Source organism: Lepisosteus platostomus, chromosome 6 (assembly GCF_059453375.1).
Source record: "Lepisosteus platostomus isolate fLepPlt1 chromosome 6, fLepPlt1.hap1, whole genome shotgun sequence".
Taxonomy (NCBI): Eukaryota; Metazoa; Chordata; class Actinopteri; order Semionotiformes; family Lepisosteidae; genus Lepisosteus; species Lepisosteus platostomus.
In genome coordinates, this window is record NC_142616.1 from 8885545 (window position 1) to 9099170 (window position 213626).

Below are 213626 nucleotides of genomic sequence, written 5' to 3' on the forward strand. Positions count from 1 at the left end.
GAAGTAGATGGATACTAATTTACCTGTATAAATAAAATTTAATCCCAAAACTACTTAAAATGATTTTATGTAATAAAATAAAGGAGAGGCATCTACAGTATGCATTGACATTGCTCCGGAAAATCAAACAGTTAAAGTCGTTAAGTCCTGTATAACATTTGAGACCTGATATCCTTTGAAGGAGATACATTAAAATACAGTATTTTCCAAATCATCAGTGTGTACAAGACTTATATATTGCTAAAAATTATTTTAGTTTACAACACAAATGTTCTTCTCGGAATGTACCCAACTGCTTTACAGAAATCCCCAATAAAATATTTAATTAAAAAGTCTAAAGAAAAGAATTTCACAAGTTTTGGCAAAGTGAAAAGTCTGTTCATTGTATTAACACTGCCTTATCTCTTTCAAATATTTCAGTGAGACATGCCATGGCAGGTATTTTTGTTATAATCAGTTTTAGTTATTATGTAGATTGACGTAAATACTGTATTTTCAGAAATGTTATGCATTGAATCTGAAATTCACACTGAATAAGCACATAAGTATTGTATTGTGGAAGACTGGAAATTTTTGTTTCTTTTATGTGGTCCAGAAATGGAAATTGGGAAAGTCTCTTGCACTTTGTGCTACATTCTCTAAACCCCTACCTGACTGTGTCAGGAGATGGCAGATCAGACAGAGTTAGGATTGGGATTTTATTTCACTTACTAAAAGCTTCTCACTTTGTACAACATTTTCTGCTTGTTTCTCTTCTTGTGTCTCCAATGACAGTGATGCTAGATAAAAACACCGTGAACCCCTATCTGAGCGCATCAGACGATTGTAGATCAGTGAGGTGATTGAGATTAGGAGTTAGGGTTTAATTTACCTTAACTGGTTGAGGAGGTGTTTGCACTAACATTGTCTCCTTGTTTCTCTCCTCCTGCCCCCTTTGACAGTGACCCTGGATCAGGACACAGTGAACCCCTACCTGAGGGTGTCAGAAGATGGCAGATCAGTGAGGTGGACAGAGCAGCGCCAGAATCTCACTGACACCCCAGAGCGGTTTGATAAAGAGCCGTATATCCTGGGCTAGAAGCCAGAGGGGACTGTGTCGGGGTACTACTGGGAGGTGGATGTTAAGTGTCACGGATGTCGGAGAGGACGGACTGTGGAGAGGCAGGAGAGCAAAAGACCCTATGCGTAGCGGTGAGACGGGGGTTAGCCCGGGCTCAGCTGTTCAGGAAATGCCGTATAGAAACCTATGCCCTCATGGGGCGACCTGGTGCTAGGCGGGTTTCAGGACATCCGAACATCAATGCTGAGCGAAGGCAGACTGAAAGACCCGGAAATATATAGTCCCAGAGAGAGAGCCCTTAGTCTTTGGGCTGGATCAGAGCTGGAAACTCTGACTGACCCTGGGACTGCGGTGAAGGTGATGAGCATTACCAGGAGAGTAGGGGTCCATGTGGACTACAGAGAGATGACTCTCCTTCTACAATGCTGTAGATCACTCCAACATTTACACTTTCAAAGAGAAAATCAACAAGACAGTCAATTCTTCTCCACTGGAAATAAAGACCTAGACCCTCTAATCATATCAGCACCTGGGCTGTCTGACTAGAATTACAGCAATGAAAGGAAAATTAGTACATTTGTCAATTCATTTATTCAGAACTGCATTCCATAACCTTTTTCTCACTGATAAACAACTGAAATCAAATCTAAAATTTCACTGGCCTTACTGTGCACTTACTCGAACAAGTGATAGCAGTGATAATCTTGAATATATTTTAATTCAACCCTATATTCCCTTTACACTTGATCTTGAAACTAATCTCTTTTTAAAACTCTACAGTGGCCTATCTCTAACACTAATTTAGTATTTATGAAGACAAAGTATATGTTAGATTTAATATAATTAAATATACTTAAATGTGATTATGCAACAATGACAGATCTTTTGAACATTTGTGGTCAAAGAGAAATCTTTAATTGTAATGGTAAAAATGAAATTCCTGACCAATGTTTGTACAGTATTTCATTGTGATTCTTGGGGCTGGACACTGCATGTTGTCAGTTGAGGTTGACAATATAAAAACAATGATAAACTTTCCTGTAGCTCACAAAGCTTATTTATGCTCCCCGTTAGGGTATAAATGAACATAATTAAAGAGCAGTTCTAGGAAGTGAAAATGCAGGCTATGAAACACATCTGAATTAAACTGATTTAAATAGATCTGGTTGTATGTGTGTTATAAAATAATATTACCAATGACTGATTCGGGAAGGTTCTGTTGATAGCAGTCAGGGACGTGTCCATAAATTCGAACTAGGGAATAAAAACACTCCACCCTCCTCTCCAATGTAGAGTACATGTTAGCAGTACTTACACCTGTCCATTAACTGTAAAGCCTTAACAAATCATACACAGACACTGCAATATGTCTATATCACTTTATTTATAAAACATCCATCAATCCATCACAGCTTCTTCTGATTCAGGGTCGCGGGGGAGCCAGAGCCCATCAGGGCAAGAAATGGGAGCAAAGCATGGAATTCCAGTACATGCAATAGCAAATCTGGCCAATTTCCTCTCAGCCATTTTGATAACTAAAATGTCTTTGTGAGGCACCATTGTCCATTCAGAATAAAACCATCACACAATACTGAAAAAGAAAACTCACAAACCACAAGCCATCACAGTTTTGACAGGACAGAAGCTGGACAAGCTTGAAATCAGTTAACTTTCCAAACATCCTTCATGAGCATTAATGTTATTTCCAAGAACATACACTGTTCTTTACAGTTGTCTAGTATTAGTGAAACTGTGTGGAGTTTGTCAGATATGCAGTGATCCAGTCAAGAAGGAAACTGATCTATCTGAGATAAACCTGCACTGGGAGTGTTTGTCTCCTCCTTGTGTGGGAGCTCAGAGGAGTCTGGGATACGCTGGTTCAAATATAATTTCTGACTGCACTCAGTGTGCTAATTTATGAGTTATGAAAATAAGCTCATACAGTATACTTCATTTTAATTTTGAAATACAGTATGTTAGTTTATACTTAAAAAAAGAGAAACAAAATGGGTTTATGACCACAGTCCCTATAATACCTTGAATAACCTCCGCATAACACATCAATCAGATTTTTTTGAAAACAGAAAATTTTCCTACTTTTGATTTCTCCTTTCCAGTTGGTGTTGTACCTGACTCTCCTGTTTCACCTCCTGCAGGTCCTCCAGACCCCCTCTTCACCAGCAGGGCTGTCTCTTCACATGGAGGGTCTCTGCTCTTCTGCTCTGTGTCCTTCTCCTCTGCTGTGCCTGTTCCTCCTGGTCCAGCTGGGCTTGAGGCTTCAGGATTGTCCTCCAGCGCTGGAGGTGCTGCTGTTTCCTCAGACTGACACTCATTCTTGTAACTGAACGTCGGGTTTTTATAGTCTGCAGTCTGGACTGGGGTTTCAGGAGGAGCCTCACTGCTCTTCCCTTCTTTCTCTTTCTTCTTGTCTTTCTCCTGATGTGTCTGACGTGCGTCTGTTTCTGCTGCTTCAGGACTCTTCTTGTCCAAGGCCTCTATTTGTGCTTTAATCTGAGCCCATGGCTGGTCAGAAGCTGCCTCTCTGTCTACAGGAGAGATGGTGAGGGGTTTTCTGCACTGTTTTTCAGCGCCAAAGAAAGGATGGATCCCCTCAGTGAAGAAGTCAGAGAAAGTGTAAATGTGAACTCTGGCTTCCACATTGTAAAAGGAGACCTGCCCCCCCTCATAATCCAGATACACCCCCAGTTTCCTGGGCTTCAGGCTCAGGGGGAGGATAGTGTCGGGGTTTGTAGCAGCACAAAACTTTTCATCACTCAGTTTCAAAGCCCAGAATCCTCTTTCACTGTGAATGATTACTTCCCCACTCCTCTTAGCAGATCCTTTGGCGACTCCTACACTCCAGTGAGTCTTCTCCCCCACCTCCACCTCCCAGTAGTGTCTCCCTGAGGTGAAGACATTCCTACCCAGGACACAGAGACCTTGCTCAAATCTCCTTGTACTTTCTGAGACAGCCTGCTTCTCTCCCAGTGTCACAGTCTTTCCACCTTCAGACACAGAGACAGCCTGCTTCTCTCCCAGTGTCACAGTCTTTCCACCTTCAGAAACACTGAGGGTGGCCTGTGCTGTTTCAGGATCCAGAGTCACGTCCACTACAGAGAAAAAGAATAAGCTGAATAAATTCTGCAAGTAAAATACACTTTGTGTTATAGTGCATGACATGGCTGTAGAGGGGTGGAGGTTTTGGGACTGTAGGTGTGGGGTTGAACCACCAGAGGGCGGCATTGCTACAGTCCCAGGGATACATACTCCACATTCTCACCAGGAACTGACAGCAGCTGTGGAAACCAGCTCTCTATAAAAGTGCCCACTAGGATCCACAGTTTGTCTAACCTGAGCCTCACTGTCAGTTTGGAAGATCTCAGGATGAGATCCAATGGGGGGGGCATTTGTATAAAATGGTTATGATTGAATGGAAGGTTAGGACTTTTCTTACTTAGTAGCAGCCTCAGTTGTTTCTGTGTTGAGTCACTGATAAGGAAGAAGACGGGTAACGAGAGAGACTGGCTAAATGGAATCGACTGGGTGAGGAGCTTCCACTGCTACAGTATTGTGATGTAGAGTCACACGTGCAGATGGAAGGTCGACTACTAGGGGTTGTAACACTGGGGTGGTTCCCTGGACCAATTAATTTCCCTTCCTAAGCTACTGTCAAAGTGGGATCTGTTACAATGGTTTAGATTAATGTACAAGGTGATTAAATGAGCAGTGCAGTGTATTGAGTTTGGATGAGACAGCAGTGTTCCTACTAGCGGTGCATTTTCATAGACCTTGGTTTAAAATGTTTCAGTCCTGAATGATTTAATTTCAGTTAAATAGCAGCAATCTCTGATACCCTATAACCAATCAATAATCATTACTTTTAAAGAATGTATTTACTACTTGTTTTACAATTAACTGCATTATGAGTCAGCTATAATGCACAACCCAACAAATAATTGAGCAAGACAAAAAACAAGGTGAATATAAAAAGAAAATGGTACCTTTAGATTCACAAATCCTGTTCCAAACTAGAGACAAAAAAAAATGTTTATTCATAAAACACTCTCAATTTGATGCCATATTGAATAATATGTATCAAGACTTGGCAAGATTTTCTGAGCATATCAGATAAATTCAATGTCGGTGAAAGTATAAAGATGAAACTATTTCTAATGCACTAATAAAGAATGATAGTTCAGTCATTCCTATAGTAGAAATTGGCTGGTTTCTGAAGCTCAATTTATAATGAAAGATTAGTACAGTACAGATATAAGTTATTCTAACAATATTTGTTCACCTAATCAATGCATACTGTTGTTTATGATGTGTCAATCTTAACTTGTCAGGTTGTTACAGATGTTTGATCTCTTGCAGTACAGAGCAGGTGCAGCAGGTACTCCACATGGCTCAGTATTAGGATTAAAACTATAGCTGCAGCATCACAGGTGCTCTGATCTCATAGTGGAAAGCATTACCAAAGGGAAAGCTGTCTGACACCAATTATATTCATCACAATACAGCCCTATACGTACGTATTGGGTATTTTTCATTTAAAACAGCTGTGAAATTGTATTATTTTGACATGTTAGGTAAATCTCAAAACAAAATCAAAACTAAGTGACAATGGCACAGTATCACATTTCATATTGAAGTCAGAATGTGAAGTACTATCAACTTAAAAATTAAATACAGAGTTTTATATTGAAAACATAAATATATTTCTTTGACTTTGACACACCCATAAAGACCAAACAAAAACAAACATGTTAGAAATAGTTACCTGAGTTTGGGATTTGTCTTACAGCATCTGTGAAGGAAAGAAACAAGAAGCCTGTATAAATTAATCTCAAAACATGCAATTCTGTTTAGACTTCCAAGTACCAGAACATGAGCACAAGCACATCCCATTAAACTGCAGAGTTTCCTCTGGGGGTAAAGTGTGAGCTACCTGCTTTACTGCAGAACAGGAAGTGTGTTTGTAGTCAAAAGCAAGGACCCAGCTCTGGAAAGCAGGGGCTTCTGGGTAGGAAGTACAGATGGGTTTGAATTAATCACTGAGAATGATGGGATTTCTGGGGTTGGAGGGACTGATGAGATCAGAGACTGGGCATACTGTCCCTTCAACTCTTTATCTCTCTGATTTTCTTGGACAAATAGAGTTGGGATCCTCTGGGAAGGGCTTTTGTCATCATTTCTCTTTGCAGGAACAATGTTCTGTAAACCTGACTCTTCCTCAGGGCTAGATATGACATTTATATCAACACAACAATTGAAAACAAACTGTGAGCCACCTTCATCTACAGCACAGCTTTATGGAATATCCCTCACCCTTACAGGAGGTCTTGATGTCAGGTGGAAACAATAAACAATTAAAAAAGGAGTTGTTCGTGAATATTACATACATACCTAACAGATCTGTCTGATTCCCATGAACTGCAAATAAGAAAAAATATTTCCATGTTTTCATTATTATTTATGGCTTTTGCATAAATATGATAACATCCCCAAAGCCCAGTTCATATTATACAGTATAGTGTGTACATTACAATAGTATAGTTGTTTTGCAATTGTTATTAATGCTAATAACATTCATAAACAATACCACATAATAGAGGTATTTGTTTATTGTATTTCAAGTAATATTTACATGGTAAACTATTTTACAACTTACTCATTAAATTAATATAATCTAAACTATAATTTTTTTCAGCTTAATTTAGAAGTTAGAACACTTCTAAATTAGAAGATAATAATTCGAATTAGTTAGAATAATAATTAAGATGTAGTGTAACTAGGATAAGTTATTTATTTGCAAATGGTTGAATATATATATTTAAACATTATATATCTGCATTTACGTTCTTGAAATGCATGTTCACCAACAGTTCATTACAGGAAGACATTCAAGTAGGTGGCTGCATCAGCATGCGCAGGCAGCAAAGGCACAAGAAAACGTTTATTCCCTGCTGAAAAGAGAAGAGAAGAAAGGCTGTGGAGCCTTCTTCAGTGGGCTCAACATTGTGTTTCTTCTGTTCTCTTTTCAGCACGGAATAAAACCCTTACGTGTTCCATTACAGGAAGACTTCCAGACACTGGAAGAGACAGGAGAGGGAACAGCACTGTGTGTCCACACCTGGACAGCAAAAAGACTGTGAGGGGGTCCCCCTGCCACAGAGGTCACTCTACAGCTGTGACCCCCAGGCATGCTCATTCTGCAATACGAAATGTGATCAATAATACAATTTACCTTTTTGGAGGCTGTGCAATTCTTTTTCCACACGGTCTATAATATTAAGCAAAAATCAAACAATAAGACCGTATTGGTTTTATGTGGCATAGTTTAAAAATTGATCTTTTTCATAAAATGTTATCTAAAATCAGAACAGATGTTAAAACATTTTGCATTACAACAGTATCAAACGACAGTGAGTGAGACAATTTATACAGTGTGCCTCAGAATACATTTTAACCATGTTTATATCTAGTTTAGCAAAGTTTATATAACAAGTGTAGCAGGAAAATGTAGAATATATTTACAGTACGTAGCCCATTAAGCGCAGGGTCATGGGAGGAGCTGGAGCCTATCCCAGCAAGCAATGGGCGCAAGGCATGCACAGACACAGACACAGACACTAATCTTAACTTTCTTAATTTTCTTAGTTATTTTCCAGATTTCTATTTAACAAAAGGCTTTTACCATTCCCACAGTCAAGAGGTCAAAGTCGTTAGTCATTAGTGTGTTTATTCCCATTTGATGGCACTGCATAGAGAAAGCAAACTTTTGAAACTTACCATATTCCTTAAGTTTCTTCTGGGCATCTGAAACAGAGAAAATCTGTTGTGACAAAACTTGAAGCTGTTTCATGAAAAGCCTTGAACAACAGTGGGAACAAACCCTTGACTGAGTGAATCTGCTGTGTTTGCTCCTGCAGGTCGACCTACAACGTACTCTAACTCCAGTCTAGAAGAGTGACCTCAGTCTCCTGGTGTTACAGGGCCTGGCAGTACACCAGTACACCGCGTCTGATGATACAGTACCTTGATTCTTTCTTTGAGCATAAAGCAAAGCAGCCCAGAAGCAGAATAGAGCCAGTACTGCAGGAATCACGATAACAGAGAGGTACAGTCTCACAGGATGGCTGCATTCAAACACACGCTCTGCAAAACAGGGGATATAGATAGTTTTTCTTACAGTTACAGGCTTAGAACTTTGTTTTTGTTCATCAGAATACCATGCATTGAACCAGCAAGCTGAAGTCATATTTGGGATGACTGTGTTCTGTCCTGTGAACAAGGTTCCAAAGAGAGGAGGTCAGTACTGACACGGTGCCTGTCTGCATTACCTTCCCCGTTTCACAGAACACATGGTGTTCAGAAAGGCTTTTACTTAATTAGTGTCTGTCTGCGTCATTGTCTAACCTCTGCTGCACTTCCATAAAGGTGCTATATATTTTCTTATTATTATTATGCTTTTCAGGAAAAAAGAAGAATCCAAGGTCTAAACTCACCTCTGACCAGCATGTTCAGTGATCGCTCATCAAAATACTGCCCAGGGCTGACGTGACACGTGTAGATTCCTTCATCTGAAGCTGTAATGTCTTTCAGCAACAGGGAAACGTTGCCTTTCTCCAGATCCGGATGGACCAGGCTGACTCTTCCCTTATAGACCGATCCTACTGTCTCCTTCCCATTCTTGTGCAGGTAGAGAAAGTCTATGAAGCTGCCCTTGAACCACCTCACCTCCATGCCTGCAGCACTGGTCTCAGGTTCGAGGTGACAGGGGAGGACAATGCTGCTGCCCTTAATGGCAAGCATGGAGGATGATGGGACCACGACCTTAACCTGCCCTGCAGAGGAAAAGAGCAGGAAGGTGTGTTCATGTTGTACATGTAGTAGTGTCATGTACTGTGGTGTGACTGAATGAGCTGCTGCCCTCAGTCACCTGACCAGCTCCAGGAAGACAATCGGTCAGGTGATTGAAAGCAGGAAGCAGAGGTTTTTGGGAAGATACGTTAGTGACGCCAGTTTTGTTTGAGGCCAGTAAGCAGTTTAACTGCTCAACCATGTTAGTTAGAGACTTCAAGAAGTTCAGGTAGGAGTTCAGAAAAGAACTTAGGATTTTGGTTTGGTTGTTGTGGGTTTAGATTTTCCCCTCACTGTAAATAAAATCACACTATTTTTTTCACTTCCGCTATCACTTAACAGCTAAAAATAGTGTACTGTTTCCCAGACCACAACCTATGTCCACATCCTCCACCAAAACTGATGGGCATACCTCTATGGCTTCACAGTGGACATTAACCTTTTGATTAACACCCATTGTGCATGTGTATACTTCTGCATTGAGTAGCTATGCAAATGTGTATTAGTGCATACTGTATGCAAATCTGCTCATGTTTGTGAAGTACTTGTGACCTGTGGTTTTGACTGGTGTCATATTCAGGATGTATCACAGTTTGGACCATGTACTTCTGGAATAGGCTACAGATTGCATCATATCCCATCAGAACTATCCACTGTCAGACAGTCAGTCAGATGGACTTTTGTGCTTGGTTAAGGTTACAAGGCATACTAATTCAATTAGAATTCCATGTTATTAAATACTTCTGATAATCTTTATGGGCCATGACCAAGCAGTAGCAAACAGCTGTATCTGATTGTTACAGTAAATTAAAAACCCCATCACCCTATATCTCTCATTTCTTTTCTTACATGTGTTTTCTTCACTGTCTCCTTCTGATGTTGCCTTAACTCTGTATTTGTAACTCATCCTGGGTTCAAGTGAACTCAGTGGCACAGAGCTGTCCCACACTTACCTGTCTCAAGTGCTTGTGAGAGGGAAAGCAGAAAAAGCAATTCAGCACAAAACCGGAGGAAGTTCCCCATCTTGCACCTGACAAAGAAGATACAGTTGTTCTCTTTATCTTTGACTCCAATAGCTGGACAAACTACTGCTGTTCTCAGTCTGTCACAGAATAAAATAGACTCAGTAGCCTATTCTTTATCTGAAGAGACAAGGCCAAGATTTCACAAATTTCACACTTTCAAATACTTAAAAAATAAATTAAACTTTAACACAGTGAATAGCAGGCTCTTGTGACCTGAGCTCTTGTGCCCTGGGTTTTACTCTGGGCTAGGCATTCTCTCCCTGTGGTAGCCTGTAGTTTAAACTCTGTTTTCAAATAACCCCAGAAATATGTTAATGTGAGTACAGTTTAATAAATGCTATTGACTTGGCCTTCAATATTATATGTATTATATAAAAATACACATTAGAAAAAAACAGTTAATAGGAATATTATTGTATACTAATGAAATAAATCAAATGATGACAGAAATAAACATTATTTAAACAATTGTCATATGAAGCAATATCAAAACAAATATAAAGCTGAAATCAGGCAAAATGTGTACAGTATTTTTAATTATTATTATTATTAGTATTATACAATGATAATGTGTCTCAAAATAAAAACATTTGATTATAATTGTTTTTGCCACATACAGGTATATATTATAATAGAGCATCTGTAACGTTTTCAATTTCATGTTAAACAAAAAGCAAAAATAGCAAATTATGAATAAAAAAGGAAAATGCTCTAAATTGTATTAAAATCAAACAAATACTGTACTTCACGTAAGAAGGGAAATTAAGTCATACCAGACGCAGGTACATTTCTTTTGAGAGGCTACTCCTTATTCCTGGAATTGTGCTCCGAGACAAAACTATTAATATTTCAATGAAGTACCCCTGTACCCATCGAGAAAAAGTGAAGTTTTTGTGCAGTGTTTTTTAGTACTGCGGCAAAGCTCTTGGAACTCTAATAGAGAATACTGCAAATGAATGACAAGGGGAGAGTAATTTGAGAGGGTCTTCTGTTTTATTCTGGAAGTGTGCCCCAGGACAAAACTATTATTCGACAAAATACACCTTTATCTATCATGAAAAAGTGAAATTACAGTATTTTACGAAAGCGGATTTAAGTGCTGGGCAAAGCCTTGGGAACTTTAAAAGTCTATACTCAACAAGGTTTTCATTGCTTTTCCTTAGACCTGTTATTCTTGTCACAATTCGCGAATTTGGCTTTACGCACCTCCCTTACCCCTGCGTAAATTGTGAGCCGACTGTACTCAGCTCATACTGTACATATTCATCGGGTTCTGACATCTGAAATGTTTACAGTCCTTAAACGTCTTGAAACCGTCTTTTAACTAGCGCGCTTCATTACCAACTTAAGATATCAACCTTTTTATGAGCAAACGAAGCCGAATTAATCGACTAAGTTCAGCTAAGGCTTTAATTAAGCAAATGATTAAGCTGGAACAGGAGGCAGCAGGTGTGGGGATCTGTATGAAGTTTACTGGATATTTTCGGTTTGGGGTCGAAGGTGGCAGAGGGGTTGAAAACTGGAGCAGTCCTCCATGGAGCGACATTATTCATGACTTGTTTTTACAAACAGCGTCACATTTTAAATAAGTGTACCGAAGCCTGGCTTTTTACTTTGGTTTACCATCGGATCCTAAAACATCCATAAAGATGTGAGAAATCGCTGAATATCAGACGCGTCTCACGGTTTATAAAAATGTTTTTTTTAACTCGACAATAGTGCGCGCTCGGGGCTGAGAGGTGTTGACTGAGAGACCTCAGGGAATTACAGAGCTTCGTAAAACCCGTTTTACTTACAAATAAACGTCCTATAAGATACATCTTGTCATGTTAAAATCAGTATTTTAATAGAGTGTAGTTAAGCAAACTGATATGGGTGTGAATGTCTGATTGGGATTGTGGACACAGATCCCGCACACTGCAAAGTAGTACAAACGTGTACAAATATAAGTCACCCAGGATAAAAGTATTAGCCAATTTGAATTAGTATTTTGATTAAAAATAGCAATAAGCGGAAGGAAACGGATCAGATATATCACAATTAGTTCTTGGGTATAGCAATGATAACCACCAGACAGACCGTTTGCACTCATTCTCTCATTCTCAAACAGAATGTCTTGGCAAGTCACAGAACTGCTTATCAATCGTGAAATATTTTCGATACTTTCCGAAATATCAGCTAAATTTGTGATGCATTGATAGTCCAGGTAACGAAGAAGTCCGCAGTTTTTTTTTCTCCAAAGACCTGATCTTGATAATAAAGGTGTCCTGGCAGATTGGTGCTACAGTACGCCGGCACCGTGTGTATCCAGAGCCACCCACCAGCTACCTTGCAAAATCTACTGTACCTTTTCAATACCAAGAATGCCAAGAGACAACAAAAGATGCAGGATAAAAGACGGAAAGACAAGAAAATAACCGTTTTATAGAAAACAAATCTCTTACGTCCTTGAAGGCTTCGTCTTTGTGTAAAATGGAGTCGCCTAAATACACTTTCACTTTCTTATCTTAATTCCTGCCAGGCATGGGTCGGGAATTGTCTATTTCAGGCAAACATTGTGTGACTGGCAGGGACGGAGAGAATTCTCCATTTTCATTGGAAAAAATTGTTTTTCCAGGGAGTAAAAAAAAACGCGCTATGGTATCTCAGAATTGCGACTTAGTAACTCAGAATTCCGACTTTATATCTCAGAATTCCGACTTAGTATCTCAGAATAGCGACTTCATATCTTACATTTGCGACTTCATATCTCACATTTGCGACTTCGAAATAGCCAACATTTCATTGTCTATCCTTTTGTTATTGCAACGGATTCGGGTTCTAGGGCTTGTGCTCTCACTGCATTGGCTCGAACCCGGGTCTTGCCAGCTGAGCTAAAGAAAACTTTCTTTAGCCTCTGCGGTCAGCAAACCTGTTATGCGCAGGGGAGGGTGGTGCCATCACCACACTGCAACCAGGTCGTACAACCTGTATATCGGCCGTTCCGTTACACTATATTCATAAATAGTACAGGATCATAGGATCTATAGGCCTGAAGACTTGTCTTGTACAATGCCCTGATAAAAATCAAATTAATTACACTAATTATTATAGAATCCCATTTCCGCCAGTGAGGCCTCCATAGTACCCGGATGGAATAGTGCACGGTGGGCTTTAAAAAAAAGTTTTTATTTAAACACCAGAAATACAAAAACGGAGACAGAATATGAAATACTCTGTGTATTTGTACTTGTAGAGAGGAAAAGAGCGGAATATTCAATTCAATTCAATTTATTTTTATATAGCACCTTTCACAACAAGGTTCCCCCAAGGCACTTAACAATGTAACGAACAGTTCTTTCCGGACCCTATGCGGACGACACAATCCGACGAAGTGGGGGAACACTGGGGAAACGTCATGCAGGAAAACGGGGCTGAAGACAGGGGGGCGTGTCCAAGGTGCGCTGGTGCACGGGGGAGGTGTGGCCGAGGCGAACAATCCCAAAGAATAATCCATAGAGTATCCAAAACACGAAGGTAAGTCCAAAACCAGGAGATCCATCAGAACTCGGAATAAAAACCACGAAGACCGGGTCGGAACCGGCGGACGGGGAACAGGAACGGGAACGGAGGTTAAAACCTTAACGGGACCAGGCGCTTCCAGGTCCCGGACTCGCACGATACGGAAATCAGATGCAGAGCCCGGAAGAGCGTCAGCGCCTGGCTTTTAAGGTGGGCTGGGAATGGGAAACAGGTGCAGGGAATGAAGTCTTTAGTGAAAGGGCTGGAGCACCCTTAAGGAGGGGGGACTATAGTCGTGACAAACAATGCAAGTGACCATACCTGTTATGAATACAGAACAGAAAAGACCAGGAGACAATGGAGGAGAGGAACCAAAAACTCCTGAGTAAGGAGAAAAAATAAACCTCTAGGGGTCCAAGGTCACCTGTCTGCCCAGCCCCTCTGGACATGCTATCATTATACATTTAAGAAAAGGTATAAATCCATCAATGATGTCTTTTGTGTATGAACATGAACAGCAGCCTAAACATCTACAGCTTGCCAAAGGTACTGTGCTGTCTGCCATGTTGTATCATGAAAGGAACTGTTCCACACCACTTTTCATTTGAGGTCTTTCATCTTAAATATACTGATAATGTGCACTCAGGTTTTTTTGAGGTAGTGCTTTAAGGAATCTTTTTAATTTGGATCCGAAGTTTCACTTTGCACATTTCTTAAAAAATAATTAAATCCCTTCATAGTGTCTGATCTGATAGGCAAAGAAGTAAATCCAGTGCCTCCTGTCTAGGTATGACAGGGCTGTTATTCAAATGCAGCATTTTGATGAACAATCAGAGATCCTATTGAACTAGAAGGATATTAATTTATCTGTATAGAGTTAATTTAATCCCCAAACTACTTAAAATGAATTTATGCAATAAAATAAAGGAGAGGCATCTACAGTATGCATTGGCATAAGCAGTTAAAGTTAAGTCCTGTATATCATTTGAGACCTGATATCCTTTGAATGAGATACATTAAAATACAGTATTTTCCAATTCATCAGTGTGTACAATACATACATATTGCTAAAAATTATTTTAGTTTACAACACAATTTCTCTTCTCGGAATGTTCCCAACTGCTTTACAGAAATCCCCAATAAAATATTTAATTAAAAAGTCTAAAGAAAAGAATTTCACAAGTTTTGGTAAAGTGAAAAGTCTGTTCATTGTATTAACACTACCTTAACTCTTTCAAATATTTCAGTGAGACATGCCATGGCAGGTATTTTTGTTATAATCAGTTTTAGTTATTATGTAGATTGAAGTAAATACTGTATTTTCAGAAATGTTATGCATTGATTCTGAAATTCACACTGAATAAGCACATAAGTATTGTATTGTGGAAGACTGGAAATTTTTGTTTCTTTTATGTGGTCCAGAAATGGAGACTGGGAAAGTCTCTTGCACTTTGTGCTACATTCTCTAAACCCCTACCTGACTGTGTCAGGAGATGGCAGATCAGTGAGGAAGACAGAGTTAGGATTGGGATTTTATTTCACACACTAAAAGCCTCTCACTTTGTACAACATTTTGTGCTTGTTTCTCTTCTTGTGTCTCCAATGACAGTGATGCTAGATAAAAACACCGTGAACCCCTATCTGAGCGCATCAGACGATTGTAGATCAGTGAGGTGACTGAGATTAGGAGTTAGGGTTTAATTTACCTTAACTGGTTGAGGAGGTGTTTGCACTAACATTGTCTCCTTGTTTCTCTCCTCCTGCCCCCTTTGACAGTGACCCTGGATCAGGACACAATGAACCCCTACCTGAGGGTGTCAGAAGATGGCAGATCAGCGAGGTGGACAGAGCAGCGTCAGAATCTCACTGACACCCCAGAGCAGTTTGATAAAGAGCCCTATATCCTGGGCTAGAAGCCAGAGGGGACTGTGTCGGGGTACTACTGGGAGGTGGATGTTAAGTGTCACGGATGTCGGAGAGGACGAACTGTGGAGAGGCAGGAGAGCAAAAGACCCTATGCGTAGCGGTGAGACGAGGGTTAGCCCGGGCTCAGCTGTTCAGAAAATGCCGTATAGAAACCTATGCCCTCATGGGGCGACCTGGTGCTAGGCGGGTTTCAGGACATCCGAAGATCAATGCTGAGCGAAGGCAGACTGAAAGACCCGGAAATATATAGTCCCAGAGAGAGAGCCCTTAGTCTTTGGGCTGGATCAGAGCTGGAAACTCTGACTGACCCTGGGACTGCGGTGAAGGTGACTCCAACATTTACACTTTCAAAGAGAAAATCAACAAGACAGTCAATTCTTCTCCACTGGAAATAAAGACCTGGACCCTCTAATCATATCAGCACCTGGGCTGTCTCACTAGATTTAAAGCAATGAAAGGAAAATTAGTACGTTTGTCAATTCATTTATTCAGAACTGCATTCCATAACCTTTTTCTCACTGATAATTGTATTGTATGTATTGTACTATTAGTATATAATTCGTTACACTGTGGCTGTGTTGTGTGTGTTAAGCTGCTGTTGCACTGCAATTTCCCTCACGGGATCAATAAAGTATCTATCTATCTAAACAACTGAAATCAAATCTAAACTTTCCCTGGCCTTACTGTGCACTTACTCGAACAAGTGATAGCAGTGATAATCTTGAATATATTTTAATTCAACCCTATATTCCCTTTACACTTGATATTGAAACTAATCTCTTTTTAAAACTCTACAGTGGCCTATCTCTAACACTAATTTAGTATTTATGAAGACAAAGTATATGTTATATTTAATATAATTAAATATACTTAAATGTGATTATGCAACAATGACAGATCTTTTGAACATTTGTGGTCAAAGATAAATCTTTAATTGTAATGGTAAAAATGAAATTCCTGACCAATGTTTGTACAGTATTTCATTGTGATTCTTGGGGCTGGACACTGCATGTTGTCAGTTGAGGTTGACAATATAAAAACAATGATAAACTTTCCTGTAGCTCGCAAAGCTTATTCATGCTCCCCGTTAGGGTATAAATGAACATTATTAAAGTTCTAGGAAGTGAAAATGCAGGCTATGAAACACATCTGAATTAAACTGCTTTAAATAGATCTGGTTTTATGTGTGTTATAAAATAAAATTACCAATGACTGATTCGGGAGGTTCTGTTGATAGCATTCAGAGACGTGTCCATAAATTCAAACTAGGGAATAAAAACACTCCACCCTCCTCTCCAATGTAGAGTACATGTTAGCAGTACTTACACCTGTCCATTAACTGTAAAGCCTTAACAAATCATACACAGACACTGCAATATGTCTATATCACTTTATTTATAAAACATTCATCACTCTATAACAGCTTCTTCTGATTCAGGGTCGCGGGGTAACCAGAGCCCATCAGGGCAAGAAATGGGAGCAAAGCATGGAATTCCAGTATATGCAATAGCAAATCTGGCCAATTTCCTCTCAGCCATTTTGATAACTAAAATGTCTTTGTGAGGCACCATTGTCCATTCAGAATAAAACCATCACACAATACTGAAAAAGAAAACTCACAAACCACAAGCCATCACAGTTTTGACAGGACAGAAGCTGGCCAAGCTTTAAATCAGTTTACTTTCCAAACATCCTTCATGAGCATTAATGTTATTTCCAAGAACATACACTGTTCTTTACAGTTGTCTAGTATTAGTGAAACTGTGTGGAGTTTGTCAGATATGCAGTGATCCAGTCAAGAAGGAAACTGATCTATCTGAGATAAACCTGCACTGAGAGTGTTTGTCTCCTCCTTGTGTGGGAGCTCAGAGGAGTCTGGGATATGCTGGTTCAAATATCATCTCTGACTGCACTCAGTGTGCTAATTTATGAGTTATGAAAATAAGCTCATACAGTATGCTTCATTTTAATTTTGAAATATGTTAGTTTATACTTAAAAAAAGTTAGAGAAACAAAATGGGTTTATGAGCACAGTCCCTATAAAACCTTGAATAACCTCCGCATAACACATCAATCACTTTGATTTTTTTGGAAACAGAGAAAAGTTTCCTCCTTTTGATTTCTCCTTTCCAGTAGGTGTTGTACCCGACTCTCCTGTTTCACCTCCTGCAGGTCCTCCAGGCTCCCTCTTCTCCAGCAGGGCTGTCTCTTCACAAGCAGAGTCTCTGCTCTTCTGCTCTGTGTCCGTCTCCTCCGCTGTGCCTGTTCCTCCTGGTCCAGCTGGGCTTGAGGCTTCAGGATTGTCCTCCAGTGCTGGAGGTGCAGCTGTTTCCTCAGACTGACACTCATTCTTGTAACTGAAGGTCGGGTTTTTATAGTCTGCAGTCTGGACTGGGGTGTCAGGAGGAGCCTCACTGCTCTTCCCTTCTTTCTCTTTCTTCTTGTCTTTCTCCTGATGTGTCTGACGTGCGTCTGTTTCTGCTGCTTCAGGACTCTTCTTGTACAGGGCCTCTGTTTGAGCTTTAATCTGAGCCCATGGCTGGTCAGAAGCTGCCTCTCTGTCTACAGGAGAGATGGTGAGGGGTTTTCTGCACTGTTTTTCAGTGCCAAAGAAAGGATGGAGCCCCTCAGTGAAGGAGACAGAGAAAGTGCAGATGTGAACTCTGGCTTCCACATTGTAAAAGGAGACCTGCCCCCCCCCATAATCCAAATACACCCCCAGTTTCCTGGGCTTCAGGCTCAGGGGGAGGAGAGTGATGGGGTTTGTAGCAGCAAAAAACTTTTCATCACTCAGTCTCAAAGCCCAGAATCCTCTTTCACTGTGAATGATTACTTTCCCACTCCTCTTAGCGGATTCTTTGGCGACTCCTACACTCCAGTGAGTCTTCTCCCCCACCTCCACCTCCCAGTAGTGTCTCCCTGAGGTGAAGACATTCCTACCCAGGACACAGAGACCTTGCTCAAATCTCCTTGTACTTTCTGAGACAGCCTGCTTCTCTCCCAGTGTCACAGTCTTTCCACCTTCAGACACAGAGACAGCCTGCTTCTCTCCCAGTGTCACAGTCTTTCCACCTTCAGACACAGAGACAGCCTGCTTCTCTCCCAGTGTCACAGTCTTTCCATCTTCAGACACACTGAGGGTGGCCTGTGCTGTTTCAGGATCCAGAGTCACGTCCACTACAGAGAAGAAGAATAAGCTGAATAAATTCTGCGAGTAAAATACACTTTGTGTTATAGTGCATTACATGGCTGTAGAGGGGTGGAGGTTTTGGGACTGTAGGTGTGGGGTTGAACCACCAGAGGGCGGCATTGCTACAGTCCCAGGGATACATTCTCCACATTCTCACCAGGAACTGACAGCAGCTGTGGAAACCAGCTCTCTATAAAAGTGCCCACTAGGATCCACAGTTTGTCTAACCTGAGCCTCACTGTCAGTTTGGAAGATCTCAGGATGAGATCCAATGGGGGGGGCATTTGTATAAAATGGTTATGATTGAATGGAAGGTTAGGACTTTTCTTACTTAGTAGCAGCCTCAGTTGTTTCTGTGTTGAGTCACTGATAAGGAAGAAGACAGATAACGAGAGAGACTGGCTAAATGGAATCGACTGGGTGAGGAGCTTCCACTGCTACAGTATTGTGATGTAGAGTCACACGTGCAGATGGAAGGTCGACTACTAGGGGTTGTAACACTGGGGTGGTTCCCTGGACCAATTAATTTCCCTTCCTAAGCTACTGTCAAAGTGGGATCTGTTACAATGGTTTAGATTAATGTACAAGGTGATTAAATGAGCAGTGCAGTGTATTGAGTTTGGATGAGACAGCAGTGTACCTACTAGCGGTGCATTTTCATAGACCTTGGTTTAAAATGTTTCAGTCCTGAATGATTTAATTTCAGTTAAATAGCAGCAATCTCTGATACCCTATAACCAATCAATAATCATAACTTTTAAAGAATGTATTTACTACTTGTTTTACAATTAACTGCATTATGAGTAAGCTATAATGCACAACCCAACAAATAATTGAGCAAGACAAAAAACAAGGTGAATATAAAAAGAAAACGGTACCTTTAGATTCACAAATCCTGTTCCAAACTAGAGACAAAAAAAATGTTTATTCATAAAACACTCTCAATTTGATGCCATATTGAATAATATGTATCAAGACTTGGCAAGATTTTGTGAGCATATCAGATAAATTCAATGTCGGTGAAAGTATAAAGATGAAACTAGAGTATTTCTAATGCACTAATTAGATAGTTCAGTCATTCCTATAGTAGAAATTGGCTGGTTTCTGAAGCTCAATTTATAATGAAAGATTAGTACAGTACAGATATAAGTTATTCTAACAATATTTGTTCACCTAATCAATGCATACTGTTGTTTATGATGTGTCAATCTTAACTTGTCAGGTTGTTACAGATGTTTGATCTCTTGCAGTACAGAGCAGGTGCAGCAGGTACTCCACATGGCTCAGTATCAGGATTAAAACTATAGCTGCAGCATCACAGGTGCTCTGATCTCATAGTGGAAAGCATTACCAAAGGGAAAGCTGTCTGACACCAATTACATTCATCACAATACAGCCCTATACGTACGTATTGGGTATTTTTCATTTAAAACAGCTGTGAAATTGTATTATTTTGACCTGTTAGGTAAATCTCAAAACAAAATCAAAACTAAGTGACAATGGCACAGTATCACATTTCATATTGAAGTCAGAATGTGAAGTACTATCAACTTAAAAATTAAATACAGAGTTTTATATTGAAAACATAAATATATTTCTTTGACTTTGACACACCCATAAAGACCAAACAAAAACAAACATGTTAGAAATAGTTACCTGAGTTTGGGATTTGTCTTACAGCATCTGTGAAGGAAAGAAACAAGAAGCCTGTATAAATTAATCTCAAAACATGCAATTCTGTTTAGACTTCCAAGTACCAGAACATGAGCACAAGCACATCCCATTAAACTGCAGAGTTTCCTCTGGGGGTAAAGTGTGAGCTACCTGCTTTACTGCAGAACAGGAAGTGTGTTTGTAGTCAAAAGCAAGGACCCAGCTCTGGAAAGCAGGGGCTTCTGGGTAGGAAGTACAGATGGGTTTGAATTAATCACTGAGAATGATGGGATTTCTGGGGTTGGAGGGACTGATGAGATCAGAGACTGGGCATACTGTCCCTTCAACTCTTTATCTCTCTGATTTTCTTGGACAAATAGAGTTGGGATCCTCTGGGAAGGGCTTTTGTCATCATTTCTCTTTGCAGGAACAATGTTCTGTAAACCCGACTCTTCCTCAGGGCTAGATATGACATTTATATCAACACAACAATTGAAAACAAACTGTGAGCCACCTTCATCTACAGCACAGCTTTATGGAATATCCCTCACCCTTACAGGAGGTCTGGATGTCAGGTGGAAACAATAAACAATTAAAAAAGGAGTTGTTCCTGAATATTACATACATACCTAACAGATCTGTCTGATTCCCATGAACTGCAAATAAGAAAAAATATTTCCATGTTTTCATTATTATTTATGGCTTTTGCATAAATATGATAACATCCCCAAAGCCCAGTTCATATTATACAGTATAGTGTGTACATTACAATAGTATAGTTGTTTTGCAATTGTTATTAATGCTAATAACATTCATAAACAATACCACATAATAGAGGTATTTGTTTATTGTATTTCAAGTAATATTTACATGGTAAACTATTTTACCACTAACTCATTAAGATTAATATAATCTAAACTATAATTTTTTTCAGCTTAATTTAGAAGTTAGAACACTTCTAAATTAGAAGATAATAATTCGAATTAGTTAGAATAATAATTAAGATGTAGTGTAACTAGGATAAGTTATTTATTTGCAAATGGTTGAGTATATATATTTAAACATTATATATCTGCATTTACGTTCCTGAAATGCATGTTCACCAACAGTTCATTACAGGAAGACATTCAAGTAGGTGGCTGCATCAGCATGCGCAGAAAGCAAAGGCACAAGAAAACGTTTATTCCCTGCTGAAAAGAGAAGAGAAGAAAGGCTGTGGAGCCTTCTTCAGTGGGCTCAACATTGTGTTTCTTCTGTTCTCTTTTCAGCACGGAATAAAACCCTTACTTGTTCCATTACAGGAAGACTTCCAGACACTGGAAGAGACAGGAGAGGGAACAGCACTGTGTGTCCACACCTGGACAGCAAAAAGACTGTGAGGGGGCCCCCCTGCCACAGAGGTCACTCTACAGCTGTGACCCCCAGGCATGCTCATTCTGCAATACAAAATGTGATCAATAATACAATTTACCTTTTTGGAGGCTGTGCAATTCTTTTTCCACACGGTCTATAATATTAAGCAAAAATCAAACAATAAGACCGTATTGGTTTTATGTGGCATAGTTTAAAAATTGATCTTTTTCATAAAATGTTATCTAAAATCAGAACAGATGTTAAAACGTTTTGCATTACAGCAGTATCAAACGACAGTGAGTGAGACAATTTATACAGTGTGCCTCAGAATACATTTTAACCATGTTTATATCTAGTTTAGCAAAGTTTATATAACAAGTGTAGCAGGACAATGTAGAATATATTTACAGTACGTAGCCCATTAAGCGCAGGGTCATGGGAGGAGCTGGAGCCTATCCCAGCAAGCAACGGGCGCAAGGCATGCACAGACACAGACACAGACACAGACACTAATCTTAACTTTCTTAATTTTCTTAGTTATTTTCCAGATTTCTATTTAACAAAAGGCTTTTACCATTCCCACAGTCAAGAGGTCAAAGTCGTTAGTCATTAGTGTGTTTATTCCCATTTGATGGCACTGCATAGAGAAAGCAAACTTTTGAAACTCACCATATTCCTTAAGTTTCCTCTGGGCATCTGAAACAGAGAAAATCTGTTGTGACAAAACTTGAAGCTGTTTCATGAAAATCCTTGAAAAACAGTGGGAACAAACCCTTGACTGAGTGAATCTGCTGTGTTTGCTCCTGCAGGTCGACCTACAACGTACTCTAACTCCAGTCTAGAAGAGTGACCTCAGTCTCCTGGTGTTACAGGGCCTGGCAGTACACCAGTACACTGCGTCTGATGATACAGTACCTTGATTCTTTTTTTGAGCATAAAGCAAAGCAGCCCAGAAGCAGAATAGAGCCAGTACTGCAGGAATCACGATAACAGAGATGTACAGTCTCACAGGATGGCTGCATTCAAACACACGCTCTGCAAAACAGGGGATATAGAGAGTTTTTCTTACAGTTACAGGCTTAGAACTTTGTTTTTGTTCATCAGAATACCATGCATTGAACCAGCAAGCTGAAGTCATATTTGGGATGACTGTGTTCTGTCCTGTGAACAAGGTTCCAAAGAGAGGAGGTCGGTACTGACACGGTGCCTGTCTGCATTACCTTCCCTGTTTCACAGAACACATAGTGTTCAGAAAGGCTTTTACTTAATTAGTGTTTGTCTGCGTTGTCTAACCTCTGCTGCACTTCCATAAATGCGCTATATACTGTATATATTTTTATTATTATTATGCTCTTCAGGAAAAAAGAAGAATCCAAGGTCTAAACTCACCTCTGACCAGCAGGTTCAGTGATCGCTCATCAAAATACTGCCCAGGGCTGACGTGACACGTGTAGATTCCTTCATCTGAAGCTGTAATGTCTTTCAGCAACAGGGAAACGTTGCCTTTCTCCAGATCCGGATGGACCAGGCTGGTAGAGAACGTCTGTGAAGCTGCCCTTGAACCATCTCACCTCCATGCCTGCAGCACTGGTCTCAGGTTCGAGGTGACAGGGGAGGACAATGCTGCTGCCCTTAATGGCAAGCATGGAGGATGATGGGGCCACGACCTTAACCTGCCCTGCAGAGGAAAAGAGCAGGAAGGTGTGTTCATGTTGTACATGTAGTAGTCATGTACTGTGGTGTGACTGAATGAGCTGCTGCCCTCAGTCACCTGACCAGCTCCAGGAAGACAATCGGTCAGGTGATTGAAAGCAGGAAGCAGAGGTTTTTGGGAAGATACGTTAGTGGGCCAGTTTTGTTTGAGGCCAGTAAGCAGTTTAATGTAACTGCTCAGCCATGTTAGTTAGGGACTTCAAGAAGTTCAGGTAGGAGTTCAGAAAAGAACTTAGGATTTTGGTTTGGTTGTTGTGGGTTTAGATTTTCCCCTCACTGTAAATAAAATCACACTATTTTTTTCACTTCCGCTATCACTTAACTGCTAAAAATAGTGTACTGTTTCCCAGACCACAACCTACGTCCACATCCTCCACCAAAACTGATGGGCATACCTCTATGGCTTCACAGTGGACATTGACTTTTTGATTAACACCCATTGTGCATGTGTGTACTTCTGCATTGAGTAGCTATGCAAATGTGTATTAGTGCATACTGTATGCAAATCTGCTCATGTTTGTGAAGTACTTGTGACCTGTGGTTTTGACTGGTGTCATATTCAGGATGTATCACAGTTTGGACCATGTACTTCTGGAATAGGCTACAGATTGCATCAAATCCCATCAGAACTATCCACTGTCAGACAGTCAGTCAGATGGACTAGAGTGCTTGGTTTAGGTTACAAGGCATACTAATTACTTAGAATTCCATGTTATTAAATACTTCTGATAATCTTTATGGGCCATGACCAAGCAGTAGCAAACAGCTGTATCTGATTGTTACAGTAAATTAAAAACCCCATCACCCTATATCTCTCATTTCTTTTCTTACATGTGTTTTCTTCACTGTCTCCTTCTGATGTTGCCTTAACTCTGTATTTGTAACTCATCCTGGGTTCAAGTGAACTCAGTGGCACAGAGCTGTCCCACACTTACCTGTCTCAAGTGCTTGTGAGAGGGAAAGCAGAAAAAGCAGTTCAGCACAAAACCAGAGGAAGTTCCCCATCTTGCACCTGACAAAGAAGATACAGTTGTTCTCTTTATCTTTGACTCCAATAGCTGGACAAACTACTGCTGTTCTCAGTCTGTCACAGAATAAAATAGACTCAGTAGCGTATTCTTTATCTGAAGAGACAAGGCCAAGATTTCACAAATTTCACACTTTCAAATACTTAAAAAAAATATTAAACTTTGACACAGTGAATAGCAGGCTCTTGTGACCTGAGCTCTTGTGCCCTGGGTTTTACTCTGGGCTAGGCATTCTCTCCCTGTGGTAGCCTGTAGTTTAAACTCTGTGTTTTCAAATAACCCCAGAAATATGTTAATGTGAGTACAGTTTAATAAATGCTATTGACTTGGCCTTCAATATTATATGTATTATATAAAAATACACATTAGAAAAAAACAGTTAATAGGAATACTATTGTATACTAATGAAATAAATCAAATGATGACAGAAACATTATTTAAACAATTGTCATATGAAGTAATATCAAAACAAATATAAAGCTGAAATAAGGCAAAATGTGTACAGTATTTTTAATTATTATTATTAGTATTATTATACAATGATAATGTGTCTCAAAATAAAAACATTTGATTATAATTGTTTTTTTCCACATACAGATATATATTATAATAGAGCATCTGAAACGTTTTCAATTTCATGTTAAACAAAAAGCAAAAATAGCAAATTATGAATAAAAAAGGAAAATGCTCTAAATAGTATTAAAATCAAACAAATACTGTACTTCACGTAAGAAGGGAAATTAAGTCATACCAGACGCAGGTACATTTCTTTTGAGAGGCTACTCCTTATTCCTGGAATTGTGCTCCGAGACAAAACTATTAATATTTCAATGAAGTACCTCTGTACCCATCGAGAAAAAGTGAAGTTTTTGTGCAGTGTTTTTTAGTACTGCGGCAAAGCTCTCGGAACTCTAATAGAGAATACCGCAAATGAATGACAAGGGGAGAGTAATTTGAGAGGGTCTTCTGTTTTATTCTGGAAGTGTGCCCCAGGACAAAACTATTATTCGACAAAATACACCTTTATCTATCATGAAAAAGTGAAATTACAGTATTTTACGAAAGTGGTTTTAAGTACTGGGCAAAGCCTTGGGAACTTTAAAAGTCTATACTCAACAAGGTTTTCATTACTTTTCCTTAGACCTGTTATTTTTTCACAATACGCGAATTTGGCTTTACGCACCTCCCTTACCCCCGCGTAAATTGTGAGTCGACTGTACTCAGCTCATACTGTACATATTCATCGGGTTCTGACATCTGAAATGTTTACAGATCTTAAACGTCTTGAAACCGTCTTTTAACTTGCGCGCCTCATTACCAACTTAAGATATCAACCTTTTTTATGAGCAAACGAAGCCGAATTAATCGAATTAAAAGTTCAGCTAAGGCTTTAATTAAGCAAATGATTAAGCTGGAACAGGAGGCAGCAGGTGTGGGGATCTGTATGAAGTTTACTGGATATTTTCGGTTTGGGGTCGAAGGTGGCAGAGGGGTTGAAAACTGGAGCGGTCCTCCATGGAGCGACATTATTCATGACATAACTTCTGAAGACCGAAAGCGAAAAAAAAAACAGATATAACTCGTGACTTGTTTTTACAAACAGCGTCACATTTTAAATAAGTGTACCGAAGCCTGGCTTTTTACTTTGGTTTACCATCGGATTCTAAAACATCCATAAAGATGTGAGAAATCGCTGAATATCAGACGCGTCTCACGGCTTATATTTTTTTTTTTAACTCGACAATAGTGCGCGCTCGGGGCTGAGAGGTGTTGACTGAGAGACCTCAGGGAATTACAGAGCTTCGTAAAACCCGTTTTACTTACAAATCACCGTCCTATAAGATACATCTTGTCATGTTAAAATTAGTATTTTAATAGAGTGTAGTTAAGCAAACTGATATGGGTGTGAATGTCTGATTGGGATTGTGGACACAGATCCCGCACACTGCACAGTAGTACAAACGTGTACAAATATAAGTCACTCAGGATAAAAGTATTAGCCAATTTGAATTAGTATTTTGATTAAAAATAACAATAAGCGGAAGGAAACGGATCGGATATATCACAATTAGTTCTTGGGTATAGCAATAACCACCAGACAGACCGTTTGCACTCATTCTCTCATTCTCTAACAGAATGTCTTGGCAAGTCACAGAACTACTTATCAATCGTGAAATATGTTCGATACTTTCCGAAATATCAGCTAAATTTGTGATGCATTGATAGTCCAGGTAACGAAGAAGTCCGCAGTTTTTTTTTTCTCCAAAGGACTGACTTTGATCATAAAGGTGTCCTGGCAGATTGGTGCTACAGTACGCCGGCACCGTGTGTATCCAGAGCCACCCACCAGCTACCTTGCAAAATCTACTGTACCTTTTCAATACCAAGAATGCCAAGAGACAACAAAAGATGCAGGATAAAAGACGGAAAGACACGAAAATAACTGTTTTATAGGAAACAAATCTCTTACGTCCTTGAAGGCTTCGTCTTTGTGTAAAATGGAGTCGCCTAAATACACTTTCACTTTCCATTTTCATTGGAAAAAATTGTTTTTCCAGGGAGTAAAAAAAACGCGCTATGGTATCTCAGAATTGCGACTTTATATCTCAGATTTGCGACTTTATATCTCAGATTTGCGACTTAGTATCTCAGAATTGCGACTTAGTAACTCACATTTGCGACTTGATATCTCACATTTGCGACTTCGAAATAGCCCACATTTCATTGTCTATCCTTTTGTTATTGCAACGGATTCGGGTTCTAGGGCTTGTGCTCTCACTGCTTTGGCTCGAACCCGGGTCTTGCCAGCTGAGCTAAAGAAAACTTTCTTTAGCCTCGGCGGTCAGCAAACCTGTTATGCGCAGGGGAGGGTGGTGCCGTCACCACACTGCAACCAGATCGTACAACCTGTATATCGGCCGTTCCGTTACACTATATTCATAAATAGTACAGGATCATAGGATCTATAGGCCTGAAGACTTGTCTTGTACAGTGCCCTGATAAAACTCAAATTAATTACACTAATTTGTATAGAATCCCATTTCCGCCAGTGAGGCCTCCATAGTACCCGGATGGAATAGTGCACGGTGGGCTTTTAAAAAAAGTTTTTATTTAAACACCAGAAATACAAAAACGGAGACAGAATATGAAATACTCTGTGTATTTGTACTTGTAGAGAGAAAAAGAGCAGAATATTCAATTTGATTCAATTTATTTTTATATGGCACCTTTCACAACAAGGTTCCCCCAAGGCACTTAACAATGCAATACAGGACAGAAAAGACCAGAAGACAATGGAGGAGAGGAACCAAAAACTCCTGAGTAAGGAGAAAAAATAAACCTCCAGGGGTCCAAGGTTACCTGTCTGCCCAGCCCCTCTGGACATGCTATCATTATACAATTAAGAAAAGGTATAAATCCATCAATGATGTCTTCTGTGTACAGTATGAACATGAACAGCAGCCTAAACATCTACAGCTTGCCAAAGGTGCTGTGCTGTCTGCCATGTTGTATCATGAAAGGAACTGTTCCACACCACTTTTCATTTGAGGTCTTTTATCTTAAATACACTGATAATGTGCACTCAGGTTTTTTTTAGGTAGTGCTTTAAGGAATCTTTTTAATTTGGATCCGAAGTTTCACTTTGCACATTTCTTAAAAATTAATTAAATCCCTTCATAGTGTCTGATCTGATAGGCAAAGAAGTTAATCCACTGCCTCCTGTCTAGGTATGACAGTGCTGTTATTCAAATGCAGCATTTTGATGAACAATCAGAGATCCTATTGAACTAGATGGATATTAATTTACCTGTATAAAGTTAATTTAATCCCCAAACTACTTAAAATGAATTTATGAAATAAAATAAAGGAGAGGCATCTACAGTATGCATTCGCATAAGCAGTTAAAGTTAAGTCCTGTATATCATTTGAGACCTGATATCCTTTGAATGAGATACATTAAAATACAGTATTTTCCAATTCATCAGTGTGTACAATACATACATATTGCTAAAAATTATTTTAGTTTACAACACAATTTCTCTTCTCGGAATGTTCCCAACTGCTTTACAGAAATCCCCAATAAAATATTTAATTAAAAAGTCTAAAGAAAAGAATTTCACAAGTTTTGGCAAAGTGAAAAGTCTGTTCATTGTATTAACACTGCCTTAACTCTTTCAAATATTTCAGTGAGACATACCATGGCAGGTATTTTTGTTATAATCAGTTTTAGTTATTATGTAGATTGAAGTAAATACTGTATTTTCAGAAATGTTATGCATTGATTCTGAAATTCACACTGAATAAGCACATAAGTATTGTATTGTGGAAGACTGGAAATTTTTGTTTCTTTTATGTGGTCCAGAAATGGAGACTGGGAAAGTCTCTTGCACTTTGTGCTACATTCTCTAAACCCCTACCTGACTGTGTCAGGAGATGGCAGATCAGTGAGGAAGACAGAGTTAGGATTGGGATTTTATTTCACTTACTAAAAGCCTTTCACTTTGTACAACATTTTGTGCTTGTTTCTCTTCTTGTGTCTCCAATGACAGTGATGCTAGATAAAAACACCGTGAACCCCTATCTGAGCGCATCAGACGATTGTAGATCAGTGAGGTGACTGAGATTAGGAGTTAGGGTTTAATTTACCTTAACTGGTTGAGGAGGTGTTTGCACTAACATTGTCTCCTTGTTTCTCTCCTCCTGCCCCCTTTGACAGTGACCCTGGATCAGGACACAATGAACCCCTACCTGAGGGTGTCCGAAGATGGCAGATCAGTGAGGTGGACAGAGCAGCGCCAGAATCTCACTGACACCCCAGAGCAGTTTGATAAAGAGCCCTATATCCTGGGCTAGAAGCCAGAGGGGACTGTGTCGGGGTACTACTGGGAGGAGGATGTTAAGTGTCACGGGTGTCGGAGAGGACGAACTGTGGAGAGGCAGGAGAGCAAAAGACCCTATGCGTAGCGGTGAGAGGGGGGTTAGCCCGGGCTCAGCTGTTCAGGAAATGCCGTATAGAAACCTATGCCCTCATGGGGCGACCTGGTGCTAGGCGGGTTTCAGGACATCCGAACATCAATGCTGAGCGAAGGCAGACTGAAAGACCCGGAAATATATAGTCCCAGAGAGAGAGCCCTTAGTCTTTGGGCTGGATCAGCGCTAGAAACTCGAAATGACCCTGGGACTGCGGTGAAGGTGATGAGCATTACCAGGAGATTAGGGGTCCATGTGGACTACAGAGAGATGACTCTCCTTCTACAATGCTGTAGATCACTCCAACATTTACACTTTCAAAGAGAAAATCAACAAGACAGTCAATTCTTCTCCACTGGAAATAAAGACCTGGACCCTCTAATCATATCAGCACCTGGGCTGTCTGACTAGAATTACAGCAATGAAAGGAAAATTAGTACATTTGTCAATTCATGTATTCAGAACTGCATTCCATAACCTTTTTCTCACTGATAAACAACTGAAATCAAATCTAAAATTTCACTGGCCTTACTGTGCACTTACTCAAACAAGTGATAGCAGTGATAATCTTGAATATATTTTAATTCAACCCTATATTCCCTTTACACTTGATCTTGAAACTAATCTCTTTTTAAAACTCTACAGTGGCCTATCTCTAACACTAATTCAGTATTTATGAAGACAAAGTATATGTTATATTTAATATAATTAAATATACTTAAATGTGATTATGCAACAATGACAGATCTTTTGAACATTTTGACAGAAATCTTTAATTGTAATGGTAAAAATGAAATTCCTTACCAATGTTTGTACAGTATTTCATTGTGATTCTTGGGGCTAGACACTGCATGTTGTCAGTTGAGGTTGACAATATAAAAACAATGATAAACTTTCCTGTAGCTCGCAAAGCTTATTAATGCTCCCCATTAGGGTATAAATGAACATTATTAAAGAGCAGTTCTAGGAAGTGAAAATGCAGGCTATGAAACACATCTGAATTAAACTGGTTTAAATAGATCTAGTTGTATGTGTGTTATAAAATAATATTACCAATGACTGATTCGGGAAGGTTCTGTTGATAGCAGTCAGGGACGTGTCCATAAATTCAAACTAGGGAATAAAAACACTCCACCCTCCTCTCCAATGTAGAGTACATGTTAGCAGTACTTACACCTGTCCATTAACTGTAAAGCCTTAACAGATCATACACAGACACTGCAATATGTCTACATTGCTTTATTTATAAAACATCCATCAATCCATCACAGCTTCTTCTGATTCAGGGTCGCGGGGTAGCCTGAGCCCATCAGGGCAAGCAATGGGAGCAAAGCATGGAATTCCAGTACATGCAATAGCAAATCTGGCCAATTTCCTCTCAGCCATTTTGATAACTAAAATGTCTTTGTGAGGCACCATTGTCCATTCAGAATAAAACCATCACACAATACTGAAAAAGAAAACACACAAACCACAAGCCATCACAGTTTTGACAGGACAGAAGCTGGCCGAGCTTTAAATCAGTTTACTTTCCAAACATCCTTCATGAGCATGAATGTTATTTCCAAGAACATACACTGTTCTTTACAGTTGTCTAGTATTATTGAAACTGTGTGGGGTTTCTCAGATATGCAGTGATCCAGTCAAGAAGGAAACTGATCTATCTGAGATAAACCTGCACTGGGAGTGTTTATCTGCTCCTTGTGTGGGAGCTCAGAGGAGTCTGGGATATGCTGGTTCAAATATCATCTCTGACTGCACTCAGTGTGCTAATTTATGAGTTATGAAAATAAGCTCATACAGTATGCTTCATTTTAATTTTGAAATATGTTAGTTTATACTTAAAAAAGTTAGAGAAACAAAATGGGTTTATGAGCACAGTCCCTATAATACCTTGAATAACCTCCGCATAACACATCAATCACTTTGATTTTTTTGGAAACAGAGAAAATATTCCTCCTTTTGATTTGTCCTTTCCAGTTGGTGTTGTACCCGACTCTCCTGTTTCACCTCCTGCAGGTCCTCCAGATCCCCTCTTCTCCAGCAGGGCTGTCTCCTCACAAGCAGAGTCTCCGCTCTTCTGCTCTGTGTCCTTCTCCTCTGCTGTGCCTGTTCCTCCTGGTCCAGCTGGGCTTGAGGCTTCAGGATCGTCCTCCTGTGCTGGAGGTGCAGCTGTTCCCTCAGACTGACGCTCATTCTTGTAACTGAACGTCGGGTTTTTATAGTCTGCAGTCTGGACTGGGGTGTCAGGCGGAGCCTCACTGCTCTTCCCTTCTTTCTCTTTCCTCTTGTCTTTCTCCTGATGTGTCTGACTTGCGTCTGTTTCTGCTGCTTCAGGACTCTTCTTGTACAGGGCCTCTGTTTGAGCTTTAATCTGAGCCCATGGCTGGTCTGAAGCTGCCTCTCTGTCTACAGGAGAGATGGTGAGGGGTTTTCTGGACTGTTTTTCAGTGCCAAAGAAAGGATGGAGCCCCTCAGTGAAGGAGTCAGAGAAAGTGTAGAGGTGAACTCTGGCTTCCACATTGTAAAAGGAGACCTGCCCCCCCTCATAATCCAGATACAGCCCCAGTTTCCTGGGCTTCAGGCTCAGGGGGAGGAGAGTGTCGGGGTTTGTAGCAGCACAAAACTTTTTATCAATCAGTCTCAAAGCCCAGAATCCTCTTTCACTGTGAATGATTACTTTCCCACTCCTCTTAGCAGATCCTTTGGCGACTCCTACACTCCAGTGAGTCTTCTCCCCCACCTCCACCTCCCAGTAGTGTCTCCCTGAGGTGAAGACATTCCTACCCAGGACACAGAGAGCTTGCTCAAATCTCCTTGTACTTTCTGAGACAGCCTGCTTCTCTCCCAGTGTCTCAGTCTTTCCACCTTCAGACACAGAGACAGCCTGCTTCTCTCCCACTGTCACAGTCTTTCCACCTTCAGACACAGAGACAGCCTGCTTCTCTCCCAGTGTCACAGTATTTCCACCTTCAGACACAGAGACAGCCTGCTTCTCTCCCAGTGTCACAGTCTTTCCACCTTTAGACACACTGAGGGTGATCTGTGCTGTTTCAGGATCCAGAGTGACGTCCACTAAAGAGAGAAAAGATGTTCATTGTTAATTGTGTTCTATTTATCACCTCTTTTATCATTTTTGTGATAAATGATTTATTTAATAGAGTATTTAGTACAGTTAAATGTACAGTAGAAGGAAAATATATGTAGTCAATGCTCTTGGATTTTTATTTTCTTGAGGCCCATTTGGGCTAACCATAAGCAGTTATGGTTAATAATCAGGTATTCAGTTATATTAAAAACCATACTAGCTAAGAACTAATGTCATTAAGTTCTTTAACTTACAAATAATTATAATGTTTAACATCAATACATTTATACAATTACAATTCCTCCTTCATTCATGATTGAGCTATAATGTTGAATTAAACAGAAATAATGAAAATGATAATGTTACCTTTAGATTCACAAATCCTGTTCCAAACTAGGAGAAAAAGAAATCAAGATTACTCTTGAAATACTGCGAATCTCCTTGCATCTCAACAATAAGTTTCATTGTTTTGTAAGTAAAACTGAGGAGAATTCAAGTTGGGTGATATTAAATAATTAAAAATGTGTTTGTGACTTCATATGATATAAGGGAGATCAAATCAGTTTCTGTCTTTGCTACTACAACAGGTCCTGTGTGGATCTCTTAATCTGATTCTTCAATTAGGCTAATTTAAAAGAAAGACAAAGTGTAGACTTAATGGTACAATCTAACAGCCTTGTTGTTTAAAATGTATAAGTCTTTGATGGTATTACTGACATTCATAGTTTTGGTAGCGCATCACAGATGCCCTGATGTAACAGGTTAAGCCCACTTTATCAATCTGACTGAACAATATTGACAAAATAACATATTAACATATTATATGTATTTGTCATCTCATATTCCAAAAATGAAAGACATTTTACCTCTGAAGCCTCAAGCTGAAGGCTGAAGCAATAGGAAACTAAAAATTAAATAATACTTACATATTTTGCATAAATCTCATGTATCGTTTACTGTAATATGTTGAATACTATGAGATCATCGCTACTGGGACTCTGGACACGTGCTCCTTTCTCTGTGAACCCCCAGCACCCGATGGCATCGCAATCGCTTACTTTCCTTTTAGCTCTGCTCTCTGAACTGTCAAGGCTGATTTGGGTCTTCACTGGGTTCTTAAGTGGGTAGTACCCCTCCTCACCGGAGTTTCACTGATCAACCCACAATACCTCAGGAGGGCTCAACAGCAGAAGCCAGCACCCTGGACCACCTCCACAGTACGCCACTCAGCACAGCTCTATCTCCCTACAGCCACTGCTCCTTCCTTTTAATCCATGTCTATCTGGATGCCTCCTCTGCTTGCTTACTGCCTTCGGCCACTAGCTTCTTCCTTGCTGCTCCTTCAATACCAAGCAGCCTCAGGCCTCGCCAAAGTGGCTGCCCTGCAAAACCCCCCACAACCAACTTCAACTGGGAGATTCCTTGCTCTCCATTTGTTTTGCTGACACTTGAGGAAGAGGGACTATGGAATTTACTGCAACAACAAAGCAAGACCGAAATGACTACCTGAATTTGGGATTTGTCTCACAGCATCTGTGAAAGAAGGAAAAACAAAGGTTACAGAAAGTAAGCACAAAGTACATTTATTTTGCTTTCAAATAGAGCAATCGAATGTGTCCAGGTACATCCCACCTGCAGGCAGATTTTCCTTTGATCTTAAAGTCCCCTTAATTAATTTAGTATAAGCAGAGGATAATGTAGGGCTGGAGTGACGGCTGAGTCAGACGTGATCGAGATTGAGTACACTATTCTCTGTAAATAAACACATTGGGTCAATGCTTCGCAGTTTTAGTTGCTGATTGGGCTTTGGAATATCAAAGTTTCCTGTGTCTGAGAGCAGCTTTTGCTCCAATAAAGATTCCTTTCACCATATTTATTCAAGCAAGTCTGTGTTTGAATGTGCTCAGGGTCTGTGAGCCACCTAATTACCTCCGGGACCTACAGTACTACAGTGAACTTCCCACTCATTACTCCCTCTTGTCCATCTCCATCACCATTTTGGTCTGCTTGGAATAAGAGGTTCACATGTACAGGAAAGGTGGTAGATATTAGCACTGCTGTTTATCAGAAAAGTACGTTCTTACAAATCTACAAATCTTAAAATCTGAGGGGATGAAGAGACTGATGAGATCAGAGACTGGACTAACATTACTGTTCCTTTGCCTCTTTCTCCTTCTGATTTTCCTTGACAAGCAGGGTTGGGAGCCTCAGTAAAGGGAAACTGTTGTCATTGCTCTTTCTAGGAACAGTGTTCTGTAAACCTGACTCTTCCTCAGGGCCAGATATGACATGTATACTGTATCAAAGCAACAGTTACAAACCAACTGTGATCAACTTTCCTCTACAGCACAGCTTTATCCAATATCCTGCTTCCAAGGATACAGGAGGTCTGGGGAAAATAAGTACTTAGAAGAGTATTTCTGATGCACATTAGATACAGTACATACCTAAGAGATCGGTTTGATTCCCATGAACTGCAAACGAGAAAAATATTTTTTTATTTCTCTTTCCACATCTTCAAGTTTTCAATTTAATACTAAACATCATCATCGTCATCATCATCATCTTTACAAATATAGCAGTTTATTTATTGGATGATGTACTGTATATCATTCGTCATTTATTTGTTAACAGTAGAATTTGTACGTGTTTAATTAATCTGTTCATTTCCCTGGTGATTAAAGTATGGGAATATTTAAGCTCTCTGATCACATTCCACTAATGTGGTCAAACTAACTGTGAGATCAGCCATAGTCTGGTTCACAACTGCCCTCAGACCCATCAGTATTTATCAGCCCTGTTAATCAAAAACTTGACTGTTTCCAGCTTAAGGTCTTCAAGGATCCCAGCTTTTCCCAGTAGATGCTCTGATATTGGCAGCAGGTGTAAATGGTTATTACAGAAATAAATAAATAGAACTTTACCATGCCAAGATAGTACAATAATAATTCCAATTTAACTACTGCATGTTACAGTTACATATTTAAAAGAAAGAGCTGAATATATTAATTTTATAACATTCCTATGTTTCTACATTACATATCTCGATATATTCAAGTTGAAGTTATTTTTCGTAAATTTATTAAGACATTTTATCCTTAAAAGACTACGTTTACATTCTACAAGCCAAAGTTACATACAGTAAGTATATACAGTTTGTGTGTGTGTGTGTTTGTGTGTGTGTGTGGCATGTTGTAAACACGTATGTATAAATCAAAGCTATTTATTTCAAATCAGACAGTTGAAAATGGTAGTGTAAAAGATCAGGTTTTCAACTTTAAAAATTAAAGCTTTTATTTGTATTTCAGGCAATCATTCCACAATATCAGAAGAACATTTTTGTTATATTTACTTGCAAAATTCCAATAAAATCTAAAATTAGGTATAAAATGTATACAATGATTTACCTTTTTGAAGGCTGTGCAATTCCTTTTTGACACGGTCTGTAATATTTCAAAAATACAAATTAAATTTATCATGATGTGCTATGAGTATTGATTTTTTATCACAAGGCTAAAAGAAAAAAAAATGAACTTACCATATTTCTTAAGTTTCTTCTGGGCATCTTAAAAAAATAAAGCATTTATTGTAAGTGACAAATTTTACATTTTTACTGAGAATAAAAGAATATTGGAAGCAATAATAATTCGTGTGATTTTAATACCTCTCTGTATATGATAAACACTTGTATCACTTCGTGAGTAAGGCCTGTGTTGTGTGAATTTATCAGCTGTTTTGCAAGGTCTTGCAACGTGAATTATATTATGATCAACTACAGTGCTGATCATAGTGATCACAGTGATCACAGTGTTGATCAGTGCAGAAATCACAGACTGGTGCAGTCAGATCTCAGTCAAGCAGAGTCCAATCCCAGTCCACATAAGACAACTTCAGTGCCAGGTTTTCAAGTTCAGAATTCTCTTAATTGAACCTTTAATTAAAATGATAACCTAATTAGCGAGACCATTTGAATTGTTTTCTCCATAGAGGCTTTCGAATTAAGCTACATCTGTTCCAGAACTGAATTCATCAAGGGCTTAATTCGCAAAGTACGTAAATTAGTCAAAAACCTGAAATACTCCTCGGTAAAACTTTCAGTTTGAAATATGACAATACCTTGATTCTTTTTATGAGCATAAAGCAAAGCGGCACAGAAGCACAGCAGGGCCAGTACAATAGAAATGATGATAACGGAGAGGTACAGTCTCACTGGATGGGTACTCTTAAAGAACTCGTCTGTAAGAGAAACAATAGAGTAATTTTAGTTTGTGTCAAGCAAAAACTTACTTAGAAAACAATGAGGTTTCAGGAGAAACCTAGGGCAGGCAATACCCTGTTGTTTTAAAACATCTGATTTTCCAAGAGTGGTGTCTTGTGACACCTTGACCATTGGGGTGAATATTAATGGAGGCACCATTAGGGCAGGGGTCTCCAATTCCACTCCTGGAGAGCAGGTGTGTCTACAGGTATCTCTTTAAAGCACCAGTATCTGATGCCGGGAAAACAGGTCCAATTAATCCAATAATGACTCGATTCGGTTTTTACAAGCCCAGCTGACTGAAACCTCCAAAATAAGATACAGTGACCCCCTGCCCAAGGGTATCCTGGGTTGGCAAATGGATGTAAGGAATGCTGGTAATGCTGGGTAGGAAGCATTCACGTCTTCACATCCTTTGTGTACAGGCGAACCTCAGTTCAGATCAGTGACGGCATGAGACGTAAACGTCCTGTCACCTGAACCATCGTTCCCCGAACTTCTCTTCGGGAGAAGAGACACTACAACCTGAATACAAAAATTGGTAGGGAGAGCTAAGACATGCGACCACAACGGGTTTTGGAGGGGGCCAGGCTCAGAGGAAGCCTGATGGGGACATTTGGATTCGGGTTCAGCCTCTGGGGGAAACGACCTACCGTTGACTTTCATCCGCGACTCCAACTGCACCCTCTGCTGCTGCTGGGTCACCACACAGTCCACACCATGGCTGTTGGTCCTCTCTACGTTGAGGTGGCTGGTGACGGAGTAGGGACTGTCCTTGCTGGGCTGACTGACTGGCTCCACCACCGAAGAGAGTTTTCTCCCACCCTTGTCTGTCCAGAACATCTGGGGTTCAGGGTACCAGCCCTCAGAGTGGCAGCTCAGCTTCACAATGTCTTTATCAAATTTGGAGATTACTATCTCCGGGCTGCTGCCTTTGCCTGTGAGTAGAGCAGAGATAAATCAGCTCACTGAACATGTCCTTTGTACATCAGCCTGTGCAGAAATCACTAATCTCACGGGAGGCAATGCTGGCCAGCAGACATAACAATAACAACAACAACAATAACAATAACAACAATAACAATAACAATAACAATAATAATAATAATAATAATAATAATAATAATAATAATAATAATCATATTTTTTTAATTATTATTCCTTACACTTATATAGCACTTTTGTGGACACTCCAATCAAAGCACTTTACAGGTAATGGGGACTCCCTTCCACCACCACCAGTGTGCAGCCCCACCCAGATGGTGCTCCAGTACTCTCACCACACACCAGCTCTCAGTGGGGAGGAGAGCAGAGTGATGGAGCCAGTTCAGAGAGGGGGATTATTAGGAGGCCATGATTGGTAAAGACCAGGGGAAATTTGGCCAGGATGCTGGGCTAACATTCCTACTCTTTCTAAGCATCCTGGGATTTTTAATGACCACAGAGTCAGGACCTGGGTTTTACATCTCTACTGAAGGACAGGGCCATTTTACAGTAAAGTGTCCCCCGCCCACGGGCAGAGCGGTGGCTCTGTGGCTAAGGATCTGTAACTGGAAGGTTGCCGGTTCAAATCCTGTGGCCGGCAGAGGAATCCTACTCTGTTGGGCCCCTGAGCAAGGCCCTTAACCCCAACTGCTTCAGGGGCGCTGTACAATGGCTGACCTTGTGCTCTGACCCCAAGCTTCTCTCCCTGTCTGTGTGTCTGTGTCTCCATGGAGAAAAGCTGGGGTATGCGAAAAGATGAATTCCTAATGCAAGAAATTGTATAGGGCTAATAAAGAAACATTATTATTATTATTATTATCACTATACTGGGGCATTAGGACCCACACAACCCACAGGATGAGCACCCCCTGCTGGCCCCACTAACACTCCTTCCCACAGCAATCTTAGCTTTCCCAAAGGCCTCCCATCCAGGTACTGGCCAGGCTTACACCTGCTGAGCTCTAGTGGGGCTGCCAGCTGTGAGCTATGAGCTGCAGAGTGATATGGCTGCTGGACATTTCACAACCAGAGCATGGCCTTATATCATTATCATTTTGTTCATGCACACAAGTGATAGCATTTGTCTCCTTAGTGAACACATGTTCACTAATGTCTCAGAAAGGAGTACAATCCAGGGAAATTAGAAAGGGGTAGAGAATATCGACCTTCAACACAGCCTCCAGAAGCCGACAAGGCTGCACTTGTACTCACGTGTAACACGTAGCTGCATCTGGGGCTCCTCATACCAGTCCACATTGCTGACATGACACTTGTAGATGCCTTGTTCCGAGATCCTGACGTTCTGGAGCAGCAGGGACACGTTTCCTGTCTCCATCTCCTGTCTGAACAGCCTCACTCTGCCCCTGTAGTCCGACCCCTCTTTCTCCTTCCCCTCCTTGTAGAGGAAGACCAGGTTGTCAAAGTTCTCTTTGAACCACCTCACCTCCATGGCTGCGGCACTCATTTCGGGGGACAGCTGACAGGGGAGGACAACGTCGCTGTCCACACTGGCCACCACAGGCTCTGACGGCACAATGAGCTTAAATTCCTCTGTAAGAAACCAGAACATTGTTAATGAACGAGTGATCTACAGTGGGCAAGTACAGAAATAGGAGTGTGTACATCCACCCATTTTCTAACTGCTTCATCCAGATTAGGGCCACAGTCGAGCTGACACGGCATTCAATGGGCGCAAGGCGGGGTACACCCTGGATGTGATGCCAGTTCATCGCAGGGCAGACACACAGATACAAACACTCACACCGGGGCTAATTTTCCCAGAAGCCAGTTAACCTACCAGAATGTTTTTGGATTGTGGGAGGAAACTGGAGCACCCAGAGGAAACCCACGTGAACATGGGAAGAACTTACAAACTCCACACAGACAGCACCCCAGGAATTGAACCCGGGGCCCCGCTGCAAGGCACTGTGCCACCCACATTTATATAGAGTAGGGGTTTATTAAAATTTAGCAGCAGATTGCTACTGTCAACTTAATTGGTTTATTCAAATTTAGTGGCACATTACTAATGCAATATTTCCAATTCCTAACACAGCATAATGTGGTTTTTAAAAGCTATGTATTGTGGAGCTTTCTGATGTCCATATTTGATACAGCCCTTTGAAAGGATCATACATTTTCCTTTTGAGCACTATTTTTTTTTTGAATAAAAAGTAGATAAATCATTATTTACAAAAGTATAGCAAGCTCCTCATGGAGCAAAATGCCCTGTATGATTTATGGAGTTGTGCACCTGAACTGTCTAGTCTTCTTTCCCGAAACTCATTGGATTTTCTTTAAAGGAAATATGCAGAATTTGACTGTGTTCTGTTTTACAGGAATTCCATTAGACACAATTATTCTAACGATTTAGCGAATAAAAGATTATTATAGAATCAATGGAATAACCTAATGTTTACAGCACTTCAAATTACATAAATTCATAACTGTAACAGGGATTGGACACTCCTGTCTTCAGTGACAGCTCATCTGCAGGTTTTCAATCCAACTCTGAATTTCAAAAGCTTAGATAAATGAATTATTTAAATGAGAAGACTAGTGACAGTAGATGAGATTTTTCAGAAATTATTTCAGAAAAAAAAGAGTGACACACTGAACAAAAAATGACTCAGTCACGTACATTTCAAGTCTGGTGTATCATGGTGTTTACTGGGCTATTTAATCAAAATAGTAGTACTGCCTAAGAAGGTTGGCTTGTTTTTTTTATGCTGATCATTTGCATGTCTGTTATTTCTCTTTCTTGAAACATTTACTTATATACAGTATAAGCAGTTTATATCTTTGTTCTGATTTCGATTAGAACATAATTTGGTGATACTGATTATCTATTTGAGAGATTCTGTTTCATTCGTATTTTTATCTTCACTTGTGCCAATATTTCATTCTAGCCAACATACAGTATGTTGCTGTACATCTGCCTCACCCTTTTCTTACTGCAGATTGTTGTCAAGTACCACAACACAAGGACAACCTGAAACCTTCTATGCAGAATGACTTGATAACTCAATTCCACACCTATACTCACGTTTCGAATCAGCATTTCTGACGAAGGAAGTCAGGAAGAGCAGGAGCACAGCGCAGGCCACGGCGGAGTTTCCCATAACGCACCTGTCCAGGAACACAAAGTCAGGGTGCAGCAGTTTAGCGCGCAACTCCAATTCATTACACTGCACCTTACACCAATCATTTCCCTGAGCCCTTTATCCCACCGATGACACCATATCTGAAAAATATGGCTGGCATCTTGAAAGCCCCAGTTTATGTTCTGAAGAAAACATATTACGGCTGATTTAAACAAAATATTTCAATAGCTAAGGGCAGTAATTAACATTCCACAGGGCAGGACCAGGACTATGTTACCAAAGTTGATAAATTGTCTTCAGTCTCAGGACAATGAGAACCACATACATTTCAACATGCTGATCAATAGGAGGGCCTTGGTGATTATTTTCTTCTTCAGACCATTTATACAAGTACTGTAAGAGTAGCCTTTTTTGTTTTCAGCCCAACTTTCTGTTTCATCTTCACTCTCATTAAAGCAGCATTTGGAACAAGTCCTGCAAACCAGTTGACCCACCATCTTAACTGGACGTTTCTAACATGCCTCCACACCACCTTCAATTCAACAGTACTCTGCAACAGGTGAAGTGTTTCCCTTATGTGTAGCAAGCACACCTTTGCTGCACCCTTGTTTAATCTGCTTCCTCAGGGCTGTCCAAACAGCCCTGAGGAGGTTACTCATTAACGATGCAGACACAGCTGTGAACAGCATTTCCAGAAGCAGGATTTTTGTTTCCGTATCAACCCAGATGATTCAATTCCCGCCCCCCACATGAGATGAACTCTGGCAGAAATGCCTACAGGCTAAGTGCTCGTCACTAACCCCATCTATCTTTGGAAGAGGGCAGAAGAGAGATATGAAGCGGGTACTTCATTGAAGAGACAGGTACAGATGAATTCCACACTGAAAAGGACAAAGAAGAAGCACTACATTCCAGCTTTTGAATGGCTAAAGCCTTTTCAACATGGAATTCACCTTTACTTGAATTTACTTGTTTTACTCAAAACCGCACGGCAGCGCCTATTCTTCTCCACAGGCTAAAGACGTTTGGCATGCCATCACATATCCAGGCCAGCTTCTACAGGTGCACTATTAAGAGCATCCTGACTGGCTGCATCACTGCCTGGTATGGGAACTGCTCCGCACGGGATTGCAAAGTACTGCAGAGGGTGGTGAAGTCAGCGCAGCTTATCACCAGCTGTGAGCTACCTAACATCCAGGGTATCTACTCAGCTAGATGTCTGAAGAAGGCCAGGTCCATTCTCAAGGACCCCAGTCATCCCAGTCACAAACTGTTTTCCCTCCTACCGTCTGGTAAATGGTACCGAAGCATTCGGTCCAAGTCAACAGACTACAGAACAGCTTCTACCTCCAGGCAATAAGACTGCTAAATAGCCAACCTGCAGCTCCTTTAGCAAATCACCTGTAATGGCTACATAGACACACAGTTTTCATTGTATTCAGTGTATTCAGCATAACTGCACTACTTAGACATAATATATTGTTTACACCCTGGACCCATAGCAGCTCTATTTATATTGAGTTTTCTCTGAGTTTATATGATTTAATTTCTATTACATTATTACATTATTATCTATTATGATGTAACCTAACCCCCCCATTATACCAGAGCACAATAAGGCACTGGTTGTATTCAGTATTAAAGCACTGCAAAGGAGCACCTAGGAAAGGCAGCAAGTTAAGTCACCCTGAGTTTGATCTTTAACACTGGGCTTCCCTATCGTGGTGTTGGAAGCCCATTTTCCTGTTGATTATTGCACTTGGTTACTTTACAGAACTTTTAATTAATAATAATCTGATTTAATTAATACTAATATGATTAGTGGAGTTTTAAACAGAAATTCAGGAGGGATGTTAGATCCTAATCTCACACACTTCTGTTCTCCTAATTATGGTCTTGCAACTAGGGCATCTTTTTGTGTGACTCTCTTACAGCCCCCCACCTCTCTACACCCTTGTAGCAGCTCCCTAGCTCATTCCCGGCGAGAGTCACGCTTAATATGCTCTACCTATGAATGACCCGAGTACTGAAATCTAAATTGTTTTTGACTCTTAAACATCTTGAAACTTTTAACTTGCGCGCCTCTTTACCAAACATAAAACATCAACCTCTCCAATAACAAGCGAAGCCACATTTATCAATTAACTTCAACGAATTAAGCAAAATGGTTCCGTTGGAAGTCAGCAGGTGTCTTGATCTGTATGAAGTTTATATTTTCAGTTTTGGGTTGAAGGTGGAAGAGAGGTTGAAAAACTGGTTTTGCTATTCTAGTTGTGGGGCATTCCGCTGGGCCGTCCTGTGTGGTTGTGCACCCGCGACTGTGTTCAGAAAACCGCAGGAAAAAAAAGTCTGCGTTCGCCTTTCTGTCCGTTAGCGATTCTTTCAAAAACAAAAACTTGCGGGAGGAGACGGGATTATTACGTTATATAACCGCTCCCAATACACAAACCCAGGGCTGAAGGAGTACCAAGAAGCTACAGTAAATGTTCGTAATAGATAATTGCAAAGCGTTTCTTCCAGAGACAGTAATAGTAATGTTTAAAATCCACCGCGACCACTGTGGTCATATGGGAGTGTTTTTTTTCCTCCCTGAAGCGGTCACGCTGCCAAGAATCCATGACATAACTTTTAGAAGACCGAAAGCGAAAAAAAAAACAGATGTAACTTGTGACTTGTTTTTACAGACAGCGTCACATTTTACATACGTTGGCCGAAGCCTGGCTTTTAGCTTGGGTTTACCACCGGATGCTAAAAAAATACACAAAGATGTAAGAAATCACTGAATATCAGACGCGTCTCACGGTTTCTAAAAATGGGTTTTTAAACTCGACAATAGTGCGCGCTCGGGGCTGAGAGGTGTTGACTGAGAGACCTCAGGGAATTATAGAGCTTCGTAAAACCCGTTTTACTTACAACTCACCGTCCTATAAGATACACCATGTCATGTTAAAATAAGTATTTTAAAATACTTTTTTTTTTTAAAAAAGAAGACTGTGTTAAAGCAAACAGATCTGGGGGTGAAAGTCTGAGTGGGGCGTGGACCCAGCACTGCCCAGCAGTACCAACGTGTACAAATATAATTCGCTTTGGATAAAAGGTATAACACATTTTAATACGTTTTTCGGCTAAAAAATAACACTTAAGCGGGGGGTAACGGATCAAATATGTCACGATTAGTTTGAAGGAGTATAGCAATGACATCATAACCACCAGACCGTTCGTACTCATTCTCAAGCAGAGTGTCTCGGCAAAGCACAGATCTACTTATCAATCGCGAAATAGTTTCGCTTTCTGAAATATCAATCACATTTGTAAATGGATCGTTACTTGACATCGTTAGTCCCCCGTAACGAAGAAGCTTTTTTTCCCCCAAAGACCCGATCTGTCGATAGTAAAGGTTTCCTGGCATATTGGTGTTACAGTACGCCTGCACCCTGCGTATCCGGAGAAACCCTCCTGCCACAGTGCAAACCCTCCCTGTTCAAGAAGAGGAATGCCAACCAGGAGACAACGGTCGACGCTGGATATGAGACGGAAAGACAAGAAAATAACTGTTTTATAGAAAACAAATCTCTTACGTCCTTGAAGGCTTCGTCTTTGTGTAAAATGGAGACGCCTAAATACACTTTCACTTTCGTATCTTAATTCCTGCCAGGCATGGGTCGGGGATTTTTTCTTTTTCAGAGCAAACATCGTGTGATTGGTCAGGACAAGAATTCTCCATTTTCATTGGTAAAGAAAGCTGCGCGAATCGTCCCTCTTGCCTTGATTTTATTCCCCCGGCGAAATAAACTGTACTGTGGGTGGTTTACTGAGAATAATCCCTAATCAACTCTGAACTGTACCGCAACTAAAACAAATTAGGAAAGATGTAGACATTTCTCAAGTTCAGCTTTCAGCAAAAAAGCTAAACAATTCTATTAATAGTGAAGGGGATCAATTTTACAAACCATTTGGTTGTATGTCTGTTATACTGCATATATAATCGAACGAGTACATGTGCATTAAAATAGTAATATAACGCAACGGGGGCTCAGGCGGGCGCCCTTGCCGCATTAGGTCGGCTCGAACCCGGGACTCCCGCGTCTCTCTGCAGCGACCCAGCCCGGTGAGGCAAAGAGAGATCTCTCTAAAGCCCAGTAGCTGTAGTCCTGCTATCACAGGGAAGGGCGGTGACGTCACCTGCTCTGGTACGCCGGCTCTTACACAGTGCCTGTCGGCCGTAAGCGTTACAATAATAATAATAATAATAATAATAATAATAATAATAATAAAGTGCCTAAAAGTGGCTTCTCAAAGCACTGTATGGTAAGAAAAGGCACACAGTGAGAGGAGAGCAGAATCAGGCAATTACAATAAGGGTTTAGAATACAGTAGGAAAGCAAAGGGGCAGACACAAAGCCATTGAAATAAAAGTCCCTCTAAAAAAAGGTTTTCAGTCCTGATTTGAAAGAGCTCAGGAAAGGTGACTCTCTAATGTCCTTAGAGCTAGAGTTCCAGAGCTTTGGGGCATAACAGGAGAAAGCCCTGTCACCCCAGAGTGTAGACTGGCTTGGTGTACAGACAGGAGACCAGAATTAGAAGAGTGAAGGTTGCGAGGTGGGGAGTAGGACGATAGTAGCTCAGACAGCTACCGAGGTGCCAAGGCACGCAGGGCCTTATAGGTGAGCATGAGGATTTCGAAGTCCAATTTTGAAGGAAGCCTGTGCAAGGACTCCAGGACAGGAGTGATGTGATCACTTGCACGAGACCTGGTCAGGATTCTGGCTGATGAATTCTGGACATAGTGTAGTTTGTAAACAATTACAATGATGAAGGGAAAGTGTGCTCTGAAAAAACACATGAAGGAATTTCCAAAGCTTTAGTTCAAGTTACATAAAAAATATTTTATTGGAGACATTTCTGAACAACACATACACAATGGACAACACTGTATACACATTTCCAACTATCGAAAAGACTGCTAATGTATTATTATTATTATTATTATTAATAATAATAATAATAATAATAATGTTGTTGTTGTTAATAATATCTAATTATAGTTAAACATTAATAATGATTGTTAAGCATTTTCTGATTCTAAGAATAACACTTTAAATGAATATAATAATCGCATCTTCTAGTTTTCGAAAACAGTTACACTATGTCATATTGTCATTAGCCAAGTTAAATTTTCATCAGCCCATGTTTGTTTTCTCAGGTCAGCACAGTCCAGTTGTCCTCGTTGACTGAAAATAAGATTCTGTACAATTTTTCCGAGGACCGTTTTGATCATCTTTACCGGGTTTCTTTAACTACCCGGAGTGCCGTGATATTTCAAAATACACGTACATTATTTCATAGTACAAAGCTTTGATTTATTGCCGAATTCACCTTATTTACTTAACTTTGAACTTGAATGAACGCGTTATGCCCGTCGTTCTGTAATTTTTTGTACTGGAATAGACGAAATGAAATGCTTTTAGTATTACAAAGTTTCGAATAAACAGAGGGCGATATTGCCAAGTTTTCCTTAGTTTACTTAACCTTTTTTGAGTCGAGCCTGCTGAACATGAACGAACACGATGCGTCATTGCTTCTGTGCAGGGATAGACACGATGACATTCACTTTCATCGAACTGCGAGCGGAGAATGAAAAATATTTTAAAATACTGTAATATCTGCCGACATGCACTTTGCCAGTGCAAAAGCAGTATCAATAACAGACGGCATTTTGACCTGACCAGCGTAAGCAGGGAGTGACGTCACGCGAGTCCAGGTGTCGAAACAGTGAGCCCAGACGTGTGGGTATAAAAAATGACAGAAAAAAAATCAGAACAACAGCAAAACGAATTCCATCTCCTCCTGCAAAGTCTTAGAGGACAGTACCGACGAGCTATAGATCCATGGTTCAGGTTTGAAAATGGAACAGCCTTTCCACTGAATTCACTCTAATTGGATTTATGGTATATTTAAATCAGCTCTTTCGAGTCATCGAAACTGCTGTGGTTGGTCTCGGAAGCCAAAATAAGAAGTCTTCCCTTTCTTTTCCACCGAGAACCGCTTCCCCAAACGCTGACACCACTTCTTGTAAATGAGTGATGTCGTCCTACTCAATACTCGGCAATATGCCGCAAATACCTGTTCACGGCAGGATTCGAGTGTCAGTTTTTTTTTTTCTCCCGGCGCGATTATTCATTAAATGGAAACCTTCCCGGCTGTTGTATATAATTCACCATCCCGTGAAGATCTGTATCCCCTTTCAGAGCGCCTGACTGACTGCTCCTTCGCTGCCTTCGTATTGTCTGTAGTAAACGCGCCAATCTTTTTATTTATTTACATCCTGTGATTTGCATGTCCCGAACAGGAAAAAGAAAAATGACACACAAGCATTGTCCGCGCTCTTCCTGGTTCCCCTGTCTTATCTACAGAAAACACAATCCGTAAATGCTGCGGAGGACGTAAATACGTTGGAAGACAGCTTTTAACAGACGAAACAACCTTGCGTTTTCTGTAGACAGGACCACCCGAGAGAGCGCAGGCAATGCTAGTGTGAGTGTTTGTCTTGGTGTTTCTTGTTCTCACTTTCTTCCACTTGTTCAGCAAAAGTCTTTCCTGCTGCAGTTTCACATTGTTTCACAGTTTCTTACACATTTGGAGTCAGGAGCCGTCCTGGGCGAAGTAGGTAACTGCATTAGGGCCCCGTGGCCAGCAGGGGGCCCCCTCAATGTGCAACACAACCCATTTTTAATAAGCGCATTCAAATGTGAGTGAAAAATTCCCCTATTCTGTTACTGCAGTGGAATATCCTAATGGAAGCCCAGTCATAAAATTAAGAATCAGGATGCTTCAGGCTGCAGTACAGTTTCACTTTAAAGCTTAGAATGTCAGCTTGACATTATTCTATCATACAATGCTAAAATATCCACAGACACCAGTGGAACAATCAATAAATCAATATTGTTTTATCAGTGTCTTGTCCTAATATTCATACTGTACTGTATATGGATATTTGGTAACCATGTTTTGCCATTTTCTAATCTCGATTCTTGCTCAGATATTTGTATTTTCCCCCTTTTTAGCCTCGTCACCTATGCAATACCGACTTTCTGGAGATTAGACCAGCACTAACTGTACTCCTCATGATGGCAGTTTCACTTCAGTGCAGGACAATGTTCTAATGAACTTCAGCTGGAACCTTTAAAAGTGGCTTCTCAAACCACTTTACAGCAGTAAAAACCAAACAAAGGAGGCAACAGAATTACAGAAATGGGGAAAAAAGGGGTTTGCAATACAGTAGGACAATAAAATGGCAGACAGAACCAGTCCAATAAAAACCCTTCTAAAGAATGTGTGGATCACTTCCACAAGCCCTGGTCCTGATACTGGCTGCTGAGGTCTGTACATGCCCAGTTCTGTTCACTGTGCATGTAGGCACCCTGGTGAGCGAGGAGTTGTAATCAATTTCAAAGAGGATGAAAATGGTGACTCACTTTTCTTAGCTACTGTAAGAGGTAAGCATAGGAGATAGTCTGATATTTGAGGGGAAGGAGGAGGATTTTACCATATTTGCACATCTAGGTGCCTGGATCTAATATGAGCAGCAGGTGCAGTGTCCTCCACAGACAGGGATACTGCACTGGCTTTACAGAGTTAATGGGAGGAGCCCAGAAGCAAGACTAAAGTCCTGTTGCAGTTAAAAGAAATAAATGTTTGTTCTTAACACTTGCTTTCATATAGAAAAGTGTCTAATTACAGTATGTATTGTCAGTTCTTGGGTGCTCTTATTCTATGCAAATCAAGTATGCAAATCAAGGGCCGTTTAAAGATTCGTGTTTCAAGCCACGTATTTAAAAAAAGTGAGGATTGGTAACTTCCTGTATCACAAGACCATTGTTTTCATACTTTTCATTGTATTCGGCATTCTGCTCTACTTGGACATACTGTAATATAGTGCATACACCCTGGACACATCGCAGCTCTATTTATATTGAGCTCTGTCTGATTTTATTTTATTCCATTTCTGTTGCAGTATTACAGTGGATATAAAAAGTTTACACACCCTTATTGAAATTGTGTGTTTTTGTGATGTAAAGCCAGAAATTAAGATAAATCACGTCAGACATTTTTCCATCTTTAATGTTTTAATCTTTTAACCTTGCAACCAACAAAATTCAAGAGAAAAACAAATAGATAATTATTAGGAAAAATAATTTAAATAAAAAAAAAACCACAACACCATGGTTGCATAAATGTGACTTATATCCACTGTATGAGTCATCATGTAACCTTATTTTGTAACTTTAATTTTGTGATTTCTACCCCCTCCCCCGCCCCCTTGAGCTCGCAGAAGAGACATTTCATTTCCAGCAACTACTGCTTCACGGTGTATTGTTGTGGATTTGATAAATACAATTTGACTGATTTGATTGCAAAAAGAAAAAAATCTTAAATGTGAAAAAGAATCAGGATCTTTTAAAGGGGGCACGATGCACCGAGATAACCCAGGTAGTTCATAATTCGACTGCAAAACAACATTGGAAACTCTACCGTCTCACATGCAGACCAGGGGAATCTTGGAAAGGATTTTTATTTTCAGATAAAACAACCGAACATATAACCAACACACTCGGTACTTTTAATTACTCGATGTGATTAAATCAACGGGTTTGCATTTTGTGCAATTTGAGTTCGGTGGGGTGGAAGTTTTGCATTTGAAAATAGCGCCTCCCTTTTCGAAGTATGACGCAAATACAGAAAGATCACGACCATCAGATCTTTCAATTGTGATCTTTGATAAGCTGACCCCAGTGGCAGGGAGTTGAAATGGTTTCTGATATATTGTCTGCATCTCCAGCGGAGACCTCTTTGAAAGCTTCATTTGTCGAGAACGTTATAATGATCGTTACACACGATAGTAAACCTTGAAAAATATTGTTACAGTTGTGACTATAGATTACAATTGCAATTCGCGAGAATAAGTTTTCACCGAAACAAATTGCACCCGTTGTTTTCATCACATCGAGTAGTTAAAAGTACCGAGTGTGTTGGTACCTTTAAACTGGCTTGTACAGTCACGTGATTACCAGAAAAAACCAAGGCGCTATATCTCGGAACCGACAGCAGCAAATCGCTACATTCAACAGCACAAACCGGCACAACGTAGCACTAACGAATGAGATGGGTTTCATCGTTTGTGCTGTCTGTAGGGGGGGTCAACCTCAAGAAGATGCGTTTTTAAAAAGTTATGCCGACACACACTCTATCCGTATTAGGAATACAACTGAACGGAAATTAACTAGTTAAATGTTCCCGTTATGAACACACTTCTCACCTTGAAGAAGACTCTCCTGTAATCAACTTGTCATCTGCCTTCGCTTTCAACCTTCATGCCTAATATCAGCTCGTGAGAATGTATTGTCATACGGAGGTGTTTGCTGGCGTTTCAATTTGCTCAGGTCGTCAACACAGCGGGATCTTCGAACACAGTGAAAGTTACCGCGATCTGCATTACAGCTATGATGTTAATATTATGAACAATCATTGTGAAATGCAAACACATCACAGTACAATTCGATCAACGGCATTTCATCACGATTTAATTAGGTTGTTTACAAGTTGTATTAATGAAATTTACGCTTTGCTGTAACTCTTCATCCTTTTCAAGATTATATTTTATATTGTTTCAGTTTAGACTGATGATACAAGAACAAGTTGATCACAGAGTATCCGGGCAGTCAAGCTGTGTCACGTGATTTCACTCGCAACACCCGCGTCCGAAACAGCGTGTGAGAATGTTCTGGACTTCCTTACCTGCTCCTGATTGGCCCACAGGACAACGCGCGTCTCAGTGCGTGTATATAAGCCCCAGCAGCAGGACCGATAGTTATTCTTTCTCTTGAAGTGTTTTTGTGTGAAAAATGGGGAGAGGAGTGGGAGTGATGGATTTCCTTTTGCCTGGATTGTTAGCATGGCTCTGTGTTGCAGTGGCCCAAGCCCAGCTCAAGGGTCCAGGTGCTGTTTTTGGTGAAGAGGAAGGTTATGATGGTTTTGAGCCAAATGTGGGTAGTCCTGTATTCCAGGAGACCCCACCAGATGGATATGATGGTTATTCTGCTGGAGAGATGAGAGGAGTGCTAAATGGGGGAGAGCAGGACTTGATGGAAATGAGCTCTGATGCTGAGGGGGAAGAACTGGATAAGGACTCGAGTGCTGATGTGCAGAGAGATGAGGCAGCAGTGACAACTGGTCCCTCTGAAGCAGATCCTCCCTCTTCTGATCCTGGTAGGGGGTTTCTTCAAATCTGTGGAGTGAATACAACTGCATGGTAGTAAAGTAGTTCTGCTGTATTTCCTCTAAGAGGAAGTCTGGATGTATAGGAGTGTTCATGACCAGTGGAATATCTGCATGCGTACTTTGCATATGGCTGCTCCTTCTCTCCTTTAAGTAGGTTACAGCAGAAATTCCTTCTGACGGAATCTTCATCTAGACTGAAGTGCATTCTTGTAGCTCTTCACAGGAGCAAGTAAATGTTTATTCTGTGCTGAAGACAACCCTTTACTTGTTCCTTTGCTTCTACTGCAGCTACCAACGTGAAGGTCTTTTGCCCAGTAACACTTCTTGCGGTCTTCTCTTCCCTCCCAGACTCTCAGGGAGACCCCGAGCAGCAGCAACAATCCCACAGCCGCCCCCTGCTGTCCTGTGGCAAGAGCAGCATGATGCTCAAGTTCTCTGTGAGGAGGTTCAGCCGAGTCTACCTGCTGAAGGGTGAGGTTCTACCCTGTCCACTGTACCTGCATCCTGCAGCATAAGCCGCCCATAGTGGTATAACATGAGTAAGCAGCTGTGACAGGCTGGAGTGGGGGACTTGCTGTAAGTTCCCACAGGAGGAGGTGGAGAAGGAATACAAATTGTTCCTCTTGCATCCTGTTTATGCAAGGGGTGTCATTGATGTGTCCCTTAGAGGGAGAGCTTAGCTGTATGAATTTAACCCCCCTCTTTCCTACTTCTCCCAGGTAAAATGGCTCCTCTCTTGGTCAGTAGCCTCCCCAAGAGATGTGGGCACAAGGTGTGGACCACCAGGAGCTGGCTGGTGCTGGTGGCTTCCTACAAAGGGTGTTACGTCAGGACCTGGGTAAGGAGCCAGTCTGGTGCTCAAACATGCCTGGGTGAGGTTTGTCAGTGAGGAATTGAACCTGTGATGCTCTTCTCCACTGCAGAGGAGGAACCAAAGGCAACACTATGCCCTGACAGTGAGATACTATGACAAAGAGCGGAGGAGATGGGTGACTGGCACTGTGTCCTGCCATGTTCCAGTTGCCCCTCCTCCCCCACCCCCTAGAGGCCTGACCATCTCCTGCAGTGAGGTGTGCATGACTGTGACCCTGCCTGCTGGCCCCCTGGAGGAGATCAAGGTTCAGAGTGAGTGATTGGCAGTGAGCGCACCACTTCAGCGGGGTGTCGGTGCATTTCCCTGGTAACATGCACTGTATCGCTGGAGAGATGTAAATACATTCTAGCACCTTGTCATAGGCCATGAAATCTGACCATAAATCTTGTGGTCCCTGTGCAGGTTCCTCTGGCAGTCTGGTGTCTGTTCTGGACACTCCATCCTGTGGATACTCCGTGACTGCAGGGCAGCACCTGAACACCCTCTCTATCCTGTACACTGGCTGCCATGTCCAGCTTGTGGTGAGGAGATTCACCTCATGGTTACATAAAGCTATTATGGCCAGTGGGTGGGTGAGCCTTCTATGGGTGTGAGCACCCTCCAACTGAAGAAAGCTGAGCTGTTTTATTGATCTCTTTCCAGCATGGAATAACCCTTTACTTCCTCCTTAGCAGCCTATGTATACTAATGTAGCTAGCTAATTAAGATTTCCAGCAGGCACTCCAAATAAGACCACAGCTGGTCCCTGAGCAGAAGGAATTGCATTTGATAGCATCTTCAACTTCTTCCCAGCAGTGTATTAATGGCCTTTATTGTTGTAGGATCACCGCTACACTGTCAAGGTAGTGTATGTTCCGAAAGATGGGCCAAGAGGAGAGATTGTGGTGTCCTGTCCCTATCGCCCCTACAGACCAAGGGAGGGTGAGTGAATAGGTCTCTTTGGCTTAGACATTCCTTCCCTGGTTGTGCTGACCTGTCTAATCTGATCACTGTAGGCTGCAAGATACCCAGGAGCCATCAGGTGGCCTGTGGTCCAGGGAGGCTCTCCACAGCCCATTGCTTGGCCAAGGGATGCTGTGTGGACCCAGAAACATCCTCTTGCTATTATCCACTGGAGGGTAGGCCTTTTCTGTACTATCCCAGTCCCAGGCCACTTCCCACCCTAAATGGAAATGGACAAATCCTGACTTGCCCTTCTCTCCCCAGAGTGCACTGCCGACAGGCACTTTGTCTTTGCTGTCCCTCGGACCATCTCTGTACCCCCTGTGGATCCTGCCAGCCTGGTGATTGCTGGCAATGCTTCCTGCACCCCTGTCATCTGTACCTCAGAGTTTGCCATCTTCAAATTCCCTGTCACTGGCTGTGGGACCCATGCTTTTGTGAGTACAGTGGGGGGAAAAGGACCAGTTAAGAAGCCCTAAAATTGACTGGATAGGGTTCCTCTGAACAGGAGAACTACTGTACCCTCCTGTGGGTGGTCATTAAGCATGTACTTACCCTGCTTCTACCTTGTCTCTGCTCAGGTGGTAGGAGAGACCACCATCTACCTGGCTGAGGTGGAGACTCTGGCCAGGCGGAACATCCAGAGCTATGGAGTCATTACCAGGGACAGCCCCTTCAGGTGAGCAGGGATACCATGTAGTTCTGAGCTCCATTTCATGATCTTGGGTCTGTTTAGGTGGTAGCACTTGTGTAATCCTCCACTGCTCTCCAGGCTGCTGGTGGAGTGTCGCTATGCTGAGGGGAACCTGGCCAGCACAGGCTACCTGGTGAAGAGCCCCTACCTGCCCTCTGCTGTCCTGTCCCAGGGAGTGTTTGGGGTGCAGCTCCGGATTGCTACAGGTGACGCATCTTGGCAGAGGGACAATTGCTAAAAATCTCTGGTTTGGGTTGAACAACCTGCTTTCTGTAGGATTCCCAACATGGTACAGCAGTATAAAATGCTAAGCAACCCTTCTGTCTTCTAGATGAGAGCTACTCCAGGTTCTACACTCAGTACCACCGCCCCCTCCGGCTCCTGCTGGGGAACCCAGTCTACCTGGAGGTGCGACTGCTGAACTCTCCAGACCCCAACCTGGTGCTGCTGGTGCACTACTGTATTGCCTACCCCCGCTCTGGCCAGGCTGTCTGGGTGCTGCTCTATGATGGGTGAGGGGCTACTGCATGTGCAGCTCTCTCCCTGGGCTGGTCAGTGGGTTGCAGGCAGTGTCCTGATCTTGGTGCCTCTCCCTGCAGCTGCCCCAATCCTCTGGACTACGGCCACATGTCCACCCTCCACATCCACTCCACGCTGCCTCTGCCCAAGCACCACCGCCGCTTCCACATCCAGACCTTCCAGTTCCTTGACAGCACCTCCTACTCCTACATCAATGAGGAGGTGAGGCTTTTTGAGGATGCAGGCTCTCTAGATCCCTGTAGAGCCACATGCTGAGTTGTCACTGTTATCCCCACTTTAAAATCCCTCTTGCCATTCCCCTCTCCTCCAGATCTACTTCATGTGCTCCACAGAGCTGTGTCTACCATCCGAGCGGCAGTGTGTGGAGGGCTGCTTTGATGGCCGCGGTGAGTGTCTGCAGTTTCATTCTTCCCCAGCATGGGTTCCTTCTGCATGTGCTCATCTGATGCCTTGCTTTGAGCTGCTCAACAGTATCTTCCCCTTGGGGGGTGTGGGGGGTTTCCTGTTTCTCCTGCAGAAATCCCGGTGCTAGAAAACCCTGATGCTGACAGGCGCTGTGTCAGGACCCCCTGTCCAGGAAAGAACAGCCCCAGGAACTGAGGGGTACGTAGGGTACCGGTGCACTCCTTGATCAGCTTTTTAATGCTGAGTGTAACATCAACAAAATACTATGAGGATTCCCCTCTAGGGCATGGGTCTACTTCTCATCTAAGGCCTACTGCAATTCCCATCTATTATCCTGCTCCTGTTGCAAGCTTCTTAAGGAAACCTCTCTTTCTGTGCTCAAAGAGCTTTTTCTCCTCTTTTTCAGGTTCCTGCCTACTGCTTTGTGCTCCAGGGACCAGCAGCCTCTGTGTGGCAGGATGGTTTTGTTGGAGGAAGTCAATCCTAATAAAGATGTTGCAAGTGACTATGTGCTGAGTAATTGGAGAGGGGGGCTGGGCTCTTGAGCAAGTAAAATGGGTGTCATTATCCATGGGATGTCATGGGCTTACTGACTGTAAGGGTTTAATAGTGCCATCTGGCATTTACATTAGTTGCTACAGTGAGACCCTGTCATTCCTTGGTCAATATAGGTTACTGCCAGTGTCTTGGTGAAGTCTGCTTCCACTCAAATGTCAACCTGGTTTTTAGTGAACTTGTCTTTTAGGTATTTTTCTGTTCTGGACACTTTTAGTCAAGGCAGGTTGAGCTTTCGCCAAAGCACTGTCTATTTTCACAAAAGTAGTTTAGGGTTTTTGCAAAATATGCAGCATGACCTGTAAGAAGGAATTCCTAAACCTTCTGCTTAGGCTCTACCTGGAAGCTAGGCAGGGGGTAGTAACCTGTAGCTTCCACAATGAGTTTGTGGACCTCTAGCTTTAAAGAAAGGTGTGTAAGATCCTACAATCATGAGTGATGTGGTTCAGGCAGCGTTAACAAGAATGTCTCTGGGGTGTCTATACAGATCTCACTACTGCTACCACCTGTGAGACCAGTGTTATACAGGGTATCTCAACTTGTTCCATGATGCTATTCCTCCCTGCGCCAGTGACAAGGTGGTCTGGAATGGTTTGTGAACGAGAGGACTGTCCTAAATCACTCCTTTTTAAACCTCTAGCTGTAGAAGTGGGTCCATTTAAACATGGATAATAAGTTTATGAAAGAACTTGGATATAGGTTCACTTCTGTTGTGTGAAAATATTTTCCTAGTCCATGTCTGCATCTGTGGGATGGTAGACTTTCTGATGTTATCCACTACCTTGTGCACTTTGTACGTACAGTAGTACCCTTTAAAAAAAATCCTGCTTTTTTTTTTTTGTTCCCCACCAGTGACGAATGTGTTTTGTGGGGAAGGAGCATCAAGTGTCATCTTCAGAGTGGCCACTCCAAGCTTTTCAAAATGCATGTCGTGACAGATGGGTTGAATCTTTGCATGTCCATTGGTGCACATGTCTGAGAGAATGAGAAACTGATTACTTCTTTTGATTTTAATCAATCACACTGCAACGAAGTGCTAGCTAAAGCCTTTGTGCAAATGTTCACTTTTTAATGCTACATCCGCAACTCTTCTGATTAGGGTATGATATCGTGGGCTATTTTTTCCCGTTTACACAAAAGCACAGAAGATACTAACAATGCAACATAAACTGCTGCCCCCCACCCATGTAACAGAGGAAATTAGATTTGTCCTTGCATTGGTAATGGAGTGCTTGCCCTCGGCAGACGGGGTTACTGACAGTCAGGGTCGCCTTGGATTTTCACTTCATCACCCATTAAAAGGTGCTGTGTCTTGGGAACGAAAGCAGCAGAAACGCACACCCCGGCACAAGCGCAGCACTAAAGAATGAGGTGGGTTTCAGCGTTTGTGGGAGGGCCAGCTTCACTCTGCTGTTCCAAGATGGGCTCTCTTGTTTCGCTGGCAACTCATTAGTTCTGAGGAGGTCTTTCAATTTTTTGTTTTAAAGCGAGATGTTAATCAGCTTTTATAGTGCTCTTTGGTATCTTAACATTAAAATACTGAAAGGGGTGGCTGTTTGTTGTACGCTTCGTTATCAAATGGTCCAGAGAGCATAGGACTCAACTGGAATTAGCGGACATTTGCAGCGTTAATAATTGCTGACACTTATATAGTGCTTTTTCTGGACACTCCACCCAAAGCCCTTTACAGGTAATGGGGACTCCCCTCCACCACCACCAGTGTGCAGCCCCACCTGGATGATGCGACGGCAGCCGTAGTGCGCCAGAAAGCTCACCATACATCAGCTATCGGTGGGGAGGAGAGGAGAATAATGAAGCCAATTCATAGAGGGGGATTATTAGGTGGCCATGATTGGTAAAGGCCAATGGTAAATTTAGCCAGGACACCGGGGTTACACCCCTACTCTTTTCGAGAAACGCCCTGGTATTTTTAATGACCACAGAGAGTCAGGACCTCAGTTTTACATCTCATCCGAAGGACGGCACCTGTTTACAGTATAGTGTCCCCGTCACTATACTGGGGCATTAGGACCCACATGGACCACAGGTTGAGCGCCCCCTGCTGGCCTCACTAACACCTCTTCCAGCAGCAGCCTCAGCTTTCCCAGGAGTCTCCCATCCAGGTACTGACCAGGCTCACACCCGCTTCGCTTCAGTGGGTTGCTAGTTGTGAGTTGCAGGGTGATATGGCTGCTGGCTGTGTTCTTCGTAAGTTCTTCGTAAAGGAGGACGTCTTTTTTCAGCACAACCTTTTTTTTGGCTGGTCCGACAAAGTAACAGACAGTGTCGCCTGTTGCAGTCCAGGTCGTTGATTTTTGAGGGAAAAAATGGTCTCCTTGCGGTGATACAGTACATACAATTTCTCTATTGCATACAACTGACTATGATTAGTAGTGTTTAGGAAAGTGATTTAACGCGTAGTTGCGTTTCCTGGCAGTTTTGGTTTTCGTCATTATCTCTACTCGGGGTCACACCGTGTTTCAAGCTCTCCCCCAACATTGCCTTTCGTAAACGGTAAAGCACGTCTTAAGGAGTTACGAAGGACCTTGTTTTCGTTCTAATAAAGTGTCTTCATCGTTCTGTGGAACAGTATCTATGATTACGCAGAACCTGAATGCGCAGCGGTTTTGCTGTGTGTGAAATATTTCTCTTCTCAAGCTGTATGAAAGCCTTTGTCAGGTTTCTTTGGTGTCCAGGCGATCAAGAAATAAGACGAATTTGTTTGCTGGCTTTACACAGAGCTCAGGTGATATTCCGAGCGTGATCTTGGAGCATTGTGGGTCAGTATCTGCACTGTAAGAGGCATTTTGAGTAATGCAGTGTAAAACCCCGCTTCGATAAGACCATAAATAGGTAAACGGTCTTTTGACAGGCTGTAATAATGGACATGTTTTACTTGTTTTAATGAATTATACTCATTGCAGTCAGTACCGTAACTCTATCTTTGTCAAAGTTAGACTTTTGTTGTTTTACTTTAGTCCTCTCATTCAGGAAGAAGTACTGTAGATCACACGCTGCTGACCCGCGTGTGAGTGGAGATTCTACCCTCAGTACCACTGGCCCACTCACTGTTTCTCTTTGCTTTTCAGGGTCCTAGGAACTGGTTCTGGGTCCAAGATGTTGTTGGAGAAAGTGAATCCTAATAAAAATGTTTAACTGGATGTCTTGTCAAATGGATGAGGGAGCTGAGTTTATTAAAATCTCTCCAATGAATATAGTAATATCCCAATTTTTCTGGACTATTCTTGTTTACTGGAATTGCTCTATTTGGAACAGCTTGCCAAATGTCTAGATGGTGTAACCCACTGATTTTGTCTACAGTTCTTTCCCAAGGCACAGGGGAAGGGCTGTAGTTGCTGAAAGGAGAGCATATCTGCATGTCATTCTAGGAGTCAGGAATTGCGCTTCTCAAGGAGTATTCAGCATGAACTCCTCAGTAGTGAAGAGCTACTCAAGGCAACTATTGACTCCATTTACAGCCACTGCTGTATAAACCCACTCAGCAGGAAGTTGGCTTTTGTGTTTGTAACAAGCACAATGGTTTGTAGACATGGGCTGTGTTTGTGGTTAAACTTCTGTGTTCACAGAAACAATCAGTTCCCCGGTGCAAAAACACCTGCTAGTAAGAGAAGGGGGCACCAGCTGTGTAATAAATCGGTTGCTCTTGACCTCTGCTACATATGGTGTCTGGACCCAAAGCTGGAGCTTGAAATTTCCTGAAGATCCTCAAGACGAAAGTAACCCAAATTGCTCCATGTAAACAGCCAGCTGTCTGCTCAGTTACAAGAGTAACTGCGTTGGAAGACCATTACTAGTCTAAATAGTGAAATACTAGCCTTCAACATTGTATTCTGAAGGGGGGTTTTGCAACTGTAAGCCAGGCTCTAGCTGTACAGTAGTTGACTTCTATTCTGGAGTCACTACATCTGGTCAGACTTGTTGCTGTCAAAGCTTCCAGAACTGGTGAGGTACCTGCATATGCTGGTAGTACCTGACGACTGGGGCTCCTGGTGCCCCCACAAACGTGCTGGGTTTTGTTCCAGCAGTTACACTCCTACTCCCCCTTCCATGACATCATGTTAATTTTAAGTGTTTGTTCCTACCTTTAATATGTTGGGGCTTTAACTATTTTGGAAGTGAAAGAAAATCCCAAACTGTTCTGGAAGAGGGGAAAAAAATACCCATATTCAACGGAAGCAACTTCTTAGATCAATTAACACTTCAATCATCTAGCGATGGTGGAATGGGATGAAAACCAGCAGGTGTGTGTGAGGAGGGGCAGAAGGACACTGTCTGAGAACTAGTTGCCCCGAAACATAAAACCCATCTCATGTAATCAGAGATGTAAACAGCCTGTGAGGTCAAGCTTCTTCACAGTCCTCTTCAGAGACACGTAAAAGAGACCCATATACAGTACCCCTATAGAAGGTGGATTTACACCAATACAAGCGAAATATTGAGGGAAAAAAACACCAGTTTATTCGGGTGGGATATCCTTGCCTTATTAACACAATATACAAGAAAGTAAGATTACATTTACGCTAAACTGTTGCAGGACAGCGTTAATGGTAAAAGTGCTTACTATGTAAAGGACAAGTTAAAACGTATTTAACATTATAGGATAAGACAGAAGTTCTGTTGAATCCTTTTTTGTCACCATCTTATGCGGACGTATTCGATCCACATAATGTTTTCTCATATAAACAGACAAATAGTGTCGCTTGTTGCAGCCGGTGCCAAGAATAGATCTCGGCTTATTGCGGAGCTGGATACAGACACGACCAGATTAATTAAGACGGGCTATGGGGAGTGGTGGTATGAGAGATGATCATCACTGTTTGTGTTTTAACACGTGTAAAATGAGCTGCATTTCCCACAAGCTACAGCAATGCGTTCGCATGAAAATATGTTCTCATTAAGAGCATTTCTCTTTGCTACGCCCGTTCCCCTGGATAAAGAGTTTTACACAGCCTTAATGACATTAGTTTCGCTTCTCCCGTTAAAGCTTTTTATCGCATCTTCATTTATCAATGAAAACAAATCTATGATTAAGAGAACACCAAGCAAGCACATTTTTTTCTGTGGAAATCTTTTCTTCTCTCAAGCTATACGAATGTATTTCTTACGTTTTGATTAGGTTCATACAATCGATAAATAATACGGCGTGTTTTCCAGCTTTTCACTGAGCTCATACAGTAGCAAGATCTTCTAACTCGGTAAATAATACCGCGATGATCACAGCAACAGTCATGCTGTATAAGATCAATGCGGAACTTACGCTTCCATTTTACGCTGAAGTTTATGAACAGCATTTCATCAATCTTTAATAATGGGATTGTTGACAGTTTATGAACAGCATTTCATCAATCTTTAATAATGGGATTGTTGACAGTTTATGAACAGCATTTCATCAATCTTTAATAATGGGATTGTTGACAGTTTGTATTGTAACGCAACAGTATTAATGAGATTTACCACTCCCGTTTAATGCAGTCAATACTGTAACTCTATATCTTAGTGAAAGTTAGACTTTAATTGGTTTAGTTTAATAGGCTGATTCAGAACAATGTAGCTAAACACTGTCCCGTACATGTCTGCGCCGTCATCTTGTGTCACGAGATCTCATCCTCAACCCCAATACAAACTTCAGCGCGTGAGAATGTTGTGGCCTGCTTACCGGATGCTGATTGGCTTACAGGACCGCGCGCGCTTCAAGTGCCTGAATATAAACCCCAGCCGTAGAGCAGAAAGTTATGCTTTCTCTAGAGTTTGTATTTGATTTCATTGGAAATGGGTGCTGGTGGTACTGTTGGGGCTTTATTCTTGCCTGCATTTTTAGCATGGCTCTGTGTTGGAGTGGTACAAGCCCAGCTCAAGGGTGGTCTTTTTGATGAAGAGGAGGGTTATGATAGTTTTGAGGCAAGTTTGGGTAGTCCTCTGTTCCAGGAGTCTCCAGAAGATGGATATGAAGGTCATTCTGTGGGAAGTGGAGTAGGTGAAAGAGGGGAGTCAGTAGTACAGAGTAGGAAGGAGCAGGACTTGATGGCAATGGACTCTGACTCTGAGGGAGAGGAGGAGATGGACAAGGACTTGAGTGCTGATGTGGCTTCTGAGAGCATCACAGGCATGCAGAGAGATGAAGCAGCTGTGACATCTGGCCCCTCTGGAGTTGAGGACCCTTCACCTGAAAGTGGTAAGGTAGTGTTCACTCTCAGCTGAAGCAAGGGGATGGACACTTCTATATAGATCAGCTGGTTCTTTCCCCCTGACACTCCACTCAGCCTATCACCTATAATGCATCTCATTCCTTGTCCTGTTGCTTTCCCAGACTCTCAGGGAGACCCCGAGCAGCAGCAATCCCACAGCCGCCCCCTGCTGTCCTGTGGCAAGAGCAGCATGATGCTCAAGTTCTCTGTGAGGAGGTTCAGCCGAGTCTACCTGCTGAAGGGTGAGGTTCTATCCTGTCCACTGTACCTGCATCCTGCAGCATAAGCTGACCATAGTGGTATAACATGAGCAAGCAGCTGTGACAGGCTGGAGTGGGGGACTTGCTGTAAGTTCCCACAGGAGGAGGCAGAGAACAAATGCATTAACAGGACTTGAGAGGAACCATCTGCAAGGGATGTCATTGTGTTACTTAGAGCTAGAGTGAGCTTAGCTGCATGAGTTTAACCCCCCCCCTCTTTCCTACTTCTCCCAGGTAAAATGCCTCCTCTCTTGGTCAGTAGCCTCCCCAAGAGATGTGGGCACAAGGTGTGGACCACCAGGAGCTGGCTGGTGCTGGTGGCTTCCTACAAAGGGTGTTATGTCAGGACCTGGGTAAGGAGCCAGTCTGGTGCTCAAACATGCCTGGGTGAGGTTTGTCAGTGAGGAATTGAACCTGTGATGCTCTTCTCCACTGCAGAGGAGGAACCAAAGGCAATACTATGCCCTGACAGTGAGATACTATGACAAAGAGCGGAGGAGATGGGTGACTGACACTGTGTCCTGCCATGTTCCAGTTGCCCCTCCTCCCCCACCCCCTAGAGGCCTGACCATCTCCTGCAGTGAGGTGTGCATGACTGTGACCCTGCCTGCTGGCCCCCTGGAGGAGATCAAGGTTCAGAGTGAGTGATTGGCAGTGAGCGCACCACTTCTGCAGGGTGTCGGTGCATTTCCCTGGTAACATGCACTGTATTGCTGAATAGATGTGAATACTTCTTAGCACTGTGTTCATAGTATGGGCTGTGAAATCTGTCCATAAATCTTGTGGTCCCTGTGCAGGTTCCTCTGGCAGTCTGGTGTCTGTCCTGGACACTCCATCCTGTGGATACTCTGTGACTGCAGGGCAGCACCTGAACACCCTCTCAATCCTGTACACTGGCTGCCATGTCCGGCTTGTGGTGAGGAGCTTCACTTCATGGTTTCATGAACAGAACTTGGTTGGACCCTTGACAAATAACCCAGTCATCCTAGCAGGCAATTGTCTCAGTAAGATGACTGAGCTTCTAGCATCCTCACATACCTCTTTAGGATAATAGCAATGCCTGTTGGCTGTATGTTTGGCATATATTTGGAGTCCTTAAACAAGTAAGGCTATTTTTTTGGGGGGTGGGATATGTATTGTTTGGGCTGTGGAGCCTTCTTTCTTCATGTGTAGGGTACTTGCACCCAAAGAGTTTTACAGTTGAAATGTTTTATCCATCTCTTTCTGGCATGGAATAACCCTTTACTTGCTCCTTAGCAGCCTATGCATACTAATGTAGCTAGGTACTTGCTAAGACGTCCAGCAGGCACTCCAAATCAGACTACAGCTGGTCCCTGAGCAGAAGGAATTGCATTTGATAGCATCTTCAACTTCTTCCCAGCAGTGGATTAATAGCCTTTATTGTTGTAGGATCACCGCTACACTGTCAAGGTAGTGTATGTTCCGAAAGATGGACCAAGAGGAGAGATTGTGGTGTCCTGTCCCTATCGCCCCTACAGACCAAGGGAGGGTGAGTGAGTAGGTCTCTGTAGTTTAGTAATTCCTTCCCTGGTTGTGCTGACGTGTCTAATCCGATCACTGTAGGCTGCAAGATACCCAGGAGCCATCAGGTGGCTTGTGGTCCAGAGAGGCTCACCACAGCCCATTGCTTGGCCAAGGGATGCTGTGTGGACCCAGAAACATCCTCTTGCTATTATCCACTGGAGGGTAGGCCTTTTCCATACCATCCTAGTCCCAGGCAACTTCCCACCCTAAATGGAAATGGACAAATCCTGACTTGCCCTTCTCTCCCCAGAATGCACTGCCGACAGGCACTTTGTCTTTGCTGTCCCTCGGACCATCTCTGTACCCCCTGTGGATCCTGCCAGCCTGGTGATTGCTGGCAATGCGTCCTGCACCCCTGTCATCTGTACCTCAGAATTTGCCATCTTCAAATTCCCTGTCACTGGCTGTGGGACCCATGCTTTTGTGAGTACAGTGGGAAAGGGACCAGTTAAGAAGCCCTAAAATTTAGACTGGATGGGGTTCCTCTGAACAGGAGGACTACCCTCCTGTGGGTGGTCATTAAGCCTGGACTGACCCTGCTTCTACCTTCTCTGCTCAGGTGGTGGGAGAGACCACCATCTACCTGGCTGAGGTGGAGACTCTGGCCAGGCGGAACATCCAGAGCTATGGAGTCATTACCAGGGACAGCCCCTTCAGGTGAGCAGGGATACCATGTAGTTCTGAGCTCCATTTCATGATCTCGGGCCTGTTTAGGTGGTAGCACTTGTGTAATCCTCCACTGCTCTCCAGGCTGCTTGTGGAGTGTCGCTATGCTGAGGGGAACCTGGCCAGCACAGGCTACCTGGTGAAGAGCCCCTACCTGCCCTCTGCTGTCCTGTCCCAGGGGGTGTTTGGGGTGCAGCTCCGGATTGCTACAGGTGACGCATCTTGGCAGAAGGACAGTAGCTTAAAAACCTAAGGTTTCGTTTGGACAACCTGCTTTCTGTAAAATTCCCAACATGGAGAAGTGTTGTGTAGCATTTCATACCGCTATACCATCTTCTAGACGAGAGCTACTCCAGGTTCTACCCTCAGTACCACCGTCCCCTCCGGCTCCTGCTGGGGAACCCAGTCTACCTGGAGGTGCGACTGCTGAACTCTCCGGACCCCAACCTGGTGCTGCTGGTGCACTACTGTGTTGCCTATCCCCGGTCCGGCCAGGCTGTCTGGGTGCTGCTCTATGATGGGTAAGGGGCTCCTACGTGTGCAGCTCTCTCCCTGGGCTGGTCAGTGGGTTGCAGGCAGGGTCCTGATCTTGGTGCCTCTCCCTGCAGCTGCCCCAATCCTCTGGACTACGGCCACACTTCCACCCTCCACATCCACTCCAAGCTGCCTCTGCCCAAGCACCACCGCCGCTTCCACATCCAGACCTTCCAGTTCCTGGACAGCACCTCCTACTCCTACATCAATGAGGAGGTGAGGCTTTTTGAGGATGCAGGCTCTCTAGATCCCTGTAGAGCCATGTGCTGAGTTGTCACTGTTATCCCCACTTTAAAATCCCTCTTGCCATTCCCCTCTCCTCCAGATCTACTTCATGTGCTCCACAGAGCTGTGTCTACCATCCGAGCGGCAGTGTGTGGAGGGCTGCTTTGATGGCCGCGGTGAGTGTCTGCAGTTTCATGTTCTTCCCCAGCATGGGTTCCTTCTGCCTGTGCTCATCTGATGCCTTGCTTTGAGCTGCTCAACAGTATCTTCCCCTTGGGGACTTCCTGTTTCTCCTGCAGTAATCCCAGTGCTGGAGAACCCTGATGCTGACGGGCGCTGTGTCAGGACCCCCTGTCCAGGAAAGGAGAACGGCCCCAGGGACTGAGGGGTACATAGTGCACTCCTTGATCAGCTTTTTAATGCTGAGTATGTCAACAAAATACAATTGAAGATTGCCCTCTAGGGCATGGATGCATGTCTCATGATATCTAATGCCTACTGTAATTCCCAATTATAATGCTGCTCCTGTTGCAAGCTTCTTAAGGAAATCTCTTCCTGTGCTCAAAGAGGGTTTCATCCTCTTTTTCAGGTTCCTACCTACTGCCTTGTGTTCCAGGGACCAGCAGCCTCTGTGTGGCAGGATGATTTTGTTGGAGGAAGTTAGTCCTAATAAAGATGTTGCAAGTGGTGACTGTGTGCTGTGTAACTGGAGTTGTGGTGGGGTGGGTGGCTGGGCTCTTGAGCAAGTAAAATAGATGCAGTTATCTATGGTGTGTCATGGGCTTACCAACTGTAAGGGTCTAATATTGCCTTCTGGTATTGACATTAGTTGCTACAGTGAGAGCCTGTCATTCCTTGGTCTATGTAGGTTACTTCTAGTGTCTTGGGTGAAGTTGGCTTCACCTCTCAAGTGTCAACCTGACTCCTAGATTCCAATAACCCTGTCTTGTGGGCTTCTTTCTGTTCTGGACACTTTGCATCAGGGCAGTGTCTGCTTTTGCTAAAGCAGAGTGTTTTCACAAAAGGAACTTTAAGGTTTTTGCAAAGTATGCAACATAATCTAAGAGGAAATTTATACGTCTTTACCTTCTGCTCTACCTTGAAGGTGTGGGAGTTGGGGTAACCTCTAGCTTCCACAATGAGGTTGTGGACCTGTATCCTTAATGAAAGGTGTGTAAAATCCTGCTTGCATGAGTGATGTGATTCAGGCAGTGTTAACAAGAATGTCTCTCAGTTGTCTGTACAGACCTCACTAATGCAATTACCTGTGAGACCATTGGTGTACAGGGTATCAACTTTTTGTTCCATGATGCTCTCTGCACCAGTGACAAGGTCATCTGGAATGGTTTGTGAACGAGAGGACTGTCCTAAATCACTCCCTTTTAAGCATCTAGCTGTACAAGTGGGTTTATTTAAACATGGATAATGACAGTTTATGAAAGAACTTGGATATAGGTTCACTTTTGTACTGTGAAAATCATTCTTGGTCCACATCTGCATCTGTGGGATGGTAGACTTTCCAATATTTTGCAGATGTTATCCACTACCCCTGTGCACTTTATGTACAGTAGTAAACTTTAAAAAAATCCTGTTTCCCCATGCTGCTGTTCCAAGATGGGATCTCTTGTGTCGCTGGCAACTCATTAGTTCTGAAGAGGTCTTTCAATTTTGTTTTAAAGCAAGATGTTAACTGGCTTTTATAGCGCTCTTTGGTATCTTGACATTAAAATACCAACAGGGGCAGCTGCTCATTGTATGCTTCGTTATCAAATGGTCCAGCGAGAGAGCATTGTAGGACTCAACTGGAATTAGACATTTGCAGCATTAGGTTCTTCGTAAGGAGGACGTCTTTTTTTTTTTTTCAACATAACTTTTATTAGTCCGGTAAAGTAACGGACAGTGTTGCCTGCTGCTGTCCTGGTCATTGATATTTGAGGGGAAAAAATGGTCTCCTTGTGGTGATGCATACAATTTCTCTATTGCATACAACTGACTATGATTAGTAGTGTTTAAGAAAGTGGTTTAACGCAAAGTTGCGTTTCCTGGCAGTTTTGGTTTTCGTCATTATCTCTACACGGGGTCACAACGTGTTTCAAGCTCTTCCCCAACATTGCCTTTCATAAACGGTAAAGCACGTCTTAAGGAGTTACGAAGGACCTTGTTTTCGTTCTAATAAAGCGTCTTCATCGTTCTGTGGAACAGTATCTATGATTACACAGAACCTGAATGCGCAGCAGTTTTGCTGTGTGTGAAATATTTCTCTTCTCAAGCTGTATGAAAGCCTTTGTCAGGTTTCTTTGGTGTCCAGGCGATCAAGAAATAAGACGAATTTGTTTGCTGGCTTTACACAGAGCTCAGGTGATATTCCGAGCGTGATCTTGGAGCATTGTGGGTCAGTTTCTGCACTGTAAGAGGCATTTTGAGTAATGGGGTGTAAAACCCCGCTTTGATAAACACTTCAATAAGACCGTAAAAACATAAACGGTCTTTTAACAGGCTATAATAATGGAAATGTTTAACTTGTTTTATTGAATTCTACTACTCTTCATTGCAGTCAGTACTGTAACTCTATTGTTGTCAAAGTTAGACTTTTGTCGTTTTACTTTAGTCCTCTCATTCAGGAAGAAGTACTGTAGATCACACACTGCTGACCCGCGTGTGAGGTTCTACCCTCAGTACCACCGGCCCCTCTGGCTCCTGCTGGGGAACCCAGTCTACCTGGAGGTGCGACTGCTGAACGCTCCAGACCCCAACCTGGTGCTGCTGGTGCACTACTGTGTTGCCTACCCCCGCTCTGGCCAGGCTGTCTGGGTGCTGCTCTATGATGGGTGAGGAGATAAGACTTTATTGATCCCGAAGGGAAATTGATGTTACAGCAGCCCACGACAAGCAAAAAAACAAAACAAAACAACAGACATCAGGATAGATGAAAAATTAGAATGCGTACAGTAATACAAAATAAATATAAAATTAAATAAATAAAAATAAATACATAGGTGTGTGCAAAATATGATCATAGTCACTGTAAAAACAATAAAATATGTGCAAAATGTGCATAGGTATATACAGATTGAGTGTCCAAAAAGTACAATGGAGCAACATGCTGTCCATAGACGAGCAGATGAAGGGCTAACAGTCCTAGCCTAGAGCAGCGTTATACTGTACACCCTGACAGCTGCAGGGAGGAAAGACCTGCGGAAACGTTCCCTTGAACACCGTAGCTGGAGCGGTCTGTTGCTAAAAGTGCTCCGCTGCCCAATAACAGTCCCATGAAGCAGATGAGAGGTGTTGTTCATGATGGCCGTGAGCTTGGTCAGCATTCTCCTCTCAGCCACCACCTCCAGGGGGTCAAGGCTCAGAGCCAGCCTTCTTGATAAGTTTATTGAGCCTATTTACATCTCTTGCCATGATGCTGCTGCCCCAGCACACAACAGCGTAGAAGATGGCCGCCGCCACCACTGATTCATGAAAAATGTGTAGCAGTGTTCCACACACACCAAAGGACCTGAGTCTCCTAAGAAAATAGAGTTGGCTCTGACCTTTCTTGTACACGGCATCAGTGTCACCAGACCACTCCAGCTTATCATCCAGGTGTACCCCTAAGTACTTGTAGGAATGTATGCCCTCTATGTCCTCACCCTGGATGGAAACAGGGTTCAGCGGAGACTTATTCCTTCGAAAGTCCAGTACAATTTCTTTGGTCCTGCTGGTGTTAAGCTGGAGATGGTTAAGATGACACCACTCCACAAAGTTGGTAATCAAGCTCCTATATTCCTCCTCCCTCCCCTCTCTAATATACCCCACAATTGCAGAGTCATCCGAAAACTTCTGCAGAGGACATGCCTCAGAGTTGTACCTGAAGTCAGAGGTGTAAAAGGTGAACAGGAATGGAGCAAGGACAGTCCCCTGTGGGGCCCCAGTACTGCTAACAACCATTTTGGACACGCAGCTCTGTAGCCGTACATACTGTGGCCTGCAGGTCAGATAGTCTATAATCCAGGGCAGGATTATAGACTATAATGGGAGTGTCCACCTGCGCCACCCTTAGCTTATCTCTCAGTAAAGGTGGATGGATGGTGTTAAAGGCACTGGAGAAGTCAAAGAACATGACTCTCACAATGCTCCCCTTCTTCTCCAGGTGAGAGTTAGCTCTGTGTAGCAGATAGATGACTGAATCCTCCACTCCCAATTGTGACCGGTAGGCGATATTTAAGCTCTTCTCTATTATGGGTTCCTTCTGTGAGCCCTGTGATCCCTTGCTGTGAGCTTCTCCATAGTATCTTTGCCTTGGGAACCTGCTGACTGCTCCTCTCTTGAAGAAATTCCAGTGCTGGAGAACCCAGATGCCGACAGGCACCGTGTCAGGACCCCCTGCCCAGGAAAGGATGAGGGCCCCAGGGACTGAAGGGTAATTATTGTTGTGGGAAATCCTTCATCCAAGGAGCAGGACACAGTCTTTCATGGATTAAGATGTTTTATTGAGCATCAACGCGCGTTGGGTCTGCCCCGCAGAACAGACAAACCGCAAAGGTTTCCCAGCTCTTATATACAGTATGATCTCAGGAAGATGGTTTGTTTCACAGCTTCATGTGTATTCGTCTTGCCCTTCGATATGTAGCATGAGTTGACCAGTTGGTCCTGTCTCAAGTCCTGTCCTTTGATGTGTAGCTGTCCTTTGATATGTAACATGAGTTGACCTGCTAAGTCCTGTCCCAAGTCTTGTCCTTTGATCTGTAGCTGCAATTGTTGGAGCTGCTTAAGATATATTAAGACAGCCGACATATTACACAATGTGCTTGAATTAATACTGTAGTGTTGAATAGAGATAAATTATATATTTTCCATCAATAATATATATATATAATTGTTTTATGTTCTACTTCATTATCTCCTAGCAGTTGCTTCCACTAATGGCTGCATAATTTCCCTGATGCATATCTGTCAGATTTTAGTGTGAGTGGTCTGTAGACTATGGATTTCTTGAAGTTGTGTATGTACTGTAGTAACGGACGCTTGATGTATGAATTACTTTTGTGAATTCAATGGAATTTCTCCTTGATCAGTTTGTTGCCCACTCACTGTTTATCTTTGTTTTTCAGGGTCCTAGGAACTGGCACTGGGTCCAAGATGTTGGAGAAAGTGAATCCTAATAAAAATGTTGAACTGGATGTCTTCTATTGTCTAGTGGATGTGGGAGCCGAGTTAATTAAAATCTCTCCAATTAATATTGTAATATCCCAATGTCTCTGGGCTATACTTGTTTACTGGAATTGCTCTATTATGAAGGATCTAAATGTCTAGATGGTGTAAACCACTGATTTTGTATACAGTTCTTTCCCAAAGCACAGGGGAAGGCCTGTATTTGCTGAAATGAGTGCATATCTGCATGTCAAGAATTGAGCTTCATGAAGCAGTTCTTTCCGGGCCCTATGCAGACAATACGATCCAGTACAGTAGGAATAAAATCATGCAGGAGAAGGGATGGAGACAAGGGGGCGTGTCCAAGGAGTGCAGGTGTCCAGGGGAAGTGAGTCCGGGGCAAACAATCCATATAGGAAATCCAAATGGGTAATCAGAAAAAAAGGCAGAAGTCCATGGCCAGGTGAACCATCCGGGGTTGGGGGGAGAACAGGAACTGGGTTGGAACCGGCGAAGGGAATCAGGATCAGAAAGTTAAAAGCATAATGGAGCCAGACACAGCAGGATCCTGGGCTCTCACGAAGCGGAATTCAATGAAGAATCCCAGGTGACGTCTACGCCTGGCATTTAAGGTGGAACTAAAGAGGGGCTGGAATAAGGGACAGGTGTGGGGAATGAGGTAGAACGAGGAAGGGCTGGAGCGCCCTTAAGAGGAGGAGTAGCAATCGTGACATCAAGAAGTGTACAACATGAACTCCTCAGTAGTGACAAGGTACTCAAGGCAGCTATTGACTCCATTTACAGCCACTGCTGTATAAACCCACTCGGCAGGAGGTTGGCTTTTGTGTTCACAGAAACAATCAGTTCCCCAGTACAAAAACACCTGCTAGTAAGAGAAGGGGGCACCAGCTGTGTAATAAATCGGTTGCTCTTGACCTCTGCTGCATATGGTGTCTGGACCCAAAGCTGGAGCTTGAAATTTCCTGAAGATCCTCAAGAGGAAAGTAACCCAAATTGCTCCATGTAAACAGCCAGCTGTCTACTCAGTTACAAGAGTAACTGCGTTGGAAGACCATTACTAGTCTAAATAGTGAAATACTAGCCTTCAACATTGTATTCTGAAGGGGGGGTTTGCAATTGTAAGTCAGGCTCTAGCTGTACAGTAGTTGACTTCTATTCTGGAGTCACTACATCTGGTCAGACTTGTTGCTGTCAAAGCTTCCACAACTGGTGAGGTACCTGCATATGCTGGTAGTACCTGACGACTGGGGCTCCTGGTGCCCCCACAAACGTGCTGGGTTTTGTTCCAGCAGTTACTCCCCCTTCCATGACATCATGTTAATTTGAACTGTTTGTTCCCACCTTTAATATGTTGGGGCTTTAAGTATTTCGGAAGTGAAAAAAAATCCCAAACTTTTCTGGAAGAGGGGAAAAAATACCCATATTCAACGGAAGCAACTTCTTAGATCAATTAACACTTCAATCATCTAGCGATGGTGGAATGGGATGAAAACCAGCAGGTGTGTGTGAGGAGGGGCAGAAGGACACTGTTTGAGAACTAGTTGCCCCGAAACATAAAACCCATCTCATGTAATCAGAGATGTAAACAGCCTGTGAGGTCAAGCTTCTTCACAGTCCTCTTCAGAGACACTTAAAAGAGACCCATTTACCCCTATAGAAGGTGGATTTACACCAATACAAGCGAAATGTTGAGGGGAAAAAAACACCAGTTTATCCGGGTGGGATATCCTTGCCTTATTAACACAATATACAAGAAAGTAAGATTACATTTACGCTAAACTGTTGCAGGACAGCGTTAATGGTAAAAGTGCTTACTATGTAAAGGACAAGTTAAAACGTATTTAACATTATAGGATAAGACAGAAGTTCTGTTGAATCCTTTTTTGTCGCCATCTTATGCGGACGTATTCGATCCACATAATGTTTTTTCATATAAACAGACAAATAGTGTCGCTTGTTGCAGCCGGTGCCAAGAATAGATCTCGGGTTATTGCGGAGCTGGGTACAGACACGACCAGATAAATAAAGACGGGCTATGGGGAGTGGTGGTAGGAGAGATGATCCTCGCTGTTTGTGTTTTAACATGTGTAAAATGAGCTGCATTTCCCACAAGCTACAGCAATGTGTTCGCATGAAAATATGTTCTCATTAATAGCATTTCTCTTTGCTACGCCCGTTCCCCTGGATAAAGAGTTTTACACAGCCTTAATGACATTAGTTTCGCTTCTCCCGTTAAAGTTTTTATCGCATCTTCATTTATCAATGAAAAAAAATCTATGATTAAGAGAACACCAAGGAAGCACATTTTTTTCTGTGGAAATCTTTTCTTCTCTCAAGCTATACGAATGTATTTCTTAGGTTTGGATTAGGTTCATACAATCGATAAATAATACGGCGTGTTTTCCAGCTTTTCACTGAGCTCATACAGTAGCAAGATCTTCGAACTCGGTAAATAATACCGCGATGATCACAGCAACAGTCATGCTGTATAAGATCAATGCGGAACTTACGCTTCCATTTTACGCTGAAGTTTATGAACAGCATTTCATCAATCTTTAATAATGGGATTGTTGACAGTTTGTATTAATGAGATTTACCACTCCCGTTTAATGCAGTCAATACTGTAACTCTATATCTTAGTGAAAGTTAGACTTTAATTGGTTTTGTTTATTAGGCTGATTCAGAACAATGTAGCTAAACACTGTCCCGTACATATCTGCGCCGTCATCTTGTGTCACGAGATCTCATCCTCAACCCCAATACAAACTTCAGCGCGTGAGAATGTTGTGGCCTGCTTACCGGACGCTGATTGGCTTACAGGACCGCGCGCGCTTCAAAGTGCCTGAATTTAAACCCCAGCCGCAGAGCAGAAAGTTATGCTTTCTCTAGAGTTTGTATTTGATTTCATTGGAAATGGGTACTGGTGGTATTGTTGGGGCTTTATTCTTGCCTGCAGTTTTAGCATGGCTCTGTGTTGGAGTGGTACAAGCCCAGCTCAAGGGTGGTCTTTTTGATGAAGAGGAGGGTTATGATAGTTTTGAGGCAAGTTTGGGTAGTCCTCTGTTCCAGGAGTCTCCAGAAGATGGATATGAAGGTCATTCTGTGGGAAGTGGAGTTGGTGAAAGAGGGGAGTCAGTAATGCAGAGTAGGAAAGAGCAGGACTTGATGGAAATGGGCTCTAACTCTGAGGGAGAGGAGGAGATGGACAAGGACTTCAGTGCTGATGTGGCTTCTGAGAGCAGCACAGGCATGCAGAGAGATGTAGCAGCTGTGACATCTGGCCCCTCTGGAGTTGAGGACCCTTCACCTGAAAGTGGTAAGGTAGTGTTCACTCTCGGCTGAAGCAAGGGGATGGACACTTCTATATAGATAAGCTGTTTCTTTCCCCCTGACACTCCACTCAGCCTATCACCTATAATGCATCTCATTCCTTGTCCTGTTGCTTTCCCAGACTCTCAGGGTGACCCCGAGCAGCAGCAATCCCACAGCCGCCCCCTGCTGTCCTGTGGCAAGAGCAGCATGATGCTCAAGTTCTCTGTGAGGAGGTTCAGCCGAGTCTACCTGCTGAAGGGTGAGGTCCTGCCCTGTCCACTGTACCTGCATCCTGCAGCATAAGCCGACCATAGTGGTATAACATGAGCAAGCAGCTGTGACAGGCTGGAGTGGGGGACTTGCTGTAAGTTCCCACAGGAGGAGGTGGAGAAGGAATGCAGATGGTTCCTCAAGTCGTGTTAATGCAAGGGATGTCATTGACATGTTACTTAGAGCTAGAGTGAGCTTAGCTTCATGAATTTAACCCCCCTCTTTCCTACTTCTCCCAGGTAAAATGCCTCCTCTCTTGGTCAGTAGCCTCCCCAAGAGATGTGGGCACAAGGTGTGGACCACCAGGAGCTGGCTGGTGCTGGTGGCTTCCTACAAAGGGTGTTATGTCAGGACCTGGGTAAGGAGCCAGTCTGGTGCTCAAACATGCCTGGGTGAGGTTTGTCAGTGAGGAATTGAACCTGTGATGCTCTTCTCCACTGCAGAGGAGGAACCAAAGGCAACACTATGCCCTGACAGTGAGATACTATGACAAAGAGCGGAGGAGATGGGTGACTGGCACTGTGTCCTGCCATGTTCCAGTTGCCCCTCCTCCCCCACCCCCTAGAGGCCTGACCATCTCCTGCAGTGAGGTGTGCATGACTGTGACCCTGCCTGCTGGCCCCCTGGAGGAGATCAAGGTTCAGAGTGAGTGATTGGCAGTGAGCGCACCACTTCAGCGGGGTGTCAGTGCATTTCCCTGGTAACATGCACTGCATCGCTGGAGAGATGTGAATACATTTTAGCACCTTGTCATAGGCCATGAAATCTGACCCATAAATCATGTGGTCCCTGTGCAGGTTCCTCTGGCAGTCTGGTGTCTGTCCTGGACACTCCATCCTGTGGATACTCAGTGACTGCAGGGCAGCACCTGAACACCCTCTCTATCCTGTACACTGGCTGCCATGTCCGGCTTGTGGTGAGGAGCTTCACTTCATGGTGTCATGAACAGAACTTGGTTGGACCCTTGACAAATAACTGAGCTTCTAGCATCTTCACTTACCTCTAATATCAATGCCTGGCTGTACATTTGGCATGTATTTGGAGTCTTGAAACAAGAGAGGCTATTTTGCGGTTGGGGGGGCAATATGCATTGTTTGGGCTGTGGAGCCTTCCTTCTTCAGATGTAGGGTGCTCACACCCAAAGAAGGCTCCACAGCTGAACCTTTATCCATCTCTTTCCAGCATGGAATAACCCTTTACTTGCTCCTTAGCAGCCTATGCATAGTAATGTAGCGTGCTACTTAAGATTTCCAGCAGGTGCTCCAAATAAGACCACAGCTGGTCCCTTAGCAAAAGGAATTGCATTTGATAGCATCTTCAACTTCTTCCCAGCAGTGGATTAATGGTCTTTATTGTTGTAGGATCACCGCTACACTGTCAAGGTAGTGTATGTATCGAAAGATGGGCCAAGAGGAGAGATTGTGGTGTCCTGTCCCTATCGCCCCTACAGACCAAGGGAGGGTGAGTGAATAGGTCTCTTTGGCTTAGTAATTCCTTCCCTGGTTGTGCTGACGTGTCTAATCCGATCACTGTAGGCTGCAAGATACCCAGGAGCCATCAGGTGGCCTGTGGTCCAGGGAGGCTCTCCACAGCCCATTGCTTGGCCAAGGGATGCTGTGTGGACCCAGAAACGTCCTCTTGCTATTATCCACTGGAGGGTAGGCCTTTTCTGTACTATCCCAGTCTTGGGCAACTTCCCACCCTAAATGGGAATGGACAAATCCTGACTTGCCCTTCTCTCCCCAGAGTGCACTGCCGACAGGCACTTTGTCTTTGCTGTCCCTCGGACCATCTCTGTACCCCCTGTGGATCCTGCCAGCCTGGTGATTGCTGGCAATGCGTCTTGCACCCCTGTCATCTGTACCTCAGAATTTGCCATCTTCAAATTCCCTGTCACTGGCTGTGGGACCCATGCTTTTGTGAGTACAGTGGGGGGGAAAAGGACCAGTTAAGAAGCCCTAAAATTGACTGGATAGGGTTCCTCTGAACAGGAGAACTACCCTCCTGTGGGTGGTCATTAAGCATGGACTGACCCTGCTTCTACCTTCTCTGCTCAGGTGGTGGGAGAGACCACCATCTACCTGGCTGAGGTGGAGACTCTGGCCAGGCGGAACATCCAGAGCTATGGAGTCATTACCAGGGACAGCCCCTTCAGGTGAGCAGGGATACCATTTCATGATCTTGGGCCTGTTTAGGTGGTAGCACTTGTGTAATCCTCCACTGCTCTCCAGGCTGCTGGTGGAGTGTCGCTATGCTGAGGGGAACCTGGCCAGCACAGGCTACCTGGTGAAGAGCCCCTACCTGCCCTCTGCTGTCCTGTCCCAGGGAGTGTTTGGGGTGCAGCTCCGGATTGCTACAGGTGACGTATCTTGGTAGAGGGACAATTGCTAAAAATCTTTGGTTTGGGTTGAACAACCTGCTTTCTGTAAAATTCCCAACATGGTACAGCAGTATAAAATGCTAAGCAACCCTTCTCCGTCTTCTAGACGAGAGCTACTCCAGGTTCTACCCTCAGTACCACCGCCCCCTCCGGCTCCTGCTGGGGAACCCAGTCTACCTGGAGGTGCGACTGCTGAACGCTCCAGACCCCAACCTGGTGCTGCTGGTGCACTACTGTGTTGCCTACCCCCGGTCTGGCCAGGCTGTCTGGGTGCTGCTCTATGATGGGTGAGGGGGCTACTGTGTGTAAAGCTCTAACCCTGGGCTGGTCAGTGGGTTGCAGGCAGTGTCCTGATCATGCTGCCTCTCTCTGCAGGTGCCCCAATCCTCTGGACTACGGCCACACTTCCACCCTCCACATCCACTCCAAGCTGCCTCTGCCCAAGCACCACCGCCGCTTCCACATCCAGACCTTCCAGTTCCTGGACAGCACCTCCTTCTCCTACATCAATGAGGAGGTGAGGCTTTTTGAGGATGCAGGCTCTGTAGATCCCTGTAGAGCCACATGCTGAGTTGTCATGGTTGCCCTCACTTTAAAATCCCTCTTGCCATTCCCCTCTCCTCCAGATCTACTTCATGTGCTCCACAGAGCTGTGTCTACCATCCGAGCGGCAGTGTGTGGAGGGCTGCTTTGATGGCCGTGGTGAGTGTCTGCAGTTTCATGTTCTTCCCCAGCATGGGTTCCTTCTGCCTGTGCTCATCTGATGCCTTGCTTTGAGCTGCTCAACAGTATCTTCCTGTTTCTCCTGCAGTAATCCCAGTGCTGGAGAACCCTGATGCTGACAGGCGCTGTGTCAGGACCCCCTGTCCAGGGAAGGAGAATGGCCCCAGGGACTGAGGGGTATGAAGGGTACCAGTGCACTCCTTGATCAGCTTTTTAATGCTGAGTATAATGGTCTCAATCCTATTGAGGATTCCTCTCTAGGGCATGGGTCTACTTCTCATATCTAAGGCCTACTGTAATTCCCATCTATAATCCTGCTCCTGTTGCAAGCTTCTTAAGGAAACCTCTCTTTCTGTGCTCAAAGAGCTTTTTCTCCTCTTTTTCAGGTTCCTGCCTACTGCTTTGTGCTCCTGGGACCAGCAGCCTCTGTGTCTCAAGATGGTTTTGTTGGAGGAAGTCAATCCTAATAAAGATGTTGCAAGTGACTGTGCTGAGTAATTGGACATTGTGGTGGGTTCTTGAGCTAGTGAAATGGGTGCAATTATCCAAGGTATGTTGTGGGCTTACCAACTGTAAGGCACTAATAGTGCCTTCTGGTATCTACGTTAGTTGCTACAGTGTAGGTTGTTTTCAGTGTCTGGACTGACCCTGCTCCTACCTTCTCTGCTCAGGTGGTGGGAGAGACCACCTACCTGGCTGAGGTGAATACTCCAGCCAGACAGAACATCCAGAGCTATGGGGGTGACTAGCAGGGACAGTCCCTTCAGGTTACCAGGGATACAGTGTATAGATGCAGCCATTCCAAACGAGCAGGGTGTACTGTGGTACAACACTGGGTATGTTGCATTTCTGCCCTATGCAAATTAGCTTGTTAGTAGTATCCAGAATTGCCTTCTAAAACACCCAGGTAGAGCTAATTAAGTTTGCTGTCACCAGAAAACACCTGCTTTTGAATCCTGGTCACTACTGAGGGATTCTTTATTTATTCAGTATTCATATAATTAAGAATTTAAGTTATTTACTCTGTAGATTTCTAACTTTTAAACTGTATTAGAGCATGTTATCATTATACATTAAAAAGTTGGTATTTTATGAAAGCAAGATTGCTCAGTTAGATGAAAGTACACAACTTACTACCTTAAGTATTTTAAGCATGTATCTTTACTGAAGGTAATACCAGTAGTCTTTATAATGAATGACCTTGGACAAGCTGTTAACTCTAATGTATTACCCTGGTCTATTTTTTTTTTTTGTAGTAGTCTTACTAAGACTTACTTTTTCATTGACAAAGTAACACAACAGCATTTTGTTGATCCGATCACCTATTTGTATAATTGGAAACAAAGTAGGTCTTGAGAATCTGATTCCCATCCTCCTAAATCCTATTAATTTAGGAACAAACATGTAAACTTTATAGTGCTGGTATTGGTAGTTTAAAGAAAATACACCCCACTATTCCATTTCTCCCTAAACATGTTAAGCATCAAAGTCTTGTGTGGTTATCTTGGGAACAGTTTTACATGGTCCTTCTGACCCTGTTACTGTATGTTTATATACAGCACACTGTGAGGAAAAGTGAGTTTTATACTCTTCTGTGAGTATGCTCAATATTGGAGTAATCAAAAGTATACTTTTAGAATTTGATTAATAGGGAATATAAGTTCTTGATGTGTGGTTCCATAATATAATTATATTCCTCTACTGTAGCACAAACAGTAGTAGAAGACTTTCTATTGATGTACAGTATATGGCTGTTTCACTACTTGTCACATGACTGCAGCAGTGGCGTGATGGTTTAAGTGACTGACTTAACCCTGAGGTCAGGTGTCTTAAATCTGCTATCGCCATGAGTTCTTTCAACAAAACATTTCTTTGAAAAACTTTAGTAGTATGGAGACTTAAACTTTTTTTCTAAATATCTCAACATTTCAATTTAAGTTTATTAGTAACTAAGTTTCAAACTGCTATCAATATGTGGAAAAATAAGTGAATCCTGTTTTTTTTTTTTATGGGCTGTAGCTCAAATCCTCCTTAACTAAAAATTAGACAAGAATATTATTGGACAAGGTTGAGGCTAAAGAAATCGATACCGATATTAATTCAAAGATCTAAATATATTTAACGCGTACACCTGACATGAGAGGGTGCGTCTGCGCGGTGACGTCTCCGTCCCTCCCGCTGAATCGCTACAGTAGCAGGGACCTGTGCCGTGTGGATCCCTTTACATCTCCCTTCAGATTTAAGTTTAATATCTTCCGTATGGCATTAAAGTTGTTACGCTTTTCACAGGTGTAAGTCCACCTCTTCTAACCGCTTTATCCAGGACAGGTAACAGTTTCACCCCTCTGCCTGTCTGACTTTTTTTTTTAACGCTTCTGTTCCCGAATCGCAGCGGGTGAGAAACAAAGTGAAACTTAGAGCGTACACATTTGAAAACTCATTCTTTATTCAGCAGCTTTTTTAAAAACCGCACCCACTGATGTTCAAATCATGTCTGTGGGTTTTATTTTACACGGGAGACTGACACAGCTACTGTATATCCGGCTAGTGTGTATTGTCTGTTTAGGGTTCTGTAGCATTCCAGTTAATGTTTGTACTTGCAAGAATAGATCACAAACACACACAAAAAAACATACTTGCTTTATACTGTCTAACTGAGCAATCTTGCTTTTATAAAATATACTGACTTTCTCATGTTTGATGTGTAAGATGCTGTGACAGTTTAAATTGCATCAACTAGAATTCTTATCTCTTAATATAACTATCAACTGGTATTAAATACAGCTTTTTAGTATAGATTACACTTTTCTGAAAATGTACTTTAAAAAAGAAAAATGACTACAATCTATTCCTTCCACATTTGAACCCAAGAGGATTCACATCACACTCCTGCTTTGTTTAGCAATGGTATGAAAAATAAATCTAAATGCAGAGAAAGCTATGCTGAAAGTTGATTAAGATAGAAGACGAAGATAACGATTTAGGTTGCATTGTCAGATTGTGAATCAATCAAGGCATTTAATTAAACACACACTTGTGTTTTAATTTAAAATGGGGCTAATGAGGACTCATTATTTCTCTCATCGTCAAAACTTGTTCAATTGTGGCTCTTTTGGTTTCACCGAGGGCTTCTCAGATAGTTGGGCATTCGGGTAGATTGCCAGGCAAAAGGATTAGTAAATATATTTTGTTAAAGCAAGTCAGTTTTTTGCGACAAGACATTTTTTCCCCAAGGAAATTAAGAAAAATCACCCGTTTTCGTGCACAAAAAGTGGTTATTAACTAACGAAACCTGTTTTTATCGCTTTTAAAGTCATGCAATGTCTAAGTTTAGCAGGAACACATTACATTTTTTTTAATTAAAAATTGTGATTGCCCAGCCTAAGGGCGTTTATAATAATGTGGCATTATGATATACAATGGACATGATGACTCAGGCACTCATTGAATTGAAAATGGTGCTTTATTTTTCAGTACAGCTGAGTACAGAGAGACACTTTTTCATGGACAAAAATTAATGCCACGCTCTCTTGTTTAACACACACGGGCAGCTGAAGCACTACGTCTCTTCCTGTAAAATGTGTCTCTATGCTATGGCCGCTGCAGTGCAGGCTCGCGGATTTTTTTTGTAATGTGAACTCAGCCCAATCCCTTGGTGTGTTAATATTATATTCTCATATACGAGTAGAATAGGTTCATTGTCTTCCAATGAAAGACAGGTTCCTTTCACCCAAGACAGTCAGGGGACAGTAGAAACTTGCCACACCAAGACTGTTACAGTAACTCAATCAACCTTAATAGCCTTGCAGATGAGCTCACACTGTTGGATATACTGTATATGCAATGCTCCACATGCCACATTGTATTGTACATGTCAAACCGGTTGCTTTCTATTGCAGATGTGCTCCCTCTGAGACTTTTACCTCATAGCACTTTACACTTAGTTTAAACTACAGAGTGAAATAGGTTTAATACAGGTGGGTAGCCACGTACAGCATGCTTAGTCTGCAAAGGAACAAGTAATAGGTTTATTCCATCCTGAAAAGAGGAGAAAAACAAAATGTTTCGGACATTTCTGGCTGCGCTGTTCTGCTTCATATGGTGATATACGGGTTTTTCTCACGAAGCCGTACTGAGCAGTATTTCTCGCGTTGTGAACATGTGGTCCCCCCGGGTTCCAGTTAGTGCGTAATTACGCGTGGGTGGAAAAACCGGAGGTTTAAAAAAGAGAATTAGCTCACTGATAGTTTTATGTGGAGGCTGTGAAAATTTTCAGAAGTTGTGGTCTTTAAAATGCATCTGGTTTGAAGGCTTTCTGAGTTTCCCATCCAGAGATATGGACAGAAGAATATTCAAGCGTGGTTAAAAAAATGGCTTAAAAACGACACTGAAGGCTGTGAAAACAGCCACATGTACTTTGTACACACAGCAAGTGTTTTCCTAACTCTAGGGGGTTTTGTGAAAAAGTTACAGGCCTGCCAATTGTAATCATTTTTATTTTGAAATACACTTTGGAAAAGCGTTATCTGTACAAAAAAGTTGCATTTAATACCACTCAATAGTTATATTAATGGAGATAAGCTCTCTATTAAAGCTCAGATCACAGATCAAGCAGCAGTATCTCACACACTGGGCCTGATCTGTGATGTGGTTGAGTGTGAATTGCGGTGCTCTAGCAGGCATACTGTAGCTGGCTGGCTGTGCCGAAAAATAAATAAAAACCGGTTTATCGACTCTTAAGCATACTGTAGTTTTTATTAACACACTTTTATCAGTGAAAAGACCGCGGGCACTTTTCCTCCCCCCTACGTTCTCAGTAGAATAGGCGTACCTTCCAATGAAAGACAGTCCCCCTTCCCCTCACGGACAGACAGACAAATATTTTCACTGCAAAGGAACAAGTTATAGGTTTATTCCATGCTGAACAAAAAAGAAGAAAGAGAACACAACGTTTCGGCCGTGGAGCCTTCTTCAGGTGTCAGAGGCTCCACGGCCGAAACGTTGTGTTCTCTTTCTTCTTTTTTTCAGCATGGAATAAACCTATTACTTTTTCCTTTGCAGCCTACGCATGCTGACGCAGCTACCCACCTGAAATATTTTCACTGCCTGTTTGACGAGCTATTCAGAGGGACACTTGGGGTGACGTCACCGTGCTGGCAAGCATGCTCTTTAGATAATGCAATTCCATATTATATTCCCTATTAATCAAATTCTAAAAGTATTCGCAGAAAAGGTTAAAATATCACTTTTGACAAGTGAAAAGTATGTGTTTCTTTTACTGTGATAACGAGCGCAAGTATTCCTGGGGAATGGTAATCACTTAACTTTGAATGTTTTGTGATATTTAGAAAGACCAACAAATTCAATATAGTGTCGATAATATTTATTGTCAGTAATAATATCAGTAGCAGTTTGAAATTATTTATTATTAATAAATGACTTAGCTTCAAACTTGATATTTGGAAATATAAAAAAGGTCAATATAATGCCAGTAATATTTGCTATTTTAGTTTTTCAATGAAATGTTTATTTGTTAAAAGAACTCCTGGCGACAGCTGAATGTGAACCCCCACCCTCAGCCTTATAAGTCAGTCACTTAAGCCATCACGCCACAGAAACAGACACATACAATATCAAGCACTGAAACAGCCATACACACATCAATAGAAAGTCTTATACTACTGTTTGTGCAACAGTACATTAATATATCGTTACTAATTTATTTAGGTACGTGAATCCATATATTCCCTATTAATCCAATTCTAAAAGTATGCTTTTGTTTACTCCGATAGCAAGCATATTCGCAGAAAAGATTAAAATATTTACTCTGATATCGAGCGTATTCGCAGAAAAGGTTAAAACTATCAATTTTCACAAACTATATAAACGTAGTACAGTACAGTAATATGATCAGAAGGAGCATGTAAAAACGCTTCCCAAATAACCACATGTAAGACTTTGATGCTTAAAATGTTTAGGGAGAAATGGAATACTGGTGTGTATTTTTTCTTTAGACTACCAATACCAGCAATATACAGTTTACATCATGTTTATGTTCCTAAATTAATATCATTTATGACCTTCAGATGCTAAATGTGGCCACGATTCATTTCTTAAAGATAGATTACAGCACAGCATCCACCTAGTGGTAGGAAATGGAATTACAGTATTTAACCTGAATTTGAAGTTTGTTCTGTAATATTGAAGTTAACAGAAAATATTATTTCAGCCTCAGTTTCGTCTGTCTTGACAGTGGAGTTGAAGTGAACAGCCCTGTGGAGCTGCCCAGGCCCTTGTCTTTAAATGCAGCTCACTTAGGGCTGCTATGATAAATATCACGGTATTGTAGAGCTCTGGAGACGAGCTGCCCCTGGAGCCTGAGGACCTGACCCCTAGCTGCCTTCTCCAACAGATTCACTTCCCCCTTTCCCCTTCCTCTGTGAATAGGGGACCCCACTCCCTCTCACCCTCAATCTTGCGCCAAGCCGCTAGCTGAGCAGTTGGCTCTGTAGGCTACCTCCTCTGCTTGCCTGAGGGACGAGCACACCCCTGTCTTGTAAAAGGGCAATAAAGCAGTGAGGTGCAGTTCCAGTCTCCTGCTTCTCTTCTTACACCGCCGCCCGTGTGCAGGGGTAGTTAATGGAGGACCGCTACAGTATTACCAGGGCGGGCTCCCGGGTTTCTGCTACCACCTCAGTTCATTATTTGTTGGTTCTTACCCACATGGGAGCGTTGAAATTTGTTTGCTTCAAATTAAAAAAAAAAATGAAAACATTGAAATTGTTTATTGAAATAAAACAGTTTCTACTAGTGTATAACATTTTCCAAAAAATAACAATTACAAACATTTTCAGTTAAACTTATTATTTATGTACAGTACTGTAACAAAGAAAAGCGTTACTATCTTCCAGTTCGGGCAGCTTCTCAAAAATTAAAGGAAATTATCAAACATACTGATTTTTTCTACTGTTTATGCTTGCTAGGTTTTTTTTATTTCTCGGTTAAATCTAGTATTTTTGCTATGGTACTTTACACTGATATTAATGCTCGTCCCGACAAATAATTTTCAGACATGGTGGATCTCAAATAGGTTTTTATTAGTTTCAGTTTTGAGAAACTGCTCTCACCAGAACTTACTGAAACTGGTAATGATAACATAATGTGTAATACAAAAGCAACGTTTGGGGTGAAAAAATATTTTTTTTTGCTATAAATTTACACTTTTACAGGGGGCATTTTAGGACTTAAAAGCTTAAATAAAGCTGTCATAAATTTCTTCTCCATCAATGCTTTATAAAATCTTTTTAGAAAACTAGCATTTCATATTTTAATATCATACAAAAAGTTGAAATTATGAGCTGCATGCCCCTGATAAAATATCTTCTTGAGGAAGGTATAACTACATCCACAATACAATGGAAACATTCAACTTTAAACCTTTCTTTTGTATCCAGAATAGAATCACATTGGAGACTGATAATAAATCTGTCTTCTCTACATTCGCGGATGAATGAATGGTTGAGATGCAAACATCGGTTCAGCGTCAAAATCCTTTGCTATTGCTGCTGCCTTCTTGATGGTTTCTTCAAATCCTTCATCCAAATGATATTTAAAAAAATACTTTTTATCCAAAAGTGTCTTAGGGTATGTATGCATTTTCTGAAAATGTCAATAGGGTGAGGGTTTTGCTGAAAAGAAAATTATCCAAACTTTACCAGTGACGATGTTTACACAGGAGTACTGAAAAAGATTATCTTTCAACAAAGAGCCTCAAACAGCTTCGAGCCGAACATGCCAGGCAACCTCTCTGTATTTCTTTTGTGTTTTGGTAGATTTTTCTAGAAGGAATATGATGGACGAAATACGACCCCTGGAAATGTGCCTGTGCTCGCTTTGCTGGTGCCTGGAGCTGGCCCTGGGTATAACACACAACAAGAGCGTAACTATATATAATATATAACACACAACAAGAGTATAACTGCATCTAATAAACTGTATAACACTCAACAAGAGCATGATTGAATATAATATATAACACATAAAACTGGAGGTTCTGAACTGCCTGTTTAAAGGGAATGGAAGCTGAATGAAACACGATGCTGCAGGTCTGCTGTGTCTGGAGTGCTGCTGTGGCTCAGGGGGTCACTTGCTCTGCTCACAGGGCTCATCGTATTCATTGTCACCCAGCAGTGAAGGTTCTGGGGAGACTCTCCCAGCCAGGGTTTTCCCTGCAAGAGACAGAAACACTCAGTTCACCACTTCAGTATGAGTTTGAATCGTATTTCAGCTCAAGTTATATGGTTGTGGTTAAAGTAGAGTGATTCTCATTATCAGTTCTGCAGGTCTTAAACAGCTGTGGTTCTACCTGGTACTGAGGCCCCATCTTCCTCCTGGACATCATCATAGACCAGATCATCCTCAGTCACACCCCCTGGAGAGAAGAGAGTCACCTGGAGAGTTAGTGAGAAACCTACAGTATATCATCACTATATCACTGAATACCCACTACAGAACAAGATGATGAGAATAGTATACAGTATATACACTAAAACAATATCCAATATCTACCTTATATTCCCATATGCCTTGCCATTAAAAAATATTATTTTACCACAATGATAAATAAAATAATTCACACTGACGTTTGTTTCATACATTTAAAGTCATATACAGTAGAAGACACACAGCTTAAAATACTCAGAAACAGGTGTGGCTCTACCTGGAACTGAGGTCTCTCCACCCTGCTTCACATCATCATAAACCAGATCATCCCCAGACAGACTCCCTGGAGAGAAGAGACTCAGTCAATTGTATCTGCAAGCAGTGAGTAAAGTCTGCACCCTTCACTTCGATGAGTTCAAACACCTTGATTCATACCCAGTTCCGATAATTTACCACTGTTGTGAAATATATACCTTTGCAATAGCTCCCATGGTCCTGACACTTTGAGGTGGTGCCCCTGGACTTAATCCTTTTATTTATGCACAATTCATTACTCTAAAATCTGCTACAGGTAGAATGATCACAATCACTTCAGGCCCAAGACTGTCTTACCTGGAGTTTTACTGTCCTCATCTGCCACATCATCATAGTCCAGCCCTCCAGAGAGATCACTCCCTACAGCACAGAGATCAGACAGGACAGTCACTCCAGCTGCTGAGAGACCCCTCTCCTCACTAGACCCCTTCTACTGCTCTAATAGGAATAATGTTTACACAACTGACACCAGCTTCAGGAAGAAGACAGTAGTGAAGCAGATGGGCAGCAAACCTTTTCTGAGCTGTCTGTACTGTCCCTGCTGGTAGAGCTTGTAGTCGATTTCCTCATACAGAGCATCCTGGTAGGGTAAGGAGGTCATTTCTCTTTGAGCAATCTCTGATTGGAGATGAAGAACAGGCACATTAATGTCGGGATTTCGCACAAACATTATTCATTGACTGATTATTGTCAGTATGCAGAGGGCAGTTTGTCATTTTTAACAACCAAAAATAAAAGACAAATTAAAACAAAGAAAAAAATATCAATTTTTAAACAGTGAAAGAAAACATATTTCACAGTGAAAGGAACTGTGATTCCCCAGTGTATCTTTGTAAATGAGGCACCATTCACCATTTCTTCACTTCACTGCCAGATCAGAGCCAGACCAGTACTGTGGAGGTGAGATCAGACACCACTGACCTGCTCCTGATCAGCACTGCTGTGCTGTCGAACACAATACAGAGTCTGACTGGTAGAGACAGTGGGGAGACCGAGCTTACCTTTCTGAAGGGCTCTGTTTCTCTGTCTCTGCCCACAGGCCAGGGCTGCAGACACGAACAGCAGAGCTCCCAGGACGATGCAGACTGTCCACAGAGAGGACTGGCCTTCTGGAGCCTGAGAGGTTGGTCTGGGCTTTGGGGGATCTGAAACAGAGGAGGAAACAGGCTGATGTTTTTCTTCTATGTAAGTTGTCTATGGTGGGATGATCTGATGCAAAGGAGATGTCAGTCACACAAAGAATCACTGAGTCAAGCTTGAAACCATATGAAGCAAAATATGTGAAGGTTCAGACCCCACTGAACTGCGAGGTGTTTTTATAATGATGAGGTTCAGATATGATTGGAAGTTAAGGTCCCTGATATATTGTACTTGTTAACTGTAGAAAACAGGGCTCAGAAATGTTTGAAAATCATCTATTCAAGATGCCACTAGCTCTCTCTCTGCACTCACCAGCACAGCGAACCCCTGCTCTCCTCCTGTGCTGGCAGTCGCTCTGCCCCAGTGCGGCGTGCTCACAGTCCCACAGGTGGAGTTCGCTGCCCCTGCAGGTCACCTCGTCCAGCCACACCGTCCCGTTCCCCTCCCCCCAGGAGGCCTCTGTCCCAGCGCTCACTGCCTCCCCACAGCCCAGCTGCCTGCACACCACCTGGGCGTCCCGCAGGTCCCAGGAGTCATCGCACACCGTCCCCCAGGAGCCCCCGTACAGCACCTCCACCCGGCCAGAGCAGGCGCTGGGACCCCCGGACAGTTTTATCCTCTCCGGCTCTGGGTGCGACAAATCACATAAAAAACAAGAGATTATAGACAGATGCCACCCATGATTGTGAGGAGCAGATTCGTTACAAATCAAAACCAATGAAAACCTCAAGCTTGTGACAGACACAGTACTGTTTTTGACAAAAAGCAGGGGTTCTCAGTCCTGGTCCTGGTGATCCCCTCACCTGCTGAACTAAATAACCGAATTACTAATACAGTTGATAATGGCTTTAATTTGAATGTTTTTATTTTCACTTCCCTAATGTGAAGGAGGTCTGCCTTTCAATTCCTGTATTTCTAAAGTAACTTTAAACTCCAAACTGAGAACAAATAAAATCCCCAAGGTTCTAAGCAGGTAGGTTTTTGGTTCAGTTAAGGATTTAAGTCAAGAGCTCAGCAGCAGTGAAAACCAGCAGGTGTTTGTGTGTCTCTGCATCAGGACTGGGAACCTCTGAACTATAATATATAAGACTGGTGCTGATCTGAAGACTAGAAGTGAAGAGAATATTGTGGATTGTTGTGAGACTCCCCATGATCAGGTGTCATGAGTGGGGGTGTGCAGCACAGGGAGGTACAGATGGGATAGCAGACATCTTGAGCTGTGGGGGTACAACATTCCGTGATTTGAGTTCAAGTTTAAATTAAATTAAAAATAATACCAAGTCTTTAAATGGAGCAACAAGTTACACATCTAGGATAAAACCACTTTCTAGATTCCTTATACTTAAGGAAGGATGCACTGTTAAAACTTTTGGAATGCCTTGTCTTACTATTGAATGTGATCAGGATGGAGCCTCTAGTTTCTCTAGTCCTGATGTATCCTAGTTACGGCACTCGCTGTGCAATCAGACTCACTGGCACAGGACACTCCTGCATCCTCTTTGTGGCGACAGTCGCTCTGCCCCAGTGCGGCGTGCTCACAGTCCCACAGGTGGAGTTCGCTGCCCCTGCAGGTCACCTTGTCCAGCCACACCGTCCCGTTCCCCTCCCCCCAGGAGGCCTCTGTCCCAGTGCTCACTGCCTCCCCACAGCCCAGCTGCCTGCACACCACCTGGGCGTCCCGCAGGTCCCAGGAGTCATCGCACACCGTCCCCCAGGAGCCCCCATACAGCACCTCCACCCGGCCAGAGCAGTTACTGACCCCTCCCACGAGCCGCAGCCTGTCTGTCTCTGCAGGGAGAAGGGGAACACTGAGTCAGGTCTGGGCATAAATACAAAGCTCTCAGTCAAATCTTGTCAACTAGATTGCAACCAAGAAAGCCATAGTAAGGAAAAACCTAACAAGAATGACATGCAACACACCTCTTCATCTGATAGTAAAAACTTGTAAGGAGAACCCCCACAAAAAAATCTACTTGGCTGTCCACCTTTTCCATCTTACCTAACCCCCCCACTCCATAAAGAAGAAGCTCTTCAAGCTGATATTCCATAAGGAAAAAAAGGCTGAGGCCCCTACAAGTCTACCACCCAGCACACTGAAGAGCAGGGAAACAGAAGTCTCCCGTCACCATGATGTTACCTGGACAGTGGGGCTGATCTGGGTCTTCAGTACAAGGTCTTGGGGTGGTGGGGGCTGGTTTAGCTCTTTTACCTGTAAAGAATTTAATTATAAATCTGTAAGTTACACTCTATTACTGTACACACAGGGAAAAAAGAAACTTAAAGTATAATTTTAAATAGTTTCTAGACACAGTGCAATGGTGCATTACATTACAGTACTGTATTAAGAAATCTGTAAAACACTGTACCTGTGCAAATTAAACCTGCTACGTCTCTGTCATCACAGCTGTTCTCTCCCCAAGGGGAATGGGGGCACTGCCACAGTGACACGTCATACTTTTTACACCGAATATCTTTAAGCCATTTGAGACCTGACCCATCGTCAGGGGTATAAAATTCACTGAAACCCCCACAGTTCAGCTGGTGACATATCAGTGAAGCTGCGAGAGCCTCCATGCCATTATCACAGACGCTCCCCCAGGTGCCGTTGTAGAAGACCTCAGCTCTCCCAGCGCACTCCAACTGCTCGCTCACCAGCCTCAGCTGCTTGAACTCTGGGGAGAGAGACAGAGTCATTGGTGATTAACTACACTGCCAGGCAATTACTAATAATTTATAATTTAGGAGAGGCTATAAATAAAAGTTGCACCTATTTACACAGTTGGGGACTTAACTGGAGTAATTCAGGAGACATATGTACATCAGTGTTGCACCTGTGATATGAACCCGCAACCATCCAATTATAGGGCCAGAATCCTACCCACTGTGCCACAGTGCTGCCCAGGGGAGAGGGACAGACAGCAGGCATCACAGCTGACAAAGAGGTGCTGCAGTAGCTGGTGATAAAAACCTGTTACACTGAACAAGCCATAGTGAACAGGCAGTAAAGCTTCATCATTACTGTTTCTTCTGCTTCTTATCACATGTTGGTGTTTATGTTGCTGAAACTTTACATTTTGACATTCTAAAAAACGGAACAGGGAAATGATCTTCTCACTATGATGTGAGACAGAGAACCTGCTTAGTGAAACAGTAGGACTGATGGCTGAAGACTTTTTTTTTCCTTCATTTGTCTCATTTTCATGTTAAATCATTAATGTGAGCTGCCACACAATAGTCAGCCTCTCCAGGGCTGTTAGTGTTTTTGACCAGCCTGTAACAGCTTCATTCAAACAGAAATGGTGATTCAATTGACAGTTCTGTAGTTGGTTTACTATATTTGAGTTGAACAACTTACAACTTTGACTGAAATTAAATTTCTTACAAATTCAATACAAGGATTCTGTTTCCACATTCTGTGCCATAGTGGCCCTCGTGATCACTGAGTGTCCTTCCTTCACAAGTGACTAATATTGACAAAATGTTTTTCTTTGCTGATGAGGAATGTGGCCGTCACACCTGAGCACACTATGGTCACGTCCTCCTTGTGTCCGCAGTCGTGCTGACCCCAGGGTCTGGAGGGACACTCCCACAGAGACGACTCGTTCCCCAGACAGCCCACCTCGTCCAGCCAGATGGGTCCGGCGCCCTGGCTGAAGGACACTGGCGCTGGGGCGCGGACGGCCGTCCCACACTGGAGCTGCCTGCACACCACCTGAGAGTCCGCCAGGTCCCAGGAGTCATCGCACACCGTCCCCCAGGAGCCCCGGTGATACACCTCCAGCCGCCCAGCACAGGGGCTCTCCGCCCCAGACAGCCGGAGGAGCCCGTGTTCTGTGGGAGAGGAAAACAGCAGGAACTCTGCTCACTCTTGTGTGTTTGAACTCTTTCACCGAGACACCGAGAGGAAACGACAGGATCTCTGTTGGGACGGATGAACAGCGTGAGACCTCTTTCACTTTCTAAACGAAGACAGAAGTGACTTTTTATAACAGTCTACAACTGTAAAAATAGCACATTTGTATTTAATACTGTCAGTAAATTAACTGGATCAAAAGTAACATGATTCAGCTTCTTTATATTTTGCTTATAGGAAAAACAATACTGTATCTAAGTAACACTTTTTGTGTAATTACTCCCCTTTAATGTCTTTTGTATTTTCAAAACTAGGAAAATATAATGCTCTTCACAAAATAAGTGTATTAGCAAATAGAATCTTAAACTTCTGCATAAAAGAGGATAAATTTAGTTTTTTTGCCTTTAATGGAAACATTGTCTCGTTCACTAAGCTGCAGCGTGTGTTTCGGGCAGGAGTGTTGTCCAGCAGACAGACTCACTCTCACAGAGCACTCCCACGTCACTCCCGGAGCTACAGCTGACCGGCTGTGGGCGGCTGCAGTTCCCCAGGTGAGTCTCGTTCCCGGAGCACGAGACGCCCGAGAAGCACACGTCACTGCGGCCCGGCCCGTAGCGAGAGGAGCTGGAGGTCTCTAGAGCCGAACCGCAGCCCAGCTGTCTGCAGAGCACCGAGGCGGCAGAGTCTGTCCAGGACGAGTCCAGCAGTCGCCCCCACTTGCCGCTGGAGAAGACTTCCACCCGCCCGTCACAGCGCCCGGCTCCTCCCACCAGCCTGACCCCTCCCGCCGCTCCTGGCAGAGTCAGACAGTACAGGAGACAGACAGGAGTTTAACAGTGAAAAAGAGCCGTATCTAAATACTGTGGGAGCTTTCATCACTTCAGAATCAGAACATTAACAAGAGATCAGCTCTGTTTAGAATAAACACAGCTGTTTCAGAAACAATGCATGATGTATTAAGTTCTCTTCCTATAATTCTCCAAATATAAATATGCATTAATTATTAATAGCAGTGTGTTCATTTTTGTAATGTAGTTAATAGTAATAATAATTTGCCATTATGAAAGCAGCATACATTACATACATATTAATAATAATATTGGACTAATTTGGACACTGCCAGATTCATAAGAAAGAAGAAACAATTGAATATAAAACATAAAATGAGCACAGACATACAACTGAACTACCCAAAATGCACAGTATGGATGCACAACATCATAATGTTCTGTTGTATATTATAACAGATTCAGGTTCTAGGGCTTGTGCCCTCGGCCCTCCTGCCCCACCACATGGGCACAAACCCAGGTCTCCAGTGTTGCTCAACAAGGGTCTTGCCAGCTGAGCTAAAGAGCTGCTGTGTGGAGGGCCGTCTCTGTTACAATATTAATAATGTAAACAATGTCCCATTTTTCTGAGTAAGCATTGAACTGATGATTAGCTCATACATTACCTCGCTGTGGAAGTTCTTTCTCACGAACCTTAAATACAAATGGCCTGTTACAGTCTGGGAGAGAGCAGGACTCACCAGAGCAGACGACTCCCACATCTCTGCTGTGACTGCAGGAGCTGTGAGCCCATGGAGAGATGGGACAGTGTCTTAGCTCAGTCTCAGTGCCCTCACAGTCGAACACATCGGTCAACGTGGAGCCATTGCCCTGTCCGAATCTGGCCGGGCCCAGGACTGCTTCAGCATAGCCGCAGTTCAGCTGCTGACAGAGGACTGTGGCGTCCCGGAGGTCCCAGCCCTGATCGCAGACTGTCCCCCACTGAGCCCCAAACTTCATCTCCACTCTGCCAGAGCACCGGTCAGGACCGCTGGCCAGCCTGAAGTCAGTGTAGCCTGGACACAGGACATACAGCAGGGCAGTGAGTGGGATAAGAGATCAGAAGATGTATCTCCCATAGATAATGCTGAATTAATTGATACTTTGCAGGTCTTCATATTCATGTGAAAAAATCATACTGTAATTAGACTTTTTATTTGCAGGACTTCATATTCATGTGATCAAGATTTCAGTCAAATAATTAACCAAAATTGGGACTCAGCAAACAAAATGGTGATTTGTTCACATAATTCTTTACAGTAATTAAATGCTTCAAAAATGACGAAAATCTTAAGTAAACCTTGAAACAGCTTGCTCCTTTCAGCGCCATCCTTTACAACTTGCAGCCTCTGCAGTCTTTAAGATTGCAATTTATGTCCATGTTTGTAAGCTATAAATTGTAAGTTTCTTACCAGAACAGACAATGGAGACGTCATCCGCATGTGTACAGTTGTGCTGCTCTCTCTTCAGGACTGGACAGTGGGCCAGTTTCTCCTCATCACCCCGACACTGGATCTCATCTGCCCAGACGGGCCCAGTCCCCTGTCCTGAAGAGGCTCCTCCCAGCACAGCCCTGGAGACTCCACAGCCCAGTTCTCTACAGACCACGTCCGCGTCTCTGGAGTCCACAGACTGAGAGCACGCTGACCCCCAGGTGCCCCTGTGATTCACCTCTAATCTTCCATCACATGATCCCCCAGACAGCCGCACAGTGTTCTCTAATGCAAAGATCATTAACTTTACTGAATGTTTGTGTACTAGGAATACAAGTATTCATCCAAAGTACTAGTAATGGTCAACTAGAAACAAAACACAAAAGCTCATATAAATTGAAGAAGAACAGAGACAATCTTCTTTAAGTGAGGAATGTCATAGATGGCATCATCTTGGCCCAGAGTTTTGACCTTGAGCCAAGATGGCCACCAGATAATTGAGGAGTGGAAACAGAAACAGGCTCAGCTGGCCTGATTGAACCCTCAGCACTCAGAGTGTGTGGAAGCCCACATTAGGGAGATGAGCTGTCAGGCTAGGCTCTCCATTGACTTAGCAACTGCTTACAGTGGTAGATACAGATACAAAAATAATCAGCCCTTTTCAATGATGTTCCTGTTTGTTGACTTACAAATGATGCATCCACATACAGTATTTTAAATTGTTTATTTTAATCTGCTTTTGTACTTTTGGCTGCTCAAAGTGATCAGTCTAATGAGGAAAAAGTTCAGTGCTAGCCTAAAACTAACTAGTAGATTGCATAAACATTCAATCCAACTTGATTCAATCGTAAGAGGAAACATACAGTATCTGACAACATTTACAGCTGCACATCTTTTCAGAATAGTTCCTACTACGTTTGAACACCAGGATGGACTAGGACTAAAGGGAATGAACTAGACTGACAGGCTAGAGGAACTGAACCATTTTAGTTAAACATTTGAATTACAAAATTTCTCCTGAATGCATTCATTCTATGCCAAAAAAGTATGTTTTTTTTTTCATTGAATTGCAAATACTCAATGAAGGATTCTTACCTGAACATTTAATTCTGACATCATAGTCATGAGTGCAGGATTGTGAAACCTGTGGATCAGACTGACAGTCTAGTAGTCTCGCCTCTGTTCCGTTGCACTGAACTCCACTCAGCCAGATGGGCCCAGATGCTCCTGAGGTATACATGTCATTTTCAAACATTCCGCATTTCAGCAGATTACACACCAAAATACTGGTTGAAGAATGCCAAGTTATAGCACAAACTGTCCCCCACTGCCCATTCTTAAAAACCTCCACCCTTCCATCGCAGCGATTTCCAAAACCCACCAGCCGCAGATCCTCACATCCTGAAGAAGAGGAAAATAGTCAGAAAATGTCGAAAAAATGCAAGGAATTTCTGTAGTGCTGCGTTTTCTCCAATTCCATGCACACCTTATTTGTAGAAATAATACACCGATTTGTAGAAAGGCTACGGTTAAAAAGTATTTTGTCAGTGATTAATAATTACACATTTTTTACTTATTTCAGTGATTAATATGGAAAATATAGGGTTGTGCGTATATGTTAAATGAATATTTTACAGTTCCAAGTTTTCATTCGGTTCGGTACAGTTGTAATTGTAAAATTAACATACAGTACATGTGCATAGAAAAAAAAATTGAATGATATTGTTGTTCGAGTTGTAGTTAATATTCCAAAATACTACAGTACACATTAAAATTCTCCCTCTGTAAACTATTTGAGTATGTAGCAGTGGAGGTCAAGATATAAAAGTTTTTAAAGTTGACTCTGTTAGTCTGTCTTGAAATATAATCCAAAATCACAGTAAAATTTACTCAGAAAGAACAACAAACCTGCTCTCACTGTTCTTGAATTATAACTACGTTAAATACGCACTATAACAAGAAATTGAAAAAACACACATCATGACTGGCATGGAAGTAATTAATGGTTTAATTTTTGTCATTGGTAAATAAGTTCAGGGTATAACATGCAGGAAGCAGAAACAAAGTAATATTACTTAGCGGGAAATATTGACCTAGAAGAGGCTACTGCTGAAAAAGACTTGGTGTTTGCAGTGTGTTGTCTAGAGGAAGGGATGGAAATGCAAACAAAATGTTAGGATATACAGTTAAAGGAGTGGAATTTAAATCAATGTTAAAGTTTCTTTATTAGCCCTATACAATTTCTTGCATTAGGAATTCATCTTTTCGCATGCCCCAGCTTTTCTCCATGGAGACACAGACACGGAGAGAAGCTTGGGGTCAGAGCACAGGGTCCATTGTACGGCACCCCTGGAGCAGTTAGGGTTAAGGGCCTTGCTCAGGGGCCCAACGGAGCAGGATTCCTCTGCAGGCTGTGGGATTTGAACCAGCAACCTTCCAGTTGCAGGCGCAGATCCTTAGCCACAGAGCCACCACTCCACCTGTAAACATGATGTGTTAAAAATGTATAATACACTAATTAGGTATAATTTAAAATGTGTGAAAATTAAGAAAACATAGTGATGCTCTGCAATCAGTCCAGAGAAGAGGACTTCAAGGACAGACTGAAGGGACTGAAAAATGTTAGTGAGGTATCCGATACAAAGATTCAGTATCCTCAAAAATACTGACATGGTCAATCCAGATTTCTTCAAAATGACCAGTCAAACATAAAATGCAGGGCTCCAAAGGACTGGAGTGGAAACTAAATGGAAGTACTGTACTATTATAACTGTAAAATATGACTAGAAGGTACTTCTTTACCCAAAGGATGGTGGGAGTGTGGAACAAGCTTCCCAGCCATGTTGTTGAAGCTGATACCCTGGTTTCCTCCAAGAAATAACTGAAAGAGGTTCAATTAACTTTAATTATAAATTAAATCTCATCCCCCCAGGAGTCCAGAGTCAGACAACAGTGTCCTCTTTCACTTCTCTATGTTCTATTTACAGAGCCAGTGGCGGAGATGGTGAGACAGGACCCAGAATTCTATGGCCTGGCAAAAACCGAGGGGGGAGGGGGGAGGGTACTCAAAATCTTCCAGTACACAGACGCCGTTTCTGAGCTCGGACAGGGGGTTGCAGAGAGCGCTGCATGTGACGGAGCGGTACTCCAGGGCCTTGTGCTTGATATTCAAATGCTGAAAGAGCAAGGTCAAATTCTTCGGACCCTGGAAGGACAGAGCCCATTAAGTTACTGGGGGTTCCATTCCAGAGCCAGGACAACGAGACCATCAAGTGGACAGAGTGGATCACCGAGGTGAACGTGAAGCTGGGTCTGTGGAAGAAACAGTCGCTGACCCTTACAGGGAAAGTGACGGTATTGAGACCATGTGGACCATGGTGTCCTGGAAGGACAGGACGATGGTGTTGGAAGGTCTCGAGCTGCATCTTCCGTCTGGGTGCTGCAGCAGGCGGTCGGCCACAAATACAAGGCTGTGGCTCTCCATCCCGATGAGGCACCTGATCCAGTGGACAAACACCGCACCAAAAGCAGAAAAGCGACCGGGGACCTACACTCTCGCTGTCAAGTGGAGCCAGAGTTATGAGACCATGAGGCAACTGGTGCTCTGCATCAACCACAGAGCCCCGTACCAGAAGGTGAGGGGGGAACCTGTCGCCGGACAGAGGCTGCAGATTCCCAGAGAAACCTGGGAAAGGACGTAGCCAAAGGGGCTGGGCAATAAGTTAAAGGACCTCAACTGGACAGCCAATGCAACTCCTGGGAGTGGGAACGGTGCTAAGACTCTTGTGCATCCTGCTGGGTTAGGGTTAGGATGAGGTGCTGGGGCTGGCACCAACTGGATTGGACAGAGGGACACAGTACCTGCTGTGGCTGCTGGTGTCCCTCACAAAACAAGAACTGTGGAATTAGAGGAACACTCATATCTGGCACAATACAGAGAGGGGAGCGCGGGAGCTGGAGGAGAGGATCCTCGCGGACCTCTGAGGAAGGGTGAAGTCCGACGGAGCCAGGTGGGGCTTTTCCATGGAGAAGGAGCGCTGGGAAGGACTGTGGGCCCTGTACAGGGGCTGAGGAGGAAGCTCCTGCAGAGGACTGGACAACAGCAGTTTCAGAGCCAGGACGGCTTTAGAGACATGTACTACAGTACATGTAGGGTAGGGTAACACCCTGAAGGCTTCAAAGGACTCTTTTATGGTGCAAATCCAGCATTCACGACCACTTGCAAAATGGAACGATAGAGAATGGACAATCAACTTATGGGATTTTGTTTTTTTACACGGGTAATGGTTTAATTTCACAATGTTAGAAGTCTGTTCTTTGGGAGTGTGCTGGTCTACATTGTTGTGATAACATTCATTTTATTGAAAAAACAGAGTACTATCCAGGCACCTGCATGAATGAATATATTGAAATACAATGTCAGGATCAGTCTGCAGCATCTGAGCACTTCAACACCTGCACAATTACATTGGGAACTGACCAACTTCAATAATCTTTTTTCACAACACTTTTAAAATACATAAATACTATGCCAATACTTTTCATTTAAAAAAATACCCATCTTAAGGTATATACTGCCACAAAAGATAAAAAAATACAAAGTGTTTAACAGACACCTCCTTACAGTACGTGAGGGTTGTTAGCTTTTGCTGAATAATCATATCTTATCATTTGAGAAAACGAAGAGCTAAAGAGAGAAACGTCAGTCATCTCTGAGCCCTGAACCCAGATTCTGTTTCCTGTAAGAAGAGGCTGGTTGAGTTCTATATGTAACTTTATAAACAAAACGTTGAAACCCAAAATAAAAAAACCACTCCACAGCTGAGGGAAAAGAAGAGACCTGACAGGATTGTGTGTTACTGGGAAGTGTTTTACTGTAGGTCAAATCATCCTTCCCTGAATAATTATCAGGATATTATTCAGGCTCCAATCAATTATTTTTCATTTTCGAGTTTGATTAAGGTATCCATCACTATACATATTTAGACTAAAAAGAGTTCAGGTTTCAGGTTTATACTCTCTTTTCTAGATACTTAAAAAAATTGAAAAGTGCTTCATGAATAAAGAAGATAGATCAAAATTCCATCATTTTAAGACAGAAATATCCTGAAAGAAGCCTTCTGACACAGAAGATTGAAGATTACTATTAGTATTATTTACATTTTAGGATCACAGAAAACATTTTTCTACTACCATAGTAGAGCCCTGAAAATATTTAATGAAACCATGTTGAATTAAGAAATAATGAAAAAAGTGCCTCTCCATAATTACCATAAATGTAAAAATATTTCTAACGAGCTGTGATAAGATTTTTAATTGATATTTTAAACCTCAGATATACAGGGATTATCTGACAGCTCTGGCCACCTTCAACACTGAAGGCTTTACGCACTGATCCAGTACCACACGGAAGGACCGTGACAACAATTAAATAACAACAAGGATTAAATTAACCAGAACTCACCTGCTAACAGAAAGATGATCAGGTCAAAGAGCAAAATAAGTGAAATCTTAAGGATTTTTTCCATCCTTGTCTGGGTCCTTGTGTGAAATCGACAATGCGCACTGATCTTGTCCTTGGCTCTCGCATAGACGAACACCCAACATCACTCCTGCTACAAAGTCACATCCTCGCACCCGAGCCCACCAATCACAGACACGCGCACCTTCTATAGGCAGAGAGGTGGAGCCCCACAGTTAGGGAGATGACCAATTGGACCCCCTGATTTCAGATCGATCCATGTATAGTTAATAAATTTTACTTTATGAGAAAAAAATGTCTCCTACCCCAGCTGCACTTTTGCAAAGTCTTTGATGTCTTTTTTTTGCCAAGAAAGATCATATGCCTTTAAAAACTAATCGACACATCAAAGACAACATCCTGTCTAAGCAGTTTGTTTACAAAATCAACATTATACTGTAAATTACAACTCAAGTCTGGTAGATTAGTTCAAATTTCACTCTACCGTATAGTGAGTGATCTGCTGACCATAGTGATCTGCTGCAGAGTGACAAAACTGTGACCGAATCCTCATCAGTGCTATAAGGACTCATACACACAAGGCACCCTGTTTAATTCGATCAGAGTGCTCTGTCTGGGCTGCACCACAATTTCAGTTAACAAAATCTGTGAAGTACAGAATCATGACCTACTGAATCAAAGTGGTTTCGGAAGATCAATCTGCTGACACTTGGACAGGTTGTGGAAAATCAGTGTGAAAGTATTGTCCTACCACTGTGGATCCATTTTTTCCAGCTGATGCTGTAAATATTTATGCCAGGGTACTGTAATACAAGTCCACTCATTCTCTTCAAGACTGACTGTGTCTTTATCAAAGATGGAGGCCAAGATACAAATTATAGAGCAAAGACTGCAGTGCCATACGCTTGTGAAACATTAAAGGAATCTTCTTGTGTTCAACACAGTGAACCTCTTCTTTCCAGTATTAATGTAGTGAAAATAATTCAGCTTTACCAATATTATTAATGCTTTGTGACCTATAGCCTGTCGGTTGTGGTTTTATCCCTTCAGGGGATGCAGCACGGTGCCCACTGTGAGCCTGCAGTGACTCTCTGCATGCTGTCTGCTCTGGGCTGCACTGCCAGTGAGTGTGTGCAGGTGAGGGAGTGCTGGATCAGCTCCTCATTGAGACACACAGTCCAGAGCAGAGGTCCAGCACAGTGTCTCATCCTGGAGCCCATTATATCCACAGGGCACCCAACTGACCTTTAATGGCACAAGCCAGCTGCTTAATGAATTAACATTTAGATCACCGGATCTTTGAAAGTAAGTTTTCCCGATGACATAAACAGAAAATAAAAATATTTGATAAACATAAGAATCGTGATCCTCAGTCACAGTTCAAGCACCTATGTCTTTATGTTTTCATACCAACACGATCTCCTATTGACATAATGGATCCTTAACTGGCTTCATTCACCTCAATTGTCACTGTATCCAAGTTTTTAGTCATCAATGAGATCACTGCAGGACTCGCAGGCTCTGATTGTAGCTCGGGGACGAACAGGCAGAAGTTTTTCCCTTCGAGGTGCTGGTTGTATCTGAGGCACATGCCACGTGTGTCAGTGATTTTGTTTTTATAAAGGCAGCAGCAACATTAGCAGAAAATCTGTTTAATGTAGGTCTGGAGCTCATAGACCATCATGGTTAAAAACACCTGTCAGATCGCAAAGATACTGGCAGAATCATTCTGTCTCCTGCAGCTCTCTCTAGTGCGGCTTCTACAGGAAACAGGCTCCTGAAGACTGGGGAAGCTGTTTCTGTGTGTCTGCTTGTGTGAAGAGAGTGTTTTCAAAGTGAATCCTACAGACAGTGATATTGTTGGACACTTACATCACAATGGCTCACAGTTGATAGTTCTCTAACAATTTCCAATTATTGCACAACACAATGTGGCACAATGCAGTAAGAAATAAGGGATGATACTGTGTGTTGTTCAGTGTGATGTACAGGTGTCGCAGAGTGACAAACGTGTGTGGAGGGCAGCAGGTTTTGGAGGCTATATTGATGTTAAGAATGTTTATAGTGGCCAGTGTCATTGTTAGTTTTGGTATGTTTTTGTTTCACCTTGTGTCCACTTCCTCCGTCTAAACAAGGACTCCAAGCCTTCCTAGTGACGATGTCACGGAGTAAGGAGAATGGATGTGGGGGCACCAGGTGTCAGGAGCTGTGAGATTTAAGTTGCATTGAAGAGCCAGTGAAAGTCAAGTGTTGATGCAGTTTAATGCCTTGTCCCCTGTGTTTCCTGCCCTGATCAAAGACCCTTTTAGCACAGACACTGAGCAATTACCACATCATTCATAAGCAGGCTTGAGTTTGCCCGTGATCGAGAGGAGCACTCAAAAAACAGAATGCAAGAGCATCGCCACAACTGGCCATCTATACACAGCCATTTCTGAATGTGCCCAGGGCAGTAAGCTCTGCCCACGCCCATAACATCACAGGGGTACTTCCACCCCCTGGGGGATGAGTCAACAGCCCTTCTTAAGAAAACATAAAAAAAGCCTCAGTGAGCATAGAATGCTGGACTTCTGGAGAAGGAAGGATTGTGGGATACTGCAGCAGTTGGACTCAGGTGGACTCGACTTGGAGAGAAGGGACTGGGAGCAGAGGAGGATGACCCCAGCATCGTCTTCTTCCCCTTGCACCTAAACATCAGAGACAAACTGGGTAGTGGGGAGAAAAACAAGAGACACATTTTTCAGCAGTTCCTGTAGTTAGGGGTCACCCACTCCATGACAGCCCTCTTTTTTGGGGGGGGCAGGATCTCCCACAAACACCAGATGTAGTCACGGGCCAGCCAGGGGGTTTAGAAGAGGGACAGGAGAGTTAGGAGGTTCCATGGCCCCTGTGGTGTAGTGTGGCTATGCTTTCCATGGTCACATGGGACTTGGTGTTAGAGAAGGGAAGTGAGCAATACAAAATGAGTGACTGATGAACCCAAAGATAAGAAGTAAAAGGTTGAATTGTGGGACAGTTTCAGTAGATTAGCTGATGGGAAGATTGTGTTATTTTGTAAAACCAGTTTTAGAGAAAAACGGCCCTGAAGAGAGTGTTTTGAGGTTGGCGAGTGGACTAGTTACCTAGATATAATGAAGACAGGCTCAAGGAATTACTCAGAGCTCAGGCTTTGTTTTAGTTTTATGGGGTCCACCATACTGTGAAAGCACATTTCTCAGGAAAGTCACAGATGCTGCAAGGGAGGTGTGGTGGCAAAATAGTTTGTAGGCCCATTGATACTGTCTGGAGAAGCTCTGTATGCTGCAGGATAGTGATTGGGGATTATGGGATCCACAAGAGTATGCCTTCATGACCATAAAAGTGTACCACTCATGTGCTGCCAAGGAGGCATAGTGTTGAAAATGGTTTGTGGATTCTGTGTTACCTCCTCGCATGCAGCCTGGGAGACCCTCTACATTGCAAGGGATGCTTACGGCAACCAGAGATTAGGAATCCACATTACTGTAGAGAAAGAGACCTGGGAGCACTGGGAAACTGAAAGATGGGTTATTTGGAGAACCATGGTAACTAAACAGATGGATCCTGGAGGTCAGTGGGCCATGAGCTCCGATGCAATTTAACATGTTGCAGCCAGAAACCTTTCCGAGTTCTGTTCCTTCATTCTACTATTCCAGTAGACTGAGGGTGATGGGGGCAGTGAACCCATATTGGCCAAGGAATGACAGGGTAACACTATAGCAACTAAAAAAAAAAATAACAGAAGGCACTATTCAAACCTTACAGTTGGTAAGCCCATGACATATCATGGATAATTGCATCCATTTTACTTACTCAAAAACCCAGCTACCCCCCCACCAATCTCCAATTACACAGCACACAGTCATCACTTGCAATATCTTTATTAGGATTGACTTCCTCCAACAAAACCATTTCAACACAGAGGCTGGCCCCTGGAACAAGGCAGGAACCTGAAAAAGGATAAAACCCTCTTTGAGTGCAGGAATAGAGATTTCCTTAAGAAACAAGACTATAGAGGTGAATTACAGTAGGCCTTAGATACAATAAGAAGTAGACCCATGCCCTAGAAGGGAATCTTCAATTGTATTGACATTACACAGCATTAAAAGGCTGATCAAGGAGTGCACTATGTACCCCTCAGTCCCTGGGGCCATTCTCCTTTCCTGGACAGGGGGTCCTGACACAGCGCCTGTCAGCATCAGGGTTCTCCAGCACTGGGATTACTGCAGGAGAAACAGGAAGATACTGTTGAGCAGCTCAAAGCAAGGCATCAGATGAGCACAGGCAGAAGGAACCCATGCTGGGGAAGAACATGAAACTGCAGACTCACCACGGCCATCAAAGCAGCCCTCCACACACTGCCGCTCAGATGGTAGACACAGCTCTGTGGAGCACATGAAGTAGATCTGGAGGAGAGGGGAATGGCAAGAGGGATTTTAAAGTGAGGGCAACCATGACAACTCAGCATGTGCCTCTACAGGGATCTAGAGAGCCTGCATCCTCAAAAAGCCTCACCTCCTCATTGATGTAGGAGTAGGAGGTGCTGTCCAGGAACTGGAAGGTCTGGATGTGGAAGCGGCGGTGGTGCTTGGGCAGAGGCAGCTTGGGGTGGATGTGGAGGGTGGACGTGTGGCCGTAGTCCAGAGGATTGGGGCAGCTGCAGAGAGAGGCACCAAGATCAGTGGCTTACAGGCAGTGCCCTGACCAGCCCAGGGACAGAGCTGCACATGTAGGAGCCCCTCACCCATCATAGAGCAGCACCCAGACAGCCTGGCCAGACCGGGGATAGGCAACACAGTAGTGCACCAGCAGCACCAGGTTGGGGTCCGGAGAGTTCAGCAGTCGCACCTCCAGGTAGACTGGGTTCCCCAGCAGGAGCCGGAGGGGCCGGTGGTACTGAGGGTAGAACCTGGAGTAGCTCTCGTCTAGAAGATGGTACAGCAGTATGAAATGCTAGAGAACCCTTCTCCATGTTGGGAAGGGTACAGAAAGCAGGCGGTCAACCCAAACCGTAGATTTTTAGCGATTGCCCTTCCGCCAAGATGCATCACCTGTAGCAATCTGGAGCTGCACCCCAAACACTCCCTGGGACAGGACAGCAGAGGGCAGGTAGGGGCTCTTCACCAGGTAGCCTGTGCTGGCCAGGTTCCCCTCAGCATAGCGACACTCCACCAGCAGCCTGGAGAGCAGGAGGATTACACAAGTGCTACTACCTAAACAGACCTGAGATCACAAAATGGAGCTCAGAACTACATGGTATCCCTGCTCACCTGAAGGGGCTGTCCCTGGTAATGACTCCATAGCTCTGGATGTTCCGCCTGACCAGAGTCTCCACCTCAGCCAGGTAGATGGTGGTCTCTCCCACCACCTGAGCAGAGACAAGGTAGAAGCAGGGTCAGTCCATGCTTAATAACCACCCACAGGAGGGTAGTCCTCCTGTTCAGAGGAACCCCATCCAGTCTAAATTTTAGGGCTTCTTAACTGGTCCTTTTCCCCCCCACTGTACTCACAAAAGCATGGGTCCCACAGCCAGTGACAGGGAATTTGAAGATGGCAAATTCTGAGGTACAGATGACAGGGGTGCAGGAAGCATTGCCAGCAATCACCAGGCTGGCAGGATCCACAGGGGGTACAGAGATGGTCCGAGGGACAGCAAAGACAAAGTGCTTGTCAGCAGTGCATTCTGGGGACAGAAGGGCATGTCAGAGTTTGTCCATTTCCATTTTGGGGGGGGGGGGGGGGGGGGGGGGGGGAGTTGCCCAAGACTAGGATGGTATGGAAAAGGCCTACCCTCCAGTGGATAATAGCAAGAGGATGTTTCTGGGTCCACACAGCATCCCTTGGCCAAGCAATGGGCTGTGGAGAGCCTCTCTGGACCACAGGCCACCTGATGGCTCCTGGGTATCTTGCAGCCTACAGTGATCGGATTAGACACGTCAGCACAACCAGGGAAGGAATGTCTAAGCCAAAGAGACCTATTCACTCACCCTCCCTTGGTCTGTAGGGGCGATAGGGACAGGACACCACAATCTCTCCTCTTGGTCCATCTCTCGGAACATACACTACCTTGACAGTGTAGCGGTGATCCTACAACAATAAAGGCCATTAATCCACTGATGAGAAGTTGAAGATACTATCAAATGCAATTCCTTCTGCTCAGGGACCAGCTGTAGTCTGATTTGGAGTGCCTGCTGGAAGTCTTAGCAAGTAGCTAGCTACATTAGTATGCATAGGCTGCTAAGGAGCAAGTAAAGGATTATTCCATGCCGGAAAGAGATGGATAAAACACTTCAGCTGTAAAACTCTTTGGGTGCGAGTACCCTACACATGAAGAAAGGCTCCACAGCCTAAACAATCCCCCCCCCCAACCCCCATGCCAAAATAGCTGTACTTGTTTAAAAACTCCAAATACATGCCAAATGTACAGCCAAAAGGTATTATTCGCCTTTAAGAGGTAAGTCAAGATACTAAGCTCAGTCACCTTACTGAAACACCCACAATTGTCTGCTAGGATGACAAAGTTCTTAGTTAATGGTCCAACCAAGTTCTGTTCATGACACCATGAAGTGAAGCTCCTCACCACAAGCCGGACATAGCAGCCAGTGTACAGGATTGAGAGGGTGTTCAGGTGCTGCCCTGCAGTCACGGAGTATCCACAGGATGGAGTGTCCAGAACAGACACCAGACTGCCAGAGGAACCTGCACAGGGACCACAAGATTTATGGTCAGATTTCATGGCCTAAGAAGGTGGTAAAATATATTCACATCTACTCAGCAATAGAGTGCATGTTACCAGGGAAATGCACCAACACCCTGCTGAAGTGGCACTCTCACTGCCAATCACTCACTCTGAACCTTGATCTCCTCCAGGGGGCCAGCAGGCAGGGTCACAGTCATGCACACCTCACTGCAGGAGATGGTCAGGCCTCTGGGGGGTGGGGGAGGAGGGGCAACTGGAACATGGCAGGACACAGTGCCAGTCACCCATTTCCTCTGCTCTTTGTCATAGTATCTCACTGTCAGGGCATAGTGTTGCCTTTGGTTCCTCCTCTGCAGTGGAGAAGAGCATCACAGGATCAATTCCTCACTGACAAACCTCACCCAGGAATGTTTGAGCACCAGACTGGCTCCTTACCCAGGTCCTGACGTAACACCCTTTGTAGGAAGCCACCAGCACCAGCCAGCTCCTGGTGGTCCACACCTTGTGCCCACATCTCTTGGGGAGGCTACTGACCAAGAGAGGAGGCATTTTACCTGGGAGAAGTAGGAAAGAGGGGGGTTAAACTCATACAGCTAAGCTCACTCTAGCTTTAAGTAACACAATGACATCCCTTGCAGATGGTTCCTCTCAAGTCCTGTTAATGCATTTGTTCTCTGCCTCCTCCTGTGGGAACTTACAGCAAGTCCCCCACTCCAGCCTGTCACAGCTGCTTGCTCATGTTATACCACTACAGTCAGCTTATGCTGCAGGATGCAGGTACAGTGGACAGGACAGAACCTCACCCTTCAGCAGGTAGACTCGGCTGAACCTCCTCACAGAGAACTTGAGCATCATGCTGCTCTTGCCACAGGACAGCAGGGGGCGGCTGTGGGATTGCTGCTGCTCGGGGTCTCCCTGAGAGTCTGGGAAAGCAACAGGACAAGGAATGAGATGCATTATAGGTGTTAGGCTGAGTGGAGTGTTGGGGGGAAAGAACCAGCTGATCTATATAGAAGTGTCCATCCCCTTGCTTCAGCTGAGAGTGAACACTACCTTACCACTTTCAGGTGAAGGGTCCTCAACTCCAGAGGGGCCAGATGTCACAGCTGCTACATCTCTCTGCATGCCTGTGATGCTCTCAGAAGCCACATCAGCACTCAAGTCCTTGTCCATCTCCTCCTCTCCCTCAGAGTCAGAGCCCATTGCCATCAAGTCCTGCTCCTTCCTACTCTGTGCTACTGACTCCCCTCTCACACCTACTCCACTTCCCACAGAATGACCTTCATATCCATCTTCTGGAGACTCCTGGAACAGAGGACTACCCAAACTTGCCTCAAAACCATCATAACCCTCCTCTTCATCAAAAAGACCACCCTTGAGCTGGGCTTGTACCACTCCAACACAGAGCCATGCTAAAAATGCAGGCAAGAATAAAGCCCCAACAGTACCACCAGCACCCATTTCCAAAGAAATCAAATACAAACTCTAGAGAAAGCATAACTTTCTGCTCTGCGGCTGGGGTTTATATTCAGGCACTTTGAAGCGCGCGCGGTCCTGTAAGCCAATCAGCGTCCGGTAAGCAGATCACGACATTCTCACGCGCTGAAGTTTGTATTGGGGTTGAGGATGAGATCTCGTGACACAAGATGACGGCGCAGATATGTACGGGACAGCGTTTAGCTACATTGTTCTGAATCAGCCTACTAAACTAAACCAATTAAAGTCTAACGTTCAATAAGATATAGAGTTACAGTATTGACTGCATTAAACGGGAGTGGTAAATCTCATTAATACAAACTGTCAACAATCCCATTATTAAAGATTGATGAAATGCTGTTCATAAACTTCAGCGTAAAATGGAAGCGTAAGTTCCGCATTGATCTTATACAGCATGACTGTTGCTGTGATCATCGCGGTATTATTTACCGAGTTCGAAGATCTTGCTACTGTATGAGCTCAGTGAAAAGCTGGAAAACACACTGTATTATTTATCGATTGTATGAACCTAATCAAAACCTAAGAAATACATTCGTAAAGCGAAAAAGATTTCCATAGAAAAAAATGTGCTTCCTTGGTGTTCTCTTAATCAGAGATTTTTTTTTCATTGATAAATGAAGATGCGATAAAAAGCTTTAACGGGAGAAGCGAAACTAATGTCATTAAGGCTGTGTAAAACTCTTTATCCAGGGGAACGAGCGTAGCAAAGAGAAATGCTATTAATGAGAACATATTTTCATGCGAACACATTGCTGTAGCTTGTGGGAAATGCAGCTCATTTTACACGTGTTAAAACACAAACAGCGAGGATCATCTCTCCTACCACCACTCCCCATAGCCCGTCTTAATTAATCTGGTCGTGTCTGTACCCAGCTCCGCAATAAGCCGGGACCTATTCTTGGCACCGGCTGCAACAAGCGACACTATTTGTCTGTTTATATGAGAAAACATTATGTGGATCGAATACGTCCGCATAAGATGGCGAAAACAGAACTTCTGTCTCATCCTATAATGTTAAATACGTTTTAACTTGTCCTTTACATAGTAAGCACTTTTACCATTAACGCTGTCCTGCAACAGTTTAGCGTAAATGTAATCTTACTTTCTTGTATATTGTGTTAATAAGGCAAGGATATCCCACCCTAATAAACTGGTGTTTTTTTCCCTCAACATTTCGCTTGTATTGGTGTAAATCCACCTTCTATAGGGGTACTGTATATGGGTCTCTTTTACGTGTCTCTGAAGAGGACTGTGAAGAAGCTTGACCTCACAGGCTGTTTACATCTCTGATTACATGAGATGGGTTTTCTGTTTCGGGGCAACTAGTTCTCAGACAGTGTCCTTCTGCCCCTCCTCACACACACCTGCTGGTTTTCATCCCATTCCACCATTGCTAGATGATTGAAGTGTTAATTGATCTAAGAAGTTGCTTCCGTTGAATATGGGTATTTTTTCCCCTCTTCCAGAAAAGTTTGGGATTTTCTTTCACTTCCGAAATACTTAAAGCCCCAACATGTTAAAGGTGGGAACAAACACTTCAAATTAACATGATGTCATGGAAGGGGGAGTAACTGCTGGAACAAAACCCAGCACGTTTGTGGGGGCACCAGGAGCCCCAGTCGTCAGGTACTACCCGCATATGCAGGTACCTCACCAGTTTTGGAAGCTTTGACAGCAACAAGTCTGCCCAGATGTAGTGACTCCAGAATAGAAGTCAACTGCTGTACAGCTAGAGCCTGGCTTACAATTGCAAACCCCCCCTTCAGAATACAATGTTGAAGGCTAGTATTTCACTATTTAGACTAGTAATGGTCTTCCAACGCAGTTACTCTTGTAACTGAGTAGACAGCTGGCTGTTTACATGGAGCAATTTGGGTTACTTTTGTCTTGAGGATCTTCAGGAAATTTCAAGCTCCAGCTTTGGGTCCAGACACCATATGCAGCAGAGGTCAAGAGCAACTGATTTATTACACAGCTGGTGCCCCCTTCTCTTACTAGCATGTGTTTTTGTACTGGGGAACTGATTGTTTCTGTGAACACAAAAGCCAACCTCCTGCTGAGTGGGTTTATACAGCAGTGGCTGTAAATGGAGTCAATAGCTGCCTTGAGTACCTCGTCACTACTGAGGAGTTCATGCTGTACACTCCTTGATGTCACGATCGCTACTCCTCCTCTTAAGGGCACTCCAGGCCTTCCTCGTTCTACCTCATTCCCCACACCTTGTCCCTTATTCCAGCCCCTCTTTAGTTCCACCTTAAATGCCAGGCGTAGACGTCACCTGGGGTTCTTCATTGAATTCCGCTTCATGAGAGCCCAGGATCCTGCTGTGTCTGGCTCCATTATGCTTTTAACTTTCTGATCCTGATTCCCTTCGCCGGTTCCAACCCAGTTCCTGTTCTCCCCCCAACCCCGGATGGTTCACCTGGCCATGGATTTCTGCCTTTTTTTCTGATTACCCATTTGGATTTCCTATATGGATTGTTTGCCCCGGACTCACTTCCCCTGGACACCTGCACTCCTTGGACACGCCCCCTTGTCTCCATCCCTTCTCCTGCATGATTTTATTCCTACTGTGTCTTCACCAACTGGATCGTATTGTCTGCATAGGGCCCGGAAAGAACTGCTTCATGAAATTCAATTCTTGACATGCAGATATGCACTCATTTCAGCAAATACAGGCCTTCCCCTGTGCTTTGGGAAAGAACTGTATAAAAAATCAGTGGTTTACACCATCTAGAAATTTAGATCCTTCAAAATAGAGCAATTCCAGTAAACAAGTATAGCCCAGAGACATTGGGATATTACTATATTCATTGGAGAGATTTTAATTAACTCGGCTCCCACATCCACCAGACAATAGAAGACATCCAGTTCAACATTTTTATTAGGATTCACTTTCTCCAACATCTTGGACCCAGAGCCAGTTCCTAGGACCCTGAAAAACAAAGATAAACAGTGAGTGGGCAACAAACTGATCAAGGAGAAATTCCATTGAATTCACAAAAGTAATTCATACATCAAGCGTCCATTACTACAGTACATACACAACTTCAAGAAATCCATAGTCTACAGACCACTCACACTAAAATCTGACAGATATGGATCAGGGAAATTATGCAGCCATTAGTGGAAGCAACTGCTAGGAGATAATGAAGTAGAACATAAAACAATTATATATATATATTATTGATGGAAAATATATAATTTATCTCTATTCAACACTACAGTATTAATTCAAGCACATTGTGTAATATGTCGGCTGTCTTAATATATCTTAAGCAGCTCCAACAATTGCAGCTACAGATCAAAGGACAAGACTTGGGACAGGACTTAGCAGGTCAACTCATGTTACATATCAAAGGACAGCTACACATCAAAGGACAGGACTTGAGACAGGACCAACTGGTCAACTCATGCTACATATCAAAGGGCAAGACGAATACACATGAAGCTGTGAAACAAACCATCTTCCTGAGATCATACTGTATATAAGAGCTGGGAAACCTTTGCGGTTTGTCTGTTCTGCGGGGCAGACCCAACGCGCGTTGATGCTCAATAAAACATCTTAATCCACGAAAGACTGTGTCCTGCTCCTTGGATGAAGGATTTCCCACAACAATAATTACCCTTCAGTCCCTGGGGCCCTCATCCTTTCCTGGGCAGGGGGTCCTGACACGGTGCCTGTCGGCATCTGGGTTCTCCAGCACTGGAATGTCTTCAAGAGAGGAGCAGTCAGCAGGTTCCCAAGGCAAAGATACTATGGAGAAGCTCACAGCAAGGGATCACAGGGCTCACAGAAGGAACCCATAATAGAGAAGAGCTTAAATATCGCCTACCGGTCACACTTGGGAGTGGAGGATGCAGTCATCTATCTGCTACACAGAGCTAACTCTCACCTGGAGAAGAAGGGGAGCATTGTGAGAGTCATGTTCTTTGACTTCTCCAGTGCCTTTAACACCATCCATCCACCTTTACTGAGAGATAAGCTAAGGGTGGCGCAGGTGGACACTCCCATTATAGTCTATAATCCTGTCCTGGATTATAGACTATCTGACCTGCAGGCCACAGTATGTACGGCTACAGAGCTGTGTGTCCAAAATGGTTGTTAGCAGTACTGGGGCCTCACAGGGGACTGTCCTTGCTCCATTCCTGTTCACCTTTTACACCTCTGACTTCAGGTACAACTCTGAGGCATGTCCTCTGCAGAAGTTTTCAGATGACTCTGCAATTGTGGGGTGTATTACAGAGGGGAGGGAGGAGCAATAGGAGCTTGATTACCAACTTTGTGGAGTGGTGTCATCTTAACCATCTCCAGCTTAACACCAGCAGGACCAAAGAAATGGTACTGGACTTTCGAAGGAATAAGTCTCCGCTGAACCCTGTTTCCATCCAGAGTGAGGACATTCCTACAAGTACTTAGGGGTACACCTGGATGATAAACTGGAGTGGTCTGGTGACACTGACGCCCTGTACAAGAAAGGTCAGAGCCAACTATTTTCTTAGGAGACTCAGGTCCTTTGGTGTGTGTGGAACACTGCTACACATTTTTCATGAATCAGTGGTGGCGGCGGCCATCTTCTACGCTGTTGTGTCCTGGGGCAGCAGCATCATGGCAAGAGATGTAAATAGGCTCAATAAACTTATCAAGAAGGCTGGCTCTGAGCCTTGACCCCCTGGAGGTGGTGGCTGAGAGGAGAATGCTGACCAAGCTCACAGCCATCATGAACAACACCTCTCATCTGCTTCATGGGACTGTTATTGGGCAGCGGAGCACTTTTAGCAACAGACTGCTCCAGCTCCGGTGTTCAAGGGAACGTTTCCGCAGGTCTTTCCTCCCAGCGGCTGTATAACGCTGCTCTAGGCCAGGACTGTTAGCCCTTCATCTGCTCGTCTATGGACAGCATGTTGCTCCATTGTACATTTTGGACAATCAGTCTGTATAAACCTATGCACATTTTGCACATATTTTATTGTTTTTACAGTGACTATGATCATATTTTGCACACACCTATGTATTTATTTTTATTTATTTAATTTTATATTTATTTTGTATTACTGTACATATTCTAATTTTTCATGTATCCTGATGTCTGTTGTTTTGTTTGTTTTTTTGCTTGTCTTGGGCTGCTGTAACACATCAATTTCCCTTCGGGATCAATAAAGTCTTATCTCCTCACCCATCATAGAGCAGCACCCAGACAGCCTGGCCAGAGCGGGGGTAGGCAACACAGTAGTGCACCAGCAGCACCAGGTTGGGGTCTGGAGCGTTCAGCAGTTGCACCTCCAGGTAGCATGGGTTCCCCAGCAGGAGCCGGAGGGGCCGGTGGTACTGAGGGTAGAACCTCCACTAACACGCGGGTCAGCAGTGTGTGAGCTACAGTACTTCTTCCTGAATGAGAGGACTAAAGTAAAACAACAAAAGTCTAACTTTGACAACGATAGAGTTACAGTACTGACTGCAATGAAGAGTAGTATAATTCAATAAAACAAGTTAAACATTTCCATTATTATAGCCTGTTAAAAGACCGTTTACGTTTTTACGGTCTTATTAAAGCGTTTATCAAAGCGGGGTTTTACACCCCATTACTCAAAATGCCTCTTACAGTGCAGATACTGACCCACAATGCTCCAAGATCACGCTCGCAAATCGCCTGAGCTCTGTGTAAAGCCAGCAAACAAATTCGTCTTATTTCTTGATCGCCTGGACACCAAAGAAACCTGACAAAGGCTTTCATACAGCTTGAGAAGAGAAATATTTCACACACAGCAAAACTGCTGCGCATTCAGGTTCTGTGTAATCATAGATACTGTTTCACAGAACGATGAAGACGCTTTATTAGAACGAAAACAAGGTCCTTCGTAACTCCTTAAGACGTGCTTTACCGTTTACGAAAGGCAATGTTGGGGGAGAGCTTGAAACACGGTGTGACCCCGAGTAGAGATAATGACGAAAACCACAACTGCCAGGAAACGCAACTACGCGTTAAATCACTTTCCTAAACACTACTAATCATAGTCAGTTGTATGCAATAGAGAAATTGTATGTACTGTATCACCGCAAGGAGACCATTTTTTCCCTCAAATATCAATGACCCGGACAGCAGCAGGCGACACTGTCCGTTACTTTACCGGACTAATAAAAAAAGGTTTTGCTGAAAAAAAGACGTCCTCCTCACGAAGAACTTAATGCTGCAAATGTCTGCTAATTCCAGTTGAGTCCTACAATGCTCTCTCGCTGGACCATTTGATAACGAAGCGTACCTTTCGGTATTTTAATGTCAAGATACCAAAGAGCGCTATAAAAGCCGGTTAACATCTCGCTTTAAAACAAAAAAATTGAAAGACCTCCTCAGAACTAATGAGTTGCCAGCGAAACAAGAGATCCCATCTTGGAACAGCAGCGTGAAGCTGGCCCTCCCACAAACGCTGAAACTCACCTCATTCTTTAGTGCTGCGCTTGTGCCGGGGCGTGCGTTTCTGCAGCTTTCGTTCTCGAGATATACAGTAGCACCTTCTTTTTACGGGTGATCAAGTGACCATCCAAGGCGACCTTGACAGGCAGTAACCCCGTCTGCCGAGCGCAAGCACTCCATTACCGGTGTGAGGACAACTCTGTAATTTTCTGTTGCACGGGTGGGGGCCGGCGGTTAATGTTGTATTGTTAGTATCGTCTGTGCTTTTGTGTGAACGGGGAAAAAAATGCGCGCCCTATCATACCCTAATCAGAAGAGCTGCGGATGTAGCATTAAAAACTGAACATTCGCAAACAATTGCATATTCGTACAAAGAGGCTTGATCTAGCACTTCATACTTCGTCGCGGTGTGATTGATTAAAATTGGAAGAAGTAATCGGTTTCTCGTTCTCTTAGACATGTGCACCAAGGGACGTGCAAAGATTCAACCCGTCTATCGAGGGACGTATTTCGAAAGGCTTGGAGTGGCCACTTTCCGAAGAAAATCGTTGTTGCGTCTTCTACGCAAAGCACGTTCGTCACCTGGGGGGGTTGGAGAAACAGGATTTTTTTAAGGCGTACTACTTTACTTAAGTGCACACGGGTAGTGGATAACATCCGCAAAACATCGGAAAGTCTACCATCCCACAGATGCAGAATAAGTGATTTTCACAAAACAGAAGTGAACCTATATCCAAGTTCTTTCATAAACTGTCATCATCCATATTTAAATAAACCCACTTCTACAGCTAGATGCTTAAAAGGGAGTGATTAAGGGTACGCCTCTTGCTCACAAACCATTCCAGATGACCTTGTCACTGGTGCAGAGAGCATCATGGAACAAGAAGTTGAGATACCCTGTACACCAATGGTCTTGCAGGTAATTGCAGCAGTGAGGTCTGTACTGACAGAGACACTCTGGTTAACACTGCCTGAATCACATCACATCACTCATGCAAGCAGGATTTTACACACCTTTCATTAAGGATACAGGTCCACAACCTCATTGTGGAAGCTAGAGGTTACCCCAACTCCCACACCTTCAAGGTAGAGCAGAAGGTAAAGACGTATAAATTTCCTCTTAGATGTCGCATACTTTGCAAAAACCTTAAAGTTCCTTTTGTGAAAACACTCTGCTTTAGCAAAAGCAGACACTGCCCTGACTCAAAGTGTCCAGAACAGAAAGGAGCCCACAAGACAGGGTTATTGGAATCTAGGAGTCAGGTTGACACTTGAGAGCTGAAGCCAACTTCACCCAAGACACTAGAAGTAACCTACATATACCAAGGAATGACAGGCTCTCACTGTAGCAACTAATGTCAATACCAGAAGGCAATATTAGACCCTTACAGTTGGTAAGCCCATGACACACCATAGATAACTGCATCTATTTTACTTGCTCAAGAGCCCAGCCACCCACCCCCACCACAACTCCAATTACACAGCACACAGTCACCACTTGCAACATCTTTATTAGGATGAACTTCCTCCAACAAAATCATCCAGCCACACATAGGCTGCTGGTCCCTGGAACACAAGGCAGTAGGTAGGAACCTGAAAGAGGATAAAACCCTCTTTGAGCACAGGAAGAGACATTTCCTTAAGAAGCTTGCAACAGGAGCAGCATTATAGTTGGGAATTACAGTAGGCATTAGATATGAGACATACATCCATGCCCTAGAGGGCAATCTTCAATTGTATTTTGTTGACATACTCGGCATTAAAAAGCTGATCAAGGAGTGCACTATGTACCCCTCAGTCCCTGGGGCCGTTCTCCTTTCCAGGACAGGGGGTCCTGACACAGCGCCTGTCAGCATCAGGGTTCTCCAGCACTGGGATTTCTGCAGGAGAAACGGGAAGATACTGTTGAGCAGCTCAAAGCAAGGCATCAGATGAGCACAGGCAGAAGGAACCCATGCTGGGGAAGAACATGAAACTGCAGACACTCACCGCGGCCATCAAAGCAGCCCTCCACACACTGCCGCTCGGATGGTAGACACAGCTCTGTGGAGCACATGAAGTAGATCTGGAGGAGAGGGGAATGGCAAGAGGGATTTTAAAGTGGGGATAACAGTGACAACTCAGAATGTGGCTCTACAGGGATCTAGAGAGCCTGCATCCTCAAAAAGCCTCACCTCCTCATTGATGTAGGAGTAGGAGGTGCTGTCCAGGAACTGGAAGGTCTGGATGTGGAAGCGGCGGTGGTGCTTGGGCAGAGGCAGCTTGGGGTGGATGTGGAGGGTGGACGTGTGGCCGTAGTCCAGAGGATTGGGGCAGCTGCAGGGAGAGGCACCAAGATCAGGACACTGCCTGCAACGCATTGACCAGCCCAGGGACAGAGCTGCACACGTAGGAGCCCCTCACCCATCATAGAGCAGCACCCAGACAGCCTGGCCAGAGCGGGGGTAGGCAACACAGTAGTGCACCAGCAGCACCAGGTTGGGGTCTGGAGAGTTCAGCAGTCGCACCTCCAGGTAGACTGGGTTCCCCAGCAGGAGCCGGAGGGGGCGGTGGTACTGAGGGTAGAACCTGGAGTAGCTCTCGTCTAGAGGATTAGGAGAAGGGATGGGTGGAGCTGTATGCTGTGGCCGGAGCATAAAGCCATGGCAGAGTGGAGTCTAGTATAGCCAGTCATTTCTAACCCCCTCAAGCCATGTTGCATTGTACACTCCCCTCTACAGAGGAGAGCAGTTGAGAATCCAGCAGCTCACCTGTAGCAATCCGGAGCTGCACCCCAAACACTCCCTGGGACAGGACAGCAGAGGGCAGGTAGGGGCTCTTCACCAGGTAGCCTGTGCTGGCCAGGTTCCCCTCAGCATAGCGACACTCCACCAGCAGCCTTGAGAGCAGGAGGAGGGGAGGAATATGGCTTGCTAGCACAATAAATCTCCATGATCAAAACCCTGCTCACCTGAAGGGGCTGTCCCTGGTAATGACCCCATAGCTCTGTATATTCCGTCTTGCCAGTGTCTCCACCTCAGCCAAGTAGATGGTGGTCTGTCCTACCACCTGAGCAGAGAGCAAGGTCAGAAACCATCAACTGCCTCTTGAGCAGTTCCTCCTCCTTCTAATAAAGGAATTCTATACTCCTACATAGACTATTGGGAGAAGCAATTTTAAAGGGATCAGTATACTCACAAAAGCATGGGTCCCACAGCCAGTGACAGGGAATTTGAAGATGGCAAATTCTGGGGTACAGATGACTGGGGTGCAGGATGTGTTGCCAGCAATCACCAGGCTGGCAGGATCCACAGGGGGTACAGAGATGGTCCGAGGGACAGCAAAGACAAAGTGCTTGTCAGCAGTGCACTCTGGGGAGAGAGGAACATGTCAGGATCTTCATTATTCTGGTCAGGAAGGTGCCTGGGACTGGGTCAGTAAGGAGAGCCCTACCCTCCAGTGGATAGTAGCAAGAGGATGTTTCTGGGTCCACACAGCATCCCTTGGCCAGGCAGTGGGCTGGAGAAATTCTCCCTGGACCACAGGGCACCCGATGGCTCCTGGGTAGTTTACATCCTGGGAAGACCAAATTGGATCCTTCAGCACAGCTCTGTTGCTCCATTACCAACTCTCAAACCTATTCACTCACCCTCCCTTGGTTTGTAGGGGCGATAAGGGCAGGACACCACAATCTCTCCTCTTGGGCCATCATTGGGATGGTACACCACCTTCACAGTGTAGTGTTGGTCCTGCAAGGAAGAAAAGAGGGATAAGACATGCAGCTGTGCTGGCGACATCTGCAGATAGCCAACCCCATTTCCAGATCTGAAAGTACCCAGAACTACCAGAAGGGCTATTCTGTAGAACAGCAGAAGTCATGTCTACAGCCCACAACCTGAAGGTGAATGATGTGCAGTATTAATTCCCCCCTCCCCATCCTATTTTAAGGACTAAATGCTCACAAATATATTCCACATTGAGCATCCTGGAGTGACTCATCCGACAGGTCACGCCATCTAAAACTCCTACTGAAGTGTATTGGCACATCAAGTTCACTGTTCCATTTACTTCATGTCCGACAGATAACAGGCTGGCTGGAAGGAATCTATTCCACACCTCCTGTCAAGAATTCTTGTTTCTTAATTGATCAGTCACTTTCTAGTCACCCTCTAATTTAGTCCAACTCTTGGGGACTCACCAGGCTAAATTAACACTGGTCATCTGAACCAGCTTCATCTAGACCAATACCCATTTGTTCAGACAGGGTCTTACTTTCAGGCATATTGTAGAACTGGAAATGGAAGGCATGTTCATTGCTCATAGTACAGGGCGGTGTATATAATACTCAGGAAATGCAAAGCCCAAGCCCAGCCTCACCACAAGCCGAACGTGGCAGCCAGTGTACAGGATGGTCAGGGTGTTCAGGTGCCGCCCTGCAGTCACGGAGTATCCACAGGTTGGAGTGTCCAGTACAGACACCAGGCTGCCAGAAGAAGCTGCACAGGGTACACAAGAACCCAATTTCATATATTGCAGGTACAAAAAGCTAAAATCAGTAACAGGTGCCGTGTATGCATTCCAGCACACTGGATAGAGGCAACTATCATTTTAAGGTGCATCTGGCATCATAAGGAAGCTCCAAACAGCAATCAGCACAATGTCAAGGCACACTTAGGGAGCACTGGAACCGTTCAAAATGCCATTTCAAGCCCCCTGTTCCATGAGTGGCCAACAAGCAGCAGTCTTGCTAGGTAACACCCTCCTTCCCCAGTCACTCACCCTGAACCTTGATCTCCTCCAGGGGGCCAGCAGGCAGGGTCACAGTCATGCACACCTCACTGCAGGAGATGGTCAGGCCTCTAGGGGGTGGAGGGGCAGGGGCAACTGGAACATGGCAGGACACCGTGCCAGTCACCCATCTCTTCCCCTCTTTGTCATAGTATCTCACTGTCAGAGCATAGTGTTGCTGCTGGTTCTTCCTCTGTGGTGGGGAACAGAGGTTGCAGGTTAAAAGCACTGATGTAGAGCCATTTGGAGCAACTAAGGCACCATTGCTCTCACAAGCTCCCAGGGAGTCCAAACCCAGAACTTGCCCTTACCCAGGTCCTGATGTAACACCCTTTGTAGGAAGCCACCAGCACCAGCCAGCTCCGGGTGGTCCACACCTTGTGCCCACAGTGCTTTGGGAGACTGTTGACCGAGAGAGGAGCCATCTTGCCTGGGAGAAGGTGGAGTGTTAGAGGCTTACAGGTAAGTGGCCTTTCACAGCAGCTCTGTACAGCACCAGAAAGCAAGAAAACAGAGCTTGCCCTTTCTAGGGACATCTACTGCATCATGCCCCTAGTTCTGGTCCTCCACACTTGCCTGCTCCTCTCTCAATTTAATTGACCAAAAGGTACTGAACTGGAATGCATGCAGGTTCTTTGGTTACATTGGAAACGGGAGAATATGCACGATGGCACACACCCTGCGTCTTCATAAAAATCAGACACACAAGCATTAGTATTGTTCTTACCTAGCAGAGCACATCCCCCTGCTAAAAGTGGTTTCGAGCATCTTGTGCAAAGACATACCCATTTAGCGAGACAACCCATTGAGCAAAAAAGCACATTCATTTGGAGGCACTGTAGACTTCTAGATTTAGGAGAGATAGTCACAGAAGTCTTCACCCCATACATTGTATGGAACAAGATTTCTCAATCCATTCAGGGCAGAACCTCACCCTTCAGCAGGTAGACTCGGCTGAACCGCCTCACAGAGAACTTGAGCATCATGCTGCTCTTGCCACAGGACAGCAGGGGGCGGCTGTGGGATTGCTGCTGCTCGGGGTCACCCTGAGAGTCTGGGAGGGAAGAGAGGACAGCATGAAGAAGTGTTACTGGGCACAAGACATTCACGTTGGTAGCTGCATCAGCAAGGGACCAAGTGAAGGTTTATTCCATGCTGAAAAGAAGAAACCGTTCCAGCTGTGGAATCATCTTCAGGTAAAGGCTCCACAGCCAGATTGGTTCCCTTTTCAGCATGCCATAAACATCTACTTGCTCCTGTGAAGAGCTACAAGAACGCACTTCACTCTGGATGAAGATTTCTTCAGAAGGAATTCCTGCTGTAACCTACTTGAAGGAAAGGAGCAGCCATATGCCAAGGAGTCATGCAGATATTCCACTGGTCATTACCATTCCTATGCATCCAGACTTCCTCTTGGAGGAAAGACAGCAGAATACTTTACTACCATGCAGTTGTATTCACTCCACAGATTTGAAGAAACTCCCTACCAGGATCAGATGAAGGAGGATCTGCTTCAGAGGGACCAGTTGTCACTGCTGCCTCATCTCTCTGCACATCAGCACCAGAGTCCTTATCCAGTTCTTCCCCCTCAGCATCAGAGCTCATTTCCATCAAGTCCTGCTCTTCCCCATTTAGCACCCCTCTCACCTCTCCAGCAGAATAACCATCGTATCCATCTGGTGGGGTCTCCTGGAATACAGGACTACCCACATTTGGCTCAAAACCATCATAACCTTCCTCATCACCAAAAACAGCACCTGGACCCTTGAGCTGGGCTTGGGCCACTGCAACACAGAGCCATGCTAACAATCCAGGCAAAAGGAAATCCATCACTCCCACTCCTCTCCCCATTTTTCACACAAAAACACTTCAAGAGAAAGAATAACTATCGGTCCTGCTGCTGGGGCTTATATACACGCACTGAGATGCGCGCTGTGCTGTGGGCCAATCAGGAGCAGGTAAGGAAGTCCAGAAGATTCTCACATGCTGAGGTTTCGGACGCGGTGGTGCGAGTGAAATCATGTGACACGGCTTGCCTGCCCGGATACGCTGCGTGATCAACTTGTTCTTGTATCGTCAGTCTAAACTGAAACAATATAAAATATAACCTTGACAAGGATAAAGAGTTACAGCAAAGCGGAACCGTAAATTTCATTAATTCAACTTGTAAACAATCTCATTAAATTGTGATGAAATGCCGTTGATCGAATTGCACTGTGATGTGTTTGCATTTCACAATGATTGTTCATAATATTAACATCATAGCTGTAATGCAGATCGCGGTAACTTTCACTGTGTTCGAAGATCTCGCTGTGTTGACGACCTGAGCAAATTGAAACGCCAGCAAACACCTCCGTATGACAATACATTCTCACGAGCTGATAGTAGGCATGAAGGTTGAAAGCGAAGGCAGATAAGTTGATTACAGGAGAGTCTTCTTCAAGGTGAGAAGTGTGTTCATAAAGGGGACATTTATCCAGTTAATTTCCGTTCAGTTGTATTCCTAATTCGGACAGAGTGCGAGTCGGCATAACTTTTTAAAAACGCATCTTCTTGAGGTTGACCCCCCCCCCCCCTACAGACAGCACAAACGATGAAACCCATCTCATTCGTTACTGCTACGTTGTGCCGGTTTGTGCTGTTGAAAGTAGCGATTTGCTGCTGTCGGTTCCGAGATATAGCGCCTTGTTTTTTCTGGTAATCACGTGACTGTATAAGCCAGTTTAAAGGTACCAACACACTCGGTACTTTTAACTACTCGATGTGATGAAAACAACGGGTGCAATTTGTTTCGGTGAAAACTTCTCGCGAATTGCAATTGTAATCTATAGTCACATCATAGTCATAGTCATAATCATAGTCAAGTTTTGCTAGCGTTTGTAACGATCATTATAACGTTCTCGACAAATGAAGCTTTAAAGAGGTCTTCGCTGGAGATGCAGACAATATATCAGAAAACATTTCAGCTCTCTGCCACTGGGGTCAGCTTATCAAAGATCACAATTGAAAGATCTGATGGTCGCGATCTTTCTGTATTTGCGTCATACTTCGAAAAGGGAGGCGCTATTTTCAAATGCAAAACTTCCACCCCACCGAACTCAAATTGCACAAAATGCAAACCCGTTGATTTAATCACATCGAGTAATTAAAAGTACCGAGTGTGTTGGTTACATGTTCGGTTGTATAAAATCCTTTCCAAGATTCCCCTGGTCTGCATGTGAGACGGTAGAGTTTCCAATGTTGTTTTGCAGTCGAATTATGAATTACCTGGGTTATCTTGGTGCATAGTGCCCCCTTTAAAAAACCCTGATTCTTTTTCACATTTAAGATTTTTTCTTTTTGCTTAATCATCAATCAGTCAAAGTTGATTGATCAAATCCACAACAATACAGTGTGCAGCAGTAGTAGCTGGCAATGAAATGTCTTTTCTGCGAGCTCACCGGGGCTAAAAATCACAAAATTCAAGTTACAAAATAAGGTTACATAATAATAGATAATAGTGCAAACGAAATGGAATAACATAAACTCAGACAGAGCTCAATATAAATAGAGCTGCGATGTGTCCAGGGTGTATGCACTACATTACAGTATGTCCAAGTAGTGCAGTGTGCCGAATACAATGAAATGTATGAAAACAATGGTCTTGTGATACAGAAAGTTACAGTACTAATCCTAACTTTTTTAAAAATACGTGGCTCGAAACACGAATCTTTAAACGGCCCTTGATTTGCGTACCGATTTAGAAAGGACCCGATGAGAAACCGATGACTTCGGTGTTTTCAGTGGAGATCGGGTTCATGGGTATTGCATAGGTGACGAGGCTCATAAGGGGGAAAATACAAATAACCGAGCAAGACCTGAGACCAGAAAATGGCACAACATGGTTACCGAACATCCGTATACAGTATAGTATGAATATTAGGACAAGACACTGATAAAACCATATTGATTTATTGATTGTTTCACTGGTGTCTATGGATATTTTAGCATTGTATGATAGCATAATAATCTAGACATTTGTAGAATAATAGCACCAGAGAGCTGACAATACATAATTACACTTTTCTACTTGAAAGCAAGTGTTAAGTACAAAAATGTCCTTTTAACTGCAACAGGACTGAAGTTTTGCTTCTGGGCTCCTCCCATTAACTCTGTAAAGCCAGTGCAGTATCCCTGTCTGTGGAGGACACTGCACCTGCTGCTCATATTAGATCCAGGCACCTAGATGTGCAAATATGGTAAAATCCTTCTTCCTCCTCAAATATCAGACTATCTCCTATGTTTACCTCTAACAGTAGCTAAAAAAAAAAGTGAGTCACCCTTTTCATCCTCTTTGAAATTGTTTACTACAACTCCTCGCTCACCAGGGTGCCTACATGCACAGTGAACAAAACTGGGTACGTGCAGACCTCAGCAGCCAGTATCAGGACCAGGGCTTGTAGAAGCAATCCAAACATTCTTTTGAAGGGTTTTTAGGGGACTGGTTCTGTGCCTACTATTTTATTATCCTACTGTATTGCAAACCCCTTTTTTCCCCCCCATTTCTGTAATTCTGCTGCCTCCTTTGTTTGGTTTTTACTGCTGTAAAGTGGTTTGAGAAGCCACTTTTAAAGGTTCCAGCTGAAGTTCATTAGAACATACTGTAGTCCTGCACTGAAGTGAAACCACCATCTGGAGGAGTACAGTTAGTGCTGGTCTAAATCTCCAGAAAGTCCTAAAACCCTCCCCCTGGAGGGTTTCAAAAATGAAAATACCAACAAGAGTGCTGCCATCACTATTGCATGGTAGCAAAGCCCTTTAATATCTTAAACATTAGGACTTGGAGTATCTGTCAGTCACCAGAGAGTGACTCTTTAACTAGACCAGAAATATTTCATTGCCATTTGGAATTGAACATGTACTATTAATACACATGAAAAGCTTCCAACTGCACCCATGTACAGTATACTTTATATGCCCTAGATAGAAGAACTGCTCCAGTCCCCATGCGTACTTCTGGCCAAACCATCACATTTAGGTAAAGGAATGAGAGCCAGATGGAGAGATGCAGCACCATTTGGAATGGTTGCACTGCCTAAAACCCACTCACTCAATGGAGAAGAGCTTCACAAACATTCTCTAATGCAATTTGTCTGAAGCCTCAGGTGATGTCAAGCTTGAGAAAGTAACACTATTGTGGAGATGAGACACCTGGGAAGTGAGATCTATTATCCTGTTCTAATATTCCTGTAAACTATGCAGTCTAGTGGCTTGAAGTTGGCTTTGTGCCCACTACATAGGATTTAACTTGCAGATGGTAGAGCACAGAAACACAAGATGACGCCTGCTACAGGGCACAGCTGTATTTGTACTCAGTATCCCTGGTCACCTAAAGGGACTGCCCCTGGTAATGACACCATAGCTCTGGATGTTTCATCTGGCCAGAGTCTCCACCTCAGCCAGGTAGATGGTAGTCTCTTGCACCACCTTAACAAAGACAAGGTGGGAGCAGGGTCAGTCCAGACACTGGAAGTAACCTACATTGACCAAGGAATGACAGGCTCTCAGTGTAATAACCAACAAATACCAGAAGGCACTATTAGGCCCTTGCAGTTGGTAAGCCCATGACACACCCTGGATAATTGCATTCATTTTACTTGCACAAAAGCCCCCCCTCTCCAATTACACAGCACACAGTCACCACTTGCAACATCTTTATTAGGATTGACTTCCTCCAACAAAACCATCCTGCCACACAGAGGCTGCTTATCCCTGGAACACAAGGCAGTAGGCAGGAACCTGAAAAAGAGGATAAAACCCTCTTTGACCACAGGAAGAGACATTTCCTTAAGAAGCTTGCAACAGGAGCAGCATTACAGTACACCGTAGATATCATGAGACATACACCCATGCCCTAGAGGGCAATCTTCAATTGTATTTTGTTGACATTATACTGAGCATTAAAGGGCTGATCAAGGAGTGCACTATTATGTACCCTTCAGTCCCTGGGGCCTTCATCCTTTCCTGGACAGGGGGTCCTGACACAGCGCCTGTCAGCATCAGGGTTCTCCAGCACCGGGATTACTGCAGGAGAAACAGGAAGTCCCCAAGGGGAAGATACTGTTGAGCAGCTCAAAGCAAGGCATCAGATGAGCACAGGCAGAAGGAACCCATGCTGGGGAAGAATATGAAACTGCAGACACTCACCGCGGCCATCAAAGCAGCCCTCCACACACTGCCGCTCGGATGGTAGACACAGCTCTGTGGAGCACATGAAGTAGATCTGGAGGAGAGGGGAATGGCGAGAGGGATTTTAAAGTGGGGATTACAGTGACAACTCAGCATGTGGCTCTACAGGGATCTAGAGAGCCTGCATCCTCAAAAAGCCTCACCTCCTCATTGATGTAGGAGTAGGAGGTGCTGTCCAGGAACTGGAAGGTCTGGATGTTGAAGCGGCGGTGGTGCTTGGGCAGAGGCAGCTTGGAGTGGATGTGGAGGGTGGACGTGTGGCCGTAGTCCAGAGGATTGGGGCAGCTGCAGAGAGAGGCAGCATGATCAGTGGCTTACAGGCAGTGCCCTGACCAGCCCAGGGAGAGAGCTGCACATGTAGGAGCCTCTCACCCATCATAGAGCAGCACCCAGACAGCCTGGCCGGACCGGGGATAGGCAACACAGTAGTGCACCAGCAGCACCAGGTTGGGGTCTGGAGAGTTCAGCAGTCGCACCTCCAGGTAGACTGGGTTCCCCAGCAGGAGCCGGAGGGGCCGGTGGTACTGAGGGTAGAACCTGGAGTAGCTCTCGTCTAGAAGACGGAGAAGGGTTGCTTAGCATTTTATACTGCTGTACCATGTTGGGAATTTTACAGAAAGCAGGTTGTCCAAACAAAACCTTAGGTTTTTAGCTACTGTCCTTCTGCCAAGATGCGTCACCTGTAGCAATCCGGAGCTGCACCCCAAACACTCCCTGGGACAGGACAGCAGAGGGCAGGTAGGGGCTCTTCACCAGGTAGCCTGTGCTGGCCAGGTTCCCCTCAGCATAGCGACACTCCACCAGCAGCCTGGAGAGCAGTGGAGGATTACACAAGTGCTACCACCTAAACAGACCTGAGATCATGAAATGGAGCTCAGAACTACATGGTATCCCTGCTCACCTGAAGGGGCTGTCCCTGGTAATGACTCCATAGCTCTGGATGTTCCGCCTGGCCAGAGTCTCCACCTCAGCCAGGTAGATGGTGGTCTCTCCCACCACCTGAGCAGAGACAAGGTAGAAGCAGGGTTAGTCCATGCTTAATAACCACCCACAGGAGGGTAGTCCACCTGTTCAGAGGAACCCCATCCAGTCTAAATTTTAGGGCTTCTTAACTGGTCCTTTTCCCCCACTGTACTCACAAAAGCATGGGTCCCACAGCCAGTGACAGGGAATTTGAAGATGGCAAATTCTGAGGTACAGATGACAGGGGTGCAGGATGCGTTACCAGCAATCACCAGGCTGGCAGGATCCACAGGGGGTACAGAGATGGTCCGAGGGACAGCAAAGACAAAGTGCCTGTCGGCAGTGCATTCTGGGGAAAGAAGGGCAAGTCAGGATTTGTCCATTCCCATTTAGGGTGGGAAGTTGCCTGGGACTAGGATGGTATGGAAAAGGCCTACCCTCCAGTGGATAATAGCAAGAGGATGTTTCTGGGTCCACACAGCATCCCTTGGCCAAGCAATGGGCTGCGGTGAGCCTCTCCGGACCACAGGCCACCTGATGGCTCCTGGGTATCTTGCAGCCTACAGTGATTGGATTAGACACGTCAGCACAACCAGGGAAGGAATGGCTAAGCCAAAGAGACCTATCCACTCACCCTCCCTTGGTCTGTAGGGGCGATAGGGACAGGACACCACAATCTCTCCTCTTGGTCCATCTTTCGGAACATACACTACCTTGACAGTGTAGCGGTGATCCTACAACAATAAAGGCTATTAATCCACTGCTGGGAAGAAGTTGAAGATGCCATCAAATGCAATTCCTTTTGCTCAGGGACCAGCTGTGGTCTTAGCAAGTAGCTAGTTACATTAGTATGCATAGGCTGCTAAGGAGCAAGTAAAGGGTTATTCCATGCTGGAAAGAGATGGATAAAACACTTCAGCTGTGAAGCTCTTTGGGTGTGAGCACCCTCCACCTGAAGAAAGAAGGCTCCACAGCCCAAACAATGCATATCCCACCCCCCAAAAAATAGCCTTACTTGTTTAAAGACTCCAAATATGCCAAACATACAGCCAACAGGCATTGCTATTATCTTAAAGAGGTATGTGAAGATGCTAGAAGCTCAGTCATCTTACTGCAACACAATTGCCTGCTAGGATGACTGGGTTATTTGTCAAGGGTCCAACAAAGTTCTGTTCATGAAACCATGAAGTGAAGCTCCTCACCACAAGCCGGACATGGCAGCTAGTGTACAGGATTGAGAGGGTGTTCAGGTGCTGCCCTGCAGTCACGGAGTACCCACAGGATGGAGTGTCCAGGACAGACACCAGACTGCCAGAGGAACCTGCACAGGGACCACAAGATTTATGGTCAGATTTCACGGCCCATACTATGAACAAGGTGCTAAGAAGTATTCACATCTATTCAGCAATACAGAAATGCACCGACAACCCGCTGAAGTGGTGCTCTCACTGCCAATCACTCACTCTGAACCTTGATCTCCTCCAGGGGGCCAGCAGGCAGGGTCACAGTCATGCACACCTCACTGCAGGAGATGGTCAGGCCTCTAGGGGGTGGGGGAGGAGGGGCAACTGGAACATGGCAGGACACAGTGCCAGTCACCCATCTCCTCCGCTCTTTGTCATAGTATCTCACTGTCAGGGCATAGTGTTGCCTTTGGTTCCTCCTCTGCAGTGGAGAAGAGCATCACAGGTTCAATTCCTCACTGACAAACCTCACCCAGGCATATTTGAGCACCAGACTGGCTCCTTACCCAGGTCCTGACGTAACACCCTTTGTAGGAAGCCACCAGCACCAGCCAGCTCCTGGTGGTCCACACCTTGTGCCCACATCTCTTGGGGAGGCTACTGACCAAGAGAGGAGGCATTTTACCTGGGAGAAGTAGGAAAGAGGGGGGTTAAACTCATACAGCTAAGCTCACTCTAGCTTTAAGTAACACAATGACATCCCTAGCAGATGGTTCCTCTCAAGTCCTGTTAATGCATTTGTTCTCTGCCTCCTCCTGTGGGAACTTACAGCAAGTCCCCCACTCCAGCCTGTCACAGCTGCTTGCTCATGTTATACCACTATGTTCGGCTTATGCTGCAGGATGCAGGTACAGTGGACAGGGCAGGACCTCACCCTTCAGCAGGTAGACTCGGCTGAACCTCCTCACAGAGAACTTGAGCATCATGCTGCTCTTGCCACAGGACAGCAGGGGGCGGCTGTGGGATTGCTGCTGCTCGGGGTCTCCCTGAGAGTCTGGGAAAGCAACAGGACAAGGAATGAGATGCATTATAGGTGTTAGGCTGAGTGGAGTGTTGGGGGGAAAGAACCAGCTGATCTATATAGAAGTGTCCATCCCCTTGCTTCAGCTGAGAGTGAACACTACCTTACCACTTTCAGGTGAAGGGTCCTCAACTCCAGAGGGGCCAGATGTCACAGCTGCTACATCTCTCTGCATGCCTGTGATGCTCTCAGAAGCCACATCAGTACTCAAGTCCTTGTCCATCTCCTCCTCTCCCTCAGAGTCAGAGCCCATTGCCATCAAGTCCTGCTCCTTCCTACTCTGTGCTACTGACTCCCCTCTCACACCTACTCCACTTCCCACAGAATGACCTTCATATCCATCTTCTGGAGACTCCTGGAATAGAGGACTACCCAAACTTGCCTCAAAACCATCATAACCCTCCTCTTCATCAAAAAGACCACCCTTGAGCTGGGCTTGTACCACTCCAACACAGAGCCATACTAAAAATGCAGGCAAGAATAAAGCCCCAACAGTACCACCAGCACCCATTTCCAAAGAAATCAAAGACAAACTCTAGAGAAAGCATAACTTTCTGCTCTGCGGCTGGGGTTTATATTCAGGCACTTTGAAGCGCGCGCGGTCCTGTAAGCCAATCAGCGTCCGGTAAGCAGATCACGACATTCTCACGCGCTGAAGTTTGTATTGGGGTTGAGGATGAGATCTCGTGACACAAGATGACGGCGCAGACATATACGGGACAGCGTTTAGCTACATTGTTCTGAATCAGCCTAATAAACTAAACCAATTAAAGTCTAACGTTCACTAAGATATAGAGTTACAGTATTGACTGCATTAAACGGGAGTGGTAAATCTCATTAATACAAACTGTCAACAATCCCATTATTAAAGATTGATGAAATGCTGTTCATAAATTTCAGCGTAAAATGGAAGCGTAAGTTCCGCATTGATCTTATACAGCATGACTGTTGCTGTGATCATCGCGGTATTATTTACCGAGTTCGAAGATCTTGCTACTGTATGAGCTCAGTGAAAAGCTGGAAAACACGCTGTATTATTTATCGATTGTATGAACCTAATCAAAACCTAAGAAATACATTCGTATAGCGAAAAAGATTTCCATAGAAAAAATGTGCTTCCTTGGTGTTCTCTTAATCATAGATTTTTTTTCATTGATAAATGAAGATTCGATAAAAAGCTTTAACGGGAGAAGCGAAACTAATGTCATTAACGCTGTGTAAAACTCTTTATCCAGGGGAACGGGCGTAGCAAAGAGAAATGCTCTTAATGAGAACATTGTTTCATGCGAACACATTGCTGTAGCTTGTGGGAAATGCAGCTCATTTTACACGTGTTAAAACACAAACAGCGAGGATCATCTCTCCTACCACCACTCCCCATAGCCCGTCTTAATTAATCTGCTCGTGTCTGTACCCAGCTCCGCAATAAACCGAGATCTATTCTTGCCACCGGCTGCAACAAGCGACACTATTTGTCTGTTTATATGAAAAAACATTATGTGGATCGAATACGTCCGCATAAGATGGGACAAAAAAGGATTCAACAGAACTTCTGTCTTATCCTATAATATTAAATACGTTTTAACTTGTCCTTTACATAGTAAGCACTTTTACCATTAATGCTGTCCTGCAACAGTTTAGCGTAAATTGTATATTGTGTTAATAAAGCAAGGATATCCCACCCGGATAAACTGGTGTTTTTTTCCCTCAACATTTCGCTTGTATTGGTGTAAATCCACCTTCTATAGGGGTATATGGGTCTCTTTTAAGGGTCTCTGAAGAGGACTGTGAAGAAGCTTGACCTCACAGGCTGTTTACATCTCTGATTACATGAGATGGGTTTTATGTTTCGGGGCAACTAGTTCTCAGACAGTGTCCTTCTGCCCCTCCTCACACACACCTGCTGGTTTTCATCCCATTCCACCATCGCTAGATGATTGAAGTGTTAATTGATCTAAGAAGTTGCTTCCGTTGAATATGGGTATTTTTTCCCTTCTTCCAGAAAAGTTTGAGATTTTCTTTCACTTCCGAAATACTTAAAGCCCCAACATGTTAAAGGTGGGAACAAACACTTCAAATTAACATGATGTCATGGAAGGGGGAGTAGGAGTGTGTAACTGCTGGAACAAAACCCAGCACGTTTGTGGGGGCACCAGGAGCCCCAGTCGTCAGGTACTACCAGCACATGCAGGTACCTCACCAGTTGTGGAAGCTTTGACAGCAACAAGTCTGACCAGATGTAGTGACTCCAGAATAGAAGTCAACTACTGTACAGCTAGAGCCTGGCTTACAGTTACAAACCCCCCCCTTCAGAATACAATGTTGAAGGCTAGTATTTCACTATTTAGACTAGTAATGGTCTTCCAACGCAGTTACTCTTGTAACTGAGTAGACAGCTGGCTGTTTACATGGAGCAATTTGGGTTACTTTCCTCTTGAGGATCTTCAGGAAATTTCAAGCTCCAGCTTTGGGTCCAGACACCATATGCAGCAGAGGTCAAGAGCAACCGATTTATTACACAGCCGGTGCCCCCTTCTCTTACTAGCAGGTGTTTTTGTACTGGGGAACTGATTGTTTCTGTGAACAGAAAAGCCAACCTCCTGCTGAGTGGGTTTATACAGCAGTGGCTGTAAATGGAGTCAATAGCTGCCTTGAGTACCTCGTCACTACTGAGGAGTTCATGCTGTACACTCCTTGATGTCACGATCGCTACTCCTGCTCTTAAGGGCGCTCCAGCCCTTCCTCGTTCTACCTCATTCCCCACACCTGTCCCTTATTCCAGCCCCTCTTTAGTTCCACCTTAAAAGCCAGGCGTAGACGTCACCTGGGGTTCTTCATTGAATTCTGCTTCGTGAGAGCCCAGGGTCCTGCTGTGTCTGGCTCCATTATGCTTTTAACTTTCTGTTCCTGATTCCCTTCGCCGGTTCCAACCCGGTTCCTGTTGTCCCCCCCCCCGGATGGTTCACCTGGCCATGGACTTCTGCCTTTGTTTCCGATTACCCATTTGGATTTCCTATATGGATTGTTTGCCCCGGACTCACTTCCCCTGGACACCTGCACTCCTTGGACACGCCCCCTTGTCTCCATCCCTTCTCCTGCATGATTTTATTCCTACTGTGTCTTCACCAACCGGATCGTATTGTCTGCATAGGGCCTGGAAAGAACTGCTTCATGAAGCTCAATTCTTGACATGCAGATATGCACTCATTTCAGCAAATACAGGCCTTCCCCTGTGCTGTGGGAAAGAACTGTATACAAAATCAGTGGTTTACACCATCTAGACATTTAGATCCTTCAAAATAGAGCAATTCCAGTAAACAAGTATAGCCCAGAGACATTGGGATATTACTATATTCATTGGAGAGATTTTAATTAACTCGGCTCCCACATCCACTAGACAGTAGAAGACATCCAGTTCAACATTTTTATTAGGATTCACTTTCTCCAACATCTTGGACCCAGAGCCAGTTCCTAGGACCCTGAAAAACAAAGATAAACAGTGAGTGGGCACCAAACTGATCAAGGAGAAATTCCATTGAATTCACAAAAGTAATTCATACATCAAGCGTCCGTTACTACAGTACATACACAACTTCAAGAAATCCATAGTCTACAGACCACTCACACTAAAATCTGACAGATATGCATCAGGGAAATTATGCAGCCATTAGTGGAAGCAACTGCTAGGAGATAATGAAGTAGAACATAAAACAATTATATATATATTATTGATGGAAAATATATAATTTATCTCTATTCAACACTACAGTATTAATTCAAGCACATTGTGTAATATGTCGGCTGTCTTAATATATCTTAAGCAGCTCCAACAATTGCAGCTACAGATCAAAGGACAAGACTTGGGACAGGACTTAGCAGGTCAACTCATGTTACATATCAAAGGACAGCTGCACATCAAAGGACAGGACTTGAGACAGGACCAACTGGTCAACTCATGCTACATATCAAAGGGCAAGACGAATACACATGAAGCTGTGAAACAAACCATCTTCCTGAGATCATACTGTATATAAGAGCTGGGAAACCCTTGCGGTTTGTCTGTTCTGCGGGGCAGACCCAACGCGCGTTGATGTCATTATTGAGCTCAATAAAACAACTTATTCCACGAAAGACTGTGTCCTGCTCCTTGGATGAAGGATTTCCCACAACAATAATTACCCTTCAGTCCCTGGGGCCCTCATCCTTTCCCGGGCAGGGGGTCCTGACACGGTGCCTGTCGGCATCTGGGTTCTCCAGCACTGGAATTTCTTCAAGAGAGGAGCAGTCAGTAGGTTCCCAAGGCAAAGATACTATGGAGAAGCTCACAGCAAGGGATCACAGGGCTCACAGAAGGAACCCATAATAGAGAAGAGCTTAAATATGGACACACTCACTGTGGCCATCAAAGCAGCCCTCCACACACTGCCGCTCGGATGGTAGACACACCTCTGTGGAGCACATGAAGTAGATCTGGAGGAGAGGGGAATGGCAAGAGGGATTCTAAAGTGGAAATACCAGACTGAAGCAGCAACATGACCTACTTTCCGAGATGTTACTACATGAATCCTCTGTTCAGCATACGGTTCCCAAAAGCCTCACCTCCTCATAGATGTAGGAGTAGGAGGTGCTGTCCAGGAACTGGAAGGTCTGGATGTGGAAGCGGCGGTGGTGCTTGGGCAGAGGCAGCTTGGAGTGGACGTGGAGGGTGGACGTGTGGCCGTAGTCCAGAGGATTGGGACAGCTGGAGAGAGATGCACCAAAGATCAGGATCCTGCCTGCAACCCACTGCCCCTGCCCAGGGTTAGAGCTGCACAAGCAGGAGCTCTGGATACAAGTTGTCCGGCAGCCAACAGAGTGAGGGAGGCCTGGAGAGGGCCAATGAGCTGAATCTTTTCTTTAACAGGTTTGATACAGGGTCCACTGTCCATTCACCTGACAGGCCTTCACCCCAGACACCCTCTTCATGTCCTCAGTCACCCCATCATGAGATCCCTCCTACTGCTATTCCATCTTCCCCTGCCCTCCTCGGCCTATCCATCACAGCTGACCAGGTCAGAAGGGAGTTGAGGAGACTCCATGCAGGGAAGGCAGCGGGTCCTGACGGTGTCAGCTCCAGGGTGCTAAAGATCTGCGCAGACCAACTGGGTTCAGTGCTGCAGTACATCTTCAACCTGAGCCTGAGATTAGAAAGGGTTCTGGTGCTCTGGAAGACATCTTGCCTGGTGCCAGTACCCAAAAAGGGACACCCTAAAGTCTTGAATGACTACAGACCAGTGGCACTGACATCACACCTAATGAAAACTCTGGAAAGGCTTGTACTGGACCACCTCAGAACCCTGGTGAGTACAGTACTGGACCCCCTGCAGTTCGCCTACCGGTCACACTTGGGAGTGGAGGATGCAGTCATCTATCTGCTACACAGAGCTAACTCTCACCTGGAGAAGACAGGGAGCATTGTGAGAGTTATGTTCTTTGACTTCTCCAGAGCCTTTAACACCATCCATCCACCTTTTCTGAGAGATAAGCTAAGGGCGGCGCAGGTGGACACTCCCCTGGTGTCCTGGATTATAGACTATCTGACCTGCAGCAGTATGTAGTATGTAGCAGTATGTACGGCTACAGAGCTGTGTGTCCGAACAGGTTGTTAGCAGTACTGGGGCCTCACAGGGGACTGTCCTTGCTCCATTCCTGTTCACCTTTTACACCTCTGACTTCAGGTACAACTCTGAGGCATGTCCTCTGCAGAAGTTTTCGGATGACTCTGCAATTGTGGGGTGTATTAGAGAGGGGAGGGAGGAGGAATATAGGAGCTTGATTACCAACTTTGTGGAGTGGTGTCATCTTAACCATCTCCAGCTTAACACCAGCAGGACCAAAGAAATGGTACTGGACTTTCGAAGGAATAAGTCTCCGCTGAACCCTGTTTCCATCCAGGGTGAGGACATAGGGGGCGTACATTCCTACAAGTACTTAGGGGTACACCTGGATGATAAGCTGGAGTGGTCTGGTGACACTGATGCCGTGTACAAGAAAGGTCAGAGCCAACTCTATTTTCTTAGGAGACTCAGGTCCTTTGGTGTGTGTGGAACACTGCTACACATTTTTCATGAATCAGTGGTGGCGGCGGCCATCTTCTACGCTGTTGTGTGCTGGGGCAGCAGCATCATGGCAAGAGATGTAAATAGGCTCAATAAACTGATCAAGAAGGCTGGCTCTGAGCCTTGACCCCCTGGAGGTGGTGGCTGAGAGGAGAATGCTGACCAAGCTCACGGCCATCATGAACAACACCTCTCATCTGCTTCATGGGACTGTTATTGGGCAGCAGAGCACTTTTAGCAACAGACCGCTCCAGCTACGGTGTTCAAGGGAACGTTTCCGTAGGTCTTTCCTCCCGGCAGCTGTCAGGGTGTACAGTATAACGCTGCCCTAGGCCAGGACTGTTAGCCCTTCATCTGCTCGTCTATGGACAGCATGTTGCTCCATTGTACTTTTTGGACACTCAATCTGTATGTACCTATGCACATTTTGCACATATTTTATTTTTACAGTGACTATGATCATATTTTGCACACACCTATGTATTTATTTTTATTTATTTAATTTTATATTTATTTTGTATTACTGTACGTATTCTAATTTTTCGTCTATCCTGATGTCTGTTGTTTTGTTTGTTGTTTTGCTGGTCTTGGGCTGCTGTAACACATCAATTTCCCTTCGGGATCAATAAAGTCTTATCTCCTCACCCATCATAGAGCAGCACCCAGACAGCCTGGCCAGAGCGGGGGTAGGCAACACAGTAGTGCACCAGCAGCACCAGGTTGGGGTCTGGAGCGTTCAACAGTTGCACCTCCAGGTAGACTGGGTTCCCCAGCAGGAGCCAGAGGGGCCGGTGGTACTGAGGGTAGAACCTCCACTCACACGCGGGTCAGCAGTGTGTGATCTACAGTACTTCTTCCTGAATGAGAGGACTAAAGTAAAACGACAAAAGTCTAACTTTGACAACGATAGAGCTACAGTACTGACTGCAATGAAGAGTAGTATAATTCAATAAAACAAGTTAAACATTTCCATTATTATAGCCTGTTAAAAGACCGTTTACGTTTTTACAGTCTTATTGAAGCGTTTATCAAAGCGGGGTTTTACACCCCATTACTCAAAATGCCTCTTACAGTGCAGAAACTGACCCACAATGCTCCAAGATCACGCTCGCAAATCGCCTGAGCTCTGTGTAAAGCCAGCAAACAAATTCGTCTTATTTCTTGATCGCCTGGACACCAAAGAAACCTGACAAAGGCTTTCATACAGCTTGAGAAGAGAAATATTTCACACACAGCAAAACTGCTGCGCATTCAGGTTCTGTGTAATCATAGATACTGTTCCACAGAACGATGAAGACGCTTTATTAGAACGAAAACAAGGTCCTTCGTAACTCCTTAAGACGTGCTTTACCGTTTACGAAAGGCAATGTTGGGGGAGAGCTTGAAACACGGTGTGACCCCGAGTAGAGATAATGACGAAAACCACAACTGCCAGGAAACGCAACTACGCGTTAAATCACTTTCCTAAACACTACTAATCATAGTCAGTTGTATGCAATAGAGAAATTGTATGTACTGTATCACCGCAAGGAGACCATTTTTTCCCTCAAATATCAATGACCCGGACAGCAGCAGGCGACACTGTCCGTTACTTTACCGGACTAATAAAAAAAGGTTTTGCTGAAAAAAAGACGTCCTCCTCACGAAGAACTTAATGCTGCAAATGTCTGCTAATTCCAGTTGAGTCCTACAATGCTCTCTCGCTGGACCATTTGATAACGAAGCGTACCTTTCGGTATTTTAATGTCAAGATACCAAAGAGCGCTATAAAAGCCGGTTAACATCTCGCTTTAAAACAAAAAAATTGAAAGACCTCCTCAGAACTAATGAGTTGCCAGCGAAACAAGAGATCCCATCTTGGAACAGCAGCGTGAAGCTGGCCCTCCCACAAACGCTGAAACTCACCTCATTCTTTAGTGCTGCGCTTGTGCCGGGGCGTGCGTTTCTGCAGCTTTCGTTCTCGAGATATACAGTAGCACCTTCTTTTTACGGGTGATCAAGTGACCATCCAAGGCGACCTTGACAGGCAGTAACCCCGTCTGCCGAGCGCAAGCACTCCATTACCGGTGTGAGGACAACTCTGTAATTTTCTGTTGCACGGGTGGGGGCCGGCGGTTAATGTTGCATTGTTAGTATCGTCTGTGCTTTTGTGTGAACGGGGAAAAAAATGCGCGCCCTATCATACCCTAATCAGAAGAGCTGCGGATGTAGCATTAAAAACTGAACATTCGCAAACAATTGCATATTCGTACAAAGAGGCTTGATCTAGCACTTCATACTTCGTCGCGGTGTGATTGATTAAAATTGGAAGAAGTAATCGGTTTCTCGTTCTCTTAGACATGTGCACCAAGGGACGTGCAAAGATTCAACCCGTCTATCGAGGGACGTATTTCGAAAGGCTTGGAGTGGCCACTTTCCGAAGAAAATCGTTGTTGCGTCTTCTACGCAAAGCACGTTCGTCACCTGGGGGGGTTGGAGAAACAGGATTTTTTTAAGGCGTACTACTTTACTTAAGTGCACACGGGTAGTGGATAACATCCGCAAAACATCGGAAAGTCTACCATCCCACAGATGCAGAATAAGTGATTTTCACAAAACAGAAGTGAACCTATATCCAAGTTCTTTCATAAACTGTCATCATCCATATTTAAATAAACCCACTTCTACAGCTAGATGCTTAAAAGGGAGTGATTAAGGGTACGCCTCTTGCTCACAAACCATTCCAGATGACCTTGTCACTGGTGTAGAGAGCATCATGGAACAAGAAGTTGAGATACCCTGTACACCAATGGTCTCACAGGTAATTGCAGCAGTGAGGTCTGTACTGACAGAGACACTCTGGTTAACACTGCCTGAATCACATCACTCATGCAAGCAGGATTTTACACACCTTTCATTAAGGATACAGGTCCACAACCTCATTGTGGAAGCTAGAGGTTACCCCAACTCCCACACCTTCAAGGTAGAGCAGAAGGTAAAGATGTATAAATTTCCTCTTAGATTATGTCGCATACTTTGCAAAAACCTTAAAGTTCCTTTTGTGAAAACACTCTGCTTTAGCAAAAGCTCACACTGCCCTGATGCAAAGTATCCAGAACAGAAAGAAGCCCACAAGATAGGGTTATTGGAATCTAGGAGTCAGGTTGACACTTGAGAGCTGAAGCCAACTTCACCCAAGACACTGGAAGTAACCTACATAGACCAAGGAATGACAGGCTCTCACTGTAGCAACTAATATCAATACCAGAAGGCAATATTAGACCCTTACAGTTGGTAAGCCCATGACACACCATAGATAACTGCATCTATTTTACTTGCTCAAGAGCCCAGCCACCCACCCCCACCACAACTCCAATTACACAGCACACAGTCACCACTTGCAACATCTTTATTAGGACTAACTTCCTCCAACAAAATCATCCAGCCACACATAGGCTGCTGGTCCCTGGAACACAAGGCAGTAGGTAGGAACCTGAAAGAGGATAAAACCCTCTTTGAGCACAGGAAGAGACATTTCCTTAAGAAGCTTGCAACAGGAGCAGCATTATAGTTGGGAATTACAGTAGGCATTAGATATGAGACATACATCCATGCCCTAGAGGGCAATCTTCAATTGTATTTTGTTGACATACTCGGCATTAAAAAGCTGATCAAGGAGTGCACTATGTACCCCTCAGTCCCTGGGGCCGTTCTCCTTTCCAGGACAGGGGGTCCTGACACAGCGCCTGTCAGCATCAGGGTTCTCCAGCACTGGGATTTCTGCAGGAGAAACGGGAAGATACTGTTGAGCAGCTCAAAGCAAGGCATCAGATGAGCACAGGCAGAAGGAACCCATGCTGGGGAAGAACATGAAACTGCAGACACTCACCGCGGCCATCAAAGCAGCCCTCCACACACTGCCGCTCGGATGGTAGACACAGCTCTGTGGAGCACATGAAGTAGATCTGGAGGAGAGGGGAATGGCAAGAGGGATTTTAAAGTGGGGATTACAGTGACAACTCAGAATGTGGCTCTACAGGGATCTAGAGAGCCTGCATCCTCAAAAAGCCTCACCTCCTCATTGATGTAGGAGTAGGAGGTGCTGTCCAGGAACTGGAAGGTCTGGATGTGGAAGCGGCGGTGGTGCTTGGGCAGAGGCAGCTTGGGGTGGATGTGGAGGGTGGACGTGTGGCCGTAGTCCAGAGGATTGGGGCAGCTGCAGGGAGAGGCACCAAGATCAGGACACTGCCTGCAACGCATTGACCAGCCCAGGGACAGAGCTGCACACGTAGGAGCCCCTCACCCATCATAGAGCAGCACCCAGACAGCCTGGCCAGAGCGGGGGTAGGCAACACAGTAGTGCACCAGCAGCACCAGGTTGGGGTCTGGAGAGTTCAGCAGTCGCACCTCCAGGTAGACTGGGTTCCCCAGCAGGAGCCGGAGGGGGCGGTGGTACTGAGGGTAGAACCTGGAGTAGCTCTCGTCTAGAGGATTAGGAGAAGGGATGGGTGGAGCTGTATGCTGTGGCCGGAGCATAAAGCCATGGCAGAGTGGAGTCTAGTATAGCCAGTCATTTCTAACCCCCTCAAGCCATGTTGCATTGTACACTCCCCTCTACAGAGGAGAGCAGTTGAGAATCCAGCAGCTCACCTGTAGCAATCCGGAGCTGCACCCCAAACACTCCCTGGGACAGGACAGCAGAGGGCAGGTAGGGGCTCTTCACCAGGTAGCCTGTGCTGGCCAGGTTCCCCTCAGCATAGCGACACTCCACCAGCAGCCTTGAGAGCAGGAGGAGGGGAGGAATATGGCTTGCTAGCACAATAAATCTCCATGATCAAAACCCTGCTCACCTGAAGGGGCTGTCCCTGGTAATGACCCCATAGCTCTGTATATTCCGTCTTGCCAGTGTCTCCACCTCAGCCAAGTAGATGGTGGTCTGTCCTACCACCTGAGCAGAGAGCAAGGTCAGAAACCATCAACTGCCTCTTGAGCAGTTCCTCCTCCTAATAAAGGAATTCTATACTCCTACATAGACTATTGGGAGAAGCAATTTTAAAGGGATCAGTATACTCACAAAAGCATGGGTCCCACAGCCAGTGACAGGGAATTTGAAGATGGCAAATTCTGAGGTACAGATGACTGGGGTGCAGGATGTGTTGCCAGCAATCACCAGGCTGGCAGGATCCACAGGGGGTACAGAGATGGTCCGAGGGACAGCAAAGACAAAGTGCTTGTCAGCAGTGCACTCTGGGGAGAGAGGAACATGTCAGGATCTTCATTATTCTGGTCAGGAAGGTGCCTGGGACTGGGTCAGTAAGGAGAGCCCTACCCTCCAGTGGATAGTAGCAAGAGGATGTTTCTGGGTCCACACAGCATCCCTTGGCCAGGCAGTGGGCTGGAGAAATTCTCCCTGGACCACAGGGCACCCGATGGCTCCTGGGTAGTTTACATCCTGGGAAGACCAAATTGGATCCTTCAGCACAGCTCTGTTGCTCCATTACCAACTCTCAAACCTATTCACTCACCCTCCCTTGGTTTGTAGGGGCGATAAGGGCAGGACACCACAATCTCTCCTCTTGGGCCATCATTGGGATGGTACACCACCTTCACAGTGTAGTGTTGGTCCTGCAAGGAAGAAAAGAGGGATAAGACATGCAGCTGTGCTGGCGACATCTGCAGATAGCCAACCCCATTTCCAGATCTGAAAGTACCCAGAACTACCAGAAGGGCTATTCTGTAGAACAGCAGAAGTCATGTCTACAGCCCACAACCTGAAGGTGAATGATGTGCAGTATTAATTCCCCCCTCCCCATCCTATTTTAAGGACTAAATGCTCACAAATATATTCCACATTGAGCATCCTGGAGTGACTCATCCGACAGGTCACGCCATCTAAAACTCCTACTGAAGTGTATTGGCACATCAAGTTCACTGTTCCATTTACTTCATGTCCGACAGATAACAGGCTGGCTGGAAGGAATCTATTCCACACCTCCTGTCAAGAATTCTTGTTTCTTAATTGATCAGTCACTTTCTAGTCACCCTCTAATTTAGTCCAACTCTTGGGGACTCACCAGGCTAAATTAACACTGGTCATCTGAACCAGCTTCATCTAGACCAATACCCATTTGTTCAGACAGGGTCTTACTTTCAAGCATATTGTAGAACTGGAAATGGAAGGCATGTTCATTGCTCATAGTACAGGGCGGTGTATATAATACTCAGGAAATGCAAAGCCCAAGCCCAGCCTCACCACAAGCCGAACGTGGCAGCCAGTGAACAGGATGGTCAGGGTGTTCAGGTGCCGCCCTGCAGTCACGGAGTATCCACAGGTTGGAGTGTCCAGTACAGACACCAGGCTGCCAGAAGAAGCTGCACAGGGTACACAAGAACCCAATTTCATATATTGCAGGTACAAAAAGCTAAAATCAGTAACAGGTGCCGTGTATGCATTCCAGCACACTGGATAGAGGCAACTATCATTTTAAGGTGCATCTGGCATCATAAGGAAGCTCCAAACAGCAATCAGCACAATGTCAAGGCACACTTAGGGAGCACTGGAACCGTTCAAAATGCCATTTCAAGCCCCCTGTTCCATGAGTGGCCAACAAGCAGCAGTCTTGCTAGGTAACACCCTCCTTCCCCAGTCACTCACCCTGAACCTTGATCTCCTCCAGGGGGCCAGCAGGCAGGGTCACAGTCATGCACACCTCACCGCAGGAGATGGTCAGGCCTCTAGGGGGTGGAGGGGCAGGGGCAACTGGAACATGGCAGGACACCGTGCCAGTCACCCATCTCTTCTGCTCTTTGTCATAGTATCTCACTGTCAGAGCATAGTGTTGCTGCTGGTTCTTCCTCTGTGGTGGGGAACAGAGGTTGCAGGTTAAAAGCACTGATGTAGAGCCATTTGGAGCAACTAAGGCACCATTGCTCTCACAAGCTCCCAGGGAGTCCAAACCCAGAACTTGCCCTTACCCAGGTCCTGATGTAACACCCTTTGTAGGAAGCCACCAGCACCAGCCAGCTCCGGGTGGTCCACACCTTGTGCCCACAGTGCTTTGGGAGACTGTTGACCGAGAGAGGAGCCATCTTGCCTGGGAGAAGGTGGAGTGTTAGAGGCTTACAGGTAAGTGGCCTTTCACAGCAGCTCTGTACAGCACCAGAAAGCAAGAAAACAGAGCTTGCCCTTTCTAGGGACATCTACTGCATCATGCCCCTAGTTCTGGTCCTCCACACTTGCCTGCTCCTCTCTCAATTTAATTGACCAAAAGGTACTGAACTGGAATGCATGCAGGTTCTTTGGTTACATTGGAAACTGGAGAATATGCACGATGGCACACACCCTGCGTCTTCATAAAAATCAGACACACAAGCATTAGTATTGTTCTTACCTAGCAGAGCACATCCCCCTGCTAAAAGTGGTTTCGAGCATCTTGTGCAAAGACATACCCATTTAGCGAGACAACCCATTGAGCAAAAAAGCACATTCATTTGGAGGCACTGTAGACTTCTAGATTTAGGAGAGATAGTCACAGAAGTCTTCACCCCATACATTGTATGGAACAAGATTTCTCAATCCATTCAGGGCAGAACCTCACCCTTCAGCAGGTAGACTCGGCTGAACCGCCTCACAGAGAACTTGAGCATCATGCTGCTCTTGCCACAGGACAGCAGGGGGCGGCTGTGGGATTGCTGCTGCTCGGGGTCACCCTGAGAGTCTGGGAGGGAAGAGAGGACAGCATGAAGAAATGTTACTGGGCACAAGACATTCACGTTGGTAGCTGCATCAGCAAGGGACCAAGTGAAGGTTTATTCCCATGCTGAAAAGAAGAAACCGTTCCAGCTGTGGAATCATCTCCAGGTAAAGGCTCCACAGCCAGATTGGTTCCCTTTTCAGCATGTAATAAACATCTACTTGCTCCTGTGAAGAGCTACAAGAACACTTCACTCTGGATGAAGATTCCTTCAGAAGGAATTCCTGCTGTAACCTACTTGAAGGAAAGGAGCAGCCATATGCCAAGGAGTCATGCAGATATTCCACTGGTCATGAACACTCCTATGCATCCAGACTTCCTCTTAGAGGAAATACAGAGGAACTACTTTACTACCATGCAGTTGTATTCACTCCACAGATTTGAAGAAACTCCCTACCAGGATCAGATGAGGGAGGATCTGCTTCAGAGGGACCAGTTGTCACTGCTGCCTCATCTCTCTGCACATCAGCACCAGAGTCCTTATCCAGTTCTTCCCCCTCAGCATCAGAGCTCATTTCCATCAAGTCCTGCTCTTCCCCATTTAGCACCCCTCTCACCTCTCCAGCAGAATAACCATCGTATCCATCTGGTGGGGTCTCCTGGAATACAGGACTACCCACATTTGGCTCAAAACCATCATAACCTTCCTCATCACCAAAAACAGCACCTGGACCCTTGAGCTGGGCTTGGGCCACTGCAACACAGAGCCATGCTAACAATCCAGGCAAAAGGAAATCCATCACTCCCACTCCTCTCCCCATTTTTCACACAAAAACACTTCAAGAGAAAGAATAACTATCGGTCCTGCTGCTGGGGCTTATATACACGCACTGAGACGCGCGCTGTGCTGTGGGCCAATCAGGAGCAGGTAAGGAAGTCCAGAAGATTCTCACATGCTGAGGTTTCGGACGCGGTGGTGCGAGTGAAATCACGTGACACGGCTTGCCTGCCCGGATACGCTGCGTGATCAACTTGTTCTTGTATCGTCAGTCTAAACTGAAACAATATAAAATATAACCTTGACAAGGATAAAGAGTTACAGCAAAGCGGAACCGTAAATTTCATTAATTCAACTTGTAAACAATCTCATTAAATTGTGATGAAATGCCGTTGATCGAATTGCACTGTGATGTGTTTGCATTTCACAATGATTGTTCATAATATTAACATCATAGCTGTAATGCAGATCGCGGTAACTTTCACTGTGTTCGAAGATCTCGCTGTGTTGACGACCTGAGCAAATTGAAACGCCAGCAAACACCTCCGTATGACAATACATTCTCACGAGCTGATAGTAGGCATGAAGGTTGAAAGCGAAGGCAGATGACAACAAGTTGATTACAGGAGAGTCTTCTTCAAGGTGAGAAGTGTGTTCATAAAGGGGACATTTATCCAGTTAATTTCCGTTCAGTTGTATTCCTAATACGGACAGAGTGCGAGTCGGCATTACTTTTTAAAAACGCATCTTCTTGAGGTTGACCCCCCCTACAGACAGCACAAACGATGAAACCCATCTCATTCGTTAGTGCTACGTTGTGCCGGTTTGTGCTGTTGAAAGTAGCGATTTGCTGCTGTCGGTTCCGAGATATAGCGCCTTGTTTTTTCTGGTAATCACGTGACTGTATAAGCCAGTTTAAAGGTACCAACACACTCGGTACTTTTAACTACTCGATGTGATGAAAACAACGGGTGCAATTTGTTTCGGTGAAAACTTCTCGCGAATTGCAATTGTAATCTATAGTCACATCATAGTCATAGTCATAATCATAGTCAAGTTTTGCTAGCGTTTGTAACGATCATTATAACGTTCTCGACAAATGAAGCTTTAAAGAGGTCTTCGCTGGAGATGCAGACAATATATCAGAAAACATTTCAGCTCTCTGCCACTGGGGTCAGCTTATCAAAGATCACAATTGAAAGATCTGATGGTCGCGATCTTTCTGTATTTGCGTCATACTTCGAAAAGGGAGGCGCTATTTTCAAATGCAAAACTTCCACCCCACCGAACTCAAATTGCACAAAATGCAAACCCGTTGATTTAATCACATCGAGTAATTAAAAGTACCGAGTGTGTTGGTTACATGTTCGGTTGTATAAAATCCTTTCCAAGATTCCCCTGGTCTGCATGTGAGACGGTAGAGTTTCCAATGTTGTTTTGCAGTCGAATTATGAATTACCTGGGTTATCTTGGTGCATCGTGCCCCCTTTAAAAAACCCTGATTCTTTTTCACATTTAAGATTTTTTCTTTTTGCTTAATCATCAATCAGTCAAAGTTGATTGATCAAATCCACAACAATACAGTGTGCAGCAGTAGTAGCTGGCAATGAAATGTCTTTTCTGCGAGCTCACCGGGGCTAAAAATCACAAAATTCAAGTTACAAAATAAGGTTACATAATAATAGATAATAGTGCAAACGAAATGGAATAACATAAACTCAGACAGAGCTCAATATAAATAGAGCTGCGATGTGTCCAGGGTGTATGCACTACATTACAGTATGTCCAAGTAGTGCAGTGTGCCGAATACAATGAAATGTATGAAAACAATGGTCTTGTGATACAGAAAGTTACAGTACTAATCCTAACTTTTTTAAAAATACATGGCTCGAAACACAAATCTTTAAACGGCCCTTGATTTGCGTACCGATTTAGAAAGGACCCGATGAGAAACCGATGACTTCGGTGTTTTCAGTGGAGATCGGGTTCATGGGTATTGCATAGGTGACGAGGCTCATAAGGGGGAAAATACAACTAGCCGAGCAAGACCTGAGACCAGAAAGTGGCACAACATGGTTACCGAACATCCGTATACAGCATAGTATGAATATTAGGACAAGACACTGATAAAACAGTATTGATTTATTGATTGTTTCACTGGTGTCTATGGATATTTTAGCATTGTATGATAGCATAATAATCTAGACATTTGTAGAATAATAGCACCAGAGAGCTGACAATACATAATTACACTTTTCTACTTGAAAGCAAGTGTTAAGTACAAAAATGTCCTTTTAACTGCAACAGGACTGAAGTTTTGCTTCTGGGCTCCTCCCATTAACTCTGTAAAGCCAGTGCAGTATCCCTGTCTGTGGAGGACACTGCACCTGCTGCTCATATTAGATCCAGGCACCTAGATGTGCAAATATGGTAAAATCCTTCTTCCTCCTCAAATATCAGACTATCTCCTATGTTTACCTCTAACAGTAGCTAAAAAAAAAAGTGAGTCACCCTTTTCATCCTCTTTGAAATTGTTTACTACAACTCCTCGCTCACCAGGGTGCCTACATGCACAGTGAACAAAACTGGGTACGTGCAGACCTCAGCAGCCAGTATCAGGACCAGGGCTTGTAGAAGCAATCCAAACATTCTTTTGAAGGGTTTTTAGGGGACTGGTTCTGTGCCTGCTATTTTATTGTCCTACTGTATTGCAAACCCCTTTTTTCCCCCCCCATTTCTGTAATTCTGCTGCCTCCTTTGTTTGGTTTTTACTGCTGTAAAGTGGTTTGAGAAGCCACTTTTAAAGGTTCCAGCTGAAGTTCATTAGAACATATTGTCCTGCACTGAAGTGAAACCACCATCTGGAGGAGTACAGTTAAAGCTGGTCTAAATCTCCAGAAAGTCCTAAAACCCTCCCCCTGGAGGGTTTCAAAAATGAAAATACCAACAAGAGTGCTGCCATCACTATTGCATGGTAGCAAAGCCCTTTAATATCTTAAACATTAGGACTTGGAGTATCTGTCAGTCACCAGAGAGTGACTCTTTAACTAGACCAGAAATATTTCATTGCCATTTGGAATTGAACATGTACTATTAATACACATGAAAAGCTTCCAACTGCACCCATGTACAGTATACTTTATATGCCCTAGATAGAAGAACTGCTCCAGTCCCCATGCGTACTTCTGGCCAAACCATCACATTTAGGTAAAGGAATGAGAGCCAGATGGAGAGATGCAGCACCATTTGGAATGGTTGCACTGCCTAAAACCCACTCACTCAATGGAGAAGAGCTTCACAAACATTCTCTAATGCAATTTGTCTGAAGCCTCAGGTGATGTCAAGCTTGAGAAAGTAACACTATTGAAGAGATGAGACACCTGGGAAGTGAGATCTATTATCCTGTTCTAATATTCCTGTAAACTATGCAGTCTAGTGGCTTGAAGTTGGCTTTGTGCCCACTACATAGGATTTAACTTGCAGATGGTAGAGCACAGAAACACAAGATGACACCTGCTACAGGGCACAGCTGTATTTGTACTCAGTATCCCTGGTCACCTAAAGGGACTGCCCCTGGTAATGACACCATAGCTCTGGATGTTTCATCTGGCCAGAGTCTCCACCTCAGCCAGGTAGATGGTAGTCTCTTGCACCACCTTAACAAAGACAAGGTGGGAGCAGGGTCAGTCCAGACACTGGAAGTAACCTACATTGACCAAGGAATGACAGGCTCTCAGTGTAATAACCAACAAATACCAGAAGGCACTATTAGGCCCTTGCAGTTGGTAAGCCCATGACACACCCTGGATAATTGCATTCATTTTACTTGCACAAAAGCCCCCCCTCTCCAATTACACAGCACACAGTCACCACTTGCAACATCTTTATTAGGATTGACTTCCTCCAACAAAACCATCCTGCCACACAGAGGCTGCTTATCCCTGGAACACAAGGCAGTAGGCAGGAACCTGAAAAAGAGGATAAAACCCTCTTTGACCACAGGAAGAGACATTTCCTTAAGAAGCTTGCAACAGGAGCAGCATTACAGTACACCGTAGATATCATGAGACATACACCCATGCCCTAGAGGGCAATCTTCAATTGTATTTTGTTGACATTATACTCAGCATTAAAGGGCTGATCAAGGAGTGCACTATTATGTACCCTTCAGTCCCTGGGGCCTTCATCCTTTCCTGGACAGGGGGTCCTGACACAGCGCCTGTCAGCATCAGGGTTCTCCAGCACCGGGATTACTGCAGGAGAAACAGGAAGTCCCCAAGGGGAAGATACTGTTGAGCAGCTCAAAGCAAGGCATCAGATGAGCACAGGCAGAAGGAACCCATGCTGGGGAAGAATATGAAACTGCAGACACTCACCGCGGCCATCAAAGCAGCCCTCCACACACTGCCGCTCGGATGGTAGACACAGCTCTGTGGAGCACATGAAGTAGATCTGGAGGAGAGGGGAATGGCGAGAGGGATTTTAAAGTGGGGATTACAGTGACAACTCAGCATGTGGCTCTACAGGGATCTAGAGAGCCTGCATCCTCAAAAAGCCTCACCTCCTCATTGATGTAGGAGTAGGAGGTGCTGTCCAGGAACTGGAAGGTCTGGATGTTGAAGCGGCGGTGGTGCTTGGGCAGAGGCAGCTTGGAGTGGATGTGGAGGGTGGACATGTGGCCGTAGTCCAGAGGATTGGGGCAGCTGCAGAGAGAGGCAGCATGATCAGTGGCTTACAGGCAGTGCCCTGACCAGCCCAGGGAGAGAGCTGCACATGTAGGAGCCCCTCACCCATCATAGAGCAGCACCCAGACAGCCTGGCCGGACCGGGGATAGGCAACACAGTAGTGCACCAGCAGCACCAGGTTGGGGTCTGGAGAGTTCAGCAGTCGCACCTCCAGGTAGACTGGGTTCCCCAGCAGGAGCCGGAGGGGCCGGTGGTACTGAGGGTAGAACCTGGAGTAGCTCTCGTCTAGAAGACGGAGAAGGGTTGCTTACATTTTATACTGCTGTACCATGTTGGGAATTTTACAGAAAGCAGGTTGTCCAAACAAAACATTAGGTTTTTAGCTACTGTCCTTCTGCCAAGATGCGTCACCTGTAGCAATCCGGAGCTGCACCCCAAACACTCCCTGGGACAGGACAGCAGAGGGCAGGTAGGGGCTCTTCACCAGGTAGCCTGTGCCGGCCAGGTTCCCCTCAGCATAGCGACACTCCACCAGCAGCCTGGAGAGCAGTGGAGGATTACACAAGTGCTACCACCTAAACAGACCTGAGATCATGAAATGGAGCTCAGAACTACATGGTATCCCTGCTCACCTGAAGGGGCTGTCCCTGGTAATGACTCCATAGCTCTGGATGTTCCGCCTGGCCAGAGTCTCCACCTCAGCCAGGTAGATGGTGGTCTCTCCCACCACCTGAGCAGAGACAAGGTAGAAGCAGGGTTAGTCCATGCTTAATAACCACCCACAGGAGGGTAGTCCACCTGTTCAGAGGAACCCCATCCAGTCTAAATTTTAGGGCTTCTTAACTGGTCCTTTTCCCCCACTGTACTCACAAAAGCATGGGTCCCACAGCCAGTGACAGGGAATTTGAAGATGGCAAATTCTGAGGTACAGATGACAGGGGTGCAGGATGCGTTACCAGCAATCACCAGGCTGGCAGGATCCACTGGGGGTACAGAGATGGTCCGAGGGACAGCAAAGACAAAGTGCCTGTCGGCAGTGCATTCTGGGGAAAGAAGGGCAAGTCAGGATTTGTCCATTCCCATTTAGGGTGGGAAGTTGCCTGGGACTAGGATGGTATGGAAAAGGCCTACCCTCCAGTGGATAATAGCAAGAGGATGTTTCTGGGTCCACACAGCATCCCTTGGCCAAGCAATGGGCTGCGGTGAGCCTCTCCGGACCACAGGCCACCTGATGGCTCCTGGGTATCTTGCAGCCTACAGTGATCGGATTAGACACGTCAGCACAACCAGGGAAGGAATGGCTAAGCCAAAGAGACCTATCCACTCACCCTCCCTTGGTCTGTAGGGGCGATAGGGACAGGACACCACAATCTCTCCTCTTGGTCCATCTTTCGGAACATACACTACCTTGACAGTGTAGCGGTGATCCTACAACAATAAAGGCTATTAATCCACTGCTGGGAAGAAGTTGAAGATGCCATCAAATGCAATTCCTTTTGCTCAGGGACCAGCTGTGGTCTTAGCAAGTAGCTAGTTACATTAGTATGCATAGGCTGCTAAGGAGCAAGTAAAGGGTTATTCCATGCTGGAAAGAGATGGATAAAACACTTCAGCTGTGAAGCTCTTTGGGTGTGAGCACCCTCCACCTGAAGAAAGAAGGCTCCACAGCCCAAACAATGCATATCCCACCCCCCAAAAAAATAGCCTTACTTGTTTAAAGACTCCAAATATGCCAAACATACAGCCAACAGGCATTGCTATTATCTTAAAGAGGTATGTGAAGATGCTAGAAGCTCAGTCATCTTACTGCAACACAATTGCCTGCTAGGATGACTGGGTTATTTGTCAAGGGTCCAACAAAGTTCTGTTCATGAAACCATGAAGTGAAGCTCCTCACCACAAGCCGGACATGGCAGCCAGTGTACAGGATTGAGAGGGTGTTCAGGTGCTGCCCTGCAGTCACGGAGTACCCACAGGATGGAGTGTCCAGGACAGACACCAGACTGCCAGAGGAACCTGCACAGGGACCACAAGATTTATGGTCAGATTTCACGGCCCATACTATGAACAAGGTGCTAAGAAGTATTCACATCTATTCAGCAATACAGAAATGCACCGACAACCCGCTGAAGTGGTGCTCTCACTGCCAATCACTCACTCTGAACCTTGATCTCCTCCAGGGGGCCAGCAGGCAGGGTCACAGTCATGCACACCTCACTGCAGGAGATGGTCAGGCCTCTAGGGGGTGGGGGAGGAGGGGCAACTGGAACATGGCAGGACACAGTGCCAGTCACCCATCTCCTCCGCTCTTTGTCATAGTATCTCACTGTCAGGGCATAGTGTTGCCTTTGGTTCCTCCTCTGCAGTGGAGAAGAGCATCACAGGTTCAATTCCTCACTGACAAACCTCACCCAGGCATGTTTGAGCACCAGACTGGCTCCTTACCCAGGTCCTGACGTAACACCCTTTGTAGGAAGCCACCAGCACCAGCCAGCTCCTGGTGGTCCACACCTTGTGCCCACATCTCTTGGGGAGGCTACTGACCAAGAGAGGAGGCATTTTACCTAGGAGAAGTAGGAAAGAGGGGGGTTAAATTCATGCAGCTAAGCTCACTCTAGCTCTAAGTAACAATGACATCCCTTGCAGATGGTTCCTCTCAAGTCCTGTTAATGCATTTGTTCTGTGCCTCCTCCTGTGGGAACTTACAGCAAGTCCCCCACTCCAGCCTGTCACAGCTGCTTGCTCATGTTATAACACTATGGTCGGCTTATGCTGCAGGATGCAGGTACAGTGGACAGGGCAGAACCTCACCCTTCAGCAGGTAGACTCGGCTGAACCTCCTCACAGAGAACTTGAGCATCATGCTGCTCTTGCCACAGGACAGCAGGGGGCGGCTGTGGGATTGCTGCTGCTCGGGGTCTCCCTGAGAGTCTGGGAAAGCAACAGGACAAGGAATGAGATGCATTATAGGTGTTAGGCTGAGTGGAGTGTTGGGGGGAAAGAACCAGCTGATCTATATAGAAGTGTCCATCCCCTTGCTTCAGCTGAGAGTGAACACTACCTTACCACTTTCAGGTGAAGGGTCCTCAACTCCAGAGGGGCCAGATGTCACAGCTGCTACATCTCTCTGCATGCCTGTGCTGCTCTCAGAAGCCACATCAGCACTAAAGTCCTTGTCCATCTCCTCCTCTCCCTCAGAGTTAGAGCCCATTTCCATCAAGTCCTGCTCCTTCCTACTCTGCATTACTGACTCCCCTCTCACACCAACTCCACTTCCCACAGAATGACCTTCATATCCATCTTCTGGAGACTCCTGGAACAGAGGACTACCCAAACTTGCCTCAAAACTATCATAACCCTCCTCTTCATCAAAAAGACCACCCTTGAGCTGGGCTTGTACCACTCCAACACAGAGCCATGCTAAAACTGCAGGCAAGAATAAAGCCCCAACAATACCACCAGCACCCATTTCCAAAGAAATCAAATACAAAGCTCTAGAGAAAGCATAACTTTCTACTCTGCGGCTGGGGTTTATATTCAGGCACTTTGAAGCGCGCGCGGTCCTGTAAGCCAATCAGCGTCCGGTAAGCAGGCCACAACATTCTCACGCGCTGAAGTTTGTACTGGGGTTGAGGATGAGATCTCGTGACACAAGATGACGGCGCAGATATGTACGGGACAGCGTTTAGCTACATTGTTCTGAATCAGCCTACTAAACTAAACCAATTAAAGTCTAACGTTCACTAAGATATAGAGTTACAGTATTGACTGCATTAAACGGGAGTGGTAAATCTCATTAATACAAACTGTCAACAATCCCATTATTAAAGATTGATGAAATGCTGTTCATAAACTTCAGCGTAAAATGGAAGCGTAAGTTCCGCATTGATCTTATACAGCATGGCTGTTGCTGTGATCATCGCGGTATTATTTACCGAGTTCGAAGATCTTGCTACTGTATGAGCTCAGTGAAAAGCTGGAAAACACGCTGTATTATTTATCGATTGTATGAACCTAATCAAAACCTAAGAAATACATTCGTAAAGCGAAAAAGATTTCCATAGAAAAAAATGTGCTTCCTTGGTGTTCTCTTAATCAGAGATTTTTTTTTCATTGATAAATGAAGATGCGATAAAAAGCTTTAACGGGAGAAGCGAAACTAATGTCATTAAGGCTGTGTAAAACTCTTTATCCAGGTGAACGGGCGTAGCAAAGAGAAATGCTATTAATGAGAACATATTTTCATGCGAACACATTGCTGTAGCTTGTGGGAAATGCAGCTCATTTTACACGTGTTAAAACACAAACAGCGAGGATCATCTCTCCTACCACCACTCCCCATAGCCCGTCTTAATTAATCTGGTCGTGTCTGTACCCAGCTCCGCAATAAGCCGGGACCTATTCTTGGCACCGGCTGCAACAAGCGACACTATTTGTCTGTTTATATGAGAAAACATTATGTGGATCGAATACGTCCGCATAAGATGGCGAAAACAGAACTTCTGTCTCATCCTATAATGTTAAATACGTTTTAACTTGTCCTTTACATAGTAAGCACTTTTACCATTAACGCTGTCCTGCAACAGTTTAGCGTAAATGTAATCTTACTTTCTTGTATATTGTGTTAATAAGGCAAGGATATCCCACCCGGATAAACTGGTGTTTTTTTCCCTCAACATTTCGCTTGTATTGGTGTAAATCCACCTTCTATAGGGGTACTGTATATGGGTCTCTTTTAAGTGTCTCTGAAGAGGACTGTGAAGAAGCTTGACCTCACAGGCTGTTTACATCTCTGATTACATGAGATGGGTTTTCTGTTTCGGGGCAACTAGTTCTCAGACAGTGTCCTTCTGCCCCTCCTCACACACACCTGCTGGTTTTCATCCCATTCCACCATTGCTAGATGATTGAAGTGTTAATTGATCTAAGAAGTTGCTTCCGTTGAATATGGGTATTTTTTCCCCTCTTCCAGAAAAGTTTGGGATTTTCTTTCACTTCCGAAATACTTAAAGCCCCAACATGTTAAAGGTGGGAACAAACACTTCAAATTAACATGATGTCATGGAAGGGGGAGTAACTGCTGGAACAAAACCCAGCACGTTTGTGGGGGCACCAGGAGCCCCAGTCGTCAGGTACTACCAGCATATGCAGGTACCTTACCAGTTTTGGAAGCTTTGACAGCAACAAGTCTGCCCAGATGTAGTGACTCCAGAATAGAAGTCAACTGCTGTACAGCTAGAGCCTGGCTTACAATTGCAAACCCCCCCTTCAGAATACAATGTTGAAGGCTAGTATTTCACTATCTAGACTAGTAATGGTCTTCCAACGCAGTTACTCTTGTAACTGAGTAGACAGCTGGCTGTTTACATGGAGCAATTTGGGTTACTTTCCTCTTGAGGATCTTCAGGAAATTTCAAGCTCCAGCTTTGGGTCCAGACACCATATGCAGCAGAGGTCAAGAGCAACCGATTTATTACACAGCTGGTGCCCCCTTCTCTTACTAGCATGTGTTTTTGTACTGGGGAACTGATTGTTTCTGTGAACACAAAAGCCAACCTCCTGCTGAGTGGGTTTATACAGCAGTGGCTGTAAATGGAGTCAATAGCTGCCTTGAGTACCTCGTCACTACTGAGGAGTTCATGCTGTACACTCCTTGATGTCACGATCGCTACTCCTCCTCTTAAGGGCGCTCCAGCCCTTCCTCGTTCTACCTCATTCCCCACACCTTGTCCCTTATTCCAGCCCCTCTTTAGTTCCACCTTAAATGCCAGGCGTAGACGTCACCTGGGATTCTTCATTGAATTCCGCTTCATGAGAGCCCAGGATCCTGCTGTGTCTGGCTCCATTATGCTTTTAACTTTCTGATCCTGATTCCCTTCGCCGGTTCCAACCCAGTTCCTGTTCTCCCCCCAACCCCGGATGGTTCACCTGGCCATGGACTTCTGCCTTTTTTTCTGATTACCCATTTGGATTTCGTATATGGATTGTTTGCCCCGGACTTACTTCCCCTGGACACCTGCACTCCTTGGACACGCCCCCTTGTCTCCATCCCTTCTCCTGCATGATTTTATTCCTACTGTGTTTTCACCAACTGGATCGTATTGTCTGCATAGGGCCCGGAAAGAACTGCTTCATGAAATTCAATTCTTGACATGCAGATATGCACTCATTTCAGCAAATACAGGCCTTCCCCTGTGCTTTGGGAAAGAACTGTATACAAAATCAGTGGTTTACACCATCTAGAAATTTAGATCCTTCAAAATAGAGCAATTCCAGTAAACAAGTATAGCCCAGAGACATTGGGATATTACTATATTCATTGGAGAGATTTTAATTAACTCGGCTCCCACATCCACTAGACAATAGAAGACATCCAGTTCAGCATTTTTATTAGGATTCACTTTCTCCAACATCTTGGACCCAGTGCCAGTTCCTAGGACCCTGAAAAACAAAGATAAACAGTGAGTGGGCAACAAACTGATCAAGGAGAAATTCCATTGAATTCACAAAAGTAATTCATACATCAAGCGTCCGTTACTACAGTACATACACAACTTCAAGAAATCCATAGTCTACAGACCACTCACACTAAAATCTGACAGATATGGATCAGGGAAATTATGCAGCCATTAGTGGAAGCAACTGCTAGGAGATAATGAAGTAGAACATAAAACAATTATATATATATATTATTGATGGAAAATATATAATTTATCTCTATTCAACACTACAGTATTAATTCAAGCACATTGTGTAATATGTCGGCTGTCTTAATATATCTTAAGCAGCTCCAACAATTGCAGCTACAGATCAAAGGACAAGACTTGGGACAGGACTTAGCAGGTCAACTCATGTTACATATCAAAGGACAGCTACACATCAAAGGACAGGACTTGAGACAGGACCAACTGGTCAACTCATGCTACATATCAAAGGGCAAGACGAATACACATGAAGCTGTGAAACAAACCATCTTCCTGAGATCATACTGTATATAAGAGCTGGGAAACCTTTGCGGTTTGTCTGTTCTGCGGGGCAGACCCAACGCGCGTTGATGCTCAATAAAACATCTTAATCCACGAAAGACTGTGTCCTGCTCCTTGGATGAAGGATTTCCCACAACAATAATTACCCTTCAGTCCCTGGGGCCCTCATCCTTTCCTGGGCAGGGGGTCCTGACACGGTGCCTGTCGGCATCTGGGTTCTCCAGCACTGGAATTTCTTCAAGAGAGGAGCAGTCAGCAGGTTCCCAAGGCAAAGATACTATGGAGAAGCTCACAGCAAGGGATCACAGGGCTCACAGAAGGAACCCATAATAGAGAAGAGCTTAAATATCGCCTACCGGTCACACTTGGGAGTGGAGGATGCAGTCATCTATCTGCTACACAGAGCTAACTCTCACCTGGAGAAGAAGGGGAGCATTGTGAGAGTCATGTTCTTTGACTTCTCCAGTGCCTTTAACACCATCCATCCACCTTTACTGAGAGATAAGCTAAGGGTGGCGCAGGTGGACACTCCCATTATAGTCTATAATCCTGCCCTGGATTATAGACTATCTGACCTGCAGGCCACAGTATGTACGGCTACAGAGCTGTGTGTCCAAAATGGTTGTTAGCAGTACTGGGGCCTCACAGGGGACTGTCCTTGCTCCATTCCTGTTCACCTTTTACACCTCTGACTTCAGGTACAACTCTGAGGCATGTCCTCTGCAGAAGTTTTCGGATGACTCTGCAATTGTGGGGTGTATTACAGAGGGGAGGGAGGAGGAATATACTGTAGGAGCTTGATTACCAACTTTGTGGAGTGGTGTCATCTTAACCATCTCCAGCTTAACACCAGCAGGACCAAAGAAATGGTACTGGACTTTCGAAGGAATAAGTCTCCGCTGAACCCTGTTTCCATCCAGGGTGAGGACATTCCTACAAGTACTTAGGGGTACACCTGGATGATAAACTGGATTGGTCTGGTGACACTGACGCCCTGTACAAGAAAGGTCAGAGCCAACTCTATTTTCTTAGGAGACTCAGGTCCTTTGGTGTGTGTGGAACACTGCTACACATTTTTCATGAATCAATGGTGGCGGCGGCCATCTTCTACGCTGTTGTGTGCTGGGGCAGCAGCATCATGGCAAGAGATGTAAATGGGCTCAATAAACTGATCAAGAAGGCTGGCTCTGAGCCTTGACCCCCTGGAGGTGGTGGCTGAGAGGAGAATGCTGACCAAGCTCACAGCCATCATGAACAACACCTCTCATCTGCTTCATGGGACTGTTATTGGGCAGCGGAGCACTTTTAGCAACAGACTGCTCCAGCTACGGTGCTCAAGGGAATATTTTCACAGGTCCTTCCTCCCGGCAGCTGTCAGGGTGTACAGTATAACGCTGCCCTAGGCCAGGACTGTTAGCCCTTCATCTGCTCGTCTATGGACAGCATGTTGCTCCATTGTACTTTTTGGACACTCAATCTGTATATACCTATGCACATTTTGCACATATTTTATTGTTTTTACAGTGACTATGATCATATTTTGCACACACCTATGTATTTATTTTTATTTATTTAATTTTATATTTATTTTGTATTACTGTACGTATTCTAATTTTTCGTCTATCCTGATGTCTGTTGTTTTGTTTGTTGTTTTGCTGGTCTTGGGCTGCTGTAACACATCAATTTCCCTTCGGGATCAATAAAGTCTTATCTCCTCACCCATCATAGAGCAGCACCCAGACAGCCTGGCCAGAGCGGGGGTAGGCAACACAGTAGTGCACCAGCAGCACCAGGTTGGGGTCTGGAGCGTTCAACAGTTGCACCTCCAGGTAGACTGGGTTCCCCAGCAGGAGCCAGAGGGGCCGGTGGTACTGAGGGTAGAACCTCCACTCACACGCAGGTCAGCAGTGTGTGATCTACAGTACTTCTTCCTGAATGAGAGGACTAAAGTAAAACAACAAAAGTCTAACTTTGACAACAATAGAGTTACAGTACTGACTGCAATGAAGAGTAGTATAATTCAATAAAACAAGTTAAACATTTCCATTATTATAGCCTGTTAAAAGACCGTTTACGTTTTTACAGTCTTATTGAAGCGTTTATCAAAGCGGGGTTTTACACCCCATTACTCAAAATGCCTCTTACAGTGCAGAAACTGACCCACAATGCTCCAAGATCACGCTCGGAAATCGCCTGAGCTCTGTGTAAAGCCAGCAAACAAATTCGTCTTATTTCGCCTGGACACCAAAGAAACCTGACAAAGGCTTTCATACAGCTTGAGAAGAGAAATATTTCACACACAGCAAAACCGCTGTGCATTCAGGTTCTGTGTAATCATAGATACTGTTTCACAGAACGATGAAGACGCTTTATTAGAACGAAAACAAGGTCCTTCGTAACTCCTTAAGACGTGCTTTACCGTTTACGAAAGGCAATGTTGGGGAAGAGCTTGAAACACGGTGTGACCCCGAGTAGAGATAATGACGAAAACCAAAAACTGCCAGGAAACGCAACTATGCGTTAAACCATTTTCTTAAACACTACTAATCATAGTCAGTTGTATGCAATAGAGAAATTGTATGTACTGTATCACCGCAAGGAGACAAAAAATTGAAAAGACCTCCTCAGAACTAATGAGTTTCCAGCGAAACAAGAGATCCCATCTTGGAACAGCAGCATGGGGAAACAGGATTTTTTTAAGGTGTACTACTGTACATAACGTGCACAGGGGTAGTGGATAACATCCACAAAATATTGGAAAGTCTACCATCCCACAGATGCAGATGTGGACCAAGAATGATTTTCACAGTACAGAAGTGAACCTATATCCAAGTTCTTTCATAAACTGTCATTATCCATTGTGGTGTCTCCGGGGGATAGTTTATGTAAACGAAGGTAGTACTTACACCACACTTTACTATCCTCAGATCCGTGGCGTTTCTTCCAACAACTGTCTTCCTAATACAGTCCGTAATCCGTTCCCTTAGTCCTGATTCGTTCCGAGTTCCAAAAGTTCGTAATAAAGCCAATCCGCGATGTATCCTAAACCAGTGTCCGTAATCCAAAATCATAAACCTTTCTCCTTGCAGTCGTTCGTTGTTCCTTAGCCCGATCCTTAACATGCACCTCTTTCCACTCTTTTCCTCCAAAACGCATTCACCTTACCGGCTTCTGCCCTGTTCACTGCCTCCTGGCCACTTATATTCCGGTTCCTGATGCGTCTCAGCTGTGTCTCATTGTTTCTTAAGGTAGACCCTTTCCATCTACTGGTCAGCTGATTCTTTTTGTCCGCCATCTTGCTAAGGTCAATTTCTAGCATTTTCAGTGTTTCGTTTCGGAAATACCTGTTAGAGATGACCCTTCCCCGGGTCCTCTTACATTCCCTCCCCCTGAGATCAGCCCCGACCTCGGGCGATCTAGAAAAAAACAAACAGTGCATTCGGGAGAGGGCGTCTACATTTCCTTGTTTCCTTCCGGGTCTATAGACTGTCTGAAATTGAAATCTTTGCAGACTAAGACCCCATCGCGTAATTCGATCGTTTTTATCCATATTTTGCAACATCCATGTTAACGGCGCATGATCTGTGTATAATATAAATCGTTTTCCCAATAAATAATACTTCAAATAGTCTAGGGCCCATTTGATTGCTAGACATTCTTTCTCTATCGTGGAATAGTGTTTTTCGGCCGGATTCAACTTACGGCTGATATACAGAATAGGATGCTCCAGTCCTTCAATTTCTTGCGACAGTATGGCTCCAATCCCAGTGTCTGAAGCATCAGTTTGTACCATGAAAGGCTTATTGAAGTCTGGTACCTGTAAGACGGGTTGAGAAGCGAGAGTTGTTTTTAAGTCTCGGAAAGCCCTCTCTTCCAAGTCGGTCCATTTTATTTTCTCCGGACAGCTCATCTTCGTCAGATCGTGTAGAGGGGCGGCCATGGCTGCAAACCCTGGGATGAAACGTCGATAGTAACTTGCCAGTCCCAAAAACGTTCGAATTTGCTTCTTGGTAGCTGGTTTGGGCCAGTTCTTGATTAAGTATACCTTCTGATCTTGGGGCATGATCAATCCTCTCCCGATCGTATAACCCAGGTAATTGGCTTCCCTAGCCCCCAGACAACATTTACTTGGGTTGGCCGTTAATCCTGCTGCTCGCAACGCTCCAGTTACTGCTTCCAGGTGTTGTAGATGTTGTTCCCAGGTCGTGCTGTGGATTACAACGTCATCCAAGTAGGCAGCCGCAAAATCCCGATACGGTCTCAGAATTCGGTCCATCAATCTTTGAAATGTTGCGGGAGCGCCATGCAAACCGAAGGGTAGGACCCTATACTGATATAGTCCCTCAGGTGTGGCAAACGCGGTTTTGGCTTTATCTTCTTTGGCCAGTGGCACTTGCCAATATCCCTTCGTAAGATCAAGGGTGCTGATGTATCGAGCGTTACCTAATCGCTCGATTAGTTCATCTATACGGGGCATGGGGTATGCATCAAACCGCGAGATCTCATTTAACCTCTTGAAATTGTTGCAAAATCGAATAGTTCCATCCGGCTTGGGGATCAGAACTATCGGGCTAGCCCACTCACTATGGGATTCCTCGATTATTCCCATCTCCAGCATTTTTCCTACCTCTTCTTTAATCAATTTCCTTTTGGCTTCTAGTACTCTATACGGGGGTAGCCTTACCTTTCTCCCCGGTTCCGTGACAATCTTATGTTGTATAAGGTGGGTTCAACCAGGTGTCCGGGAAAAAACATCTTTGTTTTGGGATAGGAATTCTTGTATTTCCTGCTTCTGTGCCGGAGCCAGGTCTCCCACTGCTACCGCACCCGTTTCTTCTTCCAGAGGGCCTGGGGAAAAGTGGGTGAGCAGAACTTCGGAGCCATGCCATTTTTTCAGCAAATTGACGTGGTAGATTTGATGCTGCCGTCTTCTGTCGTGTTGCTTGACCTTATAGTTGACTGGCCCCACCTTTTCCACTACTTCATAAGGTCCCTGCCAGGATGCCAAGAATTTACACTCTGGGGTTGGAACTAGAACCAGTACTCTGTCCCCAATCTGAAATTCCCTCGCAACTGCTCCCCTATTATAAATTTGTTGTTGTTGAGCCTGGGCTTTCTCCAGGTTTTCTTTCACTAAGGGAACAATAACATTTATTCTTTCTCTCATCTGTTCCACGTGCTCAATGATAGTTTGTAGAGGGGAAGGTTGATGTCCCCACGATTCTTTGACCACGTCCAATAGGCCCCGTGGTTTCCGAGAGTATAATAATTCAAAGGGGGAAAATCCAGTTGAAGCCTGCGGCACTTCCCGAACCGCAAACATGAGATACGGGAGCAGCTGATCCCAATTTTTCCCATCCTTTTGCATCGTCTTCCTAAGCATGCTTTTCAGGGTCTTATTAAAACGTTCTACTAGACCATCGGTTTGAGGGTGATAAACAGAGGTTCGGATCTGCTGTATACCCAGTAGCTTACATAAGTCTCGCATGACTTTAGACATAAAAGGTGTTCCTTGATCAGTTAGGATCTCTTTAGGGATTCCGACTCGAGCGAACAGTTGTACTAGCTCCCTAGCTATGTTTTTGGTGGTGGCAGCTCTCAACGGAATGGCTTCGGGGTACCTGGTAGCATAGTCCACTATTACTAAAATATACTGGTGACCTTTGGTGGTTCTGATCAGGGGCCCCACCAAATCCATCCCAATCCGCTCGAAGGGGGTTTCAATAATTGGGAGGGGAATCAAAGGGTTTTTATAATACGGTTGTGGCGCACTTTTCTGACACTCGGGGCATTCCCGACAGTACTTCTCAATGGCCTTATAGATCCCTGGCCAAAATAACCTAGAGAGGAGTCTCTCGAATGTCTTCTTTACCCCCAGGTGTCCGCCCAGGAGGTTGCTATGGGCCAAGTTGAGGAGCTTCATCTGGTAGGCCCGGGGAATAAGGAGTTGTTCCACTTCTTCCTGTCCCTTCTGCTGCACCTGATAGAGGAGGTTATTCTTAGTCATAAAATATGGGTAACTCACTGTATTAGGATCAGTACACCACTCCCCATCAATTTTCTTGACATGCCCCCACGCATGTCTCAAGTTCCCATCTTCTAGTTGGGCCGTCCCAAACTTACCACGACGTTCAGGGGGTTCCCAGTTCGGTAGTTCCATATTTTCAAACTCAACTCCAAGTTCAGTTCCGCCTTCTTGGGGGTCCGTCTCATCTGGATCGTCGGTAGGGGCGTCACCACGGTCTTCCAGGCAGGGGATTGGTCTGGAGGAAATGGGGACAGTCTCGTCCAAGTATGACAGGGTATGGCAACTGCTCAACTACTCCTACCTTTGAGCGGTAGGTCCCCTGTTCTGTAGAGATGCTCAATTCGACCGTCGGATAGTCCTTGGTGTCCCCGTGAATGCAAGTAATAGGTATTCCCTCTGTTCTCGGGATCTCTAGTTCTCCCGGAAGTATTGTAGGGGTCACTAGGGTCACAGCACTGCCAGAGTCCAATAAGGCCTCGATGGGTTCTCCCCCTATCTCAATTTTCGTAAGATGGGGATCCTCGCGGGTCGGGACCCGTGCTGTAAGGTAGTTGCATTGGGTTTCACCTTTGGGGTCTACCTGCATGGGTTCGGACAGGCCGGGGCAATAGCTGGCCAAATGCCCTTCTTCCTGACAATTAAAACATCGCCGGGTTTCTTTCCATGGCCGGGGCCTCGAGTCAGACCTCCCCCGAAGGGGTTTTTTAAATTGTATAAGTTCCAGGTAATCACTATACTTCATTGGCCGATACTTCATTCCGGTTTCCAGACTCCTGGGGCTTCTTCTCTCCTCCTTCAGAAAATCCCCCTTTTCCTCCCGAATCAGGGCCTCTGTGGCATGGTGTCTGTCCACGGCCTGATCTAGTGTCTGGGGATCCCCTTCACTTACTTTCCTTTTCAGGTGCACAGGCAGACTCCTCACAAAATGATCCAACACCACCCGTTCTACCACCTGTCCTGGGTTTAATTCTTCTGGCTGGAGCCATTTCTTTGCCAGATGTACCAGGTCAAACATCTGAGACCTCGTAGGCTTGTTCATCTGGTAGCTCCAATTGTGGAACCGGACTGCTCGTATTGCCATGGTTACCCCTAGTCTTGCCAATATCTCCTTTTTCAGAGTCTCATAATTCTCTGCATCTTCCTCCTTTAAAATCATAATATGCCTTTTGGGCTTCTCCAATTAAATAAGGGGCTACTCTCCCAGCCCATTGCTCTTTGGGACATGCATTTCGAGCGGCAGTTCTTTCAAAGGTGGTTAAATAAGCTTCCACATCAAGCTCAGTCATCTTTTCTAGCGTAATTTGTTCCGCCTGGCCGGTGCCTCTCCCCGCTACCGGGGCCTGCCGGATTTCTTCCCCTACTCTGTGCAATTCGGCGCGTACTAATCTTTGCTCCTCTATAATTCGTTCGTTAGTTTCTTTTGGATTTGGTTCGCCTCCAGTTGCGCTTCGATAGCTTCTCGTTGTCCTTTTAATGCCTGGAATTGGGCGAGGGTGGCCTGGGACAACTGCTGTATTAATTCTTCCATAGCATTTCTTCACCCGCGCAAAGCGAAACCCGCACACACAAAAGAAAAAAAAACTTGCTCTTTGATTCTCAAACCCGAGCGGGAGCTGCCCACATCCTCCACCAATTGTGGTGTCTCCGGGGGATAGTTTATGTAAACGAAGGTAGTACTTACACCACACTTTACTATCCTCAGATCCGTGGCGTTTCTTCCAACAACTGTCTTCCTAATACAGTCTGTAATCTGTTCCCTTAGTCCCGATTCGTTCCGAGTTCCAAAAGTTCATAATAAAGCCAATCCGCGATGTATCCTAAACCAGTGTCCGTAATCCAAAATCATAAACCTTTCTCCTTGCAGTCATTCGTTGTTCCTTAGCCCGATCCTTAACATGCACCTCTTTCCACTCTTCCTCCAAAACGCATTCACCTTACTGGCTTCTGCCCTGTTCACTGCCTCCTGGCCACTTATATTCCAGTTCCTGATGCGTCTCAGCTGTGTCTCATTGTTTAAGGTAGACCCTTTCCATCTACTGGTCAGCCGATTCTTTTTGTCCACCATCTTGCTAAGGTCAATCTCTAGCATTTTCAGTGTTTCGTTTCAGAAATACCTGTAAGAGATGACCCTTCCCCAGGTCCTCTTACACCATGTTTAATGAAACCCACTTATACAGCTAGATGCTTAAAAGGGAGTGACTTAGGGTACTCCTCTTGCTCACAAACCATTCCAGATGACCTTGTCACTGGTGCAGAGAGCATCATGGAACAAAAAGTTGAGATACCCTGTACACCAATGGTCTCGCAGGTAATTGCAGCAGTGAGGTCTGTACTGACAACTGAGAGACATTCTTGTTAACACTGCCTGAATCACATCACTCATGCAAGCAGGATTTTACACAGCTTTCATTAAGGATACAGGTCCACAAGCTCACTGTGGAAGCTAGAGGTTACCCCCACTCCCACACCTTCAAGGTAGAGCAGAAGGTAAAGATGTATAAATTTCCTCTTAGATTATGCCACATATTTTGCAAAAACCTTAAAGTTCCTTTTGTGAAAACACTCTGCTCTAGCAAAAGCTCACACTGCCCTGACTCAAAGTATCCAGAACAGAAAGAAGCCCACAAAACAGGGTTATTGGAATCTAGGAGTAAGGTTGACACTTGAGAGCTGAAGCCAACTTCACCCAAGACACTAGAAGTAACCTACATAGACCAAGGAATGACAGGCTCTCACTGTAGCAACTAATGTCAATACCAGAAGGCAATATTAGACCCTTACAGTTGGTAAGCCCATGACACACCATAGATAACTGCATCTATTTTACTTGCTCAAGAGCCCAGCCACCCACCCCACCACAACTCCAATTACACAGCACACAGTCACCACTTGCAACATCTTTATTAGGACTGACTTCCTCCAACAAAACCATCCTGCCACACAGAGGCCGCTGGTCCCTGGAACACAAGGCAGTAGGTAGGAACCTGAAAAAGAGGATAAAACCCTCTTTGAGCACAGGAAGAAATTTCCTTAAGAAGCTTGCAACAGGAGCAGCATTACAGTTGGGAATTACAGTAGGCATTAGATATCATGAGACATGCATCCATGCCCTAGAGGGCAATCTTCAATTGTATTTTGTTGACATTATACTCAGCATTAAAAAGCTGATCAAGGAGTGCACTATGTACCCCTCAGTCCCTGGGGCCGTTCTCCTTTCCTGGACAGGGGGTCCTGACACAGCGCCTGTCAGCATCAGGGTTCTCCAGCACTGGGATTTCTGCAGGAGAAACAGGAAGTCCCCAAGGGGAAGATACTGTTGAGCAGCTCAAAGCAAGGCATCAGATGAGCAAAGGCAGAAGGAACCCATGCTGGGGAAGAATATGAAACTGCAGACACTCACTGCGGCCATCAAAGCAGCCCTCCACACACTGCCGCTCGGATGGTAGACACAGCTCTGTGGAGCACATGAAGTAGATCTGGAGGAGAGGGGAATGGCAAGAGGGATTTTAAAGTGGGGATTACAGTGACAACTCAGCACAAGGCTCTACAGAGCCTGCATCCTCAAAAAGCCTCACCTCCTCATTGACGTAGGAGTAGGAGGTGCTGTCCAGGAACTGGAAGGTCTGGATGTGGAAGCGGCGGTGGTGCTTGGGCAGAGGCAGCTTGGAGTGGATGTGGAGGGTGGACATGTGGCCGTAGTCCAGAGGATTGGGGCAGCTGCAGGGAGAGGCACCATGATCAGGACACTGCCTGCAACCCACTGACCAGCCCAGGGAGAGAGCTGCACACGTAGGAGCCCCTCACCCATCATAGAGCAGCACCCAGACAGCCTGGCCGGACCGGGGATAGGCAACACAGTAGTGCACCAGCAGCACCAGGTTGGGGTCCGGAGAGTTCAGCAGTCGCACCTCCAGGTAGACTGGGTTCCCCAGCAGGAGCCGGAGGGGGCGGTGGTACTGAGGGTAGAACCTGGAGTAGCTCTCGTCTAGAGGAATAGGAGAAGGGATGGGTGGAGCTGTATGCTGTGGCCGGAGCATAAAGCCATGGCAGAGTGGAGTCTAGTATAGCCAGTCATTTCTAACCCCCTCAAGCCACGTTGCATTGTACACTCCCCTCTACAGAGGAGAGCAGTTGAGAATCCAGCAGCTCACCTGTAGCAATCCGGAGCTGCACCCCAAACACTCCCTGGGACAGGACAGCAGAGGGCAGGTAGGGGCTCTTCACCAGGTAGCCTGTGCTGGCCAGGTTCCCCTCAGAATAGCGACACTCCACCAGCAGCCTGGAGAGCAGGAGGAGGGGAGGAATATGGCTTGCTAGCACAGTAAATCTCCATGATCAAAACCCTGCTCACCTGAAGGGGCTGTCCCTGGTAATGACCCCATAGCTCTGTATATTCCGTCTTGCCAGTGTCTCCACCTCAGCCAGGTAGATGGTGGTCTGTCCTACCACCTGAGCAGAGAGCAAGGTCAGTAACCATCAACTGCCTCTTGAGCAGGTTCCTCCTTCTAATAAAGGAATTCTATACTCCTACATAGACTATTGGGAGAAGCAATTTTAAAGGGATCAGTATACTCACAAAAGCATGGGTCCCACAGCCAGTGACAGGGAATTTGAAGATGGCAAATTCTGGGGTACAGATGACAGGGGTGCAGGATGTGTTGCCAGCAATCACCAGGCTGGCAGGATCCACAGGGGGTACAGAGATGGTCCGAGGGACAGCAAAGACAAAGTGCTTGTCAGCAGTGCACTCTGGGGAGAGAGGAACATGTCAGGATCTTCATTATTCTGGTCAGGAAGGTGCCTGGGACTGGGTCAGTAAGGAGAGCCCTACCCTCCAGTGGATAGTAGCAAGAGGATGTTTCTGGGTCCACACAGCATCCCTTGGCCAGGCAGTGGGCTGGAGAAATCCTCCCTGGACCACAGGGCACCCGATGGCTCCTGGGTAGTTTACATCCTGGGAAGACCAAATTGGATCCTTCAGCACAGCTATGTGGCCCCATTACCAACTCTCAAACCTATTCACTCACCCTCCCTTGGTTTGTAGGGGCGATAAGGGCAGGACACCACAATCTCTCCTCTTGGGCCATCATTGGGATGGTACACCACCTTCACAGTGTAGTGTTGGTTCTGCAAGAAAAAAAAAAAGGGATAAGACATGCAGTTGCAGATAGCCAACCCCATTTCCAGATCTGAAAGTACCCAGAACTACCAGAAGGGCTATTCTGTAGAACAGCAGAAGGCATGTCTACAGCCCACAACCTGAAGGTGAATGATGTGCAGTGTTAGGTCCCCCCTCCCCATCCTATTTTAAGGACTAAATGCTCACAAATATATTCCATATTGTGGATCTTGGAGTGACTCATCCGACAGGTCATGCCATCTAAAACTCCTACTGAAGTGTATTGGCACATCAAGTTCACTGTTCCATTTACTTCATGTCCGACAGATAACAGGCTGGCTGGAAGGAATCTATTCCAGCCAGTCTGTTCCACACCTCCCGTCAAGAATTCTTGTTTCTTAATGGATCAGTCACTTTCTAGTCGCCCTCTAATTTAGTCCGACTCTTGGGGACTCACCAGGCTAAATTAACACTGGTCATCTGAACCAGCTTCATCTAGACCAATACCCATTTGTTCAGACAGGGTCTTACTTTCAGGCATATTGTAGAATTGGAAGGCATGTTCATTGCTCATAGTACAGGGCGGTGTATATAATACTCAGGAAATGCAAAGCCCAAGCCCAGCCTCACCACAAGCCGAACGTGGCAGCCAGTGTACAGGATGGTCAGGGTGTTCAGGTGCCGCCCTGCAGTCACGGAGTATCCACAGGCTGGAGTGTCCAGTACAGACACCAGGCTGCCAGAAGAAGCTGCACAGGGTACACAAGAACCCAATTTCATATATTGCAGGTACAAAAAGCTAAGTCAGTAATAGGTGCCATGTATGCATTCCAGCACACTGGATAGAGGCAACTATCATTTTAAGGTGCATCTGGCATATAAGGAAGCTCCAAACAGCAATCAGCACAATGTCAAGGCACACTTAGGGAGCACTGGAACCGTTCAAAATGCCATTTCAAGCCCCCTGTTCCATGAGTGGCCAACAAGCAGCAGTCTTGCTAAGTAACAGCCTCCTTCCCCAGTCACTCACCCTGAACCTTGATCTCCTCCAGGGGACCAGCAGGCAGGGTCACAGTCATGCACACCTCACTGCATGAGATGGTCAGGCCTCTAGGGGGTGGAGGGGCAGGGGCAACTGGAACATGGCAGGACACCGTGCCAGTCACCCATCTCTTCCCCTCTTTGTCATAGTATCTCACTGTCAGAGCATAGTGTTGCTGCTGGTTCTTCCTCTGTGGTGGGGAACAGAGGTTGCAGGTTAAAAGCACTGATGTAGAGCCATTTGGAGCAACTAAGGCACCATTGCTCTCACAAGCTCCCAGAGAGTCCAAACCCAGAACTTGCTCTTACCCAGGTCCTGATGTAACACCCTTTGTAGGAAGCCACCAGCACCAGCCAGCTCCGGGTGGTCCACACCTTGTGCCCACAGTGCTTTGGGAGACTGTTGACCGAGAGAGGAGCCATCTTGCCTGGGAGAAGGTGGAGTGTTAGAGGCTTACAGGTAAGTGGCCTTTCACAGCAGCTCTGTACAGCACCAGAAAGCAAGAAAACAGAGCTTGCCCTTTCTAGGGACATCTACTGCATCATGCCCCTAGTTCTGGTCCTCCACACTTGCCTGCTCCTCTCTCCATTTAATTGATCAAAAGGTATTGAACTGGAATGCATGCAGGTTCTTTGGTTACATTGGAAATGGGAGAATATGCACAATGGCACACACCCTGTGTCTTCATAAAAATCAGACACACAAGCATTAGTATTGTTCTTACCTAGTAGAGCACATCCCCCTGCTAAATGTGGTTTCAAGCATCTTGTGCAAAGACATACCCATTGAGCAAAAAAGCACATTCATTTGGAGGCACTGTAGACTTCCAGATTTAGGAGAGATAGTCACAGAAGTCTTCACCCCATACATTGTATGGAACAAGATTTCTCAATCCATTCCCATGAAAGGGTGTTCAAAGACAAGCAGAATCTTCTGGGGGTGCATTTACCCACTGAGGGACATGGATAGGGACAGTTGTATAGAGAGGCTGTCCAGCTGCTTTTGGGGATACCATTTCAGCACAACCCTTTGTTTTACAGCTCAGACGGCACATGAACAGGTTTTGAGCTCCAAAACAGAGGATGGAGAACCTGTCCATGTATAGGGACGATGCAAGTACAGGCAGGGTAGAACCTCACCCTTCAGCAGGTAGACTCGGCTGAAACGCCTCACAGAGAACTTGAGCATCATGCTGCTCTTGCCACAGGACAGCAGGGGGCGGCTGTGGGATTGCTGCTGCTCGGGGTCACCCTGAGACTCTGGGAGGGAAGAGAGGACAGCATGAAGAAATGTTACTGGGCGCAAGACATTCACGTTGGTAGCTGCATCAGCAAAGGAACAAGTGAAGGTTTATTCCATATTGAAAAGAAGAAACAGTTCCAGCTGTTGAATCCTCTCCAGGTAAAGGCTCCACAGCCAGATTGGTTCCCTTTTCACCATGTAATAAACATCTACTTGCTCCTGTGAAGAGCTACAAGAACACACTTCAGTCTGGATGAAGATTACTTCAGAAGGAATTCCTGCTGTAACCTACTTAAAGGAAAGGAGCAGCCATATGCCAAGGAGTCATGCAGATATTCCACTGGTCATGAACACTCGTATGCATCCAGACTTCCTCTTAGAGGAAATACAGAGGAACTACTTTACTACCATGCAGTTGTATTCACTCCACAGATTTGAAGAAACTCCCTACCAGGATCAGATGAGGAAGGATCTGCTTCAGAGGGACCAGTTGTCACTGCTGCCTCATCTCTCTGCACATCAGCACCAGAGTCCTTAACCAGTTCTTCCCCCTCAGCATCAGAGCTCATTTCCATCAAGTCCTGCTCTTCTCCATTTAGCACCCCTCTTGTTTCTCCAGCAGAATAACCATCATATCCATCTGGTGGGCTCTCCTGGAATACAGGACTACCCACATTTGGCTCAAAACCATCATAACCTTCCTCATCACCAAAAACAGCACCCAGACCCTTGAGCTGGGCTTGGGCCACTGCAACACAGAGCCATGCTAACAATCCAGGCAAAAGGAAATCCATCACACCAACTCCTCTCCCCATTTTTCACACAAAAACACTTCAAGAGAAAGAATAACTATGGGGCCTGCTGCTGGGGCTTATATACACGCACTGAGACGCGCGCTGTGCTGTGGGCCAATCAGGAGCAGGTAAGGAAGTCCAGAAGATTCTCACATGCTGAGGTTTCGGACGCGGTGGTGCGAGTGAAATCACGTGACACGGCTTGACTGCCCAGATACGCTGCGTGATCAACTTGTTCTTGTATCATCAGTCTAAACTGAAACAATATAAAATATAACCTTGACAAGGATAAAGAGTTACAGCAAAGCGGAACCGTAAATTTCATTAATTCAACTTGTAAACAATCTCATTAAATTGTGATGAAATGCCGTTGATCGAATTGCACTGTGATGTGTTTGCATTTCACAATGATTGTTCATAATATTAACATCATAGCTGTAATGCAGGTCGCGGTAACTTTCACTGTGTTCGAAGATCTCGCTGTGTTGACGACCTGAGCAAATTGAAACGCCAGCAAACACCTCCGTATGACAATACATTCTCACGAGCTGATAGTAGGCATGAAGGTTGAAAGCGAAGGCAGATAACAAGTTGATTACAGGAGAGTCTTCTTCAAGGTGAGAAGTGTGTTCGTAAAGGGGACATTTATCCAGTTAATTTCTGTTCAGTTGTATTCCTAATACGGACAGAGTGCGAGTCGGCATAACTTTTTAAAAACGCATCTTCTTGAGGTTGACCCCCCCCCCCTACAGACAGCACAAACGATGAAACCCATCTCATTCGTTACTGCTACGTTGTGCCGGTTTGTGCTGTTGAAAGTAGCGATTTGCTGCTGTCGGTTCCGAGATATAGCGCCTTGTTTTTTCTGGTAATCACGTGACTGTATAAGCCAGTTTAAAGGTACCAACACACTCGGTACTTTTAACTACTCGATGTGATGAAAACAACGGGTGCAATTTGTTTCGGTGAAAACTTCTCGCGAATTGCAATTGTAATCTATAGTCACATCATAGTCATAGTCATAATCATAGTCAAGTTTTGCTAGCGTTTGTAACGATCATTATAACGTTCTCGACAAATGAAGCTTTAAAGAGGTCTTCGCTGGAGATGCAGACAATATATCAGAAATCATTTCAGCTCTCTGCCACTGGGGTCAGCTTATCAAAGATCACAATTGAAAGATCTGATGGTCGCGATCTTTCTGTATTTGCGTCATACTTCGAAAAGGGAGGCGCTATTTTCAAATGCAAAACTTCCACCCCACCGAACTCAAATTGCACAAAATGCAAACCCGTTGATTTAATCACATCGAGTAATTAAAAGTACCGAGTGTGTTGGTTACATGTTCGGTTGTTTTATCTGAAAATAAAAATCCTTTCCAAGATTCCCCTGGTCTGCATGTGAGTTTCCAATGTTGTTTTGCAGTCGAATTATGAACTACCTGGGTTATCTTGGTGCATCGTGCCCCCTTTAAAAGATCCTGATTCTTTTTCACATTTAAGATTTTTTCTTTTTGCTTAATCATCAATCAGTCAAAGTTGATTCATCAAATCCACAACAATACAGCGTGCAGCAGTAGTAGCTGGCAATGAAATGTCTTTTCTGCAAGCTCACCGGGGCTAAAAATCACAAAATTCAAGTTACAAAATAAGGTTACATAATAATAGATAATAGTGCAAACGAAATGGAATAAAATAAACTCAGACAGAGCTCAATATAAATAGAGCTGCGATGTGTCCAGGGTGTATGCACTACATTACAGTATGTCCAAGTAGAGCAGAATGCCGAATACAATGAAATGTATGAAAACAATGGTCTTGTGATACAGAAAGTTACAGTACTAATCCTAACTTTTTTAAAATACTTGGCTCGAAGCACGAATCTTTAAACGGTCCTTGATTTGCGTACCGATTTAGAAAGGACCCGATGAGAAACCGATGACTTCGGTGTTTTCAGTGGAGATCGGGTTCATGGGTATTGCATAGGTGACGAGGCTCATAAGGGGGAAAATACAAATAGCCGAGCAAGACCTGAGACCAGAAAGTGGCACAACATGGTTACCGAACATCCGTATACAGTATAGTATGAATATTAGGACAAGACACTGATAAAACAATATTGATTTATTGATTGCTTCACTGGTGTCTATGGATATTTTAGCATAATAATCTAGACATTTGTAGAATAATAGCACCAGAGAGCTGACAATACATAATTACACTTTTCTACTTGAAAGCAAGTGTTAAGTACAAAAATGTCCTTTTAACTGCAACAGGACTGAAGTTTTGCTTCTGGGCTCCTCCCATTAACTCTGTAAAGCCAGTGCAGTATCCCTGTCTGTGGAGGACACTGCACCTGCTGCTCATATTAGATCCAGGCACCTAGATGTGCAAATATGGTAAAATCCTTCTTCCTCCTCAAATATCAGACTATCTCCTATGTTTACCTCTAACAGTAGCTAAAAAAAAAAAGTGAGTCACCCTTTTCATCCTCTTTGAAATTGTTTACTACAACTCCTCGCTCACCAGGGTGCCTACATGCACAGTGAACAAAACTGGGTACGTGCAGACCCCAGCAGCCAGTATCAGGACCAGGGCTTGTAGAAGCAATCCAAACATTCTTTTGAAGGTTTTTTAGGGGACTGGTTCTGTGCCTGCTATTTTACTGTCCTACTGTATTGCAAACCCCTTTTTTCCCCCCCATTTCTGTAATTCTGCTGCCTCCTTTGTTTGGTTTTTACTGCTGTAAAGTGGTTTGAGAAGCTGCTTTTAAAGGTTCCAGCTGAAGTTCATTAGAACATAGTCCTGCACTGAAGTGAAACCATCAGGAGGAGTACAGTTAAAGCTGGTCTAAATCTCCAGAAAGTCCTAAAACCCTCCCCCTGGAGGGTTTCAAAAACGAAGATACTAACAAGAGTGCTGCCATCACTATTGCATGGTAGCAAAGCCCTTTAATATCTTAAACATTAGGACTTGGGGCATCTGTCAGTCACCAGAGAGTGAATCTTTAACTAGACCAGAAATATTTCATTGCCATTTGGAATTGAACATGTACTATTAATACACATGAAAAGCTTCCAACTGCACCCATGTACAGTATACTTTATATGCCCTAGATAGAAGAACTGCTCCAGTCCCCATGAGTACTTCTGGCCAAACCATCACATTTAGGTACAGGAATGAGAGCCAGATGGAGAGATGCAGCACCATTTGGAATGGTTGCACTGCCTAAAACCCACTCACTCAATGGAGAAGAGCTTCACAAACATTCTCTAATGCAATTTGTCTGAAGCCTCAGGTGATGTCAAGCTTGAGAAAGTAACACTATTGAAGAGATGAGACACCTGGGAAGTGAGATCTCTTATCCTGTTCCAATATTCCTGTAAACTATGCAGTCTAGTGGCTTGAAGTTGACTTTGTGCCCACTACATAGGATTTAACTTGCAGATGGTAGAGCACAGAAACACAAGATGACACCCACTGGTTTATACCATAGCATGCCCTGCTACAGGGCACAGCTGTATTTGTACTCGGTATCCCTGGTCACCTAAAGGGACTGCCCCTGGTAATGACACCATAGCTCTGGATGTTTCATCTGGCCAGAGTCTCCACCTCAGCCAGGTAGATGGTAGATGGTGGTCTCTTGCACCACCTTAACAAAGACAAGGTGGGAGCAGGGTCAGTCCAGACACTGGAAGTAACCTACATTGACCAAGGAATGACAGGCTCTCAGTGTAATAACCAACAAATACCAGAAGGCACTATTAGGCCCTTACAGTTGGTAAGCCCATGACACACCCTGGATAATTGCATCCATTTTACTTGCACAAGAGCCCCCCCTCTCCAATTACACAGCACACAGTCACCACTTGCAACATCTTTATTATGATTAACTTCCTCCAACAAAACCATCCTGCCACACAGAGGCTGCTTATCCCTGGAACACAAGGCAGTAGGCAGGAACCTGAAAAAGAGGATAAAACCCTCTTTGAGCACAGGAAGAGACATTTCCTTAAGAAGCTTGCAAGAGGAACAGCATTACAGTACACCTTAGATATCATGAGACATGCATTCATGCCCTAGAGGGCAATCTTCAATTGTATTTTGTTGACATTATACTCAGCATTAAAAGGCTGATCAAGGAGTGCACTATTATGTACCCTTCAGTCCCTGGGGCCTTCATCCTTTCCTGGACAGGGGGTCCTGACACAGCGCCTGTCAGCATCAGGGTTCTCCAGCACTGGGATTACTGCAGGAGAAACAGGAAGTCCCCAAGGGGAAGATACTGCTGAGCAGCTCAAAGGAAGGCATCAGATGAGCACAGGCAGAAGGAACCCATGCTGGGGAAGAACATGAAACTGCAGACACTCACCGCGGCCATCAAAGCAGCCCTCCACACACTGCCGCTCGGATGGTAGACACAGCTCTGTGGAGCACATGAAGTAGATCTGGAGGAGAGGGGAATGGCAAGAGGGATTTTAGAGTGGGGATAACAGTGACAACTCAGCATGTGGCTCTACAGGGATCTAGAGAGCCTGCATCCTCAAAAAGCCTCACCTCCTCATTGATGTAGGAGTAGGAGGTGCTGTCCAGGAACTGGAAGGTCTGGATGTGGAAGCGGCGGTGGTGCTTGGGCAGAGGCAGCTTGGAGTGGATGTGGAGGGTGGACATGTGGCCGTAGTCCAGAGGATTGGGGCAGCTGCAGAGAGAGGCAGCATGATCAGTGGCTTACAGGCAGTGCCCTGACCAGCCCAGGGAGAGAGCTGCACACGCAGTAGCCCCTCACCCATCATAGAGCAGCACCCAGACAGCTTGGCCGGACCGGGGATAGGCAACACAGTAGTGCACCAGCAGCACCAGGTTGGGGTCTGGAGAGTTCAGCAGTCGCACCTCCAGGTAGACTGGGTTCCCCAGCAGGAGCCGGAGGGGCCGGTGGTACTGAGGGTAGAACCTGGAGTAGCTCTCGTCTAGAAGACGGAGAAGGGTTGCTTAGCATTTTATACTGCTGTACCATGTTGGGATTTTTACAGAAAGCAGGTTGTCCAAACGAAACCTTAGGTTTTTAGCTACTGTCCTTCTGCCAAGATGCGTCACCTGTAGCAATCCGGAGCTGCACCCCAAACACTCCCTGGGACAGGACAGCAGAGGGCAGGTAGGGGCTCTTCACCAGGTAGCCTGTGCTGGCCAGTTTCCCCTCAGCATAGCGACACTCCACAAGCAGTCTGGAGAGCAGTGGAGGATTACACAAGTGCTACCACCTAAACAGACCTGAGATCATGAAATGGAGCTCAGAACTACATGGTATCCCTGCTCACCTGAAGGGGCTGTCCCTGGTAATGACTCCATAGCTCTGGATGTTCCGCCTGGCCAGAGTCTCCACCTCAGCCAGGTAGATGGTGGTCTCTCCCACCACCTGAGCAGAGACAAGGTAGAAGCAGGGTCAGTCCATGCTTAATAACCACCCACAGGAGGGTAGTCCTCCTGTTCAGAGGAACCCCATCCAGTCTAAATTTTAGGGCTTCTTAACTGGTCCTTTTCCCCCCACTGTACTCACAAAAGCATGGGTCCCACAGCCAGTGACAGGGAATTTGAAGATGGCAAATTCTGAGGTACAGATGACAGGGGTGCAGGATGCGTTACCAGCAATCACCAGGCTGGCAGGATCCACAGGGGGTACAGAGATGGTCCGAGGGACAGCAAAGACAAAGTGCCTGTCGGCAGTGCATTCTGGGGAAAGAAGGGCAAGTCAGGATTTGTCCATTCCCATTTAGGGTAGGACGTTGCCTGGGACTAGGATGGTATGGAAAAGGCCTACCCTCCAGTGGATAATAGCAAGAGGATGTTTCTGGGTCCACACAGCATCCCTTGGCCAAGCAATGGGCTGTGGAGAGCCTCCCTGGACCACAGGCCACCTGATGGCTCCTGGGTATCTTGCAGCCTACAGTGATCGGATTAGACATGTCAGCACAACCAGGGAAGGAATGGCTAAGCCAAAGAGACCTATTCACTCACCCTCCCTTGGTCTGTAGGGGCGATAGGGACAGGACACCACAATCTCTCCTCTTGGTCCATCTTTCGGAACATACACTACCTTGACAGTGTAGCGGTGATCCTACAACAAAGGCCATTAATCCACTGCTGGGAAGAAGTTGAAGATGCTATCAAATGCAATTCCTTTTGCTCAGGGACCAGCTGTGGTCTTAGCAAGTAGCTAGTTACATTAGTATGCATAGGCTGCTAAGGAGCAAGTAAAGGGTTATTCCATGCTGGAAAGAGATGGATAAAACACTTCAGCTGTGAAGCTCTTTGGGTGCAAGTACCCTACACATGAAGAAAGAAGGCTCCACAGCCCAAACAATACATATCCCACCCCCCAAAAAATAGTCTTACTTGTTTAAAGACTCCAAATATGCCAAACATACAGCCAACAGGCATTGTGATTATCTTAAAGAGGTATGTGAAGATGCTAGAAGCTCAGTCATCTTACGGAGACAATTGCCTGCTAGGATGACTGGGTTATTTGTCAAGGGTCCAACCAAGTTCTGTTCATGAAACCATGAAGTGAAGCTCCTCACCACAAGCCGGACATGGCAGCCAGTGTACAGGATAGAGAGGGTGTTCAGGTGCTGCCCTGCAGTCACTGAGTATCCACAGGATGGAGTGTCCAGAACAGACACCAGACTGCCAGAGGAACCTGCACAGGGACCACAAGATTTATGGTCAGATTTCACGGCCCATACTATGAACAAGGTGCTAAGAAGTATTCACATCTATTCAGCAATACAGTGCATGTTACCAGGGAAATGCACCGACAACCCACTGAAGTGGCACTCACTGCCAATCACTCACTCTGAACCTTGATCTCCTCCAGGGGGCCAGCAGGCAGGGTCACAGTCATGCACACCTCACTGCAGGAGATGGTCAGGCCTCTAGGGGGTGGGGGAGGAGGGGCAACTGGAACATGGCAGGACACAGTGCCAGTCACCCATCTCCTCCGCTCTTTGTCATAGTATCTCACTGTCAGGGCATAGTGTTGCCTTTGGTTCCTCCTCTGCAGTGGAGAAGAGCATCACAGGTTCAATTCCTCACTGACAAACCTCACCCAGGCATGTTTGAGCACCAGACTGGCTCCTTACCCAGGTCCTGACATAACACCCTTTGTAGGAAGCCACCAGCACCAGCCAGCTCCTGGTGGTCCACACCTTGTGCCCACATCTCTTGGGGAGGCTACTGACCAAGAGAGGAGCCATTTTACCTAGGAGAAGTAGGAAAGAGGGGGGTTAAATTCATGCAGCTAAGCTCACTCTAGCTCTAAGTAACAATGACATCCCTTGCAGATGGTTCCTCTCAAGTCCTGTTAATGCATTTGTTCTCTGCCTCCTCCTGTGGGAACTTACAGCAAGTCCCCCACTCCAGCCTGTCACAGCTGCTTGCTCATGTTATACCACTATGGTTGGCTTATGCTGCAGGATGCAGGTACAGTGGACAGGGCAGAACCTCACCCTTCAGCAGGTAGACTCGGCTGAACCTCCTCACAGAGAACTTGAGCATCATGCTGGTCTTGCCACAGGACAGCAGGGGGCGGCTGTGGGATTGCTGCTGCTCGGGGTCTCCCTGAGAGTCTGGGAAAGCAACAGGACAAGGAATGAGATGCATTATAGGTGTTAGGCTGAGTGGAGTGTTGGGGGGAAAGAAACAGCTGATCTATATAGAAGTGTCCATCCCCTTGCTTCAGCTGAGAGTAAACACTACCTTACCACTTTCAGGTGAAGGGTCCTCAACTTCAGAGGGGCCAGATGTCACAGCTGCTACATCTCTCTGCATGCCTGTGATGCTCTCAGAAGCCACATCAGCACTCAAGTCCTTGTCCATCTCCTCCTCTCCCTCAGAGAGAGAGTCCATTGCCATCAAGTCCTGTTCCTTCCTACTCTGTACTACTGACTCCCCTCTCACACCTACTCCACTTCCCACAGAATGACCTTCATATCCATCTTCTGGAGACTCCTGGAACAGAGGACTACCCACACTTGCCTCAAAACTATCATAACCCTCCTCTTCATCAAAAAGACCACCCTTGAGCTGGGCTTGTACCACTCCAACACAGAGCCATGCTAAAAATGCAGGCAAGAATAAAGCCCCAACAGTACCACCAGCACCCATTTCCAATGAAATCAAATACAAACTCTAGAGAAAGCATAACTTTCTGCTCTGCGGCTGGGGTTTATATTCAGGCACTTTGAAGCGCGCGCGGTCGTGTAAGCCAATCAGCGTCCGGTAAGCAGGCCACAACATTCTCACGCGCTGAAGTTTGTATTGGGGTTGAGGATGAGATCTCGTGACACAAGATGACGGCGCAGATATGTACGGGACAGTGTTTAGCTACATTGTTCTGAATCAGCCTATTAAACTAAACCAATTAAAGTCCAACTTTCACTAAGATATAGAGTTACAGTATTGACTGCATTAAACGGGAGTGTTAATACAAACTGTCAACAATCCCATTATTAAAGATTGATGAAATTCTGTTCATAAACTTCAGCGTAAAATGGAAGCGTAAGTTCCGCATTGATCTTATACAGCATGACTGTTGCTGTGATCATCGCGGTATTATTTACCGAGTTCGAAGATCTTGCTACTGTATGAGCTCAGTGAAAAGCTGGAAAACACGCTGTATTATTTATCGATTGTATGAACCTAATCAAAACCTAAGAAATACATTCGTATAGCGAAAAAGATTTCCATAGAAAAAAATGTGCTTCCTTGGTGTTCTCTTAATCATAGATTTTTTTTCATTGATAAATGAAGATGCGATAAAAAGCTTTAACGGGAGAAGCGAAACTAATGTCATTAAGGCTGTGTAAAACTCTTTATCCAGGGGAACGGGCGTAGCAAAGAGAAATGCTCTTAATGAGAACATATTTTCATGCGAACACACTGCTGTAGCTTGTGAGAAATGCAGCTCATTTTACACGTGTTAAAATACAAACAGCGAGGATCATCTCTCCTACCACCACTCCCCATAGCCCGTCTTAATTAATCTGGTCGTGTCTGTACCCAGCTCCGCAATAAGCCGAGATCTATTCTTGGCACCGGCTGCAACAAGCGACACTATTTGTCTGTTTATATGAAAAAACATTATGTGGATTGAATACGTCCGCATAAGATGGGGACAAAAAAGGATTCAACAGAACTTCTGTCTTATCCTATAATGTTAAATACGTTTTAACTTGTCCTTTACATAGTAAGCACTTTTACCATTAATGCTGTCCTGCAACAGTTTAGCGTAAATGTAATCTTACTTTCTTGTATATTGTGTTAATAAGGCAAGGATATCCCACCCGGATAAACTGGTGTTTTTTTCCCTCAACATTTCGCTTGTATTGGGGTAAATCCACCTTTTATAGGGGTACTGTATATGGGTCTCTTTTAAGTGTCTCTGAAGAGGACTGTGAAGAAGCTTGACCTCACAGGCTGTTTACATCTCTGATTACATGAGATGGGTTTTATGTTTCGGGGCAACTAGTTCTCAAACAGTGTCCTTCTGCCCCTCCTCACACACACCTGCTGGTTTTCATCCCATTCCACCATCGCTAGATGATTGAAGTGTTAATTGATCTAAGAAGTTGCTTCCGTTGAATATGGGTATTTTTTCCCCTCTTCCAGAACAGTTTGGGATTTCCTTTCACTTCCGAAATACTTAAAGCCCCAACATGTTAAAGGTAGGAACAAACACTTCAAATTAACATGATGTCATGGAAGGGGGAGTAGGAGTGTAACTGCTGGAACAAAAGCAGCATGTTTGTGGGGGCACCAGGAGCCCCAGTCGTCAGGTACTACCAGCATATGCAGGTACCTCACCAGTTTTGGAAACTTTGACAGCAACAAGTCTGACCAGATGTAGTGACTCCAGAATAGAAGTCAACTGCTGTACAGCTAGAGCCTGGCTTACAATTGCAAACCCCCCCCCCCTTCAGAATACAATGTTGAAGGCTAGTATTTCACTATTTAGACTAGTAATGGTCTTCCAACGCAGTTACTCTTGGAACTGAGTAGACAGCTGGCTGTTTACATGGAGCAATTTGGGTGAATTTCCTCTTGAGGATCTTCAGGAAATTTCAAGCTCCAGCTTTGGGTCCAGACACCATATGGCCAGCAGCCATATCACTCTGCAACTCACAACTAGCAGCCCACTGGAGCTCAGTAGATGTGAGCCTGGTCAGTACCTGGATGGGAAACCTCCTAGGAAAAACTAAGGTTGCTGCTGGAAGAGGTGTTAGTGGGGCCAGCAGGGGGTGCTCACCCTGCAGTCCATGTGTGTCCTAATGCCCCAGGATGGTGATGGGGACACTATACCTTAAACGGGCGCCGTCCTTTGGATGAGACGTAAAACCGAGGTCCTGACTCTCTGTGGTCATTAAAAATTCCAGGGCGTTTCTCGAAAGAGTAGGGGTGTAACCCCGGCATCCTGGCCAAATTTCCCATTGGCCCTTACCAGTCATGGCCTCCTAATAATCCCCGTCTATGAATTGGCTTCATCACTCTGCTCTCCTCCCCACTGAGAGCTGGTGTGTGGTGAGCGTTCTGGCGCACTATGGCTGCCGTCGCATCATCCAGGTGGGGCTGCACACTGGTGGTGGTGGAGGGGAGTCCCCATTACCTGTAAAGCGCTTTGAGTGGAGTGTCCAGAAAAAGCGCTATATAAGTGTAAGCAATTATTATTATTATATGCAGCAGTCAAGAGCAACCGATTTATTACACAGCCGGTGCCCCCTTCTCTTACTAGCAGGTGTTTTTGCACTGGGGAACTTCTTGTTTCTGTGAACACAGAAGTTTAACCACAAACACAGCCCATTCTACAGACCATTGTGCTTGTTACAAACACAAAAGCCAACCTCCTGCTGAGTGGGTTTATACAGCAGTGGCTGTAAATGGAGTCAATAGCTACCTTGAGTACCTCTTCACTACTCAGGAGTTCATGCTGAACACTCCTTGAGAAGCTCAATTCTTGACTCCTAGAATGACATGCAGATATGCTCTCATTTCAGCAACTACAGGCCTTCCCCTGTGCCTTGGGAAAGAACTGTAGACAAAATCAGTGGGTTACACCATCTAGACATTTGGCAAGCTGTGGCTTGATCCTTCAAAATAGAGCAATTCCAACAATTATAGCCCAGAGAAATTGGGATATTACTATATTCATTGGAGAGATTTTAATAAACTCAGCTCCCACATCCACTAGACAAGACATCCAGTTCAACATTTTTATTAGGATTCACTTTCTCCAACAACATCTTGGACCCAGTGCCAGTTCCTAGGACCCTGAAAAACAAAAAGAAACAGTGTTTGGGCACCAAACTGATCAAGGAGAAATTCCATTGAATTCACAAAAGTAATGTTTACAGTATATACAGTTATAGAGATTGCATACTCTGTGGAGTGGTTTGTGCAATAGGCAAACTGGAGAGGATCAAGTGTTTTTGGAATGCTGGATTTAATGTGTGGAATAAGTAGTTTTTCAAAGCACTTCATTAAGATGGTGGTGAGTACTATACTGCGGTTGTCATTCAGGCATGTGGGTGCTGTTTTTCTTGGTAATGGCACGATGGTGGTTGTCTTGAAGCAGCTAGGTACAGTAGCCTGGGCCAAGGACATGTTGAAGATGTCAGTACAGACATCAGCTATCTGCCAGGCACATGTTCTGAGTACCAGGCCAGGGAGACCGTCAGGCTAGTCAGGACACACACACTGACAGAAACACAGACACACACACACTCACACCAGGGGCAGTTTTCCCAGAAGCCAAGTAACCTACCGGTATGTTTTCTTGGACTGTGGGAGGAAACCTGAGCACCGGGAGGAAATTCATGTGAAAATGGGGAGAACATGCAAACTCCACACAGATAGCCCCCCAGGAATTGAACCCAAGGTTAAACTTTTTTTATGTTCTTCTGCTCCATTTGATTCACACCGCTGTTGTTATACTGTCTTAGTTCTTAGCAAGCATAATCAATTTTAAATATGCTATTGTATGATTCTGTGATTGAATACTGATCAACAATTTTAAGCCTCACCCATACAATAGAGTCTGTTAAGTTCCATCACAGAGCTGGACGAGGGCAGCACCTCTATTTCAATTCATAACATTTTCGAATAACAGAATCATGACCCCTCCAATCGTAATGAGTAGCTTCCGAATATCTACAGTATGTGGGGAACATTTCACAAATCATCAAATCACCAGATCTTTAAAAAACAGGTTCTCCTATTGACACAAAAAAGAAAAATATATGATAAACATAAGAACTTTGATCCTCTGTCACTGTTTGAAGCCCCATTCCAACATGACCTCCTAATCACTCAATGGATCATTTATTAGCTGACTTCACCTTATCACTGCATCACTATTTGGTTTCCCTACAGAACCTGCAGGCCTGTGGATCTCCTGGAGCAAGAGAGAGGATCACAGCTGCACAGTTAAACACAGTAAAGAGATCACCGCAGGACTCACAGTCTTTGTAGCACATGGATGAACGTGCAGAATTCACTCCCTTTGAAGTACGGGTCATATCTGATATATTGTATGCCACATGTGCTAGCATTTTTTTTAAAGAAGCAGCAGGAATGACTCCCTCTGTATAATGTAGGTCTGGAGCTCATAGACCATCATGGTTAAAAACACATGTCAGATCGCAAAGATACTGGCAGAATCATTCTGTCTCCTGCAGCTCTCTCTCTAATGTGGCTTCTACAAGAAACAGGCTCCTGAAGACAGGGGAAGCTGTTTCTGCGTGTTTGCTTGTGTGAAGAGAGTGTCTTCAAAGCAGCTCCTGCAGATTGCGATATTGTTGCATGCTTGAAGTACAATGGCTAAGGGCCGCTGTCAATTCTGATTATGTCGTGACTCAATGTGGTAAAATTCTGTAAGAAATAAGGATTGATACTGCAGTGAATGGCCCTACACTCCAGTTCAGCAGCTTCATGGTGGCAGTGAACAGCCTGGAGACAGGAGTCTTAGTTTCACCAGCAGGGGGTTTATTACCCTTTAGTTTATAGTGGGAGTGCTGGTCACTAGGGGAGAGGGAGAAAGGGGGATAGCATAGACATAGCAGGTCATTTGGTGAAGAGAAGGGGAAGATGGGGGACCCCCCTTATATAAGGCAGTGCAGAGGGAAGAGGGACAGTCCAGCACTGCTGCAGTACTGTGAGTTGTTCAGTGGAAGATACAGCACATTCCTCACTTTGTATCAGCAGTATTGATTGAACTGACCCTTCATATACTAAATATATTTAATATGAAGTTTTTGAAAACAACATTTTTTGGAAAGAGACACTTTTCTTCTGCGGCGAGGACTGACGATGTGTTTGTTTCTGGGAAAACAGCTGCAGATGTCATCACTGCACTGCAACAAACTCACAGTCTTTCTGCTTGAAAAGATGGGGGGAGGACTTGGACAGGACAGGGGAGAATTTGCACCAACTAGAGGCAGGAAAGGACTTGAAGAGCAGAGGAAAATCAGAGCATCAGAGGAAAGTTCAGGCACCGCCTTCCTCCTCTTACCCTGTACGTGTTGCAGAGAGACAGGGTAGGGGGAGCATAATGGGACATGTTGTTTAAGATGGGTGGGACTGAAGGACAATATCTTTTCCTTCGGTGTGGTGGAAAGGAGAACACATCAGAATACTGGACTGTGGCCGTCTGGAGAATGCTGCTGGATTTTCCTACATATCGGGGTCACTATACATTTGTGACACCCCCATATCTGTGACACAGCTTGTAGTTTTGAAAATATAAAATAGGTGAAACTACACTACAGAAATCAATCTGATAAAAACTGTGGGTTTGCACCCAGCGTTTGTGAAGCTACAGTAAAAAATATGTGGGCACTACAATACCCAAATAGAAAATGGTACAACTGGGGACTGAAACTGACGGAATACCTTTGTGATCAAATCAATAATCTAACCATACTTGTCTTTTCTAATAGAGCAAAGTCCAGAATCCAGAATAATTTTTAAATCATTTTATTTATTATATCAAAAACAGCAATCAAAATTTTTAAACAGAAAAATATCCCATTACCCCACCCACCCCCCATTACTACTCCTCCACCCTGCTGCCTGTTGTCAACCTAACTGCACTAGTTCCTTGGACAGTTCAGTCCAGTTCAGATCAGTTTTAAACCAGTACAGTTATAAGTTACTACTGTAAATAACATATAAGGAGTGAATTTATTCAATGCAACATAAATTACTTGAAATGAGAGGCAGAAACGAAAGAGTAGTTTAAAAATCCTTCACCACAGTGAATGATATCTTTCTGTTATTCCTGCTGTAGTAGAAGTTCCAGTTCCAGAATCTGAGCCCAGCAGACAGTGTCGACTCAGCCTCAGCCTTGTCTCTCCTGCCTGTGGAACTGAAGTGAACAGCCCCGTCTCTTTAACCACACCTCACTGGGGGCTCTCGTGATCCACATCATGGTAAAACGAACAGTTTAACAAGTGCAGAGTCGAATATAAAATGCCTAACAGTGTAATACACAAAACTGGAGGTTATGAACTGCCTGTTTAAAGGGAATGGAAGCTGAATGAAACACGATGCTGCAGGTCTGCTGTGTCTGGAGAGTTGCTGTGGCTCAGGGGGTCACTTGCTCTGCTCATAGGGCTCATCGTATTCATTGTCACCCAGGAGTGAAGGTTCTGGGGAGACTCTTCCAGACAGGACTTTCTCTGCAAGAGACAGAAACACACAGGTTCACAACTGCAGTATTAGGGTGAATCAATTTTCAGCTCAAATTACACAATTCTGGCTAAAGTAGAGTGATTCTCACTATCAGTTCTGCAGATCCTAGGAAACAGCTGTGGTTCTACCTGGTATTGAGGTCCCGTTGTCCTCTTGGACATCATCATAGTCCAGATCACCCTCAGTCACACCCCCTGGAGAGAAGAGAGTCACCAAGAAAGGTACTGAGAAACAAACCATAATGATATCACTGATCTGTAGAAAAGAGGGTTACAGAGAAGCTATCATAATTATACTACTATATATAATTAGTATTATTATTATATATTACAGTATATAGTATTATTATATATTATACTATATATAATAGTTTTATGTATTTATAGTCCTATAGAGGGCAAACAGCCTAAGTATCAGCTCTGCAAACATTCACAAAGAGCTGTGACTGTACCTGGAACTGAGGTCTCTTCATCCTCCTTCACATCGTCATAGTCCAGATCATCCCCAGACAGACTCCCTGGAGAAAAGAGACTCAGTCAATTGTATCCGCAAGCAGAGAACAAAGCCTGCACTACATACATATTAATTTAGAGAGTTTCATACGCAGCTGTGACAATTAACCACTATTGTTTGATATATAGCTATGCAATAGCTCCCAAGGCTTGAAGCTTTGAAATAACCACTACTCAGCTGTGGTGCCCTTGAATTTTCATCTTCACAATCCTTTTATCATGCTCACAATCACAACCACTACACACCCCAGCCTGTCTTACCTGGAGGTTTACTGTCCTCACCTGCCACATCATCATAGTCCAGCCCTCCAGAGAGATCACTCCCTACAGCACAGAGATCAGACAAGACAGTCACTCCAGCTGCTGAGAGACTCCTCTCCTCACTAGACCCCTTCTACTGCTCTAATAGGAATAATGTTTGCACAACTGACACCAGCTTGGGGAAGAAGACAGTAGTGAAGCAGACAGGCAGCAAACCTTTTCTGTGCTGGATGTATGTTCCCTGCTGGTACAGCTTGTAGTTAATTTCTTCATACAGAGCGTCCTGGTAGGGCAAGGAGGTCATTTCCCTTTGAGCAATCGCTGATTGGAGATGAAAAAGAAGCCTGTTTATATCAGATATCCCACAGACACGATGGTTATTGTCAGAATGTAGAGAACAGTTTCTCATTCTCACTAACCAGAAAAAAATCACACACTCAGTCAGAAAGTTTAAAAAAACAGTTTTTTGAACTGTGTCAATGTACAGAACCTATTTCAGCTTAAAAGAACTGTGATTCCCCAGTATATCTTTGTAAATGAGGCACCATTCCCCATTTCTTCACTTCATAGTCAGATCAGAGCCAGACCAGTACTGTGGATGTGAGATCAGACACCACTGACCTGCTCCTGATCAGCACTGCTGGGCTGTCGAACACAATACAGAGTCTGACTGGTAGAGACAGTGGGGAGACCAAGCTCACCTTTCTGAAGGGCTCTGTTCCTCTGTCTCTGCCCACAGGCCAGGGCAGCAGCCACGAACAGCAGAGCTCCCAGGACGATGCAGACTGTCCACAGAGAGGACTGGCCTCCTGGAGCCTGAGGGACTGGTCTGGGCTTTGGAGGATCTGAAACAGAGGAGGAAACAGGCTGATGTTTTTTTTTTCTGAGCATTTTCCAAGTTGTCTATGGTAAGGATGATCTGATGCAAAGGAGATGTTGTTCCAAGTGCAGCTGGCCCTAATTAACTCCCATTACCCAATAACCACACCACACCCCTTCCCTGACTACTTAAACCCTCTGCTCACCTTGTTCACTGCTCGGTATTAGGAATCTTCCTGCTTCCTGAGCTCTTGTTACTGACAACCTTCGACATCTTGCGCTTTCGGACCTCGCCTCTCAGACCCCTTTCCAGCTTCGATCATTCTTTCGTCTTGCCTTCTTGGATTATTAGCCTAGCTCTCTCTCTGGACTCGACTACGCCTGGACCTATAGACTTCCCTCCTGCCTCTCCCTTCTCAGACTCGTTTGGCCCGGACTCCACCACAGACCTGCACAGGGTTCATAATACTCGCCCTAACTGACTTTGTCAGTCACACAAAGAATCACTGAGTCAAGCTTGAAACCATATGAAGCAAAATATGTGAAGGTTCAGACCCCACTGAACTGCGAGATGTTTTTATAATGATGAGGTTCAGATATGATTGGAAGTTAAGGTCGCTGATATATTGTTTTTGTTAACTGTAGAAAACAGGGCTCAGAAATGTTTGAAAATCATCTATTCAAGATGCCACTATCTCTCTCTCTGCACTCACCAGCACAGCGAACCCCTGCTCTCCTCCTGTGCTGGCAGTCGCTCTGCCCCAGTGCGGCATGCTCACAGTCCCACAGGTGGAGTTCGCTGCCCCTGCAGGTCACCTCGTCCAGCCACACCGTCCCGTTCCCCTCCCCCCAGGAGGCCTCTGTCCCAGCGCTCACTGCCTCCCCACAGCCCAGCTGCCTGCACACCACCTGGGCGTCCCGCAGGTCCCAGGAGTCATCGCACACCGTCCCCCAGGAGCCCCCGTACAGCACCTCCACCCGGCCAGAGCAGGCGCTGGGACCCCCGGACAGTTTTATCCTCTCTGGCTCTGGGTGTGACAGAAGTTAAAAGAGATTATAGAGAGATACTACTGATGACTTTGAGCACAAAATGTGTTGCAAATTAAAACCAATGAAAAAATCTAGTTACTACTGTAGCAAATATAATAGTTCTTATTCAAATTTTATAAAGTCAAATCCATTTTGTGCAGAGGTTTTGACTCATCTCTTTTCTATGTGTTAACTAAAGCAGGGGCTCCTACTCCTGGTCCTGGGGATCCCCACACCTGCTTAATTCAATCACTGAAGTCCTAATAGATCTGATCATGGTTCTGTAATTCTTTTGACATCCTTAACCCAAAGCAGATCTGCCTTCCTTTTAACTACTGTGTTTCTTCACTTAAAATCTTCAAGCTTTCAGCAGGAAATAATACTGGCAAAATTTCCAACCAGGTGACTTCTTGGATGCATTAAGTCAAGAGTGGGTCCCTGGATCAGGACTGGGAACCTCTGAACTATAATATATAAAGCTGGTGCTGGCCTGAAGACTAGAAGTGAACAGAATATTGTTCCAGCTGTTGTTAGACACAACATGATCAGGTGTCATGAGTGGGGGTGGTTTGTGCAGTACAGGGAGGTACAGATGGGATAGAAGACATCTTGAGCTGTGCAGGTGTAGCAGGACATGATCTAGGGTAAAGCTTGGCTCTGAAAATGAAAGCAATACCAAGTCCTGAAGGAATGAACAAGATTTACATGCAGAATAAAACCACTTTTTAGATTCCTAATACTTAAGTGTAGCTGCAGTGAAAAAAAACTGTTGGAATTGTTTGTCTTACTACTGGATGTGATCAGGAAAGAGCCTCTAGTTTCTCCAATCCTGATGTATCCTAGTTACAGCACTCGGTGTGCAATCAGACTCACTGGCACAGGACACTCCTGCATCCTCTTTGTGGCGGCAGTCGCTCTGCCCCAGTGCGGCGTGCTCACAGTCCCACAGGTGGAGTTCGCTGCCCCTGCAGGTCACCTCGTCCAGCCACACCGTCCCGTTCCCCTCCCCCCAGGAGGCCTCTGTCCCAGCGCTCACTGCCTCCCCACAGCCCAGCTGCCTGCACACCACCTGGGCGTCCCGCAGGTCCCAGGAGTCATCGCACACCGTCCCCCAGGAGCCCCCGTACAGCACCTCCACCCGGCCAGAGCAGTTACTGACCCCTCCCACGAGCCGCAGCCTCTCTGTCTCTGCAGGGAGAAGGGGAACAGAGAGTCGGGTCTGGGCAATCATTCAAAGCACTCTGGTAAAATGTGGTCAATTAATTTGCACCCAGGAAGGCAATAATCAAGGAAAACTTAGAGTGGAGAACACGCACTCCATTCCCTCTGATAATCGAAACCTCTAAGGAGACTCCTCAACTGTAAAGCAAAATTCTATGTCAGGGGCCCCCTCAGGTCCCATCCATAAGGAAAAAGCTGTGGCTCCTACTTCACATGACACAAGACTAACATCCAGCACACTGAAGAGCAGGTAAACAGAAGTCTCCCATCACCATGATGTTACCTGGACAGTGGGGCTGATCTGGGTCTTCAGTACAAGGTCTTGGGGTGGTGGAGGCTGGTTTAGCTCTTTTACCTGTAAAGAATTGAATTAGAGATTCTTAAGGTACAAAGCATTACACAAGGGGAAGGAAATTGGAGTGGAATTTAAAAGCAATTTCAGTCACTGTGGAAAGGTGCATAATGCTTCGAAAATCATGGAAGCAGTAAAAGAAAAGTTATATCTGTAAAACACTCTACCTGTGCAAATTAAACCTGCTACGTCTCTGTCATCACAGTTGTTCTCTCCCCAAGGGGAATGGGAGCACTGCCACAGAGACACGTCATGCTTTTTACACTGAACATCATCAAGCCATTTGAGACCTGACCCATCGTCAGGGGTATAAAATTCACTGAAATCCCCACAGTTCAGCTGGTGACATATCAGTGAAGCTGTGTGAGAGACCATGCCATTATCACAGACGCTCCCCCAGGTGCCGTTGTAGAAGACCTCAGCTCTCCCAGCGCACTCAAACTGCTCGCTCACCAGCCTCAGCTGCTTGAACTCTGGGGAGAGAGATGGTTAATTAGATTGATAGTTAACTACACTGCAATCTTTCTGTTGACAAACATTTGCTCCTATTTATACAGCTGGGTATTTTAATACAGCAATACCAGAGCAGTATGTTGCTCAGGAGTCACCCAGGATTTGGAGCCACAGCTTTCCAGTGACAAGTCCAGAATCCTACCCACTGTGCCACAGTGCTGCCCAGGGGAGAGGGACAGACAGCAGGCATCACAGCTGACAAAGAGGTGCTGCAGTAGCTGGTGATAAAAACCTGTTACACTGAACAAGCCATAGTGAACAGGCAGTAAAGCTTCATCATTACTGTTTCTTCTTCTTATTATCACATGTTGGTGTTTATGTTGCTGAAACTTTATATTTTGACATTCTAAAAAACGGAACAGTGAAATGATCTTCTCACTATGATGTGAGACAGAGAACCTGCTTAGTGAAACAGTAGGACTGATGGCTGAAGACTTTTTTTTCCTTCATTTGTCTCATTTTCATGTTAAATCATTAATGTGAGCTGCCACACAATAGTTAGCCTCTCCAGGGCTGTTAGTGTTTTTGACCAGCCTGTAACAGCTTCATTCAAACAGAAATGGTGATTCAATTGACAGTTTTGTAGTTGGTTTACTATATTTGAGTTGAACAACTTACAACTTTGACTGAAATTAAATTTCTTACAAATTCAATACAAGGATTCTGTTTCCACATTCTGTGCCATAGTGGCCCTCGTGATCACTGAGTGTCCTTCCTTCACAAGTGACTAATATTGACGAAATGTTTTTCTTTGCTGATGAGGAATGTGGCTGTCACACCTGAGCACACTATGGTCACGTCCTCCTTGTGTCCGCAGTCGTGCTGACCCCAGGGTCTGGAGGGACACTCCCACAGAGACGACTCGTTCCCCAGACAGCCCACCTCGTCCAGCCAGATGGGTCCGGCGCCCTGGCTGAAGGACACTGGCGCTGGGGCGGTGACGGCCGTCCCACACTGGAGCTGCCTGCACACCACCTGAGAGTCCGCCAGGTCCCAGGAGTCATCGCACACCGTCCCCCAGGAGCCCCGGTGATACACCTCCAGCCGCCCAGCACAGGGGCTCTCCGCCCCGGACAGCCGGAGGAGCCCGTGTTCTGTGGGAGAGGAAAACAGCAGGAACTCTGCTCACTCTTGTGTGTTTGAACTCTTTCATAGAGACACAGAGAGGAAACGACAGGATCTCTCTTGGGAAAGAACAGTGGGAGACGTCTTTCACTTCTAAACAAGAACAAGTATTTTTATATAACAATCAACAACAGTACAAAGTGTTGGTAAACTAATGCTAAATTCATCTTTAAGTTTGGCAGTAAAGTAGCTGGAACACAAGCAACACAAAAGGAGGTAAATTATAATGCCCTGTGAAAAATAAACATATTTGCAAATTCTGCCTATATGAGTGAAGAGAATTTTGTTTTTGTTTTCTTTGAATTCACCAAGAATGAAGACAGATTTAGTTTTTTTTTTTCTTTCATGAAAATAATTTATCGCTCCAGTGTGTGTTTCGGACAGAAGTGTTGTCCTGCAGACGGACTCACTCTCACAGAGCACTCCCACGTCACTCCCGGAGCTACAGCTGACCGGCTGTGGGCGGCTGCAGTTCCCCAGGTGAGTCTCGTTCCCGGAGCACGAGACGCCCGAGAAGCACACGTCACTACGGCCCGGCCCGTAGCGAGAGGAGCTGGAGGTCTCTAGAGCCGAACCGCAGCCCAGCTGTCTGCAGAGCACCGAGGCGGCAGAGTCTGTCCAGGACGAGTCCAGCAGTCGCCCCCACTTGCCGCTGGAGAAGACTTCCACCCGCCCGTCACAGCGCCCGGCTCCTCCCACCAGCCTGACCCCTCCCGCCGCTCCTGGCAGAGTCAGACAACACAGGAGACAGACAGGAGTTTAACAGTGAAAAAGAGCCGTATCTAAATACTGTGGGAGGTTTAATCACTTCACCAGAATCGCAGCATTTACAATGTTTACACAAACACTCGTATTTCAGAACTGCGTATTATGTCATAACCTTATTTTTCAAATATATCTATAACATATGCGTTAGTAATCTAAAAATCCGAATTTTAGAAAACAATGCACAGATTCACAAATAGCTGTAACAACTGAATATAAAATGAGCACAGATATACAAAAGCCTGTTTGTGATAGTTTATCACGTATGTGTTATATAGTTTAACTGCCCAAAATGCCACAATATAATACCAATAATATAATCCTAATAATAGTAATTTGAATAAATTAAATAATGCCCTTTTTTATTAGTAAAAACACTTGATCTAATGAGTAGCTCATACATTACCTCGCTGTGGAAGTTCTTTCTCACGAACCTTAAATACAAATGGCCTGTTACAGTCCGGTAGAGAGCAGGACTCACCAGAGCAGACGACTCCCACATCTCTGCTGTGACTGCAGGAGCTGTGAGCCCATGGAGAGATGGGACAGTGTCTTAGCTCAGTCTCGGTGCCCTCACAGTCGAACACATCGGTCCACGTGGAGCCACTGCCCTGTCCGAATCTGGCCGGGCCCAGGACTGCTTCAGCATAGCCGCAGTTCAGCTGCTGACAGAGGACTGTGGCGTCCCGGAGGTCCCAGCCCTGATCGCAGACTGTCCCCCACTGACCCCCCAACTTCATCTCCACTCTGCCAGAGCACCGGTCAGGACCGCTGGCCAGCCTGAAGTCAGTGTAGCCTGGACACAGGACACAGTACACAGGGCAGGGGACATGGGACAGGGGGCAGGACAGTGTGTGAGTGTGGATAAAAGAGCAGAAGATGTGTAACCTTTAGATTTCACAGAATTAGTCACATTTTGCAGGTCTTTATATTCATTTGATCAAGTACTCAAATAATTACAAAAAATGAAATTAACAAATAACCTGGTGACTTTTTAATTCAAACTTGTCCCTTCTTCAAATTGCTACAGTAATTAAATACCTGAAATCTGAAGGTTTCTCTAGAAGCTTAAAGATGGCAAGTTTTGTACATTTGTAAAGTAGAAATTGTGATTTTCTTACCATAACAGACAATGGAGACATCATCTGCATGTGTGCAGTTGTGCTGCTCTCTCTTCAGGACTGGACAGTGGGCCAGTTTCTCCTCATCACCCCGACACTGGATCTCATCTGCCCAGACGGGCCCAGTCCCCTGTCCTGAAGAGGCTCCTCCCAGCACAGCCCTGGAGACTCCACAGCCCAGTTCTCTACAGACCACGTCCGCGTCTCTGGAGTCCACAGACTGAGAGCACACTGACCTCCAGCTGCCTCCTCGATTCACCTCTAATCTTCCATAGCACATCCCTCCAGAGAGCCGGGCTGTGTCTCCTAGTGAAAAGTATTGTGTTCAATTATTTTTATTCAGACCAGCAATGTTCCGTTTTCTGATATGACCCATTTTCAGTTTTTGTAAACAATTTCTGTAAAGGTTTTTCATATTACTGTAGTTAACAAATGGGGCTCAATAATGAAAAGGGAATGATAACTAAATCTAATTACATGAAGTAGTATGGGTACATTTTAACAGTCATATAAATTAAAATTAACTTTATTTATGTACCGATTAGGTTATCAGGTGTTATTTAGTGTCATAATTTAATTATCATTCATATTTTGTTTTGGTCTTTGCAATCTAAAGATTGGGGATATTCTAATTAGACACAATATTTTGCATAAAATATAATCTATTGGCACCACCATTCAATCATCCCATATCATTTAGTTTTAGCAAGAAATCTTAGAAAGTTTCTTGAAACTCATGTTTTACCATTGAGGACAACATATACTAAATGATTAAAACTTTTCTTTCATCCTAACTCATGATGAATTTTCTCCTCATTACATTGTTAAAGAAGTAAATGATAAATATTTTTAAAAAATAGTGGACAAATATTTTCCTATTTTACAACAAAAATGATTAAAAGAAGATCTCCACTATGGAAACCAAACTCTTTCTAACTGTAGAACTTTCTCATGCATAAAGTATCAAGAAAAAAAATCTCCATTAAATGACTAAAACATTACAGTGCGATCAATGTTTCCTGAATTCTTTTGCATTTTTTAGCACAATGTATTTTTCCTTTATTTTTATTTCTATTCTTTAGTGATAGATAATTTAGAACGATTCTAAAGACTATTAATATTATTATCACTGATCAATAGCTGGACTGAGGAGATCATATGTTTTATAAATATTTGTTTTGTTTTTCAAGCTTTTAATTTTTTTATTTAGATGAGAAATTGTCTTACCGGAGCAAATAATTCGTGTGCTAGCTCTGGTGCAAGATGTTGAAACCTCTGTGTCAGAGATACAGTTGCGGAGAGCTGCCTCTGTGCCTGTACACTTAACACCAGACAGGACTATGTTCCTGAGATTATAGCGGTTATAGTAATTATAAATATAAGTCCCACAATTTAGCTGATTACATATAACTATACCCCTGTTTGTATTCCAGCCATCATAACAAATTCTTCCCCATTTCCCATTCTTAAAAACCTCCTGACTCCCATTACATCTGTTTACTCCGTTCACCAGTCTGAGGTCCTCACAACCTAGGAAGGAAAAGGAAAATAAAGCCATTTCATTTTTAAACCTATGGACGATATTTAGCACTATCTCGTTTTATGACAGCTGTAATACAAAGTGTTGAGCATTTTAACACGTGAGACTCATTTTGATTGAACATCAATAGTGGGACCGGATGGCACATTAAAATGAACTTTTTACTCAGACTGCAGATAAAACAGTTGTTTAATTTTCTACATTTGCATTTTCAGCCACATAATGTATTATTATTATTGTTGTTATTATTATTATACAGATGATTCTCACTGGATTTTACAGAACAAATTATTTCAATAAATAATAAAAAAATAAAATATAATATAAATAAAAAATAAATGTTAAATACAAGAAATAAGAAATTATAACAATTCCATTAATTGACAATTGTTTTTTTTGTACACAAACCATCATTTACTTTAACAGGAAAAAACAGAAAAAAATGTCTTGAACAGAATGGAACTTACCAATCAATGAGGCTAAAATTGATTCCAGGAGATAAACAAGCACGATTTTAAAGAATTTATTCCTCATCGTTAGAGCTCTTGTGTGAAGCTGACAATGTGTACTAGATCATAAAGAACAGACACCCAATATCCCTTCTGCCAGAGTCTCAGCCTCGTACCCGGGTCCGCCAATTACAGTCAAGCTTCCCTTCTTTAGGCAGAGGGGTGGAGCCCCCGAAGACGAGAGCTGACCAATAGGATCCTCTCATTTCAAGATCGATCCATATTTATCACAGAAACATCATTTCAGGTGGCAAACCTCTCCTGCCACCCACACTCTTGCAAAGTCTTTGAAGACTTTCATGCAAAAGAAGAGATTAACGGAATAAAAATAATCAAGATATCAAAATAGAACATCCTTCTCATGTACAGTAGCCTATGTACAACATGTACAAGATAAAGGATTTGTGATTTACTCCTGTTACTCCTGTTATACTGTATGTTATTGGGTCATTTGGGATTGACTAATGAATGACAGATTGAATGCTGAGCAACAGTATTAGAAAATCAATTACAACAGACGGTCTGTTTAGTTTAATCACAGTACTGGGCCTAACCTACAACCCATATCAGTCCATAAAACCTCAGAATGACTAACTTACGACTTATTGACTTGTAAACAGTGACTTTAGAATATAAGTATGCTGATGCTTTGATTAATTTGTGGAAAATGGGTGTAAAAGTATGGTCCTGCCACCCCAGAGACACTTTTTTAAAGGAAATCTCTCCCATACTGCTGTAATACAAGTCCACTCATTGTCTCCAGGACTCACTATATCTTTAAAGATGGAGGCCAAGCTGCAAATTAAAAGCAAAGACAATGCAGTGCTGTAGGCTTTGGAAGTGTGAAAGGAGTCCTCCTGTTCTCATCACAGTGAATCTGTTCTTCCCAGTCTTAATGAGTTAAAATATTTTGAATGCTTTGAATGAATTAACATATTGATGACCAGATCTTTAAAAGCAGGTCTTCCAAACAACATAAAGAAAAACATTTCATGAGCATAAGAACAGACATCCTCAGCCACTGTTCAAATCCCCAATACCTTTCTGCTTTTATTCTAACATGATCTCCTAATAACCTAAAGGATCATTGGTTGGCTTCCTTCACCTTAATTATCACTGTACTCAGGTCTTTATTCATAGAGGGGCTTGGTTTCCCTACAGAACCTGCAAACCTGTGGCTCTCCTGGAGCAGGAGAGAGGATCACAGCTGCACAGTTAAACACAGTAAAGAGACTACCACAGGACTCCCAGTCTTTGATTGCAGCACAAGGACAAACGTGCAGTAATCTTTCCCTTCTAAGTGCTGGCTCTATTTGAGGCACATGCCATGTGTGTTAGTGATTTTCTTTTTAAAAGGCAGCAGCACAAACTCCCTCTGTATAATGGAGATCTGGAGCACGAAGACCATCAAGTTTAAAAACACCTGTCAGATTGTACAGATATTGACAGAATCATTCTGTCTCCTGCAGCTCTCTCTCTAGTGCGGCTTCGGCAGGAAACAGGCTCCTGAAGACAGAGGAAGCTGTCTGTGTCTGGCTATGTTAAGAGAGTGTTTTCAAAGCGAGTCCTACAGATGACGCTTGAAGCATTATGGCTCACAGCCGCTCTCGATGGTTCTCTAACGATTCCGATGACGTCACGACACAATGCGATAAAATACTGTAATAAATAAGGAACGATACTGCAGTGAAGAGCCCGACTCTGCGTTCAGCAGCTTGACAGTGGCAGTGAACGCTGTGTCTCTTTTCTTTTCCATTCAGTATGGACTGAACCTTTACCTCAAGTAGTCTACGTGTCTGACTTGAAAATGTGGCAGGTCTACCGTTCGCCAGTTACCCGGATCTGACAGACTCAAATCATTTCATATTTATGCATATTATGCATTTTTACATTGACTTGGTTTGGAGATGGCTTATTCCGCTATAATTTTCTGCTTTTCAGAAGCATAATTAATTATGATTGGTAATTTCATGACTGGGCTTCCAAAAGGACAATCCACAGCAGCAACAGAAAGAGCCGCTATTGGTACTTTTTCGCTCACATGTGAACGTGCTGGTTAGGAATATATTGTGTTGCACATTGAGGGGCCCCCTGGTGGCCTCCGGATCCTAGGCAGTTGCCGAGTTGGCCTATAATACTGTAATAAATAAGGAACGATACTGCAGTGAGGAGCCCGACTCTGCGTTCAGCAGCATGACAGTGGCAGTGAACAGCTGGTGATAGGAGTCTTAGTTTCACCACCAGGGGCTTTATTGCCCTTTAGTTTCCCAGCTTTTGGCGGTCATAGACAAAGTCTCGGAAAGGGGCCCCTGCAGGTCACAATCGGCACCTACACTACTATTATCTGCTCCCACTCCAGCTGTATTTTACTCATTAAAAATTAATAAATGAATTATATAGCTAGAAAACTTTTATTAACCAGCTTTGAAGAACGCATAATAAATAACTTAAAAGCAAGACACACGTTTTTACAATGATAAAATGTGAACATTGAAATAAATAGGAACTTTAATAACAATCAATAATGATAAAAGGACCTCTGGTACCTCAAAATTACAGTAAATAATATCTCACAAATTCCTGCACTGAAACCTTTCTAGGAAGGAATCGTAGAAATAAACATGAAATTAAGTCATTGAGTCGAGTGCACTCGAATAACAGTGGAGGTGAGATCAGCTGTAAAGCTGAGCAGATAGGAAAGTTTCATTAAAAAACATCACTATATTGCCTATATTTTGGACCGCAGGTATGTTTTAATGAACTTGAGTTCTGAAAAGCTCCTCTCTGTTCCTGCCACTGTCACTGGGAGAGTGACGGCAATCTGAAGAGCTGCAGGTTGAGTTCACAACACCCCCATTTAATGAAATACAGGAGAAACCGCGAGGAAAACAAGGTGTTTTATGTGTGTTATGTATAAACACTGAACATGTTTTCGTACAGTACATTCACTTTCAGGCTTCTGTTTGGACAGACAGTGCCGAATTTTAGTCAGGCAACCCACACTGCATGTATACAAGTGCGAGAAACGTAAATCTGCTAACTTCTAGTAAACCATCTCAAGTAGCCGAAACGCTGTGTCTCTTATCTTTTCCATTCAGTATGGACTGAACCTTTACCTCAAGTAATCTACGTGTCTGACTTGAAAATGTGGCAGGTCTACCGTTCGCCAGTTACCCGGATCTGACAGACTCAAATCATTTCATATTTATGCATATTATGCATTTTTACATTGACTTGGTTTGGAGATGGCTTATTCCGCTATACTTTTCTGCTTTTCAGAAGCATAATTAATTATGATTGGTAATTTCATGACTGGGCTTCCATAAGGACAATCCACAGCAGCAACAGAAAGAGCTGCTATTGGTACTTTTTCGCTCACATGTGAACGTGCTGGTTAGGAATATATTGTGTTGCACATTGAGGGGCCCCCTGGTGGCCTCCAGATCCTAGGCAGTTGCCTAGTTGGCCTATGTCCAGGGCCACAGTGCTGGTCACTAGGGATGAGAGAGAAAGGAGGGACAGAGAAAGGGGGGACACAGTTTCACATAGAAGGACATTTCGTAAAGAGAAAGGGAAGATGTGGGACCCCCCTTATATACAGTAGGGTCAAAGGTGAGAGGGAAGAGGGACAGTCCAGTACTGCTGCAATTCTGTGAGCTCTTCAGTGGAAGATACAGCACATTCCTTGCTTTGTATCGGCAGTATTGATTGAACTGACCCTTCATATGCTTCATATATTTAATGTGAAGTTTTTGAAAACATTTTTTGGAAAGAGACACTTTTGTTCTGCAGTGAGGACTGACGATGTGTTTGGTTTCTGGGAAAACAGCTGCAGATGTCATCACTGAACTGCAACAAGCTTTTTACAGAGTCTTTGTGCTTGAAAGAATGTACAGGCGTACAGAGTGACAACAGTGTGTGGAGGGCAGCAGGTTCTGGGGGTATATTGACTTTCAGTTTGTATGTAATGGCCAGTGTCTATGAGTTTGAGTTGTGTGAGGAGTATTTTTGTTTCTTCTGGTGTTGGCTTCTTCACTCTAATCAAGGTCTTCAAACCTTCCTGGTGTAACCAGTGGAGCAGGTGATCAACAAAGACTGAGCATCACCCTGTTTGCCTAGATGGCCATTAGTTACATCACAGTTCAGTGGTGATGTGCGATTTGGAACATGCTGGACCAGCCTTGGAACAGACAGGCAGAATTAAAAACACAAAGAACAAAGTACGTAGAAACAATATACTGTTATACATGGTCCCATACAGTGAGCTCATTAATTAGTCTCCACTAGTTAGGTCTGTCTGCTGCCTGTCACGGATGTCGGAAGGGACGAACTGTGGAATGGCAGGAGAGCGGAAAAAGACCCTATTCATAGAGGTGGAACGGGGGTTAGCCCGTTCCACAGCAGAACGGGAGTTCAGGAAATGCCGTAAAGAAACCTATGCCATCAGGCCACGGACGGGGCGGTCGCCTGGTGCTAGGTGGGTTTCAAGACATCCGAACGTCAATCCGAACGTCAATGCTGAGCGAAGGCGAATGAAAGATTCGGAAATATATATCCCCAGACAGAGATACACCAGAAAGACAGCAAAGCACAGGAAACTAGGGACAGGACAGAGTGGGAGCGCCCTCTGGCTGCAGAGGGCGTGACAGTACCTCCCCCCCCTTCATGGGCGGCTCCTGACGCCCAACAAATACATGAGCCGCACAGCACTGGGGGGAGGAAAAACCTCATTTAACTGAAAGGAAACCTCCGGGAGTCCACAGCTGAGAGCTGCTCCCTCCTCCAGGGTAGAAACTTTTATTGGGTAGAGGAAGAGGGGGTCGAGTAGAGCTCCGGAGACTTAAAACAAAAAATACACGAACACAAGCACAAACAACAAAAATAAATCTGGGAGACCATGGTAACAAATCACACAAAACAGATAGGAACCAAGAGTTCCACGACACAGAGGTTAGGGGGACCAGAGAGAAGGGAAACCAAGAAGTGAAAAACCAAAACACCAAGCAAAAACAAAAATAAAAACACAAAAACCCAGGAAAATACCGCAGACTGGATAGGGGGAGGATTTGGACAGGACAGGGGAGAATGTGCACCACTAGAGGCAGGAGAGGACTCGAAGGGCAGAGGGGGGAGTCTACAGAGAGCATCAGAGGAAGGCTGAGGCATCATCTTCCTCCTCCTACCCTGTACGTGTTGCAGAGAGACAGGGTAGGGGGAGCATAATGGGACATGTTCTTTAAGACGGGTGGGACTGAAGGACAATGTCTTTTCCTTAGTTGTGGTGGAAAGGCGCACACCAGAATACTGGACTGTGGCCGTCTGGAGAATGTTATGGAATTTCCTGCATATCAGGGTCACTACGGAACACCTACTACTTCCAGGCAATAAGACTGCTAAATAGCCAACCTGCAGCTCCTTTAGCAAATCACCTGTAATGGCTAAATGGACACACAGTTTTCACTGTATTCAGCATAACTGCACTACTTGTATATATTGCACACACCATGGACACATAGCAGCTCGACTCATATTGAGTTTTATTCAATTTCTATTACATCTATTATTATGTAACCTTATTTTCGTAACCTTAATTTTGTGATTTTTCTGATTCTTGTGATTCTTGTGATTTTTGTGAGCGCGCAGAAAAGACATTTCATTGTCAGCAACTGCTGCTGCACACTGTATTGTTGTACATTTGATAAATAAACTTTGATTTGATTTTTGATTTGATACATTTGTGAAATCCCCATATCTGTGACACAGCTTGTAGTTTTGAAAATATAAAATAAGTGAAACTACACTACAGAAATCAATCTGATAAAAACTGTGGGTTTGCCCCCAGCGTTTGTGAAGCTACAGTAAAAAATATGTGGGCACTACAATACCCAAATAGAAAATGGTACAACTGGGGGCTGAAACTGACAGAATACCTGTCAGTGATCAAATCAATAATCTAACACAACTTGTTTTTTCTGATAGAATAACGTCCAGAATTCTTGTTAAAATATTTGTATTATTTTTTATTAAATCAAAAACAGCAATCAAAAAGTGAAAACAAAGCAAAATATCCCATCCCCCTCAACATTACTCCAGAACACAACATCTGAGCCCAGACAAGGATTTGAACCCACAACCTTCACAGGAGGACTGAGCCACTGACCCATAACTACTCCTCCACCCTGCTGCCTGTAGTCAATCTAACTGCACTAATTCCTTGGACAAGAGCTCAGATCAGTTTTAAACCTGGAAAGTTATACGTTACTAAATGGCATATAAAGAGTGAATTTATTCAATGCAACAGAAAATACTTGAAATGAGAGGCAGAAACGAAAGAGTAGATTAAAAGTCCTTCACCACAGAGAATGATAACTTTCTGTTATTCCTGCTGTAGTAGAAGTTCCAGTTCCAGAATCTGAACCCAGCAGACAGTGTCGACTCAGCCTCAGCCTTGTCTCTCCTGCCTGTGGAACTGAAGTGAACAGCCCTGTGGAGCTGAACAGCCCCGTCTCTTTAACCACACCTCACTGGGGGCTCTCGTGATTCACAGCATGGTAAAACGAACAGTTTAACAAGTGCAGAGCCGAATATAAAATGCCTAAAATTGTAATACACAAAACTGGAGGTTATGAACTGCCTGTTTAAAGGGAATGGAAGCTGAATGAAACACGATGCTGCAGGTCTGCTGTGTCTGGAGAGTTGCTGTGGCTCAGGGGGTCACTTGCTCTGCTCATAGGGCTCATCGTATTCATTGTCACCCAGGAGTGAAGGTTCTGGGGAGACTCTTCCAGACAGGACTTTCTCTGCAAGAGACAGAAACACACAGGTTCACAACTGCAGTATAAGGCTGAATCAATTTTCAGCTCAAATTACACAATTCTGGCTAAAGTAGAGTGATTCTCACTATCAGTTCTGCAGATCCGAGGAAACAGCTGTGGTTCTACCTGGTATTGAGGTCCCGTTGTCCTCTTGGACATCATCATAGTCCAGATCACCCTCAGTCACACCCCCTGGAGAGAAGAGAGTCACCAAGAAAGGTACTGAGAAACAAACCATAATGATATCACTGATCTGTAGAAAAGAGGGTTACTGAGAAGCTATCATAATTATACTACTGTATATAATTAGTATAATTATTATATATTATAGTATATAGTATTATTATATATTATACTATATATATAATAGTTTTATGTATTTATAGTCCTATAGAGGACAAACAGCCTAAGTATCAGCTCTGCAAACATTCACAAAGAGCTGTGACTGTACCTGGAACTGAGGTCTCTCCACCCTCCTTCACATCATCATAGTCCAGATCATCCCCAGACAGACTCCCTGGAGAAAAGAGACTCAGTCAATTATATCCGCAAGCAGAGAACAAAGCCTGCACTATATACATATTAATTTATAGAGTTTCATACGCAGCTGTGACAATTAACCACTATTGTTTGATATATAGCTATGCAATAGCTCCCAAGGCTTGAAGCTTTGAAATAACCACTACTCAGCTGTGGTGCCCTTGAATTTTCATCTCACAATCCTTTATTCATTCTCACAATCACAACCACTTCAGACCCCAGCCTGTCTTACCTGGAGTTTTACTGTCCTCATCTGCCACATCATCATAGTCCAGCCCTCCAGAGAGATCACTCCCTACAGCACAGAGATCAGACAGGACAGTCACTCCAGCTGCTGAGAGACTCCTCTCCTCACTAGACCCTCACTACTGCTCTAATAGGAATAATGTTTGCACAACTGACACCAGCTTGGGGAAGAAGACAGTAGTGAAGCAGACAGGCAGCAAACCTTTTCTGTGCAGGCTGTATGTTCCCTGCTGGGACAGCTTGTAGTTAATTTCTTCATACAGAGCGTCCTGGTAGGGCAAGGAGGTCATTTCCCTTTGAGCAATCGCTGATTGGAGATGAAAAAGAAGCCTGTTTATATCAGATATCCCACAGACACAATGGTTATTGTCAGAATGTAGAGAACAATTTCTCATTCTCACTAACCAGAAAAAAATCACACACTCAGTCAGAAAGTTTAAAAAAACAGTTTTTTGAACTGTGTCAATGTACAGAACCTATTTCAGCTTAAAATAACTGTGATTCCCCAGTATATCTTTGTAAATGAGGCACCATTCCCCATTTCTTCACTTCATAGTCAGATCAGAGCCAGACCAGTACTGTGGAGGTGAGATCAGACACCACTGACCTGCTCCTGATCAGCACTGCTGTGCTGTCGAACACAATACAGAGTCTGACTGGTAGAGACAGTGGGGAGACCAAGCTCACCTTTCTGAAGGGCTCTGTTCCTCTGTCTCTGCCCACAGGCCAGGGCAGCAGCCACGAACAGCAGAGCTCCCAGGACGATGCAGACTGTCCACAGAGAGGACTGGCCTCCTGGAGCCTGAGGGGCTGGTCTGGGCTTTGGGGGATCTGAGACAGAGGAGGAAACAGACTGATATTCTTTTTTCTGAGCATTTTCCAAGTTGTCTGTGGTGGGGATGATCTGATGCAAAGGAGATGTTGTTCCAAGCGCAGCTGGCCTTAATTAACTCCCATTACCCAATTACCACACCACACCCCTTCCCTGACTACTTAAACCCTCTGCTCACCTTGTTCACTGCTCGGTATTAGGAATCTTCCTGCTTCCTGAGCTCTTGTTACTGACAACCTTTGACATCTTGCGCTTTCGGACCTCGCCTCTCAGACCCCTTTCCAGCTTCGATCATTCTTTCGTCTTGCCTTCTTGGATTATTAGCCTAGCTCTCTCTCTGGACTCGACTACGCCTGGACCTATAGACTTCCCTCCTGCCTCTCCCTTCTCAGACTCGTTTGGCCCGGACTCCACCACAGACCTGCACAGGGTTCATAATACTCGCCCTAACTGACTTTGTCAGTCACACAAAGAATCACTGAGTCAAGCTTGAAACCATATGAAGCAAAATATGTGAAGGTTCAGACCCCACTGAACTGTGAGATGTTTTTATAATGATGAGGTTCAGATATGATTGGAAGTTAAGGTCCCTGATATATTGTACTTGTTAACTGTAGAAAACAGGGCTCAGAAATGTTTGAAAATCATCTATTCAAGATGCCACTATCTCTCTCTCTGCACTCACCAGCACAGCGAACCCCTGCTCTCCTCTTGTGCTGGCAGTCGCTCTGCCCCAGTGCGGCGTGCTCACAGTCCCACAGGTGGAGTTCGCTGCCCCTGCAGGTCACCTCGTCCAGCCACACCGTCCCGTTCCCCTCCCCCCAGGAGGCCTCTGTCCCAGCGCTCACTGCCTCCCAACAGCCCAGCAGCCTGCACACCACCTGGGCGTCCCGCAGGTCCCAGGAGTCATCGCACACCGTCCCCCAGGAGCCCCCGTACAGCACCTCCACCCGGCCAGAGCAGGCGCTGGGACCCCCGGACAGTTTTATCCTCTCTGGCTCTCGGTGTGACAGAAGTTAAAAGAGATTATAGAGAGATACTACTGATGACTTTGAGCACAAAATGTGTTGCAAATTAAAACCAATGAAAAAATCTAGTTACTACTGTAGCAAATATAATAGTTCTTATTCAAATTTTATAAAGTCAAATCCATTTTGTGCAGAGGTTTTGACTCATCTCTTTTCTATGTGTTAACTAAAGCAGGGGCTCCTACTCCTGGTCCTGGGGATCCCCACACCTGCTTAATTCAATCACTGAAGTCCTAATAGATCTGATCATGGTTCTGTAATTCTTTTGACATCCTTAACCCAAAGCAGATCTGCCTTCCTTTTAACTACTGTGTTTCTTCACTTAAAATCTTCAAGCTTTCAGCAGGAAATAATACTGGCAAAATGTCCAACCAGGTGACTTGTTGGATGCATTAAGTCAAGAGTGGGTCCCTGGATCAGGACTGGGAACCTCTGAACTATAATATATAAAGCTGGTGCTGGCCTGAAGACTAGAAGTGAACAGAATATTGTTCCAGCTGTTGTTAGACACAACATGATCAGGTGTCATGAGTGGGGGTGGTTTGTGCAGTACAGGGAGGTACAGATGGGATAGAAGACATCTTGAGCTGTGCAGGTGTAGCAGGACATGATCTAGGGTAAAGCTTGGCTCTGAAAATGAAAGCAATACCAAGTCCTGAAGGAATGAACAAGATTTACATGCAGAATAAAACCACTTTTTAAATTCCTAATACTTAAGTGTAGCTGCAGTGAAAAAAAACTGTTGGAATTGTTTGTCTTACTACTGGATGTGATCAGGAAAGAGCCTCTAGTTTCTCCAATCCTGATGTATCCTAGTTACAGCACTCGGTGTGCAATCAGACTCACTGGCACAGGACACTCCTGCATCCTCTTTGTGGCGGCAGTCGCTCTGCCCCAGTGCGGCGTGCTCACAGTCCCACAGGTGGAGTTCGCTGCCCCTGCAGGTCACCTCGTCCAGCCACACCGTCCCGTTCCCCTCCCCCCAGGAGGCCTCTGTCCCAGCGCTCACTGCCTCCCCACAGCCCAGCTGCCTGCACACCACCTGGGCGTCCCGCAGGTCCCAGGAGTCATCGCACACCGTCCCCCAGGAGCCCCCGTACAGCACCTCCACCCGGCCAGAGCAGTTACTGACCCCTCCCACGAGCCGCAGCCTCTCTGTCTCTGCAGGGAGAAGGGGAACAGAGAGTCGGGTCTGGGCAATCATTCAAAGCACTCTGGTAAAATGTGGTCAATTAATTTGCACCCAGGAAGGCAATAATCAAGGAAAACTTAGAGTGGAGAACACGCACTCCATTCCCTCTGATAATCGAAACCTCTAAGGAGACTCCTCAACTGTAAAGCAAAATTCTATGTCAGGGGCCCCCTCAGGTCCCATCCATAAGGAAAAAGCTGTGGCTCCTACTTCACATGACACAAGACTAACATCCAGCACACTGAAGAGCAGGTAAACAGAAGTCTCCCATCACCATGATGTTACCTGGACAGTGGTGCTGATCTGGGTCTTCAGTACAAGGCCTTGGGGTGGTGGAGGCTGGTTTAGCTCTTTTACCTGTAAAGAATTGAATTAGAGATCCTTAAGGTACAAAGCATTACACAAGGGGAAGGAAATTGGAGTGGAATTTAAAAGCAATTTCAGTCACTGTGGAAAGGTGCATAATGCTTCGAAAATCATGGAAGCAGTAAAAGAAAAGTTTTATCTGTAAAACACTCTACCTGTGCAAATTAAACCTGCTACGTCTCTGTCATCACAGTTGTTCTCTCCCCAAGGGGAATGGGAGCACTGCCACAGAGACACGTCATGCTTTTTACACTGAACATCATCAAGCCATTTGAGACCTGACCCATCGTCAGGGGTATAAAATTCACTGAAATCCCCACAGTTCAGCTGGTGACATATCAGTGAAGCTGCGAGAGCCTCCATGCCATTATCACAGACACTCCCCCAGGTGCCGTTGTAGAAGACCTCAGCTCTCCCAGCGCACTCAAACTGCTCACTCACCAGCCTCAGCTGCTTGAACTCTGGGGAGAGAGATGGTTAATTAGATTGATAGTTAACTACACTGCAATCTTTCTGTTGACAAACATTTGCTCCTATTTATACAGCTGGGTATTTTAATACAGCAATACCAGAGCAGTATGTTGCTCAGGAGTCACCCAGGATTTGGAGCCACAGCTTTCCAGTGACAAGTCCAGAATCCTACCCACTGTGCCACAGTGCTGCCCAGGGGAGAGGGACAGACAGCAGGCATCACAGCTGACAAAGAGGTGCTGCAGTAGCTGGTGATAAAAACCTGTTACACTGAACAAGCCATAGTGAACAGGCAGTAAAGCTTCATCATTACTGTTTCTTCTGCTTCTTATCACATGTTGGTGTTTATGTTGCTGAAACTTTACATTTTGACATTCTAAAAAACGGAACAGGGAAATGATCTTCTCACTATGATGTGAGACAGAGAACCTGCTTAGTGAAACAGTAGGACTGATGGCTGAAGACTTTTTTTTCCTTCATTTGTCTCATTTTCATGTTAAATCATTAATGTGAGCTGCCACACAATAGTTAGCCTCTCCAGGGCTGTTAGTGTTTTTTACCAGCCTGTGACAGCTTCATTCAAACAGAAATGGTGATTCAATTGACAGTTTTGTAGTTGGTTTACTATATTTGAGTTGAACAACTTACAACTTTGACTGAAATTAAATTTCTTACAAATTCAATACAAGGATTCTGTTTCCACATTCTGTGCCATAGTGGCCCTCGTGATCACTGAGTGTCCTTCCTTCACAAGTGACTAATATTGACTAAATCTTTTTCTTTGCTGATGAGGAATGTGGCTGTCACACCTGAGCACACTATGGTCACGTCCTCCTTGTGTCCGCAGTCGTGCTGACCCCAGGGTCTGGAGGGACACTCCCACAGAGACGACTCGTTCCCCAGACAGCCCACCTCGTCCAGCCAGATGGTTCCGGCGCCCTGGCTGAAGGACACTGGCGCTGGGGCGGTGACGGCCGTCCCACACTGGAGCTGCCTGCACACCACCTGAGAGTCATCGCACACCGTCCCCCAGGAGCCCCGGTGATACACCTCCAGCCGCCCAGCACAGGGGCTCTCTGCCCCGGACAGCCGGAGGAGCCCGTGTTCTGTGGGAGAGGAAAACAGCAGGAACTCTGCTCACTCTCGTGTGTTTGAACTCTTTCATAGAGACACAGAGAGGAAACGACAGGATCTCTCTTGGGAAGGAAGTACAGTGAGAGACCTCTTTCACCTTCTATCAAGGAAAGAAGTGTTTTCTACAACAATCCACAACACTAAAAATTCTTAATGATTTCTTCTTTATAAATCTGCAGTGTGTGTTTCGGGCAGGAGTGTTGTGCTGCAGACGGACTCACTCCCACAGAGCACTCCCACGTCACTCCCGGAGCTACAGCTGACCGGCTGTGGGCGGCTGCAGTTCCCCAGGTGAGTCTCGTTCCCGGAGCACGAGACGCCCGAGAAGCACACGTCACTGCGGCCCGGCCCGTAGCGAGAGGAGCTGGAGGTCTCTAGAGCCGAACCGCAGCCCAGCTGTCTGCAGATCACTGAGGCGGCAAAGTCTGTCCAGGACGAGTCCAGCAGTCGCCCCCACTTGCCGCTGGAGAAGACTTCCACCCGCCTGTCACAGCGCCCGGCTCCTCCCACCAGCCTGACCCCTCCCGCCGCTCCTGGCAGAGTCAGGCAATACAGGAGACAGACAGGAGTTTAACAGTGAAAGAGAGCCTTATCTAAATACTGTGGGAGGTTTCATCACTTCACCAGAATCACAGCATTTACAATGTTTACACAAACACTCGTATTTCAGTAACTGCGTATTATGTCATAACCTTATTTTTGCAAATACATCTATAACATATGCGTTAGTAATCTAAAAATCCTAATTTTAGAAAACAATGCACAGATTCACAAATAGCTGTAACAACTGAATATAAAATGAGCACAGATATACAAAAGCCTGTTTGTGATAGTTTATCACGTATGTGTTATATAGTTTAACTGCCCAAAATGCCACAATATAATACCAATAATATAATCCTAATAATAGTCATTTGAATAAATTAAATAATGCCCTTTTTTATTAGTAAAAACACTTGATCTAATGAGTAGCTCTTACAGTACCTCAATGTGGAAGGTCTTTCCTGAGACTTTTTATAGTCCAGTACAGAGCAGGACTCACCAGAGCAGACGACTCCCACATCTCTGCTGTGACTGCAGGAGCTGTGAGCCCATGGAGAGATGGGACAGTGTCTTAGCTCAGTCTCGGTGCCCTCACAGTCGAACACATCGGTCCACGTGGAGCCATTGCCCTGTCCGAATCTGGCCGGGCCCAGGACTGCTTCAGCATAGCCGCAGTTCAGCTGCTGACAGAGGACTGTGGCGTCCCGGAGGTCCCAGCCCTGATCGCAGACTGTCCCCCACTGAGCCCCCAACTTCATCTCCACTCTGCCAGAGCACCGGTCAGGACCGCTGGCCAGCCTGAAGTCAGTGTAGCCTGGACACAGGACATGGGACACAGTACACAGGGCAGGGGACATGGGACAGGGGACAGGACAGTGTGTGAGTGTGGATAAAAGAGCAGAAGATGTGTAACCTTTAGATTTCACAGAATTAGTCATATTTTGCAGGTCTTTATATTCATTTGATCAAGTACTCAAATAATTACAAAAAATGAAATTAACAAATAACCTGGTGACTTTTTAATTCAAACGTGTCCCTTCTTCAAATTGCTACAGTAATTAAATACCTGAAATCTGAAGGTTTCTCTAGAAGCTTTAAGATGGCAAGTTTTTGTACATTTGTAAAGTAGAAATTGTGAGTTTCTTACCATAACAGACAATGGAGACATCATCTGCATGTGTGCAGTTGTGCTGCTCTCTCTTCAGGACTGGACAGTGGGCCAGTTTCTCCTCATCACCCCGACACTGGATCTCATCTGCCCAGACGGGCCCAGTCCCCTGTCCTGAAGAGGCTCCTCCCAGCACAGCCCTGGAGACTCCACAGCCCAGTTCTCTACAGACCACGTCCGCGTCTCTGGAGTCCACAGACTGAGAGCACACTGACCTCCAGCTGCCTCCTCGATTCACCTCTAATCTTCCATAGCACATCCCTCCAGAGAGCCGGGCTGTGTCTCCTAGTGAAAATTATTGTGTTCAATTATTTTTATTCAGACCAGCAATGTTCCGTTTTCTGATATGACCCATTTTCAGTTTTTGTAAACAATTTCTGTAAAGGTTTTTCATTTTACTGTAGTTAACAAATGGGGCTCAATAATGAAAAGGGAATGATAACTAAATCTAATTACATGAAGTAGTATGGGTACATTTTAACAGTCATATAAATTAAAATTTACTTTATTTATGTACCGATTAGGTTATCAGGAGCCATTTAGTTTCATAGTTTAATTATCATTCATATTTTGTTTTGGTCTTTGCAATCTAAAGATTGGGGATATTCTAATTAGACACAATATTTTGCATAAAATATCATCTATTGGCACCACCATTCAATCATCCCATATCATTTAGTTTTAGCAAGAAATCTTAGAAAGTTTCTTGAAACTCATGTTTTACCATTGAGAACAACATATACTAAATGATTAAAACTTTTCTTTCATCCTAACTCATGATTAATTTTCTCCTCATTACATTGTTAAAGAAGTAAATGACAAATATTTAAAAAAAATAGTGGACAAATATTTTCCTATTTTCCAACAAAAATGATTAAAAGAAGATCTCCACTATGGAAACCAAACTCTTTCTAACTGTAGAACTTTCTCATGTATCAAGAAAAAAAATCTCCATTAAATGACTAAAACATTACAGTGCGATCAATGTTTCCTGAATTCTTTTGCATTTTTTAGCACAATGTATTTTTCCTTTATTTTTATTTCTATTCTTTAGTGATAGATAATTTAGAACGATTCTAAAGACTATTAATATTATTATCACTGATCAATAGCTGGACTGAGGAGATCATATGTTTTATAAATATTTGTTTTGTTTTTCAAGCTTTTAATTTTTTTATTTAGATGAGAAATTGTCTTACCGGAGCAAATAATTCGTGTGCTAGCTCTGGTGCAAGATGTTGAAACCTCTGTGTCAGAGATACAGTTGCGGAGAGCTGCCTCTGTGCCTGTACACTTAACACCAGACAGGACTATGTTCCTGAGATTATAGCGGTTATAGTAAGTTTGCATATAAGTCCCACAATTTAGCTGATTACATATAACTATACCCCTGTTTGTATTCCAGCCATCATAACAAATTCTTCCCCATTTCCCATTCTTAAAAACCTCCTGACTCCCATTACATCTGTTTACTCCGTTCACCAGTCTGAGGTCCTCACAACCTAGGAAGGAAAAGGAAAATAAAGCCATTTCATTTTTAAACCTATGGACGATATTTAGCACTATCTCGTTTTATGACAGCTGTAATACAAAGTGTTGAGCATTTTAACACATGAGACTCATTTTGATTGAACATCAATAGTGGGACCGGATGGCACATTAAAATGAACTTTTTACTCAGACTGCAGATAAAACAGTTGTTTAATTTTCTACATTTGCATTTTCAGCCACATAATGTATTATTATTATTGTTGTTATTATTATTATACAGATGATTCTCACTGGATTTTACAGAACAAATTATTTCAATAAATAATAAAAAAATAAAATATAATATAAATAAAAAATAAATGTTAAATACGAGAAATAAGAAATTATAACAATTCCATTAACTGACAATTGTTTTTTTTGTACACAAACCATCATTTACTTTAACAGGAAAAAACAGAAAAAAATGTCTTGAACAGAATGGAACTTACCAATCAATGAGGCTAAAATTGATTCCAGGAGATAAACAAGCACGATTTTAAAGAATTTCTTCCTCATCGTTAGAGCTCTCGTGTGAAGCTGACAATGTGTACTAGATCATAAAGAACAGACACCCAATATCCCTTCTGCCAGAGTCTCAGCCTCGTACCCGGGTCCGCCAATTACAGTCAAGCTTCCCTTCTTTAGGCAGAGGGGTGGAGCCCCCGAAGACAAGAGCTGACCGATAGGATCCTCTCATTTCAAGATCGATCCATATTTATCACAGAAACATCATTTCAGGTGGCAAACCTCTCCTGCCGCCCACACTCTTGCAAAGTCTTTGAAGACTTTCATGCAAAAGAAGAGATTAACGGAATAAAAATAATCAAGATATCAAAATAGAACATCCTTCTCATGTACAGTAGCCTATGTACAACGTGTACAAGATAAAGGATTTGTGATTTACTCCTGTTACTCCTGTTATATGCTATTGGGTCGTTTGGGATTGACTAATGAATGACAGATTGAATGCTGAGCAACAGTATTAGAAAATCAATTACAACAGACGGTCTGTTTAGTTTTATCACAGTACTGGGCCTAACCTACAACCCATATCAGTCCATAAAACCTCAGAATGACTAACTTACGACTTATTGACTTGTAAACAGTGACCTTAGAATATAAGTATGCTGATGCATTGATTAATTTGTGGAAAATGGGTGTAAAAGTATGGTTCTGTCACCCCAGAGACACTTTTTTAAAGGAAATATTTCTCCCATACTCCCAATACAGTACAAGTCCACTCTTTGTCTCCAGGACTCACTATATCTTTAAAGATGGAGGCCAAGCTGCAAATTAAAAGCAAAGACAATGCAGTGCTGTAGGCTTTGGAAGTGTGAAAGGAGTCCTCCTGTTCTCATCACAGTGAATCTGTTCTTCCCAGTCTTAATGAGTTAAAATATTTTGAATGCTTTGGATGAATTAACATATTGATGACCAGATCTTTAAAAGCAGGTCTTCCAAACAACATAAAGAAAAACATTTCATGAACATAAGAACAGACATCCTCAGCCAGTGTTCAAATCCCCAATACCTTTCTGCTTTTATTCTAACATGATCTCCTAATAACCTAAAGGATCATTGGTTGGCTTCCTTCACCTTAATTATCACTGTACTCAGGTCTTTATTCATCGAGGGGCTTGGTTTCCCTACAGAACCTGCAGGCCTGTGGCTCTCCTGGAGCAGGAGAGAGGATCACAGCTGCACAGTTAAACACAGTAAAGAGATCACCACAGGACTCACAGTCTTTGATTGCAGCACAAGGACAAACGTGCAGAAAACTTTCCCTTCTAAGTGCTGGCTCTATATGAGGCACATGCCATGTGTGTTAGTGATTTTCTTTTTAAAAGGCAGCAGCACAAACTCCCTCTGTATAATGGAGGTCTGGAGCACGAAGACCATCAAGTTTAAAAACACCTGTCAGATTGTACAGATATTGACAGAATCATTCTGTCTCCTGCAGCTCTCTCTCTAGTGCGGCTTCGGCAGGAAACAGGCTCCTGAAGACAGAGGAAGCTGTCTGTGTCTGGCTATGTTAAGAGAGTGTTTTCAAAGCGAGTCCTACAGATGACGCTTGAAGCATTATGGCTCACAGCCGCTCTCGATGGTTCTCTAACGATTCCGATGATGTCACGACACGATGTGGTAAAATACTGTAATAAATAAGAAACAATACTGCAGTGAAGAGCCCAACTCTGCGTTCAGCAGCTTGACAGTAGCAGTGAACGCTGTGTCTCTTTTCTTTTCCATTCAGTATGGAACAAACCTTTACCTCAAGTAGTCTACGTGTCTGACTTGAAAATGTGGCAGGTCTACCATTCGCCAGTTACCCGGATCTGACAGACTCAAATCATTTCATATTTATGCATATTATGCATTTTTACATTGACTTGGTTTGGAGATGGCTTATTCCGCTATACTTTTCTGCTTTTCAGAAGCATAATTAATTATGATTGGTAATTTCATGACTGGGCTTCCATAAGGACAATCCACAGCAGCAACAGAAAGAGCCTCTATTGGTACTTTTTCGCTCACATGTGAACGTGCTGGTTAGGAATATATTGTGTTGCACATTGAGGGGCCCCCTGGTGGCCTCCGGATCCTAGGCAGTTGCCTAGTTGGCCTATAATACTGTAATAAATAAGGAACGATACTGCAGTGAGGAGCCCGACTCTGCGTTCAGCAGCTTGACAGTGGCAGTGAACAGCTGGTGATAGGAGTCTTAGTTTCACCACCAGGGGCTTTATTGCCCTTTAGTTTCCCAGCTTTTGGCGGTCATAGACAAAGTCTCGGAAAGGGGCCCCTGCAGGTCACAATCCTATTATCACTACACTACTATTATCTGCTCCCACTCCAGCTGTATTTTACTCATTAAAAATTAATAAATGAATTATATAGCTAGAAAACTTTTATTAACCAGCTTTGAAGAACGCATAATAAATAACTTAAAAGCAAGACACACGTTTTTACAATGATAAAATGTGAACATTGAAATAAATAGGAACTTTAATAACAATCAATAATGATAAAAGGACCTCTGGTACCTCAAAATTACAGTAAATAATATCTCACAAATTCTTGCACTGAAAGCTTTCTAGGAAGGAATCGTAGAAATAAACATGAAATTAAGTCATTGAGTCGAGTGCACTTGAATAACAGTGGAGGTGAGATCAGCTGTAAAGCTGAGCAGATAGGAAAGTTTAATTAAAAAACATCCCTATATTGCCTATATTTTGGACTGCAGGTATGTTTTAATGACCTTGAGTTCTGAAAAGCTCCTCTCTGTTCCTGCCGCTGTCACTGGGAGAGTGACGGCAATCTGAAGAGCTGCAGGTTGAATTCACAACACCCCCATTTAATGAAATACAGGAGAAACCGCAAGGAAACCAAGGTGTTTTATGTTGGTTATGTATAAACACTGAACATGTTTTTGTACAGTACATTCACTTTCAGGCTTCTGTTTGGACAGACAGTGCCGAATTTTAGTCAGGCAACCCACACTGCATGTATACAAGTGCGAGAAACGTAAATCTGCTAACTTCTAGTAAACCATCTCAAGTAGCCGAAACGCTGTGTCTCTTATCTTTTCCATTCAGTATGGAATAAACCTTTACCTCAAGTAGTCTACGTGTCTGACTTGAAAATGTGGCAGGTCTACCGTTCACCAGTTACCCGGATCTGACAGACTCAAATCATTTCATATTTATGCATATTATGCATTTTTACAGTGACTTGGTTTGGAGATGGCTTATTCCGCTATACTTTTCTGCTTTTCAGAAGCATAATTAATTATGAATGGTAATTTCATGACTGGGCTTCCAAAAGGACAATCCACAGCAGCAACAGAAAGAGCCGCTATTGGTACTTTTTCGCTCACATGTGAACGTGCTGGTTAGGAATATATTGTGTTGCACATTGAGGGGCCCCCTGGTGGCCTCCAGATCCTAGGCAGTTGCCTAGTTGGCCTATGTCCAGGGCCACAGTGCTGGTCACTAGGGATGAGAGAGAAAGGAGGGACAGAGAAAGGGGGGACACAGTTTCACATAGAAGGACATTTGGTAAAGAGAAAGGGAAGATGTGGGACCCCCCTTATATACAGTAGGGTCAAAGGTGAGAGGGAAGAGGGACAGTCCAGTACTGCTGCAATTCTGTGAGCTCTTCAGTGGAAGATACAGCACATTCCTTACTTTGTATCAGCAGTATTGATTGAACTGACCCTTCATATGCTTAATATTTTTAATGTGAAGTTTTTGAAAACAACATTTTTTGGAAAGAGACACTTTTGTTCTGCAGTGAGGACTGACGATGTGTTTGGTTTCTGGGAAAACAGCTGCAGATGTCATCACTGAACTGCGACAAGCTCACAGTCTTTTTACAGAGTCTTTGTGCCTGAAGGAATGTACAGGCGAACAGAGTGACAAAAGTGTGTGGAGGGCAGCAGGTTCTGGGGGTATATTGACTTTCAGTTTGTATGTAATGGCCAGTGTCTATGAGTTTGAGTTGTGTGAGGAGTATTTTTGTTTCTTCTGGTGTTGGCTTCTTCACTCTAATCAAGGTCTTCAAACCTTCCTGGTGTAACCAGTGGAGCAGGTGCTCAACAAAGACTGAGCATCACCCTGTTTGCCTAGATGGCCATTAGTTACATCACAGTTCAGTGGTGATGTGCGATTTGGAACATGCTGGACCAGCCTTGGAACAGACAGGCAGAATTAAAAACACAAAGAACAAAGTACGTAGAAACAATATACTGTTATACATGGTCCCATACAGTGAGCTCATTAATTAGTCTCCACTAGTTAGGTCTGTCTGCTGCCTGTCACGGATGTCGGAAGGGACGAACTGTGGAATGGCAGGAGAGCGGAAAAAGACCCTATTCATAGAGGTGGAACGGGGGTTAGCCCGTTCCACAGCAGAACGGGAGTTCAGGAAATGCCGTAAAGAAACCTATGCCATCAGGCCACGGACGGGGCGGTCGCCTGGTGCTAGGTGGGTTTCAAGACATCCGAACGTCAATCCGAACGTCAATGCTGAGCGAAGGCGAATGAAAGATTCGGAAATATATAGCCCCAGACAGAGAGACACCAGAAAGACAGCAAAGCACAGGAAACTAGGGACAGGACAGAGTGGGAGCGCCCTCTGGCTGCAGAGGGCGTGACAGTACCTCCCCCCCCTTCATGGGCGGCTCCTGACGCCCAACAAATACATGAGCCGCACAGCACTGGGGGGAGGAAAAACCTCATTTAACTGAAAGGAAACCTCCGGGAGTCCACAGCTGAGAGCTGCTCCCTCCTCCAGGGTAGAAACTTTTATTGGGTAGAGGAAGAGGGGGTCGAGTAGAGCTCCGGAGACTTAAAACAAAAAATACACGAACACAAGCACAAACAACAAAAATAAATCTGGGAGACCATGGTAACAAATCACACAAAACAGATAGGAACCAAGAGTTCCACGACACAGAGGTTAGGGGGACCAGAGAGAAGGGAAACCAAGAAGTGAAAAACCAAAACACTAAGCAAAAACAAAAATAAAAACACAAAAACCCAGGAAAATACCGCAGACTGGATAGGGGGAGGATTTGGACAGGACAGGGGAGAATGTGCACCACTAGAGGCAGGAGAGGACTCGAAGGGCAGAGGGGGGAGTCTACAGAGAGCATCAGAGGAAGGCTGAGGCATCATCTTCCTCCTCCTACCCTGTACGTGTTGCAGAGAGACAGGGTAGGGGGAGCATAATGGGACATGTTCTTTAAGACGGGTGGGACTGAAGGACAATGTCTTTTCCTTAGTTGTGGTGGAAAGGCGCACACCAGAATACTGGACTGTGGCCGTCTGGAGAATGTTATGGAATTTCCTGCATATCAGGGTCACTACGGAACACCTACTACTTCCAGGCAATAAGACTGCTAAATAGCCAACCTGCAGCTCCTTTAGCAAATCACCTGTAATGGCTAAATGGACACACAGTTTTCACTGTATTCAGCATAACTGCACTACTTGTATATATTGCACACACCATGGACACATAGCAGCTCGACTCATATTGAGTTTTATTCAATTTCTATTACATCTATTATTATGTAACCTTATTTTCGTAACCTTAATTTTGTGATTTTTCTGATTCTTGTGATTTTTGTGAGCGCGCAGAAAAGACATTTCATTGTCAGCAACTGCTGCTGCACACTGTA

At 44.4% G+C, this 213626-nt stretch overlaps 15 protein-coding genes and 3 long non-coding RNA genes across 25 annotated transcripts; 4 read left to right on the forward strand and 14 right to left on the reverse strand.

Moving 5' to 3' along the window:
- Nucleotides 1-2425: 2425 nt before the first annotated feature.
- Nucleotides 2426-12762, reverse strand: LOC148660038 (butyrophilin subfamily 2 member A2-like). 3 transcript variants are annotated; one of them, XM_088637636.1, is made up of 11 exons: nt 12682-12762; nt 9877-9953; nt 8569-8907; nt 8099-8218; nt 7853-7879; nt 7308-7343; nt 6467-6493; nt 5841-5867; nt 5062-5088; nt 4117-4170; nt 2426-4065 (listed from the first exon to the last, which is right to left on the reverse strand). In XM_088637636.1, exons 1-11 carry the CDS (start codon nt 12693-12695, stop codon nt 3125-3127), a joined length of 1689 nt encoding a protein of 562 aa, XP_088493762.1. In that variant the 5' UTR covers nt 12696-12762; the 3' UTR covers nt 2426-3124. The 3 variants fall into 3 exon arrangements, with proteins under 3 accessions (XP_088493762.1, XP_088493760.1, XP_088493761.1); XM_088637634.1 differs by having other exon boundaries at nt 2426-4170; XM_088637635.1 differs by lacking the exon at nt 12682-12762 and adding an exon at nt 12393-12495 and having other exon boundaries at nt 2426-4170.
- A 3989-nt stretch (nt 12763-16751) lies between these two features.
- On the reverse strand, nt 16752-44442 carry LOC148660039 (butyrophilin subfamily 1 member A1-like). 3 transcript variants are annotated; one of them, XM_088637602.1, is made up of 12 exons: nt 44296-44442; nt 40660-40742; nt 38826-39164; nt 37283-37567; nt 36488-36607; nt 35910-35936; nt 35779-35814; nt 34819-34845; nt 33878-33904; nt 32738-32764; nt 32305-32358; nt 30508-32151 (listed from the first exon to the last, which is right to left on the reverse strand). In XM_088637602.1, the coding sequence occupies exons 2-12, from the start codon at nt 40733-40735 to the stop codon at nt 31205-31207; spliced, it is 1965 nt and encodes a 654-aa protein (XP_088493728.1). In that variant the 5' UTR covers nt 40736-40742; nt 44296-44442; the 3' UTR covers nt 30508-31204. The 3 variants fall into 3 exon arrangements, with proteins under 3 accessions (XP_088493727.1, XP_088493728.1, XP_088493726.1); XM_088637601.1 differs by lacking the exons at nt 30508-32151; nt 32305-32358 and adding an exon at nt 16752-18552 and having other exon boundaries at nt 44296-44441; XM_088637600.1 differs by having other exon boundaries at nt 30508-32358.
- On the reverse strand, nt 23105-26950 carry LOC148660040 (uncharacterized). Its single transcript, XR_015939768.1, has 3 exons — nt 26783-26950; nt 24220-24296; nt 23105-23249 (listed from the first exon to the last, which is right to left on the reverse strand). It is a non-coding gene; the product is annotated as an uncharacterized LOC148660040 (long non-coding RNA).
- On the forward strand, nt 25752-30177 carry LOC148660041 (uncharacterized). The gene is made up of 2 exons (XR_015939770.1): nt 25752-26028; nt 29030-30177. It is a non-coding gene; the product is annotated as an uncharacterized LOC148660041 (long non-coding RNA).
- Nucleotides 44443-50571: 6129 nt separating the features above from the next.
- Nucleotides 50572-54645, forward strand: LOC148660042 (zona pellucida sperm-binding protein 4-like). Its single transcript, XM_088637618.1, has 14 exons — nt 50572-50983; nt 51344-51466; nt 51715-51833; nt 51919-52120; nt 52272-52390; nt 52691-52790; nt 52865-52987; nt 53076-53248; nt 53393-53490; nt 53584-53711; nt 53837-54017; nt 54105-54246; nt 54356-54431; nt 54563-54645. The coding sequence occupies exons 1-14, from the start codon at nt 50620-50622 to the stop codon at nt 54643-54645; spliced, it is 2031 nt and encodes a 676-aa protein (XP_088493744.1). The 5' UTR covers nt 50572-50619.
- Nucleotides 54646-60755: 6110 nt separating this feature from the next.
- LOC148660043 (zona pellucida sperm-binding protein 4-like) lies at nt 60756-65132 on the forward strand. Of its 2 annotated transcripts, none has more exons than XM_088637615.1 (15): nt 60756-61198; nt 61334-61453; nt 61706-61824; nt 61910-62111; nt 62269-62387; nt 62882-62981; nt 63056-63178; nt 63267-63439; nt 63576-63673; nt 63767-63894; nt 64023-64203; nt 64291-64432; nt 64542-64617; nt 64741-64867; nt 65031-65132. In XM_088637615.1, exons 1-14 carry the CDS (start codon nt 60796-60798, stop codon nt 64824-64826), a joined length of 2070 nt encoding a protein of 689 aa, XP_088493741.1. In that variant the 5' UTR covers nt 60756-60795; the 3' UTR covers nt 64827-64867; nt 65031-65132. The 2 variants fall into 2 exon arrangements, with proteins under 2 accessions (XP_088493741.1, XP_088493740.1); XM_088637614.1 differs by having other exon boundaries at nt 64741-64829.
- Nucleotides 65133-72473: 7341 nt separating this feature from the next.
- Nucleotides 72474-123141, forward strand: LOC148660044 (zona pellucida sperm-binding protein 4-like). Of its 3 annotated transcripts, none has more exons than XM_088637606.1 (15): nt 72474-72917; nt 73053-73172; nt 73423-73541; nt 73627-73828; nt 73981-74099; nt 74545-74644; nt 74719-74841; nt 74930-75102; nt 75241-75338; nt 75415-75542; nt 75670-75850; nt 75939-76080; nt 76190-76265; nt 76375-76472; nt 123119-123141. In XM_088637606.1, the coding sequence occupies exons 1-14, from the start codon at nt 72515-72517 to the stop codon at nt 76458-76460; spliced, it is 2070 nt and encodes a 689-aa protein (XP_088493732.1). In that variant the 5' UTR covers nt 72474-72514; the 3' UTR covers nt 76461-76472; nt 123119-123141. The 3 variants fall into 3 exon arrangements, with proteins under 3 accessions (XP_088493732.1, XP_088493730.1, XP_088493729.1); XM_088637604.1 differs by lacking the exon at nt 123119-123141 and adding an exon at nt 76673-76771; XM_088637603.1 differs by lacking the exon at nt 123119-123141 and adding an exon at nt 76673-76771 and having other exon boundaries at nt 76375-76463.
- Nucleotides 83057-93636, reverse strand: LOC148660045 (scavenger receptor cysteine-rich domain-containing protein DMBT1-like). Its single transcript, XM_088637598.1, has 15 exons — nt 93392-93636; nt 92276-92581; nt 91565-91879; nt 90518-90829; nt 89700-90014; nt 88550-88855; nt 88321-88392; nt 87657-87971; nt 86496-86810; nt 86045-86188; nt 85557-85661; nt 85341-85403; nt 85006-85071; nt 84652-84717; nt 83057-84514 (listed from the first exon to the last, which is right to left on the reverse strand). Exons 1-15 carry the CDS (start codon nt 93549-93551, stop codon nt 84429-84431), a joined length of 2946 nt encoding a protein of 981 aa, XP_088493724.1. The 5' UTR covers nt 93552-93636; the 3' UTR covers nt 83057-84428.
- LOC148660046 (zona pellucida sperm-binding protein 4-like) lies at nt 101924-106004 on the reverse strand. Its single transcript, XM_088637612.1, has 14 exons — nt 105555-106004; nt 105300-105419; nt 104932-105050; nt 104645-104846; nt 104377-104495; nt 103784-103883; nt 103587-103709; nt 103307-103479; nt 103067-103164; nt 102848-102975; nt 102541-102721; nt 102312-102453; nt 102127-102202; nt 101924-102019 (listed from the first exon to the last, which is right to left on the reverse strand). Exons 1-14 carry the CDS (start codon nt 105955-105957, stop codon nt 101934-101936), a joined length of 2070 nt encoding a protein of 689 aa, XP_088493738.1. The 5' UTR covers nt 105958-106004; the 3' UTR covers nt 101924-101933.
- Nucleotides 113768-119060, reverse strand: LOC148660047 (zona pellucida sperm-binding protein 4-like). Its single transcript, XM_088637619.1, has 15 exons — nt 118661-119060; nt 118108-118227; nt 117485-117603; nt 117165-117366; nt 116763-116881; nt 116035-116134; nt 115839-115961; nt 115584-115756; nt 115357-115454; nt 115157-115284; nt 114810-114990; nt 114581-114722; nt 114396-114471; nt 114198-114286; nt 113768-113999 (listed from the first exon to the last, which is right to left on the reverse strand). The coding sequence occupies exons 1-14, from the start codon at nt 119022-119024 to the stop codon at nt 114201-114203; spliced, it is 2031 nt and encodes a 676-aa protein (XP_088493745.1). The 5' UTR covers nt 119025-119060; the 3' UTR covers nt 113768-113999; nt 114198-114200.
- On the reverse strand, nt 122850-127155 carry LOC148660048 (zona pellucida sperm-binding protein 4-like). The gene is made up of 15 exons (XM_088637610.1): nt 126738-127155; nt 126483-126602; nt 126115-126233; nt 125828-126029; nt 125567-125685; nt 124999-125098; nt 124802-124924; nt 124541-124713; nt 124303-124400; nt 124082-124209; nt 123774-123954; nt 123545-123686; nt 123360-123435; nt 123148-123236; nt 122850-122951 (listed from the first exon to the last, which is right to left on the reverse strand). The coding sequence occupies exons 1-14, from the start codon at nt 127138-127140 to the stop codon at nt 123151-123153; spliced, it is 2070 nt and encodes a 689-aa protein (XP_088493736.1). The 5' UTR covers nt 127141-127155; the 3' UTR covers nt 122850-122951; nt 123148-123150.
- A 3652-nt stretch (nt 127156-130807) lies between these two features.
- Nucleotides 130808-131795, reverse strand: LOC148660049 (uncharacterized). Its single transcript, XR_015939772.1, has 3 exons — nt 131229-131795; nt 131024-131099; nt 130808-130897 (listed from the first exon to the last, which is right to left on the reverse strand). It is a non-coding gene; the product is annotated as an uncharacterized LOC148660049 (long non-coding RNA).
- A 4172-nt stretch (nt 131796-135967) lies between these two features.
- On the reverse strand, nt 135968-141256 carry LOC148660050 (zona pellucida sperm-binding protein 4-like). Its single transcript, XM_088637620.1, has 15 exons — nt 140858-141256; nt 140305-140424; nt 139682-139800; nt 139362-139563; nt 138960-139078; nt 138232-138331; nt 138036-138158; nt 137781-137953; nt 137557-137654; nt 137357-137484; nt 137010-137190; nt 136781-136922; nt 136596-136671; nt 136398-136486; nt 135968-136199 (listed from the first exon to the last, which is right to left on the reverse strand). The coding sequence occupies exons 1-14, from the start codon at nt 141219-141221 to the stop codon at nt 136401-136403; spliced, it is 2031 nt and encodes a 676-aa protein (XP_088493746.1). The 5' UTR covers nt 141222-141256; the 3' UTR covers nt 135968-136199; nt 136398-136400.
- Nucleotides 141257-145044: 3788 nt separating this feature from the next.
- On the reverse strand, nt 145045-149363 carry LOC148660051 (zona pellucida sperm-binding protein 4-like). The gene is made up of 15 exons (XM_088637611.1): nt 148931-149363; nt 148676-148795; nt 148310-148428; nt 148023-148224; nt 147762-147880; nt 147193-147292; nt 146996-147118; nt 146735-146907; nt 146497-146594; nt 146276-146403; nt 145969-146149; nt 145740-145881; nt 145555-145630; nt 145343-145431; nt 145045-145146 (listed from the first exon to the last, which is right to left on the reverse strand). The coding sequence occupies exons 1-14, from the start codon at nt 149331-149333 to the stop codon at nt 145346-145348; spliced, it is 2070 nt and encodes a 689-aa protein (XP_088493737.1). The 5' UTR covers nt 149334-149363; the 3' UTR covers nt 145045-145146; nt 145343-145345.
- Nucleotides 149364-161763: 12400 nt separating this feature from the next.
- Nucleotides 161764-167128, reverse strand: LOC148660052 (zona pellucida sperm-binding protein 4-like). Its single transcript, XM_088637617.1, has 15 exons — nt 166733-167128; nt 166179-166298; nt 165348-165466; nt 165028-165229; nt 164628-164746; nt 163906-164005; nt 163710-163832; nt 163455-163627; nt 163230-163327; nt 163030-163157; nt 162683-162863; nt 162454-162595; nt 162279-162354; nt 162067-162155; nt 161764-161862 (listed from the first exon to the last, which is right to left on the reverse strand). Exons 1-14 carry the CDS (start codon nt 167094-167096, stop codon nt 162070-162072), a joined length of 2031 nt encoding a protein of 676 aa, XP_088493743.1. The 5' UTR covers nt 167097-167128; the 3' UTR covers nt 161764-161862; nt 162067-162069.
- A 3811-nt stretch (nt 167129-170939) lies between these two features.
- On the reverse strand, nt 170940-175285 carry LOC148660053 (zona pellucida sperm-binding protein 4-like). Its single transcript, XM_088637766.1, has 15 exons — nt 174832-175285; nt 174577-174696; nt 174211-174329; nt 173924-174125; nt 173650-173768; nt 173087-173186; nt 172890-173012; nt 172629-172801; nt 172390-172487; nt 172169-172296; nt 171861-172041; nt 171632-171773; nt 171447-171522; nt 171235-171323; nt 170940-171038 (listed from the first exon to the last, which is right to left on the reverse strand). The coding sequence occupies exons 1-14, from the start codon at nt 175232-175234 to the stop codon at nt 171238-171240; spliced, it is 2070 nt and encodes a 689-aa protein (XP_088493892.1). The 5' UTR covers nt 175235-175285; the 3' UTR covers nt 170940-171038; nt 171235-171237.
- A 6214-nt stretch (nt 175286-181499) lies between these two features.
- On the reverse strand, nt 181500-190895 carry LOC148660054 (scavenger receptor cysteine-rich domain-containing protein DMBT1-like). The gene is made up of 15 exons (XM_088637597.1): nt 190759-190895; nt 189532-189837; nt 188892-189206; nt 188056-188367; nt 187300-187614; nt 186175-186480; nt 185939-186010; nt 185308-185622; nt 184119-184433; nt 183288-183431; nt 182803-182907; nt 182587-182649; nt 182265-182330; nt 181942-182007; nt 181500-181800 (listed from the first exon to the last, which is right to left on the reverse strand). The coding sequence occupies exons 2-15, from the start codon at nt 189809-189811 to the stop codon at nt 181715-181717; spliced, it is 2760 nt and encodes a 919-aa protein (XP_088493723.1). The 5' UTR covers nt 189812-189837; nt 190759-190895; the 3' UTR covers nt 181500-181714.
- Nucleotides 190896-197573: 6678 nt separating this feature from the next.
- On the reverse strand, nt 197574-207358 carry LOC148660055 (scavenger receptor cysteine-rich type 1 protein M130-like). Its single transcript, XM_088638135.1, has 15 exons — nt 207115-207358; nt 205895-206200; nt 205247-205561; nt 204426-204737; nt 203880-204176; nt 202755-203060; nt 202519-202590; nt 201888-202202; nt 200699-201013; nt 199869-200012; nt 199384-199488; nt 199168-199230; nt 198847-198912; nt 198522-198587; nt 197574-198380 (listed from the first exon to the last, which is right to left on the reverse strand). Exons 1-15 carry the CDS (start codon nt 207263-207265, stop codon nt 198295-198297), a joined length of 2919 nt encoding a protein of 972 aa, XP_088494261.1. The 5' UTR covers nt 207266-207358; the 3' UTR covers nt 197574-198294.
- Nucleotides 207359-213626: the final 6268 nt, after the last annotated feature.

Excerpts from the sequence above, each read along its gene's own strand:
- LOC148660046 (XM_088637612.1), bottom strand. The coding sequence starts at position 105,957 with ATGGGTGCTGGTGGTACTGTTGGGGCTTTATTCTTGCCTGCATTTTTA. Across the intron at positions 104,847-104,931 it reads GGTGTTACGTCAGGACCTGG|AGGAGGAACCAAAGGCAACA; the intron begins GTAAGGAGCCAG and ends TCTCCACTGCAG. Across the intron at positions 102,203-102,311 it reads ACTCCTACATCAATGAGGAG|ATCTACTTCATGTGCTCCAC; the intron begins GTGAGGCTTTTT and ends CCTCTCCTCCAG.
- LOC148660044 (XM_088637606.1), top strand. The coding sequence starts at position 72,515 with ATGGGTACTGGTGGTATTGTTGGGGCTTTATTCTTGCCTGCAGTTTTA. Across the intron at positions 74,645-74,718 it reads CCCCTACAGACCAAGGGAGG|GCTGCAAGATACCCAGGAGC; the intron begins GTGAGTGAATAG and ends CGATCACTGTAG. Across the intron at positions 74,842-74,929 it reads TTGCTATTATCCACTGGAGG|AGTGCACTGCCGACAGGCAC; the intron begins GTAGGCCTTTTC and ends TTCTCTCCCCAG.
- LOC148660050 (XM_088637620.1), bottom strand. The coding sequence starts at position 141,221 with ATGGGGAGAGGAGTGGGAGTGATGGATTTCCTTTTGCCTGGATTGTTA. Across the intron at positions 137,485-137,556 it reads ACCAGGGACAGCCCCTTCAG|GCTGCTGGTGGAGTGTCGCT; the intron begins GTGAGCAGGGTT and ends CCTGCTCTCAAG. Across the intron at positions 136,487-136,595 it reads GGGCTGCTTTGATGGCCGCG|AAATCCCAGTGCTGGAGAAC; the intron begins GTGAGTGTCTGC and ends TTTCTCCTGCAG.
- LOC148660051 (XM_088637611.1), bottom strand. The coding sequence starts at position 149,333 with ATGGGTGCTGGTGGTATTGTTGGGGCTTTATTCTTGCCTGCAGTTTTA. Across the intron at positions 148,225-148,309 it reads GGTGTTACGTCAGGACCTGG|AGGAGGAACCAAAGGCAACA; the intron begins GTAAGGAGCCAG and ends TCTCCACTGCAG. Across the intron at positions 145,432-145,554 it reads GGGCTGCTTTGATGGCCGCG|TAATCCCGGTGCTGGAGAAC; the intron begins GTGAGTGTCTGC and ends TTTCTCCTGCAG.
- LOC148660054 (XM_088637597.1), bottom strand. The coding sequence starts at position 189,811 with ATGTGCTATGGAAGATTAGAGGTGAATCGAGGAGGCAGCTGGAGGTCA. Across the intron at positions 186,011-186,174 it reads AGCAGGTTTAATTTGCACAG|GTAAAAGAGCTAAACCAGCC; the intron begins GTAGAGTGTTTT and ends AATTCTTTACAG. Across the intron at positions 182,331-182,586 it reads TGAGGACAGTAAACCTCCAG|GGAGTCTGTCTGGGGATGAT; the intron begins GTAAGACAGGCT and ends TCTTTTCTCCAG.
- LOC148660045 (XM_088637598.1), bottom strand. The coding sequence starts at position 93,551 with ATGTTTGAAAATGACATGTATACCTCAGGAGCATCTGGGCCCATCTGG. Across the intron at positions 88,393-88,549 it reads AGCAGGTTTAATTTGCACAG|GTAAAAGAGCTAAACCAGCC; the intron begins GTACAGTGTTTT and ends AATTCTTTACAG. Across the intron at positions 85,072-85,340 it reads TGAGGACAGTAAAACTCCAG|GGAGTCTGTCTGGGGATGAT; the intron begins GTAAGACAGTCT and ends TCTTCTCTCCAG.
- LOC148660047 (XM_088637619.1), bottom strand. The coding sequence starts at position 119,024 with ATGGGGAGAGGAGTGGGAGTGATGGATTTCCTTTTGCCTGGATTGTTA. Across the intron at positions 115,285-115,356 it reads ACCAGGGACAGCCCCTTCAG|GCTGCTGGTGGAGTGTCGCT; the intron begins GTGAGCAGGGTT and ends CCTGCTCTCAAG. Across the intron at positions 114,472-114,580 it reads ACTCCTACATCAATGAGGAG|ATCTACTTCATGTGCTCCAC; the intron begins GTGAGGCTTTTT and ends CCTCTCCTCCAG.
- LOC148660043 (XM_088637615.1), top strand. The coding sequence starts at position 60,796 with ATGGGTGCTGGTGGTACTGTTGGGGCTTTATTCTTGCCTGCATTTTTA. Across the intron at positions 63,674-63,766 it reads ACCAGGGACAGCCCCTTCAG|GCTGCTTGTGGAGTGTCGCT; the intron begins GTGAGCAGGGAT and ends ACTGCTCTCCAG. Across the intron at positions 64,433-64,541 it reads ACTCCTACATCAATGAGGAG|ATCTACTTCATGTGCTCCAC; the intron begins GTGAGGCTTTTT and ends CCTCTCCTCCAG.
- LOC148660039 (XM_088637600.1), bottom strand. The coding sequence starts at position 40,735 with ATGGGAAACTCCGCCGTGGCCTGCGCTGTGCTCCTGCTCTTCCTGACT. Across the intron at positions 39,165-40,659 it reads CAGAAATGCTGATTCGAAAC|AGGAATTTAAGCTCATTGTG; the intron begins GTGAGTATAGGT and ends GGTTTCTTACAG. Across the intron at positions 36,608-37,282 it reads GTCGCGGATGAAAGTCAACG|ACGAGTTCTTTAAGAGTACC; the intron begins GTAGGTCGTTTC and ends TTTCTCTTACAG.
- LOC148660048 (XM_088637610.1), bottom strand. The coding sequence starts at position 127,140 with ATGGGTGCTGGTGGTACTGTTGGGGCTTTATTCTTGCCTGCATTTTTA. Across the intron at positions 126,030-126,114 it reads GGTGTTACGTCAGGACCTGG|AGGAGGAACCAAAGGCAACA; the intron begins GTAAGGAGCCAG and ends TCTCCACTGCAG. Across the intron at positions 125,099-125,566 it reads GCTGCCATGTCCGGCTTGTG|GATCACCGCTACACTGTCAA; the intron begins GTGAGGAGCTTC and ends TTATTGTTGTAG.
- LOC148660052 (XM_088637617.1), bottom strand. The coding sequence starts at position 167,096 with ATGGGGAGAGGAGTTGGTGTGATGGATTTCCTTTTGCCTGGATTGTTA. Across the intron at positions 165,467-166,178 it reads CCGAGTCTACCTGCTGAAGG|GCAAGATGGCTCCTCTCTCG; the intron begins GTGAGGTTCTAC and ends ACCTTCTCCCAG. Across the intron at positions 162,596-162,682 it reads TGGGTGCTGCTCTATGATGG|CTGCCCCAATCCTCTGGACT; the intron begins GTGAGGGGCTCC and ends CTCTCCCTGCAG.
- LOC148660042 (XM_088637618.1), top strand. The coding sequence starts at position 50,620 with ATGGGGAGAGGAGTGGGAGTGATGGATTTCCTTTTGCCTGGATTGTTA. Across the intron at positions 52,988-53,075 it reads TTGCTATTATCCACTGGAGG|AGTGCACTGCCGACAGGCAC; the intron begins GTAGGCCTTTTC and ends TTCTCTCCCCAG. Across the intron at positions 53,491-53,583 it reads ACCAGGGACAGCCCCTTCAG|GCTGCTGGTGGAGTGTCGCT; the intron begins GTGAGCAGGGAT and ends ACTGCTCTCCAG.
- LOC148660038 (XM_088637634.1), bottom strand. Across the intron at positions 5,089-5,840 it reads AAGACAAATCCCAAACTCAG|TTTGGAACAGGATTTGTGAA; the intron begins GTAACTATTTCT and ends TTTTGTCTCTAG. Across the intron at positions 4,171-5,061 it reads CAGGATTTGTGAATCTAAAG|TGGACGTGACTCTGGATCCT; the intron begins GTACCATTTTCT and ends TTTTCTCTGTAG.
- LOC148660055 (XM_088638135.1), bottom strand. The coding sequence starts at position 207,265 with ATGCAAACTTACTATAACCGCTATAATCTCAGGAACATAGTCCTGTCT. Across the intron at positions 204,177-204,425 it reads CGTGGGAGTGCTCTGTGGGA|AACACGGGCTCCTCCGGCTG; the intron begins GTGAGTCCGTCT and ends CCTCTCCCACAG. Across the intron at positions 198,588-198,846 it reads TGGAGAGACCTCAGTTCCAG|GGGGTGTGACTGAGGGTGAT; the intron begins GTACAGTCACAG and ends TCTTCTCTCCAG.
- LOC148660053 (XM_088637766.1), bottom strand. The coding sequence starts at position 175,234 with ATGGGTGCTGGTGGTACTGTTGGGGCTTTATTCTTGCCTGCATTTTTA. Across the intron at positions 174,330-174,576 it reads CCGAGTCTACCTGCTGAAGG|GTAAAATGGCTCCTCTCTTG; the intron begins GTGAGGTTCTGC and ends TACTTCTCCTAG. Across the intron at positions 172,042-172,168 it reads GCAGCTCCGGATTGCTACAG|ACGAGAGCTACTCCAGGTTC; the intron begins GTGACGCATCTT and ends TCCGTCTTCTAG.